The sequence below is a fragment of the Lissotriton helveticus genome, chromosome 2_1 (assembly GCF_964261635.1).
Source record: "Lissotriton helveticus chromosome 2_1, aLisHel1.1, whole genome shotgun sequence".
Lineage (NCBI taxonomy): Eukaryota > Metazoa > Chordata > Amphibia > Caudata > Salamandridae > Lissotriton > Lissotriton helveticus.
In genome coordinates this window covers 454,711,278-454,999,635 of record NC_136059.1, presented here as the reverse complement: position 1 = coordinate 454,999,635, position 288,358 = coordinate 454,711,278, and the positions used below count along the sequence as shown (strand labels likewise).

Below are 288,358 nucleotides of genomic sequence, written 5' to 3'. Positions count from 1 at the left end.
ACATGCAGTGTTGTGTGAAAAAGCTGCAAAGTGGTAAAATGGTGTTTAAACTTCTAATACGCTTATGCTAACTTAGCAATGTGTGCAAGCAGAACCCTGTCTTCACTACAATGGGTAAATCGAGGACACCGATAGTTGGCTGAGACAATCATCATTCTTGATACCCATAACACACACATCATATAATGAAAGGTGAGAACTACAAATAGGCTATGTGTCTTAAAAGAGGCAATTAATCTCATAAACATATTGCCTATCACAATATATTGAATCAATGTGTTCACTGGTAATTAATATCCTAAAAAATATTGGATCTCATTATCAATGTTAAGTCTCAATTACACAGCTCAAAGTCTCATTATCCACGATGCTTCACAACGTCTAAGTTCCAATTCTCTGTTTCCAACTCGGACATCACTTCTCACATGATCGATACCATGGAAACTGAATTTGTGAATCTTTTCTTCAGATGACGTATCATTGGTATGCATTACAATGGGATGTTTGAGATCGTTGGTTTTCAGTGCTCTAAAGTGTTCAGCAATACGTGGTGTCAAAGGTCGTATCGTACTCCCTACATAAATCTTCTTACCTGTGCAAACTATCACATTTACAACAAATCTAGTATCACAGTATAGTGCTAGTATAGTCACTGGTATTGTTAAAATTAAAACATGTTGTCTTGTCCTTAGCCCATCTGCATACATTGCACTGTCCACATTTGTGGAAACCTTGCCTTTGGTCACGCAACTAATTACCATACTTCATTGGTTGGGTGTAACTAGGGCGGATCAAGTTAGCAAGCATTTGGCCTCTCCTAAACGTTACACTGAGAAGCGCTGTCAAAAATGAGACAAAAGATTTATCAGAAGTCAGTATATGCCAATATTTTTGAAGAGTTGTGTACAATTTGCCAATATTAGGATGATAGTTGGTAATCAGTCTCACTTTATTCGAAGAATCAGACCTATTCTTCTCTCTAGGTTTCAGTGTGTCTCTCCGTGAAAGATATTGTGCATGCTTGGAGGCCTTACTAAGTGCGTGTATGCGATAACCTCTATTACTAAATCTCAATTTCATGTCTAGTAAAGTTTTGGTGAAATCGGTGTTACAATTCCTTCAAGCTCTGACCATCTTTCCATTTGGAATTACATTCATCTGGGACTTGGGGTGACTACTGGACGCATGTAGCAAAGCATTACATGAGGTTTCCTTTCTGTACATGCGACTACATATCTTGTTGTTGTCAATGTATAGCTCTACATCCAAAAAAACTATATTTTCCTGGTGGAAGTGTTGTGTGAATGACAGGTTACTGTCATTAGAGTTGAGATAGAAAAAGAAATGCTGCAGTTGTTGCACAGTACCGGTCCAATTCAATATAAAGTTGTCTATATATCTACCCCCAATAGTGTTTATGTTCCATCCATTCTGCTCCTTTAGGGCCCCAGATCCGCTCCACCTCAAACCATCCTATAAAGAGATTGTCAAAGGATGGTGCGAACCTTGAACCCATCACAGTCCCACTTAACTGAATATATATATATACTTACCTTACACTTACATGTAAAACACATATGCTTTTTCCATTCATGCCTTTACAAAGAAATTCGTTTTAAAGGCATGTGTGGTAAAAGCATATGCGTTGTAATGGCATTCGTTGTTATAACAGTGCGTTGTAATAGCACTTGCGTTGTAATGGCATGCGATGTAATAGCATGCATTGTGAATGTTTTGTTGTACTGGCTGTTTCCTGCAGTGGCCCATATAGATTTTGGCAGTCTAGAAGAAAAAACACCAACTTGTGATAACATCTGTTTTCCAGTGAGAACTTTAAGTAGTAGTTTTGGAGACAACAGATCAATGGGAATCTGGCAGAAGTCATATTGTTTTAAAATCTTTCTGGTAAAAGAATATACAAAAGGGCGTGATTCTGAATGCGGACCTGTTTTTGACAAATCCTCGCCACAGATTCTCCAAACTGCAACAGTCATGCAAAAGGAACTTGCCAAATGCTCCCTTTGATCATATTGGACATGAAAACTGCAAGGGTAGGTAGACCAATGTCCGGACCATTTTTGCCACCTTGGAGGACAGGAAATGCATTTTAACACGTGCTATTCTTTTAAGTGCCCCATCCCAGATAATCTACAAGACCCAACTCTGAACCTGGGTAATGTAATCACTGTGCATGGGAAAAACCACAGCTACATAGAGTAAGATAGAAAGTAGTTCTGCTTTAGACACCAGTATTTTTCCTGACATAAAGAGTGTTCTTAAGCTCCAAAATGCTATTTTTGTTTGATTATAGTCATACATTCCAGACAATTACAATAAATCCCACCTTCTCCACAGAAAAGGCCAAGAATTTTAATGCGTTTATGGACATCTTTTAGTGCCCAGTCCACAACTGGTTCTTTCCAAAAAACATCACTCTTTGTAAAATTTACTTTTGATAAAGCAGGAAAGAACAAACGGTCACATATCCATAGGACTTGTCGTATGGAGACATTATTTGTACAAAACACAGATATGTCATCCATATATGCAGAAGTAGCAATCGAACACCCCATGTCCCAGGGAGGAGGATGTCCCTTAATGAGTTTCTTGGCCCTCAAAGAATCCAGAAAAAGGTTTGACAGCCGAAATAAACAAAAGAGGGGACAAAGGGCACCCCTGCCTCACCCCAGATAAGATAAAATAGAGGAAAGAGTCAGTGAGAGTTCCATTGACTAAAACTCTACTGTAACAATTTTAATATAAGAGTTAGACCCATGAAACGAATTCAGGGCCAAAATACATGTTCTGCAAAACTTTAAAAATGAAAGAACGATTCAATATATCAAAGGATTTTTCTTGGTCTAAATTCAACATGCAAAGAGAAATACCACAATCATTAGCAAAATATAAAAAATCTCCTATAAGGGATAAATTATCATGCATTTTCCTACCAGGTACACCACATTTTTGGTCAGAGTTAAGAACAGAGGAAATTACAGGTCTTAATTTAAAAAATAAAGACTTTGACAAAATGGCCCTGATGGGGTACCTATGGACGTGTTTTTATATAACAGTGACTACTGGTCATTAATAATTACCCGGGTAATGACAGCAGTCACCGAAATCGGACTTTTTCCATCATGGTCTACTTCCACCCTCCTACCAATATTCAAGAAAGGGGACCGCAACGACCCCGCGTGCTACCGGCCGATCTCCCTTCTGGATTCCACAGGCAAGATTGCAGGTCGATTACTCCTGGACCGATTACAATCTTGGGCCCAGGAAAACAACATCATCACAGACCTGCAATATGGCTTCCAGAAGGGGCTCGGGACGGTGGAACAGGCACTAAACCTGACCCTCTTGGCCGGAAAATATACCAGCGCGAAAGGAGGAAAAATCTATCTGGTTTACATAGACCTTACTGCGGCCTTCGACTGCGTCCAGCATGCCAAGTTGTGGGAGATCATGGCAAACCTCGGAGTGGATCCATCCGCATTAGCTTTTCTTAGGGAACTTTACAGCAACGCGGAAGGCCGAGTCCGTTATGGCATTGCAGGAGATCTATCACGCCCCTTCAAAATAACCCGGGGAGTAAGGCAAGGGTGTGTACTGGCTCCCTTCCTGTTCAATCTATATACCAACGGGATCGAACAAGCACTGTTGGAAGGGAGTCAGGACCTTCCACAGATAGCACGCCGCCCAATACCCATCCTCCTTTACGCCGACGACTCGGTCATCCTGGCCCGGACAGCTAATCAACTCCAGCGGCAGTTGAACAAATACGTGGTATTTATGGATTCATTGGGACTCAAAGTCAATATCCAAAAAACATTCACAATGACCATTGGTCCAAAGCACGGACGCTCAAGATCCATGTATATTAACAAAAATCGACTGGAAAAAACATCGGTATACCCATATTTGGGTATACTTGTGGACGATGCAATGACCTGGCGTAAGGCTATTGAAACTAGAAATCTCAACTTCCGTCGATCAGTTTCAGCACTAAGTGCCTTCTCCAGAAAACTTGGCAAACCAGCTCCATCGGAATTGCTAACAATATATTACGCAAAATGCCATAGTGTGGCCACCTATGGAGCAGGCATCTGGGGCTACGGAAGCATCGACCAGCTCCAGGTAACGGAGAACGCTTTTATTAAATACGTTTTAGCCCTCCCCCAAAGCTCCCCAATCTTTGTGTCCCATCGGGAGTTAGGAATGGACTATGTGACAGACACCATACGTTGCCAGCCCATTATACTCTGGCACCGTATATGGTGCAACTCTGAAAGCCACATCACGCGATCCATCATCACCGAATGCCTTGGCCTAGTCCACTGGAGGAAAATACCCTGGCTCAATTATATTCATAAATTCCTCCAAGACATTGACCGGGAGCAATACTTTCTTGAACCCCCGTCAATAGAGGACATTTCGAAGAAACAATTGAAAAAACTATGTATGGACCATCTAAGAGAACTTCGCAATCAGGCCGAGATTGCCAAAACACAAAATGGAAAAATCTGCTCCTTACAGTCAGGTAGGTCACTGCAGCCCTACCTGACATTCTTTCTCTCGAACCACGAAAAGTTTTTACTGACAAGACTACGGTTCGACCTCTTTTTCCGATTGGTCTCATTCCCAGAACCGAACAACTGGTCCAGGAGCCTATCACGCTGTCCTTGTGACGGGGTTTCCAACCAATCAACGGTCCATGTTGTTCTGTTCTGCAAGTACTATATAGCAGCCAGGAAAAAATGGATCCTTCCCCTTCTCCGTCTAAGCGGACTTAGATGTACATACCCAGCTCTCGCCTATCTCCAGTCACCGAAGAACCCGCACGAAGCTAAAATGACAGCGATCTTTTTAAAACTAGTAACAAAAGCCCGACATGAAATCGTTTTTTAAACTAACATATGTGTATTAATGTATCAATTTCTGAATTTTTATAAAACTGTACTTTTTATGATTATGCAACATTATAATCGAATAAAAGTTTATGAACTGAACTGAACTATAGAAGAGTTATTGGACACCAATTTTTTAAATCATGTCTATCACCTTTATTTTTAAAAATTAACTAAATAAAACCTCCTCTAATACATGTACAAGTTGTAAAGTCACTCAAGGAAGAGATACAAACCGATAAACTCTAAACTCATAGGAATGGTAGTAAGTACAAAGGTCTACTACATATACTAGTTGTTAGAGTTATACATAAATATATATACAAATCGTACATTTACTCATGATTACATTTTACCAGCGATTAGCCTTGGACGATTAAATATTACATATTTATAGAGTGAATGGAGAAATAAAACATCACAAGGGGTAGAGAGAGGTGGGGGGAGAAGAGTCGGAGGCTGAGATTGGCGAGAGGGGGAGAAAGAGATAAGGCAGCCCAGCAAAAGAGAAATGTCTGAAGTTGAATACGTGAATACGTGTGCTGTCTGTCGGAAAGGGCGAGGTGAAACGGATGAGTGGGTGAGACGGCGGCTCTTTCAAAGGTGCGCTCCCTATTAGTGCGCGCGCGGCCACACCACAACAGTGTCCCAGCACCAGGTTGCTCCCACCCGCTCGAGGCGCTCGCTGGCATGCCCTATGTGAAACGGAGGGTGGAGGAGGGTCACCCATGATACCCCCCCCCGGGGCAGCGTAGGGCATGGGAAAACAACCCTGCAAGGTCTTCGCAAGCCCCGTGCATCACTGCATTTCCTCCCCACTTTATGTAACAGCTGTCCCCCGCACGGGGATCGAACTCACGGCCCTGGTGTCACTATCATTCCGCTCTCAAAGGAGACAACTGGCCACACGAGTGGCACGCTAGGTCGCGGACTGCCCCCCCCCATGCCCTCTCCCTGGGGACACGGCGACCAGCTCCATCTCGTGCAGTGCAACCTGCAAAACCTGGCCGACCATTCTTCTCCTCATTGGAGGGGGGGGCCCGAGAAATGTCTAAGGCCGCAGACTCCACTGACCAACCAAACGCACTGGGCATATGTTCCTCGTACATCAATGCCCCCAGTCCCCATTCCCCCATGTAGTATCCGTCTGGATCCGTTCTAGTGTTTGCCCTGATGTAAGACACAATAAACACCCACCCACCACAGTCGTCACCAGTCAGGTGACCCTGACAATAAAAGGGGCTGAGCGCACGTGCTCTGGGCCAGTTATCCACCCTTAGTATCTTTGTCCGTTCCTGAGGGTACCCGAGCTCTACAAACTGAAGTTTACTACCTTGAGCTACCCGGCCTGACTATTCTATACCTATTCTGGCTGACATACACTGCCTGTGAGAGTGGCGCTCCCTCTGCTTGGATTGCAGATGTAGTGGAACGGCCGTGCCTAGTGCCTAAGCGACCCCCCTTGAACTTGAATGTTTGTTGCCTCATCGGAGAGTTTGGACGACGGCATGTTCCGCTGTCGACCTTTTGGCATTGGTTATTGGCTTTATTTCTTTCATGCCATGTTTGAAATGTATTTTTATTTAGTGCGTGATCTGCAATTGCCTGCTAACCTATGCTCAGCAGCTTGGGGTGTGTAGGTTTTGGGGGTGGGGGGCGGCCCGCAGGTTACAACCATGCGGCGGGGGGGATTGGGGAGGATGCCGAGGATAGCCATGTCAGTGATTAAGATATGTACGTGGAATGTGCCTGGAGTGCATACACCGTAGCGCAGATACCAAATTTACTCTTACCGTAAGACACCACATCCACGGTATGCAGACAAAATATCGAAATTTAAATATCGATATACAATAATATCGATGTTTAAATATCGAAGGGACATAATATAGAACGTAAGTAATATCGATAGATTTTAATATCGATATTAGTAATATCGATGTATTAAATATCGATGTTAGTAATATCGATGTTAATAATATCGATGTTACTAATATCGATTTTTATATTATTTTTTTGTATATTATTATGTGTTTATTATGTTTTTAATGTATTTTTATGTAATTTCATTAATTTTTGTATTTTAGTACTGTAGCGGGTTGTGGGTTAATAGGGGAATAGGGTGGGAAGTAATTTAATTATACTAAATTAATGATTAAATATTAGGAATTATACATTGTTTTTAATTAATTGGTAATTAATTTTAATTAATTGGTAATTAATTGATTAATTGATCATTATGTTCTGTAGCGGGTTGTGGGTTAATAGGGGAATAGGGTGGGAAGTAATTTAATTATACTAAATTAATTATTAATTAGTAGGAATTATAAATTGTTTTTAATTAATTGGTAATTAATTTTAATTAATTGGTAATTAATTTGTATTAATTGATTAATTGATCATTATGTTCTCTAGCGGGTTGTGGGTTTATAGGGGAATAGGGTGGGAAGTAATTTAATTATACTAAATAATTAATTATTAGGAAATATAAATAAATTATAATTAATTGGTATGGTAATTAATTTTTATTAATTGATTAATTGATAAATATGTTCTGTAGCGGGTTGTGGGTTTATAGGAGAATAGGGTGGGAAGTAATTTAAATGTAATTAAGTAATAATGTTTTTAAATTAATTATTTTGTTAATTATATAATTGTTAATTAATTAATTGGTAATTAAATATTATTAAATGGTATTTTTAAATAATTTCTTTACTTAATTATTTATTGCTAATCATGTTTTTAATAATTATGTATTGGTATTTGTAAATGGTTTATATTTATTTAATAGTTACGTTTTTTATTATTTAATTTTTTCTTTTTTATATATAAGTATGTTATTTTTACTTCTACGCTATCCAACACTTTTCCTACTGTTGCACTCTCTGGAGTTGGAATAGTAATTTTTACTCCTACGCTATCCAACACTTTCTCTACTGTTGCACTCTCTGGAGTTGGAAAAGTAATTTTTACCCCTACGCTATTAACACTTTCTCTACTGTTGCACTCTCTGGAGTGGGAATAGTAATTTTTTTCCCCTACGCTATCCAACACTTTCTCTACTGTTGCACTCTCTGAAGTGGGAATAGTAATTTTTACCCCTACGCTATCCAACACTTTCCCTTCTGTTGCTCTCTCTGGAGTTGGAATAGTAATTGTTACCCCTACGCCATCCAACACTTTCCCTACTGTTGCACTCTCTGGAGTGGGAATAGTAATTTTTACCCCTACGCTATCCAACACTTTCCCTACTGTTGCACTCTCTGGAGTGGGAATAGTCATTTTTACCCCTGCGCTATCCAACACTTTCCCTACTGTTGCACTCTCTGGAGTGGGAATAGTAAATGTTACCCCTACGCTATCCAACACTTTCCCTACTGTTGCACTCTCTGGAGTGGGAATAGTAATTGTTACCCCTACGCTATCCAACACTTTCCCTACTGTTGCACTCTCTGGAGTTGGAATAGTAATTGTTCCCCCTACGGTATCCAACACTTTCCCTACTGTTGCACTCTCTGGAGTGGGAATAGTAATTTTTACCCCTAGGCTATCCAACACTTTCCCTACTGTTGCACTCTCTGGAGTTGGAATAGTAATTGTTACCCCTACGCTATCCAACACTTTCCCTACTGTTGCACTCTCTGGAGTGGGAATAGTAATTGTTACCCCTACGCTATCCAACACTTTCCCTACTGTTGCACTCTCTGGAGTGGGAATAGTAATTGTTACCCCTACGCTATCCAACACTTTCCCTACTGTTGCACTCTCTGGAGTTGGAATAGTAATTGTTACCCCTACGCTATCCAACACTTTCCCTACTGTTGCACTCTTTGGAGTGGAAATAGTAATTTATACCCCTACGCTATCCAACATTTACTAACTTTTTTAATTTGTTTTACATTTTTATTAATTGGTATTTATAATATTATTTTAAGTATATAAAGTTATTTGTAATTTATTATATTTTCATTTATTTATAAGTCATTAAAATAATTTTTTAGAGTTATTATTAATGAAGTATATACTATGTATTATATCTTTATTATTATTTGTTATTATTACATAATTTATTCATTTTAAATATTATAATATATTGTTAACTGTTTATTACATTTATAAGTGTTATTCTATTAATATTACATATTTTTTAATTTAAAAAAACAATATTTTTTTAAGAACGATATTTTTGACATCTATATTTGTGTTTCGATATTTTTGTACTTACCTTGTTAGAGATAGGATGTCGATATTGTTGTAATCGATATTTTTGTTGCGATATTTTTGTATGTAGATATTTTTGTATTCGATATTTTGTCATAAAGTCCACATCCACATAGCTCTCTTACCGGAGACACATTTACACGGCACGTAAATACAGAAACTACACCGAAGGTGGCGAGGGCAACTGTATGCGACAGGATACTCGGCTTATGCCCGTGGGGCGCTGCTTTGGGTAAGGCCTGGGACCCCTTTTGCCATTTCACACGCCTGGGTGGACCCTGAGGGGCGGTATGTAGTTGTACAAGGTAGGCTGGATGGGCAACAGATCGTTCTGGCCTCATTATATGCTCCCAACACAGACCAGGGGGGTTTCTTTACACAACTGCCCACGGTACTGGCGCCTTGGCATGGAATCCCTTGGGTGCTGGGGGGCGATTATAATTGCATTTTGGATGTTGCCTTGGACCGTTCCTAACCGCCCCTCTCTAGCACACCTGTGCATGGGGCTATGAAGGCACTAGTGGCTTGGGCCTCGCAGTGGGACCTACACGATGCTTGGCGGAGCCGTAATCCGCAAACCCAGGTATACTCATATTATTCAGGCGCACACACATTGCATGTTCGACTAGATAGATACATGCTGTCGAGAGACTTGCTCCCCCAGGTCACTGACACTTACTATATGGGTCGCACCCACTCAGACCACAATCCTCATGTTCTAGAACTGGCGTGGGAACGCCCACACCCGCCGGTACCCACCTGGAGGCTTCAGCCCGACTTACTGCTCGACGCAGCCTTTCGTACCTCCATGTCTGCACATATTATGCGATATTTTGAGGAGAATAACCATACTGCATCCACCCCCCAAATTGAGTGGGACGCGTTTAAGGGTGTCACCTGAGGCCACTGCTTGGGCACACAGGCCAATAAGCGGAAGCGCCTGGACAGGGAGCTGACGCGCATCGAAGCCGATCTGCTCGAGAAGGAGAAAGACGCGGCGGAGGGCGATGGAGAGTCGCTGGCAGAGGGTCGGGAGGAGCATGCGAGACTACTAGACAGACTGCAAAATTTAAATTATACAGCCCATTCGGCACGCACCCACCACCTTGGGGACAAACCAGGCAAGCTGTTGGCCTGGCTGATCAAGCAAGACACAATGACTACACCGGTGACGGCAGTACGAGTCAATCGGGATACTGTGGCTTACAGGCAAAGTGCCATACATGCGGCCTTTGTGGACCACTATGCAGGATTGTACCGATCCAGATTGCAGGTTTCTGCAGCTGCCATAACCGACTACCTTTCAAGCTTAACGCTGCCTAGCCTGGAAGATGTGCAGCGCGATGAACTGGAAGCCCCCCTTACGCCTGACGAATTGCGCACTTTTTTCCCTATCTAATGGCAAATCCCCGGATGGGATCCCTGCCGAGTTTTATAAAGCCTACTCTGACATTTTGATCCCGAAACTTCTTAAGAGTATACGCGGCGGCCATTTCTGACTCCTCCCTTCCGCCTACATTGAACGAAGCTAAGGAACTATAGGGCGTATCATCAGGTATCTCCCGACATGCTATCTCAGGCCCTGGTGAACCATCCTCTCTCCATCACGGGGGATCTGGAGGTTGACCTAGAGACCCTACAGTCCTGGCTCTTAGCTAGATTGAACGAGCTAGCCCCTCTACAGCCTCCTAGATCCGACACCAAACGGTCCTCGGCCCCCTGGTTCACGGCAGATGTCGCCCAATTCCGCAGACAATGCAAAGTCGCTGAACGTGCATGGAGGGCCCAATATGACGGTGAGGCAAAACAGATCTACAAATCCATGATGAAAGCTTATCATGCTTTAATTGTACAGGCTAAGAAGTGCTATTTTGCAAAAAAAATTGAGGAAGCAGCTAACTCCTGTAAGGAAATCTTTTTGATCGTACGAGAATTTACTACCCCACGTTCGATCTCAGATCAGGAGGCTTCTGATGAGAACTGGGTGGACACTATTGCCAATTTTTTTACGTCCAAAATTAGACAGATTCAGGAGTCCTTCTGTCCGAGATCGACAGTTGACCATCCGATCCTGTCTAATGAGATAGCTCACCAACCTACCTCTGGTCCGGCTCTTTTGGAGTTCCCGCCTCTTTCAATTGCTTCATCTCTAGCTTTGATGAGGAACCTGAAATCTGGCTCACCATGTGATCCCTGCCCGGCAAAATTTTTAGCCAGAATGGCAGATGTTGTCAACCCATTAGCTAATCCCATTCTTAACCTCTCATTGAGTCAGGGAGTTCTGCCACCTTCCTGGAAACAGGCTATGGTGATTCCTCTCCTCAAAAAGCCCAATCTTGCCCCAGAAGTCCCGTCCAACTATCGGCCAATTTCGCTCCTTCCAGCACTGACTAAAATCCTGGAGAAGCACGTCCATGGCGTGCTTTCCAATTTCCTGGAGTCTAATGAGCTTCTTCACGCGTCTCAATCGGGCTTTCGATCCAACTTAAGTACCGAGACGGCGCTGTTGGAAGTCTCAGAGATCGTAAAGGAGGTGCTGGATGACGGAGGTAGGGTGATGTTAGTCATGTTAGACCTGTCAGCGGCTTTTGACCCCGTCCCCCATGAGGATCTCCTCATAAGACTTCATGACATCGGTCTTGGGGGGACGGTGCTCAACTGGTTTCGTTCCTTCTTAGCCAACCGCCGTCAAACGGTCTGGGCCCCTTCAGGATCTGCCGAAATGCCGCCACTGGGAGTCGGAGTTCCTCAGGGCTCAGTATTGAGCCCGACCTTATTCAACATCCTCATGACCCCTCTGGCGACTTTGGTGGAGTCCTACAGGGCCCAGATCGTTTCATACGCTGACGACACCCAGCTTCTTTTCACCTGCCGTAAGAGCGAAGAATTCGATGGGGAAAGTATCCGTGAGTGCCTTGGGGCTGTTTTTAATTGGTTCCATCTGAACAGCCTCAAGTGCAACTCGGATAAATCAGAGATACTTTTCTTTGGATGTCCCTTGGAACCGGACTGGCATGATTGGTGGCCTGTCGACCTGTTCCCCCCGGCTCAGGCCTCCATTTGGGCTAAGAACCTGGGAATCAAAATCGACAACGGGCTTACGCTCAATTCCCAGGTGGCCACCGTTACAGGAACCTGCTTCGGCATTCTCCGGATGCTTCGAAAGTTTTTCCCTCTCTTGTCCCAGGAACACCGGAGAATAATTGTGCAGGCCCTCATCGGATCCAGATTGGATTATGCTAATGTTCTGTATCTGAGTCTCCCAGAATACCTTCTACAGCGTTTGCAGGTGACCCAGAACGCAGCAGCACGAGCTATTTTCGGCTTGCATCGTCGAGCCAGTGCCTCAAATCTGCTGCCATCCCTACATTGGCTTCCCATTCGGAAGAGGATAATGTTCAAGGCTTTGACATTAGCCCACAAAGCATTGCATGCCACGGGTGCAAAATACCTACAGAAAAGGATGGTCTTTTACCGGCCAACGCGATCCTTAAGATCGGAGTCCTTAGCACTGGCTGCAGTTCCACGCATAAAGAGGGCACGCCTGGGAGGGCGGTCTTTTAGATTCTTGGCCCCTCAGCTGTGGAATTCCCTGCCCTTGTCTTTACGGTCCTCATCCAATCTGCTGGCCTTTAGGAAGGGTCTCAAGACTTGGTTATTCTCCGATTAGAGCTCTACTGTCTTTCATCCTTTGTTTTTTTAACTCGTCTGTTGTTATGTTTCTTAGTCTCTTTTCTGGGTCTGGAGCACAAAAGCGCCGGGACACTCCTTTGGAGTAGCCGTTGCGCTATACAAGACCCATATATAACATAACATAACATAATCTAATCTCCCTCCCAAAACCAGGCAGGGACAGCGCACTTCTGGGCTCTTATCGCCCGCTAGCCCTCCTGAATACCGACTACAAAATTCTATCTTCTGCATTGGCTCAACGCCTAGCCCCGCTGATTCCCACACTTGTGCATAGCGACCAGAATGGCTTTGTGCCCACCCGTAGCACCTCACTTAATATCCGACGCCTATTTCGAGTACAAAGCTATGCCACGGTACAGTGGCCTCGATCAGGGTGCCTGGTACTAGAATTGGGGTCCCCAAACTAGAATTGAATCCAGTCACTCGGTGGTCTGAAGATATTATCTGTTTAAATGCCATTTGTCTCGAAAGGGGTCTAAGGGCACTAAACGGGAGAACCAAGAGCGACAAGGGGGGCATCCACCTTTGATAATGGGCGACATAGGAGCAGAATAGACTATGTTTTGTGTAGTCTGAAACTCTGGAAATTAGTCTACGATATGGAAGTTAAATGGAGGATCGAACGCGATCACAATCCGTTGTGCGTAGAGCACAAATGGTGGTCACCTGATAATGAGATCCTGACTTCAGGGAGGGACAGTGTACCTTTGGCTGTCCCTACAAATGATTTGCGCAGGTTAAAATAGCCATATGTTTTGTCCAACAAACAGTCTATGGATAATATTAATGTTGAGGTGGATAAAGCGATAGTGGCCATGGAACAGGTTAATACTACCACATCAGACCCAAATAAAGCAACAGAAATTCACGATAATCTCTTTTCTGTTATCAGGAATCATTTCCTGAAACCGATAAAGAAGGCCAGTAGGGTAATTAGTAAGCCAGCAAATTGGTATAACACTCAGTGTAGGTACGCCCGCTTAGTTCTAGGCACCGCAATTAAAAGAAGAGAACTGTTGGCTATTCGTATCGCCAGAAAGGAGTATAAGGAGAGTATATCCATAGCTAAGAATAGCTACACTGGAATGAGCTAAAGGAAGTGAGTGGGAAAAAAGACTCAAGGCTCTTTTGGAACATCGTAAAATGGGGCAGGGGTACCCGACCCCCCCGATAACAACGTATCGGAGGAGGACTGGGTTAACTATTTTAAGCCCCAATACGCTGAAATGCAACCAGGTAGTGAGACGGCTGGGTTTAGGCCTATTTCTATAAAGATAACCATTTTAGCAATAACGAAGTAATGATGGCCCTGAGCTTAGTGACAAGTGGTAGAGCCCCAGGCCTGGATGGGGTCCGGGCGGATCTTTTTACCCACGACAAGGAGCGCTGGTGTAAATATATCTTTCTCCTTGTTAACTTAGTGGCCCAGGGAGCACCTGTACCGTCTTCCTGGCAAGGTGCTATCATCATTCCTGTGTTTAAGAAGGGAGACCGTTCTAAACCCGGAAATTATAGACCTATAAGCTTAATTGATACCATCCAAAAGGTGGTGGGGAGGATGGTTGTCAACAAGCTTTTGGAGTGGGTTGAGGAGAATAACGCTCTGTCTCCATTCCAGGCTGGGTTCCGGAAGTTCACCAGTACGGTGGATCAGGTTTTCCGATTCGCCTTACTGCAGTGGCGTACTGTGTTGCTGGGCGAGGGCAGCCTGTACGCGGCTTTCGTCGATCTGCGGGCTGCCTTCGACCTGGTCCCAAGGTCAAAGCTGTGGTCAGTACTTAGGAACCTGGGTCTGCCAGAAGAACTACTGTCAATGATAATGCGGTTGCACGAAGCAAATTTTGCTAAGATTCAGTGGGGGAGGGGGGGCAGGGTGTGGTTACCGAAGATTTCCCGGTGGAGCGGGGAGTCCGGCAAGGATGTTCAATGGCCCCAACGCTCTTCTCCCTGTTTATTAACGGAGTTGTGGCTCGTATGCTATCTGTTGACGTGGATGCACCTTCTCTGGCTGGTACCAAGATACCGATTTTAATGTTTGCAGACGATACCCTGATTTTATCAAAGACTCCGAGTGGCCTACAGCGAGCATTACTTATTTTTGATCAATTCTGTGGGGAGCATGGCTTAGAAGTCAATGTGGTTAAAACTAAGCTTATGGCTTTTAACCCTCACCGAAGTTTTAGGTCTAAGTTGTTCATGAACGCTCACCCTCTAGAGATAGTTAAAGCTTTTATGTACTTGGGTATCCATGTAACAAATGATCTCAAATGGTCACAGCATATAGACATTGTAGTCCTAAGGCATAGACAATTGGGTGGTGCTCTTGGTTCAGAGCATAGTAAATCTAGGACTAAACCGATTAAGCCAGCATTACAGGTATATGAGGCCAAACCCCTTGGCTCTGCACTATATGGTGCCGAGTTATGGGGCTTTGAGAAGCTTCAGTCCTTACAAACATCAGAAAACAAGTTTTTTAGGGCAATCACGGGCCTTCCTAAAAGTACACCGTTGCTCCCACTCAGGTACGACCTGGGTAGGAAGGCTGTAGTAGACCTGGCGAGGCTTCGTCCCATTTTATATTGGAGGAGGCTCTGGACCACACCTGAGCTCCATCGTTATGCCAAGGTTTTTTTTTAGCTATTAATAAAGTGGATGTGTTCCATAAAATAGGCTGGCTGAATGCTCTTAGAACCGTGGTGGGTGATCTCGGTCTCCAATCCTTATGGGATAACCCGTCAGGAGCCTCATTCCCAAGTAAAAAACGTTCTGAAAGAAATTTATTGAGAAAATGTAGCTACTCGGAACTGGAGAAATACCAATGCTGGTTCTATGGCATGCGGCTTCCTAGAAGTTATAATGCACCCTAGCTTAGAACTTTTTTAGGACGCAATTACTACGCCAAGGGATAGGAAGCTCCTCTTTCAAATGAGAGCAGGTGCCCTCCCCCTCAGGTCCCTAACAGGCAGGTGGGGGGGATATCTAATAGCAACTGTCCAGCCTGTGGAGCACACAAGGAAACAATTGGTCACTTTTTATTTGCTTGCAGGTCCTATGTTGAACCCAGGCATGTTTGGTTAATACCAATGTGCAAAAACTTAGGTACCAGCAGTAGTGCAGTAGCTCTAAGAATTATTTGTACCAGCACTGCATTGCCTCTAGTTTTAGCAACAGCCAAATATCTTGGATGGGCATGGACTATTAGACAGAGGGTTTTAGGCAGCTGATTGTCTTTTATTGCATCAGGGTTTGTCTGTATTTTACCTTTCTTGTATATTTTATTCGTTTTTTATCCATGAATCAATGTTTTGTCTAAAAGGCATAATACGTTTGAAATTCAATTGACATGTATAACTGAGGTGCTTTTTTTAAGGTTGTTTTTTGTATTTGTGATTGTATGTGCTTTTATGAGCAAAACTCGAATAAAGCATCTTTTGAATTTGGATCTCGAAAAGGCGTTCGACTCGGTGGAGTGGCCCTACCTTGTGGCGGTGCTGAGGAAATATGACCTTGGGGACGACTATATTCAGATGGTGGGCCTCTTGTACCAAACGCCAACGGTACGGGTTCGCATCGGTGGGTTGCTGTCTGAGGTCATTCGCGTCAGAAGGGGCACTAGGCAGGGATGTTCCCTGTCCCGCTGCTCTTTTCATTAGTGATGGAGCCACTAGCGGAGCAATTGAGAACGCAGGGTGTGGATTGGGGTATTCCCCTAGCGGACGGACTACATATAGTGTCCCTATACGCCGACGACCTGCTTTTATATGTCAGAGACCTGACCTGTTTGCCTCCAGCCCTACATGACATTTTTCGCAACTTTGAGGCTATGTCGGGACTTAAGGTCAATTGGACCAAATCTGGGGTGTACTCTTTCAGTGCGAACATACAGGAATGTGAGGTCATTATCAATGGGGGGCGGCTCGCCTGGTATCCTACTACGTTTTGCTATCTCGGAATACATATATATAGAACCCCGATTGACGTGTTGGAGGGTAATTTGGTGCAAGCTATCTCCTCCTTGCAAGCGCAAATGACCTTTTGGAAGACTCTCCCCCTGAACGTGCCCAGCCGTGTCAAGCTGACGAAGATGATAATATTCCCCAGGCTGTTGTACTACTACGCCAACCTCCCGGTATATGTCCAGACACGCATATTGCGAGAGCTAGAAGTCTCAATTAGAAATCTCATATGGAATACGGGGAGTCCCCGCGTAGCGTTGAAAAAACTCTATGCGCCTACGGATGCTGGAGGCCTGGCGGTTCCTAATCAGGAACTGTATTATCTAGCAGCGCAGCTGCAGTGGGTGGAGATTTATGCGCTGTTCCATCCATTGACCAGGGCTCCATATCCGCCACAGATACATTTAGCAGTCGCTTGCAAATGCTATGTGCAAAGCTTGAAACTTACTGGCGCGGTAGTACCATATGCCCCAGTGCTCCCACTGTTGGGAATGCCCAGGGACGGAAATGTCATTACAGAGACGGTGCTGGAGCGCTGGGTACAGACCGGGGTGGACACTGTGGGAGACCGGTACGCAGAGGGGGAGCTGGTTCCTTTTGAGACTCTGGTTGTGGACACGGGGCTCCCGGCGGGGCAGTTCCTTCTGCATGCAACAATAGTACGCACATTGACACGGGCCTAGGGCGACCTTTCTAGGGAATTGCCAACGCACTTGCTGGTGCAGTACTTGCATGTAATGGGGAATGGCTCCCATGTAGTCCACTGGGTAGCACAGGCGCTGCTTGCCCACACTCAGAGCTCTACCCAGGGCCTGCGAGACAGGTGGGCGGTGGACAGGGGACGAGAATGGACAGATAAAGAGTGGGCGGTGGTGCTTGCTGGCGCCACGAATATCCCGCGCAATTCCCGCTTCAAGCTCATACAGCTTTATATTATTCACCGCGCATACCTGTCGCCTGACAAGCTCAATCGTTATTTTCAAACTACAACATCTGCATGCCCGAGGTGCGTACTAGTAAATGCAGATCTCTTACACATGCTATGGTCGTGCCCCACATTGCAGACATATTGGCAATTTGTGACAGTTTCCCTCGCGGAAGGGGTAGGCCAGGAAATGCAGCATACATGGGAGACATGCATATTAGGCATATATAAACGAACAAAACACACTAAAGTCCTCTCTAGGTTTTGGGACCTAGGGCTCATTACGGCAAAAAGGCTCATCACTAAACGCTGGAAAAGTAGCAAACCCCCACAGGTGACACACTGGCGTGACTCATTTGACAACTGGGCTAGAGCGGAAAGTACAACCCTGCATAGGGAGGAAACGGCGGGGCTGCGCAAATACCCAATAGTGCAGGCCTGGGATGCCACCTTAAAGACTTTTCATCAAGCATGCCTTCGAATAGGGACCCCGTAGATGCACCTTTCCTGGCCTTGTTTGGGGGGGTACCGGCGCCGGGACCTGGGGCCAACGTTGTCTTTTAATCCCTTCTGTCCCCCCACGGGACATACCTGACACACTACACTGAAGTATAGTTGACCTGGACACTGACACTCACACTCTAGAAGCGCCCATAGCCTGGTGCAAATGTTGCATGTGCTTCTGACCCTCCCCTCCTCGACGAACCCAGTATACAGCAGTGGCATGTTTCCTGACCCCCACACATGCTTTCCCCAATGAACACACTCACGAACCAGAAGACACGCACTTATGATTTTGTTATCAGTCTAGTCTTTTTCCCTTTGTTATTGCTTCTTTTTCTTGATTTTCTTGTTTTGTGTCTCACTTTGATTTTAGTTCCTAGCAGTTGTTATAATGTTGTGCATATCGGATTATGTACGAATTGCTCCATACCTATCTACACGTGCCAATAGTAATGATTCAGACTTTCTACTATAAGACTGTTTAAGGTTTCAGAACATTGAAGACACGGGTAATGGATTGAATCCTTGGTATTGCATTACTAAAGATTACAACGCATGGTTACTATGGTCTAGAGACTATGTACTCTCTGCAGTTCATTTTGGATTATGAACTCCTTCGTTTCTCCTGCGCCTCGGGTGTTGTTGTAGTACACTGACCCCCGCCACATTCTCCTTCCCTACATGGTTTAGCCGCTGAATGGATTTAGGTCTCTCCTACGACACGCCCTCGAGCACATCTTTGATTTGTATATTTTGAAACATATGTGGTACTGTGGCACCCTGTTGTTTCTATTGAATGTTATTGATTGGCTATTAGATGTAATGTTGCCTACGGAAATAATGATAAAAGCAATAAAAGATATTCAAACAAAAAGTATCTTTGTCCATGTAATCATTTAGTGAGTATGTGGGCCTAGCGCCCGCCAACTCTACATTGAAGTTGAAGTTGAAGGTACTTGTAGATCGCACGTAGACCGAGCGGTTTCTTGGCGCTGAGGACATGAGTGATTAGAGAGATGTCTACTCGGCAAAAGCCTGTAGGAAAAGCCAGGTCTTCAAGGCCCTACGAAAGTCCATATAGAGAGCAATAGTCCTAATACTAAGGGGTAAGGAATTCCAAAAAGAGGGGGCCAAGTAGGAAAAACTCATGCCGCCATGTTTCTTACTTCTACAGCGGGGAATGCACAAAAGATGTTTTGATAAGGACCGTAGGTTGCGGATAGGGACATAATGCTTGAGTTTAGCGGCTACAAAGGCAGGCGCAGTGCCAGCTAAGGACCTGAAAATCAGACAACCAAGTTTAAAAAGGGAACATTCGGCAAGTGGAAGCCAGTGTAAAGTTTTTAAAAGTGGAGTAGTGTGATGATGTCTGGGCAGTTTATAAACCAACCTTGCCGCCTGGTTTTGGATTAGCTGGAGGCGGCGAAGCTCGCACGCCGTTATTCCGACGTACAGAGCATTCCCATAATCCAGACGAGAGATAACCATGGCTAGCAATATTAGTTTAAGTGCCTCGATAGAGAAAAAACAGGAAATTTTGCGTATGGTACGTAGATTAAGAAAGCAGGATGAGACCACAGCACTAACTTGATTATGCATGGAAAGGTCACTGCTAACTCTAATACCAAGGCTTTTAACAGAGGCAGAGGGAGAGGGAGGCGGGCCAAAAGAAGAGGGACAAAAAATGGAGGACCAGGGACTGGAAACACCACCCGTGAGTACAAGCTCAGTCTTATTGGGATTGAGCTTAAAGTGGGTAAAGTTCATCCAGTCACTGATAAACAACATAACTGATTGAAAATTTGAGACAGAAGAAGGAAAAGAGGAGATGTTAAAGATGAGTTGGAGGTCGTCAGCATAATTATATACTGTGACATTGCCAACGAGGGCGCTGTGCCCGTGCGTGCATCAGCCCAGCAGATAAGGAAAAGGGGGAGAGAGCTGCCCGTGTGAAGGGCACCCCCTGGAGCAGGCGAGATAAGTGCCTGATCGCCTGCGGGGCATGTGAAGAGCCCCAGGCGTGAAGACGGTGACCGGGAGTCCACCCCACACCGATGTGAAGACCCGCGGGGCACGCAAAGTGCCCCGGGGTGAAGATGAGGAGGTCGGGAGCCCACCTCACACTCTACTATCATCTTGTTATCAAGGTTGGATAAGAAAGGGGGGCGTGGCTTGCAGCATGCCGAGTTAGACGTGCAGCCCGGGAGCTCCCGGCCAACGACAACATAATCCGCCTTACGCACATTAACCACTCACATGCAAACACTTGAAAACGTGTAGCCAGAACCCCTGAAGCTGTCGCGCTGTCCCGGGGGACTCGCCTGTGATCCCGGAGCCTTAAAAGTGAAGTTTGGCTTACCGGCCGGGAAGGGCGCCGGGGAGGCATGATGGCTACGCCGGGGGAAAACCAGTGACGGAGCTGTAGCGAGGTGCGTGGAGGGCCCCACTGCAGTGGGAAAGGAGGTTGTGGGCACTGAGAGGCACCGGGATACACGCGGAGAGCCCAGAAGCCAGATCCCTCGGTGGCAAACGGTGCCGATGCCCGACCGCACTTTACCAAAATGGCGGCGTGAATCGGAGGCGGCGATCGGGAGCCGAAAGAAGGACCGCGGAGCCACGTTGGGACACGGCCCCTGAGAGGAGGCTGAGACCCCGCTGGAGAGCCACCCGGACGGGCCCAAATAGACGGTGAGAGAGACCCCGACTCCCGGCCGCCCTTCACCAAGATGGCGGCCTAAGTCATTGGCGGCGATCGGGAGTCGACCGGTAGGGCCCGCCCAAGACAGAGAGAGGAGCATTGACCCTAAGTGAGGGAAATAGGAATACAAACAGCAGGAGGCTGAGATCCGGCGTGTCAAAGCGTGTGGGGGCGATATCTAGCGAGGATACAACCCAGAAGCTGGCCAGGCCACAATTGATCACTTGTAAACACTGGCGGGGGTATCAGACTGGCAGTGAATGAACCCCGGAGCGGCAACGGCAAAGGCTAGAAGACCTACGTCTAGGCGGTGCTACCGATACCCGGAAAAGGGGTCCGGAGATTGATATCTAGAGGACACACCTGGCATACTTTGGAGGTACCGGAGCCGGTGAGACACGATACGGGCAGAGCAACAGTCGCTACTGGGCCAAGTGCATCGGACACCATCAACAGCGACATACGAGCAGTACTGAGCTGAGGCGGCCAACCATGGGGAAAAAAGATCCACTGCCCAAACAGCCAAAACAGGGCCCTATGGATAACTTCGCGGCACCACGCCGGGTCAGGTAGACCCCCAACACAGCACCTGAGGGGTCAATAGACACGGGTAGGCTGCTAGCAGCTATTCAGGCATCAAGATCAGACATTCAGGAGTCCCGAGCGGCCCTAGAAGTCAAAATCGGAGAGGTGGGGTCGGAGGTCACTCTCCTGCGGCAAGATTTCAGGAACCTGTCGGCTAGAGTCACGGAGACGGAAACGCGAATTGGGGAGGCGGAAGACTCGCTTACCACACTCCGGAAAGATATGGTGGAACTCCAAGCCTCACACAGACAATTACTATGGAAAGTGGATGATGCCGAAAATAGGGCACGCCGCAACAACCTACGCTTTGTGGGATTTAGAGAAGGAATCGAGGGAAATAACATGGCGGCGTTCCTTCACACATGGCTAACTGAAACTTTCCCAGCGGCACAATTTTCTACATGCTTTGTCATTGAAAGGGCGCACAGAGCACTACTAGCGAAGCCTCCGGAGGGTGCGAGACCAAGACCGGTTATCGCGCGCTTCCTTAATTTTGCGGACAGGGATCTGATACTGAGGGAAGCAAGGAAATTGGGGGAGATTCGATTGGAGAACACTAACATCATGATTTTCCCAGACTACAGCCAGGAGGTGCAGAAACAGAGACGATCCTTCGACACGGTGAAGGCGAAACTCAGGACCCTGAACATCACCTACATGCTGCTCTTCCCGGCAAAACTTAAGGTTATATACAAAGAAAAATCAATATTCTTCAACCACCCTGACGATGCCTGGCAGTAGCTCGAGGAGAGACAGATATTAAATGGCAGAGAGGCGGCCGGGCGTGAGGAAATGGACAGGTCCCTAAGGGAGAAGACACAGTGGGGACTGCCTAGACTGCAAAGACGGAAATCTAGACGGATACATTCACGCACCCCCGGGACACCGTACCAGGCACGCACCTCTGCGGGAGTGAGGAGAGGACGATCGGAGTCTCCTGGGGAATCCTCCACAGCGGACTCCAGAGTACAAGGTATTCGTAAGCAGATACACTCGGAGGGAGAGGAAGAGGAAGATGTAGAGTGCAGGGCATCGGACGCCGAGGAGGATGAGCGAGGAGAGAGACTGGGCTCGGTGCATCCACTGGTGAAGGCGATACGCAACCTAGAGCGGGACTCCTCCGACAAGAATAGTGGGACCGATGCGGCTACACAAGATTCACATTCATGAACAATGACGAAGTGGGTTACCGAAGACAGCGGCCGGGGTGACCTGAGGCACGCAAGTTGACACTGCCCCTTGTTTTTTATCTTCTAACAGTTTGTGTTTGGTTTGGCTTAGTTCCGTCTGGGCACAGAGTCTGGACTAGTAACCTCACCACATTCTACTTTGGTGGGAAGGGTGAGGTGTAGTTGAACAGCGGGGGGGAAAGGGTGGGCGACAGACCGGCTCCCACTGAAAGCTCTGTCCTGTAGGGGGATGAGTCTGGAAGGGGAGGGTGGTGGAGTGGGGGGGGGGGGGAAGTGGGTACGGTGGGGGGGGAGAAAAGTTGGGGGGGAACAGTGGGGGGAGAGCTACAGTCATACACTTCGACACACCGTTCCGTGCATCCACCACCGGTACAAACGGTAAATGAGAGTTACTCTTCCCAATGGCAGGTACATTAGATACACGGCAACAGGATGACAGGGGAGTCACTATCTTAACGTGAAACGTGAACGGCCTGGGATCAAAAATTAAACGGGGACTGGTGAACGCATACCTTAAGAGAGCAGCACCGGATATCATTCTATTACAAGAGATACACCTTAGAGGGGATAAATGTGCGTTCATAGCGAGAGGTCGACATAAGGTCTTGGCACATGCAGGGTACACATCGGACTCCAGAGGGGTAGCGATCCTGATTAAAAAATCATCCCCGTTCTGTACCACACGCACATGGAGTGACCCCCAAGGAACATATGTGGGAGTGCAAGGGATGTGGAGAAGACATAGGTACACTATAATCTCGGTATATGCGCCCCCGAAACTCCAGGCCCGTACACTCAAGGCAATCACGTCCATTCGCTAGGATACGGCGGACACCATACAAATAGTGGGGGGCGACTTCAATGATGTAATGTCTGCAGAGCAAGATCGTACAGGGCAAACACGTAGAGGGGGGACACAGAAAACACTGTCACAGCAGATGACAAATATAGGACTCACTGACATATGGCGGTGGCAACACCCTACACAGACCGCCTACTCATTCTACTCCGGGGCACATAGGGTCTTTTCGAGACTCGATTATATATTCGTAGCGAGGCAATACCTAACGGCAGGTGATGTGGTGGAATACAAAGCGAGGGGAATCTCGGACCACTCGCCCCTATACGCAAAGGTGGGAGGGGTGAGGTGGAGGGGGGGTGCAGAATGGCGTTTGGCGGCTTGGGATCTTCAGACTCCGGAGATTGCACGTGGCATCAGGACGGACATTAAGGTGTATGTAGCTGAGAATGAAGGAACAGTCGCCTCAGGGACTACCTTCTGGGAGGCGAATAAACCGGTTCTACGGGATAGAATACAGAGGAGGTTGGGGGAGGTGCGACGGAAACAACAAGCCGTGGTAGCGGACCTGGAAGCCACAATTCTGAACTTGGAAGAGGAGTATCAGGCACGCAAGGACGCGGAGATTCTGCGACAACTGCTTGATACTCAAAGGAAATACAGAGAGGTAGTTTCTAACGAGGCGCGGACACAGTCACTGGCAACCCTACATCGTCTATACGATGTGGGGGATAAATCTGGTAGGCTCCTGGCGTGGTTGAGTAGAAAAGAAAGGGCGGCAAGGTGGGTGGAATCAAGTCGGTGGAAGGGGGACTGGTGAGTACTGATGAAGAGATAGCGGAGGCATTTGCGTCACACTACGAACGCTTCTATGCAGCCAAAGACTTGGGGAACACCGAGGTGGCGTTGCAATATATGGGACTGACGGAGGTACCCACACTGTCCTCCGAAACTTGCACAGCTCTGGAAGCGGATATCACGTTAGACGAGATATCAGAAGCTATAACCAAACTAAAAACGGGTAAGACGCCGGGGCCAAACGGGTTCCCAGCGGAATTCTTTAAACGAACAACTGATCTCTTGACGAGACATCTTAAAGCCCTCTTCACCGAATCATACCAGGAGGGGATCCTGCCACCGGACATCGCACTGGCCACCATTGTGCCGATTTATAAGGAGGGCAAACCAAAGGATGACTGTGCCTCCTACCGCCCCATTTCCCTCCTTAATATGGAGGTGAAGATTATAGCAACTATCTTAGCTAACCGCCTGAGATCGGTACTCCCAGACCTCGTACACATGGATCAGTCGGAGTTTCTGCCGGATACAGCAACCAAGTTAAACCTCAGGCGCACGCACAATTGGCTGCAAGAAGTCAAGGGAAGGAGGGAACCCCACTGGTTTCTTTCCCTCGACGCAGAAAAAGCGTTCGACGCGGTGCACTGGCCCTTTCTCATGGCGGCGTTACAAAGGTTTGGCCTCGGCCCAAAATTCCAGGGGTGGACACAGCTCCTATACACTGCACCGAGAGCGCGAGTGCGGGTGAATGGGAGACTGTCCCGCGCGTTCCGAGTTGAAAGGGGTACGCGCCAGGGGTGCCCGTTATCCCCCCTTCTATTCACGCTAACCATCGAAATCCTGGCAGCGAAGATAAGACAGAATCCAGATATTTCTAACTTCTCACGAGAGGCCTCAGCTGCAGCGCATGAAAAAATATCACTCTATGCCGATGATGTGCTACTGTACATCACTAAGCCCGAAACTACGGTACCGGAGTTGTTTAGGGAATTGGACAGTTTTGGAGCAAGGGCGGGCCACACCATAAATTGGCATAAGTCAGTTATCTATGATCCACAGGGGGTGGAGAGATGGGGGAACTTGCCTGAGCAACTGGTCCACACCGCGGAAGGATTTCAGTACCTGGGTATTTATATTACCCTAGACAGGAAACTTTCATTCAGTAAAAACATAGAGAGGATAATGGGTGATGCGGTGATGGACATGAATAGGTGGAAGCAACTGCCGCTCACCCTACTGGGTCGGGCGGCAATGTACAAAATGATTACCCTCCCTAAATTCCTATATGCGCTTCAAAATGAATACTACCCACTCCCGGCCACGACGATACCTAAAATCCATGCGGACCTTCGTGCCTTCTTATGGCTAGGAAAACAACCGCGGATAGCCCTACAGACGCTCCAACGCCACCAATACAGTGGGGGGATCTCGCTTCCCAACCTGGAGGCCTACTATTGGGCGGAACACCTGACTCCGGTAAACGATTGGATCCACACCCCGGCGGGACACCCGACGTACGCGCTAGAAAGGTACAAAATGTCACCCAAAAACATACTGTACTATCTCTATGGTGGTACGGCGAGGGCGTCGGGGGCGTGGCCTGGAGCCGAAGATGGTGGACGTGTAGCTCTAGCGCTCCGTCCGTAGCCCTCGATACAAGCAAGTTATCCTGATTCCCCCTGCTGCTGCCCACCTACAACTTGTACCGGAGGCCCCCGGGGGGGTCCTGCTGTAAGCGGAGTGGTGTCAGTCTACTCTGCCCGTCCTGTGGACGCGCTGCCGCAGCTGCTCTGGCTGCGGCCTACTAACTGCGGTGCAGCACCGGGCTCGAGTGAGAGATCCTCCCGGCCTCCCCATAGGCATTGGCGCGGTCCGGTCGAGACCTCGCATCGGGACGCAACGGCGGATTCCTGCGGCAGGAGCCATCGCTTACGAAGCGCCCTGCTCCCACTGCGATCCTGCGACCCCCCCTCTCTGCTGCGGAGCCCTGTCCGACCGCCCTGCTGTGTGACCTGCGGAGGCTTTCCCTGACCAGCCAGCCGGCTCCCTGCTGACCTGCGCAGTGAGTGACCCACCTGTTGCCTGCGACGCTGACCGAGACTGTGGGGTAGGAGGTGCCGGACGCCCGACGCCGGAGCTGTGGCCCGGGCTCTCCCCGGACCTCACAACACACTGCAGGCCTGCTGCGCAGTGCCGTCGGCGCCATTTTGTCCACGAGTCCGGGACGGACAGCGTCCCCGACTCTGTGTGGCCCCCACACTTGCCGGCCGGCGAATCTGGGTCGGGGAATAGCCTTGGAGTGATGCACGGCTGGGGTCAGTGTGTCCAGTAGCACGTAGCGGACGGTGGTCAGCGGTCCCGGAATACCCAGGCAGCCAGCCCTGACCATTGATAAGGGTGGGCACCACGTGCATAGCGGATCTGCCACCACGCACTGACCCAGATTTCTACTGCGCTCCTTCTGGAAGCCGGGCTCGTTTGACATTTGCGGAGATCCGTCTTTCTCCCTCCGTCTGTCCTTTGGAGGGTCGAGGTCACGTTCACCCAAAGGGCCCTCAGGTGGACACTGTCCCTCCTACTACAGGCGGTACGATCACAGATCCCAAGTATTCCCTGCCAGGGCTGGAACTATACGATCGCCACCCTTGACCGCCACATCCTGAACCTGTGGTGTCCGAGGCTCAGTGCCAGGAGTAAGTACTTGAGTGGGCGACGGCGGTTCGCTGTGCCCCTTCCAGCTCCACCCTGCTAACAAGATCAATGGGCAAACACAGGGACAAGACCCATGGTCGGGGCGCTGCGGCGGACCTACAATCCACGGGATCCGAGGACCCGCTGGCCTCCTCCAATATGGACATCATTCCGCCGACCGGAGTAAGATCCCAAGACGCAAAGTTGGACCTTATCCTCAATGAGATACGAGCGACTCGCGAAGCCCTGGAATCACGTATGGATAACATGGCTACTGGCCTATCACTATTAAGGGCGGACCACAATAAATTGGCGGAACGGGTGGCGGAGCAGAAAATAGCGCTGAGTGACCTAGTGCCTCAACAGACGGAACATTCCACGAAGTTGGAGAGCGTGGAGAAGCAGCTCAAACATCTCTGGGACAGGGTGGACGAGGCCGAAGGACGAGCGCGCCGCAACAACGTCCGCATTTTGGGCATTCCGGAGAGAAGCGAAGGGAGGAACCCCACCCAATTTGTGGAGGACTGGTTGCGAACGCTGGTGGGCCAAGAAGACCTCACAGCCCTGTACAGCGTGGAACGGGCACATCGGATGCCTCCACGGCCCCCCAAACCTGGAGCGCCTCCTCGCCCCCTGATCGCGCGCCTCCTTCACTACAGAGACCGTGACACTGTCCTACGTGCGGCCAGGGAGAAAGCACCGATACGCTTTGAGGATACAAACATTTCAGTCTATCCTGATTTCACGCCCACTGTACAACGCGCCAGATCCACATTCATGGGTGTGAAACGCAAATTGAGAGACAGGAATATGAATATGCACTACTGTTCCCTGCCCGGCTCAAAATCCTGCACGGTAATAAATCTCACTTCTTTGACTCGCCGGAGGAGGCAGAGGAATGGATGGAGGTCACTCTAACGCCACCGACCTCGCAAGACCCATTTGATGATCGTCATGGAGGCGGACACAGCGACCAGGGAGACCCTCCGGATCGACGGCGCAACACCCCCAGTCCGGGGCACCGCTCCTCCCATGGAACTTTACCGGAGACACGTCCTACTGGTGCTCGAATGGCAGACCGCCCGTCATCGAGGCAGCGACAACAGCTCACGGAGGCGGCACTTGCAGCTCACGACGCGGGAGCACGTAGAGAAAGGAACACAGCCACCACCGATACTCATACTGAGGTGTCTGGATCAGCAGACAGCTTGCCGCTGTTCCCAAAAATTACAGCCTAAATTGCAGCGGAGTTCTGACCTGTTGAGACTGTGATCCCCTCCGGGTGGTAATGTATGACTGCACCTTCCCCCCCCCCCCTTTTTCTTTCGTCTATGGTGGGTTGCACGGGGAACCCACTTTGTTGAGGGCTAACTAGACTAAGCTGACCGTTCAGGGACAGCCGGCGGAGGCCTGTCACCCCCCGTTATGCACATGGCCTTCATTGACTTGTGCCCACGTTGGGCACCGTGGTTTGGCTCCTGGGCACGTTGGCTTGGGGACCTTTTTGTTCTGGGGTTATATGTTTTCATGACACTCTCAACTCGTCACTATGCAATCTTGACATGGGTACCCGGGTGTTTCACTGGGTTGCGTCACACAGATGGTTATGGGGCCACTTAATAATTACCATCTATGCACCTGGAACGTGCGTGGCATGGGAGCAGTGCAAAAACGACATCGAATATTGGCCCAGCTCAATCGCAGGGGAACTCATATTGCATGCCTGCAAGAGACACATTTGAACGCTGCTGAAGCTGTGAAGCTGCGCAAAAAATGGAGGGGACAACTGTTTGCTACCTCCTATTCGGCATTTTCGAGGGGAGCAGCGATTTGGTTTCGTGGCTCTGTCCCCTTCCAGATGTTAGAACAATGTATCGATAATGAGGGTCGTTATGTATTTGTGCGGGGGCTGTTAGACGGGGATGCTATTGTGATTGGATGTGTGTACTCACCGAACTCGAATCAGTCGGAGTTCCTGGCAAAAGTGAATGGGGTGTTAGCGAGATGGTTTGATTATCGTTGGTTCATTGGAGGTGATTTTAATGCTGTGCTTGATGTTACGTTGGTCAGGTCACATCCCCCTTTACAAGCGACTGAGAGTAGGAAACAGGCAGATGCTCTTACTAGGTGGGCTGAGGGCTGGGACCTGACAGATGCATGGCGCAGCACACATTTACAAGAGAGGGAATACACTTTTTTCTCCCCACCGCATCAGCTTCATACCAGGATTGACCACATTTTCTGCTCCCGCCCCATAGCAGGTGCCATTGTCCAGGCCCAACATATAGGGAAAACTCTATCTGATCACAGCTCTGTGGAACTCACCTGGCATTGGGGCAGGCGGCTGTCCCCCATCCCCACCTGGAGACTGTCTCCGGATCTCCTTGAAGACTCGGTATTCCGGGCCTCCCTGTCCGATGCCATAGTAGCTTACTTCTCTACTAACGTGAACACGGCCAGTACCCGTCAAGTGGAATGGGACGCATTTAAAGTCTGTCTGAGGGGGGCTGCAATGGCCGCTGGAGTGGGTAGGAAACGGGAGGTAATTAATCAACTGAAGGAGGTGGAGGGCTCACTGGCGTCACTAGAAAATGAGGCTGCAGGCACACATGCACCATTCACACCATTACAGGAGGCTCGTATCAGGCACGCAGAGCTATTGGAAGATCTGAGGCTCATAGATTATAGGGAATATACAAGCAGGCAACATACACATGCGGATAGAGCTGGTCCCCTTCTAGCCCGCCTCTTACGAGACTCCCCAGTGAACCACCCCATTTTGAAAATATTGGACCAGACGGGCAGCCCGACTACCACCCAGGTCGGGATTAATACGGCGTTCAAGGAATACTACACCACGCTGTACAGCCCCCCACAGCCACTCCCGGAGATTACACTTGAGGCCTTCACAAGGGACTTAGCCCTGCCTCGACTCAATGACGGGCAAATAACTGACCTGAAGCGCACCATCACCATAGCTGAAATCAGGCAGGCAATACGTGCCCTCCCTAAGGGCAAGACCCCTGGAACAGATGGCCTACCAGCCGATTTTTATGCAACGTACATAGACCTATTGGCCCCACGTTTACACGCTGTTTATATAGAGGCGCTACGGACAACTGCTCTACCACAATCATCTATGCAGGCATTAATCACGTCCCTCTTGAAACCTACTAAAGAGGGGCTTCAAATGGCTGACTATAGACCCCTGTCCCTTCTCAATACTGACTCCAAGATATTGAGCAAGGTACTAGCATCGAGGCTCGTGCAATACGTACCTCAGCTGGTCCACTCGGACCAGTGTGGTTTTGTTTCGGGCCGCAACACGGCCATGAACCTCAGGCGATTAGCCCAGCTCATGCTCGGAGACCGCGAGGTCACGAGCTCTGAAGGCTGCATTTCATTAGATTTGAAGCAAGCATTTGATTCCCTTAGATGGGACTATATGTTTCACACGTTGTCTAAATTTGGGATCCCACCGGAATTCCTCGCTTGGGTCAGATTGCTGTACACCTCCCCCACCGCTAGAGTGCGCACCTCCGGCCATATTTCAGCGTCTATAGCCATCGCTCGGGGCACCAGACAGGGCTGTCCACTCTCCCCCCTCCTCTTCGTCCTTGCCCTTGAGCCTATGCTCTGTAAACTAAGGCTGCTGGCCCCCCGATATGGCATCCTACGGCATGGGACAGCACACATAGTGTCCGCTTATGCGGATGATATCATCTTGTATCTCCGGGACCTGAGGGGCGACTTGAGCCCCATTTCCCGGGTCTTTGAGGACTTTAGGACGGTCTCAGGCCTGACCATAAGTGAATCCAAGTCATATGGGTACGCATTTGCGATTACAGACCTGGCTATTCCCCTAACTTTCGCCCCCCATATGTTCCAGATGGCTGCAACCACCTTTAGATACCTGGGGATGCAGATTTACAGGGAAGCGGACATGATGATTGACGGTAATCTTGGGAGGGCCATCAGAGCACTGAAATCGCAGGTACAATTTTGGGTCACACTTCCACTTTCCATATCCGGCAGAGCGGCGATCTCCAAGATGGTGATGCTCCCCCGTCTTCTCTATCACTTCACTAACTTGCCATACCTGATCCCAGCAGCGACATTTAAAACCCTGGACACCTTGCTCACCGAACTTGTTTGGGGGCACGGCCGCAGGCGTGTAGGTCTGTCCAAGCTACAACTCCCCTCTGACGCCGGTGGTATGGGCCTGCCGGACTTTAGAGCTTACAACTACGCTTGTCAGCTACAATGGCTGGCCTTCTGGGTGGCGGGTCGCAACCTTCAGGAGGTGGATATGACGGCTAGGGAGCATGCGCTGGGGAAACTACATACGTTGCTATTGCCCAACTCGGTTATACCGAGGGAGGCCCCACCTCTCCTTAAACTAGCGATACTTTACTGGCGAAAGGCATTGAGGTATACGTCCCCTGGATCGACCTATGCGCCCACAATCCCGCTATTGGGCATCCCACTGGCCACGGGAACTCTAACGACGGACTCGCTGGAGCAATGGCATGATGCGGGAGTGTCGCACGTTGGTGACCTGTTTGCAGAAGGGCACCTGTTGTCCTTTGCAGACTTTAAAACCACCCATGGAGTCCCTGGAGGCACCTTCCTCCTACACGCGGGCCTTCGCCGATATATCGTACATAAGTGGTCCCCTGAGAGCCAAGAGCCAGCTACTAACCCTCTCATCACAATGCACTATCTGATGGGCACGGGCGCCCACCTGACAAAGTGGCTCACTGCTAGTATTAAGGGGGGAAGGGCATCTGATTTGTCATTCCTTCGGGCAGCATGGGAGGGAGACATAGGAAGGCCCCTACGTGACAGTGAATGGAAACGCATCCTCCAGTTTCCCAAGAAAGTGGCCAGGAACCCCAAGTTTAGGTTCATTCAATTGATGCTGCTACATAGGGCCTACCTGACCCCACACCGCATACATGTGATGTTCCCTGATGCTAAAAGCAATTGCCCCCGATGCGACACCGAAGACGCCTCACTGACACATATGCTCTGGCATTGTCCCAAACTGGGATATTACTGGGCCACGGTTCATGATTCACTTAAGAGCGCGGGCGCTCTGTCTGGATCTCCTGCGCTGGAAGGCACATTATTGGGGTTAGGGCCCTCACAACGTACCAGAACCGTGGCGGCACGTTTCTCGGACCTGGCCCTGTTGCTGGCGAAGCGTGCCATCACGATGAGATGGAAGTCATCCAAGCCTCCCAATCCTGAACTGTGGAAGGCGGAGGTAGTGCGTTGGGGTAAGGCGGAGGGAGAGGCTCTGCAGCGGGAGGAATACAGGGGCCTGAGGAAAACGCCAATCTCACTAGACTGGTTTGCCACCCTGGGTATGTTTGAAGCTGGGGACGATGGAGAGGACGGGGATACATATGCCTCGTCAAATGTAGAATGCATGGGTACTTAGACAGTCTGTCATGCACTGATGCTAACTGTGGTGCGCTCTGATGAGGTGCAAGGAACTCCGAATCGAATCACTGTACTTGCCTCGATCCACCTGTGTGTGCAAAGGGATGAAGCTTTAAGTTGTAATGCCGTAAGTGGCCCGGTCTACTGATCTTTCAGTTTATATGGTTGTGAGAGTGTCGGGTGGGTTAGTTGAGGGTGGAGGGAGGGATAGCGTTAGCCGGGGTTTATCTATCGTTTGACGGCTATTGTCATTTTCAACAAAATTGAAAACTCCAGATGATTATGCAGGTATATGCACTGAGCACACATATGACTGTATTACCCTGTTTTTTGCTGTGACTGTACAATTCTGTAACTGCTTTACCTACTATGCTAATAAACAGATTTTCAAAAAAAAAAAAGTACGGCGAGGGCGTCGCTCCTACCGGCGATGGTAATCACACTGAGAGCCTGGACCAAGGCCACAAAACGTATGGGATGGGAGGGGAGACCCACCCGACGCCGCTATGGCACTGTCAATGGTTAAAAGAACTCAATAAGTTGCGGGGCTTCCAAAGGTGGGATGACATAGGCATATCAAGCATTGGGGACGTGATCTCCAGGGGAGAATTGAAGTCCTTCCAGGCACTTCAGACGGAGTATGGGTTGCACCACTCACAAATCTTCAAACACATACAGCTGAGACATGCTTGGAGGGCCCAAAATATAATGCTCACAGAGATACCGGAATATGCGCCATTAGAGGGCAGACTCCTTCAGGAACAGATAATGGGTCAGGCGGTTTCCCTCACATACAAAACTCTGACTAATAACATGCTAGGCGACTTGACAAAACTTAGGGGCATATGGGAAGCGGAAGTGTGGGAAATGGAAGATCTGGACTGGGAGATCGTCCTAATGCATCCCCGGGAAGTGGCGATCAAATCAAGGCTGCGCCTCATTCAGTTAAATGTGCTCCACAGAACTTATTTCGATAGGGTACGACTCCTTAAAATGGGGAAAATAAACAACCCGGCGTGCCTTAGGTGCCGCCAACAACAAGGGGATTTTTACCACACCATATGGGCCTGCGACAGAATACAAACCTATTGGACACACATTTTCACTGAGCTGGGGGAAGTCCTAGGGGTGGAACTATCACAGGAGCCTAAGCTGGCCCTACTGGGCATGACGAACGAGGTGGACCTGCCGCGCCCACTGCTTATTTTCCTGGTGCTAGCACTGGTGGTAGCTAAAAGGGACATCGCGAAATACTGGGGGGGCCACAGAGACACCAGACATTGAGGAATGGAGACGGGGTTTGGACCTCTACATGGCTGCAGAAAGAGTGACCTATAAAGCAAGAGGCTGCACCAAAAAGTTTCGAAAAGTATGGGCCAAATGGAGGCAATACCATGGATTAGAGGGGGGGCAGTGAGGCGGGATTTCCGGGGAGAGGGGGGGTTCGGGACCGCTACTGAAAGGTAGTCAGACTGGAAAGGTAGACTGGAATTGGACAGACGGTGCAGCCTCGAATGAGAACATTAGAGGGCTGGGGTGAATTACGGGGAAACATGAAATATGAAGACAAAGTTTCGTGCTGGGTGGTGCTGATGTGGGGGGGGATGGGTTGCACACTATCATGCCTGTGTTGTTAGAGAAATGAACACCAATGCAGCCAGAAGTGTATGATGTGGCTAATTCCATGACTGTAGAATTGAGTTCAGTTACAATGCAAAGTTGGGGGGGGGGGTGGGAAGGGGTTAAAAGTAAACGCAGAGGATCGACAGGATTTTGAATGCCTAAGCTGGTTCTTGAAGGTATAGCTTCAGCATATGGTTGACATTTGCCGCCCGACCTCCGGGGTGTGGGCTGAATGGCCGTGTGACACTATACTACTATTACAACGACCTCTAATGCGGTTAAGCTGAAGTGCTCTTTGAAGACTGGTATTTTCTGTGTTTCTGCAATAAAAATAATCCAAAAAAAAAAGGTTGGATAAGAAAAGCTGCAGGTGTTGGAGGAAAGAATTTGCAGCTGCCTAATCAGAAGCATTGACAGTATACAAATCATTATAAAAATTAAATGCACATTTGCTTAGAGCATCTTTAGTAGTATGTTTCAAATCTTCAGAGTCTACAATAGTGCTTATCCTTTTACCACCTGCTTTGGCTTTCTGCAAAAACAAAAGTGAACATTTTTCATTCTCTTCACCATATTCAGCTCTGTTATGAAGGATTAATCCTTTTGTGAAGTCAGAATACAATGAAGAAAGTTTTTGTTTGCTCAACCAAAAAGTCAAACTGAACAAGAAAACCTAAATCTAAAAGGTGAGAGAAATTCTGCAACCTGAAATGGCCATGTTAATCCCCCCATGGATAAAAAAGGATCTAGTGCGGGCTATGACATCCTCCCACCATTCACATAGTCAAGAGAATAAAAGTTTAAGTGACTGCCAATTCTTGAAGTGGTGTCTGAAGTTTTGGCATATAGATTTCTCTTCAAGAAGCTTAATGTTTTTTTTTAAAAACAGATTTTATTGATTTTGTTGCATTTACACCATGTCTTGCAAACCCTAACTTTTCATATTGCGTATATGCATCTCTGGGAGTGCCAACTTATAATCACATTGTTAGTTCATAACATAAACTGAATCATTACCCACCACCCCCCTTGTGAGTCAGCTGTATGTAGATTATATGGACTATTATATAGACTGATTGCTTGTTGTTTAAGGTAAGGGTCGATGCTGTATGTAGGTAAGGGGTCAGAGAGAAATAAAAAACGATATACATTATCAGATTTTTTGGGAGTCCATTTTCTTACTCTAGCTTTTAATCTTCTTTTTCTTGACTTATGTAGTCATCCGTTTCTGGCTGAAATTTATCGTGGTCCACAACATCCAGGGCAGCATAATCCTTAGAGTCATTACTTTCTACTCCAGAGACCTCTGCGTCATTGCATTCTGTGGCATATTTACAAGGAATCGGCAGAGCACGGCGTTAGCCTCCTTGACTTAACTCTGTGCTCTGCCACTTCTGAAATGTAGGGCTGCACCGTATCTACAAGAATATGGTGCAGCCTTGTGTTTTCCCCAGAGCTGGTGCTAATTTAGTTCCCTAGCGCTAATGCTGGGACCTTTGCACCATAGTGCAAGGGTGCCTGCGTTGAGGGGAATGGTTGAAATGTGTGCTGCTTAATGCAAACGTTGCCAAGCGTAATTTTTTTATGAGTGTTTATGTGCAGAAATGGACACCTTCCTGCACATAAACAATCAACAGCGTTTTGCTGTTTCTATGTGTGCTGCACGATGCACCACACATGGAAACAGCAAAAACGAGGAGAAATTAAACATTTAAGAAAATCAGGTTTTCCCTGGTCTTAATTATGGTGCTGCCCCATATTTATGCCATCCTTGTAAATATGGGGCAACGTCAAAATCAATGGGTGTTGCGGTGGAACCCACACCACAACACCCATTGCCCGCCCCTTTCACGCTAAGTATAATGTGAAAGGGTATCTTATTCACAAGGCGGGCGTTAAGCCATGTTAAGTGGCTTAACGCCGTCTTGTGAATAAGGCGAAGCCCCTATCGCCACCACAACACCGAGTAAATTGATGTTGTGGTGGCAATAGGAGCTTGTAAATATGCCCCTATGTTTCTTTCCTTTTGAGAGTTGTTGAAAAATCCATGGCCACCTTATTCTCTTCAGCTGGAATGTCATCTTCCTTATCCAATTCTATCATCATCTCAGCTACCACAGATTCAGGAAAAGAAGCAGCAGAGAGCTCTTCAGCTTTGCAAGTGTTGTCAATCTTTGAAAGAGGATCACCATGGGGAAGCAGATACTCTACTTTACTTTTAAAGCTGGTATGCAAATCGAGTGAAGAGGAAATCTCTGTGTTAGACCTAGGGTTTTCCTAGCCAACACGTGGGTAACGTGTGCAAAGTGCTAAGGCTGCTCCAAGGAATATGCGTGTAAAGCTTGCGTAACCTTTCAGGAACTCAGAGCCCATCCATACCAAAAATGACACTACACCTTCTTTTTAGAAAAATAAGGTTTGTACTTTATAAAAATAGATTTTGTTCTCTTTGCTTTGTTAGTTCTCTCGTTACATCAGTACATCACCTTTTTAAATTAATGCAGATCAAAACACTTATTACCCTTCACATTAATAAAGTGAACAATCTTTTCTCTTTGCAGTTCAATCAGGTGAAAACATACAATTAGTTCTTCTTGACCTTGTTCTTAAATAAGGCAATACAATACCAGAGTAAGAGGTTCTCTCAAGAGACTGGGGTTTCCTGAAGGATAACCACTTGATACTTTACCCCTACGCGTGCAGGGTCAATCGCTCTTATTATTCCTGGTATACACTACTTCAATAGTTCACACTGTTGCCTCACTGGAAGAGAATGAGTAAAATTACCATCACACTTTAGTTGATTCCTGTTGACACTCCCTCATTCTAGAAGGGCGACTTGGCAGGGCCAGTATACACTTATGCTGTACTATGGGATACTGCTGCTCCTCCTTCTCTTGAACCGGAAGACCCAGCTCCCTAAGACTGGTACTTTTTAAACTGAGCCCCCCACTCTCTCACCTCCAACACCTCCCCTTACAATTCGTTAATCCCTTGTCACTAATTCGAGTGAAGACAGTACTTAAGTTTCTTGAGGCAGTTTCTAGTTCAGGTGGGAGGAATAATGCTGCTAATGTTTACTCCCCTCAGAGTTCTGAAGACACTCTGGGAAGCGCTGTCTCTTTAAGCGTCGCCTTCGCCCTCCATCCGATGAAGACCCAGCTTACTTTATTTGCTGACGCTCCTAAGCGGGAGGAAGGAAATCGAGGTAGGCAGCTCCGGCGGCGGCTCCTCAGTCGCGGGGCTCTCCCATTCGAAGCTCCCGCGGCGGGGCTCCCGCCGTGTGATGGGTTGTTCCTCGCCTGCTTCCGACGCTCAGCGCTTCCTTCCCGCAGCCGACTCCGCCCGTCGATGGGTCTGCCCCTTCCTTCCGGACCTCTGCGGCTGGGGCACACGAACTCCTGTTGACGGAGAGGTTCCGGGTCGGGATCGCCACCTCAGCAACGCCGCTTCTCCTCTTCACTCGCCGTTTGGACTCCGGACCCGGCACATGAAGGCTCCTCACGCCGTCGGCACCTCAGCTGGCACCCTCGGTCTCCCTCACACGGTGAGTGCCACGCAGCAGGGTAATAAACGCTTCTCAGGCAATTCTGCCAATAGGCTCACGTTCTCGGCTCTGACAGCAGCTTGAATTAGCGGAGCACTTGCTGCTAGTCAGTGTCCAGTGGTTTTTGCGGTGCACGTATTCCAAAGGTGAGGAAACGTGAAATCTTCACCACAGCCTTGGGTACAGGGTTCGGTCGGTACAACAAGGGGAAATGTCCATTCAGGTGATTGCCGGCTTCTTAGTCGATAGTCCCCTGATACAGCACTGTCCTCCCTATTTGATCGCCTCTCTCCTGTCCTGATGTACCTTTTGCCACTGGCTCAAAGGACTACACAAAATGGCCACCTCTGACCTGTCCTTTTATAGGCTAGGTGCAGTCGGTTGGGAAGTTCTGGTGGGTTCTAGAACCTTCCTCATGTAAGTTAATGGGACAGTTCCCTGGTGGTGGCAGTTATGTCGGTTGGTGGCCACCATCTTAGGTCCCAGGTGTTTGTCTAAATTTTGATGAGGGTAACTAGGACTCAGTGAGGTAAGGGAAAACATCTTACCCAAGGAACACCTAGCCCCTCAGACAATGCTGTCAACAAAAACTCCAGGTGGCATAAAAGAAAAAGGTTAAAATACTGGGAGGCTAAAGGGGACAAAATAAATCATCCTTGTGAGGGGACCCTCAGAATCAGACAGGTCTCACACGCGTCCCCCCAGCTGAAAGTGGGGAGAACTACCCAATCCCTTGGGAGTTCTCATCACTAAGGCGGAAATACCTAGAGAGACCGTCTGCATTGGCGTGGTCCACTCCAGGCCGATGTTCCACCCGGAAGTCCATTCCCTGTAGGGAGATGGACCACCTCAACAACTTGGGATTCTCCCCCTTCATCTGCATTAGCCAACGAAGGGGCCGGTGGTCAGTCTGAACCAGGAAGTGTGAACCAAAAAGATAGGGACGCAGCTTCTTCAGAGCCCAAACCACCGCAAAAGCCTCCCGCTCTATAGTACTCCACCTCTGTTCCCTGAGGAGTAGTCTCCTGGACAGGAAGACCACGGGTTGATCCAGGCCCTCATCATTTAGTTGCGATAACACTGCCCCAATGCCATGTTCTGATGCATCTGTTTGGACAATGAACTCTTTTGAAAAATCCGGGGCCCGGAGTATTGGAGCAGTACACAATGCTTGTTTGAGAGTCACAAAGGCTCGCTGACAAGCCTCCATCCAGACCACCCTTCGAGGTTGTTTCTTGGAAGTAAGTTCCGTGAGGGGTGCCACAATAGTTCCATACCCCTTCACAAAACGGCGGTAATATCCTGTGAGGCCCAGGAAGGCTCGGACCTCTGTCTGGGTCTTGGGGGGCTCCCAGGCCATGATGGCCTCTATCTTTGCCTGGAGGGGCTGCACCGTCCCTCTGCCCACCAAGTGGCCCAGGTACACTACCGACCCCTGCCCGATCTGACACTTACTGGCCTTGATGGTCAAGCCAGCTTGTTGCAGGGCCGGGAGAACAGTTTGCAAGTGTTGCAGATGATCCTCCCAGCTACTACTGAAGACAGCTATGTCATCCAGGTAAGCAGCAGAGAAAGCTTCCATACCAGAGAGGACCTGGTTCACCAGCCGCTGAAACGTTGCAGGGGCATTCTTAAGCCCAAAGGGCATCACGCAGAACTGGTAGTGACCCTGTGGCGTGGAGAAGGCTGACCTTTCCTTTGCTCCTTCAGTAAGGGAGATCTGCCAGTACCCGGAAGTAAGGTCAAAGGTACTTAAGTATTGGGCAGCTCCCAGCCGGTCAATAAGTTCATCCGCCCTGGGGATCGGATGAGCATCAGTCTTTGTTACTGAGTTCAGTCCTCTGTAATCCACACAAAACCTTAGTTCAGGTGTGGCGCCCGGTGGGGTAGCTTTCGGTACCAGAACCACCGGACTTGACCAAGGACTACTGGAAGGTTCAATTACTCCCAGCTCCAGCATTTTGGCTACTTCACCATGGATGCTGGCCTTCACCTTGTCTGACAGCCGGTAGATCTTAGACTTCACAGGTGGGCTGTCTCCTGTGTCCACATCATGGGTACACAGGTGGGTCCTTCCCGGAACAAGGGAGAACAGGGAGGAAAATTGCTCCAGGATCTGGCGGCAATCTCTTCGCTGTTCAGGAGTCAGGGATGGTGAGAAAATCACTCCCTCCACCGACCCATCCTTTTCTTGAGACGAGAAAAGATCAGGGAGAGGCTCACTTTCCTCTTCCTCTGCTACATCGGTCACCATCATCAAGACGACCTCGGGCCTCTCATGGTGTGGCTTGAGGCGATTGGCATGAAGCACCCGGTGGGGCTGCCTCGGGGTCTTGAGGTCCACCAAGTATGTGGCCTTCCCCTTTCTCTCCAATACCTCAAAGGGGCCTGTCCAACGATCCTGTAGAGCATTTAGCTCTCCAGGTTCCATCACCCACACTTTCTGTCCAGGCTCCAGTTCCACAGGGTGAGCATTGTGGTCATACCACTCCTTCATTACTGCTTGGCTGGCTTCCAAGTTGTCCGAAGCTTGCTTCCACAACTTGGCCATTTGGCTCCGGAAGGCCAGCATGTAACTCACCACGTCCTGGGGAAGCTTCCTGGGAGTCTTTTCCCAGCTGTCCTTTACCAGGCTGAGAGGTCCCCGTACAGGGTGCCCATACAAAAGTTCGAAGGGGCTGAAGCCCACTCCCTTCTGTGGCACTTCCCTGTAGGAAAACAAGAGACAGGGTAGGAGGACGTCCCATTTCCTCCGCAGGCTCTCAGGCAGACTTCTTATCATGCCTTTCAAGGTCTTGTTAAGCCTTTCCACGAGACCATTGGTCTGTGGGTGGTAAAGAGTGGTAAACCGGTAGGTAACACCACACTCCTTCCACATGGCCCGCATGTAAGCTGACAGGAAGTTGGTCCCCCTGTCGGACAAAACTTCCTTGGGGAAACCCACTCGGGTGAAGATCCCCATCAGGGCCTTTGCCACTGCAGGTGCAGTGATGGTCCTCAGAGGAATGGCCTCTGGGTACCTTGTGGCATGATCCACTAGAACCAGGATAAACCTGTGACCAGCTGAAGTGGGCGGATCTAATGGCCCTACGATGTCGATGCCCACCCTTTCAAAGGGGGTGCTAACGACGGGGAGTGGTTCCAGGGGAGCTTTCAGCTTCACCCCTGTTTTCCCACTGGCTTGGCAAGTCACACACGTCCGACAGTAGGTATCAGACGCCACTCTCATCCGAGGCCAGTAAAAGTGGGGAACAAGCCGGGCAAGGGTCTTGTCCTGCCCTAGATGACCTGCCAAGGGTATCTCATGAGCCAGTTCCAGAAGGAAGGCTCTAAAACATTGTGGGACCACCAAGGCTCTGGATGTACCAGGTCCGGGGGCCTTTGATTCACTGTAGAGGAGTCCATCCTCCCAGTAAATCTGGTAGTTCCCTACAACGTTCCCTGCTGCCTGGGCTTTGGCCTGTTGCCGCAGCCCTTCAAGAGTAGGACACTCCTCCTGAGCTTTGCAGAATTCCTCCCTGGTTGGACCTCCCTCCACATGCCAATCAGCAGGGATGGGTAGGCCTTCCATTGGAACAACACTCTCCTCAGTGGACTCCAGATCCACCTCGGCCGGTGGTCTATCCATCTCACGAGGTAGAGATGTTGAGGCCGGCTCCTCCTGCCTTCTGTCCTTCTCTTTTCCGGCAGCTGGCTGGGCCATTGTTCCAGGCTCCAGCGTAAGCGAACTCCCTCTCCGGGTAGTCGCGGACCTTGTGCTGACACAGGCCCAGTCAGGTGTACCCAGCATCTCAGAATGAGTCCGGTACTCCACCTCCCTCCAAGCATTGTTCTCCATGTCATTTCCCAACAGGCAATCAACAGGCACGGCAGGGCTTACGGCAACTCGAAGTGAACCTGCAACCCCTCCCCACTCAAAGGGAACCTCAGCCACAGGATAGTGGCCCAATCTACTGTCAGCCATCACAGCGGGATGAAGTACATTTGGAATGACCTGCTCTGGAGACACCAGATGACTTCTTACCATAGTCATACTGGCTCCTGTGTCTCTCAGAGCCTCCCTTCTATGGCCATTGATGGTAACCCACTGCTCATACTTAGTAGTATTAGAGGGCAACTGGGTTTTTGGTACCATCTCCTTCTCTCCCAGGGACACTAAGGTGACAACCGCCCGCTCCCCTCCCTTATCCAAGGGCATCTCCTCCCCGAGCACTACACTAGTGATTCCCGGGGCTTTTCCTCCAGTGGGAGGGGGTGGTCTTTTTGGACATCTTACGTCCCCCTTGTAGTGTCCCACACCACCACATTCAAAATAATGGATAACCCTTGGCTGCTGGCCTTGGCCAGGATTAGGGTTTCGGGGTGGGTTTGCCTTAGGGATGAATCCTCTGCCCCTTCCTTGAGAAGGATTTTGTGGACCTTTTGAGAACTCCCTTCTGTTATCTCCCCCCTCTTTCTTCTGGGAAACGCCCTGTCCAGATTTCTGGGAATCCCCTCCTGTCCCCTTCGAGGACACCCGAGTACTAGCCCAGATGTCCGCCTCCTCAGCAAGCTTCCTGGGGCTGGTCAGCTTGCTATCCACCAGGTGTTGTCGCAGCTCGGGAAAACATTTCTCGAGTAGGTGTTCCTTGAGTATGAGGTTATATAGGCCTTCATAATCCCCTACCTCGCTGCCTTTCACCCACCCCTCCAAAGCTTTCTTTGCGTAATCTAGAAAGTCCACCCAATTCTGCGTGCTTAACTTGTGACTTCCCCTGAATTTTTGTCGGTACTTTTCTGGGGTCAGACCAAACTTTTTCAGCAACGCCACCTTCATGGTAGGGTAGTGGGTTTGTTCCTCCCGCTCCAGGGCTAACAGTGAGTCCCTGCCAGCAGGCGGCATGTACCTGTACAGCCCACCCCCCCAATGGGTTTCTGCAATCCCATGGGCTCTTAAGGAGACCTCATAGGCAGCTAGCCACTTGGCAATATCATCGCCTGATGTGTAACTAGCTATGACATCCTTGGGTAGGTAAGGTCTAGATTCTTTGGGGGTTTCTTTTGGTTCGCTGCCACCATTTTTAGGATTAGAGGACCCTATTGTCAAGGCTTGAAGGTCTAGCTCCCTCAGTGTACGTTCATGGGCCAGCCTCCAATCCTCCCTCTCCATGTCCAATCTAGCTAACTCCAATTTCAGTCTCCAACTCGGCTTCGGTAAGGCTCCTTGCTGAGACACTATTGCCCTCCCTTGAAGGTGTTCTGGGACCTGTCAGTAGATTCCCCCCCTCAGTTTGGTACAGCAGGCCTGTCCCAAGGACGGTGTCTTTCTCACTCTCCTCAGATTCTTGATCCTCCTCTATGTGTGCTTCCACCCATGCCCTTATGCTAGTCTGTAACTCGCCTTTCTTGGCACCTTTCTTAAAGAACACCCCCTGTCGCTGGCACCACTCTCTAAGTTGGGCCACAGTGTAGGTTTCCATTTTTTCAAGATCCAATTCCATTTTCGGAAATATGAATTTAGATGGGCACTCAGGAGATAACTTTTAAGGAGAGCAATCTGTAGACAACCTCCACCCACCACCAGGAGTAAATTTGGAAAAAAACTAAAATTTGAATCTTGGAGACCGCTCGGAGAAAACTCCAGATGTATGTCTATGGGGTACTCTAGGTTGCTGGAAGGTATACGCAAGCACAGTACTATCCCACCGCTGCAAACCAATATGTTAGACCTAGGGTTTTCCTAGCCAACACGTGGGTAACGTGTGCAAAGTGCTAAGGCTGTTCCAAGGAATATGCGTGTAAAGCTTGCGTAACCTTTCAGGAACTCAGAGCCCATCCATACCAAAAATGACACTACACCTTCTTTTTAGAAAAATAAGGTTTGTACTTTATAAAAATAGATTTTGTTCTCTTTGCTTTGTTAGTTCTCTCGTTACATCAGTACATCACCTTTTTAAATTAATGCAGATCAAAACACTTATTACCCTTCACATTAATAAAGTGAACAATCTTTTTTCTCTTTGCAGTTCAATCAGGTGAAAACATACAATTAGTTCTTCTTGACCTTGTTCTTAAATAAGGCAATACAATACCAGAGTAAGAGGTTCTCTCAAGACTGGGGTTTCCTGAAGGATAACCACTTGATACTTTACCCCTACGCGTGCAGGGTCAATCGCTCTTAATATTCCTGGTATACACTACTTCAATAGTTCACACTGTTGCCTCACTGGAAGAGAATGAGTAAAATTACCATCACACTTTAGTTGATTCCTGTTGACACTCCCTCATTCTAGAAGGGCGACTTGGCAGGGCCAGTATACACTTATGCTGTACTATGGGATACTGCTGCTCCTCCTTCTCTTGAACCGGAAGACCCAGCTCCCTAAGACTGGTACTTTTTAAACTGAGCCCCCCACTCTCTCACCTCCAACACCTCCCCTTACAATTCGTTAATCCCTTGTCACTAATTCCAGTGAAGACAGTACTTAAGTTTCTTGAGGCAGTTTCTAGTTCAGGTGGGAGGAATAATGCTGCTAACGTTTACTCCCCTCAAAGTTCTGAAGACACTCTGGGAAGCGCTGTCTCTTTAAGCGTCGCCTTCGCCCTCCACCCGATGAAGACCCAGCTTACTTTATTTGCTGACGCTCCTAAGCGGGAGGAAGGAAATCGAGGTAGGCAGCTCCGGCGGCGGCTCCTCAGTCGCGGGGCTCTCCCATTCGATGCTCCCGCGGCGGGGCTCCCGCCGTGTGATGGGTTGTTCCTCGCCTGCTTCCGACGCTCAGCGCTTCCTTCCCGTAGCCGACTCCGCCCGTCGATGGGTCCGCCCCTTCCTTCCGGACCTCTGCGGCTGGGGCACACGAACTCCTGTTGACGGAGAGGTTCCGGGTCGGGATCGCCACCTCAGCAACGCCGCTTCTCCTCTTCACTCGCCGTTTGGACTCCGGACCCGGCACATGAAGGCTCCTCACGCCGTCGGCACCGCAGCTGGCACCCTCGGTCTCCCTCACACGGTGAGTGCCACGCAGCAGGGTAATAAACGCTTCTCTGGCAATTCTGCCAATAGGCTCACGTTCTCGGCTCTGACAGCAGCTTGAATTAGCGGAGCACTTGCTGCTAGTCAGTGTCCAGTGGTTTTTGCGGTGCACGTATTCCAAAGGTGAGGAAACGTGAAATCTTCACCACAGCCTTGGGTACAGGGTTCGGTCGGTACAACAAGGGGAAATGTCCATTCAGGTGATTGCCGGCTTCTTAGTTGATAGTCCCCTGATACAGCACTGTCCTCCCTATTTGATCGCCTCTCCCCTGTCCTGATGTACCTTTTGCCACTGGCTCAAAGGACTACACAAAATGGCACCTCTGACCTGTCCTTTTATAGGCTAGGTCCAGTCGGTTGGGAAGTTCTGGTGGGTTCTAGAACCGTCCTCATGTAAGTTAATGGGACAGTTCCCTGGTGGTGGCAGTTATGTCGGTTGGCGGCCACCATCTTAGGTCCCAGGTGTTTGTCTAAATTTTGATGAGGGTAACTAGGCCTCAGTGAGGTAAGGGAAAACATCTTACCCAAGGAACACCTAGCCCCTCAGACAATGCTGTCAACAAAAACTCCAGGTGGCATAAAAGAAAAAGGTTAAAATACTGGGAGGCTAAAGGGGACAAAATAAATCATCCTTGTGAGGGGACCCTCAGAATCAGACAGGTCTCACACTCTGCATTTGCAATGTTTCCTTGGCTGCATTGAGGAAGCAGTTCAGGAGAGGCAAAGGAATTATCAGCGTGCTTTGTATGAGCATCAACGCTCAGGACCTCAGAATCCCTGCAAGAATGAGAGGTATGCATGGCAGACCCAGGTATAGTCACAAGATTATTGCGATGAGCATGCTGTTGTTTAGGGAGAGGGGCGATGGTGTCTTCTTACAGCATCGAGTGACTGCGAAGCAACTGTTCCTTAAACACTGGTTGCTTATCAGGTTTTAATTCTGATTCCTCTGCTAAATGCATGGCACGCAAGGGAGCATTTTTCAGCGGAATCGATTCTTGTCTGACTACGCCATTGAGATTGGGCAGAGAAAAGTGGAAAAGGAGGAGCCACAACGCTGAGCATATTATCACCTTCAAGTGCAGACACTGAATTTTGTTGCTTGAGATCAGTGCCATTAGCTAAGACAGGAAGCTGCTGTTGCTGGGCATGTGGCAGAGGCACACCATTTAACTTAGTGGAGGCAGGTTTGTTCAGAGGCTCCAGTAAAACTTTTGCATTAGTGTCTGGTAGCCGCACTGACAAAGGAGCACTGGTTCCTCCTCCCCCTTCCTTCCAGAAGGGATGCTTCACCAGGATTAACCATGTGTTCCCTCATTTCATACTTTTTGTGAAGTGAAGAGGCTCCTGTTGTGAAGTTAATACAATCCTCCAAACCCAAGCAAATAAGTTCTTCCTCCTCAGCATTAATGTCATCATCACTTTGGAGCCCACTTGGGCGCGGGATAGTCAGTTTACTTTCATTCTGAGCTTTTTTCGTCTTAAAGGCATATGAGGATGGACAGTTCTTAAACATGTGCTCCTTGGAACAACAGAGATTACAGGATTTTTTGGTTGTACATTGGGCAGCCTCATGCCCAGCGCGCTGGCACTGCGTGCAGTAGGGCTGAGTGCAGTCTCCCTCAAAATGTCTCTCAGCATTACACCTTCTACTTGTTTGTGGCTGACCCACATAAAAAACATTCCATATGGTGCCTCCAAGTTGGATAATACTTGAAATGTCAATTCATTCTTCTCTAGCTGGGGTCTTCTTTTTCGGGTAACATATCCTTTCAAATATACTGTTTTAACACAATCTGCATCTTTAACTCTTGCCCCATGGGACACTACACAGAACTGATTAAGCCGTGTAATAATTTCTGCAATCTGTATAAATTCACTGAACATGGATATGTCCACTCATCTCTTTTGTGGCTGTCTTAAAGTTGTCATAAAATTATTTCAAGGCTCAAAAGACTGGTTTTCTTTCAAACGTTTTAGGCATTATTCGAACAGCACAAATCTAGTGAAAAGTACTTCAAACACTCTGCCACTAGGAAAAACGAAAAGATAGTCAATTTGTTCAGTTCTAAAGCCCAATTCGTTTTGCAGCACTGACATGCTGAACACAAGTCCATCCATCCTGACATCGGGTGGCTCATTCAAGGAGAATCTTACAATGTTGCGATGCCGTCATTTTGATGGAAAACCCTGTCAGAAAGGGTTTCCCTTTATTTAGCAGGCTTTCCTCAGAGAAGCACGACCAGGAGACAAATAGCTGAGGAGAATGGAATGTTCACATGCAGCTCGAGTTCCAAGGAAGCCAGCTATTCCTGCTACCTCGTGATCATGGTGCCTCAAATGTCAGATAAGTATGAGTTGGAGGTAGAGAGGGCAAGGGCAGCATGCTTGGCATCTCTCCGCAGAGCAAGGGTGGAATCCACACAGGCATGGCCTGAGGCGTGGCAGAGCCTGCAGGGCCAATAAGGGCCTTGTTTTCAGTATGCTGCACATTGCTCACACTGTGGGCAGGAAAAGGCTACATCAGGCCCAAAAGAGATCTTGCGAGGTCAATATCGGGCCCAGAAGCAGAGATTTGGGGCTTCTGAAGCTAAAGAGATGCACCTGAGGCCCACTCTAGGGGTAGGCAGTGCCTTATGGCAGCCTCAGCCCTAGCTGACTTGTTGTTGCTCAAAGCCCAGGACAGGCCCACAGGAGTTCTTGCCCCAAGCCCCTCACGCTGTCCCAAACGCGGCAGAACCACGGCGGCCTCAGCCACGGTCCATGAGAGGGTGAGGCACAAGGCTGGCAGAGAGCCCAGAGCCCCAGGGGTGAGGATGAAAGGGGTAGACATGTCACCTGGCCAGAGCCTACTGCCCTGTTATGGGATAGGCTCCCACAGTGGGAGGCATCAGCTATTCCATAATTTCTCAGGCTCAGCACTTAGCATGTTATTCCCCCTTGGACATTTGCCATTCCAGCCAGCAGCACCCTGGAAAGCCCACAGGAGACGACAAAGGATACTCCAGCCTTGTTTTCATTTTTCCCATTTGTTTTTCTTGAAACCAGAGATCAAGCGTGAACGCAGTCTAACACTACCAGAAATTATGCAGTTGAGTTTCCTTCATTTGATAACATCGCATGGGTCAGCACATCCGAAGGGCAATGGATGAGCCTCAGCCTGGGATAACCTTTTTTTTGTTCTAAAGTTTCAAAAACCTTTATTAGTATAAAAAGACATTACAAGATAGCCAGTCCTTGAACAGGTGGCAAGACATTGAACCATGTGAAGACTGCAAGCAGTGCAAATTCAGCACAATGGTGTACATATCAGATGTTATAATAATAGTCCAGGGGACATCATGAAACGGTTTAGAACAGAACAGTAAAAAGTTCACTTATATGCAACTGAAAGCAAATTAGGCGTTGTAAATAGAATTATTCAATGTGGCTAAAACAACAGAGATAACAAGTCATAAGGTTCAAAACAAATTAAATTGATCTCATCCTAAGTCATCCCAGACCCAGTCACAGTATGTGGTTTGTTTCCCAAAATCAATCATATTATTAAATAATCTTGAACCAAAGAGCAACCAAGAACATAAACAACAGGTGCGGAAAGATCTACTCCTTAAATAGGAGGAGGCTATGGGCCTTCCAAAGCACAACTTTAATGCAATTTACTTCAACCCATAACTTATGGCAAGGGGATCTCGATCTTATTATGCCAAAAGGGACAGGGTATTTAATGAGAACCACATCATTATTAAGCCTGGGCGTAGTGGGAGTCGTGGGGCTTCGCGGAGCTGAGAAAAAAATCTGTGCGCAGTTTTCACCGAGAACGTGATGAAGACGATGAGGGCTGCCCGGGGACGCCACAGCTTAAGGTAAGGTGCTGATTATTTTAAAGGCGTTTTTTAAAAGTTGTATTATTTGTAAATAGGGCAGGTGGGAGGCGGGGGCGGGCCAGCTCTGCCGCAGAGTGTGCAGAGATTTACATACTCCGCGTTCTCCGCGGAACATGGAGTAGGTAAATCTCTGCACACTCTGCGGGCGGAGCTTTCCGCCCACGGTTAATCATTATTAAGGCGGGAAAGCGATTCCTTAGCCAACGTCTAAACAGCCTGACCATCATACAGCCCCTGAATAAGTGTTCTAAAGACTAATCTAAGACACACCTCTCTCTAACACAAATGAAGTACCTCGAAAATCTCCTTTGATGTAAAAACAACCATAAAGGTAAATAGCCTTGTACCACCGACCATGCAAGTTCACAATGGACATTAGACAAATATTTTGCAGAAACATTTGCCCATATTTCTTTAGATGTTTTAGGAGAAAATCCAACAACAACAATCAAAAACCGATCACCAATTGCTTTTTGTATTAAAGTTGGCGACACCATGTCAATAGAAATATGGCCCAGGTTGTCTTTCTTGATATAATTCTTAGCAAAATGATAAACAAAGGGGCAGGATTCTCAGTGTAGAGTATTCTTCGAGACATCCTTGCCCCATACCCTACATCCTGAAAAGTTGAGCCAAACCCTACCAAAGAAAGTCCATTTTCACTCCTACATACTTGGAAAGATACTTCCTTTGTCCAAATTGTTAATAAAAACAGAATAAAGGTGCATTCTTACCACCCTATAAAATAGGTTTATAAATTTTAGCGCGTGCCACTTTTTCCATGTTTACCATCCCAGATAAACTGAAAAATCCATCTTTGAATCAAAGTCAGACAGGAACGGGGCATAGGGAAAATCATGGCAAAGTAAAGGAGACTAGAGAGCAATACAGCTTTAGATGCAAGTATTTTCCCAGACAGGGAAAGGGACCTCAAAATCCAAAAGGCTATTTTCCGTTTGACCTTAGTCATGCAGTCAATCCAATTATGAGAGGTGTCACCTTCCCCAAAGAAAAGGAAGTAGCTTTATATGTTCTTGTACATCAAGACGCCATTCAATAATAGGTTCTTTCCATTGACTATATAAACATTCCCTTTTGGTGACAGTGACTTTGGCTGCAGCTGCAAAGAAAAAATGGTTCCAAACCAATAACACTTGGTAAATAGAAGCATTGCTTGTACAAAACACAGAAACATAATCCATATAAACTGATGAGACAGCTCAGCAACCCTTTCCTCCCAGGAGAGGGATTCCCTTTACAATTGTATTAGCCCTTATAGGTGCCAGGAAAGGTTCAAAAGCTGTGATAAACAAAAGCGGAGACAAAGGAGAGTCCTGTTGTACCCCAGAGCAGATGGGAAAGAGGTCAGTGAGGTTGCCATTGACCGAAACACTACAATAACAGTTATTATATAAAAGTATAATGTATTAACAAAACATTTGCCCAAAATTCATTTTCTTTAGAACCTTAAAAAGAAAAGAGTGGTTCAAATTATCAAAAGCTTTATCTTGCTCCAAGTTTAATAAACAAAGAGATAGACCACCGTCCATAACATAATATAAAAAATCTCCAATCAAACATAAATTATCTGATTTTATGGCCAGGAACATCACAGGTTTGATCAGTCACAATTATAGAGGAAATCACGGGTCTGAGTTTAAGAAATAATATTTTGGACAGTATCTTAAAATCAGCATTAAATAAGCTAATCGAGTGCCAGTTTCTTAGATCATGGCTGTTTCCTTTCTTTTCATAAATGAGTTTTATACTGCCACCACGAAGTGAGCTGGGAAGAGAGCCAAACCTGAATGCGTGCAAATATACCTGAAGAAGGTCCGGGCTAATAAAATCCCCGAAAGTTGCATAAAGCTCAACTGGCAGACCATCAGATCCTAGTGCTCTCCCCTTTGGCAGACAATGCATTACCTCCTCAATATCATCAAAGAGAATATCGCTTTCAATGTCTGCTTTATTGTCTTTGGACAGGGGAGACTGTAAACGTTGCAGCAAAAAGTTGGCTGTAGCCTCATCACAGGAATTCATAAAATACAGGTCACTATAAAAGTCAAAAACACTTTTACTAATACCATCTGTAGTGATATGCCTGGTGCCTGCAGAGTCAGATATAGAGTCTCATATTCTACCACTGGACTTAGCCCTTAGGAAAAAGAAACAAGAACACTTTTCATTTTCTTCAAAATATTTGGCTCTGCTACGTATCATTTACCCTTTGGGCGAGGCCGGAATTCCCCCGGCGAGCAGGAGAATTCCACACGTGCGCAAATCGGACAGCCCCTGGCTGTCTGACGCACACGCCCACTGTGACTACAGACGGCCGGGGGCCGTCTGACGCATGCAAAGGGTTAATGCTGAGTAAAGAGATGAAAGTTTCTGTTTACATGCAAGGAATTCAGCTAGTACACGAAAACCCAGGTCTAACAGGTGGAAGAGGTTTTGTAGCTGTATTTTGAAACAATGTATTTTGTGCCTCCTGTTCCTAGCAAGTCTGATCCCGTCTCCGATGAAGAATGATTTTGTACGGACTTAAACGTCTAGCGCCTTGAGACACCACAATGTAGTGATTAAGCCAAGTAATTATAGCAACACTTTGGAAATATTTGCTAAACATGGATATGTTAACCCATTTTTTCTGAGGCTCCGTTAGGCTGTCTCATTAATGTATTTAGGTTGAAAATCTTATATTAAGGTATGTCAGCAAGTACAAAAATTCTCGCCTACATCCAATGGCCGGTGGGACAATAAGAAGCAAACAAACGAAGAGAATAAGATTACAGAAAGCAGAAGAAAGAGAAAGAAGGAAGAAGGTGAGGGAAACATGGCGAAAGTTGTGTGTTATATTGGAACTCTGTGCTAGAATAGGGGAAACTAGAAGTATTGAAATTAAAATGTGCGTGGGGTAGTCCCTATTATCCCTATTAAGCAGCATTTCTGTCGACATGGGTCAGTCGTGGAATACGTATAAAAGCGACATGTTAGCTCTCGGAGTTTGACTGAGAGGTAATATATAAGAAGCACTGCCTAATTATCAAAGGGTTGCAGTGTTTGTGTAGCCACTGTCGTCAATTTCCTTGGCTCCAATAGGTCCATAATGTGTGGAGCCTGTCCCTGTGAGTCGGAACACTATCTGAGACCCATCATGCCAGTAAAAGTTGTTTTGCTGCTCCCAGTGCTAAGGTGCTAGCTCGGCCCTTCGCAGATCTCAAGGGGAACATAAACTGGTTTGTCAGTCCTAATAGTGTATAGCTAGCGAAACTTTGAATTTCTGTCTTAAAAATCGTGTCAACTGCATCCAGTACCTCGCGCCACAAAGCAACAATTTTGGGACACTGCCATAGGATATGAGATAATGTTCCGTATGTCTGCATTTCGCCAGCATGTGCTATCCCCATCCACCTTCCAATCTTAAGGATAATCTCCTTACTGGAAGTACTTTGTGCAGAGGTGCGAGCCTGGGGAAACATATCCTGCCACTCTCTATCATTAAAAGTGCGTTTGCATTCCTCCTCCCACCTATGTCGTGCTGATGTTTTGGGTAACTTCTGTGGTATAATGAGTAAGGCATATATATGTCAGAAAGCAAATGTGGTCTATTGGCATGGAGACGAATCAAAGGTTGGGACACCCAGTGACAGAGGGCTTTTGAGGGGGGGGCCAAATGCCTCCTGCAGCTGAAAAATCCATAAGGCCCTCAACATCAAAAAGGTAGCCAACTCTTTTGCAATTGGCTTCTTGCCATTCGCTATAACAGGAGCATTGCAACGCAGTGGGGGAAGTCCAGATTCCTCAGCAGTAGTGTTTGAGCAGAAATGGGAGTAGACAGTCTCTTCTACATTGGATCTTATCCAAGACCCACAGAGTGGCATAAAGCACCAGTGAAACATACATCCCAGGGGGTTGATGAGTCGTGGCCAGCCAGGATGTCTTCCAAATGTGGACTCCCAAAGCTGCTTGATCGATAAAACATCATTGCTTTTCCGTTTGGGGCGATATCATAAAACCAAGTACCGCAGCTGTGCTGCATGGTAATAGCTTTCTAGGTAGGGACTCCCAAACCTCCCTGCACTTTTGCCATCCTAGCCTTCCTCCCATCCCAGATAAACTCCCAGATAAGACTCTGCAACTTGTCCAGGGCCTGTGGTGGGGGCCGGAGCAGTAATGTCTGCATAACATACAATAGTTTTGGTAGCAGTGTAATTTTTATCGCCGCCAAACGGCCCAAAAATGAGCAATCATATCCCTTTCATTGAGTCTATTCAGAGCGTGCCTTTTTTCTCAGTGCAGAATAGTTACCTTCAGCTGAAGCTGAGGGGGTGGTTTATATCCGTAAACCTAGATAATCTACACCTTGTGTAGCCCATACAAATGGAAAATGTTACTAAAGTGGATTTGCTCTCTTCAAGGATGTTAAGATTGAGAATGGATGGCTTTTTAATATAGGTTTTGAAACCAGAGGCCTCTGCAAAAAGTCCAAGTTCCTCCCTGATTACAGTTAAGGATGTGTATGGGTCTGTTAAGGTAAACATAACATCATCCGCATACAGCACTATCTCATGGGATCAACCCCCCATGCTAATGCCAGAGATCCGCGAATTACCACAAATCCGTTTTAGCAAATGGCTCCATGTATAGAGCAAACAATAAGGGTGATACAGAGCAGCCCTGCAGGGTGCCCCTCACAACAGAAAAGGGTAGTGCGAAAGCCAATTTACTCTCACCATCGCCTTAGGGGAGGCATAGCTGTCCTGAATCCATCTGAAAAATCGGGACTCAAGGCCAATGTACCCGATCAAATGCCTTTTCAGTGTCTATAGTAAGGAGTAGGGACTGAACAAGGTGACTGAGTCTCTTTGTATCATCTCGGCAACTCCTTTCGGGTATGAATCCTGTCTTAAGTTTCAAGTTTCAAGTTTAACATTTGTATAGCGCACTACTCACCCAGGGGGTCTCAAGGCGCTTGAGGGAGGGGGGGGGGGGGAGTTTATTTATCGAAAAGCCAAGTTTTTAGTTGCTTTCTGAAGGAGAGGTGGTTCTGTGTAAGGCGGAGATGGGTGGGGAGAAAGTTCCAGGTTTTGGCCGCTAAGTAGGAGAAGGATCTTCCCCCCATGGTGGATCTATGGATGCGCGGAATTGCGGCGAGGGCTTGATTGGACGATCGTAGTTGGCGGGTGGGGTTGTAAAAGGACAGACGCGTGTTGAGGCATTCAGGTCCTAGGTCGTAGAGGGCTTTGTGTGCGTGGGTGAGGAGACGGAACGTTATTCTCTTGTTGACGGGGAGCCAGTGGAGGTCTTTCAGGTGACCGGAGATGTGAGTTTGGCGGGGGAGGTCTAGTATGAGTCTAGCTGAGGCGTTTTGGATGCGTTGGAGTTTTTTCTGTAGTTTGGCTGTGGTTCCGGCGTAGAGGGTGTTTCCGTAATCCAGTCGGCTTGTGACCAGTGCGTGGGTGACCGTTTTTCTTGTTTCGGCGGGGATCCATCGGAAGATTTTTTTGAGCATGCGTAGGATGTTGAAGCACGATGAAGAGACGGCGTTGACTTGTCTGATCATCGAGAGGGAGGAATCTAGTATGAAGCCTAGGTTGCGTGCGTGGTCCGTAGGTATGGGTGCGGTTCCCAGGGCCGGTGGCCACCATGAGTCGTCCCAAGCAGAGGGGGATGAGCCTAAGATGAGGACTTCCGTTTTGTCCGAGTTCAGTTTTAAACGGCTGTTCTTCATCCACTCGGCTACATCTTTCATTCCTTCGTGTAAGTTGGTTTTGGCGGTGTTTGGGTCTTTGGTGAGGGAGAGGATCAGCTGGGTGTCGTCTGCGTAGGAGATGATGTTGAGGTTGTGCTGGCGCGCGATGGATGCAAGTGGACTCATGTATATGTTGAAGAGGGACTGAGAGATGATCCTTGTGGTACGCCGCAGAGGACTTCGGTGGCCTCTGATCTGAAAGGGGGGAGGCGGACTCTCTGGGTTCTTCCGGCGAGGAACGAGATGATCCAGTCCAGGGCTTTTCCTTGTATTCCGATGTTGCTGAGGCGATGTATGAGGGTGTTATGGCAGACTGTGTCGAAGGCTGCGGAGAGGTCAAGTAGGATGAGGGCAACTGTTTCTCCGTTGTCCAGTAGTGTTCGAATGTCGTCTGTTGCTGTGATGAGGGCGGTCTCGGTGCTGTGTTTGGCTCGGAAGCCAGATTGGGATGGGTCGAGGGAGCCGTTAGATTCGAGGAAGGCGGCGAGCTGACTGTTGGCGGCTTTCTCAATTACTTTGGCAGGGAATGGGAGGAGCGAGATGGGGCGGTAGTTCTTAAGTTCAGTGGGGTCTGCTGTGGGTTTTTTCAGGAGGGCGCTGAGTTCTGCATGTTTCCAGCTTTCCGGGAAGGTGGCGGAGTTGAGGGAGCAGTTGATGACGTCTCGGAGATGGGGAGCGATGATGGAATCTGCTTTGTTGAAAATGTGGTGCGGACATGGGTCGGTTGGCGATCCTGAGTGGATGGAGTTCATCAGGCGGATGGTGTCTTCAGTGGTGATTGGGTTCCAGGCGCAAAGGTTGTTAGAGGGGGGTTTTGGTTCGCAGGTGGGTGGAGTGGACTTGTCTTCGGATTGATTGTCAAAGCTGTTATGTATGTTGTGGTAAATAAATAAATAATACCCTATTTTTGACTAGACTTATAGCATAACAGATAGCTCAATAAATAAGAGTCAAGATTCGAGGTAGTAGGAGTTTCTGCAGGTTTATTACAGCATAAGGACAGGATCAGGACAACCTGCATGGAATAGGACAATAAGGCCCAGCAGGACAACTGGGGCCCAGCAGCTGCCGGGGCTTGGTCTGGGATGAGCGCGCTAACATTTAATAACAAAACATTGACTTATATACATAGCGCAAACACATAGCAGTACATTGCAGTAGGCGTAACAGTGGGTGGAGTAGAAGGCGTGACGCGTAGCAGTCGCGAGAGATAACAGAAATAAGAGGTGTAACTGGGAGTTTACTTAGACATGTGATGCAAAACGTAACAGAATATGTCATGAATGGGCGGAAACATTGGAGGGGGCTACCTAAGGAGCCGGGACCTCTAACCTAATGGTGCGCGAAAACTGACAATGACGTGTTACTAGGAGAAGCTGGGGGCTACGAACTCTGTGCTAGGAGCAGAGACTAGAGTCTGGAGGGTCGGAGCGACATGTACCTAAACCCTATCTGGTATCTAATGTTTAGGGAACATGTTGATATAAACTAGACGTCATGAGGGGAGAGGCTAACCTGATTTCTAAGACTGGACCATGCATTATTCTACATGTAGTGCGTGAAGAATATTAAATGACTATTAAATACAGTATTTCTCTAACGTGGAGACGAGAAGGCTAGACAATGACGGAAACTATTGATGCAGTTCAGTAGCTTAGGAATGCAGAGGAGGAGGACTGAACTGATAGCAGGAACTATAACATACTTTTGGCAGACTCAGAGGCAGAGCCGGGCTGCACCGGGCACTGCGGGGCAGGAAGTAAGTGAAGGGTCGAGGATACAGGTGGGGGCTGTATCGCTCCTCAGCGAGGCTTTCAGGAGACAGGAGCTGAATCTGTGGTCCGGGCCCTTTGAGGCCTGGAAACGGAGACTTTATAATTGAATAACGTGCACACTGGGAAACGTGGCAACATTACTTACATAGGCCTGATTTTCGTAGTATTCACGAGGACTGGAAACTAACATACTAGAGGTGGACACAACTGTAATTGCGTCTTTAATCAGAAATGGGGAATAACATATGCATATTGATCATGCACACATAACATATGATGGATGAGGCGTAGGGACACAGAACATGGCAAAATTTACTTTTCCACATTCCCTCCTTGTCACTACGTTTCCATCAGGAAACATCAATATTCATGATACCGTCTATCATTTCATACAGTACCATTTGCTCGTCTCGAATTGTCTTGGAACGGGATTTAGAACAGGGCTTGGAACGGGGAATACAAGAGGTAGCACACATGCTGCAAATCGCAGGGCCACATTGTATACAGAGGCAGCAGCTAAATATGATCGCTACTGCAATACCTAGAAAGGACAGGACTTTCCATCCCCATGCGGAAATTACATTCCAGAACCAACCGGACCATGTCCAGGTGCCTGGATCTTGGTGTAACAGATGGGCAATTTTATGGAGTCTGGTAATAGCTGAATAAACAGACGGCGCGTTATTTGGAATGAAAATACAACAACTGGATCCGAGAATTCTACAGGCCCCGCCCCTATCGGCCAGTATGACGTCAAGGACGAGACGATTCTGTAAAACGACAATTCTCATAAAGGATTGCTCTTCAGTTAAGTTACCTAGAGCAGAGGCAGTCTCATCTACTACTGCTTCAAGGGTTCTTGTTAACCTACGAATAAGCTTACTATTTACAACTGTACCTAAATAAGGGAAAACACCTTTATCTATATCAATGAATTGCTCTGCGGCGGTTTCAGTATAATCGACAATCGGGAGATTTCTCTTGTGTCTAGTGTGTACTAAGAAAGAATTCCTATGATAATCAGGTGGGGCTAGGAAAACAGGTGGCAGTAGGAAAGCAATGTAACAGGTTCCCTCCCAATCGAGGGGCAGACGGACATATGCAGTTTGACCACAAATAAAATAAGAATGACGTGAAGCTTTGAAAATAGATTTCCTACTGTCACTATACTGGATAACAGTAGTACATTCACTATGACCTATATGTACAGAACCATAACTACGGACACATAATTCGCCTTTGACTGGTAGTACTGAAATAGCGGGTGAGTCTGGAGTAGTATCAGACTGAACATTCAGAACCATGAAATTCGACGAATAATTTCCTATATTATATACTTCGTTTTCTAAATCTAAACCTGTTCTGTGGGGGAAACCTTGTTTGTCTGGGTAACATGTACTGTTAAGAAAAGACATATCTGTTGAGGATGACGTTAACGTGGACCATGCTCCACACGAACCATTGTGTGAGAATGGATAAGGAAAGAGTGGCAGAACTCCCTTCGGTGTCTGGAAAGGGGGGAGTCGACCACACACCCAACAATTAGTGGCATTGCTGGTCTGGTGTGAATAATGTAACATACGGATAAATGTGTTATTACGCATTGCGAGGCGGTATGAATATTCGTGAGGAGGCAGATCACTAAACGTGTGCTCTACTGTAGCATGAGCAGACATATTTACATGAGGAACTGGAAAACACAGAAAAAGTGCGTAACTAGTGCAGGAAATCATTATGCTGAGAAATAATACGAAACTCAGAAAAACGATACATTTGATTGAACTTTGACTGACTCTCTCACTATGGGGGTCTATTTTATACATGTCAGAAACAGTCTAACCGTTTCACCTAGGGGAGGACTTATACAATCAAACTGGCTGACTTATTAGACCTGAGCTTTAACTTATACTCCTGTTGCGGAGTTTTCTCTAACAAGGGAGGGGTTGTAATAATGTCTTGTGCGGGACAGTCCTTTAAAACAATGTTCTGGCAATCCTTCGAATCCTGGGAAATGTTCTTGGAAATGTTTTTGAAGACTGATTTCGATCCTTTGAAAAGTTTTACATGAGAAAGGTGGACCCACCCCTTCCTGCCTTCCAACTTGACGGCAGTTCGGGTGGTCAAGAGGACCTGACGTGGCTCTTTCCAACGTGGTTCCAGCGGACTTGATCTGTCGAAATTTCTGATCAGCACAAGGGAACCTGGAACGATCTCGTGCGGTGCCACCTCGGTATTGTCTGGAAATGCGGCGGCAACCTGTGAACGACATGAGTTGAGGGCAGACATCAAGGAAGCTAGGTAATCTGTCAGCATATTACATGAAACATCGGTAATACTTCGGGGTCTAGGAGTACCCCACATGTTAGGGGGGCGGCCGAAAACGACCTCATACGGGGACAGACCTGATCTGGAATGTGCGACCATACGCATGTAAAACAGAGCGACTGGCAAAGCTACTAACCAGTCCACACCCTTGTCTTTACAGACTTTTGCTATACGGATTTTCAGAGTCTGATTATGTCTTTCGACTAGTCCAGCTGCTTCTGGATGGCGTACACAATGGAACTTCCACTGGTACCCTAACAAAAGGGACACGTGTTTCATGAGTTCAGATGAGAATGGCTGGCCGTTATCAGAATATACGACTCTAGGGAGTCCATATCTAGGGAAGAATTCACGAACCAACTGCTTGGCAGTGGTCGCGGCTGTGTAATCTGGGACTGGATATGCTTCTGTCCATCTGGACAAAGCGCATACAACTACAAGGACATACTTGAAACCTCGACATCGCTCCATTTGAATATAATCCATCTGGAGGACCTCAAAAGGGTGGTCAGGGGGCTGGAAACCACCTTGTTCCACCGGGACACTTTTACCTGGATTAAACTGACAACATATCATACAGGTACGGACTTTCTGCTTGGCTGCAGCTCGTAAATGCTTGTTGAACCAAATGTTCTGGATACTGTCTAACATAGCTTTTTCTCCTAAATGTGCTGGACTATGTGCGGTATTGATAATGACTTGAACCATAGAATCGGGGAGAAACCATGTGGCTCTACCCTTCGTTAACCATCCTTGATCTGTCTGGACCCCTCCTTGTACAGACCATTTCTTGATTTCATCGGGAGTAGCATGTGACTGAATATCTATGACATCTTGAGTAGGGTCCTTAACTGTCATGCATGTAGTCAGATCTGGAATATGTGTCTGATTAACTGGAATGTCTGGAGTCTGTGCTGTAAGCTTGGCTGTGCGGTCTGCTAAATCATTACCTTGGGAAATAATGTCTGTAACTTTCGTATGTGCTTTGCACTTCATGATAGCAATAGATGTCGGTAAATGTATGGCATCTAACAGGGCTTGAATAAGGAGACCATGCTGAATCTTGGTTCCATGAGAAGTCATAAAACCTCTCTCCTGCCAGAGCACTCCGAAGTCGTGTACAACTCCGAATGCGTAACGTGAATCTGTGTAAACATTAACCTTCAGGTTCTTGGCATGTATACAGGCTTGTGTCAGAGCGACTAGCTCTGCTGCTTGAGCGGACAGAGTATCAATACGGTGTGTTTCAATAACTTCAGTGTCAGTAGTCACTGCATACGCGGCGACTAGTTCTCCTGTACTAGTTCTCATACATGAACCATCCACATAAAGTGTCAGGTCAGGATCTGGTAACGGAATATCTGTCAGATCTTGTCTTGGCTTTGTCGTAATATTAACTATTTCCACACAATCATGTGTGTCTGGATTTGAACTAACTGATGGTAACAGTGTAGCAGGATTCAGGACGTTGCAGCGTCTAATTTCTATGTGTGGCTGGAACAGTGTCAATTCATAACCTGTTAAACGTGCAATTGTCAAGTGCTGAGTTTGTGTTCGGTTTAAAAGAACTTCTACTGAATGTGGGACCTGTACTGTCAGGGAATGTCCTAAAACTATGGAATCACTTTGTCTGATAGCTAGTGCTGTGGCTGCAACTGACTTGAGGCACGCAGGCAACGCCTGGGCGACTGGATCTAATGTGCTCGAAAAATAAGCACAGGGCTTGTATTGACCTGCTTGATCTTGTGTGAGAACAGATAATGCTGTACCTTTGCGTTCTGTAACGAAAAGTGTAAAAGGCTTACTGTAGTTCGGTGTAGCTAGAACTGGAGCTTGACATAGGGCTTTCTTTAACTCATTGAAACTAAGTGTATGGTCAGATGTCCAAGGGAGGACAGTCGATACGGCTGCCTCCTGTGTCGTTAACTGTATCAGTGGCTTGGCTAGAAATGCATACTGGGGAATCCATTGTCTACAATAAGAAGTAAGGCCGATAAAGGCACGTACCTCCTTCTGGGTTCTGGGCTGGGGAAGACTCGCTATTAACTGGATACGGTCGGGTGTCAACTGCCTACCCCTCTTGGACAGCAAGTGTCCTAAGTATACCACTTGCTGGACACAGAATTGAAGCTTCGAAGGTGACACCTTGTGCCCCATCTCGGCTAGAAAATACAGAACTGTAAGTGATGCTCGCTCGCAGTCACGTTCAGAACGGGCTGTGATCAGTAGATCATCGACATACTGGAGCAGGGCAGTGTCAGTTGGCATGTGAATGTTGTCTAGTTGTCTCTTGAGTGCTTGACTGTAAATACTAGGGCTTTCTGTGAAACCTTGAGGAGCGCGTGTAAACATATAGCTCCTTCCATTTAAACAAAATCCGAAAAGAAACTGGCTGTCTGGATGAATTGGAACACTAAAAAATGCATTCTTAAGGTCTATGACAGTGAAGAACATGGCTTCGGAATCAATGGCTGTTAACAGGGAAGAAATGTCTGGAACAACTGGGTACTGAGGAATAATACATTTATTAAGCTCTCGTAAATCAATCACTAATCGATATACTGGGGGTGCATTTGGATCAGTACGTTTCATGACTGGAATGATCGGAGAATTACATACATTGGAGTCAGTTTCTACAACTACTCCTTGAACCATGAGCTCGTCAATAATTTTGGATAAGGCTGCTACAGCCTCAGGTGGCAATCTGTACTGTCTGATTCGTGGTAACACTACACCTGGTTTGAGAGTCACACGATAGGGTGTGATTTGCATGTAACCTACATCAGTTGGACCTTGCGCCCATAAATGCTGCGGAACATTAGACAATCTTGAATCGAAATCTCGTAATACATAGTGACCCTTAAAGTCACGTAGGAACAGACGTATTCCCTCTGGGGAACAGCAAATAACTGCACCTAATTCTTTCAATGTCTTAATGCCTAATAGATTTTCTGGACATGACTTAGTAAGTAACAGATCAGTAGTACGGGACAATGGACCTACTTCTAGAGTAACTGGCTTTGATATCTCATTAACTATGGGTTTTCCTGAAAATCCAAGGGAAACATTTCTTGAGCCTGAGAGCGGAGCCCCTGGAACTTCGGCGTGACTAATTGTGGTCCTACTTGCCCCTGTATCGATCAAAAACTTTCTGTCTCTCCCTAGTACTTGACTATGAACATAGGGACCTTCTTGGTCTACAGGTATCTCGATGAGAGGCAAGCCTACCTCCCTCTCTAGGCTGTTTCATGAATATGACTGGTACTCTGGATACTCGGACTGTGCATACTGGTACATCTGCGATGTAACGTGCTGTGTTGCAGCAATAGGCTGCGGTACTGTAACTGTCTGTGGTGCATTCTGTGACTGAGGAGTCTGTGAAACTTGTTCTTGTCTCGGCGGACGTGGTCTTTCTTTAGTCTTACCGGTAGCTATGTTGTGTTTCAGAACTGCACACTCGTTTATAAAATGACCTGGCTGTTTACAATAATTGCAGTTCCCTTTAACAGGAGCCGCAGGATGACTGGCTTGATTCGGACCCCTCTTCTGACTGTCTTGAGGAATAGATTGTGCAACTAGCACTTTCATTTTCGTGTCTTTCATACGTTTTCTTTCGTGTTCTTGCTCTTCTCTGATTCTATTCTGGTGATACTGGAGCATCTGGAGCATCTGGGACGGACTATTTGCTTGCCAGGTGCTTTCGACTTTCAGAACTCGGTTTTTAATTTGTGGACTTGAATTCTCGACTAATTTGGTAACGAAAAGATGAGGGTATGACTCACTACTTGTCTTGAGACCACTGTTAATACTGAAACATTTCTCAAATCTAGAATAAAAATCACTAATATCCTCATCTTGTTTCTGTTTACAGGCTGAGATTGCATCCCAGTCTTCTTTCCTAGTTGTCAATAATCTGGGTAAAACTTGAATCAATAATTCTGGTAATTCTTTACATTTATCTCCAAGACCGGTACCTGGTACTCGTGCCTTGTCTTCAGCTTCTAGAGCTGTCCAATCGATCTTTTTCTCTCCCACCTCCCATTCTTTTTCCTTTAACTTTTCATACACCCCTGCGGGTAGCAGGACCTTTAACATTTTAATGATATCTGGGTAGGTGTATTCTCCCATACGGAGCATGTCTTTTAATTCTCTATGGAACCCCGCTGGATCTTTGTCATGACAGGGGATTAATTTCTTCATTTCAAGAAGTTCCATCTTTGATATTGGAGTGTATACAAACACTCGTTGCATTACGCCACCCGCCCCTTGGACTGGGTGGACTTCTCGTAGCGGATTCTGTCTGTCTATGTAGAATGGTTTACTTTCTGGGGGTGAGACATGAACAAAATGCGGGTTCAGGAACGTTCTATACTTGTGGCGCTGTCCTAGAATGACACTAATTAAATCGGTACCTAGACCTCTCCATCTATACTGGAGTAACTCGTTCAAGATATCGTGCAGCGGGCCTGGATCAGAATGTTGACCCTCATACAGGGTAATGAGGTGCTGGATCATATACATACCCACCAGTCGTTGCTCGGCTGGGGGCAGTTTCAGAAACATTTGTGCCACTATTTCGTCTGGAAAAGTGGTAGAATCAGTAATCCATCGGACTGCTGATCGGGCTAGTTCTTGTTCGTGCATGGTACTTAATTCGCTATAACCGACTCGTGATTTCAGAATGTGATCGGTAGCTTGAAATACTTGTTCTAGAGAACCTTGTTCTGGTGCCGGATGATGAAAAATAGACTTAGGTTCTGGACGTAAATGGCGATCTGGAAATCTAGATTTTCCTACATACGCTATTCTGGCGGGATTCTCGTCTTCCTCTTCAGGATCAGAGATACTTTCTTTCTCGCTTACTTGTGCTGCTTTACGCTGTTCGTGTAACCTTATTATTTCTTTACGAATTTTCTTGTACATACTTTCCATGGCACTAATGGTCTTGTGCTTACCCTCGGCTATATTATCACTCCACCTTGTTAGGATTCTCATTTCGGCGGGATCTTTAGACGGATAATCTTGTTCTCTTATTAGACAATTGATCAGGAACTTTAATATCATGAGCTGAATCTCGGCTTTCCTTTGAGACATAATCTCGCCTATACTTTCTGGATCATCCCCTGTACGGATGAAACGATATATTCTGTCTAGATCTTCTTTCATATTTGGTAAGGTGACTAGATACTCGGTCACCCTTCTTACACGTACGGAATATAAAACCATATTATACTCGCCTGGGACTGTGTCATAGACACATTCGGTAAGGGCTTGTCTGATTTCTGTAACAGACTTATTACTTTTAGGAGTACGCTGTGATGCTTGAGCATGTAATTCGAGTGCTGATAAACGCTTGTGTGGCGGCGGGGTTTGAGGAGGACCTCCTCCTGCGGCCCCTAGACTAGAATCGTCGACTGACATTCTTCGTGCTTGCAGGGTCGGTAATTGTAACGTGGGCTGGACTTGTATGGCAGGCTGACCCGGGGGTACCGTAGCAGGTACTCCGGTGTCTGGAGAAACGGGAAGTGCCTGGTTTACAGGGACAGGTGGAGCGCGAACTGGATTGGCATATTCTGGAACTGTGTCGTCCAAATAGGACGAAATAAAAATATCAGCTGCGGTCGGTTTGTGACGTAGCTTGGTCGGTACTAATGGTGGCGGGAAATTACTGGGTGCCTCTGGGGTCGCTTTTGGCAAGCCTTCGGCAAGGAGAGGATACATACCCTTAATAAGGGCATGCCTCTGTCTGTCTGACTGTTCGGCTTTGACTTGTTCACCTATCTCGATTAATTCTCTTTCTTGGGCTCGTTCTTGGGATTCTCTACTTAACTCTGACTTTCTGACTTCCTTTTCCGTTCTTCTATGCGCTTCCTTACGCCATAACTCGATGGCATCTTTCTGTGACTGTCTGGCTTTCTTTTTCCATAATGCTTCTTCTACTCGCATGATACATTCGGCATCCCATGTACCCGATACGGGCCATCTATACTTTTCTTCTAACTGTTTGGTATACTCTACCCATAAATCTAGATACAATATGGCGCTTATGCCATGTTTCTGATACATAAAGTGACCTGGACTGTCCCTAGGCGGAACAGGAACTGCTGCTTCCAGCAGACCCTTTCTAGTTTTTAACTGACGTAACTTGGAAAAGAGCGGCATTCTAAACTTGAATCGGAACACAATACAATACACGAAAAACAATAACAATTGGGAAAACAATTCAGGCATACCACGACATTGGAAATACATTAAACAACATTATAAATAACAGTTCGAACAGAATACTACCTGAAAAAACTGAAAACAGAAACAGAACAGAATTCTCGAGAACGGAACAGACTAGAGTTACTGGATGCACTGCTGTAACAGTACGGAACATACCGGTCCCATAAAGGAACACATCAAGACCCGTATCCACCTAGGTGAACACTTCGTTTGTGGGCTTGGGTACCACCAACCCACGGACCAGGAGTCAATTTAGACTGACCCTGTCTAGACACTACCCCAGCAATGGTACTCACCGGGCAGCACGGAACGGAAGGCCTCGGACGGGACTGGACTACGACGACGAACTTCGGACTTCGGACTTCAATTACGGGTGGACCTCCGGATACCTCGGACCTTGGACTCTCGGCTTGGGCTCTGGTCGGGACTCGCCGCGTTCCTCCACCGTCTCGTTCGGATGCTGGACCGCCTCCTCCGTCTCCTCCGTGGGCCTGAGGGATACTTGAGCAGAAATATCTGCCACTGCGCAGAAGAGTTCCGTCACGGCTGCAGAGGGTCAGGGGGTCGGCGTGGCTTCACCGACGCGTGTGGAAAGGGCAAGTCCCTATTCGGGCGCCATTATGTGGTAAATAAATAAATAATACCCTATTTTTGACTAGACTTATAGCATAACAGATAGCTCAATAAATAAGAGTCAAGATTCGAGGTAGTAGGAGTTTCTGCAGGTTTATTACAGCATAAGGACAGGATCAGGACAACCTGCATGGAATAGGACAATAAGGCCCAGCAGGACAACTGGGGCCCAGCAGCTGCCGGGGCTTGGTCTGGGATGAGCGCGCTAACATTTAATAACAAAACATTGACTTATATACATAGCGCAAACACATAGCAGTACATTGCAGTAGGCGTAACAGTGGGTGGAGTAGAAGGCGTGACGCGTAGCAGTCGCGAGAGATAACAGAAATAAGAGGTGTAACTGGGAGTTTACTTAGACATGTGATGCAAAACGTAACAGAATATGTCATGAATGGGCGGAAACATTGGAGGGGGCTACCTAAGGAGCCGGGACCTCTAACCTAATGGTGCGCGAAAACTGACAATGACGTGTTACTAGGAGAAGCTGGGGGCTACGAACTCTGTGCTAGGAGCAGAGACTAGAGTCTGGAGGGTCGGAGCGACATGTACCTAAACCCTATCTGGTATCTAATGTTTAGGGAACATGTTGATATAAACTAGACGTCATGAGGGGAGAGGCTAACCTGATTTCTAAGACTGGACCATGCATTATTCTACATGTAGTGCGTGAAGAATATTAAATGACTATTAAATACAGTATTTCTCTAACGTGGAGACGAGAAGGCTAGACAATGACGGAAACTATTGATGCAGTTCAGTAGCTTAGGAATGCAGAGGAGGAGGACTGAACTGATAGCAGGAACTATAACATACTTTTGGCAGACTCAGAGGCAGAGCCGGGCTGCACCGGGCACTGCGGGGCAGGAAGTAAGTGAAGGGTCGAGGATACAGGTGGGGGCTGTATCGCTCCTCAGCGAGGCTTTCAGGAGACAGGAGCTGAATCTGTGGTCCGGGCCCTTTGAGGCCTGGAAACGGAGACTTTATAATTGAATAACGTGCACACTGGGAAACGTGGCAACATTACTTACATAGGCCTGATTTTCGTAGTATTCACGAGGACTGGAAACTAACATACTAGAGGTGGACACAACTGTAATTGCGTCTTTAATCAGAAATGGGGAATAACATATGCATATTGATCATGCACACATAACATATGATGGATGAGGCGTAGGGACACAGAACATGGCAAAATTTACTTTTCCACAATGTCGGTGATTTTGTTGTGGAAGAATGAGGCTAGGGAGTTGCAGAGGTCTTGGGAGGGGGTGATGTCGTTGGTGCCGGCGGTGGGGTTGGTAAATTCTTTGACGATGTTGAATAGTTCCTTGCTGTTGTGGACGTTGTTGTCAAGTCGATCCTTGAATGCTGCTTTCTTGGTGGATCGGATCAGTTGGTGGTGTTTGCGGGTGGCGTTCTTGAAGGTGGTCAGGTTGACAGTGGTTGGGTTTTTTCGCCAGGTTTTCTCGAGGGTGCGACAGAACTTCTTGGATCTCTTAAGGTCATTGTTGAACCAGGGGGCTTTTTTGCTACCTTGCGTGATTTGATGGTTTTTCAGGGGTGCAAGTTCGTTGGCGCTGTGGGTGATCCAATGTGTGAGGTTGGTGGCTGCTTGGTTTGGGTCCGATGACTTGGCGCAAGGGTTTTGGTGAAGCGATGTGAAGAGCTGGTCGGTGGTAATTTTGTTCCAGTTTCTTCGGGGAATTGGTTGTGGGAGGTTGTGGGTCGTGGTCTTTTTGTAGTTGAAGTGAACGCAGCTGTGGTCCGTCCAATGGAGAGCTGTGGTGTGGTTGAAGGAGATGTGCTTGCTGGAGGTGAAGATTGGGTCCAGCGTGTGCCCGGCATAGTGGGTGGGGGTATCAACAAGTTGTTCGAGTCCGAGGTTGGCCAGGTTGTCCAGAAGGGTGGTGGTATTGCGGTCGTTTTTCTTTTTTTCAGGTGGAAGTTGAGGTCTCCCAGTAGAATGTAGTCTACGGAGGGGAGGGCGTGTGGGCTGATGAAGTCGGTGATGTCTTCGCTGAATTGTGTGCGGGGTCCAGGTGGCATGTAGATGAGGGTGCCTCTGAGTGTGGTCTTGGGGTCGGTGTGGATCTGGAAGTGAAGGTGTTCGGCGTTAGTGAGGTCATCGTCTGAACTGGTCGTGATGCGGATGGTGTTCTTATGGATGATGGCGATGCCTCCTCCTGTCTAGTTGGTGCGGTCTTTTCGGATGATTTTGTAGCCGTCCGGGATGGCTATGGCGATGTCGGGTGCTGATGAGGCGTTCATCCAGGTTTCTGTAAGAAAGGCGACGTCCGGCGATGTAGTGTCGAGTAGGTTCCAAAGGTCAATGGCGTGTCTGTAGAACCGAGCGGGTGTTGAGCAGGATGCATTTTAGGTGGTTAGTGTTGGAACTCTGTTTGGAGTTAGAGGATTTGGTGTTGGTCCTGATGCAGTCGAACTTGCCGGAAAGGGTCCATGGCTGTGTCCTGGGGCGGCTTCGTAGCAGTTAGGGAATCGGCCAGGGTTAAGTGCTGAGAGGGTAGCGGAGTCGTAAGTAATGCGGGTGGAGAGGGGTTTCCTGGGGCCAGGGGGTATGGCGCTGGGCGCGGTCCAGGCGCGGACGGGCTTACCTTTAGCGCACCTTCGGCGCGCATAGGGTGCGTTCGCTGCGCGTGAACGCTGCGCGCAAAAGCATCTGTCATGTGTGGATGGTGGAGGGGGGATCCACCAAACCCTACATAGGTTATATAGGTTTATAGGGATCCACCAAACCCTACATATGGGAACTGGGCTTTTCACCAATATACCGTTAAAATTGTTGGCATCTATATTCAGTAAGGAGATGGGGAGATATGTGGAGCAAGTTTAGGAATAACATAGATTGTTGCCAATTGCATGGTAAGTGTGAGGGAACATGTAGAGCTAAATGCATTGTAAAGCTGAGCCAGGAGGGTCCTAAAAGCCTTACAAACTCTGCACTAAACCCATCACAACCCAGAGCTTTACAATTACCATTCCTTTACCATATCATACAATTGCCATAAGGACTTCGGTGGGGGTTATATCTTTATCGAGGCACTTGAGATCCGTTGCCGGAATCTGAGTTATGGGAATTAAGTCTAGATATAACCGGTTGTTCTCCACTGTAAGGAATTCTGCCGAATACAGCTTTGTATAAAACAACTGAAATTCCTTAGCAATTAGCTCATCTTGATGAATCGAGGCTGCCATTAGTGCTCAGTAACTCATTCACTCTCTGGTGGACCGCCTGAGAGAGGAGTCAGTGGGCTAAAAAAAGCCCTGCCTTTTTCCCTCCCACACAGTATTTTTGCCTGACCCGCAACAGGGCGTACTCTGCTCTATCTAAGTCAAGTGCTTTTAATTGTTTACGAGTCGCAGTGAGCTCGTGGCCAGGAAGCCAACTATCCTGTATGCTTTTGCGTAGCTTCCAGTTTCTTAACCACAGACCCTAAGTGCTGTCGATTATTTTGTCTATCAGAGTTGAATCTCGCAGCTATAGCAATAAACTCACCCCTCACTACATCTTTTAACGTGTCCCACAATAATGCAATGGGGGTGTCTGGTGTGGCATTCTTTGCAAGGAAAGTATCTAAAGTATCTTTAATCTCAACAAACATTGTATTATAAGTGATAAGTTTAGCGTTAAGGCACCAGATGTAGGGACTGCAATGAGTCACAAGGTGTTGTGAATCTTCTGACCCTGTCTTTGAGTCGACCTGTCCAGGTGTGAATCCATCACATTATTGAGGTCTACTCCCACAATCACATCGGTATATGGGGTGGTGAGAACCTTCCCTAATGCGTCCGTGAGAAAGGATTCTTGATGTTCATTAGGGCCATACACATTGGATAGTGTATATCTGTATCCCTTTATGTCAATGCTTAATGATAAATGTCTACCAGGCATTTCAGTGTGTGGTTGTCTCACATTTCCAGTGAAATGCGTCCCCAAAATAATCACTACCCCAGCCCTCTTACCAGGCCCCAGATAAATAAATTGGTGGTCAAACCACCGGGACGGCAGCCTCCTCCAATTACTTTTAGGAAAGTGGGTTTCCTGCAGCATACAGACATCACACCTAACCTCTCTAAGAAAAGAGTGCAGTGCCAACCACTTCATAGGAGCATTGAAACTTCTTATATTAAGGCTAATTATATTAATCATGGGTTATATCATCTGTGTCTCTAGCGTGTACCTCATGCGCCCACATGCAAACAGAAGACCCTCTGAGATTGGCCAACAAAACTATCTATAGTGGGATTGAGCCAAAATAATTCGCCATAGGGGAAAAGAAGAAAGAGCAAGAATAGTTAAACAATTGGTTCTCGTCTGGAAAGGCAACTAGGTAACTTGTGCGGTTCCATGTCAACCACTCGGAGCACTGCCCGTTGACACAATGTCTCAGGATTGTGTGTAAGTGTGGTGGGGGGGGGCTGCCCAGGAGAAATCTGTTATGAAAGGGAGAAGTGTTTTCTGGAATCAGGACCAGTAGACAAGTAGAAAGGGCAGCGCAAGCCGTACATGGAATCATCTTCGAGGTCAGTCACTGCTTAAAACGTCGAAAAGTTCCGGCTTCAATGGTCACTATCTGCCTCAGAGACACAGTCATTACGCTTTACTTGATGCAGTAGTGTGGCCCACTCTCTACGGCTATCAGCTTCCAGAGGGCCACGCATTTTAATCTTTTTCGTGCGAGCATAGCATCGGGGGCCCGCCAGGGAAGAGTTGAGGGACTGCGAAGATGTTTGAGTACGAGGAGGTTCCTGAAATTTAGGCTTATCTGGCAGAGACTGTGCATCATCCAAGGAGCGGCCACTAAGAGTTTCATTATTCCACACAAAATGGAGGCAAAAGAGATGCCCCCATCTGTTTCGGATGTCTTTCTCCCAAAGTATGTCCGTCAAGGGTCAGAAGGCACAACAGTGTTGCAATGTAAGCGGGGAAAGATCCTGATATAAGCTTAACTTGAATCCTTCAAAGTTAATAGAAAGTTTATCACGGACCGCTTTTAGGATGGATTCCTTCTGCTTAAATTAATGCAAACCGGTAAGAATGTCTTGTGGTTGGCAGGGGGAACCTGAAAGACGGCCAGCTCTATGGACTGGATCAAGGATGACCTCCTGGTTACTGAGCTCCGGTGCGCCTTGTTGCTGGAGACGAATGGTAAATTCCTCAAGGCTCCCTGTAACAGCCCACAGAGGGACCCCCTTAATTTGGATGTTGGTGCGACGTGAGTGGTTTTCAAAGTCCTCTAGCTGGAATTCCAGTTCCAAATTTTTATCCTGCAACTTCAGGAGCTCTCTGCGTTGACAATACATCTCTTCTTCATGTGCGTCATGTGTTTTTTAGAGGGAATCCACTCTTTGGCCGAGGTCTCCAACCTCTTTTCAAGGTTCCATCACCTCCAAGGCTATAGCTTGCTTCAGCGTAGCTTTATCATCTCTAAGGATCCCAAAGAGCTGCTCTAAGAACGAACGTGAAGCAGGAACATAATCTGCCAGGTCACGTGTCTGTTTCTGAGTGGGCGTGGGGAGACCTCTCTAGGCTGTTCAACTTTCTTCTATGGTATCTTCGAGAATAAGTCTTTCAGGGCACCATCTTTCTTGGGAGGATGGTGGGTGGCCATAACGATGGGTGGAGCGAATGAACCCCCTTAGCACAAAAAGGCCCAAAATGACAGGCAGATCAAATTGCACAGCTCACACCCAAGCCAAAGCAGAGTTGGGAGTACCCTTATGTCACTGAGAAAAAGGGTCTAAGCCAAGGAGACTCCTTCAGGGTTGTCTCCCAAAAACCAGCACATTGCAGAAAGGGAGATAACAATGTCAATCAGGACCTCCAAGCATTGAGGACGATGCAAGAAAAACCAACCCACTCCAAATCCCCTGGAAAGGGCGTCACGGAGAGGGGCCCTCCGCCAAGGCCCTCGGAGACTGTGACAATTGTTTTCAGTATAGACAACACCCTCAGTAGTCCAGGGCGTCCTAAGAAATCCAAGATCAGGTAAGAAATTGGCCACCATGTAGGCACTTGCAGAGCCCAAAATGGCCCGTCCACCAGGCCACTGGAATGCATCAAGACAGTGCCCATTCCGCAGCAGCCCAACAACCTCCAGCAGGATCCAGACAGTGATATCCTCTTTCAGGGTAAAGCCGTATTCTGTCTTCCCAGCTGCAATCAGGGCTCAGTCCAAGCAAAGACAAGGAGGAGAGGCCGGCCCGGTGCCGCCTAGTGGCCGTCACAGCCCTAAGCTTGAGTATTGTGCTGCCAGACCCTCCACACCTGTCAGCGGGCGCACCTCTGCTGGAACACTAATGCCTCCGAGCCCGAGGGCTCACAAAAAGCACTAAGGGATCTCCGAGGGCGCCAAGAATATTCTACACTATCTCCACCCGAGCAGGCCGGGACCGAGACGCCAGGGAAACCGGAAGTCAGAAGAGGCCAGCCACTGTGCCTCTTGCAGGCATCAGCGTGCAGTCGTGATCCGTAGGCCTCAACAGGGTCTGCTTGGAATAAGTGTCACAGGGGCAGGAGTGCACAATTCTGGTCCAATTCTGGTCCAACACTTCGGAGCGGTCTAACTGTATGAGGACCGCTCTGATGCAAAGGATAGGCAGCAGAACTCCAAGTTAATGTGCCTACTCTGCTGCCATCTTGGACACGCCATCCCATACTGAATTTATTTAAAGACTCAGTATTCCTTTTTTCTTTAAATTGTTTCAGGCAATTTTCAAAATGAATGAATGTTGTGAAAATAGCTTCAAAAACTCTGTCTCCAAGATAAACAAACAGATAATCTACTTGGTCACGTCAAAAGTTCAACTCCTTTTGTAACACTGACCTGCTGAAGAGCAACACGTCGATTCTCACATCCGGTTCAGAAAGGAAGAATCTCACCTCATTCCAAAGCATCTGGGAGGCCATCATTCTGACCAGGAGCCCTTTCAGAAAGGGAGAATAGAATGTTCACACTCAGCTTGAGTCCCAAGATAGCCAGCTCCTCCTGCAGGTTTGTAATCATAGGGTATCTCCTTCCATGTAAGCATGAATTGAAAGGGGAGAGGGCAATGGCAGCCTGCTTGGCATCTCCCTGCAGAGAGCAGGGAGATGTTCCACCCCGTATTTAATCAGCTCCATAAAATCTGCTACCAGCACGTGCCACAGCTTGCTAGAGAACTCTCAGGGAAGACCATCTTGTCCTGGCGATGATCCTTGGGGGGAATCTTTAATTACATTAAATAATTATTCTCCTGCCAGGGGTGATTGTAAATATTCTCTTTTCTCTTGGGATTTAATTTCTTGTAGAATTTTTTTTTCCATATCTTGACCCTACTCTGTCCTTTTTTGTCACTACATTAAAGTCTCCTAATAAAGTAGATCATAGGAGGAAAAGAGTTAGTGTTTTTAAAAGGTTTTTTCCTGTAACTTTTTTCTGTGGGGCAGTACAAAATACATATCCTAAAGCTAGAGTTCCTATTAGACTCATTCAGGAATATGGCTCTTCCTGGTGAAATAACAGTTTCACTTAAAATTGTGAATTCTCGTTTCTTAAATAGGATTCCTACAACGCAATGCTGAATCATGTTGGGTCCATTCATCTTTCCTTTCCTTGTAGTCTTTTGAAAAGAGTATGAAACTGTCCTGTAAGCAAATTATATCCGATTTCAGAGCTTTGTACACATCCAACCTTTTATGGTTCTGCTCTTTTCCTCTTACATTAAATGTAGAGATGGTGATTGCCATCAATAAGAAAGTAGTAATTGTTTTCATCATTTTATAATTAGGATGTCCAAACTGACTCATCGTTTTGTATTTCAATGACATTTACTTCTTGAGGTGAGGATATTAGCTCTTCAAAGTTACCAGTAAAAAGGTGGTCCATATATACTTCTTCTCTGGATGTTTCCATTTTTTGTAGGGAAGGTGTTAGAGAAGAAACTGAGTCTTGTCTTTCTGCAAATTGAGAGAGATTAGGTTTGTTGGATAGTCTTGACTCTGTTTGGCATATCTTGAGCAGAGTAGTCCTGAAAATTGTTTTGGAATACTTCATGCTCAGGGAGATTTGATATGATGGTGAAAAATGATCCATTGATTCTTTTTTTCCGTTGCATTGCGTTTCTTTTTGTTTGACCCTTTTTTTATGTTTTACGAAATCTCTCAGTCCATGTGATCTTCCACTTGATTGTCTTTAGGTTTTCCTTTTTGGTTTTGTTCTTTCATGTTTTCTGGAACAGATGAGCACATTTGCATTGGTGGAAAGGATTGGTTGTTGAAAATTGCTTTCCCGTTAAATTTTTGTTGGTCTTTTTCCACAGTACTGTTTGATACTTTGTTTGGTTCTGTGGTCATCTTTAAGGTGCTCTCTGGACTATCTTAATTATTTTGGTGTGCTAGTTCACAGTAATTTAATTTTATCCAGCTGCTTTGGTTAGCTTGAGGTGGATCTGTATTTGGTTCAGTGTGTGCTTCACTCCATGAAGATTATTCACCATGGGAGTGACCTATAGTTTAATTGTGGGCATTTGTTCTGTCTTCTGCTTGGTCACTATTCTCCACTGGTAGCTGAGTGCAGCCCTTTTTTTTTTTAAACATATTTTTATTAACTTTTCTTCGGCATCCTACAATCATACAGTACAGTGGGATCAGCATTGCAATGACCCATTCTCAGAATGCAAAATAACATTACCCAATATCCCGTAGTTCCGCCCAACTCCCCCCCCCCCTCAAGCTGAGTGTAGCCCATAGGCCACTTCCAGGAAGACGGAGCTCCCGGAGCACGAGCACCTGCAGCCGCAGCGTAGCTTTTCCTTGGGCATGAGCAGTACAAACGTGTTTCCTCTCCAAATAGGTTACATTTTTTGGGTGCTGTGCATGAGACTGATTTGTGATTGCTGGATCCACAATTGTGGCAAACCTCATTTTTCTTGAGTATGACCAAATTGATTACAATTCCGGCAAAAAACTGGCTAGTTTGGGTATTTTAAATAACCTTTGTTAGGACTAATCCTGAAGGGGGGAAGGGGTGTACTTGGTGCCACTATCAAAATTTTTGTCTGATTTGAAATTCACAAAATACTTTCTTTTTCCATTCCAAATGCCCAAGTGATTTTGCAGTTTTGTTCCTCCTCTAATCTTGTAGTAGTATCTGTGTAAGAACATCTCAATTTGATTTTCAGGGAGGAAAGGGTTGTACATATATAGTATTAAGGGGATGTCCCTTGGGGGTGTAGGTTTGTAATAGTATTCCCTTTGAACTGTGGATCCTTGTATACAAGATGGGTTGCTCCAGAAAGTTTGTAAAAAGCTTTTATTTGCAAAGAAAATGTTATATGCTCCAATTTCTGTATGATCTTGTGCATACCTTATTAATCTCTTTGGACATCTGCCTTTTTGTCCTACTAATTTCTCAGTAATAAAAGTAAGATCTTTTCCCTGATGACATTCATCAGAAACATCAAAACTTATCATATTGTATCCTGAGCAGGCTCCGGAGAATCCCCAAAATCTGCTGTCCTCCTTAGAGTTGCCATAGTTATTTCCCTTTCCCTCTAGCTTCTATAAAGAAGAAGCATTGCTGACCACATGTAAAGGGTTGGGACATGGTTCTAAACGTACAGAAGTACTATAAATATAGGATCTCCACCAGGTTTCTACCTTATCGTAAGGCTTTCACACAATGCTGTTGCGGTGTTGAGTTGAAGAAATGAAGGGCTGCAGGTGGAAGTTTGGCAGACTGCTCAAAAGGCGAGAGACTTCTCAGGTGGGTTGTACCCGTAAATAGGGGTGTCCAAGTTAGGCAACCCAGGTGTGCTGCTCCGATAAACCAACAAAAGCCCCCGATGAGCTACTCCAGGAGGCAGGCTGGATTCCAGGTGCACTTGATCCAGCAAACCATTTCCGGCTAGCAGGGATCCTGGTGAGCTATTCCGGGGGCAGGTATATACAGTGGGATGCACAGGAAACAGAAGACTCAAGGAGAGTTGCCTTAGCCAGCAGGTATGGTTCAAGTAGCGCCAGACTGCTGCTCCAGAAAGCAGGCTCCAGACTGCTTTGGTCTCCAGACATATCCACAGGTAAGGTGCTCCAGCAAGAAGGCAGGCAAATCTCGATCGCAATCGCACTCAGAAGTGCATTTGTGTGATTTAAAGCACTAAAAAGCTTTTTAGCAGGCAGGTAAACCCTAGCAGCAACTAGCAGTACTGCAGGAATATGACATCAAGGTGTCACCCCTGCTAGATAAGTATGAGTTGGAAGGGAAGAGGGCCAGGGTGGCTCATTTGGCATCTCCCTGCAGAGCGAGAGTGGCACCCACAGAGGAAAGACCTGAGGCGGGGCAGAGCAAGGGCATGGGGAGCAAAGTGACCAGCCATAGCCTGTACCCCGTTTGGAAAGCGGCACAGCTGGCTACCCACAGCAACTTCCCACAGGCCTCAGAAGGCCAACAAAATCTGCATGCCCACACCCACCAGTACGGGCAATCAGGGCCTTGATTTTAGTATGCTGCACATTGCTCCCCCAGTGGGCAAGTGTGTAGGGCAAACACAGAAGAGGGCTTGCCAGGTCGAAATTGGGCTCAGAAGTAGAGATTTCGAACTTCTGAATCTAAAGAGCTGCCACTTAAGCCCACTCTAGGGGTAGGCAGTGCCTTTTGCCAGTCTACGACCCAGTTGACTACTTGTTTCCTAAAGCAAGGGACAGGCCTGCAAGGGTGCAGGGGTTCTCACCCCAAGCAAACGCCTTCCTGAACGCTCCGAAATGCCTCAGCACCCTCGCCAGGCAGAGGCCTGGCCTGGCCAAGTCCTAGGGGCTGGGAAGGCGAGGGTGAGGCAACAGGCTAGCAGCCAGCCCACGCACTTAGGAGCACGGCTGAAAGGAGCATACATGTCACCTGGCCAAGGCATACTGCCCTGTTAAAATTTCATGAACCTTTATTGAATTAAAAGGGCAGAATACATGTTAGTCAATCCATTTTCAGTTGGCACGACATTTGACTGGGTGAAAACTGCACACTATGCCAAATTCTGCACCAGGTTTACGTCTATTGTATTTTGGATTAAAAAATCTTATGGTAAGAATATTAAAACATATGGAATAAAATGTAAATAATAATCCAAAATACAACTAAATCAAATAAGCACAATAATTCAAGCCGTTCAAAAACTTAAAATCAGGAAACAACTATTACACGTGATCACCCCAACACCATTCCAAGTATGCTTTCACCTTCCCTTCTGTAATGTCTCTGCACATATAATATTGGACCTAATAACGTGCTAGTGCATAGATTCTATTATTTTCTACTCAAGTGTATTTGTATAGTGCATAGCTATCTCTAAGGGCCTCCCGACACTGAGACAGGAGCACCTGATGGTACTTATCAGAATATAGTTATCTGGAATATATGTGTTTTAAGAGCTTTCTGAAGATCTAGTCTAACATTGGCCATGAGGTCATTCCACAACTTCACAGTCAAGTATGTGAAAGAGTGATCGCCCCACATTGCTTTTCTGACCCTGGGCACAGTCAACAGCTTTGAGTTCTCATACCATATTGTTCTCCTGGGGATTTAGGGGGATAAAAGACGCCAAATTTGAGGGGGACCTTTTCCATGCATTGCTCGATGGGCAATGCATAGAATTTTAAAATGGACCCTTTCATATATTGGGAACCAATGTAGCACAGCCAACACTGGAACAGCAGAGTGATGTTTGGGGAGTTTCTGGACAACCTGTAAACGTCATGAAACATATTTGAACCTTCCTGAAAAGGAGTTACAATAATTGAGACAATAGATGATTAGTCCCTGCATAGCCACTCACTTAAATGTTGGTAGGAGCCACTGAATGACTTTTCTTAATGTTCTTAGCAATCCGTGCAGCCGCTCCCCCCAGGCGGACACCCACCTTCCTCCTCGCCCATCAGCTCTTCCCTCCAGGTGCAGCAGAGCAACATCAGCCGGCTGCCCCCCGGCCAGGCTCGGCAGGGGATCGGGGGTCCGGCGCCGGGGGTCTCCCTGCTAGGGGTGTGCCTGCCTCCGTGAGTGTGCACGGGGTGTACGGGGGGGGGGAAGGGAGGGGCGAGAGGGCTGGAATCTCCTGAACGGCAGAAAAGGAGAGCAGGATGGCCAACAGAGGCAGCATCCCTGGGGAGGAGGGATGAGGGTATGTGCTGGGATGAGATGGGAAGGGAACGAGGGGTCGCAGCTCACCGGGAAAGAGGGCATCCCAGGTGAAATGAAGAGACCCCGGGCTGCGAGTAATCAAGAGAGACGAGGAACAGAAAGAAGAGGGGGGTGCAGGGGGAGCCTCGGGGGCAAGCAGGAGCGGGGGGGGGGTGTAAAGATCGGCGAAGAAGGGGGCTCACGGGACCATCTTGTAACTTAACGTTTGCTTTTGTATTTTGTTCACTTGTAATTTTCTCCTCATGTATCATTACTGTTCGTTCCTATTGTGAAGCGCTCTGACACCTTGGGTAAAGTCCGCGCTATATAAAAACGCATACAATAAAATAAATAAATTAAAAAAAAACTGTTAGCTTCTTTCACGCTTCACCTGAGTTTACGTGCTTTGTTGCATGCAGACGCCCTGTGCGAAGAGTATGCACTATCTTGTGCGATCGCCCACTGGATGCCAAGGCAAAACAACACCGGAAAACGCTCTAACCCAAACACCCGCACAGCTCCCGCTTCCAGAGGCAGCCTCCGCCTCTTAAACCGCTCGAACCAATCGGAATAGAAATTTAAAATCACCCATAGGGGACGAAGAGTGTCTGACAGGGATTGGGTGGCTGTCCTGGCCCACAACGTCTGTAATTGGTTAGTCTAGAGAAAAGCCAGCCTCTAGGAAATGTATTAAAAAAACAAGCACCTACGAAGACACAGGGGGCGGGAGAGGACACGGACGGCGGGAGGAGGGCGGGAGAGGACACGGGGGGCGGGAGAGGACACGAACGGCGGGAGGGGGGCGGGAGAGGACACGAACGGCGGGAGGGGGGCGGGAGAGGACACGGACGGCGGGAGGGGGCGGGAGAGGACACGGACGGCGGGAAACGTGCACAGGACAGCGAGGGAGGGGCGGGGCGGGGAGGCACACGGAGGGGGCGGGAATGGACAGCGCATCTGAATTCACTTTCAGTGAAAGGGGAGGGAACGGGGAAAAGCGTAACTCCGCCCTGGGAAAAAATCTCGGGAACGCCCCCGAATCTGGTCCGGCCTTGACGGACAGATCCGGCACTCAATGGCTAGCCTCCATTTATGGAGCTAGCCAATGAGAGCCGGGGGACGTTCCCGAACTGCTTAGTGTCGACATAGGATTTCACCTGCGCTGAAAGGCTGCGCAGAGCGCAGCCTTTCGGCAGGCGAAACCCAAAAAGAGTTGGGCTTAAAGAGGAACCCTGTGGAGCACCACAATTGATGGAAAAAGTGGATAAGAAAAAGGGCTCATTATAGACTTGAAAGCTTCTCCTCTAAAAAATGTTAGTCAATTAAGAGCAGGACCTGTAATGTTTGCTTCTTCAATTTTTGATTAAGAATAAAATGAGAAACAGTATTGAATGCTGCACTGAAATCCAGCATAATCAGCTGCAGAGTCACCCCAATCAAGATTGGCTTGAAGTTCTTTTGTAGCTACTAATAATGCGGTCTCAGTACTGCTTCCTAGCCTAAATCCCATTTGAGTGAAATAGAAATGAGTGACTTTCCGGTAATCTGGAAAGATGCTTATTGACTTGTTTCTCGAGAATTTTGCTGACTATCAGGTACAAGGAGATAAGCCTATAATTCTCAGTCAGAAGCGGATTCGCTGAAGGCTTCTTAAGTAAGGGTTTGACTATGTCATATTTTGAAGTAGGGGAAACATCGCCATAAACCGAGGAGTTGTTAAGGATCCTCAATAAGGATAGTGTCCACTGTTCCCAATAAGGTGTGCACACGCGCACCTCTCTTCCTGTGAGCGCCCACTCCTGTGTGTGGAGCGCGCACACACATGACATCCCGAGAGAGAATTTGCGCCGCCGCTTTAAAAAGCGAGCGGCGCGAAAAGCACTTCCTTGATGAGGTTTTGCCAGCAGGAGTGCAGGTAAGGCTGGCTTGGGGCACTTGCTGTACGTTTTTGGCACAGCGCGGTGCGGGGAAGACTGTGGGCTTTTGTTTAAGTATTCATGTGAATCACAGCCCCTTCACGAGCCGTGATTAACATGAATACTTAAACAAAAGCCCAGTCTTCCCTTCCCCGCGCTTTACTAACAAAAGAGTAGAGTAAGATTAAAAACACAGCGTGTAAGTACAGTGAAATAAAGAGGCACTTTTTCTGAGCCCTTATTACCAAGTAAATGTTTCATATAGAGCGATATGCACATTTATACAGTTAATGAAATAAGGTCTAGCTGCTATAAAATAATATACACGATCACTACCATTTTAAACACATCAAATCTCATGTCCGGGTTCTGTGTCTGTAAATCTGCCCAGACCTATGTGATGTACGGAGGGACTGCATCTCCTGCAGGCATTAGACAGAGGAATTTTATTTAAGGGGTCGTATTTAAGGAAGAATGCACGTATGGTGTAAATGTGCGTGTTTTCTAGAGTGCATTGGATGTTTCTGTAAGTGGAGGAGTCTGTGTTTCTATAGGTCTATTGTTGAGCCCCGCCTACATTTAAAGGTTAAGCTTTTAAATCTGCTTGTTCTGCATCTGCAGGAGCGCCCAACCTGTGACCCCCATCCCTCGTCATTGCCAGAAGCTCTCATCTACGTGCAGAATTAATAGAACACACAGTTGTACTTTCTGTGCAACGTGTGCAGGCGAAGAAAATGTATCTGGATTGATTGGTGCACATAAGTCAATAGACCTAGTCCTGAGAAATAAGGGCCGGTGCGAAGCACCGGAAACCACCGGCACAAATTAAGCACCCCGCTTTACTAATAAAAGGTTAGAAAAGCAACCAATCGTTTTTTTAATGAACAAGAATGTATTTTGCTTCGTACAGAAAGGTTTGGAACACCGTTTTTAATTGTAAAAACACATTTTTTAAACATATCACTTTATATTAAAGTTGGCATTTATGAATGAAAAACACCAAACGTGCTGTTTTTGACTGATAGTTTTATTTTGTCAAATGTTTTTGGTTTGTTTTTGTAGTATTATTGGCACTCATCTGGGTAATGTTAGCCCAAAAGATTGATTTTCTTTGTCCAAACTAATGCTAACTAAAACCAGTTTAATCTTGCTGTAGCAACTGTCCAGGAGCGAGAAAGGAAACAACAGTGAGGAAAGAGAGCGGTAGGAAAAAAAAGGAAAGGAGTGATAGGGAAGGACAGGGCCCCTAGGAGAGGTGAAAGGGAGGTAAAGGCTAATGGACAGTAGAGTTAGAAGGGCAAAATGGAGGGAGAGATAAATGGAATAAGAGGAGAGGGATGAGACAAAGGTCACATGTGTGATTGAAGGTTCAGGGAAAACTAGAGAAAAGGAAGGAAAAGTAGCAAAAGAGAAAAAACAAGTAAGGAGTCCAGAGGTGAGGACAGAAGAAGAGAAAAGCAAAAAGAAGAGGGTGAGGGGAGCAATGGGAGGAGACAGAAGGAGAAGCAAGACACATGAAAGGAAAAAGGAGAGAAAAACGGATTGGATTAGAAGGAGGCATAGAGTCTTTGATGTAGTATCTTAAAACAACTATCTTTCAGACGGGCCTCCCTTATCCCTCAATTATGTTCTTCTAATGGCTCCTATGAATCCCCCTCAAAGAATTGTTTCTGCAATTGCACTTCCCTCCAATTATGAAGTGCATTTGAGGTGGCTTGCAAGAAGACCTTAGCAATTAGAGTTGCATATAAGCCAGAATCCGCCCCACCATATTCCTTCCAGGTGAGTAGATATTGAAAAATTGGGGACTGTGGTTTGTAGACAGGTCATGGATCCAGTTTTCCACGTATTGGGTGCACCAGTAGAGCATGTCTCCACTGTTGGGTATGTGGGAAATTGTGAGATTGCACAAAGTTCGGGAAGGGTCTAACTAAAGTATGTCGATTATCCCTGTCAGCTTGCAAGCTCTCCCCATCGCCCATCTAATTTCTTCTCCCCCAATTTAATTCTGACCATTCCGTTATAATGGCATTTTCAACTGAAGAACTGCATGTACTTCAGGCAATCTATGGACCCTCAGCCGTTGGGAGTCTTGTGTTTTACTAAACTTGAAGTGTACTTGCCTGTGTAAACAATTCATGTAATGGCGTGTCTATCCAAATTGCAAACCTGCCTTAAGCCCCTTAACCTAGGTTGTATGTGTGGAAATGCACCGTCTTTTCAGTTATTTAAAGCAAAAATTTGGAGTGATATTTGGCGCTGCGCACAAGCGCAGTCTGCTTCCTGGCGCACACAGCCATGGCTGCAGCGCACAGAGACCCTACACTGCTGCACACAGAGTAAAACAATTAGAGGGAACATTGATAGTGTTACCTACTTTTAATAAAACATCGGGTGGAGCTGGATCTAATGGTGAGCCTGATTTTAAAGAGGCTAAAATACTTTCAATGTCTTTAATGTTTAAGGTAGGAAAAGAGTGCAGCTGGACTGTAGTTAATCTGTTGTCAGAGATAGTTGGGCTTTGCTCTGTAGTTCTTGGCAAGAAAGAAAAAATATGTTTTATTTGAGAATATTAGCATTGGCACCATATCACAACGGTCTGACGAGGGAGAGGAACCTGATGTAGCGATGGGTGATTTAATAAGGCTATTTACTATTTTGGTTTTCAATTCTAGTACTGAAATAAGAAACTGTGGCCTATCTTATGGCCTCTTGGTATCCTATTGAGGCTTGCCTGTAGATAATTGTTCTGGGAATGTCATATGCTTTTCTCCAAAGTATTTCCCTATTGCCTCCTTCTTACGTTCCATGAGCTCCGGAGTATACCATTGAGCTCGGCCCAAATTGCACTAGGACTTCTGGAGTTTGTATGGGACTAAGGGATTCAATGGCTCCGTTAGCCATTTTTCGAAATTATTATCCATTTCAGTGGTATCTTGCTCCATGGCCGGAGGGGATTACTTATGAGCTTCACATATTTACCCATATCAAGCTTGGGCCATGTCCATCTAGCTTTGGGTGGGAGGGTCTCCTTCAACCATGTTTTAGAGAGGTCTAACCAGGAAGGGACAATATAGCGATCTGATTATAAGACAGGATGTGCATCTTTCATAGATAGCTTCGTTAGAGAAGACTGGGGTCAAAGAAGGCCAAGGCAGTGTGTCAGGGTTTTAATAGCTTGCTTTATCTGCAGGGGGTCGAGATCTTGTGTCAGTCTAGTCACTGTGACATCGCTAACATCTTCGAAATAGAGAATGAGATGTCCTAGCAAGGTAAAATTAGCTTTCTGAAGGCTCTCTTTCACAACTATTTCTGGCAAACCTAACTCAAACTGTGTTGCCGGGCTTGGTGGACGATAAGCAAGGATACCAGAGAACATGAAGGTAGGAGACAGCTCAAGAGAAAATTGAAAACTTTAATTATCCTTGATATCAATTGAGGCGTGTAGTATATGGTGTTTTGGTAAGTTGTATCTTTGCCTTTAATAGATTGTAGTTTATTAGAATGTTTTTATATGTTCTAAATTCTATGCTGTACTTGGTCTGGAATGTAGCTGAGGCATTCTGTTCAGCCAGCTAACTTCTCCAGGCGTGCTTTTTGTTACTCCTGAAAAAAATCCTATTCTTAAATCAATTGGATTCATCTTATTCCTGAATGCTACATTGATTTGGCAACGATTTGGGATATTACAAGTTTCTACAGGATTTTTTTGATCTCCTTGACTTTCGCTCAAGAACCAAGATTTCCTCAAATTTCTTTTTTCTTCAATTTTTATCTCAACAAGTTTTTTGCTGAGGAGTTCAATAGTGGTTTGTACTATACGACTAATGACAATTCATCAAACAACAAGTGAGTACTTTGAACTTTAATCTTTATGTAAGCTACTCACCATCAGCCGTTTGTTTTTAAACCTTCACCAGCTCCAACGGTGTTGCTTGGTAGCAGCTCTTCCCGTGGCAGTAGGCAATCAGCGCGTTGCTGTGCTGAAGATCCGTACGCTGCTGCGTGGCAACAGTATTCTCAATGCACAGTTGTCGCGCAAAGCATTGTGGGATGAACGTGACATCAAAGGTCACACAACGTTAACCTCGACGAGCCGTACATGCCGCCATCTCTGTTTTCTTCGGTTTTTGTTTTCTCTTCTTCGAGCACGTTTGGTTTTAAACAAGTTTTTAAAAGCTTATCGTTTTACTTCTACCTTAATAACTAAGTCGGAGAGAGGAGCTTAGCGCGCATCCAATATGGTCGCTTGAGCACAGGGCTCTCGGGACCCTCGCCGCCTCCCGCATATATCCTGCCACTAATCCTGCCACAGATGACGGGTTATTGAAGATTTAACCCTGCTGATCTGAATGCTCTTTTCCGAATTTGATTTGGATGCCGGGAACCGGACTTACTCCGTTTGCAAGTTGGCGGCCTACAACTGGGAGCAGCCTGGGACTCAGGTCCCCGAAGTACCCGGGTGGTAATTGAACAACAACGGCCAGTGGAGGTTGTCTTGTGCCCCCGTGGTACTTTCGTTTAGTTTTCGGACTCTCTGGGCTGAACCCAGTTTCCATCTTACTCCAGTCTCCCAAGGTCTGCACTTGGCTTGTGCGCTGGCCCGCCACTCTTTGTGCTTTAGACTTTTCGGAGATTGACCTGACGAGGAGCCATTCATACCAGGTCTCAAAGGGCCCTCAGGGGCACGTTGCACATTATGGCGGGCAAGCCTGAAGGCGATAAGCGGACGACCAAGAACACGCACCGAGGGGGTGCCTCTCAATCGAACAACATGGATCGCTACACCCGTCCTAAAGGTTCCCCCAGTGGTGCGTGCAACACACCGGACGAGACCAGAGATGGTTCTGCGTCGACGGCGGAGCTAACCTTGCGGGACGTCATGGGCGCCATTGCGGAGATCAAGACTTCCGCGGGCCAGCAGTGTGAGACACTGGCCTTGAAGACAGACACGGTGGCGATCGACATTAACTTGATCAGGGCAGATCTGGCGAAGACCAATGAACGGGTCAAGTCTTTGGACATCATGACCGCCAGTCTTACAACCGACGTGTCTGATCTTCAAACTGAGGTCCGAAACCTACGCTCCACTAACAACTTGTTCGCCCGCCGGCTGGAAGACTCTGAGAGTCGTGCACGGCGCAACAATGTCCGCATTATTGGGGTTCCGGAGAAGTCCTTTGAGATGACTACAGATCTCCTCGTGGAGGACTTGATACTGAACCATCTGGCCCCCAAAGGCCTCAGTAACTTTTTTGTAGTTGAGCGCGCCCACCGTGTTCCGGGTGGAGCTCATAAGCCAGGCGCTCCGCCGCGACCCATAATAGCTAGAATTTTCAACTTCAGGGACAGGGACGCTGTTCTACAGGCATCGCGCACTGGAGGTCCCACGAAATTTGAGAATGCAACCATCAGCTTTTACCCGGACTTTACCCAAGCAGTTCAGAAGCAGAGAATGGAATTTATGGGGGTCAAGCGGAGGATGCGGGACATGGGAGTGAAGTACTCTATGCTCTTTCCTGCCCGGCTTCGAGTTGAACACAACGAGGGAACTCTTTTCTTTGATCGGCCTGAGGTCGTCAGTGACTGGCTAGACACTTTACCGGCGCGTCGAGGTCGCCCGGATCTCTCGGAGGGCGCAGAAGGTGGCCTGCGGGAACAGGAGTGAGAGGTGACTACGGCACGCCAAGTGAATGGACTTTGCAGCAGTGGTTTGATGACTTTCTATGTGAATACACTTGTTTGCTGAGCCCGGGGGTGGCGGGGGGGTACGGAACTCTTCCTCCTCCTGGGGTTTCTTTCTTTTTGTAGACTAGCTGCTTGTGAGGGCGACAGGCACACTGCAAGTTGGGGTGGTTCTTTGGACTAACGCAGGGGTGCAGGGTGGGGGGATATGTTCTAGGAGTCTTCTTGGGGGTGGACTGGGGAATTTTGTTCGGCTTTGTTGGGTTTAGAGGCAATGTTTTACGATTTATTTTGATTTTGATGTCTGCTTCGCTGGAAGGGGGCGTCGATCCTTACTGTTGGGATGGGGGGTGGGGGGCTGAGGGTCATCAGTTGGAACGTCAATGGCCTGGGGGATGGCATCAAACGGGTTATAGTGTCGCAATTCATGAAACGTTTCTCCCCTGATGTGGTGTTGTTAAAAGAAACGCATTTGATTGGGAACACATGTCGTGCAATGAACCGCCGAGGGTATCGTCTGGTCGCCCACTCCGGATTTACCACTGGGTCGAGAGGGGCGGGGATTCTAGTCAGAAGCTCCCTCCCCCTTGCAATAGATGTGACCACTCTAGATGATAGAGGTAGATATGCTGTTGTTACCGGCAGATGGGAGGGGAAGACGATCTCCATGCTCTCTGTCTATGTCCCACCTGGCTTACAAACTACGACATTTGCGGACTTGGGGGAGATAATACTGGGACTCCCAGAGGGTATTTTAATTGTGGGCGGAGATTTTAACTCGGTGGTCTGTGGCACAGAGGATCGTAGCCCCCCAAGAGACCTTGCAAAATCGCAGTCTTGGTTGAGCAACTTTTTGGAGACGCTGGGTCTAGTGGATTGCTGGAGGTTGATGCACCCTGGGCAGGCACAGTACACCTTTCACTCTGGAGCGCACGGGAGCCTCTCCCGACTTGATTACATACTAGTGCCGGTGGCGCAGGCCGTCTCGGTTAGGCAGGTTAGACACCTGGCCCGGGGTATATCCGATCACTCCCCAGTGTGGCTCACCATTGATTCTCAGTTTGGGGCGGAGGGTAGAGTGGCCCCGATTAATCCCTGCCACTTTCGTAATCCCAAAACCAGGGCGGGTATGGTCAAGTCCATCGATCAGTACTTTGCTGAGAATGTGGGGTGGGTGTCCTCGTCTGTTTCCTTGTGGGAGGCTTTTAAGACTGTGATCCGTGGTCAAGCCCTCTCTCTGATTGCCAATGCTAAGAAGAGGAAGACTGAGGAGGTAGAAAGAATGGAGGCTGACCTCAGTAGCTTGGTGAGAGAGTTGGAGTCTGGTGCGACACAAGAAAAACGGCATGCGCTGCACCTTAAACAGTCGGATTATCGTGCTCTGGTGACAGACGCTGCCAAGGCTATGAGCCGGGAGCAGCGGGGACGCTTGTATGATGTGGGGGATAAAGCGGGAAAGTTCATTGCCTGGTTGGATAAGAAAGAAAGGGCGAGTCGTGTTGTGCCTGTGGTAGAACGTGCTGATGGAGTGCGAGTGGTTGACCCAGTTGACATTGTGGAGAGTTTTGCGTGTTATTTCCAGAAGGTGTACGCACCAGTCTCAGACAGACCGGAGGAAGACTCGCATCTGTTGCTTAGGGATATCGCCTTGCCCTGTCTGTCTGATTCGGATAAAGAGCTCATGGAGTCGGAATTCTCCAATGATGAAGTGGCGCTCGCCATCCGCTCCATCCGCTCGGGTAAGGCTATGGGCCCGAATGGTATCCCCATCGAGCTGTACAAGTTACGTCCGGATAAAATGGCGCCTTATCTCCGCGAGATGTTCCTGGAGTCGCGTGAGATTGGGTCACTCCCACGAGACCAGCGACTTGCATCCATCGTTGTGATTCACAAAGAGGGTAAACCCCGGAATTTATGTACCTCATATAGACCGATATCACTTTTGAATGCCGAACCCAAAGTCTTGGCGAAACTGTTGGCTAATCGCCTCATAAAGGTGATTGGCGACTTGATACACCCGGATCAGTCCGGATTTATTCCGCACCGCAACACGGCGCTCAACTTGCGTCGTCTCCATGGCGTCCTGGCGAGGGCGGGGTCCTTACGTGAGCTGGCCATCTTGGTGTCCTTGGATGCCACGATGGCCTTTGACACCGTAGAATGGCCGTATCTATGGGCCGCCCTCGCGAAGTTTGGGTTCGCCACCGGGTTTATCGGTTGGGTTAGACGCCTGTATGCGGAGCCGCTTGCCCAAGTTGTGGTTAATGGTAGGGTCTCGAAGTCCTTTGTGCTTGGGAGGGGTACACGACAGGGATGCCCGTTATCTCCTTTGCTGTTCGCGCTCGCCCTAGAACCCCTAGCTGCTTGGCTGCGGTGGGAACTGTCGCTTAAGGGAATCAGATGGACCCCTGACTTTGAGGACCGCCTATCGTTATACGCGGATAATATTTTGCTGTACCTCACCTCCCCACGGAAATCGCTGGGAGTACTGTTTGATGTCCTCAGCTCATTTGGCAAAAACTCCGGCCTGGTGATTAACTGGGCTAAATCCTGCGTCTATGCACTCACTGGTGATATGCCCCCGCTACCACGCAAATACCCGATACAGATAACAGATCGGATTCAAATATTTAGGGATCTTTATATCATTAGACCCCACGGTACGTTACGATCGCAACCTGCTCCCCCCGCTGCTCCTGAAGTGGCCTGCCGTTGTCCCCGCTCGGAAGGGCTGCCCTTTTTAAGATGATGTCCCTGCCCCGGTTCTTATACGCCCTTCAGAATATACTGGATCTCGTGCCAGCACGATACTTCCGCGAGGTAGAGGGTCTGCAGAGGCAATTAGTTTGGGGCGGGCGTTCTCGTATCGCTCTTGCAAAATTGACGTTGCCTTGGTACGACGGGGGCATTGCATTGCCGGACATCAGGCGCTACTATTGGGCATCTCAACTGAGTGCAATTAACCATGCCATGTATGGCCCAACGCCGAACCCCGCGTTTGAAATGGACAAATGGCAGTTGCCGGGAGGGAATTATAATAGGGCACTATATTCTAAATCGAATTGTAAAGTACTGTCAGGGCCCACCGCAGTGGCCGTGCGGGTGTGGAGAAGTGCGAACGCAGCCATGGGATGGTCTGACAAATTGACCAGGGCGACCCCGCTTTATGCGGCGGAGAGACTGGGTAGCCTGTGGACGACGAAGGGCTTCAAAAAGTGGGACCTTATCGGTATCAGTACGATTGGGGATCTGTGGGTCAAAGATAGGATCAAGACCTTTGAGGAGCTGCAGTCGGAATATGCTCTTAGTAATAGGGAGCATTTTCGCTATATACAGATCCGACATGCGCTCCACTCGGTCTTCCCGACCGGAACTGTTATTCCGGAATCCTCCCCCCTTGAGGATAGGGTGCTTGATGGCCATACTCCTGACAGCACCATATCTCTTATATATAAAAAACTGATTAACGACCGAACGGATCTGCTTCTGCAGCTCCGTGAGGCGTGGACCGGCGATGGACTGGAATTGGACAATGAAGATTGGCAGGCGGCGGTATCCTCCCCGAAAGAGGTCGCGATCCCGGCTCGTCTCCGGCTGGTGCAACTAAAGATTTTACACCGTATCTATGTAACTGGTCCCCGTCTGGTTCGTATGGGTCTCGCTGCGGATGGAGTGTGTAGGCGTGGCTGTGGTGCGCTGGGTACCTTCCTACATATTATATGGGAATGCCCGGCTGTGGCTCTGTTCTGGAACCATGTGCATGTGATTATGGAAGAGGTCACGGGAGTCTCTCTGTTGCCTGAGGCCCGCCGTTGTTTGCTGAATATATGGGAGCCGAATGACTACACTGTGGCACAAACGCAATGGGCTACGCTTGGCAGCATGGTGGCTAAAAGAGACATAGCACAGTTATGGGGGTCCCAGAGGGCACCTACGACTTCTGCGTGGGAAGAAAATATGGACTGGTGCATGTTCAGGGAAAAAACGGTATATGTTGCACGTGGTAGACCCAAGATGTGGGGTAGGGTCTGGAACCAATGGAATTCGTATCGTGGGGAGATCTGTGCCCCCCCCGTTCGCGGGGGCCCCGGTACTGCCACAGACCCCGTGACGTGACGTTCCTACAAACATTTAGATTTTCGTATTGTGCCCGATTACCCGGGGGCCCCCACTCCTCATTTCATCCTTATTTCTATATGTTTGTATGATATGACTCTCCCCCATGAGAAGCATGTTCGCCGCATTGCCTCTCGTTTCGTGTGTTATTGTTGTTTCTTCTTGTTTCTTATAATAATTAAAATAGTAAGACCTTCACTATTTCCTACACCACTATTCTGCTCCTGTCGAAACGATACGTTGAACTGCTGCTGGGCTCCCGGGCTGTCAGCTGAAAGCTGTGTAAATTGGCAATATCAACTGTCCTCTATTGTTTTAGCGACTGCCGGCCCCTGTGGTTGTAGGCTCGCAAATGTAATACTGCAATTGAAATAAAGGTTTTTAAAAAATAAAATAAATAAATAAATAAATAACTAAGTCGGAAGTTGTCGTTTCAACTCCATTATCTACACGCTTGACTTCAAATAAGTTTCTTTTTTAAATTATATTTGTTTGTTTATTGGCTGCATTATATTCAACATCACCATGGATTCTACTGCTTCAACCAGTACCTCAAGTTCGAGTTCTTGAATTTCTTACTGCACCTGGTGATACCATTATTAAATGGACAGAATGGAAAGAGTACTTTCTAAATTATATAGATACTTTGGAGGATAATGTAGGTATTTTATCTCCAGAAAGAAAGAAAAGAATGCTTTTACAAAGTCTTGGTCCTGAAGGGTTAAGAGTTTACAATCAAATGCAAAAATCTGAAAGATTAGGTGACATTGATATTTTTAAAACTGCTATTTTAGATCTTTCAGAACATTATTCTCCCACAGACTGTATTGGTGTAACTAGACGTGCATTTTTTAAAAGAAAACAGTTTCAACATGAATCTGTGGACGAATATGTTTCTCAATTAAAAATCTTGGCTGCATCTTGCACATTTGGTGTGTTGCATGATGAATTTATTCGGGACCAGGTAGTTGTATGCACAAAAAATAAAGTCATTCATAAAAGGCTTTGGATTGAAGGCGAGTCCAGTTTAAAAGATGTGCTCGCTTTAGTTAAAAAAAGAACTTTTGGATAGAAGCTTCAAGGCATTATCAGAACAGACTGAACCTTCATCTACTGGTAATAAAATTTCAGATTCCAAGAAAGGGAAAGGATTTTCTAAGAAAAATAAGAACTTTCAAAGTAATAATTTCAATTCAAAGATTTCTTCTAAACCAAGAGTAAATCAACATGATGCTTCAACTTTTGCTTGTTATCGTTGTGGCGACAAAAACCACAACCCTGGTTTTGATAAATGTCCAGCAAGATCTACAACAAGTTCACAATGTGGAGTTTTAGGGAATTTTGCTAAAGTATGCAAAACAACAACCTAGACAGGAATCAAAAGTTACTTGTCTCTCACAGAAACTTATTCATCTGATTATGACTCCGACTCTTGCAATTCTGTACACAACTTTAAAGAGAACAAGCATTGCAAAGTTGTACTAAACATTAATGATAATGACAGGAGTAAACATTTGTGTATTGTTAAATTTTGAGGTATTCTTTTGCAGTTTGCTGCAGATTCAGGTCCTCCTTTCACTATTATTGCTAAAAGTGTTTGGGACATGGAATTTGTTAGCGCATTAGGTCCACATTTAGAACCTACTGATGTTATTCCTGAAAGTTTCACAGGTGATCAAATAGATATGTTAGGTTACCGTTCATTGGTTTTTGAGTTTAAAGATCGTACTGCTGTCTGCAAACTTTATATTGCTTCGGATGGTCCATCAGTTTTGGGCTGGAAGGATCAAAGAGCATTACATATCATACTTGATCCCAACAGTCTAGAACAAGTTCTTGTTGCTTGTGATGGAGAAAGCACCAAGAATTGGGTCCTTAAAGAGTTTCCTAAGGTATTTTCAGGAAAAATTGGTAAGCTGAAGGGTTTTTCTCATCGCATTAGAGTAAAGAGTAATGCTATTCCAAAAATACATAAAGTGCAGAATGTTCCCATCATTGTAAAGGATGAAGTAAAAAAAGAATTACTAAAATTACAAGAAAGTGGCATTGTTGAACCAGTGGAGGCTTCATAATGAATTTCTCCGTTGGTTATAGCTAGACGGGCCAATGGAAAAATCAGTTTATGTGTTGATTTAAGAAGTCTTAATGATAGTATTATTGTCGATCAATATCCTTTACCAAGGATGATGAAATGTTATCACTTACCCGTGGTGCCAAATACTTCTCCACAGTAGACTTATCCTCGGCTGATCACCAAGTTTCTTTGCACAATTCCAGCCGTGATTCAACAGCGTTTTGTACACCCTTTTGTTTTTTTCGTTTTCGCCGCATGCCTTTCAGGTTAGCTCTGCAGCCACAGTTTTTCAGCGATTAATGTCGCAACTATTTGGTGATATGCCGGGGATTACATTTTTCAAGATTATATTCTCATTATGGGTTGCAATTCTCATCAACATAATTCCAGGTTGAGAAAAGTTTTAAGTGTTCTTGACAGCAAAGGACTCACTGCTGAGATTTCCAAATGTAAAATTTCTGAAAATAGTGTGGTTTATTTAGGGCACTAGATTAGTGAACAAGGTATTAGACCCAATACAAAATTGATAAGAGCCATACTAGATGCCCCTGCACCAAAATCCAAGGATGACTTAAGGTCATTTTTGGGTTTGGCCGAATGTTACTCTAAATTTATTAGTAATTTCTCTGAGAAAACCTATCCAATGAGAAACTTATTAAAAAACAAAGCCAGTTTTTCATGGTCTGAAGAATGGCAACAAGCTTTTATTATCATAAAAAGCTATTTCTAATGCACCTAATCTTCAAGGTTTTAAACCCTGTGCTCAAACGTTTGTTACTAAAGGTCTTGGAGCAGTTTTAACTAAAATTTCTGATAGCAATCAAGAAGTTGTAATTGCTTTTGCATCCAGATCTTTGATCCCTACAGAAGAGAAGTATTCTGTAATAGAAAGAGAAACTTTAGCTGTAGTTTGGAGTTTAGAGAATTTTAGACATTTTTTGTGGGGTAAAAGATTTTGAGTTAGAAGTGATCATAAACCTCTTACAAAATTACTCACTACAGAGGGTCGTAACAGAGCTACCGCTAGGATTGCAAGACTTTCCATGCGTTTGCAGGATTTTCTATTTAAAATTCATCATGTTCCTGGAGCTAAGAATGTTATTGCAGATTGTCTTAGTAGACTTCCGTTACCTCTAGTAGAAACTGATTGTAATTCTTAGAATTATTTTTCTGTTGCAAATGTTCTTTCAAATGATGATTTGATGAATAGCATTTCTCAGGAGCAATGGTTAAAAGCTGATTCTGACGATAGTATTTTTACTGATGTCAAGTCTAAAGTCATAAATGGTTGGAACATGTTCAGTAAAAAAAATCTTAATGGTGACTTGAGGGGTTTTTGGGAAGTCAGAGATTAGCTTTCCATTTCTGATCATTTACTTTTCAGAGGTGACACAATTTTTCCTCCTACAGCTTTGAGAAAACAAATTATATATTTGTCTCATGAAGGTCCTCCTGGTATTTCTCGTACTAAGTCTAGGGTCAGAGACCAATATTGGTGGCTTGGGATTGACAGTAATATTGAGAAATTTGTAAGGCTCTGCATAAATTGTGAAATTGCTGATGAATCAAAGAAAACGTTTTATCCACCGTTAGGTGTAGTGTGTTCTCCTAATCTTCCCTGGGAAGAATTAGCTTTAAATATTATGGGTCCGATTATTTGGTTTGATGGTACATTAAAGTATATCATCGTTTAGTTGAATTATTCTCTAGGTGGTTTGAACTAAAGGTTGTTGATAAAGTAGACACTTGAAATGTAATTGAATTTTTAGATTCCATCTTTCTACAAGAAGGTTTTCCTGCTTCAATTTTAACTGATAACGGAGTACAGTTTAAATCTAAAGAAATGTTGAATTTTCTCACATCTAATGGTATTAAACAAAAGTTAGCTCCCCTTTATCATCCTTCCAGCAATGGCACTGTTGAGAGACTTGACAGAGTTATCAAAAGTACTTTGCAATTGTGTAGTAAATCAAAACTTTCTTGGGGAAATGAATTAAAACAAATGCTGTGTGCTTATAGAGTAACACCTCATTCTTCCTTAGGTAAAAGTCCTTTTTCTCTCATGAGGTGTAGAATACCGTTTTCCAAGACAAATCCGGGTTGGATGAAATGCAATGAGATATATTTTTGTGATCTAAATGATGTTAGAACTAATTTAGCTAATTCACAAATCAAGAACAAAATTTATGATGATACAAAACATGGTTCTAAACCTGTTAATCTGCATGTTGGTCAGTGGGTAGCAAGTTTAGTCTTCCAAAAAAGATTGCAAAGATTCATCATAATTCAGTGACTTTAGAAAATCGTGAAAAATGGCACATGAGTCGTTTAGCTTTACCTCATTCTAATGATATACCGATATCTACTCATGATGTTTATCCTGTCTCAAAGTCATATCCTCGTAATTATGTTTGGTGTCATGAGGATGCAAAAGAAGATTGTCTTTCTTCTTGCTCTGATGTTGTTTCTTTTAATGCAAACAGTACTAATGTTAACAATAATAATGATGTTTTAAGTGAAATGTTAAACACTGCTAGACCTTGTTCTAGTGTGAAATCCTCTTTTGGCAGATGTTTTAAAAAACCTGATAGATATAATGAATATATTTGTTATTACTTTTTTTTCTTTGTTTCTTTCTATAAAGGGGAGGATGTATAGTATATGGTGTTTTGGTAATTTGTATCTTTGCCTTTAATAGATTGTAGTTTATTACAATGTTTTTATATGTTCTAAATTCTATGCTGTACTTGGTCCGGAATGTAGCTGAGGCATTCTGTTCAGCCAGTTAACTTCTCCAGACGTGCTTTTTGTTACTCCTGAAATAAATCCCATTCTTAAATCAATTGGATTCATCTTATTCCTGAATGCTACATTGAGTAGGTGCACTTTAAATTATCTTGGAAGATAATGGCTAGCCCGCCACCGCTTCTGTCTTTCCAGTGAAGCTTGATGATAGAATACCCTTGAGGGAGGGATGTGGCAATGTCTAGGGTCGAGTCACCGCTAAGCAAAGTTTCAGTGAGGAACATGGCATCCAGCATTTTGGCTTCTAAGAGAATGAATATCTCAGATTTATGTTTAGGAAGAGACCTACAGTTCAGTAAAAGCATATAAGTAAGTATTGGTAAATCACTGCTTCTGATTTGGGGGACATTATGTCTTAAGCTAGCCTTACCGACTTTGCAAAGAGTGGGAACCATAAGCAGTGTAAAGGAGTGTAGACAACTGACGCTAGATGCTTTACTAAGAAATTTTAGTTTCTAGGTGGAATAAACCAGATGCATGTCTGAAAACTGGCAGGGGTTCTGGCCCCTGGTCCCAGCCGTACGCTGTGAGTCCGCTCCCCAAAGTGCCTTATGTAGGGGACGGACTGGAGTTTACTAATGACTAGACAGCTGACCCAAAATGGTGGTTCTAGTTGAGAAAAATGCCAAATACGTAAGTGGCTCTGAACACGGCCCGAGTAATCAAAGCCCCCGCCTCGGACTTTCACATAGATAAAATCTTAAAACACCAACTAAAAACTTTCTATATCGTAAAACCCCTCAGAGTATTAGTAGCAGGATAAATGTCAAGCGGATTGTGCAATTACCAGTGTGTGTCTCTCCACGTCCGCGCCGCAGAGTGCCTTATGTAGGGGACAGACTGGAGCTCACTAACAACTAGGACTCTGACCAAAAACTGTGGTTTTAGTTGAAAAAAACTGCAAATACGGAAGTGGCTAATTTAGAGATATTTGAAAAAGGATTAGGAGTGTTCTCCCTTTCAGAATAAATCAAGATGCCATCCTTTCATTGTTTTACACATGTTCCTTTGTTTTTGTCCCAGGACCCCAGGTATAAAACATTTTCAGCAAGGGATTCCAGAGACATTTTTAATATCAGCACTCTGAGCACACTTCACATATAAACAAATCAAAACCAGCTCCGCTGTAACACAGGCATCGAAGCACAGCTGGGTTGCATTCGGCAGCCAAGCTGGGAACCCAATGATGAAGCATGCCATACCAACTAAGTTGGTGGGTGAGGGTTCTTCTTAAAAACCAATGGGTTTTTCTGTATTCCAACACTCAGAATTGAGTTGTACTGGCACGAAGATTCATGGGTTCATCCACGTTGTTCTAGACGATTATGGATAACCTAACATTTTGAATAGTACAAATCGCCCATTCCCTTAACTCAAACTCTTGGGTATATTTTTTTTTTAAAAAGTCGATCTTTCTTTGATTGACATTTTAATTCTTTAAATTTTTACTTATAGAGTGTAGCATGGTCATTACACAGTGAAAAATCATTGTAAGGTGGGGACCGATTTATAGCTCTCGGTATCATGGTGTTTTTTGGACACCTGACTTGGGGCCATATGTATGAAGCAAATTCGCATTCGCAAACGCCGAAATTCGCAGAATGTGAATGCGAATTTGCCAAATAGTATGTATGAAGGGAAATCTGGTGCAAAACAAGGAATCGCAAAATTTGCGATTCCTTATTTTGCAATTGCATTTAAGGAATCGCAAATTTTGCGATTCCTTAAATGCAATGTATGAAGCAAAAAGAAAGCTAATTGTCCTTAAGGAATCACAAATTACCACCAACTTCAAGTTGGTGGTAATTTTTGAATTACTTGAAAAATGCTAATTTTTGCATTTTTCAAAGTGCCATGTGACGCACATACATGCCCTTAGGGTATATATGTGCGCCACATGTGCACCCATGCTTATTTGAGGGGTGCAACAGGGTGTCCTTTGGACACCCCTGCACCCTTGAAATTATTCTCAATTTGTGATTCTCAAATTGCTAATCGCAAATTGAGAATAACTTCCCATTCATTCCTATGGGCCTCCTGGCCCATAGAAATGAATAGGAAAGTATTCCTTAATTGCGATTCGCAATTTGCTAATCGCAATTAAGAAATACTAAGAATTCGCAAAACAATTGCGAATTTGTACATACATCCCAATTTGCGATTCTGAAATAGCGATTTCTTAAAAATCGCTATTTCAGAATCGCAAATCAGGTTGACGATACATATGGCCCCAAATGATGTATGTCTGAGACTGGAAGAGTCTGATGGACATAACTATATATATTTTTTTAAATCAGTCTTCAGTGGAAAAACTTAGAAATGTATCTCTACAGGCTTATTTCTGTTTTTTCCTACTTATTTTTAACTTTTTTTGATTTGTCCAATTAGTTTTTTTGAAAAAATCTTGAGCGAACTACAGAAGTGACCCCTTGCTTATTTGAGAATTTTTTTAGTTTTTAAAGATATATATCTTGTCAGATTCACCCACAGGTCCCACATCTGCTTCACCCATAAAATGCAAACAGGTAAAAACTGAAAAAATTGAAAATACTTTGAAACTGCAAAACCTGTGGTGACATAAATAACTTTTTTTGATCCCAGCATGTGTATTAAAGCTGGGAAGAGGAGAATGATAGCTGAGCAAAATTTTTGTTGATACAATTTTTAGAAAAAAAAGCTATGAAGGTATAAGCACACACCACCCAAAAAAACAAATTCAGCATTGCCAAAGCCTTTAGGTCTAGCCCTTCAATATCAATACCCAACCTTTTGGGTTTACCGATGCTTTTTGACAAAATTGTTCAGCGTAATAATGTATATAAGCATGCACCACCATGCAGGCACACAAATGAGCTTGAACTTTTTTTTACATTTTAATGTATTGTTTCAAGGTGGTTGATGTCAATCTTTGAGCGTTAAATTAAAAAAAATATGTGCAAAAGTACATCCAAGAAAATAGCAGCTGGCGTGCCCTTCAAAAAATGTATTAAAAATAAACTTGATGGGAAACGGGCAGGGTAGCAAAGGTGATGGAGTAGCAGAAGCATGTCAATGCAGCCGAGTGGAGGGCATAACGGGGGGCAAAGGGTTGGAGAAGCAACAGAGGATCAGTGCTGGGGATAAAAGAAAAAGCCAGATGGGGGGGTGGCTGGTGAAGCAGCTGACGAGCTGAGAGCAGGAGGGGAACAGAAGCAATATAGAGAGCACAGGGGATGGGAACAATTGCGTAATTTGTAAAATAATAGGCCCAAAACTTTGCTCAGAAGGCAGGGCTATTGAATGTTGCCATTCCAAATACCAAGGCTACGTAGACTTGATTCCACCTCTTGCCTGTTTACTTCAGTGCCAGACACTCTCTGCCCCTATATCTCACTCTTGCAAGTTCCTGCTTTACCTTCTTTGTCACAATCTTTCTGTCTTTTCGTACTCCTTCGTTCCCCCTTGTGGGTGTTTCTCTCTCTTGCTCTGTGTCAAAGTCTGATGTGGAAAAATAAGCACCAGTCCCAAAGATGAGTACTGGTGGGCCCCACCTGCAACCACCAGCTCAAATTGAACACTGTTCAGTGGGTATCTGAATGGGGGAGCAGCTCACGAGCAGCACAGATAGAAAACACAATCACTCCAAAAGAGTGCTGAAAGTAAAAAGGCGTTCCCTGGATGTAAGAAATGGAAGGATACAATTAAATTATTCAGAAGAATGGTAAAGAATCCATTTTCCAGGGGAGGGACAAACATGAGAAGAAGTAAAAAAAGCCACTAAGAAGCAAGCAAAGATGACTGACAAGAAAGGCAACCAATGGTAAGCAATGGGTTGACCCAAAGTCCACCCACTGCAAGTACTGAAACAGTACACAATCGGTCTTTGACAACAAAATAAATTCTGTTGGTGAGACCTACAAATGAGTTAGCACTGGGGGAAGGAGGGAGCCCTCAGCTCTTAAAGAGTTATATCACCAAAGGTAAACTAAAAGTAGGTGTTCCACAGTGCAAATGTTCACATGCCTTTAATCTGGGCTGAATTATTTGACTAGTCATTTGTGCTGTGGAAAGTGTCACAGGAAGCATGCATTTCAATCACTTGTTCGCCTCCAGATTAGACTCATAATGCCTGCAAGTTCCCAGGGGAGTACAATCTGTGTATGTATAGTGTCCCAAGGTTGTCTCACTTTAACACCTTTAACAAGAAAAAAAATCTCCCTAGCTGCCCGGGAGCCACGTCAGGCGGGAGGCAGACAGTGAAAGGTGCAATGCAGCACAGTGATCACTGTAAACAGGGGTTTTGGATAATAGGAAGGTGTAGCATCCTGCCAAGGCCCAAGGGTCTGCTGTGCCACTGATCTGTCTAGGCAGAGGCCTACACACCGTGCAGGGCACCACAGGGGAGGAAGAGCTCAGGCTGCTGTGAGGCATTAAGATCCCTCACCTCTAAGCTTACAAAAGACAGTGTGCAGTACCCCTTGCGCAGGACCGCTACATATCACTGATCCCTACATGCTGCAGACGCAGATGCTTGTGTTTGTCCTGTCCCTGCTTTGGCAGTCTTTTACCTTGTTTAAAAAACACCGTCTCTCTGTCGCCTTTCCAGGGCAAGTTGGTATGCGTACCATTTTTATTGATTTTCTCAATATATAAATGCAACAATTTCGTCTCAGCTGTGATTTCAGGTTTCATTATGTAAAGCGCTTTGGTGAAAGTGCTACATCTTCTCAATAAATAAGCAAATGTTACTGTGTTGCTGCTTTCAGAAGTGGAGTATGTTCTGAGAAGAAATAGCATGCTCTTACCTGGGTCGCCGTGTAGCAGCTACAGTGGTACCGGGGCCTAGGAGTTAGAGAGGCTCACTACACCTTTATTATGCAAATATGTCAACCCCGCCAAGTGATAGGTACCCATTTCTTTGCCTCCTGGTATTAGGGAAAATGACACCCTGCTACGCACTGCCATAACTGTCACCAATCTATAATGATTAGAAGCAAGGCATGCCCCTCTTGCTACTGTGCCAAAGGCAGAGACCTAGCGCTCTCCTCTATGAATAGGCTGTGAGTAGAAGCACTACACTGACCTGTGGAGTTGCAGTGTTGCACCATACAGAGGACCAGGGAACAGTGTAAGGTTGCTGCAAATCGCTTTATTAGCATGTATTGTAAATAACAAGAAGAGCGCCGGGCGTCCGCTGTGTATAGCGCAGTGCCGGCGTTCGTCTGGCGCGAATTGCCGTTCGCGCATGTCCAGTCTGTCCGGACGCGCTCAGGCGTGTTACGTCACACGCTCCGAGCGTAGCGTCTAGAACGCTAACACCACATATCTCCCTTATTTCCATAAGGGAGGAAGTAGTTCAGTGTTCAGTGTTCATTCATTCAAAGTCTCTTAAATGCAAGGGCCTGATCACCAACCTCCCAGCACGCGTGCGTCTTACCGGAGTGGAAGTTCTACCCGGCTGCTCTGGTTCGGGGCTCTCTACCATTCCTCCTACTTGACCTTGTCCCGCTCTCCCAGGTGTTGCTTCCACTCTCGCCGATGTTTCTCTTCCGCTGGCATCAATGTGGTCTCCCATGTTCATACTCACATTCTCCATTCCTCTGCCTGCCTCTTCGGGCTCTTTTTCTCCCCTTCCTGCTCCTTGTGCCTGATCATGCACGTCATTGTTGGTCTCCTCCGGCTACTTCACTATCTTGTTGACTTTGGCCATGCGATCGTGTGACCACACCCTGCCATCGCTAAGGAGAGCTGCTCTGCTGTACACTTCTTCTACTTGTAGGGGTGGGCTGTACCTACTCTCCCCTTTCTTCTTCATGATGGCATGTTTTACTCTCACCCACTCTCCTTTTTCCAAAGAAGAACTTTGGGTCCTTTTTCTTTGATTGTAGTGGTCTGTATACACCTTCTGCGCTTTCTGCAAGTTGTGTTGGACTACTGCAGGCGACCATTTGCTGGTGATCGTTTTCTCTCTCCAGACCACATTGTCTTTCGTGAACGGGTGTCTACCTCTGAGAATCTGGAAAGGACTGTACCCCATCGTGGTGGGGGTAATTCTGTACGCCCACAACATTCTTTGGATCTCCAATTCCCAGTCCTTTCCTTGCGTAATGGCGGCTTGAATGGATCCCATCAGCACGCGATTGAATCTTTCCACTTGTCCATTGCAGGCTGGATGATACACTGCCGTGTGTTTTGACTTGATTCCGTTTCTTTCCATATAGCTTTGCCATTTCTCTGACGTGAACTGCGGCCCATTGTCTGTCAGGATGGTTCTCGGGATGCCTTCCCTCAGAAACACGGATGTGAGAAATTTGATTACAACCTCCGCGTCCATTACTTCATTTACGTGCACTTCGGGCCATTTTGAATACTTGTCCACCAGCACGCACAAATACTTCGCTATCCCTTGCCTATCCAGTATCGGCCCTAGAATGTCAACAGCTATGTCCTCCCATGGGTCACTGGGTTGTTCAAAGCGGCCTAACGCCGGTCTTAATGGCTTGAGTACTTTATCAGACTCTTGGCATTGGTTGCAGTCCCTGGCATGTCTCTCAATTGCGATGTCCATTCCTGGCCACCAGTACATCTGCTTCACTCGTAACTTTGTCTTCACTATCCCGAGGTGACCTTTGTGCAGTTGGTTCAGCAATATGGGGATCAGCTCCTGAGGGGGAATCACCTTGTCCCCCCGGTACCGAAAGGTTCCTGAGTCACTCATGGACAACTCCTCTCTCACTTCAAACAGTTTCTTGAAGTCAACATTGCAGAAACATGTTGACCCCAGAATACATTAGATGATCCGAGAATTATTGGATTATCCCTGTCTACTTTTTAACATTGGCGGAGTGGGTAGCAATAGAATAAAGCTACGTTCAGCACCCCCTCATCCAATTTTATTTCACATACACTTAGTTTTATTTTACTTTCACTAATTTTTTGCACTACGATATCAGTCCCCTCTTTACTACATCCTCCCCGTTTGAGAAGAGAGACCACGTTAATCTATCTGATCATGGGCGGGTATTCTGCCATCATAACCCTCCATGTGAAATAGAATAGATAACATCATTAGTGGTCTCAAGAGGAACCCAAATGATGAAGGGCGGTTCCGTGTGGTGACTGATGGGAATCCTCATATGATCACTGGTTAGATTCCATGTGAGGGTGACCCTTATTTCCTTGGTATATTTTTTCCTTTGTATATTATTTCCTTGGTATGTTTATGAAGGTAGTCATTGTTAGTCCTCTTTAGGTGTATATATAGCGCTCCCCTTCTTGTCCCTTACGATCCATACCCATCACCAGGATGTCGTCTTGGAAGTACTGAATGCCTTTGACATCCCTGAACAGGCGATGCATCAATTTTTGGAACACCGCCGCTGCGGATGCCAGCCCAAAGGGCATCCTGCGAAATCGGTAGCACCCGTAGGGGGTAATGAAGGACGTGAGTTTCCTGCTGGACGGGTGGAGTTCTATCTGATGGTACGCCGACGTGAGATCGACGGTGGAGAACCACTGCACACCCCTAGTTTTCGCTAGCATCTCCTCTGTTCTCGGGAGGGGGAACTTCTCTACCACCAAGCATTTGTTCAACTCGCGTAAGTCCACGCAGAGGCGCACCTTCTCGTTGGGCTTCCTGGCAACCACGAGGGGAGCTAACCATTCTGAGCTGTCGATGGGCTCGATGATACCCTGCTCTTCCAATCGGGACAACTCTTGTTGGACTGCCTCTCTCACCGCGATGGGTATGTTGCGGACCTTGTGGGACACGGGTTGGGAGTTCTCTTTGAGCACAATTTTATGCAGGAATTTTTCCAATTTTCCAATTTGCCCACATTGCCCCCAAAGACTCTGGGATATTCTCTCCTCACTCTGTCCACGTCGGGCCACTGTTCATCGTCTGTAAGAAGGATTTGTTCCTTGCCGCCCGGGTCCAGCTTGATTCCCAAGTCTCCTTGGTCTCTCCACCCCAGGACAGAGGGTCCTCTCTCAGCTACAAATAGCTTACAGGTCGCTGTCCTTCCTCGGAGGCTCCTGTACCCTACCATGGGGATCAGATTCTCTGTATACGATATCGGTCGGATGTCCGGCGGATTGAGGTGTGAACCTAGGCTCGGACTGAAGCCTCCTTCCCACACCGACCTCTGCACAATGGAGTATGGTGAACCAGAGTCAATCGCTATTTTGATTTTCACTCCACCTATCAGCATTTCAGCTCGCGGCTTGTCGGAGCGCTGAGTGTCAACACCTAGTACTTGCTCCTCGATACACAGCACTTCGTCATCTTCACCTGACTCCTCTCCAGTGCCTCCATCTTGCGGTTGTTGAGCTATGTATTTCACCATTGTTCTTTTTTCTTTCTTGCGGCACACTTTCTCAAAGTGGCCGATCAGGTCGCAAAACATGCATTTCGCTCGAAAGGCTGGGCAGCGTTTGTCCTGAGCTGTGTGATTGGCACTGCCGCATCTGTAGCATGACGTTCCGGTGGTTGGGGACTGTCTTCCCGCTTGTCCTGATTTTCCCGCCCATTTGCCGGGTGCGCGGACGCCTCTCGGCGCCATTTTGTGCCTGTTCGACAGTTCTGCGTCATCAATTTTGTTGACCATTACTCTTTGCGCGCTTTCTTTCTTCGCGGCCTCTGCGCACCTCTTGGAGAGCTCAGCTTTCTTCACCATTGCGATCACCTCTTTTAACGTGGCTTCACCGTGAGCCCATAGTTTGTCCTGCACATTCTTGTTGGTAGTGTGCATTACTATCTGGTCTTTAATAAAGTCTTCTTCCATGTTCCCGTATTTGCACGTGACTGCAAGTCTCCTCAAGGCTGCCACGTAGTCGTCAACTGACTCTCCTTCTCCCTGTTTCCTTTGCTGGAAATTGAATCGGTCTATGGAGACGCACACTGCCGGGCGGTAATGGGCGTCCAAGTCTTCTAAGGCCTGTTTGAAAGTATCAGCGTCAGCCGCTTGAAGCGGTGGAGATGCAATATTTTTGAACACTCTTATGCCCTCTGGGCCCAGATTGTGTAGTAATATCCGTCTCCGTCTCGCTGGAGTGAACTCATCAGTGGATTCGTCCTCCAGGGCTTCTAGGTAGTTGCCGAAGTACTCCCTCCAGTCCTCCCACTTCATCTGGGGTTCTCCAGGCCTAGGTAGAAAAGGGATTGGGGCTGTGAGTGATGACGCCTGGCTGCTCATTTTGATTCGCCCTTCTGGTCCTACCCCTTGGTTCCCGGAGCTGCCTGGCGCGCTGTTATCTCCTTCTTGACGCCTAGGGCTGCCAGGAGCGCTGTCACTGTCTGCTTTCGACGTTGCGGTGCTAGGTGCACTGCTCCCCACTCCTTCGTGTGCGCCCTTCTCAGCCAGGTTCCACGAGGGGTTTTCACCGGCTTAACGTGCTGCTGCGCAGGTCGCTTTGCTTTTCTGACCTGTATTCCGTTTTTTCTCGCCTCTGCCACGCTCTTCCTTCTGCTTTGTTTGTCTTCTGTCTTTCTTCCCCGGTGCTGCAGGTGAATAGCATGGGGCCTGCGTGTTTTGGTGTGCCCCAGGCCTCTCTTCACCTCTGCTCTATCTGGTGCTGCTCCTCCTTGTTCTTGTGGGCAGATCCCACCCTCGTCGCCACTGTGGAGTTGCAGTGTTGCACCATACAGAGGACCAGGGAACAGTGTAAGGTTGCTGCAAATCGCTTTATTAGCATGTATTGTAAATAACAAGAAGAGCGCCGGGCGTCCGCTGTGTATAGCGCAGTGCCGGCGTTCGTCTGCCGCGAATTGCCATTCGAGCATGCCCAGTCTGTCCGGACGCGCTCAGGCGTGTTACGTCACACGCTCCGAGCGTAGCGTCTAGAACGCTAACACCACATGACCTACATATGAAGATGCAAACATGTCAAGACACAGGAACCCAGTGTGCTCCAGGCAAGCGATATCAATACATTCTAATCTTCACTTCAGCACACTCGCTACAGTATGCGCACACACCTCTCCACACTTCAGGCTCTAAGAAAGGTGGAACGGATCGAATCGAAGTCAATGAAGAGGAAGTATTATTTGAAGGATGAAGAAGGTTTTCAGGGCAGATGTTTACTGAAGTCAAGTCAATGGCAGCCATTTTTCTTTTCCACAAGCAGGGTGACACCACTCAAATGTAGGTGGGGTGAGACGTAGGGAATATGTACATGGCTGCCTGCACCCCCCATTCACCAGCTCCAAGTCTTAATTAGTTTAACGACCTGCAAGTGGTACATACAAGAATATGCACTAAGATGTCTGTACACAGGATAGCAGGTCCATATGAAAACACAGAATGCAAAAATGAATATGCTACTTACCAGTATGCATCTGTTCTTGGCATGTAGGGCTGCTAACATTCATATCTTGTGCATAGATCGCCGCCTAGTGTTGGGTCCGGATGATTGCACATTGTTGTCCTGGAAGAGTCTTCGAAGTATCACGAGATAGGTGGCTCCTCCCCTGGACTACAGTGCGCATGGGCATCGACTCCATCCCCAGATTGATTTTAGCCATTGCGGCAAAGATGGAGTATGACAGTGCTAAAGATGTCCATGCTAATGATTGAATGCAAGAAGCAATCTGCAGCTGCTACAGGCGCCGGGGAGGAGGGTGGGCGATATGAATGTTAGCAGCCCTACATGCCAAGAACAGATGCATACTGGTAAGTAGCATATTCAGTTCGAGGCATGTGGGCTGCTAAATTCATATCTTGTGCATAGAATACATAGCAGTCCCTCCATTAACGGCGGCCGCCCGTGCCAGCTGCAGAAGTTTGAAATAGAGTTTTGAGAACAGCTTGTCCTACAGCTGCCTGCTGATTGGAATGCACGTCTACGCAGTAATGTTTGGTAAACGTGTGTGGTGTGGACCACGTGGCTGCTCTGCAAATGTCTTCTAAAGGAATGTTTCCTAGGAATGCCATGGAGGCTCCTAACTTGCGTGTGGAGTGTGCTCTGGGTGGGATCGATAAAGTGCGTTTAGCTTTTTGATAGCAAATCTGAATACATTTAACGATCCACCTGGCTATTCCCGCTTTGGAAATGGGGTTGCCCTTGTGCTGAGCGGAAAAGGCAACGAATAGTTGTTGTGTTTTTCTAAATGGTTGTGTTCTGTCAATATAGTACATCAACGCCCTTTTAACGTCCAAGGTATGGAGCATTCTTTCCGCTACCGTCTCTGGATTTGGAAAGAATGCGGGCCGTTCAATTGACTGATTGACGTGAAATTGCGACACCACCTTTGGAAGGAACTTGGGGTTAGTGCGGAGCACCACCCTGTTGGAATGAACCTGAATAAATGGCTCTTGTATAGTGAGCGCCTGTAGCTCACTAACACGTCTGAGAGACGTGATGGCAATGAGGAAAGCCACTTTCCATGTCAGGAATTGAATCTCACATGAATGTAGAGGCTCAAAGGGTGGACCCATCAACCTAGTGAGGACCACGTTGAGATTCCAAATTGGAGCGGGTGGGGTTCTGGGAGGAATGACCCGCTTCAGCCCTTCTAGAAAAGCTTTAATGGCAGGCACCCTGAAAACAGAGAGGTGCTGCCTGTTCTGAAGATAAGCAGCTATGGCTGACAAGTGTATTCGGATGGAAGCGTACGCTAAATTGCATTTGTAAAGATGTAACAAGTAGCAAATGATGTTGGGAATGGATGCATCTAGCGGATTTATGTCATGCTCTGTACAGTAGATGACAAAACGCTTCCATTTCGCTGCATAGCAAGCTCGGGTAGTGGGTTTCCTTGCCTCTCTGATGATGTCCATACATCAGGAGGCAGATTAAGGTAGCCAAACTCTAGGACTTCAGGAGCCAGATCGCCAGATTGAGCTGTTGCGGATCTGGGTGCTGAATGTCGCCATGGTTCTGCGTCAAGAGCCTGGGCGTGAGGTGCAGTCGTTGATGCGGTACCACGGAGAGTTCTAGAAACGTGGTGTACCATGGTTGGCGTGCCCACGTTGGAGCAACCAGGATGAGCGTCAGCGAGTGTTGCTTTAGTTTTCTTGCCACCAGCGGAATGAGAGGTGCTGGGGGAAAAGCGTACGCAAATCTGCCTGACCAGTTCATCCATATCGCATTGCCTTGCGACAGTGGGTGAGGGAACCTGGCGGCAAAGCTTTGGCATTTTGCGTTTTCCCTTGTGGCAAACAGGTCTATCTCTGGATGACCCCACTGCTGGAAGTACGGGCGGAGTACAGATGGATGTATCTCCCACTCGTGCATTTGATGGCTGTACCTGCTGAGCAGATCCGCCATCTGGTTGTCCTTGCCCGGAAGGTGTTCCGCCATGAGGAAGATGTTCCTCTGAATGGCCCACTTCCACATGCTCTGAGCCAGATGAGACAGCTGTGGAGAGTGCGTACCCCCCTGCTTCTGGATGTAGTACATGGCCGTCATGTTGTCCGTCCGGATCAGCACGACCATGTTGCACAAATGTACTTTGAAGGACTTTAACGCCATAAAGATCGCCATCAACTCCAGGCAGTTGATGTGCATCTTCCTTTGCTGTGTCGTCCATAGTCCCTGCACCGTGTAGTGGAGCACGTGAGCCCCCCAACCCTGGAGAGAGGCGTCCGTCGTGAGGATGATCTGTGGTACAGGCTCTTGGAACGGTCGGCCTTTGCAAAGGTTGTGTGGAGTCCACCAATGCAGAGAGTTGTATGCCCGACCGGTTACCAACACTAGGTCTTTCAACTGTCCATGAGCCTGCGTCCACTGATGTGCTAGACATTCCTGGAGCGGACGCATATGAAGTCTCGCGTGCGGGACTATGAAGATGCAGGAGGCCATCATGCCTATCAACTGCATGAACACTCTCGCTGGGAGTGAGTGTTGGGGTCTGAACCTCTGGATTAGCGACTGGATGTTGTCGATCCTCGCCGGGTTTGGCTGTGCTGTGGCAGCCAGAGTATTGATGGTCGCGCCCAGATACTGCCGCACGTTGTGGTAAATAAATAATACCTCTCTTTTTGACTAGACATATATCATAACAGATAGCTCAATAAATAAGAGTCAAGATTCGAGGTAGTAGGAGTTTTGCAGGTTTAATACAGCATAAGGACAGGAACAGGACAACCTGCATAGGAATAGAATGACAGGGCCCAGCAGCTGCTGGGGCTGGGTCTGGGATGAGCGCGCTGACTTTTAATAACAATACATGAGCATATATACATAACGCAAACACATAGCATTACATTGCAGTAGGCGTAGCAGTGGGTGGAGCAGAAGGCGTGACGCGTAGCAGTCGCGAAAGATAAGGGCGAAAGTAGGTGTAACTGGGCGTATACATAGACATGTGATGCAAACGTAACAGAATATGTCATGAATGGGGCGGAAACCATGGAGGGGGCTACCTGAGGGGCCGGGACCTCTAACCTGATGGTGCGCGCAAACTAGCAGTGACGTGTTACTAGGAGAAGCTGGGGGCTATGAACTCTGTGCTAGGAGCAGAGACTGAAGTCTGGAGAGTCAGGGCGACATGTACCTAAACAGTATCTAGTATCTGATGTTTAGAGAACATGTTGATATAAACTAGAAGTCAGGAGAGGAAAGGCTAACTTGATTCTAAGACTGGACCATGCATTATTCTACATGTAGTGCGTGATGAAGAATATTAAATGACCATTAAATGCAGTATTTCTCTAACGTGGAGACGTGAAGGCTAGACAATGACGGAAACTATTGATGCAGTTCAGTAGCTTAGGAATGCAGAGAAGGAGGACTGAACTGATAACTGGAATCATAACATACTTTTGGCAGACTCAGAGACTGAGCCAGGGTGAGCCGGGCACTGCGAGGCAGGAAGTAAGTGAAGGGTCGAGGATACAGGTGGGGGCTGTATCGCTCCTCAGCGAGGTTTCTGGAGACAGGAGCTGAATCTGGTGTCCAGGCCCTTTTGAGGCCTAGAAACGGGGACTTTATAATAGAACAATGTGCACACTGAGAAACGTGGCAACGTAGCTTTACATAGGCCTGATATTCGTAGTATTCACGAGGACTGGAAACTGGCATACTAGAGGTGGACACAACTGTAATTGCGTCATTAATCGAACATGGGGAGTACATATGCATATTTAATCATGCACACATAACATATGATGGATGACACGTAGGGACACAGAACATGGCAAAATTTACTTTTCCACATTCCCTCCTTGTCACTACGTTTCCATCAGGAAACATCAATTTTCATGATACCATCTATCATTTCATACAGTATCATTTGCTCGTCTCGAATTATCCTGGAACGGGATTTAGAACGGAGCTTGGGACTAGGAATACAAGAGGTAGCACAAATGCCGCAAATCGCAGGGCCACATTGTATACAGAGGCAGCAGCTGAATATGATCGCTACTGCAATACCTAGAAAGGACAATATTTTCCATCCCCATGCGGAAATTATATTCCAGAACCAACCGGACCATGTCCAGGTGCCTGGATCTTGGTGTAACAGATGGGCAATTTTATGGAGTCTGGTTATAGCTGAATAAACAGACGGCGCGTTATTTGGAATGAAAATGCAGCAACTAGATCCGATGACTCTACAGGCCCCGCCCCTATCGGCCAGTATGACGTCAAGGACGAGACGATTCTGTAAAACGACAAATCTCATAGCAGATTGCTCTTCAGTTAAGTTACCTAGAGCAGAGGCAGTCTCATTTACTACAGCTTCGAGGGTTCTGGTTAAGCTACGGATCAGTTTACTATTCTGGATAGGTCCTATAAAGAAGAAGAACCCTCTGTTGAAATCTGTATACTGTTCTAGAGCAGTTTCAGTATAATCGACAATTGGGGACTCCCTTCTATGTCTAATGTGTACTAGATGTGTATTCCTATGATAATCAGGTGGGGCTAGGAAAACTGGTGGCAGTAGGAAGGCAATGTAACAGGTTCCCTCCCAATCGAGGGGCAAACGAACATATGCAGTTTGACCACAAATAAAATAAGAATGACGTGAAGCTTTGAAGATAGATTTCCCACTGTCACTATACTTGACAATAGTAGTACATTCACTGTGTCCTACATGTACAGAACCATAATTACGGACACATAATTCGCCTTTGACTGGTAGTACTGAAATAGCAGGTAAGTCTGGAGTAGTATCAGACTGAACATTCAAGACCATGAAATTCGAAGAATAATTACCTAAATTATACACTTCATTTTCTAGATCTAACCCTGTTCTGTGGGGAAGACCTTGCTTGTCTGGAAAACATGTACTGTTAAGAAAAGACATATCTGTTGAGGATGACGTTAACGTGGACCATGCTCCACACGAACCATTATGTGAGAATGGATAAGGAAAAAGTGGCAGGACTCCCTTCGGTGTCTGGAAAGGGGGGAGTCGACCACACACCCAACAATTAGTGGCATTGCTGGTCTGGTGTGAGTAATGTAACATGCGGATAAATGAGTTATTTCGCATAGCGAGGCGGTAAGAGAGTTCATGAGGAGGCAGATCACTAAACGTGTGCTCTACTGTAGCATTAGCAGACTTATTTACATGAAGAACTGGGAAATACAAGAAAAATGCATAACTGGTGCAGGAAATCATAAGGCTGAGAAACAATATGAAACATAGAAAAACAATACATCGGATTGAGTTTTGACTAACTCTCTCACTATGGGGGTCTATTTTATACATGTCAGAAACAGTCTAACCGTTTCACCTAGGGGAGGACTTAGACAATCAAACTGACTGACTTATTTTACTAGACCGGAGTTTTAGTTTATACTCCTGTTGTGGAGTTTTCTCTAACAGGGGAGGGGTTGTAGCAATGTCTTTTGCGGGACAGTCCTTGAGAACAATATTTTGGCAATCCTTCAAATCCTGTGAAATGTTCTTTAAGACGGGTTTCAGTCCATTAAAAAGTTTAACATGAGAAAGGTGCACCCAGCCTTTGCGTCCTTCCAACTTCACGGCTGTACGGGTGGTGAGGAGGACCTGTCGGGGCTCTTTCCAACGAGGCTCCAGCGGACTTGATCTGTCAAAGTTGCGGACCATCACCATAGATCCTGGAACGATTTCATGCGGTGCCACCTCGGTATTGTCTGGAAATGCGGCGACAACCTGTGAACGACATGAGTTGAGGGCAGACATCAAGGAAGCTAGGTAATCTGTCAGCATATTACTTGAAACATCGGTAATACTTCGGGGTCTAGGAGTACCCCACATATTAGGGGGGCGGCCGAATACGACCTCATACGGGGACAGACCTGATCTGGAATGTGCGACCATGCGCATATAAAATAAAGCGACTGGCAGAGCTACTAGCCAGTCCACACCTTTTTCTTTACACACTTTTGCAATTCGGATTTTCAGAGTCTGGTTATGTCTCTCTACGAGACCGGCTGCTTCAGGATGGCGTACACAATGGAACTTCCACTGGTACCCTAGCAAAAGGGAAACATGCTTCATGAGTTCAGATGAGAATGGCTGGCCGTTGTCAGAATATACGACTCTAGGGAGTCCATAACGGGGGAAGAACTCACGAACCAACTGCTTGGCAGTGGTCGCGGCTGTGTAATCTGGGACTGGATATGCTTCTGTCCACCTGGACAAAGCGCATACAACTACAAGGACATACTTGAAACCTCGACATCGCTCCATCTGAATATAATCCATCTGGAGGACTTCAAAAGGGTGGTCAGGGGGCTGGAATCCACCTTGTTCCACCGGGACACTTTTACCTGGATTAAACTGACAACATATCATACAGGTACGGACTTTCTGCTTGGCTGCAGCTCGTAAATGCTTGTTGAACCAAATGTTCTGGATACTGTCTAACATAGCTTTTTCTCCTAAATGTGCTGGACTATGTGCGGTATTAATAATGACTTGAACCATAGAGTCGGGGAGAAACCATGTGGCTCTACCCTTTGTTAACCATCCTTGATCTGTCTGGACCCCTCCTTGTTCGGACCATTTCTTGATTTCTTCGGGAGTAGCATGTAACTGGATATCTATGACATCTTGTGTAGGGTCCTTAACTGTCATACATGTAGTCGGATCTGGAGTATGTGTCTGTGTCGGATTAACTTGAAAGTCTGGAGTCTGTGCTGTAAGCTTGGCTGTGCGATCTGCTAGATCGTTACCTTGAGAAATAGTGTCAGTAACTTTCGTATGTGCTTTGCACTTCATGATAGCGATAGATGTCGGTAAGTGTATGGCATCTAACAGAGCTTGAATAAGGAGACCATGCTGAATCTTGGTTCCATGAGAAGTCATGAAACCTCTCTCCTGCCAGAGCACTCCGAAGTCGTGTACAACTCCAAATGCGTAACGTGAATCTGTGTAAACATTAACTTTCAAGTTCTTGGCGTGTATGCAGGCTTGTGTCAGAGCAACTAGCTCTGCTGCTTGAGCGGACAGGGTGTCAATGCGGTGTGTCTTAATAACTTCGGTGTCAGTAGTCACTGCATACGCGGCTACTAGTTCTCCTGTACTTGTTCTCATACATGAACCATCCACATAAAGTGTCAGGTCGGGGTCTGGTAACGGAATATCTGTCAGATCTTGTCTTGGCTTTGTCGTAATGTTAACTACTTCCACACAGTCATGTGGGTCAGGATTTGAATTAACTGATGGTAACAGTGTAGCAGGATTCAGGATGTTGCAGCGTCTGATTTCTATGTGTGGCTGGAACAGTGTCAATTCATAACCTGTTAAACGTGCAATTGTCAAGTGCTGAGTTTGTGTTCGGTTTAAAAGAACTTCCACGGAATGTGGAACTTGTACTGTCAAGGTATGTCCTAAGACTATGGAATCACTTTGTCTGATAGCTAGTGCTGTGGCTGCAACTGACTTGAGGCACGCAGGCAGAGCCTGGGCTACAGGATCTAATGTGCTCGAAAAATAAGCACAGGGCTTGTATTGTCCTGCTTGATCTTGTGTGAGAACAGATAATGCTGTACCTTCACGTTCAGTGACGAAAAGTGTAAAAGGCTTACTGTAGTTCGGTGTCGCTAGAACTGGAGCTTGGCATAGGGCTTTGTTTAACTCATTGAAACTAAGTGTATGTTCAGATGTCCAAGGGAGGACAGTCGATACGGCTGCCTCCTGTGTCGTTAACTGTATTAGTGGCTTGGCTAGAAATGCATACTGGGGAATCCATTGTCTGCAGTAAGAAGTAAGGCCGATAAAAGCACGTACCTCCTTCTGGGTCTTGGGCTGAGGAAGACTCGCTATTAACTGGATACGGTCTGGTGTCAACTGCCTACCCCTCTTGGACAGTAAGTGTCCTAAGTAGACCACTTGCTGGACACAGAATTGAAGCTTAGAAGGGGACACCTTGTGCCCCATCTCGGCTAGGAAATACAAGACTGTAAGGGATGCTCGCTCGCAAGCACGTTCAGAACGGGCTGTGGTCAGTAGATCATCGACATACTGGAGCAGGGCAGTGTCAGTTGGCATGTGAATGTTGTCTAGTTGTCTCTTAAGTGCTTGACTGTAAATACTAGGACTTTCTGTGAAACCTTGAGGAGCTCGTGTAAACATATAGCTCCTTCCATTTAAACAAAATCCGAAAAGGAACTGGCTGTCTGGATGAATAGGAACACTGAAAAATGCGTTCTTGAGGTCTATGACAGTGAAGAACATGGCTTCGGAATCAATGGCCGTCAATAGGGAAGAGATGTCTGGGACAACTGGGTACTGCGGAATAATACATTTATTAAGCTCTCGTAGGTCAATCACTAATCGATATACTGGGGGTGCATTTGGATCAGTACGTTTCATGACTGGAATGATCGGAGAATTACATACATTGGAGTCAGTTTCTACAACCACTCCTTGAGCCATGAGCTCGTCAATAATTTTGGATAAGGCTGCTACAGCCTCAGGTGGCAATCTGTACTGTCTGATTCGTGGTAACACTACACCTGGCTTGAGAGTCACACGATAGGGTGTGATTTGCATGTAACCTACATCAGTTGGACCTTGCGCCCATAAATGCTGCGGAACATTAGACAGTCTTGAATCAAAATCTCGTAATACATAGTGACCCTTAAAGTCACGTAGGAACAATCGTATTCCCTCTGGGGAACAGCATATAACTGCACCTAACTCTTTCAGTGTCTTAATGCCTAATAGGTTTTCTGGACATGATTTAGTAAGTAACAGATCAGTAGTGCGGAACAATGGACCTACTTCTAGAGTAACTGGCTTTGAAATCTCATTTACGATAGGTTTTCCTGAAAATCCAAGGGAAACATTTCTTGAGCCTGAGAGCGGAGCCCCTGGAACTTCGGCGTGACTAATTGTGGTCCTACTTGCCCCTGTATCAATCAAAAACTTTCTGTCTTTCCCTAATACTTGACTGTGAACATAGGGACCTTCTTGATCTACAGGTATCTCGATGAGAGGCAAGCCTACCTCCCTCTCTAGGCTGTTTCATGAATACTGCTGGTACTCTGGATACTCAGACTGTGCATACTGGTACATCTGCGAGGTAACATGCTGTGTTGCAGCAATAGGCTGCGGTGCGGTAACTGTCTGTGGTGCATTCTGTGGCTGAGGAGTCTGTGAAACTTGTTCTTGTCTAGGCGGACGTGGTCTTTCTTTAGTCTTACCAGTAGCTATGTTGTGTTTCAGAACTGCACACTCATTTATGAAATGACCTGGCTGTTTACAATAATTGCAGTTCCCTTTAACGGGAGCTGCAGGATGACTGGCTTGATTCGGACCCCTCTTCTGACTGTCTTGAGGAACAGATTGTGCAACTAGTACTTTCATTTTCGTGTCTTTCATACGTTTTCTTTCGTGTTCTTGTTCTTCCCTGATTCTGTTCTGGTGGTATTGAAGCATTTGCAACATCTGGGACGGGGTATTAGCTTGCCAGGTACTTTCGACTTTCAGAACTCGATTTTTAATTTGTGGGCTTGAATTCTCGACTAATTTAGTAACAAAAAGGTGAGGGTATGACTCACTACTTGTCTTGAGGCCACTGTTGATACTAAAACACTTTTCAAATCTAGAATAAAAATCACTAATATCCTCATCTTGCTTCTGTTTACAGGCTGAGATTGCATCCCAGTCTTCTTTTCTCGTTGTCAATAATCTGGGTAAAACTTGTATTAATAATTCTGGTAATTCTTTACATTTATCTCCAAGACCGGTACCTGGTACTCGTGCCTTATCTTCAGCTTCTAGAACTGCCCAATCGATCTTTTTCTCTCCCACCTCCCATTCTTTTTCCTTGAGCTTTTCATACACCCCTGCGGGCAGCAGAACCTTTAACATTTTAATAATATCTGGATATGTGTATTCTCCCATACGGAGCATGTCTTTTAATTCTCTATGGAACCCTGCTGGATCTTTGTCATGACAGGGAATTAATTTCTTCATCTCGAGGAGTTCCATCTTTGTAATTGGAGTGTAAACAAACACTCGCTGCATTTCGCCACCCGTTCCTTTAACTGGGTGGACTTCTCGTAACGGATTCTGTCTCTCCATGTAAAATGGTTTACTTTCTGGGGGTGAGACATGAACAAAATGCGGGTTCAGAAACGTTCTATATTTGTGGCGCTGTTCTAGAATGACACTAATTAAATCGGTACCTAGACCTTTCCATCTATACTGGAGTAACTCGTTCAGGACATCATGTAACGGACCTGGATCAGAGTGCTGACCCTCATACAATGTGATGAGGTGCTGGATCATATACATACCCACCAGTCGTTGTTCGGCTGGGGGCATTTTCAGAAACATTTGTGCCACTATTTCGTCTGGAAAAGTGGTAGAATCAGTAATCCATCGGACTGCTGATCGGGCTAGTTCTTGTTCATGCATGGTACTTAACTCACTGTAACCGATTCGTGATTTCAGAATGTGATCGGTAGCTTGGAATACTTGTTCTAGTGAACCTTGTTCTGGTGCTGGAGAATGAAAAATAGACTTGTGTTCTAGGCGTAAATGGCGATCTGGAAATCTAGGTTTTCCTACATACGCTATTCTGGCGGGATTCTCGTCCTCTACCTCTTCAGTATCAGAATTACTTTCTTTCTCGCTTACTTGTGCTGCTTTACGTTGTTCGTGTATCTTTATTATTTCTCTACGGATTTTCTTGTACATACTCTCCACAGCACCGACGGTCTTGTGCTTACCCTCGGCTATATTATCACTCCACCTTGTCAGGATTTTCATTTCGGCCGGATCTTTAGACGGGTAATCTTGTTCTCTTATGAGACAATTGATCAGAAACTTTAATATCATGAGCTGGATCTCGGCTTTCCTTTGAGACATGGCCTCGCTAATACTTTCTGGATCATCCCCTGTACGGATGAAACGATATATTCTGTCTAGATCTTCTTTCATATTCGGTAAGGTGACTAGATACTCGGCCACCTTTCTTACGCGGAATGAATATAAAACCATATTATCCTCGCCTGGGACTGGATCATAGCCGCATTCGGCAAGGGATTTTCTTATTTCTGCTACAGTCTGATGTCTGGGCGTACGCTGTGACGCTTGTGCATGTAATTCGGCTGTCGTTAAACGCTTGTGTGGCGGCGGGGTTTGAGGAGTACCTCCCCCTGCGGCCCCTAAACTGGAGTCTAGGTCTACTGAGGCTCTTCGTCCTGGCAGAGTGGGAAATGGAAATGCAGGCTGGACTTGTATGGCGGGCTGGACCGGGGGTACCGTAACAGGTACTCCGGTGTCTGGAGGAGCGGGAAGTGCCTGATTTACAGGGACTGGCGGAGCGCGAACAGGATTTGCATATTCTGGGACTGTGTCGTCCAAATAGGACGAAATAAAAATATCAGCTGCGGTCTGTTTGTGACGTAGCTTGGTCGGAACTAATGGTGGCGGGAAATTACTGGATGCCTCTGGGGTCGCTTTTGGCAAGCCCTTGGCAAGGAGAGGATACATACCCCTAATAAGGGCATGCCTCTGTCTGTCTGACTGTTCGGCTTTGACTTGTTCACCTATCTCGATTAGTTCTTTTTCTTGTGCTCGTTCCAAGGATTCTCTACTTAATTCTGACTTTCTGATTTCTTTTTCAGTTCTTTTATAAGCTTCTTTGCGCCATAACTCGATGGCATCTTTCTGTGACTGTCTGGCTTTCTTTTTCCATAATGCTTCTTCTACTCGCATGATGCATTCGGCATCCCATGTACCCGATACGGGCCATCTATACTTTTCTTCTAACTGTTTGGTATACTCTACCCATAAATCTAGATACAATATGGCGCTTATGCCATGCTTCTGATACATAAAGTGACCTGGACTGTCCCTCGGCGGAACAGGAACTGCTTCTTCTAACAAACCCTTTCTAGTTTTTAGCTGACGTAATCTCGAAAAGAGAGACATTGTAAACTTGAATCGGAACACAATACAATACACGAGGAACAATAACAACTGGGAAAACAATTCAGGCATACCACGACATTGGAAATACATTGAACAACATCATAACATAACAGTTCGGACAGAATATTACCTGGAATACTGAGAACAGAAACACAAGAATTTCTCGAGAACGGAACAGACTAGAGTTACTGGATGCACTGCTGAAACAGTACGGAACATACCGGTCCCATAAAGGGACGCATCAAGACCCGTATCCACCTAGGTGAACACTTCGTTTGTGAGTCTGTGTACCACCAACCCACGGACCAGAGTCAATTTAGATTGACCCTGTCTAGATACTACCCCAGTAATGGTACTCACCGGGCAGCAAGAACGGAAAACCTCGGACTGGACTGGACTGCTACGACGACGGACGACGAACTTCGGACTTCAGTTACGGGTGGGCCTCCGAATACCTCGGACCTTGGACTCTTGGCTTGGGCTCTGGTCGGGACTCGCCGCGTTCCTCCACCGTCTCGTTTGGATGCTGGACCGCCTCCTCCGTCTCCTCCGTGGGCCTGAGGGATACTTGAAGCAGAAATATCTGCCGGTGCACAGAAGAGTTCCGTCACGACTGCAGAGGGTCAGGGGGTCGGCGTGGCTTCACCGACGCGTGGGGAAAGGGCAAGTCCCTATTCGGGCGCCATTATGTGGTAAATAAATAATACCTCTCTTTTTGACTAGACATATATCATAACAGATAGCTCAATAAATAAGAGTCAAGATTCGAGGTAGTAGGAGTTTTGCAGGTTTAATACAGCATAAGGACAGGAACAGGACAACCTGCATAGGAATAGAATGACCGGGCCCAGCAGCTGCTGGGGCTGGGTCTGGGATGAGCGCGCTGACTTTTAATAACAATACATGAGCATATATACATAACGCAAACACATAGCATTACATTGCAGTAGGCGTAGCAGTGGGTGGAGCAGAAGGCGTGACGCGTAGCAGTCGCGAAAGATAAGGGCGAAAGTAGGTGTAACTGGGCGTATACATAGACATGTGATGCAAACGTAACAGAATATGTCATGAATGGGGCGGAAACCATGGAGGGGGCTACCTGAGGGGCCGGGACCTCTAACCTGATGGTGCGCGCAAACTAGCAGTGACGTGTTACTAGGAGAAGCTGGGGGCTATGAACTCTGTGCTAGGAGCAGAGACTGAAGTCTGGAGAGTCAGGGCGACATGTACCTAAACAGTATCTAGTATCTGATGTTTAGAGAACATGTTGATATAAACTAGAAGTCAGGAGAGGAAAGGCTAACTTGATTCTAAGACTGGACCATGCATTATTCTACATGTAGTGCGTGATGAAGAATATTAAATGACCATTAAATGCAGTATTTCTCTAACGTGGAGACGTGAAGGCTAGACAATGACGGAAACTATTGATGCAGTTCAGTAGCTTAGGAATGCAGAGAAGGAGGACTGAACTGATAACTGGAATCATAACATACTTTTGGCAGACTCAGAGACTGAGCCAGGGTGAGCCGGGCACTGCGAGGCAGGAAGTAAGTGAAGGGTCGAGGATACAGGTGGGGGCTGTATCGCTCCTCAGCGAGGTTTCTGGAGACAGGAGCTGAATCTGGTGTCCAGGCCCTTTTGAGGCCTAGAAACGGGGACTTTATAATAGAACAATGTGCACACTGAGAAACGTGGCAACGTAGCTTTACATAGGCCTGATATTCGTAGTATTCACGAGGACTGGAAACTGGCATACTAGAGGTGGACACAACTGTAATTGCGTCATTAATCGAACATGGGGAGTACATATGCATATTTAATCATGCACACATAACATATGATGGATGACACGTAGGGACACAGAACATGGCAAAATTTACTTTTCCACAACGTGGGCAGGTTGGAGGTGCGACTTTGGATAGTTTAAGGAGAACCCCAGACTGTGAAGGAGGTGAATAGTGTGGGACATGTCTGCGGCGCACTGTTGTTCCGACTTGGCTTGAACGAGCCAGTCGTCCAGGTAAGGGTAGACATGTATGTTCTGTCTTCTGAGGTGCGCCGCCACTGTCGCCAAACACTTCGTGAACACTCTGGGGGCAGTGGTCACTCCGAAGGGTAGGACCTTGAACTGGTAATGCCTGTTCTGTATGGTAAACCTGAGGTACTTTCTGTGGGATGGGTGGAATGGTATGTGAAAGTAAGCATCCTTGAGGTCCAAGGTTGCGAGGAAGTCTCCCTTGTTTAAAAGTGGAAGAACCTGTTGTAGCGTTAACATGTGAAAATGTTCAGAGAGTATGTATAGATTGAGGGGGCGCAGGTCCAGAATGGGTCTGAGTGAGCCGTCCTTCTTTGGTATTAAGAAGTACAGGGAATAAACCCCTGTGCCTTCCTCCTCCACTGGCACGAGCTCTATTGCTCCTTTGTGCAGCACCTTAACGAGAACCTCCTGCTGCAACAAGTGCAAGTGCTCTGCTGACATAGGATGTTGTTTTGGGGGTATGTTGGGGGGAGTGGACGTTAACTCCAAACAATACCCGAACTGGATAAGCTTCCTTACCCACCTGTCTGTGGTGATGTTTCTCCAGACTGGCAGGAACTGTTGGAGTCTTACCCCGACAGGTGACGGATGGTCGGGGGGCAGTGACAGGGAGTCACTGTTTGGTGGCAGCAGAGGAACTGGAAGTAGTGTTGCCTCTGCCTCTGCCCTTGGCGCTGTTCCCTCTGTAACCACCTCTATTCTGCTTGGGGTAAGAGGCCTGGGCGCCTCCTCTATGGAAACTTGTCTGCTGTGCCAAGTGTCCTCTGGCAACACCCCTTGTACCTGAGCGACGAAAATTGTTGCCCCTGTATTGCTGAGACTGAAGTGCACCCATGGACTTAGCCGTCTCAGTGTCTTTTTTAATTTTCTCAAGGGTGGTGTCAACCTCCGGGCCAAACAGTCTGTCCGGATTGACAGGTTGGTTGAGGATAGTTGTTTGGATCTCGGGCTTGAACCCCGAGATGCGGAGCCAAGCTTGACGCCTTAACATAACACTAGTGTTCACTGCCCTTGCTGCCGTATCTGCAACATCAAGCGCACATTTAATAGCAGCATTAGAAATGAGCTTGCCCTCTTGGATTAACATTTCAGCTCCTTCTTTGAACTTGTCTGGAAGGTGTTGCAGAAGCTGTTCCAAGGTGTCATAATGCGCCCTATCATATCTAGCCAACAGGGCTTGTGTATTGGATATGCGCCATATGTTTGCAGCCTGTGCTGCCACCCTTTTGCCCCCTGCCTCCAGCACTTTGACTCTTTGTCCGGGGGAGGAGCTTCACCCGTTGTCTGTGAATTCGCCCTCTTGCGGGCATTGGAGACGACCAAAGAGTCTAGAGCAAACTGGCCTCGTATATAAGCAGGGTCCCCAGGTGCCGGTCTGTATTTCTTCTCTATACGTGGGTTGACCACCCGTGCCCTGGTGGGTTCCTTGAAAATGTCATTGGCATGTTTGAGAACCCCTTTAAGCATTGGCAGTGTTTTGACAGTCTTTTCCGATGCAGAGAATGTATCAAACAAAAAGTCAACCTCCACAGGGTCGGCATGCATCTCCACCTTGTGATTCGCAGCCGCCCGTTCAATCAAGGCATTAAATGCCGCCGAGTCTTCAGTAGGAGAAGTTTTTATTCCATAAAGCTGTGGGTCACTAACCACCTGTTGGTCACCCTGGTCACCAGTGTCTATCCACGAGTCCTGCTGTTCATCAGGGTCATTATTGGCCGGGAAGGTATACTCATCATCCTGTTCATTCCCATCCCCATCTGAGTAGGTGGGTGAAGGCGTCGGACTCCTCCTAGGCTGTTGAGGAATGGGTTCCACAAGCTCTGGAGTATCTGGTGCAGGCCTTTTCTTTTTTAGAGGAATTACATAGGAGTCCACTGGCTGGGATGTAATTTTCCTTTTGTAGAGCAGTAATTTGCCCGTGTCTGCGTCGATAAAATGCCCCGCATTGTCGTCCTGCGAAAGTGGTTGAGCAGAGCTTCCAGCACGCTGAGTCTGCCGCGGCCCCTCCGAGTCATCGGGCACCGTACGAGGTGCGAAAGCCTTCGGCGTTACCTTTGGCGGCAGAGTATAGAGGATTGGCTTCGAAGTCTTCTTCAGCGGGACAGCCACCGTTGGTACCGAGGACTTTTGCGGTTCCGACGCCTTGTCCCGTATCCTCTTCAGGGAGTCCGCGACCTGCTTAGTAAAAGAAGCGGACGGCTTCGTCGATCCGACCGAGGCCTTCGATCCACCACCAGGTGAGGATCCGAGCGTTGCCGACTTCTGTTGGGGCACGGACGCACCCTCGACAGCAAGGGTCCGTTCCCCTGTCTTGGCCTTAGGCGTTGACGCCGCCGGCTTCGGATCGGCAGTTCTTCCCCTTTGCGTCGTGGTTTCAGAGGTAGGCACGGCAGGTTTGGGTGAAGGTTTCTCGACAGTCTTCTTCGATGTCGACTCCACCACCTTGCTCGACACATGCTCGACGACTTTCTTGGAGCCGGCCTCCTTGGCCCCTTTGGGTGCCTTTTCATTGTCGACTGCCTTTTTAGGCTTGGAAGCCTCCGAAGACGACGGTTTTGAAGCCGTGTCTGCCGTCTTCGGTTTCGATGGCGTGTCGGGCATCTTAGAAGAAGTCGAAGCCGGATGGTTTCGGTTTCGGTTTCGTTTTCTGTAACGGAGGCTCCGCTGAAATGTCTGTAGCCGGGCCAGAAGGCGGGGGCGAGGACTTAGGTGGAGGGTCGTGGGTAAGGCCGAGTGGCGATCCCGTGACCTGAGCCTTAGTTATGGTGCGGACGGGGCATAGCTCTTCCTCCGAGCTATCTTCCGCGGCCCCATAAACTTCCTCGTTGTCCCCTACCTCCTCGACGTATTCGTCTAGGTCCAGGCCCTCCACGGCCTCTCCGTAGTCGGGCTCGACCTCTGCCGATGGAGGCGATATCTGAAGCTGAAGCTCTTGCTCGTCTGCTTCGGGGTCGTTGAAGATGTCCACAGGTGCCGGTGCCGATCGCTGGGCCTCAAGGCGCGCCACGCGCCGAATCTTGAGCGTCTTCTTTGACCTGAACTTCGAACAGGCCATACAGTCGGCCTCGTTGTGGTCCGGCGAAAGGCACTTGTTGCATACAGGATGCACGTCGATGTGTGGGTACTTCGAACCGCACACGGGACACTTTTTGAACAGACTTCGTTCCATTGTAGTTTCGTCGGGGTCTTGCTGCGTCAAAGGGCCTCGATGACCGAAGAGTCACACGACTCCCCAGAAAACCGACTCGAAGAGTTGGAGTATACACGAGAACCGTACGCCAACAATACCGACGAGGTTAGAAAGCCTTTTGGCCTTCAGAGAACTGTTTTTATCGATTCCGACAGGAGACGTCGAAATCACATCCGAACCCAATGGCGGAAAAAAACAATCTGGGGATGGAGTCGATGCCCATGCGCACTGTAGTCCAGGGGAGGAGCCACCTATCTCGTGATAATTCGAAGACTCTTCCAGGACAACAATGTGCAATCATCCGGACCCAACACTAGGCGGCGATCTATGCACAAGATATGAATTTAGCAGCCCACATGCCTCGAACACATATTTTGCAAAACTGTAGGTTCCAACATTTCGACTGCCAAACTCTCAACCCTTAAATAGCCCCATATAAAAATGTCGTCTTGTATTTTAACCCCCTATATCCAGAGAAACTCACATCGTTAACGTTTTGGGATTGAGTTAATTCTACGTTGTAGCTCATGTCCCAGTCTTTTCAGGAGGTCCCACATGTGTGACGTCCACTGACTGGAAACACAAGCATTTGCAATGCAATAGGTCTCGCATTTACGCAAGTTTAAGCTATTGGCATTGTAAATGACAATGCCAATAGCATTGTAAATGACAATGCCAATAGCTTAAACTTGCGTAAATGTGAGATTTATTGCATTGCAAATGTTTGTTTAACTTTCAAACTGAGCGAGGCACCACTTCAAGGACACCGTGCTTGGTTTCTTTTTTTTTTTACTTTAACACTGAGCGTGGTGTCCTTAAAGCGGATGCAGCGCTGAGTGTTAAAGTTAAAAAAGAAAGAAAGAAACAGGGTGCGGTGTCCTTAAAGCGTCGCTGCGCTAATTTTTAAATAAAAAAAATAAAGAAGAAACAAACAGAGCGCGGTATCCCTGAAGCGGACACAGCGCTCACTAAGGAAGTAAAATAAAAAAAGTTAAACAGAGCGCGGTGTCCTAGAAGTGGATGCCACGCTCAACATGAAAAATGAATATGATTAAAATTGAAAAGGATTGTGGTGTCCCTAAAGCAGGCACCGCGATCATTATGCAAATTCCCCAAAAAGCAGCCGCCATTGTCCCCATCAGTGCAAATAACAAAAATAGTGCTCACCCCCTAGATAAAGCAGGCCGTGTATCCAGCCAAGTAAAAGGTCCAGTTGTTATGGGCCGTAACAAATGAAGACAAGGCGGTACTAAGGCGGGACTAACAAGCCCATTCACGAATCAGAAGCCACCATTTAAGAAAGACAATGACACAAAGCCAATGACAAATATGGGCGGAGAGTGGGAGACCCTTCAACACCATACCCTAATACAGCATGCCTCACAGAGCGAGTAGCGCTGCCGAAAGGCTTGACCTAAAAAGGTTCTCCCAGGGTGAAGCTCATCCATTGCACTTCGAATGTGCCCCTGCGATGTCCCCAAATGAGGAATATTGTGGTAATGGGGGAACTACATTTGCGCTTTGCCCTGATCGCACCGTGTGAGTGAGCAATGGAAAGCATACAGAAAGCAGGGCCCTGATTCAGCCTGGCTGGTGGGCAGGAGCATGCAAATGTTGCTGCCCAACTGAGGCCTGTGGGAAGCAGCTTTGGGTAGGCAGCTGTAGCTGCACCGCTTTCCAAACAGGGTGCGGTGCCAAGGCTGGTCACTTTGCATCCCATGCCAATTCTCTGCCTCACCTCAGGCCATGCCTCTGTAGATGCCACCCTCGCTCTGCCTGGATATGCAAGTGGGCCGCCTTTGCCTTCTCCCATTCAACTACTACTTACCTGGCAAGGGAGATACCATGATCACATGGTTGTGCTCTCCTAAGTACTCGTGGAGGAGGTTCCAGCAGGTGCGGCTGTTGTGTAAGATTCAATTTTGGCAAAAGTCTACAAGAGGTGCTGTCCCACCCACGGGTGAACTTGGTTCAATGCACTGTGATAAATGTGATAGACAAGCTGTTGTAGCCCCGGTAGCACTAGTCAATGTGTAACTGATATAGAGGTATGGCTTCTGGGTTACTAACAATGTTGAATCTAAACAAAGTCCATGAGTCCAGGAATTTTGGGCTGCTGTGTGCTTTGTGATGGGGTATCCACACTAAGTTCATTATTAAACCTGAGGAATCAAAGGCAGCTTTATACGTGAACACGGGAACAGCTGCATGGCCACCAAGAATCCATTTGCAGTTCAGTTCAGCGCAGACTTGTATTTCTGTAAACCACAAAAAAGTGTTTCAGTATATGTCCAATAAAATCACAAGTACAAGAGAATTTCTCTGCAACTATGGACCACTACATCACATGTCCATCATCAGACAGTACATCTTACACATTTGTTATATAAAGAGCCAAATCAGAACAATCTAATAGTGAGTGCCACCTGGAAGATACAGTGTGGTGTTGCTTGTTTCCCTCACGTGTCTCTCGCATGTCACGTATCCAGTGATTGGGACAGTGGGGTTTTTCCAAGCCTAACAATGCTGTAACCAATAAGAGACAGACACTTTGTTTCATCTATATGTGGTTTGGTAGCGGTGTCTGTTGCGGAGATAGCACAATATTGCATGTTGCAAGTAGTGTCCTTGAGCAAGCCTTGCGTTGCGTTATAAGATATTCACTTCAGCACAGTACATTATTTCACCAAGGGTCATGCATTTTCGCAGTGCACGTTCTACAGGCATTATAACCATTTAATATCATATAACAGTCAAATGGAAAACAAAAGGACAAGCAAAGAAAATGGATTCTACATTCCTGCCCTCTGATAATCAATGCTGCATCCTATACGTCCTATCTCCATTCCTCCATGTCTATTCCCTCTCCCTTCCCTGCATGTGGTGGAAGTATTGTACGGTGTTCACTGTGCATAGAGGTTCTCCCCGATACCTTTGCAAACTAGTGTGTTGTCTCGGGTGTTCACCATGCAACAAGGTGCGGGCATTGTGTCCTGTACCCTTATAATTGCTGCCCCTAAGTCCTCTCCCTCTTGTCCCCTGGTCAGTACCAAATCCTGGAGTCATTTTCAAGAACTCCCTTTCCTTTGCTGTTGGGGTCATGTCCATACATGGAGGTACTTTAGTGCAGCGTGTCCAGGTTCATGAGAGTCCATCCTCCCAAATGAAAATGTCCCAACCGTCCTTGGATATGATATTGATATGTTGTGCTCAGTGAGGAGTACAGTCCAGACCATAGTGCAACCCACATAGTTTTGGCATTGTTATTACATTATAGATCAATTTATCCTCTGCACCTATTGACAGGCATGTATATGTGTACCTTCCATCAGTGTTTAGTTGTAAATGTTATGTCTGGCATGTGGGGCTGGTCTACATTAGTTAACAATTACAATCGCTGTGCTGCATTATCTTTAGTACCCCTTGGTCAGTTTTTGGTGGAAACATGATATATCGCTATCTGTGGTAAGTTGTGTTGGCAACTATTATAATTGGGATATTTGGGTCAAATGAAACCAAGTCATTCATTAGGTGCCTGTTAGGTGTGTACTTGGGGAAGAAATCTTTATTTTCCATGCACTGGGAATTCGCTATGTCTCTGGGACTATTTACTGGTCTAGGTTTAAACACAAGATGGACTCCTCCTAATACTATCCCTAAACTCTGAGTTTTGTAACAATCTATTATTGACGTCAACTTCTCCTTAGACATGTAATGGAGCATTTATGTAGGTGTATTTACTTCACAGCTACAGATAGTTCAAATGTTATGTATCTTTTTACTCAGTAAGTCATTATATACCAGGCACCGTTGGAGCAGGTGTGCGCAAATACTAGATATCATAATACATGTAACTTTGCATAATTTCCCACTTTCTATTCAACATAGCCCTTTGCCCTCCAGTCAGGTTTGGCGTTTTAGTTGTATTGTTAATCTGGAATCTGGAAAAAATTCAAAGACTGAGCGTAATTAAATGTTTATATTTTGGAGTTAACGTTATCTCTATGGACTCTGCAGGCACCATGCACAGATAACTGTTGGGACCCATAGCCATTTCTTGGCGGGCCCTGCTGATTGCTGTCTCGATGAATTGCAAAGAAACCTTTATACAGATCCATTTCCTGTTCCTGTGGCCCCATTCCTTGTTGGTGCTTCAGTGATGGGATACCTACTTGGTACGAGGGCCAGGCTAGCCCCTCACACTTGGCTTGTAGCAGTTGTTTAGAGGAACAGCTGGGAAGTCAGTGATGTCTGATGTGGGTCAGGCAAGGGTCCTAGCACCCAATTGGAGATCATACCCAGCTGGTTTTGTTCAGACAGGAAGGGTCTGCAGCACCGAATGATGAGGGCTCAGTTGTGTAACTTCATCTGGAGTACTTCTCATGGACAACAAAGCTAATGGCAGTGCATCACGCCAGGATAGTTCAGTGGATGCACAAATACTCCCTATTTTGTTCTTGAACCCACAATTTCTTCTCTCAGTAGCCTCTGCCGCTGTTGGGTGACATGCGCAATGTAATTAAATGAAATATATCTTCTGTTTTGCCCCAAGCCCTCTTTGCTCATTGGCTGTCATCATTCCCAAGGATGTTGTACTTGAGCCAGTGTCCATGAAACTTCTTAATTTCAGGTCTGTCTCCAACCTGTAGACATATTGTCTAGTATTAGTAGGTCTAGGTTGCCTTAACTATGCCGCCACACCTCCTTGAAATTCAGTAGCTGTAGAGGGGCCCAAGAACGCAGCAAGGTGACTTGTGGTTCACTCTCCTGTCCGTTGTATATTGCTGTTGGTGTTAGCACTGGCACGTGCAAAATATGTCTCAAGTTTACTGTAATGGCATCAGAAAGATGGAAACAAATCATAATCCAATTGGTTAATAATTCTCTCTTGAGGGCGGGGGCGTGGCTACGGAGGCGACCAAGATGGCCGCATCCGACTAGAGCTCCGCCGGTCGGGCGATGTCAGCAGCCCCGATCCTGCGTTGAGCGAGCCTCTCCACTCCTCAATACCTCATCCCTGTGCCTGTGGGACTCGGTGACCTGTTTGATGCCACCGAAGTAGCTGGGATGCTCCAGATGGCGGTGTTGGAGCGGGATGACGTGGGGACGCGGCTTGGGCCTTTCTGATCTCCTCGCGGTGCGGCCGGAGACGGGGTGAGTCTTCGCCCCCTTCCCCCCCCGCCTGTCCGCTTTTCCCTGCTCCTGCCTGCCACTGGGCCTCTCTCGCGGCCCGTCGCCTGGTCTCCTTCCTGGCTCCAGCGGCTGTCGCAGTCCCTTAGACCTTTGGGACTGCTGCGCAGCGGAAGCCGGGGCCTAGAGTAGGTGAGTTGGCCTGGCCTGGGTGCGGCCGTCGGGTGGGGTGTTCGGGGCCGGGGTGGGGGTCGGGGCTTGCTGGTGGGTTGGTGCGGGTGGGCGTTCGTGCTCCCCCCATCTTGGCGCCTGCGGAGTGCACTGTATCCGGTTGGGCTAGGGACCTGTGCTGTGCTACTGTGCTGCTAAGGATGTCTGCAGACCTATGAACCAACAGAGTGAAACTGCGCTCACAAGCTAACCCAACGGTGTGGGCATGGTGCTGCTGTCCTGTGGGAACCGTTGGCTGCTGCTGGTGGGACTACTAGTGACGCAAGGCCTGAATGAGGAATCGCGAACGTCTCAGCCTCTGGATAGGTAACTAATCTTGGATCGGTACTATACTGGTGCTCCCACTCCACTTGATTGGTCCGGGACTGCTGAGGACTCAAGCAAACTCAGAGCGGGGATACTGCAGAGCCCGCGGCTGTGGGATACATTGGGCGACTACTGGTGGTTCCGGCGGATCTCGAGGTGAAGTGTTACAGGCCAGAGACAATAAGACACACAGGACACCATGGGGCGCACTAGAACAAAGCAGCAGGACTCACATGCTTTGGAGACTAAACCCATCGGAGATTAACAGAGTCTCACTGCCCGCATTCTCCAACAAGACAATACAGCCCCCAGGCAGGAGATTCGTGCATCTGTCTGTTCAAACCTTATGCACCTTATGCAACCTTCCCCCCTCTCCGCTCTTACTCTTTCCAGCTTCTGTCCTCGGCCCTCACATGCCCTTGCCCTATGTCCCCACCCTGTTTTGCTGTGAACCTTAGACAGACTTCCTTTCGTCTCTATGGTTGTCTCTTTCCTTATCCTCACTCCCTCTCCTCCCCTATCCCCCACTACTTTCTCCCGCCTTTCACTCCTCCCCTAGTTGTATTGCTGATTGTTTGATTTAATGTTTACTTGTTGATCTTCTTCTAGTATATTGTTGAACCACATTGTTGCACTTCCTGTCGTCTCTCCTATCGTCTCCTACCACATCCTCACTCTATTTATGTCTCTCCCTCCCTCCTCTCTCAATGTTTTGAGACTGAACTACTTTGTCTGATACCGATGGAGCTACTTGGTTTAGCTATAGGGGAGATGGGCCTTGTATTCCCTCCTTGGTCGTCACCTACCCAGTCGGTCTTTAGGCAGACTTCTTTTCGTCTCTCCTTATTTTCTCTTCCCTAGCCCCTATCCTCTCTCCCCTGAATCTCTCCCCTTGCTCGCTACTCTGCCTACCCCCTGTCCTTTGTGCCCTTTAACTAAGCACTCCTTCTCCCCTTGTTGGGGAAAGATCCAATATTTATACTCTGGAGTCTCAGCGAACCCGCTGAGTGAGTCCACTGCGCCAAGGGAGCCACTCACACTTGAGGTATGGTATGGCACCCCTTGCCAAAGCACTCCCTCTCCCCTTTTTGGGGAAGGATCCAGTATGTAGGCCTTGGAGTCTCGGAGACCTCTCTGAGAGAGTCCACTGCGTAAAGGGAGCCTCTCGCAATAGAGATAGGGAAGGGATACCACTTCCCTTGAGATCACAACTTACTGGACTTTGGACGGTGCCTTGACTCGTCTACCGGTTTGTGTCCCTGTCACCCTTCCCCTCTTCTCCCCATGCTGTGTCTCTCACCCTCCCCTCCCCTCCTCTTTCCCACCTTCTTTATCTGTCTATTTCCCCTACTCCAAACCCCCCTTAATCTCTCACCTTGCCTTCTTTTCCTCTTACGTATTTGTGCTTATTGTTTTTCTCGACCGTACAAGTAACTTTGTTGCCTTGCTCTAAGAACTGTGTAACCTTTGTAACGATGTGACCTGTAACTATGATCTGATGCTCATGTAAAGCGCTCTGATACCTCCGGGTCTAGCCAGCGCTATATAAAACTTTCAAAATAAAAAATAAAATAAACCTGCCAGGCCCTCTTGTCCTTCCGGTGTGGAGCCTCTCTGGGGTGCGCTTGAGGGATTGATCGCCCGGTTTGCTGGCTGCCGGGATCTTCGGATTGGCGACTGCCCCAGCCGATTGGCCCTACCTGCGCTCCTGATCCTTCCTATGGGCTGCAGTGCTCGAGCCCGTCCTACACTTGGGCGAAGATTGGCCGATCCCGGCCATTGTTGACCACTATTCGACTTTACTTCGGCTCCTCTACCGCTCTTACACTGCGACTCTGGTCCCGCTTGGCGCCGTGCTGGTCATCCTGCAGCTTCAGTCTGGTGGTTCCTCTGTTGACGCCGGGACGCTGCCCATTGGGAGGCCTTGATTTTGTTGAAATCTTTACAGGGCCCACATTCTCGACCACGTGGGCAGCTCTCACTGGCCCCGCGTTTAGTAGTTTGCCGCCGCTCCTGCCCTCTAGTCTGGCTGTGCACTACACACGTACCTGATTGGTGGTTCCAGATATTGGACCTTTTCTTCGCACTTTGGCCACAACTTGCTCGCTACGATGGTCAAGAAGGACCCGAGGCAGCCCAAGCTCCAATTTGATAAGCCACCGACTACCTCAGCGGACCCCGCGGCAGACTCGCCCGCGCCTCATCAGGGCGAGACCGACTCGGCCCCTCTGGCTGCTGTCATGATCGTCGAAATGAGAGCTGGCTTCAAGGCTCTTGATGCTCGTTTTGATGACCTAGACAAGAAGCTTTTCAAAAAGGGGGTGGTGATGGACAGAGTATCTGAGTTAATCAGAACACTCCTACCCAGTCAACAGATCAGGGCTTGATCCATCACCGTTTTTTAGCTCACTGCACCATCCCAGTTCAGAACCTGGCAATATGCAAATTAGTCTGTCCCTGGCCCAGTGCATCATGGGAACAGGGCAGACCAAACTACCAAGCCAATTCTTCACTGGAAAGGACACAAGCTTCCGGGGACCGGTTTCTGGCATTACAGCCGTCTTCGGGCCGGCTTGCTTGAATCCTGATGGTGCAATGAGCAAGGGACTCATGTCTGAGCATACCCTTCCACACTCATGGTGGCCAAAATAATTTCAAAAAGGGGGTGGTGATGGACAGAGTATCTGAGTTAATCAGAACACTCCTACCCAGTCAACAGATCAGGGCTTGATCCATCACCGTTTTTTAGCTCACTGCACCATCCCAGTTCAGAACCTGGCTATATGCAAATTAGTCTGTCCCTGGCCCAGTGCATCATGGGAACAGGGCAGACCAAACTACCAAGCCAATTCTTCACTGGAAAGGACACAAGCTTCCGGGGACCGGTTTCTGGCATTACAGCCGTCTTCGGCCCGGCTTGCTTGAATCCTGATGGTGCAATGAGCAAGTGACTCATGTCTGAGCATACCCTTCCACACTCATGGTGGCCAAAATAATTTCAAAAAGGGGGTGGTGATGGACAGAGTATCTGAGTTAATCAGAACACTCCTACCCAGTCAACAGATCAGGGCTTGATCCATCACCGTTTTTTTAGCTCACTGCACCATCCCAGTTCAGAACCTGGCTATATGCAAATTAGTCTGTCCCTGGCCCAGTGCATCATGGGAACAGGGCAGACCAAACTACCAAGCCAATTCTTCACTGGAAAGGACACAAGCTTCCGGGGACCGGTTTCTGGCATTACAGCCGTCTTCGGCCCGGCTTGCTTGAATCCTGATGGTGCAATGAGCAAGGGACTCATGTCTGAGCATACCCTTCCACACTCATGGTGGCCAAAATAATTTCAAAAAGGGGGGGGGGATTGATCGCCCAGTTTGCTGGCTGCCGGGATCTTCGGATTGGCGACTGCCCCAGCCGATTGGCCCTACCTGCGCTCCTGATCCTTCCTATGGGCTGCAGTGCTCGAGCCCGTCCTACACTTGGGCGAAGATTGGCCGATCCCGGCCATTGTTGACCACTATTCGACTTTACTTCGGCTCCTCTACCGCTCTTACACTGCGACTCTGGTCCCGCTTGGCGCCGTGCTGGTCATCCTGCAGCTTCAGTCTGGTGGTTCCTCTGTTGACGCCGGGACGCTGCCCATTGGGAGGCCTTGATTTTGTTGAAATCTTTACAGGGCCCACATTCTCGACCACGTGGGCAGCTCTCACTGGCCCCGCGTTTAGTAGTTTGCCGCCGCTCCTGCCCTCTAGTCTGGCTGTGCACTACACACGTACCTGATTGGTGGTGCCAGATATTGGACCTTTTCTTCGCACTTTGGCCACAACTTGCTCGCTACGATGGTCAAGAAGGACCCGAGGCAGCCCAAGCTCCAATTTGATAAGCCACCGACTACCTCAGCGGACCCCGCGGCAGACTCGCCCGCGCCTCATCAGGGCGAGACCGACTCGGCCCCTCTGGCTGCTGTCATGATCGTCAAAATGAGAGCTGGCTTCCAGGCTCTTGATGCTCGTTTTGATGACCTAGACAAGAAGCTGGCAGACATGAACGCGAAAGTCCTGGGCCATGATCGCAGGCTGGACGTGGTGGAGTCCAGAGTTTCTGATCTCGAGGACGGGTCCTCCTCCTCCCTGAAGCGGCTTGAGAGGGTCGAGAAGATCCTTAAGGAAGTGGCTATAAAGAACGAAGATTTGGAGGCCCGAGGGCGCCGCAACAACACACGCATTCTTGGCGTACCGGAAACGACAGCCACTGGCCGAACGGACACATTCGTGGAACAACTTCTCTCTGACTTGTTTGGAAGGGACTCTTTCACCCAAGGCTTTGTGGTTGAGCGTACTCATTGATCCTTAGGCCCTCGCCGAAGACCTGGCATGCCTCCTAGACCTATTGTGGCCAGACTTATGAACTTTCGTCATCATGACACTGCCCTCCGTGCGGCCCGGGAGAAGGGCAAACTCCAGTGGAAGGGTAACAGTCTTTCAATTTTCCTGGACTTCACGGTCATGGTGCAGGAGGCCAGGCGGAAGTATCAGAGTGTCAAGGCCATGCTTAAGAACCTGGGGCTTCGCTATGGCATGCTTTATCCAGCTCGTCTCAAGGTGGACATTGATGTCAGGCCTAGGGTCTTCGACACTCCGCATGCTGCGCAGGAATTCTTCTGTGACTTCAAGGCTAACAGGGGTGGGGCGTCTGGCAACTCGAGGCCCCACTCCCCTTCTTTGCAAACCTCGCAAGCCAGTGTGGACCACTTTTCTCCAGATGGGAGCGGCTGAGTACAGTCTTGTGTTGCTAATTGGCCCCGCTTGTGTTCTAATGCCTTTAGCTCGTTCGCTCATTTATTTGCTATTTTCTTGTTTTGCTGTTTTATACCTGGGTTGTCCGACTGGCGTGGTGTCGCCATGCCCCATGGTGAATACATCCATGGTTTGTTTTTTGTGATGTGCTTTGTGGGTGTTCCTCTTTCTGGGTAGGGAGAGGGTGTGTGGGGGTGGTGGGTGTTTTTTGTTTTTCCTTTGTTTTTGAATGGATTTTTTGGTTTACGGACAATGAGGACTGTTTTATGTGATGTGGTGCATTCATACACTGACTTCCCTTTTTTTGTATTGTATATATGGTGCAGTTAGGAAATGTGCCCGGTCCTTCCGGGCTTTTGTTATTAACATGGAATGTGCGTGGCTTGAACAATAACAGGAAACGGCGACAGGTCTTGAATTACGTGGCACGACATAAGGCTGACATTCTCTTTATGCAGGAGACCCACTTGACTGACGTAGGCGCTGGCTGTGTAGCTTCCGGTTGGGGCCCGCATAGGTATTTCTCGACCTATAGCTCGTATTCAAGGGGCGTGGCTATTTTTGTACATAAACGGCTCCAGTTTGCTCACTTTGCTACGCAACATGACCCCGAGGGCCGGTTTTTGATTGTTACTGGCCAGTTGATGGGCCACAGGGTTTCCCTCGTTTGTGTGTACGGCCCGAACACTGACTCCCCCGCATTCTACCACTCAATGCTGGCCCGCCTCCTGGCCGTCGACAAGTGGCTCCTGATCATGGGCGGAGACTTTAACCTTCTCCTGGATCACTCTAGAGATAGCACCGCCTCTTGCCCTGACTCCAAACCCCACACCCGTCTGGCCCTTCGAGAGATTTGCACGCAGTATTCCTTGGTTGATGTAGAGTCTCATTTGCACCCACACCATCCTGACTTCACTCATTATTCCGGGTTCCATAACACCTGGACCAGAATCGATTATTGGCTGGTCTCCCCCGGAGTTGCTGGCTGGTTGGGTTCGGTCCGGACTCTCCCCCGCAAACTTTCTGACCATTGCCCGGTTCTTCTTCAGCTGTTTATTCCTCGTGAGGGGGGTTACGAGCGACAATGGCCTTTTCACGGCCAGGCCCTTCTTGATCCTGTTTTTAATGAGGGGGTGCGTCAGGCCATAGAAGACTATTTTGAGCTGAATACAGGCACGGTCGATACTTGGGTGGTTTTATGGGAGGGCTTTAAAGCTTATATACGTGGTGTGTGCATTTCGAAACATGCTGGGGTCCTTCGTAATCTACGGACTACTCTGGATCAGATCAAACAAAAGATCGCTGCGGCGGACCGTGAACTTCTCGCTGTCCCCTCTGAATCTCTTTCTGCCCTCCGGTTGGAGTTGTGTGTTGAATTCCGGGACGCGGCTGATAGGGAATTGTCGTTTCTTCAGAAGCATTGCGTGGTGCGGCGTTATGGGGAGGGCGAGCGGCCGGGTCGGTTGTTAGCCAACACGCTCGGCCCCCCCAGGGGGCCCACTTGTATCTTCTCCATGACGGGCCATGACGGCTCCCCCGTCCATTCTACCCCAGCGGTCTGTGAGTTGTTTCTTACATATTGTAAGGACCTATATACCTCGCGCCTATCCGGGGGGCCTCGGTGGTCAGGAAGCCTATTTATCTGAGGTGGCTCTGGTGTACCTTGAGCGCTACATGCAGGAGTTTCTTCTGTCCCCCATTACTCCTGACAGCATTGTGGAGGCGATCGATGCTTTACGTGCATCGTCTGCCCCCGGTCTTGACGGCTTTTTGGCTGATTTTTACAAGGCATACAAGGACCTTCCGGGTCCCGCGCTTTGTCGAGGTCTATGCAGAGGCCCTAGAGGTGGGAGTTCTCCCCCCCGACGTTTCGTGAAGCCGTGATCATTTTACTGCCGAAACCCAGGAAAGAACCCATGCACTGCGGCTCCTACAGGCCATTGTCGTTGTTGAACCTGGACTACAAGATCTTAGCCAAAGTCGTTGCCATAAGATTGTCGCTCTTGCTAGAATTCATTGTCTCTCCTGTGCAGGCTGGTTTTGTCCCGCGCCGGTCCACTTCCTTCAATCTTTGCACTTTATTTACTGTATTGCATCGTTTCGACTCTTCCACTCCAGCCGCAGCTGTTTTATCAGACGCTGAGAAGTCCTCGATTCCCTGGAATGGCCCTTTTTTTTGTCGATTATGCGCCGCATGGGTATGCCGGAGTGCTTCGTGGCCACTGTTTCCCTCTTGTACACTAAACCCACGGCCCGCTTACGCCTTAATGGCGCTTTGTCCAACCCCTTCCCCCTATCGCACTAGGCAGGGTTGTCCCCTTTCTCCTCTTCTTTTTATATCGGCCATGGACCCCTTGGCCCGGCAGTTTCAAGAGGACCACCTACAGCGGGAGTTGCAATTTCGCACTGGCCCTTTGTTGATGTCCATGTACGCGGACAACATGATATTATATGTTCAACAACCTCAGGATAATTTGTCTTCATTAATTTGGGAAATCATTCGGTTCGGCAATTTTTCCAGGGTCCATATCAATTGGCGCAAATCGGTTATATTTCCGCTCACGGCCTGCACCAAGCCTTGGTCATTCGAGTTTCCGCTGGAATGGTATGACGAATCCGTTAAATATCTGGGTATTCACATACATTCGGACACTTCGTCGATAATCCGATTTAATTATGGCTCCGCTATTGATACATTGGGCTCACAAATTGATCATTGGCTCCGCTTACCTCTTTCCATGGCTGGCAGGATCGCCACTATTAAAATGATAGTACTGCCCCGCTTTTTGTATTATTTCAATAATATTCCCAACCCGTTGACTAAGGTGTTTTTCACTCAACTCCGCTCTTTGCTACTTCGCTTGATCTGGGGACATAAGACGCCCCGGGTCGGCTAAAAGGTGCTAACCTTGCCGCCGGACCGTGGAGGGCTGGGTGTGCCAGACTTTTATTTGTATTATTTAGTTGCGCAGTGCGCGTATGCGTCTGCTTGGTTTCATCCTGACGCGCGCATACCATATTTACGGCCTGAGGCGGATCTGGTTCTCCCGAGACGTCTCCTTACAATTCTCCCCACTGGCTTTCCTCGTGAACCCCGTGATATCCAAACTGTTTCCACCACTTGTTGTGCATGGATTGGATTGCGCAGGCTTGTCGGTCTAGATCTTTTATATTCCCCGGCCCTGCCCCTTCCTAACTCTTCCCTATTCCCGATTATGGGGGAGACTTTGGTAGAACGCACCTTGGCGATGTTCGATATTTGCATCCTGGGAGATTTATTCCCGGACGGGCGCGTCTTCTCTGTATCGGAGAATGCCCGGTTTAGTGAACGCTCCTTTATGGACACGTTCATCCTCACCCGAATTCGCTCGGCTTTAAGGGCTGGTTTCCCTTCCTTTCCTTTGGCCCCGGACGAGACTCCTCCCCTCACGTTGGTGATCCAGACCCCAAACAATGCACACCTGATTTCCAAGCTGTACAAACAGTGGGGAGCGCTTAGGCCGATTAATGACTCAAAGATTAGGGCAGCATGGGAGGAGGACCTGGGTGGGCCTATCGCTGATGACCAATGGGCATATTGCTGCAGAACCATAACGGACGTCTCATTGAACAGTCGTCATAAGTTGCTTCAGTTTAAATTTCTTCGTCGGATGTATTTCACTCCGGCCCGCGCCCACAGAATTGACAATTCCCGGCCCCATCACTGTCCGAAATGTCTTGGCCCCTTTGCCGACTTTGCACATCTGTCCTGGACTTGTCCCAAAATTCACCAATATTGGTTAGATGTCCACTCCACGTTGGGGGATATACTGCCCATGCCACTCCTTCCTACTCCTGAGATTGTATTGCTGGGGTATGTGGAAAACTTTCCTAAGAAAGTTCGTAAATTAGCTGCACTCAGCTTCCTATTAGCCAAAAGGGAGATTGCTTTGTTGTGGGGCAGTAGGCGTGCCCCTACTCTTAGCTCCTGGTTGAACAGCCTAGCGTACTGCAATGTGAATTGCGAGGAGTTTAGTACCCTGCTCACCCCCTCTTCCAGACCGACCAATATTTGGGGATTGTACAGAGATTATATTTCCCGGCAGCGGCTTGCCCATGATTCCCAGGTGCACTCCGGCATCATTCCCGTCGGGGTGGGGTAGTTCCTCATGCCCTCTGGACTAGAACAATTTCAAAAAGAGGGTGGTGATGGACAGAGTATCTGAGTTAATCAGAACACTCCTACCCAGTCAACAGATCAGGGCTTGATCCATCACCGTTTTTTAGCTCACTGCACCATCCCAGTTCAGAACCTGGCTATATGCAAATTAGTCTGTCCCTGGCCCAGTGCATCATGGGAACAGGGCAGACCAAACTACCAAGCCAATTCTTCACTGGAAAGGAAACAAGCTTCCGGGGACCGGTTTCTAGCATTACAGCCGTCTTCAGCCCGGCTTGCTTGAATACTGATGGTGCAGTGAGCAAGGGACTAATGTCTGAGCATACCCTTCCACACTCATGGTGGCCAAAATAATTTCAAAAAGAGGGTGGTGATGGACAGAGTAGAGTTAATCAGAACACTCCTACCCAGTCAACAGATCAGGGCTTGATCCATCACCGTTTTTTAGCTCACTGCACCATCCCAGTTCAGAACCTGGCTATATGCAAATTAGTCTGTCCCTGGCCCAGTGCATCATGGGAACAGGGCAGACCAAACTACCAAGCCAATTCTTCACTGGAAAGGAAACAATCTTCCGGGGACCGGTTTCTGGCATTACAGCCGTCTTCGGCCCGGCTTGCTTGAATCCTGATGGTGCAGTGAGCAAGGGACTCATATCTGAGCATACCCTTCCACACTCATGGTGGCCAAAATAATTTCAAAAAGAGGGTGGTGATGGACAGAGTATCTGAGTTAATCAGAACACTCCTACCCAGTCAACAGATCAGGGCTTGATCCATCACCGTTTTTTAGCTCACTGCACCATCCCAGTTCAGAACCTGGCTATATGCAAATTAGTCTGTCCCTGGCCCAGTGCATCATGGGAACAGGGCAGACCAAACTACCAAGCCAATTCTTCACTGGAAAGGAAACAGGCTTCCGGGGACCGGTTTCTGGCATTACAGCCGTCTTCGGCCCGGCTTGCTTGAATCCTGATGGTGCAGTGAGCAAGGGACTCATATCTGAGCATACCCTTCCACACTCATGGTGGCCAAAATAATTTCAAAAAGAGGGTGGTGATGGACAGAGTATCTGAGTTAATCAGAACACTCCTACCCAGTCAACAGATCAGGGCTTGATCCATCACCGTTTTTTAGCTCACTGCACCATCCCAGTTCAGAACCTGGCTATATGCAAATTAGTCTGTCCCTGGCCCAGTGCATCATGGGAACAGGGCAGACCAAACTACCAAGCCAATTCTTCACTGGAAAGGAAACAAGCTTCCGGGGACCGGTTTCTGGCATTACAGCCGTCTTCGGCCCGGCTTGCTTGAATCCTGATGGTGCAGTGAGCAAGGGACTCATGTCTGCGCATACCCTTCCACACTCATGGTGGCCAAAATAATTTCAAAAAGAGGGTGGTGATGGACAGAGTATCTGAGTTAATCAGAACACTCCTACCCAGTCAACAGATCAGGGCTTGATCCATCACCGTTTTTTAGCTCACTGCACCATCCCAGTTCAGAACCTGGCTATATGCAAATTAGTCTGTCCCTGGCCCAGTGCATCATGGGAACAGGGCAGACCAAACTACCAAGCCAATTCTTCACTGGAAAGGAAACAAGCTTCCGGGGACAGGTTTCTGGCATTACAGCCGTCTTCGGCCCGGCTTGCTTGAATCCTGATGGTGCAGTGAGCAAGGGACTCATGTCTGAGCATACCCTTCCACACTCATGGTGGCCAAAATAATTTCAAAAAGAGGGTTTTGATGGACAGAGTATCTGAGTTAATCAGAACACTCCTACCCAGTCAACAGATCAGAGCTTGATCCATCACCGTTTTTTAGCTCACTGCACCATCCCAGTTCAGAACCTGGCTATATGCAAATTAGTCTGTCCCTGGCCCAGTGCATCATGGGAACAGGGCAGACCAAACTACCAAGCCAATTCTTCACTGGAAAGTAAACAAGCTTCCGGGGACCGGTTTCTGGCATTACAGCCGTCTTAGGCCCGGCTTGCTTGAATCCTGATGGTGCAGTGAGCAAGGGACTCATGTCTGAGCATACCCTTCCACACTCATGGTGGCCAAAATAATTTCAAAAAGAGGGTGGTGATGGACAGAGTATCTGAGTTAATCAGAACACTCCTACCCAGTCAACAGATCAGGGCTTGATCCATCACCGTTTTTTAGCTCACTGCACCATCCCAGTTCAGAACCTGGCTATATGCAAATTAGTCTGTCCCGGGCCCAGTGCATCATGGGAACAGGGCAGACCAAACTACCAAGCCAATTCTTCACTGGAAAGGAAACAAGCTTCCGGGGACAGGTTTCTGGCATTACAGCCGTCTTCGGCCCGGCTTGCTTGAATCCTGATGGTGCAGTGAGCAAGGGACTCATGTCTGAGCATACCCTTCCACACTCATGGTGGCCAAAATAATTTCAAAAAGAGGGTTTTGATGGACAGAGTATCTGAGTTAATCAGAACACTCCTACCCAGTCAACAGATCAGAGCTTGATCCATCACCGTTTTTTAGCTCACTGCACCATCCCAGTTCAGAACCTGGCTATATGCAAATTAGTCTGTCCCTGGCCCAGTGCATCATGGGAACAGGGCAGACCAAACTACCAAGCCAATTCTTCACTGGAAAGTAAACAAGCTTCCGGGGACCGGTTTCTGGCATTACAGCCGTCTTAGGCCCGGCTTGCTTGAATCCTGATGGTGCAGTGAGCAAGGGACTCATGTCTGAGCATACCCTTCCACACTCATGGTGGCCAAAATAATTTCAAAAAGAGGGTGGTGATGGACAGAGTATCTGAGTTAATCAGAACACTCCTACCCAGTCAACAGATCAGGGCTTGATCCATCACCGTTTTTTAGCTCACTGCACCATCCCAGTTCAGAACCTGGCTATATGCAAATTAGTCTGTCCCTGGCCCAGTGCATCATGGGAACAGGGCAGACCAAACTACCAAGCCAATTCTTAATTGGAAAGAAAACAAGCTTCCGGGACCGGTTTCTGGCATTACAGCCGTCTTCGGCCCGGCTTGCTTGAATCCTGATGGTGCAGTGAGCAAGGGACTCATGTCTGAGCATACCCTTCCACACTCATGGTGGCCAAAATAATTTCAAAAAGAGGGTGGTGATGGACAGAGTATCTGAGTTAATCAGAACACTCCTACCCAGTCAACAGATCAGGGCTTGATCCATCCCAGTTCAGAACCTGGCTATATGCAAATTAGTCTGTCCCTGGCCCAGTGCATCATGGGAACAGGGCAGACCAAACTACCAAGCCAATTCTTCACTGGAAAGGAAACAAGCTTCCAGGGACCCGTTTCTGGCATTACAGCCATCTTCGGCCCGGCTTGCTTGAATCCTGATGGTGCAGTGAGCAAGGGACTCATGTCTGAGCATACCCTTCCACACTCATGGTGGCCAAAATAATTTCAAAAAGAGGGTGGTGATGGACAGAGTATCTGAGTTAATCAGAACACTCCTACCCAGTCAAAAGATCAGGGCTTGATCCATCACCGTTTTTTAGCTCACTGCACCATCCCAGTTCAGAACCTGGCTACATGCAAATTAGTCTGTCCCTGACCCAGTGCATCATGGGAACAGGGCAGACCAAACTACCAAGCCAATTCTTTACTGGAAAGGAAACAAGCTTCCGAAGTAAAGAATTGGCTTGGTAGTTTGGTCTGCCCTGTTCCCATGATGCACTGGGTCAGGGACAGACTAATTTGCATGTAGCCAGGTTCTGAACTGGGATGGTGCAGTGAGCTAAAAAACGGTGATGGATCAAGCCCTGATCTTTTGACTGGGTAGGAGTGTTCTGCCTAATTCAGATACTCTGTCCATCACCACCCCCCTTTTTGAAACGTTTGGCCACCACAAGTGTGAAAGGGTATGCTCAGATGTGAGTCCCTTGCTCACTGCACCATCAGGATTCAAGCAAGCCGGGCCGAAGACAGCTGTAATGCCAGAAACCGGTCCCCGGAAGCTTGTTTCCTTTCCAGTAAAGAATTGGCTTGGTAGTTTGGTCTGCCCTGTTCCCATGATGCACTGGGTCAGGGACAGACTAATTTGCATGAAGCCAGGTTCTGAACTGGGATGGTGCAGTGAGCTAAAAAACGGTGATGGATCAAGCCCTGATCTTTTGACTGGGTAGGAGTGTTCTGCTTAATTCAGATACTCTGTCCATCACCACCCCCCTTTTTGAAACGTTTTGGCCACCACAAGTGTGGAAGCGTATGCTCAGATGTGAGTCCCTTGCTCACTGCACCATCAGGATTCAAGCAAGCCGGGCCGAAGACGGCTGTAATGCCAGAAACCGGTCCCCGGAAGCTTGTTTCCTTTCCAGTAAAGAATTGGCTTGGTAGTTTGGTCTGCCCTGTTCCCATGATGCACTGGGTCAGGGACAGACTAATTTGCATGTAGGCAGGTTCTGAACTGGGATGGTGCAGTGAGCTAAAAAACGGTGATTGATCAAGCCCTGATCTTTTGACTGGGTAGGAGTGTTCTGCTTAATTCAGATACTCTGTCCATCACCACCCCCCTTTTTGAAACGTTTTGGCCACCACAAGTGTGGAAGGGTATGCTCAGATGTGAGTCCCTTGCTCACTGCACCATCAGGATTCAAGCAAGCCGGGCCGAAAACGGCTGTAATGCCAGAAACCGGTCCCCGGAAGCTTGTTTCCTTTCCAGTAAAGAATTGGCTTGTTAGTTTGGTCTGCCCTGTTCCCATGATGCACTGGGTCAGGGACAGACTAATTTGCATGTAGCCAGGTTCTGAACTGGGATGGTGCAGTGAGCTAAAAAACGGTGATGGATCAAGCCCTGATCTTTTGACTGGGTAGGAGTGTTCTGCTTAATTCAGATACTCTGTCCATCACCACCCCCCTTTTTGAAACGTTTTGGCCACCACAAGTGTGGAAGGGTATGCTCAGATGTGAGTCCCTTGCTCACTGCACCATCAGGATTCAAGCAAGCCGGGCCGAAGACGGCTGTAATGCCAGAAACCGGTCCCCGGAAGCTTGTTTCCTTTCCAGTAAAGAATTGGCTTGGTAGTTTGGTCTGCCCTGTTCCCATGATGCACTGGGTCAGGGACAGACTAATTTGCATGTAGCCAGGTTCTGAACTGGGATGGTGCAGTGAGCTAAAAAACGGTGATGGATCAAGCCCTGATCTTTTGACTGGGTAGGAGTGTTCTGCTTAATTCAGATACTCTGTCCATCACCACCCCCCTTTTTGAAACGTTTTGCCCACCACAAGTGTGGAAGGGTATGCTCAGATGTGAGTCCCTTGCTCACTGCACCATCAGGATTCAAGCAAGCCGGGCCGAAGACGGCTGTAATGCCAAAAACCGGTCCCCGGAAGCTTGTTTCCTTTCCAGTAAAGAATTGGCTTGGTAGTTTGGTCTGCCCTGTTCCCATGATGCACTGGGTCAGGGACAGACTAATTTGCATGTAGCCAGGTTCTGAGCTGGGATGGTGCAGTGAGCTAAAAAACGGTGATGGATCAAGCCCTGATCTTTTGACTGGGTAGGAGTGTTCTGCTTAATTCAGATACTCTGTCCATCACCACCCCCTTTTTGAAACGCTCTGGACTAGAACGGCAGTGTGTTGATGGCGCTCAGCTGTATAGCTCTTGGTATTCGTAATTGGTAATGCTGGTCGTTTGCAATTTAGTCACGAGTCCGAATATGGCACAAATGCAATGTAGATTATTGTTGTTGGTATTTATGTATTACATTGTCCCTTTTAGTCCTCATGATTTGTGCTCACATTTTATGGCTGCGTTTCTTTTTGTTTTTGTAATTTTTGTAAACTGTTTTTGATGGTCCCATATTTCATTTCATGGTTTGTTTTCCTTTTTTGTTCGGTGTCCTTTTGCAAAATGGAAAATAAAGTTAAAAAAAAAAAATCTCTCTTGAGGGCAGAAAATGCCATGCCTTGATAAAAACAACTCATTATCATATTAGAGAAATGTTATATAACTCCTCCCCTTTGTGCACACCTGATCCACAGCCATTGTACTTCATGTGTGGCATAACTCATAGTAAAATCAGGGTAAACACTGATGTAGTGAAATACGAATATCACTGTCCATAGAACATGTCCTTTCTTTAACATGTTGCCGGGATGATAACAATAGTTGTTCATTACCATACATTATAGGCACTATTGTTAGCAATGCAAATTACATGTGCGCGATATGGGGACCCAAAACTCTACATGAGGGGTCGGGAGCGGAGCCAGGAAAATATTCATGTAAAATATGTCGGAATCAAGTAAACCACTATTGTTGTGATGGGAACAGACTCCTTTCTCTTGTTCATAACTGCATCACTTGAAAGGACAGAATTTATTAAAACATGGCATTTGTGCAAGATAATAAACACTCCTGTAACAGATGTGTGATGCAACATTTGTAACATAAGCTTCTCTAATCACACTGAATAAGAAGATGAAAAAATAGACCCTAAACTAAATTTGCCATCAATTCACACGACCCAAAGCACAACTTAGTGCATAGTTGATCTTAATACCATCGTTTCACCGCTGTTCCTTAATTCCTCAGTCTCATAACCAAAGAAAGACCAACACGGCGTACAATATTAGTCTTCAACAGCAAGGAACCTATAAGAATTTCCGTCACAGTAACACAGAATATCACAAAAGGACTGTGTAGAGTGGATGAATTGTTTAAATCCACCTCACCATACCTGGAAAATATTTGCAACCTCTACCACCATACCTGGTAAATATTTGCAACCTCTACCAAACTCTACTCTAGACTAAGAATGGGGAAAACCCTATTAAATCAGTGAGGCAGGAATCGTGTCAGTCTAATGTCGAAAATAGTTTTCACGTTCAATGTTAAATGTCTCAACTGTAAGCTTAGTGCCCACAGTCAAGCTCACTTAGCAATTTTGTATCTTAAAAGCATTTACATTCTATAACACACATATAATCCAGTAAATATATCAATAATATGGATAGTTGTTCATTTAATACTGTACTATTATACATTAATAAACGTTATTGAACTAAAACCACAACTTATCGTATTTATAGACATAAAACTACCACACATGGTTTATTCTTTCTGGTCCATGGCGAATGCACTGCATCTAAATGCATTTCCGCACACCCCTCTTACAATCTAAGCCCATGGAAGAATATTGTCATCAATCCAGTTGACCCTGAAACATTAATACAAACACACACACATATATTTCAAAACACACAATAAACTCACATTATAAGGAACAGAATTTTTCCCTCTCACATAAAAAACATGCTCACAATCACTTTTACCTTGTATCCCTTTTCCACCATCATCCCACCTTCACTTTCCTCTGTATCCTTCTAAATCCTTGTGTTCCCTTCCAAAATGTCCATGTTTCCACAAGGCTGTCTCCTACTTGAGCCAATAATTCCACACTCCACACTCCACCCATGCTATCCTGTCTTAATTACAGATTCCATATTTCCATATTCTCATCAACACATTTCAGGCATTTTCATGTTCGAGGGAACAGAAGAATAGTGAAGGAATAGTCAATAGTGCTGTGTTACTTAATTGTTGTTTTACCTTAATGTGTCTGTCAGTGGCGAGCACACAGTCTTCATTGGGCAAGAGACAGAAAGGGCTCAGGGCGGTGCATCTTTTAATTGCATTGTGTGGTGCCAACCGTGTCAGCACCCCCAGTTGGCAACCCTCGCTTCCATTATAGAACAAGTGGAATTCCCTGGAGCCACACTCTACTCATTGTTTAGGGTGTACAATGCTATGTCAGAGTCGCCGGACCACAGCACAGTGTCTGTAACGTCTATGTGTGTCAAAGTATACAGGGGTCAGGTATTCAAGAAAGAATTTGTTATCCAGTGCCTGCAGTAATCCTGCAGTTGTCTGCCATTCCTTTCTGCGTGCGTGGTCGAGGAAAATGTGTGATGGTGGGACGTGTATGTATGTAGGGCCATTTGGCTTTTCCCAGGGCAGACGCGATGCTGGTGGTACTTCACATAAAGATGAGTTTTGTTAACACTAGGGGCCTTATTTATGAAGGCCTTGCGCCGCCGGTGCGCCACTTTTAAAATGGGAAAAAGTGACGCACCGGCGGCGCAAGGCCTTCATAAATAAGGCCCTAGGTGTTGGGCTACTATTTCTTGTGCTATTCCTATAGTTGACAGGGAGCCCAATAGTCCTCTTCACTGGTGCAGCTTGTTTATGACATACTGTAATGTGTCAATTATACTGGGTTCCTTATTTACAAATCGCTGTCCCAAGGCGCGGTTCTCTGTCTCTTCCCCGGATTATAGCAGCATGCGTTTAGTGCCTGAGGATAAGTCTCTGGGCACATGCTCTTTCCTTGGAAAGATAGCCCTGGGCGGGTCCTCATCCAACCCATTATTATGTCCTCTAGCACTGGGTTTGCTTTTTCCCCTTCATCCTCAGTCTTTGCACTTGCCACAGGAATACAGGGGAAGACCACCGTGACATCCAACTGTCTAATCTGACGCCTGTTTCCATAATGCTTTTTTTCAACTCAAACAACTTCTTATGCACCCTTTCTTTCACATCACTAATTGTTCGCAAATGCCATATCCAAAATGAGTCCCTCTCCGTTAGCCTTATTTTCGTACCTTTCAATATCAAGTTCTGCCTTAGCTATGAAAATCTAGCCATGACATAGGTGCCATGCAACAGGAACAGCAAGTCCTTTCTTTTTGCTGGCAGTACATGCCAATTTTCTAAAACGAGGCATGCACTGAGACCGTGGCGAATGGCCATTTGATAGGTGGAGGAGTCTTTAGGTGGGATAAGCTTACTGATATGCAGGTCATCTTTACTCATTGTGTTACCCATTGTATGTAAGGGGGTAGCAGCTGACAACAAGAAAAACATAAAACAGAACATAGAAAGATACTTTCTGACACCTAAGAAAAACATGGGACGAAACAAAACACTTTTGCACGAAACCTTTTATTTAAAATATCAATACATATTTATACATCTCTGCGTCCAGGGTTTATGAACATCATACAATATATACATTCTAAGACGATCCAATATTTTTATGCATACACATTTAGTGTGTGCATTCCTTTCCACTCTGCAGGAGAATGCATGCTAAACTGACTACACGATACTGTGTCTTCCTGTTCAGTCTTTAGCCAGACAGAATAGGAACTCTGTTCAGCTTTGCATTTGGCGCAAGGCCCAGAGTTTATGGTGAGGTAGAGGCACCACAGCAAGAGCAGGTTGATTCCATTGGCATGTCTTACTATGAAAGCATTTTTTGCAGCATACTTTGCAGAAAGCTGCTCAGAAAGTTCTGCTTCTGTTCCACTCTCAAGGCTCCTTTTATTTCAAATCCTTAAAATTATTAATCTAGTAACCCATCATTTCCATCCATCATTCCTCCCTGTCTTATTTCACCAAATAGGTTCCATTACTGTTGAATATCCCACTCCTCATCTGTCCTGTCTAATAACGTATCAAGAGCGCTAGTGTGTGTAGAATACTCCAATGCTGTTTGTTAACTCTCTGCTTTCCCCCACCCTAGTGTACAGGAGGTATTAATACTTGTAACTGCAAAAGAAGTACTTGGCAATTAAGGTCTCTAATAAATGTCCTAAACATTTGTAATTCACCCATAACCCTGTGGAGGTAAGACAGTATTTTATTCGAACCCCAATAGTACACCTTGCTGGAAGTACAATGAAACTTATCAGAAGGAACATTATACTCATCAGGCATGTTCTGGTCCCTCATGCTACCTGCTGACAACACACCGGACACTCTAGTGTATTGCTTATAGAGGCCGTAGAAAAGACACGAGTCCTCCACAGCACAATCACATGCAAGGTGCAGCAATTCAATCATGTTGCATTGGGAACCCACGAATAGGGTCCATTCCAAAAGTTCGAATTGTACATCAGTTCGTTTATCTAAAAGATCTGCACATTCATTCGCTTCTGTCCTGCCAAGCATTTGTTTATTGCTAGCTTTTTCGATCTCATTCTGGTCTTCTTTATTACTTCTATCCTCTTCCAACACTTTTGGCAAATTATACTTGTATGTACGCCATTCCCTTATTTTACCATCCATCTCCAATAGGATTAAGTACATGGGCCGTTATTGTGGGTAGGAGATACGTATCCACAAATCTCTGAGGCCAGGGAAAGCTATTTGTCACAAAGGAGGGAACTCCCACACCTTCTTGTGAACACTGGCGACTAATATCGTATAAGGCTTGATGTGCATTTGTCAAGTCAAAATAAGCCGTCTTACACTTGTACAGTTTATCCTTATGCATTAAAGGCTTGAAAGTCTCTTGTGGCAAGCTCCTTATGCATTAATTGAGAAAACACATTAACTACGTTTAATTCCGGCACCCTTACACCGGGTGGACGTCTCTTAATGACATTAATTTGTCGGCTACATCCAAACAGAAATCAGAGGAATCCACAGTTGGTAACAACAGAAATAGTTGCAAGAGGTGGTGAACTCTGCATTCACTCACACATTCATCCACACACAAATAAGCAAGGAATTCTCCTGAGGCAGCCTAGGTGTGGCCTACTTTCACACTTTGAACACCCAAAGCCCTATCGCTGGCAGCAATGGATGAAAAATGGTCACTGCATTCCAGCAGGATAATTCACAAGCACAGAAAAAAAAAAAAAAACAATATCCATGTGGTAATACTAAAAAAATTACATAATCAACGACTAACAAACGTCAATCACCCTAATCTCACCCTGTCACCCTACACTTGAACCCAGGGCGCGCCGCACCTGGATAGAATTGAAGACCCCACACCAGGCGTCCTGAACTGTGTGAAGGACAGAACCGCAAGGGGGCACCCCTCTGAAGAAGTCAATCCCGCGGTCGACGACAGGGACAAGGCAAGTCAGAACAGCCTATGCATTCTCCAGAAGGATCACTACCTCCTTCTATTGGCCACTATAAACATTTAACTTTGGGTATATCTAAACCGTGCACTGCCAAGATATACACTCACCTTTGCCTGAGACAGCCCCCAGTAGTACACTTAAGTACCAACCCCCTCCCTTTTGCAACTAGGTGGACACAATGTTACAACTGGAGGCCCAACCGGCTTCCAGAACAAGTCAACGCAGTGGAGTGACACGCCCCCTACGGCTACGCTAATGCAGAGTCCCATGTGATCTGTGCCTGGGACCGTAACAGGTGGGCGGCGGGATGCCTGCAGCCCTGTGCCTGCCCAAAGAGGACTTTATAACAGCAATGAAAAAAATGGAGAAAAAAAAAATTACAATATCACATTTGACAGGATATCCTGAAGTAAAGATGTAAAGGAAACCCACAGTGACACCACATCCTCCGAAAAGCAAAATGTGCAAGAGTGAAAGGGGGAATATAACTAGGGTGAGTGACACTTACAGTCTGCTGCAAAGGAGAAGTGGTCTCACACCAAATGGGCAGGGAGGGCAGAGAGAACCGTCCACCTGATCCAGAGCAGCTACCGAAGATCACCACTCCCAGAACTGCAGTTCTTCACCAAATGTTGACTCTAAATATAAAAAGTCACAGGCACAGGTGAGTTTGAAAGGCAGGTTTATACCTGAACACTTAGATAGCTGGCATGTAACCAAGTGTCCAATTTGCATAAGTTCAATACAGCCTTTTATTTCTTTAAAGCAGAAAAAGGCATTTCGGTACAAATCCAATACAATCACAAGATAATTTCTCAGCAACTATGGACCAATGTATGACATGTTCATCATCACGCAGTACATGTTACACAATTATTTGATACAGTGCCAATCAGAAGAAGCTGCATGATAGTTTTGGTGGAACTCGTCACCCTTACGTGTCCATTGATTGGGACAGTGGGGTTTTTCCAAGACTGCTAAGCAATGCCTTAACCAATTAGAGACAGGCACTTCATCTCATCTATGTAGGGTTTGGTAATGGTGTCTGTTGCTGGAATAGCTAAGTAATGCATGTTGCAAATAAGGACCTCGAGCAAGCCTTGCGTTGCCTTACCAGATATTTACTTCAGCACAGTACATCAGTTCACCACGGGTCATGTATTTTTGCTGTGCACGTTCTACATGCCTTATCATCATTGAATATCATATAAATGTCACATGGCACATAAAAAGACAAGCAGAGAAAAAGGATTCCATAAGTAGAACTAAAACAACTACACACAATTTTATAAAAACAACAATGAGACAAGTTATAAATAATAAGAATAAGAAGGAACATTTCTAGCATTGTTAGAATGTCATTAAAAAGTCAGGCATACCTTGTTGACAGCAACAGCTGTCCTTATCGGTGGAGGCGCAAAGACAGTATTCCCTGCCAAGGTCAAAAATCCACTGCAGTAGCATTCAGTCAGTCTTCCTCCAAGATGTATCATCTGCGAAGGGATGTACCATGTTACTCCGCATACTTTTACTCCGCATACCGTTACAACGCGACTTTTACAACGCATACCATTACAACGCATAGCGCTTTGGGGTGCTGGATAGTGGTAAGTATAATTTACTATTCTAACTCCAGTCCCCGTGGACCCTAGGGAAGGTGTTGGATAGTAAATTATACTTATTCCCTATCCTAGAGCGCCCCCCAGCGCAATGCGTTGTAATGGTATGCGGAGTAAAAGTCGCGTTGTAATGGTAGTGCGGAGTAAAAGATGCGTTGTAACGGGTGTATACCTCTGCGAAGCACTCTGGCCGCAGGTGAGATAGTCTCTGCCAAAAATCATAGGCGTAATCTGGGCAAAGGACCTCTCCTGACATAGTGAGAAGGAGTCATTTGATCCAGACGAATGTCGCAGTAGATGTTGTGTGTATGTCATTAATCGAAGAACTTGACAATATCACACATCTTTGAAAGATAAAGTCTGGTGATATCTGTATTAAAAAGCAGACATGATCATGTTTCTGCATCAATGAGGAAATATGGCGGTCTCCATTGTTCAAATTGAGGAAGATGACGACTTCCATTGACTAAGCTAGAGTAAGGCCTACATAAGATGGAGTTGGGCCTTAGGAACTGTACGTCATACCCAGCGTGTACCCCTGAATGTGATGTCATAGGGGACTGTGTAACCAAGAGAAATTTTACTAATCTGTAGAAAATTCATGCTATCAAATTAACGTCTATATCTAGGACAATATACTTGTCAGTATAATATAAAATATACTTGTAGTAAAACATAAAAGACAGTAGTGCCTTAAAAATATAAAAGAAAATTAAGACATATGTGATAATACATTTCACACAGCGAAGCATGAATATGGGCAATCCTTGCGTTACTGCTCATTATAAAAATTATATTTTCGAATCTATCTAGAGCATGTTATGAGTGTTGGCGAATAAACATATCAGTGATAGCATAGATACGCCAGATTAACAAAAGCGTTATAAAAAAGAAAAACTTGAAAAGAGTCCATTAAAAAGAACTCAAAAACATTTCCCTTGCAGTTTTTAATTCGTATAGGCTATGTAGTACATATGATGGATACAGGTCAGGATTCATTGGTCAACTTACGTGTTGAGTTCACTCCTCATCAGAGGACGTGTTGACATCATCAGGTGCACACAAGCATATGTGTGATCTTTGCGAAGACCATACAGAGTATGATCGTGTTCAATAGTGTGATGCCATTCTGATGTCACGTACCCAAGTAGGACTACAAAGGGTAGTGATCAGTTTCTCCTCTTTTATGCATGATCTGGTTTTCAGGGTAAACACATCAAAGACTCTTAACATGAGATGTGCTGTGTGTAGTTTTAAATGTAGAAAAATGTATAGATAAGAAGAAAATTAAATTCGTAAAAACATTCTCATATCTGGGCATTCTTTTTTGATCAAAACCGTAGATGGACCTAGGCGGTGCAAGCTAGAAAACTGATGTTAATAAACCACTGCAGCCTTAGCTAACTTTGCGAGAAAATTGGGAAGGCATCCACCTATTGTGCTTTTACAGATCTATCAGGCTAAGTGCGTTTCTATAACTATGTACGGTGCTGGCGTCTGGGGCCATGTTGAATTGTACCCACTACAATTAAGTAAAAAATGTGTTTTTAAGAATTCTATTCGCAGTCCCGAGTAGCACATCGTCCTTTGTATGTCACTCGGAACTGGGTGTGCCATATATATCAGATCTTATAAAAATAGAGCCTATTCTATCAAGGCACAGGATATGGACATCATCAAAAACTATGCTCAATTAGGATAGTATAAATGATATTCCTAAACTTGAACGGGTATCAGCTATACCGTGATTAAAGTACGTTAAACCTTTTATGTAATATCTGGGTCACCCCTATTTTTACACTAAGCCCAGCTCTATGACTGCTATAACAAGAAAATATCTTAAAGAAAAGGGCGTAATATTACTGGATTCACTCAGACTAGTAGCAGAAATTGTAAAGCCAGCAGTACTGTCAGATCAAATTATTTTAGCCACCCACAGCATTCAGCCCTATCTTAAAATTGTCCCTGGTGAATATTATAGATTTTTACTGACCAGATTTAGACTTGGGATTTTACATAGATTAATAAACTTACCAACAATGAATGACTGGTCAATAGTTATGCATTTGTGCCCTTGTGATGGTCTTTCTGAACAATCAACACACAAATTTTACTCTGTGCAAAGGAAAAGATTGATTTTACCAATTTTAAAGTTATCTGGTTTGAGACAATGTCGCCCTGCATGAATAGCCTTACAATTTTTAGAAAACGAAGATTTAATATGCATCTTAGAAATGTTTTTAAAAAGTGTATTTAAATGCAGGAAAACTATCTGATGTGAATTTTTGATCAATGAATGCACAAGTAAGATGAGAATTTAACAGAAGTCAAATGAAAATGTTTTACACATGATGTTTTTATACTTTTTGCTATGATCTGTGATATTGTGTGCTTTTATTATTTAAAAAAAAATAAAGAAATCGAATAAAGCTATTTTTTTTTTACAATAGTGTGTGTGTTCGATCAACCAGCAACGGGCTGCTTATCTGAGGCACTCGATGTTAGTTGCAGCCTGTCTCCTGGGGGCTCGAAAAATAACAATAAGGCAAGCCATTCGTCAAGAGCTGCATCAAAAAGTGCTACTGGTGATACTGCACTGTCATAGGTAGCATCCAGTATAAGGGACATGTTCACTGCTTGGCACTGTTTCTGGTGTTCATGTAGAGGATAAATGATTGTTTTCATATCAAAATAAGCCACTGGGGGCTACTCCAGGTGTAAGTCCAAGAGGATGTCAGTCGGACAGTTTATGCACCAGAACACAGTTTTTACTTGCATAGCATTCACTTTGTGAAAGGTGAGCAACCACTGCTTGCAAATAACAGATATTCAATCACAGCAGCAGAGCGTCCATTGGGGCGTAGCGCCACCAGCCCTGGACCCGCGGCTGCCGTAAAATAATTAAAATAAAAGTTTTTACTCACTGTGTGTATTTTTAATATATTTAGCACGATATTTATTCGGCGCCGCCGGGCAGCACCCGACTGAATCGGGAGTGCGCAGGGGGGGGGGGGGCGGGCTGGTGTACGACGTCACGACGAGTCTTCTTCTAGTTGTTTTCCCGCGTGTATGCTTCGGGCAGCAACTTGCCCGAGCATGCACAGGAAAGTCCCCAGGGCCCATTAGCTAGTAGGGGGGGTGCAGGTTTATGCTGGCGGCAGCCCCAGGCAGCAAAAGGGCGACAGGGCGAGCAGTTAGTGTGCCCTCCCAAGCCAGGATTGGCCGGTCACCGCGCAGCACAGCAGGGGCAATCCATATTGGATGCCGAGCGTGGGTGCCCTGCAATGGCCAATCACGGTCTCTGACTTAATGTAGTCATGCAGTGATTGGCCCCTGCCATTTGCGGCGCGCGGCGCTGCAGTGTCTTTGGATCCGGTTCAGGTAACGGTTCACTCGCCTCGTGGACGGTGTGTGGAGTGGAGACGAGACAGTGCCTTTTGATTGCCTGACGCCACCGCCTTTCTTTCTGGAGTGGAGTCTCATTCTTCTAGTAGTGTGTGATCGATGTGAGTACAGCTCGTCTCCACTGGTCTCGGTCTTCCTGCTCCTATTCTTGACCTTCACCCGGCTTCACCCCTTTCTCTCCTTCGCTTCTCCCCCGCCCCATGTCCCGACTCCCGGGCCCTTCTCCTCGACCCCACTCTTCTGATTCCAGCAAAGACCCTGAGTAGCATTTTCGTGGGCGTTGTTGTGGACTTAACAATAAACTGTGATGTTATATTAGCATAAGTTGCAGCCTACTTACTACAACTCCTTCATTGTAGAGTGTTCTAATTTAAACAGCAAGAGTCAGAAAGACAAATATTGGAATGGTCGAGATAAATGTTTATTCCAGCCAATTTTACTCCTCCTATAGTGAATTCACATCACAGGGGCTCCCAAAATGTTCATGTTTTGATAATAATATGTTAGCAATCCATTCTCTTAATTAGGGAGTAAACGGGTGGTGCTCTGTGTGAATGGAAGTATTTGTGCCCTGGGATTTTGCAGGTCTGAACTTGAAATGTCTGCCTTCCCAGATCCTGACAACTCATCAACTACTGTTTAACCATTTGTAGAACCCACGTTCAGACAAGTTCCAGATCCCAGAAGAACTCTGTGAACACAACCATGACTAATACCAAACCAGAAGTGAAGCATTAGTTTGGCATGTGTGAGCGGCACCTAACCACCTAAAAACCACCTAATCACCTTGAAACCACGTGAGAACATGAAACTCCTGTGCCCCAAAGCCATCCCTGCAATATGTACACTTTAAAATAGAATGAATCATGCAATAAATATTGTTTCTGGCAGTGTTATGTTGTATGTCTCTTTAAGATGCACGAGTGTTAGAATGCAGAATGGTATTGTGTGGGTATTCCATGTGGAACATTGTTGGTCTGCTGAGCTGTTGAGAGGAAGACATCGCTTCCCTGGCTCTCACCTGTTATTACCAATTTTCCTATGAATAAATATATTCTACAACTATATCTTGTTGGAGTACTTCACTACAGATTGGCGACGAGGGAAACTGGAGTTCTACACAGAAATCTACAGAAGAATAGTTAATATTGAAGAGAATTCGATAAATTGTTTTTTTTATTTTTAAGAAAACAAGAAACGGACCGGAGTGAACGATTGCTGTGAGTTACACTTTAATATTTATTGCGCTGTTGCCACCACTTATACCCAACTGCGCTTTGCCCTTGGTTACATTTGTGCCTAGCGCCACAGTTGGTATAACCGTTGAGGTTACTGGGTACCTGCATCTTTTGACCTGCGATCACCATTCCATCTGCATGCGCTGACTTGCTCGTGAAGGACTGCGCACGTCACTTGGCTACGCAACCAGTCAATAGCGCGTCTTTAGGAACTGACGTCAGACGCAGGTCACGCAGCGTGACCCCAACGTGGCGGCCATTTTGAACACCTTGTTTAAATTTTTTTGATCGTTGCGGAGACGATCGATTTTGCGAATAAAGGCTTCAGCAATATATAAAGTTCACAGCACATGAGAGAGGAACAACTACAATTGGGAAATATACATTCCGGTCAAGACATTAAGGTGAAGTAGATATAAAACAGTTATTTGGTAATTAATTTACAACAGGTGAGAAGTCGGGAGAAGGTTGTTTTTTTAAAATTAATTTTGTATTTTCACATGTACTTCACAGTGCATGGAAGAAGGTGACTGCATTGTGAGTACTGCTGATAAGGACAGAGACATGGCACAGCAACATTTTTCAATTAGTCCTCCTGAACCATTTTGGGTTAAAGGTGCTCAACCCAGTATAAAATGGGTAGAATGGAAAGAGTATTTTGTTAATTATTTAGAAGCTGTGGATGAAACAAAGAAAATAAAATCTGAACAAAAAAAGAGAATTCTACTACATTCCTTAGGTCCCTTTGGTTTAAAGACTTTCTCTAGGATGAGTAAATCTGATGACTCCGATCTTGATGAGTTTGAGAATGCGATCAAAAATATGGATAAGTATTTTGCACCCAAAGTGTGTATTGGGGTCATAAGACACACATTTCTTCAAAGGAAACAAACTAAAGAGGAAACTGTGGATGAGTGGATGGACGACCTTAAAAAACTTGCCATTGACTGTAATTTTGACAATTTACATGATGACCTAATACGTGATCAACTAGTGATGCACAACAACAACTCTGCCCTACAAGATCGTCTTTGGGTTAATGGTGATGCACCTCTTGATGATGTGGTAGCCATCATGAGGAAATCCGAAATGTCTGGGAGGTGTGCTACAGTCGTAAAGGAAACTGAGAAAGATTTATCCAAGTCTTCTGGAACTATTTGCAAGATTCAAACTCCTAATGGAAATTTTCGCCAACAGCAGCAGCAGGGAAAATGGACTAGCCAACCTACAAGGGTTCAGAATAAGAACATGGAGGAGAGGAGATGCTACAGATGTGAGAGCAAAGAACATCTAGCATTTAGTAGACTCTGTCCAGTGTTAAAAAAAAAATGTGGTATATGTGGACTTTTAGGTCACTTTAGTAAAATGTGTCGCAGACGCAGTAATGTGAAGTATATGTATGAAGAGGATGTAGAAAGTATGGATGAGATAGAAACTGAGGACGAATGTTGCGTAAAGAATGTTCGTGGAAACTATGTAATTAACATTTCTGAGGATTCTTTAAAAGGCAAACCAATTTGCGAAATATCTCTTGGTGGGGTAGTTATAAATGTGTATGCGGACTCCGGTTCCCCATACACGATTGTAAATGAGGAAGTCTGGAGAAAGAGATTTGCAAACAAGATTGGTGAGCAATTGAATCCACCTGATGTTTACCCAATCAGTTATACTGGTAATAGAATTGGCATGATTGGATTCAGGTGGCTTACCTTTTTATTTAAAGGCAGATCCACTAGAGCAAAGTTGTATGTGGCAAAGGTTGGACCATCGGTGTTAGGGTGGTTCGACCAGAAAAAATTGCACATCATTTTAGATCCTAATTCCAAGGATAAAGTACTGATTTTGGATGATTGCAGCAAAATGGAGGAAACACTGTCTAAGTATTTTCCTAAGATGTTCAGCAAAGAGCTGGGTGTTCTAAAGGGGTTTGAACATAGGATTATTTTAAAAGCGGATGCACAACCTAAGGTCCACAAGGTGAGACCCATACCTATACTGATAAGAGAGGAAGTTAAGAAGGAGATTCAGGGACTGCTTGCCAAAGGCATTATAGAGGAAATTGAGACGTCTGAATGGATTTCGCCGATTGTGGTTGCCCGGAAACCCAACGGAAAAATCCGTTTATGCATTGATTTGCGCCACTTGAACAATAATATTGTGGTTGAAAAATTTCCCCTTCCCAGAATCAATGAAATGGTATCTTCCCTTAAGGGTGCTACATGGTTCTCCACGGTTGATCTCTCTGCCGCTTACCACCAGGTTATGTTAGATCCCAACTCAAAGAACCTTACGGCGTTTATAACGCCGTTTGGTTGTTACCAGTTCAGGCGTATGCCTTTTGGGTTGGCCTCAGCCGCTGCTGTTTTTCAGCGGCTGATGCATAAACTTTTTGGAGACATGGAGAATATCTCATTTTTTCAGGATGATATTTTAGTTGCGGCGAAAGACAAAGAGGGCCATGACTCTAAGTTAAAACAAGTTTTGGATACCCTACAGTCAGCAGGCTTGACTGTGGAGTTATCCAAGTGCAAATTCAGCCAAAGGAGTGTTTCATATTTGGGACACATCATAAGTGAAGAAGGTGTCGAACCCGAACCCACTTTAGTAGAGAACATAGTAAAATTCCCTGCACCTGTTTCAAAAGATGAGGTGAGAGCGTTTCTTGGCATGGCCGAGTATTGTGCCAAATTTATAAAAAAATTTGCTGCAAAAGTTTTCAATATGCGTGCACTTTTGAAGAAGAACACTAAGTTCATATGGAGTGAATTATGTGAAGAGGAGTTTAAGTTGGTCAAGAATGAATTGCAAAATGTGAATGCACTCGCCAGTTTTGATCCCAATATTGATTGCCTGTTAACCACTGACGCTAGTGACAAGGGCCTGGGTGCCGTTTTGTCACAATTTGATGAGGATGGTAAAGAAAAGATAATTTTGTTCGCATCTAGAGCTCTTTCCCCTGCAGAGAGTAGGTACCCTATCATCGAAAGAGAAGCCCTTGCGTGTGCGTGGGCATTAGAACATTTTCGTGCTTTCGTTTGGGGAAAGCCTGTGACCATTCGTACTGATCATAAACCATTGATCCGTATATTGTCATGTGAGGGTATTTCTGGTGCGTCAGCAAGATTAGCGAGACTGTCTATGCGGATGAAGGAGTACATTTATAAAATGGTTTACCTACCTGGGAGAGACAACCGTATTGCTGATTGCTTATCTAGACTTCCACCTCCTTTTGAAGAATGTGAGGACGATCCTTGGAGTGAATACTGTGTAGCTTTGGTGCATGATTGTGGTGAGCCTGCCATAAGTAAGACCGAATGGTTGGCCGAACAGGAAAAGGATACTGTTTTGAAGAATGTGTTGGAATACATTTGCAAGGGTTGGCCAAAGAAGAAGGGTATTCCTGGTTTGGATGCCTTTTGGCAAATCCGCATGGAGTTGTCTTCTGAAAATGACATACTCTTTAGGGGTGATAGAATTGTTCCACCTGTGTCATTGAGAAAGAGAATTTTACAACTTTGTCATGAGGGGCATTTTGGTATTGTGAGAACCAAATCGATTGTTAAGGGGATGTTTTGGTGGCCAGGTGTGGACAGCGAAATAGAGGAGTTTGTAAGGAAATGTGTGGTTTGCATGTCCGCTGACAAGACACTTAGGACTTTCAAACCTAAAATGAGTGATGGTTTGATACCTGATTTTCCTTGGGATACTATTGCCATTGATATTTTTGGACCCATTGGGGACTCCAAAGAATATGGGTTAGTTGCTATTGACCTTTTCTCCAAGTGGCCAGTTGTAAAATTTGTTGAGAAAATCGACACTCAGACGGTGCTTAAATTTTTCTATCGGACAATGGTGTCCAATTTACGTCCAAGCAGGCTAAGGACTATTTTGAAAGATGTGGCATTAAACATAAGACCACTGCACTGTACAACCCTAGTGGGAACGGCACTGTCGAAAGGTTCAACAGAGTGGTCAAAGGCGTCATTCAGGCCTCTGTGCATAGTAAACTTGATTGGAAAGTGCAAGTACAGAAGGCGGTTTGGTCGTATAGGGTTACTGTGCAAAACAGCACTGGTATGTCCCCGTTCACCATGATGAGAGGCAGAACAGCAAGGTGTAAGTTTAACCCTGGTTGGTTATTTGATGGGAAAATAGCAATTTGGTCCCCGATTGACGTCAAAGACAATTTACTGTCTAATCACGACAAGAGCAAGGAATTTTATGATTGTCATCATAACACTAAAGAGGTTTATGTCAAGGTTGGAGATTGGATGAGAGTTAAGAAACCCTTTAAGGTACCCAAGGGCGTGAGTCGCTTTGAACCACCGTGTAAAGTGGCTGAAATCTTAAGAAATTCTGTAAGATTAGATGATGGAAGGGTGTGGAATCTTAAAAACATTGCAATGAACCCTGATCAAGATTGTGTAGAGCTATTTTCCAATTCCAATGCCAATAGTTTTGATTGGGTGGAAGATCATTTTGAGAATAGTCACCTTCAATCTCAACTTGGTAATGATTCTGCATCTGTTTCTTTTGAACCTAAGCTATCCAGCCCACCTTGGTGTAATGAGGGGGGGGTGGGCGAGGGTTGCAGTTCTAATGTTCAGACAACTACTAGTGCTGCTACGCATTTGGATACACGTGATACTCAGGGTAAGGTTGTCGACGTTTTACCTGATAAAAGGACAAGAGTTTTACCTGGTTGGCTTAAAGACTTTACTATGTAATTAGTTGACTTATTTCTGTTGCCTTATTTTCATTTCTTTCTGGCTACTTTTCTTCCTTTATGTTTTTTTATTTCTTCCATTGTATAGGGGGGGGATGTGTTATGTTGTATGTCTCTTTAAGATGCACGAGTGTTAGAATGCAGAATGGTATTGTGTGGGTATTCCATGTGGAACATTGTTGGTCTGCTGAGCTGTTGAGAGGAAGACATCGCTTCCCTGGCTCTCACCTGTTATTACCAATTTTCCTATGAATAAATATATTCTACAACTATATCTTGTTGGAGTACTTCACTACAGGCAGCCAGAGCCCTCTGTAATTAAAGTGTTCAGGTGTTGTATATTTTCCTACGCATGTCTCAAGGTTTATGGGTCTTCTCCTGTGGTCATTTTTGTATATTTTCCTAGGTCAGAAATGTTACTAGTCCTTCCACTTGACCTGTTATTGTGACATCACTTCCGACCAAAGAAGAACAATGAAAGCGCGCTGGGGGATATGATAGCATGAGTGTGTCAGAATGTGCATGTCACTGTGATTGGGGAGTTCCATGGGTGCAGTGTGTGCACGGTGGAATGGGGGGAGGGAGGAAGTGGTGGGTGTTTAAGAGGTTCGAGAGGTGTAGTATCTTCCAAATACAGGCAGCAAACATTATATAGTTAAGTACTGGTTTCCTTTATTCCAACCCCTGCTGGAAAGGACACGTCCGGCACAAACGGTCTCCCAGCAGTTCTGACCCAACATACAGAACACTATTACATCCTAAAATCCGATAATTCTAGAGCAAAATGTAAAGTTCCAACTTTACCTCTATGCTTACCAAGATGCTTAAAGACATAAGGCACTATACTACAAGAGGGTTTACTGTTGTAGAAGATGATGGCACGGGGTCGCTCAATGCCACTCTTAGCTTACTGATTTAAGATGATGTTTGCATGTGTGTGCCTGTCCCATCTCGTACTTCACCTTAATGAGCCAGCATGGTTTGGTGATGAGGATGTGATTGGCAGTGCATGGATGACTAAAACTTGCCCTCATGGTCCCATAAAGGTAAAAATAAATCAGAAGGTCCGACATGAAGAGTGCAGACGGTCTGATGTATTTGGACTGATAGCGCAGTGTCAGCCTGGCTGTTGACTAAAAGTCTCCGCTAGTGAAGCTAGCGTGGGTCCCTCACTCAGAAACATGCTTGTTCCCCTAACTCTAAAGAGAGTGGCAGAAGTCTGAGTTTAAAGGACAGGATACTTTGACTCATTTCTAGCAGATTGCCTTGTCTGACAAATTTAAAAAAAAATCTTACTGCCTTTGTGCGTGCTTAGGGAGTTGCTGTGTTGGCCTCACTTCATGGGAGAATGAATTGACCACAGAAGTTATGAGCATAATGGAGTTTTGACCTGTGAGGCTGCCTTTGATGCTACAAACGTCCTCTCTTACTAAATAAAGTTGGTATTAAACCAGTGTGCCTCATCCAGCCAGGTTTAACTAACGGGTTGAGACAGATGAATTGTTTTGGTGTTTTAATTTAAAGCTTAATAAAAACTAAGGGTCTGGTTATGATAGCGGTAAACCCACGACCGGCAGCCTGTCGCGGGCGGGTTCACTGCCATTGTGCGGCCATTCTCTGCCCACCAGATAAGGATGGGGGGCGGAGTGCTGGCGGACGGAAAGCCTGTCTGCCAGTGATCCAACGCAGGCAATCGTTACGATTGCCTGTCGGACCCGTACACCATACCTAGATGGTGGCAGTGCCTAGGAGGCACCGTCCGCCACATTAGTATGCTGCATTCCACCACCCTTTGAATGACGGTTCCTCCGCCATTCAACGGTTGGCGAAGATTGACTTTGGGGGCCCATTGCGGGCCTACCTTGTGCAGGGGCAATGCAATTGTGCACTTGGGGGGCACCTATGGTCCCCCCTACAGTTCCCTGCACCAGGATGCAGGCACCAGGTGGTGCCTGCCACGTAGTGAAGGGATGTGATTCTGGGCACATCACTTAATCTCCCCGTGCCTAACAAAAATGAATGTGTCCTTCTGAAATGAAACTGGTGGTATGTAAAGTGCTCTGATACCCGATGTCTCGGGTCTTGTTTGCGCTGTATAAATCTCAATTAAAAAAAAAAAGCACAACATGCATTTTGCCATTGCGGCGGTGCTGCAGCCAGCAGCACCCACTGCAGTGGTAAACATACACAATGCGACCGCCACAGTGGCTGTTGCATCATAATTGCATGAGCGGGACCGCCACCATAAAGCAACCCAGGCAAAATTAGTATTAACGTGCTATTAGGGGATTGGCAGAGATCCTGCTGCAACCCACCTTCATTGCTCTGATTACTCCCACAGAGCATTTGCAAAAACACAAAGGTTTGGAAAAAATGTGATATGAACCTTAGAGGACGCATTTCTCTCTTCTGAACCCTGGCTCCACCACTGTTGCAAAACTACCACAGGCAGTCTCAGCAGCTGTAGGGGACTCAGAAAACTTTCACAAGCAAGGTGTGTTGAAGGTTCGAAGTAAAATATCCTCATAGTAAATGTGCCCCATGCCTGAAAAAAAGTTCAAAAAATGATCTGTATTCTAAACTTTTTGAGTCGCACAGTGGAATGCTTGCTATCCGTCAAACTGTTTTAGGAATCCACTTGGCTTTCCTAAAACACAAAGCATAGCTGCCCAAGTGTCCGGTCCATGTGTGACAAGCTTCTCCGGGTCAAGTTTTTTTCTTTGAAATTTGGGACTTGTGGTACTAGATTTATAATGGGATAAACAAGAGTACCAGCTCCAGAATGGAATGAAAATACTAATAAAGGAGCAGCTAATCACACGTCGTCATAAGAAACTTGGCAGGAATATCATACCTGGAAAATTGCCCCATTCGATGTCAAACTGACACAGTCAACCATTGAGTTTTTAGTTGATAACTCTTTGCAGGCATAGCCAAAATTAAAATTTTAAATGTAAAACCACAAATCACAGAATGCAAAATTCTGCAGACTAAAGAAACAGTGCTCACTGAAGATGTTACATGTGGTGGGCACTTGGCAGCAGTGCAAACCATGTGCACTTCTCTCGCTATATTAATAATAATATTTCACGTCTGCAACAAGATGCTTTTCCAAAGTTTCTTTGACATGGTGCAGCAGTGCTTGTTGAGTGCAAGGCCAAGAGCACAGACTTTAAAATATAGTGACAGAAGCACCCACTACTTTGCTTGGTATCTCTGGGGTAATCTAGGAGCATACACAGGGCCAGACTGAACGCCATGTCACTCCAGCATTTGCTCAGTAGGCTAAAGGCCTCGGGACTGCTTTCAAAGCAGAAAGGAATGCCTTAAGGTCGGACTGAGGACAGGAACAGACTAATTTGCATATAGCCAAGTTCTGAGCTGGGATGGTGCAGTGAGCTAAAAAAACGGTGATGGATCAAGCCCTGATCTTTGGACTGGGTAAGAGTGGTCTGCTTAATTCAGGCACTCTGTTCATCACCACCCCCTTTTCTGAATCATTTTGTCCACCATAAGCGTGGAAGGGTATACTCAGATGTGAGTCCCTTGCTCATTGCACCATCAGGATTCAAGCAAGCCGGGCCGACGACGCCAGAAATGGCAGAAACCGGTCCCCGGAAGCTTGTTTCCTTCCCAGTACAAGAATTGGCTTGGTAGTTTGGTTTGCCCTGTTCCCATCATGCACTGGGACAGGAACAGACTAATTTGCATATAGCCAAGTTCTGAGCTGGGATGGTGCAGTGAGCTAAAAAACGGTGATGGATCAAGCCCTGATCTTTGGACTGGGTAAGAGTGGTCTGCTTAATTCAGGCACTCTGTTCATCACCACCCCCTTTTCTGAATCATTTTGTCCACCATAAGCGTGGAAGGGTATACTCAGATGTGAGTCCCTTGCTCATTGCACCATCAGGATTCAAGCAAGCCGGGCCGACGACGCCTGAAATGGCAGAAACTGGTCCCCGGAAGCTTGTTTCCTTCCCAGTACAAGAACTGGCTTGGTAGTTTGGTTTGCCCTGTTCCCATCATGCACTGGGACAGGAACAGACTAATTTGCATATAGCCAAGTTCTGAGCTGGGATGGTGCAGTGAGCTAAAAAACGGTGATGGATCAAGCCCTGATCTTTGGACTGGGTAAGAGTGGTCTGCTTAATTCAGGCACTCTGTTCATCACCACCCCCTTTTCTGAATCATTAAGGTCGGACTGAGACAGAAAATAGGCCCGGGAACCAAAACAAAAGTGCCTCCCCATTAGCGAATCAGATAGCTAAAAAGAACCCACATTTGCATATCTGGCGTTTTAAACTTTTAAAGGCACAGTGTATTTGTGTTTTGCAAGGTATATGGGTCTGCATGCGTTTGTGCTTACTGCAAGGTTAGTGGTAAAGTCAGAGTAAGCAACAATTAAAAACAGAACCATCAGACCATAAAAACAGGGCCACAAATAGCCAGAAAAAAACGCAGCCCACATATTGATCTTTCAGATCAGCCCATCAGGCACTGCCAGACTGCACAGCCTGACCCCCTGGCTGGCATAACTCAACCATGCCCACATTCCCTCATTGGAGCCTTGGCCTCCTGGCTGTGGGGCTGATTTGAAAAATAAATTCCAGGGCTGATTTTGGTTTCCAGTCCACCCCTGAGAGGTCGGGTAGAAGAGAAAGAATGGCCAGAGAAGGGCCATTATGAAAGGAGGATGGGAGGAGAAGAAGGCACAATGAGAATAGAGGGGGTGAAAAGGTGCTTAGGGAAGGCGTATGAGTCATAGCGTGCTATTGGATGCACATAATCAGCAGAGCTATTTGTGAGGCCAGCGACTATTCTTTATTTACAGGCAAGCCCAGCGGCGGCAGCCATAAACAAAGGGTGGTTGGGCGGGAGGCCTGCGCAGGGCTTAGAAATACATTTTTTATTTAAGTACCCCGAGCTATTAACTGTCATCTAAGAGCTGGATGCAAACTGCAAGGAAAAAATTGGAGCGTTATGTTTTTTCCCCACAGTTTTTGTTTCATTACCCTACTGTTTCAAAAATAAATTGTTATCTTTTCATTTTCAGCACCTGACAACCTGATACATTACCGCATTTTGGGGCAATTTTCCAGCAAACAACAAGAGGACCCCAACCTCCTTTGCTGCTCTCTCACCCGACCCCGGCTACAACCCAGCAAACACCAGTGACCAGTGTTAAAGGTAAGCAAACTGATGCTATATATTTTTTTACATGGGAGTTAGGGCTATGTAGTATGTGGTCCCTCTCCAGCGTCTCTTTCAGTGCCTCCAGCAACCACTATGGCCCAGAGAGGCAGGAGGCAGTACGGCTGTAGTTTAGCAGTCATTTTGTGGGAAGGGGAGCTGTTGGAGATGTATTTGTATTTGTACTGAAATTTCATATTATTGCACTCCACCTTATACGTTGTATTTTGATTATTGACAGGTTTATCAGCAAACAACCAGAGGACCCCAACCTCCTCCTTTGCTGCTCTCTCACCCGACCCCGGCTACAACCCAGCAAACACCAGTGACCAGTGTTAAAGGTAAGCAAACTGATGCTATATATTTTTTTACATGGGAGTTAGGGCTATGTAGTATGTGGTCACTCTCCAGGCCCTGAAGCAGTGTCTCTTTCAGTGCCTCCAGCAACCGCTATGGCATAGAGAGGCAGGAGGCAGTATGGCTGTATTTGTACTGAAATTTCATATTATTGCACTGCACCTTATACTTTGTACTTTTGATTATTGACAGGTTTATCAGCAAACAACCAGAGGACCCCAACCTCCTCCTTTGCTGCTCTCTCACCCGACCCCGGCTACAACCCAGCAAACACCAGTGACCAGTGTTAAAGGTAAGGAAACTGATGCTGTATATTTTTTGTACATGGGAGTTAGGGCTATGTATCTGGTCACTCTCCAGGCCCTCAAGCAGTGTCTCTTTCAGTGCCTCCAGCAACCACTATGGCACAGAGAGGCAGGAGGCAGTATGGCTGTATTTTGTATTTGTACTGAAATTTCATATTATTGCACTGCACCTTATACGTTGTATTTTGATTATTGACAGGCTTCTTTAATATATATATTGGTAAGGCCAGCAACACACCATCATGAATACAGTACAAGAGCTGATTGCAAGGTCATTCCAGTCACGGCCACTTGAACAAAAACTACAGATAAAGCAATTAGGACCTCATCAGCCTGAAATAAACCTACAGCAAACTACCCAGGACGGAGGAAAAATGTCAAAACGAACATTCTCAAATGCCTGGTACAAAAAAGCTGATTGGCTTACAGGGTGCCCTATAAAAAATTCTCTGTTCTGCTTCCCCTGCTTGCTGTTTGGTGGTGACTTTTCTTGGACACGGCAAGGAATGGTAGACCTGAAGCACATCGCTGAAAAAATGAAGAAGCATGCGCTCACAAGAAATCATCTGGAAAACCTGACAAGACTGGGAATGTTGGGGGAAGAGGCACCAATTGAGCATCAGATAAATGATGCATATCGCAAATCCATTCAAAAACACAATGAAGCTGTTGATAGGAACAGACAAAATCTATCCAGGATCATTGATTGCATTCGTTTCTGTGGGGCTTTCGAACTGGCATTGCGAGGCCATGACGAATCAGAAACTTCCTCAAAACCTGGGATCTTCCGAGGCCTAGTGGATTTAATGTCAACCATAGACAAGGATTTGGAAACACATTTAGCACGTGCCACAGTCTTTAAGGGCACCTCTAATACAATACAAAATGAACTCCTTGACTGTATGCTCGAAATTATAAAAAGTCATATTGTGCAAGAGTTGCGAAACACAAACTTTGTGGCTATTCAGGCTGATGACACCACTGATGTGGCCACTAAAACACAGTCCGTGTTAGTGTTTCGGTACCTTGACAGTGACCGAAACATTGTGGAGAGGTTTTTTGGGTTCACGCATTTAAAAGACTCTAGTGCAGCAACCATCACTGAAGCTATACTGTGTCAACTGGACTTAATTTTCCCGGACCTGCCTCAAAAACAAAAACTTATCGCACAAAGCTATGATGGTGCGTCCGTAATGAGTGGAAACCTTGGTGGAGTACAGAAACGAATTCGAGATGTGTACCCTAATGCTCATTTTGTGCACTGTTACGCCCACCAACTCAATCTTATTATGCAACAGGCGGTATCAAAGATCAGAGAGACACGAGTTTTCTTTCAGGATATCGGAGGCATAGCAGCATTCTTCACACGTTCCCCCAAAAGAACAGAAGCCCTTCATGAGATTGTGGACAAAAGCGTACCAAGGGGATCCTCAACTCGTTGGAACTTTCACATTCGTACAGTCAACTTAATCTTTGAAGAGAGGGAGGGCCTTGAGAAATGTTTTTTCGCCATATCATCCAGAGAAGACTTTGATCGCACAAGTCAGAATGAAGCCCATGGCTTTCTTAGAACACTACAAGACAAAGAGTTTCAGTTCTTACTGGTTTTATTCCATGACATAATGACTCATGTTGATGGATTATACGATCGGTTACAACGAAAAGACATAGATACTGTCTCTGTGAAAGCCGTTACATCTGCATTTGTACAAAAGATAATGGAAGAGAGAGATGGGGTTGACGATTTGGAGAGCAAACTGCCAGAGCATTCTATCAGGGCCGGCCCAAGGCATGTGCAAACTGTGCACCTGCACAGAGCGCCAAACCCGAGGGGCCGCCACGACGACCAACCTGTCACCGAGCCGAGGATCGGATTCGGATCTAGTATCACTGTGGCGGCCCCCTGGCAGGATTTGGCGGCCTCCACGACCGGGCAATGGCTTGGCAGCGACGGCGCGCGTGAGCGCTCGAGTCTTGTTTACAGTCTAGTCAGTTTGGTTTCAGTTTAAGTTGCCCAGCAGGCAGCAGCCAGCAGTTGGGTCCCAGGGCCGTCAATCTTACCCTATGACGACGTGACGGCCCTGGGACAGCCCCCGCGCGCTGTGCGCAGTGCGCAATTTAGCCACGACGTCACGCTCCGCCCTGCGGCGCCTCAGTGTGGGAGAGTGCGTCACTGTGAGCGGTGCGTCGTCGACTCCGACTGAGCTCGTCACGGAGAACAAGAATTAAAAATCATATCAAAATTAAGCGACTCCTCGTCCTGTCGCCTGATCATCGTCGTCGAGAGACACTAGAACACCTGAGTGTCCTCCTCCGACAAGTCTTTCCCCCCCCCCCAGAGTCCGACTAACGCCGGTGAGACTGAGACTGTGTGCTCACAAAATATATTTATAAATTAATCATGACTTGTAATAATCGCCTGGCCTGCCTGTCTTTCCAGTTGAGCTGCTAATGAATATGGTCTTGAGTGTGTAATAACATGATGCGCAGCGTAGTCGCCAATAGTACTACTGAATAATGGTATATTGGTTTTTGTCTCTGCGCCAGTGCGCCGCCACATTATGTTCACGAGACACGCGTGTGTAACAGTATGTGAGGTGGTCGTGCCTGCCTGCTTTTGAGAAGAGAGAGTAGCTGACTGTGTGGGAGTAGGTGTGTTCGGTCACTCAGTGCGCAAGCGTCTTTAGCATTCATTGCTAGTCACAGAATGCGTCACGGACTAAAGCCCCACACAGGCCCCAACCATGGCAAACAAAGGGTGCACATCCTCAACCAAACTGCTCAGAATTCCAAACCGAAATCATAAAAAAGCGGTCTTAATTATTGGCCTCCTTGTCAAGTAGATTAATTTTTTTTTAAAACCACGACTAGGCCTCGTTGCTCTTCGCATGATTACACCTCAGTAATTACGGCAGCCATTATTCCGTTTTCCTGACTCTTGCTCAGTTCGCCTAGCTAGGAAGGGGGTGCCGCTAGTTCCGGGGGCTCCAAACTAGATGAAAATAACAGGACCAACGCCCGAGGCGAGCTGCGCAGGATCACACAATCAATGCTTTCCGCTCCCAACGCCGCGAATGTTGGTTCCATCCATCACACGCGCTTCGCAAGGCTGGACTTTAACAAAGGTTGCTTTGATGGTCTTCAGCTTGGCAGGAACCCGTCCCCATGCCTGCAAAACCAAGGCCACCGACCAGAGCTTTTGGCCACTCTCTTCAAATCCCATCTCCCGAAACTCCAAGCCTACGTCACTTCCTTTTGAGCTGTACATCATTCCCACCCAGCCCCCCTCAGCAGCCTCCTTTCAGGAGCCCCACCCTCACCCTACATCCTTCATTCCCTATTCATGCCTCCCATAATCCCCAGCACCTCCTGCCTTGTGGGGTGGGCGGGCTGCAGCCGGTCAGATTCACTGCTGCAGGATACCTCTGCCAAGGTGGCATCCTGCCTGGCTGCTGGTTTGATAGTAGGCATGCCAGGTGTGGCACAGGTGGCATCACGTCTGCCACCCTAGGGTTGTACCACAGGTTTCACGCATGTCTAGGGTTGTAACCACAGGACTCACACAGGTGGCACCCTGTCTGCCAACCTAGAGTTATACCACAGGGGTCTTCTGTCTGTCAATGAAACTCATTTTATCGACCTCAGAAGGATGAAAAGCCCAGTGACCTTAGTATTTGCAACTGCTATCCAACCGTTTGCTCTCAAATAATTACCAGCTGTGACTCTGATTTGTTGCAATGAACCCCTTGGAAATCTAACACTTACACCGCTATCCACTGCCCAGTGTCTGTGCTCTAAAATGAAGCCAGAATTGGCTGAAAGCCCATTTGGCGCATTTCATTTTCCTCTAAGGACATTGCATATGGTGTAATAACTACCCCTCTGGCATGTAAGACTGAATGTCATATGCAGCCTGAAGCACCATAGTGTGCCAGCCACTTTGTAACCCTAAATATATGACGCAGGTATCCACTGGGCCCCGCCCCCCTGCAGCCTGCAAGCTCCGCTGGTTGTAGACAGACCTGCAAAAATGAAGGCTTTCATAGACCTAAAGCCTGCTTCTGAGTACTAATTAAATCACTCCAAAAACCACCTCATGCCTAGAAGTGAAGTGGTAGAAGCCTAAATTAATGTAAGACTTGACTTGACTAATGTAAGAAGTACCTACAGTGAATAAATCACCAACGCCTGCTGTACGGAAAGCCCCCATCTTCCGGCGCCCCCACCTACGCTCCCTGCACAGGGCCACCATGAGCCTAGAGCCGGCCCTGATTCTATTTTTGCAAACCGCAGACAAAACATCACCTCTCTGGTACGAATTGGAAAGGAGATATGTGACATTGTAATTGTGCAGGCAAAAGAAAGTTTTTCATTCACAAAACATTTGGTGACTGCCACTTTATTGCAAAGTAAAGAGTTTGCACAATATGATGAATCCTTCCCTGAGCGTGCTCTGAATCAGGCTGCGGAAGCATATCCTATGCTCAAAAAAGAGCAGTTGAGAACTGAGTTAACTGTACTCTACGGAATGCCTGTGTACCGGAAGGCCACAAGCGCCTTGAGTTTGCTGAGGTTAATTCATAAACTGCATATGGAAAACTCACTTACAGAGACAGTGACTTTACTCAAAATTGTGATTACGACTCCAATGACAACAGTAGAAGCTGAACGATGTTTTTCAGCCTTAAAGCGTATAAAGACATTCCTCAGAAACACCATGCTAGAGGAAAGACTAAATGCTTTGGTGATGCTGTCTGTACAGAGCAAGCTAGTCCAAAAGATACCGGACTTCAATATGCAAGTAATTGACAAGTTTGCTACACTGAAAGACAGACGTGCGGATTTCCTTTACAAAAAGTGAATGCTGCTACTTGTTGGTTGAATACAAAAAATTCTGATTGAGGTAAGAAATGCATTGTTATCTCTGTTTTTAAAAGTTTTGTAGTGTTTGTTCTATTTGGAGACTACACAGATTTGCTCACCTTTGTTCACTGGCCGGACCTGTCTCCCGCAGGGTGAACGATTCGTTGCTTGTGTTGCCTATCAAACCTTTCCCCTTGGCAAATTGCGAAAACCTTTATACCATTTATGTTTGGGGTACTTGCGTGGACCTATGTGAAGTGTGTACAAAGCTCAGCTCAACCAGAATCACGGTAACAGCGCATTGCGCTGCCACTTTTATATTGAGTATATTGTAAGACTGTTTTTCTTCCCCCGCCTTTCCTTGTTTTGTTTCCCTGTTTTCCCCTTGCTTGCCATTCGTTACTCTAGAGTCTAATGTTCAGTATATTGTAAGACTGTTTTTCTTCCCCCGCCTTTCCTTGTTTTGTTTCCCTGTTTTCCCCTTGCGTGCCATTCGTTACTCTAGAGTCTAATAGAGTCGGAAGGCCGTAGGGGAAGACTGTGGACTTTTCTTCAAGTTCCTGACGCTCCTGCGGAACGAACCTGGCAACCATTACACTGCTGTGTAACTTCTTCTACTCTTAGAGCTGAGATTTCCATGAAAGTCTTATAGTCTGAATTCAGCACTTGAGCATAATAGGACAGAATGTATGAAGCTCTGTGGTAATACTGAATAAGCAGCTACCTATGTTATGCCATCTATTAATGTAATAACTGCACTTTCACAATTGCTTTATTAACCTTCCTGCTTTCTCAAATTTGCTTGAAAATGCACGATTTTTCTTCTTCTTTTCAAAATTTTCTTGGGGGGGTAACCCCCCTTTTGGGGTTCGGGCTCGCTCGTTGCGCTCGCTCGCTACGGTGCGGTATGCTAATTAGTTTGCGCCCCACCACTTTCAAATCTCACCCACCGCCCCTGTTCAATCATATTCCCTTTATCGTGCCAGAGTTTCTCTGTAACTTTGTTCAGTTGGAAACGGGTATTCCATGTTGTTGATTTCCATGGCAGAACAGGAGAAAGATGATGCTACCACAGTAAAATTAGCAGTATAATGATCGGACACCTCCCAAAAGGTTAGAAAACAGAGAATGACAAAATGACGAAATAAGTCCAAATACTGCTTTAAATCCAGTCACTAGATCAGATCCAATGTTCTTAAAAAGATGCACAATTCCAGTTGTTACAGATGAATTAAGTATTGCTTGAAAAATATCTGCAAAATGCGCCGGATCTTGTGTGTTAAACAGCAGCTGAATCTCAAGCAGAATGGGCTGTTTGCCCATTATAAACTTAAACCTCTGAAATCTAAGGGACTTCTTTTTGAAAGAGAACAGACAATAGTTTGTAAAAGTCGCCAAAACGCATACATTTCAAACTAATACCAGGCCAAGGGATGTTGCTAATAGCATTTGTAGGCAGAGAATAGAAGGTACTTCCAAAACACTGTATTGTGTGTGAAACCATTATCAGGTATGGCTGCTCAGGTTCTAACCCACAGCAATTAACATTTGTTAAAAATAAATGAGAGCCATATTCAGAAGTTCATGGTTTCTGGGAATTGAGGTCATAGGGGAAACATAAAACACAACTTAACCCTGGCATCAAAGTGCTACACAGTCTGTGCAAAGACATAGTGTCACACAGAAAGGAGTGTCCAAGAGGATTTCTGCAGTTTGATGTATTGATATACACAGGGTCATCTCCATTTCATTTAACCCCTTCACTGCGGCGGCTATTCCGACGCAGTGCTAAGGGGGCGGGGCGGAAGAGCGGCGGGCGCATGCTGGTGACGGAACCGCTCCGTCACCAGCGTCTGTTGCGCTGTGCTTATGACGGAGCAGTTCCGTCATGGCCCGCCCCGCTCAATAGAACGCTCAGCGCAGGCGCGGAATCCGCGCCGCGCAGGCGTGCCGAGCGGGCCATGACGGAACCGCTCCGTCATCAGCACAGCGCGACCGCGGCTGATGACGGAGCGGTTCCGCCATCAGCAGGGGAGGGGTTAAACAGATGTGGGTGAAAGTGAATCTGTAGCAATGGAACAGTTGTGAATTGTGCATCATTTCATACCAACCAACAGATTTTAATTTTTGACAATCATGAAAATCAAAGGTTGTTATGGGTAAAGAAATAATACCATGTATTAACCAGGTAATAGATGGTGTGTCACTGACTGTAAATGGTGCATCTAGAATTTGTTTTATACTTAATAAAGCGTACGTGGATTCTCTCTTATCTTTGTTTTTTGCATGAGTGTCAAATTATATGGTTCAAATAAGGCTGTTTCATTTAAAAGTTAGCAAGGCATAAAACCTGATCTAAGGGTTTGTAATGCTCTTAACTGAGCCTACCCGTGTTGTAACAATTTCAAATCTCCTTTCATGAGATCTAAGGCTGAGGACAACATATGACTTAGTGAATAGACCCTTTTAGAAAGCTTGTGCATTCTGCTGTCAAAAACTGTTTGCATGTTTTCCTGATCTATTTGCCTAATTCTTTCTGCTGCTTCTTTTTCAAGATATGTATTTAATTAATTGTAGATGGCACATATTCCTGTGGCAAGCAATCTTTTATTTCTTTGAGGATGTGGTCCCAAAATAAAGTCATACAAATCCATATTTTCATTAATGTAAAAGAAAACCTCTTTTACAGCTGAGAGACTAGAGTGCTCTATCAATCGTTGGCATAACTTGCATACACTGTACGTAGTAACTCCTAAAGGTGTTTGAGTATTATAAACACAAGGACGATTAAGTTTGGGTCCAGGAGTGCTGGAAAGAAAATGCTGCATGCATGTTTTAGAATTATAAGGCCAAACATTTACCAGAAAATTGTGTGGAATTATAGGTTCTGTTCTGTATTATATATTGTTTATATCTGAATCAGACATATTCTTTGAGAATAGCCAATTATTGAATGTGGTCAGATTGACTTTTTGTCAGAACCCAAGCTGATCCAAGTGAGTTACCGGGTTTTAGGTTGAATTTGATTCAACACGGAAGCAAGAAAGTCAATTAGACCAAGGCTTGGAACTCGCAGAATTCCAAGATGGCCGCCAGATTATCTTCCTAATAGTCAGCACTCTAGTTATTCGGAGCGCGTGACATAGGAATCTGTAAAATGCGCACAAAACACCTAACTCCTCGCACCTCACCTGAGGAGCTACCATGAGCAGCAATGTCTTCCCATAGTGTCGGGTAGTGAGTCAGGGTAGTGGCGACGTTAGGATTTTTTCGGCATTTAGAATCGTCGCGTACCTCCATGTTTTTTTCCCAAGATAGCGACCACTACTTTTGAAGCTCTTTCTCCGACTGACTGAAGGCGGAGTAATTCGCTTCACTTGACTTGAGAAATAAGCAAAAACGTTTGAGGAACCGGTGGCACAGTCAACAATAGGTAGTAAACACCAGATACCCCTTGTATTTGTTCCGTGTGCACAACGCTTATGTTAAGCACGCGGGAGGCCTAAGATTAGTGCCTATTTTCGACTAACAATTATTTTTGAGTCATAACCAGTATTAGAGTCTGAAACAGAGGCGCATTAATATTTACCCTTACCGAGTCTATTCTCTGAGTAGCAGTTACGATCCAGGATAGAATTACAGCTATCAAGAAGAAACAGTGCGATGATCTCACCCAGTGACGACAGGGTCTGCGACGATACTCGCAGTGATGGTACTTTATGGTACTTTTCCCGCACCGGAGCGATGCGTTCCGCAAGCGAAGGATGTGTCGGTTCTTGCAGCAGCAACAGGCGCTGCGACGATCTCATTCTTCGCGGCGACAGGAATTTACTCGCACTGATGGGCATGCGCTCCGCAAGCGAGCGATGCGTGAGACTTAGCAGAAAGACTTCGCTTCTTCTTATCCAGCTTCCCAACAACAGGTACAACATCCAGAGGCACCACAACTGGCCCAAGCCCTCTAGGAAGGACAGAACTCTCTCAGTAGAGTTCAGGGGGGAAGCTGGGGGTGAAGTCCTTTTGTTCCTGGGACTTCTTAACAGGGAGCCAGCTCTACTCAGGTCCTTGGAGATCTCTTCAAGCAAGGAGACACAGCACAAAGCAAAGTCCTTCCCCTCTTCTTGGCAGCAAAGCAACTGCAGGTCAGCCCACCAACACACAGCAGGGCAGTCCTTCCTCTTCAGTCTTCCAGCTTTCTCCTTGGTAGAGGTTCCTTCTTGATTCCAGGATGATTATTGTGGATACTTGCGCTAATCACGGAATTTGGAGTCATATTGATACAAACTGTATTGAGGTGAGAGGGAGCCCTTGATGGGGCTACCGTGTTATTATACTCACTATGGCAGTATGTAGAGTTCTCTACTACTATACTATTAATTAAATGTGATTCTAGATATACTATTCTGAAATTTGTTCTGTTACATAACGTTATATCGTGACGTGATGGAGTAAACAAATTGGTTTATAGCTCGGTTGGAATTGGACAGTGTTGTATTTTATTATTCGTGGACAGGATGGATTGTTAGTATTATGTTGTGGTGCATTACATCCATTCATTTGTCTTAATTTAATTATAAACTTTGGTGTGAGGTTTGGATTATATATTTAGAGGAATGATTATTTTCATTATAGGTATTTGAAGACTGATTTTGAATATCCAAACTTTATTGATGGTTACTTATGAAGAATATTTCACTAATAAACTAGTGGAATAAAAGGTTGGTAGACTATGGGGTACTAAATGAAATTACATTCTTTACGTATAACTTAGGAGCACTTACCTTGGGTGATGAGTTTCTCTTGGAACTTGGTCCTTTCCCTTCAATTTTCCTTATGACATGGGTTATGGCTAGGGGAGTATAATTCTATTAACTCTATCAATGTTCTCGATAATTTAAATTACTTTTTTTTTTTTATTTGACAAGCAAGTCCAGGAGCATAACAATTTTCATATACATACACGTAATAATAATGTTCAATAGTTGGCGGGACACAACGTTCAGAAGAAAAAAAAAAAACCCTAGTCGCAGTCAAACATAAATATAAATTCTTAGCAAGCTCAGAAATATCATCCGAAACACAAGAATTCCATGAAACAAATCCAAGTAAGATTTACAAGAAGTTATTCCATATTTTTTCAAATTGGCTGGTTGCTTTTAAGTTTCTACCCTTAGCCAGTGCCTTTTCCATAGTATAGATTTCATGTAAAAGATTCCACCATTCGATCGTGTGAGGTGGGTTCTGTGAGATCCAAGCCCTAGCTACCACCAATCTGGCGCAGGACAAAGCTATACTTAACCAACTCCTATTTATGATACCCGTAAGGGTATATGGAAAGTAGTACCAAAGGTGCAGTAATTGAGGTATTGATCAGTTGCTTTTGGAGTAAGACATTTTCAATTCCTAACCAATATTTAGTTAACAAAGGGCATGAGTAGATCATATGTATGAGGTCTGCTGCCACCAGACCACATTTAGGACATTTTGTACGATCACTGCTAGTAGCATTTTGTTTCCATTTGGATATTTTTAGTGGAGTATGATAGAGTTGGCTAACTGTCCTATAAAGTTGTAATTTCAGACTAGAAGAATGGACTACTTTATTAATATTATATAATGCATCTGAAACATTCTGGGATGTCACTTTAATTCCCAAATCATCAGACCATTTTGACGCCAATGTAGGGCAGTCGTCTGATTTGTTTAAGCGTAAACATTTGTATCCCAGACTAATTAGTGGTTTCTTTTTCGTAGAGTAGAAACAGCTCCAAATAGCAGAACTGGTTATTTGCTTCAGATTCATCTTACGGATCAAATAGTCCTTAATTTGTAAGTACTTGAATATCATTACCTCAGGCAAATTATACAAAGTTTGCAATGTTGTAAACTGTAAAAGTCCATCTGTACCATACAAATCTCCTAGCGTCTTAATTCCAAACTTGGCCCAGTCCCGCCCAATTTTATCACAAAAAATATCAGGAAGCCCTGGGTTGTCCCAGAGTGGTGAAAAAAAGAAGTATCGCACTGGCTAAGGATCAAGTTCCAAATACGTACCGCATCTCTCGCCATCTTAAATTTTACGCGTTTAAAATAGTTTGGATCTTGCACTTTTGCCAAGAACTGCTTTGAGTTAATGCCAAGCATGAACTGATAAAAAAAGTATTGATTGTTAACAAACAAACTACGAAGCCGGCCTAAGAAAGATGCAAAAAAATAAGCTTTAAAGTCCGGAAAATCCAGACCCCCTTTTTCAAGTGGTAGTTTTAGAATAGTCATAGACCTTCTGGCCTTCTTATAAGCCCAAATAAAACTACTAAGAATTCCATCTAATTTTTTTAAAAATAGATTATTAACCCGAAAAGGAATGGAGAGAAAAAAGTATAAAAATTTCGGCAAAATGTTCATCTTAATCAGATTGATTCGACCAAGTAGATTGAGTGGAATCTTATGCCATTTTTTGAGCAGCGTGGTCACCTCTTTTAGTAAGGGTTCATAGTTTAGCATATTTATTTCACTAGGCTTAGAGGAGATTTTAACCCCTAGATAGAGTGCGGATTTACAAAGTCCTAACACTACGGAATTAGCTTGGTAGTTCATAATGACTTGTGTTTTATTGATGTTTAATTTATAACCTGAAATAACTCCAAAGTTTTTAGCATCCTCTGTTATTCCGAGTAGTGCATCCACCACATTAGTGGTGTAGATGGCTAAATCATCCGCATATGCTGTTATTTTAAGGATTTTATCTTCATGCTGCATTGGAACAATCTTTTCTTGAGTTTGCAGGGCATTAATAAATGGCTCCATAGAGAGAGCAAAGAGCAGGGGTGAGAGCGGGCACCCCTGCCGAGTCCCCCTTAAGATCCCAAAAGTTGAAGAGAGTAACCCGGCATAGCTAATTTTAGCGTTAGGGTCCCTATATAAAGCCTGTATACTTCTGAGGAATTGTCCCTTAATGCCAAACTGCTTCAAAACCCTACACAGATAATCCCACCCCACTCGGTCAAACGCCTTTTCTGCGTCTAGAAGTATCATACCGAGTGGGGTGAGATTAGTAGCGGCCACATCAAAAGCTGTGATGGCCATATTGACGTGAGTGGTGGTATCCCTTCCTACTACAAAGCCATGCTGTTGATCATTTACCAGATATGGCATAAGGGGTGCAATTCGCATTGCTAACAATTTGGAAAAAGCCTTGGCGTCGGCGTTTGTCAAAGAAATTGGTCTATAGGACCCACAGTCCGTAGGTGATTTGTTTTTTTTTTAAAAAGAACATGATTTTAGCAGTTTTCCATGAATCCGGGGCCTTTCCTGTATCACCAATTGAATTAATCACTAAACACAGAAAAGAAAGAATTTCATCTGCACAGATTTTATATAATTCTATTGGAAGTGTATCTTCACCTGCCGCTTTGTTAGATGGAAGAGAAGAAACCGCTAAGCGTAATTCAGCTATTGTAAATTTCTCTTCCAACTTATCATCACTTACCCGATCTAAATATTCTTTTGGCGGTAGTTTCTCATTTATATAGGCTTGAATCTGATCTTCCGTACTCCTACTCTCAGGGGTGTATAATTTTTCGTAGTAAGAGACGAACTGTCCCATAATTTATGCAGGTTGGGAGTATAAGGTATCATTAGGGCCTTTTATTGATTTAATTAGAGTTGTTGCCCTATCATCAGCAACTTTATAGGCCAGTAATTTCCCTACTCTATCCCCACACTCGTATTGGGACAGTTTATATTTAAGTATTTTGCGGCTATTTCTCTCCCTAAGTGAGGTTTTAATCGTTGAGCGTAAAATCGTAAGTTCCTTTTCCAATTGCTCCATATCGCAGCTACTCAACCCGCCAACCCTAAGATTGTCAGCTAATTGATTTTCAACCAATGAGATATTAGCAGTTGCTGCCCTAACTTCTTTCCTCCGCAATGCATTTTGCCTGAATACATATTGTTGTGCTAGCCCCCTTATTGAAGCTTTACAAGCATCCCATACTGATAAAAGAGTGGCAGTATTGATATTGTTTTCAATAAATTCTTTTATATGTTCCTTAAGAACTGCTACAAAAACTAGATCTGTTAATAAGTATCTCGGGAACGTAAAAGGTCGTAGCGATGTTGGCCTTTGAGCTAAGCGAAATGTAAATAAAATAGGGTTGTGGTCAGAAGATATCCTTGGGATAATCTCCATATGTCCTAATTCAATTAGTTCATCTGAGGCCCACGACAGGTCAATTCGAGAGCATGATTTATGGGGGGATGAATAGTAAGTATACCCTGGTGTGGTTGGATGGAGATTGCGGAGGTTAGAGAACTAGCCTCAAGACTTGGCTCCAAATTTACAATGAAAAACAACGTTTTCTTATTGATTTACTTCAGTTTATTTGTTTGGTTTATATTCATTTTGAAACAAATTTCTTGGTGGAATAATCCATGATGTTTATAGTAGACATAATAACCTTCTTATGTCATGCATACAATCATTCTTGAGGCTAGTTCTCTAACCTCCACATTCACCTGTTACACAAGGCACGTTTTTTGACTACGTGCGACGACTGAGGCACCAACCTCCAGAATTATAAAAACAGATAAACTCCATAGAAACAGAGTGCTTAGGATAACAGTCTTCCTGGATGGAGATTGCGCCATATGTCTTTCACATTATGTATCTTCGCTAATTCCAAAATTGCAGCTCTGGTTTTACACATGCGTGGAAATATCCCTCTCTTCATCACATCTTGTGCATAATTTAAAACACAATTAAAGTCCCCCATCAAAATAAGTTTGCCCTCCCAAGATAGTAGTTCTATATTTAACCAATCAAAAATGCGTGGCTCATCTCTGTTTGACCCATAAATGGCACAAAAAACATAATTACAATTTTCCATCCTTATTTGCGCTATTGCCCATCGACCCCCATCATCTGCAGCAGTTTTAATCACGTCCCCCCTCATTTGTCGCTTCCTCAAAATTGCCACTCCCCGTATTGGGACATTTAAAGTAGTACATACCACCATCTCATATCCTAATAGGGCCAGAAGTTTTTTATCCTTAAAACAAACGTGCGTTTCTGTTAACATAACCAAATGTGCATCATACATTTTCAGTTCCTCATAGACCAAGCTTCTTTTAATCTTATTATTCAAGCCTGACACATTCCATGCTAAGCAACTAAAATACGACATTATAAATAGCGATTAGCTCATAAAGATCTGTCCCGTTCCTTAAGTTCCTACTTATTTCCAATCTAATACCTGCCATGTTGCTCTCACATAGACTTGTCATGTCTGTTTTTGTTTTTTTCCCCTCCACACCCCACCCCCTCCCAATACCGCCCCTTACAGCAATCTCCTCCCCCCGTACCATGAGGAAAGACCCCCCCCTTACGCACCTGCTGCCGCTGGAAGGGCAGCCACCTGTAGGTGCAGCTACCTGCAAATCCCTCGCCCTCACCCTATAATGTGTCAATCTAAACCCTCCACCTATAGTGTCATTCTATCATCATCAATTTGTTCAGAAAGTTTAAGAAAGTTTAAGTTTGATTCAGAAAGTTTAAGCATCTCAGTTATTTATACACTAGTATTTTTTTCTAAGACCTCCTCCGCCTCCTTAACCTGATTAAGAAAGTACGTATGACCTGCTTTGATGACTTTTAAGCAGGCCGGCTCCTGGAGAAAGACCTGTGCCCCTGTAGCTTTGAACGAATCAATTAATTGCCGTAGCTTCTAGCGCCTCTCCATTGTGGTCTTACACAAATCTGACCTCACAAAGAAGGTTACATCCTCTGTGACTATTGGGGAGTTAGGTCTTGTCTTCAGAGAGACCGCCTGCCTAAGTAAAAAGTTCCCAAAGAAAATCAAAAAAAGGACGGGGAAATTTACTCCCCTTGTTTCTATTTACTAACGGCAGTCTATGAACTCTCTGTAATTGAGAGTCCCAAACCCAGTCCGCCAGATCGGGAAAGGCACGCTGGAAAAGTTTGACAATGTAGGCACAAGGGTCCGAGCCTTCCGAGCCCTCTGGAACTCCGAAAAGTCTAAGGTTCTGCCTTCGCTGTCTATTCTCCATGTCCTGAATTTTATATTGGAGAGCACGTATCTCTTCATCCTGACGAACAGTCTTTTGCTCTGTGCTTACCGACCGCTCCTCGATATATACAACCCTCTGCTGTAGTTCTTCTACCTCTTGGGTAATACCACTCATTTTATTATTAACTTCAAGTAAAGAATTTTGTATCTTAGTGTTATCTTCTTTCAATTGTATAAAATATTGCTGCACTTCATACCGTTGTTCAGTCAGAGTGTGGAGAATTAGAGCAAGAGTAGGGCTCTCAGACTCTAATGTTTCAGGGAGTATATCCGTATCCGTATCCGTACGAGAAACTGTCTCAAGAGAGCCTGATGTAGGCGGGGCGGGGCTAACAATGCGAATGGAAGTAATATTGTTTGCCTCTACTCTTCCCTCACTTACAACTTGCGGGCATCCTCCCCTCAGAGATCTATCTACAGGAGGTAGGTCTAGGGATTTAGAAGAGTTAATGCTGCTGCTTGTTTCATTTGAGGAGAGAAGCAGCTCCGTAGGACTGCCTCCTGATAGTCGTAAGGCCATGTTTTTACCCCCCCCCTTAGCCTGCATCCACTTCCGCAGCGGACTCTCGTCTAAGATAGGTTTGCCTCTGGTGTTGCCTCTAGTGCTCGCGAGTGCTATAGCTGTAGAAAGGGTGGAGGGGTTAATATTCTTCTTATTCTTAATTTTATTTTTGGCCTTACCCCTTCCCTTTTTTCTACTAAGTTGCTTAATTATGTTCATGGAAGAGTCCGCCCCTCCGTGTTCCTCCTCATCACCCAGCTCCTCGTATTCATAATTAAAACCGTCAAGCTTTTCAATACTCTCCAAAGAAAGGTCTTTAAGAGGGCCCTTTAATTCAATGTTCTCATGGTCTTTTTGCACAGTAACGACCAGTGAAGTGTTAGCCGGCACCAAAGTACTAATATTCGTAGCATCTACTACATTGTTCAGATCAGAACCACTTGATTCTAGTTCTTCATCTGCTGTCTCCAAGTCCAGCTCCTGTTCTTTATCCTGGTCTGCTACTGGGTCCTCCATAGCCACTTCTTCATTAATAATTACTTTGCCTTGGTCAGTTGCTTCTTGGCTACACTCCTCTCTCAAATCCTGTTGCCCATTTACAATTGTATTTTTATTTCTTTTTAACTGATCATTTAGGTCAGTATCATTTCTACTGATCTTGCTGGTCTTACTGTCATTCACTGCTGCAGTAGCTGTTGCCCTTTTCGGTTTAATCAGTGCATTTTTATCCACTACCGTGAACAAAGGGGGTCGAATAATTTGCTGCTTACCGGATGAAAGACCAGCCTTCTCCTGTCCTCCCACAACCTCCACGCCTTGCAGATTTTGTGGATTCATTTCTGCTCTTGCTCCCACGACAGAAGCCGGCGTGCTCACCGAAGCATTCACAGGGATCCTCTGCACCTCAGCCGCTGCACTACTCGAAGCGGCCACAGAGGACCCCTGACTGCCTCCATCCTCCGCTGTCGTTGCCGGGGCGCCCTTCCCTGCTCGTGTACCCCGTGGAGGGTTCTTCGGGGCCATTGCTCGTTCTGTAAAAGTTAAGGCCGGGTTTAATCTCCCCTGTGCTGTCTCCGCACCAGGAGCGCTGGTCCCCCGCCAGGCGTGAAAGTCCAAAACGCGGCTCGAAACAGAAGAGCCTAACCAGGAAAACAGCGTCCAGCGAGCCCAGCAAGCCCAGCTCGTCCTAGGGCTGTAATCCCGTCCGGCGTATTCGCCCAGAAGCAGAAGCCGCATCCGTCGTTCTCTGAAAGGTAATCGTCACTCTCACCAGAGATAATTACCTCCGTGTGAAAAAATGTAGCAGAACTGTAACAATTGCAGCACTTAGTGTCAGTCCGTAACCGTGTATAAAATATAAAGCGAACGCTTCCAGGTTAAACTTTAAGTATTTTTAAAAGCGGATTAGCTGTCGGAGGGTATGGTCATCCACTACCGCATCGGGCTGAGGGAGCTACAGATTCGAGCTGTACCGAGTGGCGTCTTCAATCCGCCATCTTGCTTTCCCCCGAGCCTCGCACAGGTACAACTGTCACACAGTTTACGAACCGCCTCGATAATTTAAATTCCATCCACACTATACATTTATTTTTTGTTATTTGGGTTGCAGCCCTGAAGAAGTTGATTGCTATATTTAGCAAGACGAAACACGTGTTGGCTGTTATTCATGCGTTGGATTTTGGAACATGAACTTGTAAATAAACTATCTTGGAAGATCTGAAACTTGGAGGATTAATTATCAGTTTGCTCTAACTGAAACATCAAATAAACGAAGACGGACTAAGTGACACTTGTTTAAAGACTTTTTGGTGTGCTCGGAGGAGTTCTTTTGTCTCTATTTCCACCAAGTGGATTTATGTGGCTGTGGTAACCGGCCACGTTCATCCTCCTGGAGCACCATGTAGTACTGTTATGTTTTAATTTACATCACCAAGATTAGCAGAGCTCCCTAATCCTATACTGGTTACCATTGTATAATTATTATTAAAAATAGAACGTGCTAGAAACCGAGCGAGCTGATGAAATCACCTCTGTGTAAAACCCAGCAGGCATTTTGTGGTAAACACTAAAGACCCACACCCGGCCTGTGGCAGCCTGCATTCTCCAACTGTCACTTTCTCTCATTGCCTTTCTGCGTTCCTTCGCTAGTCTTTGGCAAGCATAGAAAGCTCAACAGGTGCCTCTTGCAAGGCAAATAATGCAGAAATTTGGATGTCTTGATAGAGTGGTAAGTACATAATATTTTCCGAAATAATAAATTGTTGGAATTAAGAAGTAATGTTTTTTTTCATCTGTGTACCACCGTAATTACGTTTTTTTCTAAGGAATAGTGGTTGAGGGAAATAACTAGACAAACATATGTCTGACTCCGCGCTACCACAGTAGGGATACATTTTCTTAGCTCTCCGGATGTTCCACTTGTGGTCCATTGTCACTTTGTCACTTTACTGTGTTACTAGGATATTGGCTTTTGTTGTCCAATCCGTCTTCGTCTATCACAATCTTAGCCCTCAGGCATCTGGCACGTTAATCACTTTCATGTTATTGTTGCATCTGATTTTAATAGTGTTTACTGAGTTTACACACTCACTACTTTCCCTTTCTGGCATGTTGACTAATTTCCCATTATTGTGCACTTCGTGCCCGCTGGGTTTACATTTTTTGCTATTATTTGATGCCTCTCTGGGCATCCATCCTTTAGACTGGAATACGCCTGTCACATTCTTCTTCCCCTGGAGTTTACAGTGGTATTTTACTGGTGTCACGTGTTTCCCCCATGGGTTTGCGGTTCGTAGGCTTGTTCACCTTTTTGCTTTTGGGTGCGCCGCTCGTGGACTCCTGTCCCATTCATGTTCTCGTCAGAGTGGTGGCGTGTACTGTGGACCAGTGTCACCTTCTTCTTGACTTTGAGTTTTGAAGTATTTGCATTCATCTTTTGCTTTCCAATGCGAAAATAAATGTTGTGGCATGGTGACGTCACCTTAAATGCTCAGGGTGTCTAGAATTAAAAGTGACTAGTCGCTTCCAGGGGCCATATTCTTTTTTTTTTAGTATGTTCTGCCCCCCCTCGGGGCAGATCGGTTTCTTTATTTGGCCTTTCTGCCCCAGGGGAGGGCAGAAAACCCCACTAAACACCAGGGAGTGTTTTAAATTTGAAATGGAATGCGACCCCTTGGGCAAGGGTAACTTCCTTATTGGCCTAATTAATTTGTTAGACTTTTCTGCCCCCCCCCCCCCCCCCCTTGGGGACAATTACCTATTTTTATATCATTTCTGGCCAGGGATGTAAAAATAAATACATTGGTTGCTTCCCGGGGACATATATTTGTTTATGTGTATTCAGCCCGTTTATTTGGCCTTTAATGCCCCCATTTGTGAGGTGACATAGCCTGTTACACTGTGTATTGTTTTTATTTCTTGTGAATTGTAATGTTTTATTTCCCCCTGTTTTGTTCTAGTTCAAGGCTTTTGCTCTTTAGACTGTTGCAGGTTGCGGTTTCGTTACTGGTGGTTCTGCTGTTTGTGTAGATGCATGTGTTTGGTAAGAGACCTTTTTTTGTACAATTTCAATGTAAATGTGTTTTTTGGAAAGTGTTTAATTACACCAGTATGTTTGGTTTCTGTTTTTTTAGTGTCTAAAAAATGTTTTGCATTTGTGCTTGATGTGTATTTTGTTTTCTGTAGATTCCTTTTTTTTTCTTCTTTCTAGTGGGATATCATTGACTATTTGCTGTGTCTTTGCAGAGTAGGTGCTGGTGAGTGTAGCTGTCCCTTGTAAGTGAATTGTATAGTTTTTCAGAATATAGATCTTTGTAATAAAGGCACACATTTTTTACTTACTTTGCACAGTGTTGGTTGTTGACTTGTTTGTGCAGTCTCCTTTCTTAGTAAGGTTAATTGTTAGCCGCCGGGGGGGCAGAGCTTGCCAGCAGCCAAGATGGCCGCTTAAACCCGGAGCTCCGCCGTGCACTGCCCAATATCCTCAATAATCCTGACACAGAGCAAAGATCTCTGCCCCAAACTCCCCCCACGAAGGCCGGAAGCAGCTGGGACACTAGCGATCCCAAAATCGCGAAGATTTGGCGCACCTGAACCCAGCTGCGGTGGTGAGAAGAACTGCGGGCGGCTAGGCCGAGAAACCGCGCCCTCCAGTGCACGCTGCGCCCTGACGGCGGCGGGGGTGAGCGTGCTTGCCCCGGACTCTCGCAGAGGAAGCCCATTGACCGGTGAGACACACCCTAGTTGATACTCCAGAGTCCCCATGAGGTGGGGAGCGGGCGCCGCGACACACAGAGGGGGTATCCTGCCCCTTCCTGCACCCTCGCGAACCTGTGCAAGAGGGACGTGGATACCTTGCTGCGTTTGTCCCCTGGCAGGGAGGCAACTCGGAGTGGCAGAGGAGCTGTGGCCAGAGCGGCTTGGGGCCAAATCTTGGGCAGTTGATCTCCACGGGCGAGTAGGAGAAGTCCCACTGGAGCGCAGGAGGTACCCCCCCACCCCCCCTCACAATACAAAAACAGCTGACGGCACTCCGGCCGAGGGCCTTCAGTGGAGTCCACGAGATATTGGCGGAGTGGGGGACCCAGAGTCAGGGACTTGGGAGCACCGCTGCGGGCCCATCGGGGTGGCGTTGACCTCCGACCCCGGGAGCTGCCTCGAGGCTCATCTATGTGCTGCGCACTCTCCCCTGAGAGTGAATAAGGCAGGCCTGTGCTGGCTGGTGGAGGCGAGCGACGTAGTGAGGAGGGGAAGCTGTACGACCGCTTGACATTGCAGCGGAGCGGCCCTCGTGGTGCAGTAACCTTATCACGCTGAGTAGGCCCGATTTCGCGAGACTTTCCGAAGCGCCAGAGAAGGCCTACACAGATAGTTGAAGTTATCTGCGCAGGGGTGAGGAATTTGTATCGCCCGACGCCCTGGACATGAGGATTCTTGTTTTGGACAAGAAGTTTTATTGTCTACTTAGTCCTCCGGACAAGTAGGCATTCTGTGTAACCTTTGTGCGTCTAACATAATTACATACTAGTTATTTCTAATTTACGAGTGGTGCCGTGCGGATTCTACTGCAGTGGTTGCATGTCCCGCGTTACGAGTCCTTAAGAGTGGACAGGCATGCTGTGTACGCAAATTCTCGGAAAAAGTAGTCTGGGGAGCCCTGCAAGCTCAAGTTGAGGCAAGCTGAACAAGGAGGATGTGGTGACCCTGGATGCCATCAATTACGTAAAAGGTTGAGGATATACGATGTACTTGTTTAACAAAACACACACAGATGCCTCACTGCTTAAAAGCCCCTGAAGTCCGCTCCGCATGAAATGACACCTGAGAGCCTATAAACCATTAATGTACAGCGTTCCTGATTCAAGGACCCGCTGCAACATTCATCTATTTACTGTGCAGAAAGATGGCATGCTGTCATTTGTGACGCCATTTTTCACAGGAAAGCCCTTTCTGTCCAGAGGAATAGATTTGTTCATTCTGTAGTAGAAGACTGAAAATAACGGGCTTGTAGAAACACTTGGCCGCGATAAGAGATACGGTGCACCTGTCAGGTCACAGCCCTGCAGGTAAGAATTACACTTATTTGCGTTGGATAGTTGGAGTAACATAGGCTGGCGCACACAGTCTAGGCCAAAAAAACAGGAAATTGGAATAAGGAGCACAAGGGCCCCTCATCACTTCGCCTGCCCTGCTGACACAACGATGAGCCGACCGATAGTAAGCAATGCACAAGTAACTGTTATTTTGTGAACTCATCATCGTGGCTTCGACAATACATGCTAAGATTCGGAAATTATAAAGAGGGTGATTTAAAATAAATAAAAAAAGATCTGAGACTATATTTTGTCCCTAGACTTCCATTGAAGCAGAGGTATTTTCAGGCAGCACACTGCTAAAATAAAACTGTTTAAACCAGGAGTCTCCTGTCTGAATTGGGTCTGTTGACATCTATGGCTCCAGCAGTTTTCAGGGGCATCCAGATTGGCTCATACGGAGCAGCAGAGACAAAGTGATGTGTGAAAGGATGGGGGCCTCCACCTCAGGCAGCTAGAGATTAACAGTGTCAAGGTTGATAAAAAATAACATGCCCAGTGCACGGCAGGAGATCCCAGGAGGCACTTCCTGAAAGCGTAAAAAACTCAACTAGTGGGAACCAAGTCCCAACCAAGAGGCAGACAGCAATGCTCAAGGCTTCTTTTACCAGCTCGTCTCAAAGGCATGTGTTTCCAAGTGGAGGTGGTACTGAAAGAGCACCATTCCTTCCTTTCTTCACTGGGAGCTCGATGGTGGTGGTAAGTGCACTCACTGTGCCCCCAAGCTGCCCATTCCTCCTTCTCCCTGTCTTACCCAGTTTCCTAACGTCACTGTATTCTGCTCCCATTCAAGCAACCTAACTGATCAGCTGCTACAATTTGTGTTTCACCATGCGTGGCTCGCTTATCCTGAGTCGGAGCCCACACTCTCATGGGGATTATCAGGCTCCCCCGGCCAAACGCTAGTAGTCTGACCTGCACTCTATCTCCCTCCTCTTTGCTCAGGTATTTGGATCCTTTTCTCTAAATACTTCCTCTACTTAATGCTACACCTTGATCATAAATTCCCACCTCAGGCTGTTCTCTAATGCCCCCATATCTGCTTTGAATCCTTCAGTTGCTTGTGCCCAGCCTGTCTCTTCATCCCACCGCTCACTGAACTTTTAGCACCTCATACTATAGTGCTGTATCCCAGCCGTTCACTAGTTTTTCCCTATTAGCCAGTACTTGTTGATATTATAGTGCTTCACACTTAACTTGTGCTCTTTTCAAGCTTATAAAAAGAGACTTTACCACTACTTACTAGGATGCTATTCAGCGACCTTAGAAGGATGTATGGCGGAGGCTGCCCTGCCAGGGTTTCTAATATTCTCTTCCTTCTTGAGCCCAAAACTGAGAGAACATTTAAAGTGCCATCCGCCCTCTTTCTGCTCGAGTATAATCCTGGTTGGATGCCAACTTGATCCTACCTAAATGCCAAAGTAACGGGGACACAAAGGCACACAGCTTGTTATTACTTATTTGAAAGAATCTACAATTTAGGGGCTAGTTTTTGATTTTTGGCAACTCCTATATGTAACATACGCATGCACTGTAAAAATGTCAGATGTATTAGTACGTATGAGTATTTACATGAATAACAATTTAAATAGCAATTCCTTGTTTTTTTAATGTAATACTTTCATAGCGCTACTCATCTCACTGTAGGGTGTCAGAGCGCTTTACATCACACACACATTATACACTGACTATTAGTCATACAAAAGTGTGTAGTGTAAATCAGTGTACATGATGAGGCATAAGACAAAGAAGGTTTTCAAGGTGTAGGAGTCACAAATAGTCTTTACTGGTAGGGATTATATGCCAAGATTGTATAGGTGGTAGAAATACAAAGTTGGGGTTTAAAATATAACAGTGGCTGAGATGGTCCATTATTAATGCTCAAAAAAACTTTTTAGCAGCCTTATAATAACGGGGTTAGAACCATGTTTGTTCTCAATCTATATCTAGCAGTTTACATGCAGGGGTTTGATGCCGGTTCATAGCTCACTGTGCTATATTAGAAAGAATGCAAATTATGAACTGCAAGTAATAAAACAGTGGCCCTCTTCCCTGTCTATACAACAAAATAATTTGTCATCTGCATGTGACCTGATGTGCTTTGCAGAAGACACATTACTCCTTTGTACAACTTTGTGCGTCAAAACTGTGACTAAACAAAACACAGATCTCTCCAGCAGTTGCTTTAACCACCAGAGTTTCCTCTCCGTTATTATTATTATTCCCTGAGATTTTCGCTGCATCACGTGCTTTGACCCCATACAATATTTAAAATAGAGACTTTGCAACCAATTAAGCCAAAACAGATTTTCTGTCATGTTTCCCCTTAGTGGCATTTTTTTTGTGACAGTTTAAACATTTTTTACAAGTTGACCGTTTTTCAGGGCTCAGCCCCGTGTGATTTCATCCTCTTTTTGTTGCCCACTTTGATCCCGTAATTTAAAGGTTTCCAAGTAAAGTTTTTCCAATTTCAGAACTGCTCATGATCATACAATTTAAGAGCAGGGAGTTTTGGCTCACAAAGACATTTGATTTTCTGACTTTGCCTCTTCTATAGACTACCTTTCCTCACTGGATCACAAGCAAAAGCTCACCTCGCCCCCTATGTCCTCCAGGCTACTTATCTGCTCTTCATCTGGCTAACATTATTTTATTCAGGTTTTGTTTGTACAGCGCTGCTAATCACCGGAGGTGATTTTCCAGTGCTTATCTGACCTATGTCCTTTATTACTTCTCCCTCTGATCTTGACACAGCTTTTCCTCTTTCAGCAAAGTTTCCACTTTATTGTGTATCTCTGTTGACTTTTTCCTATACCTATTCCTCTGTTTCTGCAGTCCATCCATCCCTATAATTTGTTTTATTGATAGTGCTTAATATTCTTCTGTTTTTAGCACTATAAATTATAGAGATTATTGTTTACTATATATATATATAGTACTCAATTTGATATCCTTAAATGGAGGGAAGTGTATTGCCAGAATCTGAACTAGTAGTGAGCAGACCACAGCAGTTGCCTGGAGTAAATCTTAACCCACTAAGCCATATGGCCAATTTGCTGATTCTGCCTAAACAACTCTGGTTGCTTTCTTTGTGCTGTCATCCAGTCACCTGCTCTCCCTCTGTCCTAAGATTATCTGACCTTCTATTTACTAGACACCATGGTTTGGCTGCCTTTATATTTCTCTTGCCAGCCTCGTTTCCCTACAACATCCTCTGTTGTTTTTTGCTCTTGAATTCACCAAGGTTTCCTCCAGAACCTGTGTGCCTTTTCCTAGCACTAGATCCCTTCTGTCTCAATTCTTCCTCAGTGTAGTCCTTTGATCTTGCTGCAGGCCTCTCCAGGTATCCTTATCCTAATATATGTCAAAAGGAGGGGAGGTGGATCACATCAAGATCCGTGGGCTCAAATTACCATTCCAGAACAACTCAGAATGGAAGGTCCAGCCACAGTCAGAGCCCATAGGGACAATGTCAAGCAAAGACAGACTCGGCTGTTCCTCTGGGATAGAAGGTAGGAAAAGGTAAAAGTACGGTCACAAGCAGGGTAAAGGTAGTACTCAGTGGAGGGCTACCCTGGGTATCCAATTTGTTGGTACTAATGGCCTCACACACCCTTGGGAGTGTCATGCTTCATCATTGGCGTTTGCTCCTCTTCGGGCAGGCGGTGCAATGCCCAACGGGCTCACCTCAAAGAGGGGCTCTTTGGCGGAGATCTTTTTACCAACTGCCTAAGGGTGAAGTGCGGGTGAGGGGCCAGAAAGGAACGGATAGTGTAAATAAGTGGGTTAAAATGTGGCACAAGGTACCGCAGATCAATTTATTCTGGTGGTCCCCTGCCACAAGTAAAAGCAGTGGGTAGCCTATGATCGCTGGAAATTAGGATTCCACGACACGATCCAGGACTACAATACATATCGTGAGGTCAACATGTTTCTCGCCTTTGCACACTGGCTGCGATTCTTCAGGACCTAGTGGTTACATCTATCTCTAGTAAGACATGACCTAGTTTAGTGTCAGTTTATAAATAGTTGTACTACCTGTGTGGGACAGCTCTTGCCTAAGGAGACAAAAGAAATCATTACCATGGTTTAGTTACAACAAACGCCTTTCGTGACCGTGAACACGCAGTGCTGAAGTGGGTGCAGTGACATAAAAGTAGTGACATACCAGTGAACATAAACATAAAGACTTCCTAATGAAACAAAAAGTTGCCAAATTGCAGAAGGATGTCGATCGCTTCTCTAAAGAGAAGGTTTATCCCTATCTCAAGGACGATTTTGTCCCCCCAGGGATAGGATATCTTTCCGACTCAAGTACCACTTCATCTAGACGAGGCTCTAATAGCGACAGCAATTCGAGCGGTGATGAGTGGCGAACAGGACCCCGCAAGGGAAATAGAGGGTCTAGACGGGGCCAACCCTTCTATCCACATCCCACCTATCAGGGGCCACCAATATGGCAATTTCCACATTTCCAACATCCCATGACACCTTTTGTACCCCAGTACCCCCTCAATTCGTCCCCCATGGCATCAACCAGCAGCCTTTTTTAGACAGAGGCTGGGGCAGAGGGCGCGGGCGCAGGCGAGGAAATGCTCCAGAGAAGAGGGTGCAGTGGGAAGATGCACAAGCCCAAGGGATGGAAACCAGGAGCAAGACAGGACGAAAATAAGCTTGGTAGTGAATCTTTCATCACGCCAACTTACGACACCGGAGGAAAAAGTCCACCAGAAAGGACTGGGTTTTGTCCCCACACCAAAAATAGACAATTTTGAGCTAAACTGCGAAATTCAAAAATTTTTTAGGAAGATCAGATTGAGATCTTTCTTTGACGGAAGACCACTCGAGATCCCCACCGACTCAGGCCTCCACAACCCCTCTACCTTCACGCCACGGGATGGTTCCGAATGAAATCCTGACGTTTGAGCAGGCCGTGCTAAAGGACATTGGAGCATTAAGACCTATCCATAGGCATCACAATCCGTCCAAAACGGAAATGCAGCTGTTGAACTCCCTGGCCAATGATGGGACCATCACCATTAAACAGGCAGGGTGGGGCGACAGTAATAATGGACACCTCAGACTATGAAATAGAGTGTCTAAGGCAACTAAGGGATAGACGCTACTATACCCCTATTCCATCTAACCCAACCGAACGACTCAAAACCACAATCACAGGAATTGTTGAATCTGCAGAATGTCAGGAATGGATCTCGAAGAAAGAGGCTGAGTTCCTTGTGAAAAAAGACACGAGAGTGCCCTACTTCTACACTCTGCCCAAAATTCACAAGGGGACCACCCCAGTACCTGGACGCCCGATTGTATCAGGCATTGGCTCTGTGTTAGAGCCTCTTTCGCAATTCTGCGACCATTTTTTACAACCTCTAGTGAAGAGAATCCCGTCCTATGTCCAAGACACCAAGGACGTTCTTCGTCTCCTTGACAACCTACAAGAAGACGTTCAAATTGACTTTCTGATCACCCTTGACGTAGAGGCCCTCTACACGAACATCCCACAGAGGGCCACACTCGGGGTGATTGAGAGAATTCTCAACACTGAAGAATGGACCTCTCTCACACCGCCCTCCTTTATCATGGAGTGTGCGAATCTTGCCCTGACGGAAAATTTCTTCGAGTTCAAAGGGCAGCATTACCATCAAACCCAGGGAACATCTATGGGTAGTACTTTTGCCCCCTCGGTGGCCTGCCTCTACATGGCTGACTTTGAGGAGAATCACATCAATGGACCAATGAACCCCTACCATTCTAACATTCAACTTTGGAGGAGGTTCATAGATGATATCCTCATACTCTGGAAAGGGACTGAAGATCTCTACATGGAGTTCTTTAATTGGTTGAATACCCTGAACGACTACCTGACCTTTACCATCACTGCCTCCAACTCCGAGATAGCATTTCTGGACCTGACCATCAGGCTAGAGGGGGGTAAGATTGATACTACCATGTATCGGAAGCCCACGGACCGGAATAGTCTACTCCTGTTCACGAGCCACCACCCTAGAACTCTGAGGCTGAACCTTCCTTTTGGCCAATTCTTGCGAGTTAGGCGCAACTGTACCCACCTCACAGATAATAAAACGGAGTCTAAAATCCTATCTCGCAATCTGAAAGAGAGAGGTTATCCTTCCAGGGAGGTCTACAAGGCACGAAAACGGGCACAGAACAATCACAGAGGAGCTCTCTTGGAATATAATACTCCAACTCCACAAGACAATGATCTTTTGACCTGTGTAACAACTTTCTCCCCAGTCTCTACAGAAATTAAGAAAATAATAAAGAGACACTGGCAGATACTTAACACAGGAGATCTCAACCTTGCGGTCCCCAGGTTCGCCTTCAAAAGGTCTAAAAATGTCAAGGACATCCTAGTGCACACCAGGCCAAAACAAGTGGAAACCCACAGGCAGAATGCACTCTGGCAACTCCCACCAGTGAAGGGACACTACCCCTGCGGTTCCTGTAGTGTCTGTCCCTTCACCAGTATGACTAAGTCTATTCAACTAACTGAGACATTCATGTGGGAGCTCCGTTGCCACACAAACTGCAATACTCCAAATTGCATCTATCTACTCAGATGCCCTTGTGATCTTCAATACGTGGGCATGACCACTCGCCCTATTAAGATCCGCATCTCGGAACACAGAAGCAATTTTCGTTGCAAAAAGACAAACACCAAAATGTGTAGGCACTTTGTAGACCTAAACCACACTGCTGATTCACTGAGATGGCTCATCCTTGAGACACCAAGTAACAAATCCAAACAGAACCTATTCCAGAAAGAACAGAGGTGAATACATAGGCTATCCTCAGACAGGCGGGGACTTAATGAAGACATCCCGTGGAGTGCACTATAATCACAACTACTACATTAGTAAAACAAACCATTAAGAAATTGCCTATTGGGTGTGTATGGCTGGGAATATATGTTTTTTTGGTAAAACTTTTATGTAAACAAGCCTTTGAATTAGTGAGAGTATAAACCCAACTCTTAATCTATTCACTCACACTTCTACCATCCTTACATCACATTGGGTTTATGAGGATGGATCCCTTCCAAGATGGCCCCCGTGTTAACACTGATTCCCACATGAACTTAGGGCGAGACTATCCCGACCACGCCCCCAACAACCACTTAACTAGATCACGACCCGAGGACTCGGTACTATCCGGATCCCGGTAGAGATGGGTAGGCAGACCACGCGCTGACCAAGGCAGCAAGAAGTAAGTGATTTTTTCCCCTTCCCCCTCCCCCTCGCAGCCGCCTCCCGCGAATATTGACTTGCTTTAGCCAGTACCGCGTTAAACCTTACAAGCGCGATGTGACTACGACCTAAGAAACGCTGAGATCGGCATGCGACTGCGCGTCCAGGCAATCTGTCTACCGGTAGATTGGCAACGCGTCCCGCTTGTTAAACAGGCTGCTTAGCAACAAGGGTTATGTGCCCCCAGCCCTTTTTCCCGCTTTCCCGCGAACGAATATGCGAACCACTGGTTTCTCCCTTTTAATTTGGCCCAATACGAGCGGAATATCGACATAAAATACGGGCAACATGAGAAAAGGGAAATCTGCCCTAGTCTGCCACAGATACCGTTTTCTACCATGGGTTCAATGGGGCGCTAGGATAACCACACGCGATAGGTGGAGAGAGTGAGCCTTTGAATACACTCTTTCGAGCGGGCCTTATTAAGACACGACTGAAGCGCATAGAGCACCCCTAATCGGAGCCCATATCGCTCCAAGTACAGACATATGAAGGGTATACATTATGGGCCAGATGTAGGTAGGGTTTTACCGGTCGGTAACGGCCGAATTCGGCCGTTACCGACCGGTATTTGGCATTTGATATGTAGGGGCAGGTAAACAGGGAAAATCGGTAATTTTACCGATTCGGTAAATATACCGGTCGGTAAATTTACCGACCGGTATATTTACAGAATCGGTAAAATTGATATGTAGGTGGGACTCTTCTGAGTCCCACAAGGCCTACAAAATCGGTATTTTACCATCAAATTGTATTTGATGTTAAAATACCGATTCAGGTGTGCATGCACATGTGTGCATGCACACCTGTGCCATATGACAGGCAGACCTGCCCTTAGGGCAGGTATGCCTGCCATATGGCCCCTGAACCTTTTGTGGGGGTGCTAGAGGGTGTCAAAGTGACACCCCCTGCACCCTTGTCAAAATCGGTATTTACCGAATCGGTAAATACCGACCGGTAATGCCCCATTCATTCCTATGGGCTTCAAAGCCCATAGGAATGAATGGAGCATTACCGGTCGGTATTTACCGAATCGGTAAATACCGATTCTTAACGATTCGGTAAATGGAACATCTGGATGTTCCTACATACCCCCACTTCTTATTTACCGATTCTTAATTACCGAATCGGTAAAATTCGGTAATTAAGAATCGGTAAATAAGTTTTACCTACATCTGGCCCTATGCCACCTAACAGTGGTTAACAGGCAGAGCGTGAAGTTTAACCTTGTATGTGTGTAATACCTATTATTGGAAGTACCTATCCAACAGGGAGCATCGATATGAAGCCATACACAGTGAATAAATAGTGCTACTTAGTCATAGCTACTCCCCCCTCCCAACACCAACAGGCGACTGTTTGAAAATAGAACTAATGGGAGTGATTCATGCAGATCGCCTTTGTGTTCGTTCTCCTTTCTAGCCCTAAACCCCTATGGTTCTTTCCCCTTGATGTAAATCCTACCGGGTACTGTTGACACCTAGACACCTTGACCTTTAGGTGAGAAAACAGGTTACCCCTGCTACAGGGTTTCGACAGAAGACTTTTTAGTAATTGCTGCTGTTTTTAAACTTCACCTTTGGTTTTAATTTTACAAATGCAGTGTAATGTAGCATTGTGATATAGGTTAATACATACTGGTCACCAAACTATCACTGGTATGTCACTACTTTTATGTCACTGCACCCACTTCAGCACTGCGTGTTCACGGTCATGAAAGGCGTTTGTTGTAACTAAACCATGGTAATGATTTCTTTTGTCTCCTTAGGCAAGAGCTGTCCCACACAGGTAGTACAACTATTTATAAACTGACACTAAACTAGGTCATGTCTTACTAGAGATAGATGTAACCACTAGGGGCCAGATGTAGGTAGCCAAATACCGGTCGGTAACGGCCGAATTCGGCCGTTACCGCCCGGTATTTGGCTTTTGAGATGTAGGTGGTTGTGAATTTACAGAATAGGTATATTTACCGATTCGGTAAATTTACCACCTCTGTATTTTACTGAATAGGTAAATATACCGATTCTGTAAATCCATATGTAGGTGGGACTCTTCAGAGTCCCAAAGGCCCTACAAATTCGGTATTTTAACACCCAATCCAATTGGGTGTTAAAGTACCGAATTCAGGTGTGCATGCACATGTGTGCATGCACACCTAGCCATGTGACAGACAGACATGCCCTTAGGGCATGTCTGTGTGCCACATGGCGCACTTGCCTATTTTTGGGGTGCCAGAGGGTGTCTAAGTGACACCCCCTGCACCCTTGCTAAAATCGGTATTTACCGATTCTGTAATTACAGAATCGGTATTGCCCATTGATTCCTATGGGCTTCACAGCCCATAGGAATCAATAGGAAATACCGATTCGGTATTTCCAGATTCGGTAAATACCGAATCTTAACGATTCGGTATTTCCACATCTGGAAATACCTACATCTCCCCCCTTCATATTGACCACTTCTTAAATACCGAATCGGTAAAATTCGGTATTTAAGAAGTGGTAAATAAGAATGACCTACATCTGGCCCTAGGTCCGGAAGAATCGCAGCCAGTGTGCAAAGGCGAGAAACATGTTGACCTCACGATATGTATTGTAGTCCTGGATCGTGACGTGGAATCCTAATTTCCAGCGATCATAGGCTACCCACTGCTTTTACTTGTGGCAGGGGACCACCAGAATAAATTGATCTCCGGTACCTTGTGCCACATTTTAACCCACTTATTTACACTATCCGTTCCTTTCTGGCCCCTCACCCGCACTTCACCCTTAGGCAGTTGGTAAAAAGATCTCCGCCAAAGAGCCCCTCTTTGAGGTGAGCCCGTTGGGCATTGCACCGCCTGCCCGACGAGGAGCAAACGCCAATGATGAAGCATGACACTCACAAGGGTGTGTGAGGCCATTAGTACCAACAAATTGGATACCCAGGGTAGCCCTCCGCTGAGTACTACCTTTACCCTGCTTGTGACCGTACTTTTACCTTTTCCTACCTTCTATCCCAGAGGAACAGCCGAGTCTGTCTTTGCTTGACATTATGTTAGAACACAAGAAAGTCCCTAGTTGTCAGGGAGTACCCTCTGTCATGGCCCCTTGTTCTCAAAGGACCTAGCACGACATCAACACTATTGTTGTGTCTCCCCTGGTCCTGTCATTCGACTGGACCCCAATTGATGTACAGACCAAAAAAATTTTTTTATCAATTAGATACTCGAGGTCAACAGAACACACTTAGAATAAAACATATATAATTCCTGTGGCATTCAAAAAAGATTTTCTATATTTGTATGTATTAAAAACAGTAATTTATTAAAATTTCATCACGTTACAGTACATCACATATTGCATAGTCATACAAAAACAATAATATAAAAACCAAAGAGTCGACGCGGCGTTTCGGTGTCTTGACCAGTGAGTCACACCTTCTTCAGGACGGTTTTTAAAATCACTTGGACATCAAGTGAGACAGATAATGATATAACCTCTGAGTTTACCCTCTATTTCTTAATCCATTAGGGGTATCTTTTCCATATCGTAAAGAATTTTCACCTTAATCAAGATGTACGTATGCTGGAAAGGTTTGCTGCACCAGGGATGACCACCGTTCTGTTATGTACACTTCAACTTTTATTATGAAGCTTAGGGTCACCTCATGGGGTCTAGGGGAGCTTTGATTACTTCCTCCTGTTTCTTCTTATTCTCCTTCTTTTATATTTGAGTTGTCTTGATAGCAACAAGCGGCCTCCCTGTCATCTTCCTCCCGGTGCAGCAGAAGAAACAGGAGGAAGTAATCAAAGCTCCCCTAGACCCCATGAGGTGACCCTAAGCTTCAGAATAAAAGTTGAAGTGTACATAACAGAACGGTGGTCATCCCTGGTGCAGCAAACCTTTCCAGCATACGTACATCTTGATTAAGGTGAAAATTCTTTACGATATGGAAAAGATACCCCTAATGGATTAAGAAATAGAGGGTAAACTCAGAGGTTATATCATTATCTGTCTCACTTGATGTCCAAGTGATTTTAAAAACCGTCCTGAAGAAGGTGTGACTCACTGGTCAAGACACCGAAACGCCGCGTCGACTCTTTGGTTTTTATATTATTGTTTTTGTATGACTATGCAATATGTGATGTACTGTAACGTGATGAAATTTTAATAAATTACTGTTTGTAATACATACAAATATAGAAAATCTTTTTTGAATGCCACAGGAATTATATATGTTTTATTCTAAGTGTGTTCTGTTGACCTCGAGTATCTAATTGATAAAAAAAATTTTTTGGTCTGTACATCAATTGGGGTCCAGTCGAATGACAGGACCAGGGGAGACACAACAATAGTGTTGATGTCGTGCTAGGTCCTTTGAGAACAAGGGGCCATGACAGAGGGTACTCCCTGACAACTAGGGACTTTCTTGTGTTCTAACATTATCTCACCCTGTCCCGTATTGGCATATAGGGTATCTCCCTCTTTTTTCTTGTTTGCTTGACATTATCCTTATCCTAATACCTGGCCAGCCCCCCTCTCTTGAATATTGCCTGGTAATTCTTTCAATAATTCCCAGCTCAGGCGTCTGTTCTCTCCACCTCAATCCAGCCTCGCCCCTTGAGGTCTGCCTCAGTGGCTTCTGTAAGTCTCATGACATTCCCTTCATTGATTTGGGTATTATTCTATTGAAATATCCACTCTCAGAGCTGTACTGTCCAGGCTTCTCAATTTTTACTCCTTCCTCCAGGGCCAGTCATTGTGCTCCTCGCCACTCCCTTCTATTGCCCTTCTGAAACAGACCCTTTGCCATTACTGTGTTGCCATCAATACAATGGGCACAAAACGTGTCTACTTGTAAATTCCTCGACCTGTGCTGCTCTCTACATGTCTTTACTACTAGTGTTACTATGGGGGCTGTTGGCATGGTGGCTAGAAGGCAGGAAGCAAAGTGGACTGCTTAAGGTAAATGGGTTGCTCAGAGCCCTTAGATGAGTACACCCCCCATTGGGCGGCAGCATGTGATGAGCAGAGGCAAGGTAGCAGCAGTAGACGAGAGAGGGGTTTGGAAGGGATGAAGCCTATGGTGAAACTGGAGGGGGATTAATGCCTCTTCTGAGAGTGTAGGAGAACCTGCACTAAAATATACAAGGGATACATAGTCTGGGATGAGGGAGTGGAGAGGTGGTCATTGGATGGGTTGTGAGAGGAATATTCATTCCAATGAATTTAGTGTGAAGGTATTTGTGTAGTAAGGGAGTGGTGTACTTTAACAGTAAGTGTGTGATTGCCTTGTGAGCAAAGAGAACAGATGGGTGATGAACCCTATGATGAAGATGTGGAATTGGTATGGACCGTATGGCAAGTTAGTGGAAAGGAAAATGTTTTACTGCTGATATCAAGAAAACAGTGTGGAAGATAATACTTTATAATAGGAGAGTTTGCAAGGGCAAAGAGGCAGAGGTGATCACGTTTACTTTGGCTTTTATAGTGGATTAGTAATCATTTCTTGCTAGTCTTTATAGCTTTTAGTTTTATAGAGTATGTGGGACAAGTGGATTTCTTTACAGGGCTAGAAGATTATTGTACCCCTTTGTCCCTTGGACAAGTACAGCTTTACAAAAATTCCACACCCCTGTCTGCGGCCCTGCGCTTCAGGTTTGCGGCATGCTTCGACGATACACCGGGACTCCCTGGGGAAGTTCTCCACGTTTACACCCTCAGCGGTGTGGCGGAACGGCCATAGCGATGGTAAAGAGGGACAAAACGCAAAGCAAACTCCCATTCGCTTAGAGAAGATTGCAACTGCCAAGCCCCCCTGCGGAGCACAGAGAGACCACGCAATCGGTGGAGGAACAGGCAGATAGTTCCGATATAAAGAACATTCTACGCTCCATGGAACAAAGCCTCCAAACTAGCATATCTGCGCTGGGCGCCAAGATGGACGCTATGACATACAGAATGGACCGTATGGCCGAACGCTTGGATAAGCACGCTGAGAAACACGATATAGCCGAGAGGAGAATAACTGAAGTCGAGGAGGCGCAGACAGAGTTGGACACGGCGCACAAGAAAATAGAAAACCTGATGCGTTCTCTCCACGACAAGACGGAGGATTTGGTAGCGCGCTCGCGACGCAGCAACCTCCGCATCACGGGACTGCCGGAGACCACGCAAACTGGCACGATGGAACTTTTCGTGGAAAAGCTTCTCACTACTCTTTTAGGAGATGGGGTGTTCTCGTCAATGTTTGTAGTGGAGCGGGCACATCGGACCCTGGGCCCCCGCCCGAAACCGGGAGTGCCGCCCGCCCCGATTATTGCCAAGTTGCTTAACTACCGGGACAGGGACACTGCCCTCAGTCTTGCTAAAACAAAGACTTCACTTCAATATGAAGGCTCGGCAATATCAATATACCCGGATTTCACTGCGAAAGTGCAAGAAGCGCGCAAACACTTTATCCCCCACAAGAAGCGACTTAGAGAACTGGGCCTGGACTATGCGATGCTGTACCCAGCCAAACTACGTGTCAACAGGCAGGGTCATTCACATATATTCACGGACCCTAAAGAGCTGCTACAGGCAATGAAGCGCTGGTCGAGACAACAGAGAAACGATAATGCAGAAACGCCGGCTGAAAATAGCCATCTAGACGACCAAGAATGACCGTGCAACCAGATCATTACGGTGCCCCGAACTAGGAGTGCTGCAGAGTAGATCGTGAGACTGCGTCCTCCGATTGGGAGGATATGTCCTGTGTTCGGGCCCGCTCTTCTGATGGAGGAAGCCTGCCAGATAAGTAGCGGAGAGAGTGCAGGATGGTGGTGACAATTTGGATATTTAACTGTAAATGCAAATATGCGGATGCGCCCCAAATTGGTGCATATTGAACTGAGAGTTGAGGGTGTGTGTGAGGGGGGATGCTGCAGAATTCACTGAATAGACTGGAGTACTACTATGCAGCTCTGTTTACATTTATGATTCTGCATGGCGGAAGGAGGGGTGGAAGCCTGACATAGTGTTTTGAGAACATTGGAGGTAACAGGTTGTTAAGCGACCTTAGTCCCCGAGCGCAATGCACTACTGAAGTTCTAGTTACTATGTTGAGGGAGATGGTACTGGGGTGGGGAGGGTTGGAAGGGAATCTGCATGGCCGAGCTGGGGGGGTCTGCTATGGGTGGAGGGGTTGGGGGTATTTGGGTTCAATTTGGTTTGCTCTGCCTGCTCGCAACGCCTACACTGGCCTTTGAGATAACAACTGCCCTACTCCGAACTATCCCACTACTACGATGGCTAGTGCACGCGATGTAACTGTGAATGGGGAGACTGTAACGCTTAGAGCGTTGACGTGGAATGTACGGGGGCTGAATGATCATCGGAAACTTAGAAAAGTCCTGAATTACTTACAGCGCTATAATATAGACCTAGCACTCATCCAGGAGACACACCTCCCGCTCACGAGTAGAATGTTCCTTAGCAGGGGGCTTGTGGGCAATTGCACGGCTGCTGGATTCACAACCATTCTAGAGGGTTATAACTTGGGTATATCCAAAATCAAAACTGACACTGTCATTGCTGAGGGCAGACCCGGATTGTCGATTTCTAATCTCTAGATGTGTGGGGAAGGGGCACGATTTAATAGTGGTTAATGTTTACGGCCCTAACTATGACTCCCCGGATTTTTATGATATCCTTGCCCAGCACTGTCGTGCATATACCTCTAAACAACTGCTATGGGGGGGAGACTTAAACTGGGTTTTAGACCCAGTGTTAGACAGGTCCTTAGGCCCACCACGCAGACCCACGCCAGCCGCCTTGAAAATACACTCGGAACTCATCACACTTGACCTAGTGGACGTGTGGAGAAGTAGGCACACTACGAGAGGGGGGTTCACTCATTATTCGGCATACCACGACATACACCAGAATTGACTATTGGTTGGTGTCATCCTCGGTTATGGGATACATAAAATCCTGTGCAGTACTGTCGCGCACCCTCTCTGACCACTCGCCGCTTCTTTTGGTTCTAGGGACGCCAGCGAAGAGGATTCCGCCTTTCACGTGGCATTTCCCCCCGTACTCCCTACTAGATGAGCTCTTTCGAGGTGAACTTGCGGAAGAGCTAGCGAAATTCTGCGAAATTAATGTAGGGTCGGTTGATAGCTTCCAAACAGTATGGGAAGCGTTTAAGGTCTACATCCGAGGCATCGCTATGGCAAAGCATTCGAGTGTGCTCAAGGCTATACGTCAAAGACTACTGCACTTGGAGACCCGACAGGCTGAGTTAGAGAAAAGTCAGCTAGAGGGCTCAGGCGCTGACGTGACGGAGGACATCAAGACTCTCATAGTAGAATATAACGAGGAAGCTGACAGAGAAGTACAGCATATGGGGAAGTACGCGACGGCCCGGACGTACGGTGAGGGAGAGCGCCCAGGTTCCCTCCTGGCCAGGATAATGAGAAACACCAGACGCCCTCCGGTGATATCTGAGTTGGAGACATCAGATGGACTTCTCCTCACGGAGGAAACAGACATTGTAGACCAGTTCAGAAACTATTATTCGGGACTTTACACTTTTCGGGCTGCGAATAATGAGGAGGCCATAGACGATTACCTGGGTCATATACAGTTGCCGTTTTTAACGAATTCTGACTGGGAATTCTTGATGCAGCCCATACACAAGGACGAGATAGCGGATGCGCTTGCGAGTATGCGCTCGGACAGCGCCCCCGGGGCCGATGGCCTCACAGTGGGCTTCTATAAAGCGTTTAAAGATGAACTCATTCCACATTTATCCACCCTATTAGATGACATCTGCGTGTAGGGCAGCATGCCGAGATCTATGAGGGAAGCTCTGATAGTGACTATTCTTAAACCGGGCAAACCCTCGAATAGCAGTGGCTCCTACAGGCCACTATCTCTTCTAAATGTCGACGCCAAGCTTTATGCAAAGGTTTTGGCGACCTGTTTGGCGTTACTGGCCCCAGAATTGGTAGCCCCGGAGCAAGCCGGATTCATTCCTAGCAGGAATCTCACTTATAACATTAGAACCATACTAGGGACTATGCAACATGTCAGGCAGGACACCAAGGCCATGGCCGTCTTCCTGGACATGGAAAAAGCTTTTGATTCTGTGGAGTGGCCCTTTATGCTCCGCGTATTGAGACGACTGGGACTGGGCGAACCGTTTTTACAAATGGTGGGGGCTCTATATTACCACCCCACGGCCAGGGTACGCATAGGTGATCGTGTCTCGGACTCCTTTGGGATTGGCAGAGGCACTAGACAGGGCTGCCCACTTTCGCCACTACTCTATGCGCTGGTTCCTGAACCGCTGGCATGTGCACTCAGGGAGTATCATAGTAATGAAGGGGTGAACTTCCCCCCGTACAAAATTGTCATATCTACTTATGCGGATGACACTCTGCTGTATGTTCGCGACCCTGAAGCAAATCTCTCTTCAGTATTGCGGGAGGTGGTACGTTATGGTGCTCTTTCTGGCCTCCGGATAAACTGGTCGAAATCGGTGGCCTTTCCTTTGACCCCGAAGACTACACTCTTTGACATGGAGTACCCATAGCAATGGACTAGGGAACCGATCAGGTATTTAGGGATCATGCTTCATACTGACCCGGAAATTCTAATACGCGAAAACTATGGTGTCGCGTATAGTAGGTTGGAGGACGATGTTGAGACATGGATCAAACTACCGCTGTCCTTAATGGGACGTATAGCAGTGATGAAGATGGTGATCCTACCCAGGTTCTTATTTCTCTTTACTAACATTCCAATTGTGCTATCAAAGTCCTTTTTCAACAACCTGACGCAGCTATTTATTAAACTCGCTTGGGGGGGGCAAACAGCCGAGAGTAAAGTGGTCAACTCTCATGCTTCCGTACGAGTTGGGGGGACTAAACGCACCAGACATGGAAAGGTACTACAGAGTGGCACAAGGGGCACACATGCACACGTGGATTCACGGTAAAGCGACAATACCGCATGTTCGGCTAGAACGACTTTTCGCAGAACCGCTTCCGCTCCCTGCCATGGTATTTCGGCCGCATGACCGCAGAATTGGTATATTGGACTCGATCAAGTCCACTAATCACGCCTGGAATGCGCTGCGGCAGGTGCAACACAGCGCTTTATTGTACTCCCCCCTAATGCCTATCGAATGGACATTGTGGCTGTCCCCTATAGCGGAAAAGGGAGTGACCCGGGCGTTGCGCAAAATAGGTATCACTACGGCGGGAGACTTGTTTTTGAACGGCACTGTGAAAACGTGGGAACAAGCTACATCGACTCCCACCGAGGCCCCACTACTGCTTCGCTTTCAATTCCATAGGATTTGCAGCGCATTACTGGACCTTTTGGGTCCGGACCTGGCGGAACCGCCGGAAGTGCTGGAACTTACTCACATTATTAAATCTTCCTCCCCCTCCAAATTAGTCACAAACTTATATAGAATGAACAGGGAGAGTGGCGAACTACAACACTCGAAGGCTAGGACAGCTTGGCAGAGGGATCTTCACATTACTATAGACGACGGCATGTGGACATATTGCTGTAAAAATACCAGTAAACTATCATTAAACGGCAGACATAGACTGGTCCATTTCAAATTCCTTCAACGGGTGTATTACACGCCGGAGAGACTGCATAGATATGGCCTCCGTTAGTCTGCTGAATGCGAATGGTGCCACGCACCGATCACGGACTTCATGCACCTGTCGTGGTAGTGCCCTGGAATCCAAAAATTATGGACCGGATATTCACTGAAATGAGTACGATCCTAGAGATAGAACTGCCGACTGACCCCGCCCTGGCACTCCTGGGCTACTCCCGGGGCCTTCCTGTTGCGGTACGTCGACTAACCGATATGGGCATGCTAATGGCCAGACGACTCGTTGCAATGTATTGGATGAGAGGTCCGCTGCCGACCACGAAGAGATGGGAACAGGACATGCGATACTGCTGTACGCAGACTGAATGCTACAGTGAACTGCTCCCCCCACGAGTCGCCCAAAGAATTTCTGGAGCCTCTATCGAGACTATCTCAGAGTAAAAGACGCTGAGAAGGCGATGCAAGGGGAGGACCCTGGGGGACAGGGAGAACTGACGAGAGGCGGTGCAGTGGTCCAGGTTTGAATGTGACGCACACAGGCGTGGCACAGCAGAAGGGACCAGAATTCTCATATGAGTGGTGACCCAACCGACTAGTAACCCAGCTGCATATCCACGGGGTTAGGCCCCCACCACACTAATGAATATGCTACTTACCAGTATGCATCTGTTCTTGGCATGTAGGGCTGCTGACATTCATATCTATAGCATAGATCGCCGCCTAGTGTTGGGTCCGGATAATTGCACATTGTGGTCCTGGAAGAGTCTTCGAAGTATCACGAGATAGGTGGCTCCTCCCCTGGACTACAGTGCGCATGGGCATCGACTCCATCCCCAGATTGTTTTTAGCCATTGTGGCAAAGATGGAGTGTAACAGTGTAATGGCCATGCTAAGAGTAAGTGTAAAAAAGTCTGCAGCCGCTACAGGCGCCGGGGAGGAGGGCGGGCGATATGAATGTCAGCAGCCCTACATGCCAAGAACAGATGCATACTGGTAAGTAGCATATTCAGTTCGAGGCATGTGGGCTGCTGAATTCATATCTATAGCATAGAATACATAGCAGTCCCTCCATTAAAGGCGGCCGCCTGTGCCAGCTGCAGAAGTTTGAAAAAGTGTTTTAAGAACAGCCTGCCCTACAGCTGCCTGCTGCTTGGAGTGCACATCTACACAGTAATGTTTAGTAAATGTGTGTGGTGTAGACCATGTGGCTGCTCTACAAATATCCTCCAAAGGGATATTACCAAGGAAAGCCATAGAGGCCCCCAACTTGCGGGTGGAGTGGGCTCTGGGAGGGACCGTCAAAGTGCGCTTAGCCTTGTGATAGCAAATCTGAATGCACTTAACGATCCACCTGGCTATACCTGCTTTGGAAATGGGGTTGCCTTTGTGCTGGGCTGAAAAGGCAACAAAGAGTTGTTGTGTTTTCCTAAAGTCTTTGGTCCTATCGATGTAGTACAGCAAAGCTCGCTTGACATCAAGAGTGTGGAGCATTCTTTCGGCCACTGTTCCTGGGTTTTGAAAGAACGCGGGCAGTTCAATGGTCTGATTGACATGAAACTGCGAAACCACTTTAGGAAGGAATTTAGGGTTACTGCGCAGCACCACCCTGTTTGAGTGAATCTGTATGAAAGGCTCTTGCACAGTGAGCGCCTGCAGCTCACTAACACGTCGTAGAGACGTAATAGCAATGAGAAAAGCCACTTTCCACGTTAATAACTGAATCTCACATGAATGTAGAGGCTCAAAAGGTGGGCCCATCAACCTGGTGAGGACCACATTGAGGTTCCATACAGGAGCTGGTGGGGTCCTGGGAGGGATGACCCGCTTCAGCCCCTCTAGGAAGGCTTTAATGGCAGGCACCCTGAAAACGGAGAGATGCTGCCTGTTTTGGAGATAAGCCGCTATGGCGGATAAGTGTATCCGAATGGAAGCATATGCAAGATTGCATTTGTAAAGATGCAACAAATAACATATGATGTTGGGAATGGACGCATCAAGTGGGTTGATGTGGCGTTCAGTACAGTAAATGACAAACCGCTTCCATTTCGCTGCATAGCAGGCTCTAGTGGCGGGCTTTCTCGCCTCCCGAATGATATCCATGCATTCAGGAGGCAAGTCAAGGTAGCCAAACTCTAAGACCTCAGGAGCCAGATCTCCAGATTGAGTTGTTGCGGATCTGGATGCTGAATGTCGCCATGGTTCTGCGTCAAAAGACTGGGCGTGAGGTGCAGCCGTTGATGCGGTACCACGGAGAGTTCTAGAAACGTGTTGTACCATGGCTGGCGTGCCCACGTTGGAGCAACCAGGATGAGTGTCATCGAGTGTTGTATTAGCTTTCTTGCCACCAGCGGTATGAGAGGTGCTGGGGGAAAAGCGTACGCAAATCTGCCTGACCAGTTCATCCATATCGCACTGCCTTGCGACTGTGGGTGAGGGAACCTGGCGGCAAAGCTTTGGCATTTTGCGTTTTCCCTCGTGGCGAACAGGTCTATCTCTGGATGACCCCACTGCTGGAAGTACGGGTGGAGTATTGATGGATGTATCTCCCACTCGTGCATTTGGTGGCCGTACCTGCTGAGCAGGTCCGCCATCTGATTGTCTGTGCCCGGGAGGTGTTCCGCCATGAGGAAGATGTTCCTCTGAATGGCCCACTTCCACATGCTCTGAGCCAGATGAGACAACTGTGGAGAGTGTTTACCTCCCTGCTTCTGGATGTAGTACATGGCCGTCATGTTGTCCGTCCGGATCAACACGACCTTGTTGCACAGATGTACTTTGAATGCCTTTAGTGCCATGAAGATTGCCATCAGTTCTAGGTAGTTGATGTGCATCTTCCTTTGCTGCATTGTCCATAGTCCCTGCACCGTGTAGTGGAGTACATGAGCTCCCCATCCCTGGAGAGACGCGTCCGTCGTCAGGATAATCTGTGGCACAGGCTCCTGGAACAGTCGGCCCTTGCAAAGGTTGTGTGGATTCCACCAATGCAGAGAGTCGTATGGCCGACCGGTCACCAACACTAGGTCTTTCAACTGCCCCTGAGCCTGAGTCCACTGATGCGCCAAGCATTCCTGGAGCGGACGCATATGTAACCTCGCGTGCGGGACAATGAAAATTCAGGAGGCCATCATGCCTATCAACTGCATGAACACTCTCGCAGGAAGCGAGTGTTGCGGTCTGAACTGTTGGATCAGCGCTTGGATGTTGTTGATCCGCGCTGAAGTTGGCTGAGCCGTGGCTGCCAGGGTATTGATCGTCGCACCCAGATATTGCCGCACATGGGCCGGCTGAAGGTGCGACTTTGGATAGGTTAGTGAGAAGCCCAGACCGTGAAGAAGGTGAATGGTGTGGGACATGTCGGCGGCGCACTGCTGGGCCGACTTTGCCTGAACCAGCCAGTCGTCCAGATAAGGGTAGACATGTACGTTTTGTCTCCTGAGGTGCGCCGCCACTGTCGCCAGACATTTGGTGAACACTCTGGGGGCCGTGGTCACTCCGAAAGGAAGGACCTTGAATTGATAATGCCGATTTTGAAAGGTGAATCTGAGGTATTTTTTGTGTGATGGATGGAGTGGAATGTGGAAGTAAGCATCCTTGAGGTCCAAGGTTGCGAGGAAGTCCCCCTGAGTGAGTAACGGAAGAACTTGCTGCAGCGATAGCATGTGGAAGTGTTCTGAGAGAATGTATTGGTTCAGGGGCCGGAGGTCCAGAATAGGCCTGAGGGACCAGTCCTTCTTCGGGATTAAGAAGTACAGGGAGTACACTCCTGTGCCTTCTTCCTCCACTGGCACGAGCTCTATAGCGCCCTTTTGCAGCATGACAAGAACCTCCTGCTGCAATAAGTGCAAATGCTCTGTGGACATAGGACGGTGTTTTGGTGGTATGTTGGGTGGAGTGGACGTGAGCTCCAAACAATAACCGAACTGGATAAGTTTCCTGACCCACCTGTCTGTGGTGATGGATTTCCAGACTGGCAGGAACTGCTGGAGTCTCCCCCCGACAGGTGTGGAATGGTCGGGGGGCAGTGACAGGGCGTCACTGTTTGTTGGAGGCGGAGGAACGGGAGCTGTTGTTGCCCCTACCTCTGCCCCTGGCGTTGTTGCCTCGATAACCTCCTCTACTCTGCTTGGGGTAAGAGGATTGCGCCCCACCTTTATTGAATTGTGTTTGCTGGGACATCTGGTGTCTGGAAACACCCCTATTGCCTGAGCGACGAAAAGTGCTCCCCCGAAACTGTTGGGACTGGAGAGCTCCCATGGACTTCGCAGTCTCGGTATCCTTTTTTATTTTTTCTAAGGTGGTATCCACCTCAGGACCAAATAATCTGTCAGGGTTTACCGGCTGGTTGAGGATGGTAGTTTGGATCTCAGGCTTAAACCCGGAGATTCTGAGCCATGCCTGACGTCTTAACATCACACTGGTGTTAATTTCCCTGGCTGCAGTGTCAGCAACGTCTAGTGCACACTTAATTGAAGCATTGGAGATGAGCTTCCCTTCCTGGATAAGCATCTCCGCAGCCTCCTTATATTGGTCTGGGAGATGTTGCAACAGGGTCTCTAGTGTGTCGTAGTGTGCCCTGTCGTACCGAGCCAAGAGTGCCTGCGTGTTAGAGATACGCCAGATATTGGCCGCCTGAGCTGCTACTCTCTTTCCCGATGCCTCCAGCAATTTGGATTCTTTGTCTGGGGGAGGAGCTTCACCAGTGGTCTGCGAATTCGCCCTTTTGCGGGCATTAGAAACGACCAGGGAGTCCAATGGCAACTGGCCCTTGATGTAGGTTGGATCGCCAGGTGCCGGTCGGTATTTTTTTTCAATTCTAGGGTTGACTACCCGTGACCGTGTGGGTTCCTTGAAGATGTCCGCAGCATGTTTCAGGACCCCCTTTAGCATAGGGAGAGTTTTCACAGTCTTTTCAGCTGTCGAAAAAGTGTCAAAGAGGAAGTCCATTTCCACAGGGTCAGCATGCAGTTCAACGTCGTGGTTTTTTGCCGCCCTCTCGATCAAGGCATTGAATGCCGCAGAATCCTCAGTGGGAGAGGTCTTGACATTGTAGACCTGAGGGTCAAGGGCGGGTTGCTGATCCCCTTGGTCTCCTGCGTCCACCCATGAGTCCTGTTGTGCATCAGGATCTGTGTGGGCCGGGAAGCTGTATTCCTCGTCCTGATCCCCAGCATCCTCGGCATCCGAATAAGTTGGTGAGGGTGTGGCAACTCTTTGAGTCCGAGGAGCCAGTGGTTCGACCAAGACCGGTGAATCCGAAGCAGGCTTTTTGCGCTTTAGAGGAATGGTGTATGACTCCAAAGGCGTCGTCGCAGTAATTTTCCGTTTGTAAAACGTAAGCTTCCCAGTGTCGGCATCGATGAAACGCTCCGACTGATCCTCCACCAATGGTGGTCGATGCTTCAAGCCCCCAGCCGGGAGAGTAGGCTTCGACCCCGCAGCACCTTGCAAGTTCGCTTCGGGCACCGACCGTGGTGCGAAGGCCTTTGGTGCCATCTTCGGCGGCAACGTGAAGAGGATTGGCGTCGATGACTTGGAGGTGGGGACCGACTGCTTCGGTGCGGAAGGTGCTTTGGGGTCTTCCGCCGAAGCCTTGTCCCTGATACGTTTCAGGGAGTCCGAGACCTGCTTCGTGAAGGAAGCGGACGGCTTCGTCGACACGACAGATGATCTTGGTCCACCAACGTGTGAAGACTCGAGCGTTGATGACTTGGGCTGTTCCGGCCGAGGCTTTATCGTGTCGACGGGCTGTGTAACCGTTTTTGGGGCCCCAGACTCCGGCTCGACGCCCTTGCTGGTCTTCGGCTCGACGCCCTTCTTGGACTTCGGCTCGACGCCTTTGCCTGGCTCCGGCTCGACGCCCGTCTTGGACTTCGGCTCGACGCCCTTGCTCGACTGTGGCTCGACGCCCTTCTTGGACTTCTGCTCGACGTCCTTGGTCAGCTTTGGCTGGACGCTTCTCCCCGACTTCGCCGGGTCCACAGCTTTCTTCGGCCTGGGTTGTCCCGACACCTCGAAAGTCGAGGGTGTCGACGGGGGAGCAGACGGTTTCGGTTTCGATGGCGTTTGAACCACTTTCGGTAGTGTTGAGACCGACGGTTTCACTTTCGGTTTCGTTTTGGACAATGGCGGCTCCGCCAAAGTGTCCGTAGCCGGGCCGGGAGGCGGGGCCGTGGATCCTGGTAGAAAGTCTTGGGTAAGGCCGATCGGCGATCCCTCGACCTGAGCCTTTGTAAGTGTTCGAACGGGGCATAGCTCTTCCTCTGAGCTATCTTCCATGGCCCCATAGGCCTCATTGTCGTCTCCTACCTCGTCGACGACTTCTTCTACGTCTAGGCCTTCGACATCCACTTGATAGTCGTAGTCGATTTCCTCCGCTGGAGGTAAAATCTGCAGCTGAACTTCGTGTTCGTCTGCTTCCTCGCTGTCGAAGATGTCCACCGGTGCCGGGGCCGACTGCCGGGCCTCCATGCTCGCCACGCGCCGAAGCTGAATCGTCTTCTTCGAACGAAACCGTGAACAAGCCATACAGTTGGCTTCATCATGGTCCGGCGACAGGCACTTGTTGCACACCGGGTGGACGTCGATGTGTGGGTACTTCGACCCGCACACGGGACACTTCTTGAACGGGCTCCGTTCCATGTCGCGTTGTCGAGGGACTTGCTGCGTCGACTGGGCCTCGAGCACCAAAGAGTCACGCGACTCCCTGGATGTCCAACTCAGGAAGCGAGTCAGAACAGAACCGGGCACCGAACACAAACAATACCGACGATACGAAAAATGCCAAAAGTTTATTGTCTATTCCGAACTGGAGAGAACGAAAGTACATCCGAACCCAATGGCGGAAAAAAACAATCTGGGGATGGAGTCGATGCCCATGCGCACTGTAGTCCAGGGGAGGAGCCACCTATCTCGTGATACTTCGAAGACTCTTCCAGGACAACAATGTGCAATCATCCGGACCCAACACTAGGCGGCGATCTATGCTATAGATATGAATTCAGCAGCCCACATGCCTCGAACATCTCCCCACAGACGAGTAACGGAGAATGGCGGAGCATAGTTCTGAACAGTAGTTGAGGTAGAGCAGGGGGAGCGGGGGGACACTGTGTAGTAAGTAGGTTCACGAGAGAAGTAGGTTCCAAGATGTATTTATTCATAAAGAAGAACAACTTAACATTCACAGCACAGAAGGCAGTAATAACGATCTTCCCACAGTAGCCAACCTTCCTCTGCCACATTCTACAGACAACAACAGTGACCTCACAGATTCTATTCTAAATGACCTAACCATAGAATACCACACACCTCCCCCTTTTAGGAGAAAAAAAACAAAACAAAATAACAAGAAAATGAGAAAAAAAAAGAAGAGAAAAAGAAAAACAAGAGTTAAAAACTAACAAAATCCTTAAATTTCACAGGAGAACATTTAACCCGTGAACTCTTACGTGAAAAAACAAGAGCTTGATTGCAATCAGTGGGAACACTGTTAGAAAGATCATCATGTACAGAATTCTCAAAAATATTATCATTGGTAACATTTTCATGAAGAACAGAGTTATTAAACATATTAACATTAGTTGTATCTTCAAGAATATTATCTTTACACGGAGAAAGATAATCAAAGGCTTCATGAGTGCCAGGAAGTTCCGAATCATTATCAACAATTTGCAGATTACCAGAAGGCGTCAAATTAGATTGTAATTGAGAAGACCTTAAGTCATTAGATTTGCAAATTGAAATGCGTCTAAAGTTCCAGATCTTGCCACCCTCAACTCTAATAGCCTTACTAAAAATGAATATGTTACTTACCAGTATGCATCTGTTCTTGGCATGTAGGGCTGCTGACATTCATATCTATAGCATAGATCGCCGCCTAGTGTTGGGTCCGGATGATTGCACATTGTTGTCCTGGAAGAGTCTTCGAAGTATCACGAGATAGGTGGCTCCTCCCCTGGACTACAGTGCGCATGGGCATCGACTCCATCCCCAGATTGTTTTTAGCCATTGTGGCGAAGATGGAGTGTAACAGTGTGAGTGATGACCATGCTAAGATTAAGTGTAAAGTCTGCAGCCACTACAAGCGCCGGGGAGGAGGGTGGGCGATATGAATGTTAGCACCCTACATGCCAAGAACAGATGCATACTGGTAAGTAGCATATTCAGTTTGAGGCATGTGGGCTGCTGAATTCATATCTATAGCATAGAATATATAGCAGTCCCTCCAATAGCGGCGGCCGCCTATGCCAGCTGCAGACGTTTGAAAAAGTGTCTTTAGAACAGCCTGCCCTACAGCTGCTTGGAGTGCACATCTACACGGTAGTGTTTTGTAAATGTGTGTGGGGTAGACCATGTGGCTGCTCTACAAATGTCTTCTAAAGGTATATTCCCAAGGAAAGCCATGGAGGCCCCCAACTTACGGGTGGAGTGGGCTCTGGGGGGGATTGTTAAAGTGCGCTTAGCTTTTTGATAGCAAATTTGAATACACTTAACGATCCACCTGGCTATACCTGCCTTGGAAATGGGGTTGCCCTTGTGTTGTGCAGAAAAGGCAACAAAGAGTTGTTTCGTCTTCCTAAAATCTTTGGTCCTATCAATGTAGTACATCAAAGCTCGTTTGACATCAAGAGTGTGGAGCATTCTTTCAGCCACTGTCTCTGGATTTTGGAAGAACACAGGCAGTTCAATAGTCTGATTGACATGGAACTGTGAAACCACCTTTGGAAGAAATTTAGGGTTAGTGCGCAGCACCACCCGGTTGGAGTGAATTTGTATGAATGGCTCTTGTACAGTGAGCGCCTGGAGCTCACTAACACGTCGCAGTGACGTGATGGCTATCAGGAAAGCCACTTTCCATGTTAAGAACTGAATCTCGCATGAATGTAGAGGCTCAAAAGGTGGACCCATCAGTCGGGTGAGAACCACATTAAGATTCCATTCAGGAGCAGGTGGGGTCTTGGGAGGAATGACTCGTTTGAGCTCCTCTAGAAAAGCTTTAATGGCAGGCACTCGGAAAAGAGAGAGATGCTGCCTGTTTTGGAGATAAGCCGCTATGGCGGATAAATGTATCCGAATGGAAGCATATGCCAGATTGCATTTGTAAAGATGCAACAGATAACAAATGATGTTGTGTGTGGACGCGTCAAGCGGGTCAATGTTGTGGTCCACGCAATAAATGACAAACCGCTTCCATTTGGCTGCGTAGTATGCTCTGGTGGTGGGCTTTCTTGCCTCCCGTATGATATCCATGCAGTCAGGAGGTAAGTTGAGGTAGCCAAACTCTAAGACCTTAGGATCCAGATCGCCAGGTTGAGCTGTTGCGGATCTGGGTGCTGAATGTCGCCATGGCTCTGCGTCAAAAGTCTGGGTGTGAGGTGCAGCCTTTGATGCGGTACCACGGAAAGTTCTAGAAACGTGGTGTACCATGGTTGGCAGGCCCACGTTGGAGCAACCAGGATGAGCGTCATCGAGTGTTGCTTTAGCTTTCGTGCCACCAGCGGTATTAGAGGTGCTGGGGGAAAAGCGTACGCAAATTTGCCTGACCAGTTCATCCATATCGCATTGCCCTGCGACTGTGGGTGCGGGAACCTGGCGGCAAAGCTTTGGCATTTGGCGTTTTCCCTTTTGGCGAACAGGTCTATCTCTGGATGACCCCATTGCTGGAAGTACGGGTGGAGCACTGATGGATGTATCTCCCACTCGTGCAGTTGGTGGCTGTACCTGCTGAGCAGATCCACCAACTGATTGTCCTTGCCTGGGAGGTGTTCTGCCATGAGGAAGATGTTCCTCTCAATGGCCCACTTTCACATGCTCTGAGCCAGATGAGACAACTGTGGAGAGTGTGTACCTCCCTGCTTCTGAATGTAGTACATGGCTGTCATGTTGTCCGTCCGGATCAACACGACTTTGTTGCACAGATGTATCTGGAATGCCTTCAGTGCCATGAAGATCGCCATCAACTCTAGGTGGTTGATGTGCATCTTCCTTTGCAGTGTCGTCCATAGTCCCTGCACTGTGTATTGGAGTACATGAGCTCCCCAACCCTGGAGAGAAGCGTCCGTGGTTAGGATGATCTGTAGAACAGGCTCCTGGAACGGTCGGCCCTTGCAAAGGTTGTGTGGATTCCACCAATGCAGAGAGTTGTATGCCCGACCGGTCACCAACACTAGGTCTTTCAACTGTCCGTGAGCCTGATTCCACTGACGTGCTAAGCACTCTTGAAGCGGACGCATATGTAGTCTCGCATGCGGGACTATGAAGATGCAGGAGGCCATCATGCCTATCAACTGCATGAACACTCGTGCTGGAAGCGAGTGTTGCGGTCTGAATTTCTGTATCAGCAATTGAATGCTGTTGATCCTCACAGAATTTGGCTGCGCTGTGGCCGCCAGAGTGTTTATTGTCGTGCCTAGATACTGCAGCACATGGGCGGGCTGAAGGTGTGACTTCGGATAATTCAGTGAGAACCCCAGATCGTGAAGAAGGTGAATGGTGTGGGACATGTTGGCAGCGCACTGGTGGGCCGACTTCGCTTGAACAAGCCAGTCGTCCAGATAAGGGTAGACGTGAACGTTTTGTCTCCTGAGGTGCGCAGCCACTGTCGCCAGGCATTTTGTCAACACCCTGGGCGCTGTGGTCACTCCGAAAGGGAGGACCTTGAATTGGTAATGCTGATTCTGAATGGTGAATCTGAGGTATTTTCTGTGTGACGGATGTAGTGGAATGTGAAAATATGCGTCTTTTACATCTAATGTTGCGAGGAAATCCCCTTTACTGAGCAACGGAAGAACCTGCTGCAGAGTTAGCATGTGAAAGTGTTCTGATAGAATGTACTGGTTTAGGGGTCTGAGGTCCAGTATGGGTCGCAAGGACCCGTCTTTCTTTGGGATCAAGAAGTACAGGGAGTACACTCCCGAGCCTCTTTGTTCCAGTGGAACGAGCTCGATTGCCCCTTTTTGCAGCATGACGAGCACCTCCTGCTGCAATAAGTGCAAATGCTCTGTTGACATAGGACGGTGCTTTGGGGGGATGTTGGGTGGAGTGGATGTTAACTCCAGACAATAACCGTACTGGATAAGTTTTCTGACCCACCTGTCTGTGGTGATGGATTTCCAGACTGGCAGGAACTGTTGGAGTCTCCCCCCGACAGGTGTTGCATGGTCGGGGGGCAGTGACAAGGCGTCACTGTTTGTTGGCGGCGGAGGATCGGGAGTTGTTGTTATTGCCACGACCTCAGCCCTTGGTGCTGTTGCCGCGATATCCGCCTCTACTCTGCTTGTTGTAAGAGGTTTGTGCACCACCGTTAGTGTACTGTGTTTGCTGGGACATCTGGCCTCTGGAAACACCTCTATTGCTTGAGCGACGAAAAGTACTACCCCTGAACTGCTGGGACTGAAGAGCCCCCATAGACTTTGCAGTCTTGGTGTCTTTTTTGATTTTTTCCAGGGTGGTGTCCACCTCAGGGCCAAATAAGTGGTCAGGGTTTACAGGTTGATTGAGGATGGTGGTTTGTATCTCCGGCTTGAACCTGGAGATTCTGAGCCAGGCCTGACGCCGCAACATTACATTGGTGTTAATGGCCCTGGACGCGGTGTCCGCTGCGTCCAGTGCACACTTAATTGAAGCATTTGAGATGAGCTTCCCTTCTTGGATGAGCATCTCTGCTGCCTCCTTATACTCATCTGGCAAGTGTTGTAAGAGGGTTTCAAGGGTATCATAGTGTGCCCTGTCATATCTGGCCAAGAGTGCCTGCGTGTTAGAAATACGCCAGATATTGTCCGCTTGAGCCGCCCCCCTCTTCCCTGATGCTTCGAGCACTTTAGACTCCTTGTCAGGGGGAGGAGCATCACCAGTAGTCTGTGAATTTGCCCTCTTCCGGGCATTAGAAACAACCAGGGAGTCCAACGGCAACTGGCCCCTGATGTAGGTAGGGTCGCCACGTGCCGGCTTGTACTTTTTTTTCAATTCTGGGGTTTATAACCCTGGCACGTGTGGGTTCTTTAAAAATGTCTGCAGCATGTTTCAAGATACCCTTTAGCATTGGCAGAGTCTTGACAGTCTTTTCAGAGGTGGAAAAGGTATCAAACAGAAAGTCCACTTCAATAGGGTCAGCATGCAGCTGGACGTCGTGATTTTTAGCCGCCCTTTCAATTAGTGCATTAAATGCTGCAGAATCCTCAGTGGGGGAGGTTTTGATAGCATATACTTGAGTGTCCTGGGCAGTTTGTGGATCCCCTGGGTCTGCAGGATCTGTCCATGTGTCATGCTGATCTTCAGGATCAGTGTCAGCAGGGTAGTTGTACTCGTCGTAGTCACCTTCCCCAGCGTCCACATCTGAGTAAGTGGGCGAGATTGGAGCAGTGTCCTGAGCACGTGGATTAATCAGTTCAACAAGAACTGGGGAATCCGTGGAATCCTTTTTCTTTTTCAAAGGAATGGTGTAGGACTCCATAGGTTGTGCTGGCGTGATCTTGCGCTTGTAAATGGACAGTTTACCGGTGTTGGCATCGATAAACTGTTCCGACTGGTCCTCGAGTAGGGGTTGTCGATGCTTCGTGCCTACAGCAGCAGGGGTAGGCTTCGGCCCGGTGGAGCCCGCTATGGACGGCTCGACGACCTGCTTGGGCGCAAACGCCTTCGGCCCCACTTTCGGCGGCAGCGTGAACTGAATCGGCGCCGTCGACTTGTGTGGTTTGGTGGCTGGCTTCGGTGTGGAAGCATCCTTCGGATCGACCGCGGAAGCCTTGTCTTTAATACGCTGCAACGAGTCCGACACCTGCTTTGTGAAGGATGCGGACGGTTTCGTCGACTCAACAGGTGCCTTTGAGGCACCACCACGTGGTGACTCGAGGGTAGTAGTACTCTTGGCCTTTTCGGACCGACGGGTAGGATCGACAGCTTTTGGAGCTCCGAGTCCCTTGACTGTGTCGACGGCCTTTGGCGCCGACGGCTTTGGGTCGGCGGCTTTGACAAGCGTTTTCGGTGCCCCAGTCTTCGGCTCGACGCCCTTGAGCGACTTCACCGATTCGATAACCTTCTTCGGCTTCGTCTGCACCGACATGCCCGAAGACGTGGAGCCGACCTAGGCGACAGGCGTTTTCTGTGTCGATGGCGCCTCTATCACTTTTGGTTTTGTCGAGACCGAAGCTTTCTCTTTCGGTTTCGATTTGATTAATGGCGGCTCTGTAGAAGTGTCCGTCGAGACCGAGGCTTTCCCTTTCGGTTTTGATTTGACTAATGGCGGCTCCGCAGAAGTGTCCGTAGTCGGGCCCGGAGGCGAGACCGTGGATTTAGGGGTAAGATCTTGGGTAAGGCCATGTGGCGATCCCTCGACCTGAGCCTTAGTCAATGTCCGAACGGGGCATAGCTCTTCGCCTGAGCTATCTTCTGTGGCCCCATAGGTCCCATCGTCGTCTCCTACCTCGTCGACGACGTCTTCTGTATCGAGCATTTCTACGTCTGCATCGTAGTTGGAGTCGATCTCTGCCGCTGGAATGGAAATCGGCTCCTGAACTTCCTGCTCATCTGCTTCTTCTCCCTCGGTATCGAAAATGTTCACCGGGTCAGGTGCCGTCTGCTGGGCCTCCTGGCGCGCCGCGCGCCGAAGTCGAATCGTCTTTTTGGAGCGAAAACGAGAACAAGAAATACAGTTGGCTTCATCGTGGTCCGGCGACAGGCACTTGTTGCACACCGGGTGGATGTCGATGTGGGGATACTTGGAGTTGCACACGGGGCACCTCTTGAACGGGCTCCGTTCCATGATGTGTTGTCGAATAAGTCTTGTTGCGTTGACTAGGCCTCGAGCACCGAAGAGCCACGCGACTCCTCTGGATGTCCGACTCGGGAACTGAGCCGGAACAGAGCTGGGCATCGAACGCATAACAATACCGACGATATAGGAAAGGCCTGCGGGCCGAAAAGAAAGTTTTTATCGAATTCGAACTGGAGTGATCAAATATGCATCCGAACCCAATGGCGGAAAAAAACAATCTGGGGATGGAGTCGATGCCCATGCGCACTGTAGTCCAGGGGAGGAGCCACCTATCTCGTGATACTTCGAAGACTCTTCCAGGACAACAATGTGCAATCATTAGGAACCAACACTAGGCGGCTGTAGGAAGGTAGATCCCTGACTATGGTTGCCCCCAACTTTTTGCCTGGTGTTTTGCTGGTTTTCTGACTTAGTTGACCTGGGGCCCTGCTCTTCAGGACCCCAGGCCTACTGCTCTCTCTGTAAAATGGATTCCATGTACCCTAGGTACATATCTAATTGGATACTGAGTCACCTTATCAGTCCCTGTACAGTGTACCTTAGGTACCCAGGGCATAGGTGTACCCAGGGCCTACCAGGGGCTGCAGCATGTATTATGCCACCCCTGGCTGGCCATCCAAATCTGACACAACTGGCTGCACGACAGCTGGGGCAAGGTGGTGTAATCACCCTTTGCTTTAGATATAGTATACCTATATCTAACCCTAAAATGGACACACAGATCTCCTATCAGTCACTCCTATGGCAGGCCTTAACAATCCTGAAGGCAGAGTGCTTGGAATCGTGTGAGATGGTGCTCTGGCATGAGCTGAGCCTGTCTGCGGCTTTCGGGATCTATCCCTTAGCCGTTTCCATGATATCGCATACCATATACTCTTAAGTGCATTATAATCCTCGCGGTTATATGCCAACTCTGGTATCGCTTTATCAAAACATGTCGAGTAAGGTGTCATACGAACTGGAATACTAACCCCTCGCCAATTCTGGCGACGGGGTTAGCATTCCACCCTTCTAGAGGGACACGACATGTATGTAACCTGTAACCCCGGTTAAAGTCAGACAGAGCCTTAGCATCCACAAAATGGATGCTGCCACCGAGACACAAGTCTGCCCTCCTGCTGCTGGGAGTCCTCCCAGAGCAGGAGGCAAGGACAAAGGGTTTCCTGCCAGGGGCGGTGCCAGCACCGTCCCAGACAGGGTTTTGTGTATTCCAGGTAGGCAGGGCTACAGAGGAAGGTGACTGCAAGTGGCACCCCGGTGCTCACTGTGCATAGGCCGGCTGAAACCAGTTCCAGGGGCACTCCAGCCCCTGGCCTGGGGAAAGCCCGCCAAAGGAGAGGGGTGTAACCACCCCCCTCCTGGTCCCACCCATAGGGCAGGACTTAGTCGCGTGCCAGCCCCCTTTTCCCAGATAAAGGTAGGAGCAGGCCCCCTTCCAAATTAGATCATCTTTGGAATCAAGACACGACTTTCTACGAAAGGACTTCAAGATTTCTTCTTCAAGATTCTCCCTTGTGACTAAGGAGTAGTCACCCTGCATCCGCAGGCACCATCTTAAGAACACTGCGGTCTGCTGCAAGTCCTTCCTCAGGAATCCGACTGCCCAGCTCGACGAGAACCGGCTTCCCTGGCACCTCTGACCTCTACCCACCTCTGCAGCTAAGCTGAGAACCGTGGGTGCGACGAGACCTCGAGGGACCGGCCATCTTCAGGACTGCACGACTTCTTTCTAGCACGACCGCCGAGGGATCCTCTGGTGAGTGCTTTGGGGTCCGAGAAGCCCCGACCCTGAGCAGCCCCGGCACCGAAGTTCAGCCTCCCAGCATCTCCACGATCTGCGTGGGGCCCTTCTGCTTTTTGCTGCTCACCGCGTTGTTTGGCTACTAGCCCGCTGGCTTGTGGCCTTCTTAACGACGCCCGACGACATCACTGCTGCTGGTCTGGTTGCTCCAGACTGGCCCTTGCTCCCTTCCAAGAGAGGAGCACCCCGGACCCTCCTGGTCCACTCCAGACGCCATTTTAGGTCCACCGCGTGGGCTTGAATTTGCCAAGACTTGTTGCCCCCATCCTGGGTCCAGCGACGTCGACAGCATCATCCATCGTGGGACAGCTCGCACCTCCATCCTGGTCGCCGACAACGCCTCCTGGTCCGTGAGACTGCAGAGCCCAGCGTCGCCCACTCACCTGACTGCGGTGACTTCGCCCGGTGCCATCCTGGTGCCCATTTAATCACTGGCTAGTGATTCAGAACTTGGTCCCCTCTGCTTTCAGGTTTTCTTCTTCCCTGATCCAGGCTTGGATCTCTTCGAACTTTTCTTCACTGGCCGCCTGCCAGCAACTTCTTCTTCAGGCTCCTGGTCCGTCAACGTGGGTTTCCGACGCAACTTGAACCCTATGCAGCCGCAGCCCCTGGGCTAGGTAAATCCAGCACTCCGGTGCCCCAGCATAGTCCAACACTCCAAGTGTTCGGATCCACTCCCGTTTTCGTCCCAGCTAGTCGGGTTCGCCCGAGAACAGTAACTTTGTGAATTCTAGCTTCCATAGACTTTTTCCCGCCTTACGCGTGAGAGTTCCCACTCTGCACGTGGCGTCCCTAGGCCTCCTGCTCCTAACCTGAGTGTTCAGTATTGTAGGCCTAGCGTTTCTAAAGCCTCTGAGAATCGTTACTTACCTGCTAGTAATTCGCATTCCACTTTTAGAGTATATGGTTTTTCGTGCCCCTCGGGCATTTGTGTAAATTGTGCAACTTAAAGTATTTTCGTAAGAGTTTTGTTGTGTGCTTAGCTCCCTGTCTCATAAAGAGCCAGGGTAGTCTTGTTATAAATAAATACACTGTTTATTTTCATAACAACTTGTGTGGTGTCCTTTCACTGGGTGTTCAAGGGGTAATGTGATGGTAAAACAGCTGGCTTAACACGCCCTCTAGAGTCTTAGCCTTAGACTGCTCGTATCCATGCTACTAGGATAGCTGGTCTATAAGGTTGACTTACAACCAATCATCAATAAGGGTTGTTTGGACTGATATATAGTGATCACTAGAATAGTGAGCACTGCACATCAGGCCAACTTCTCACAGCGGCGATCTATGCTATAGATATGAATTCAGCAGCCCACATGCCTCGAACCTTTAATAACCTTGACAGGGTGGGACCATCTGGAAGCCCCCTTATGAACTAGTCCTCCAAACTTCACTCTCACCAGATCCCCAACATTTAATTTAGAAGAATTAGTCTTCTGTACAGAATTATGAGACATTTTCGCTTGGTACTTATTAATACGATCTCTAACAGTCTTCAAATCCAATTCCAAATAGGCACCATTCCTAGTTTTCAACCACCAAGGCATGAGTTTGGAGCCCGGTTTTCTACAACGCAACATCTCAAAAGGAGAAAGCCCAGTTACAGAATTAGGAGACATACGGTAAGTCAAAAGAGTAGCTTGCAAAGCTTTTCTCCATTTCAAACCACTTCGTAAGGCTAACTGACAAGATTCCTTAATCACTCTATTGAAACGTTCCACTTGACCGTTAGCTTGAGGAAAATAATTGGAAACTCTCTTATGCACAATACCACAGCTGGAAAGAAAAGATGTAAAAACCTTACTAACAAACTGCGGGCCATTATCGGAAATAATTTCTTCAGGCAAACCTTCTCTACAAAAAACTTCGTTCAAAAATTCAATAATAACTATCAGAATTCACCTTTTCAACAATTTTCAATTCTGGCCACTTCGAGAAGTAATCAACCAAAACAACGGCGAACATGTCTTTTCCAGATAGGTAATTAAAAGGACCAATAATGTCTATTCATAACTTACGCCACGGACTCTGGACAAATTCAATAGGGGTAATACCCACAGAAATAGGTTTCACGGATTTGTCGCTCAAAGAACAAGGAGAACAATTTCTAACCCAACTGTCAATCATACAATCTATACTAGGCTACCAATAAAATTCTCAAATTCTCCTCTTAGTTGTGGACATCCCCATATGCCCCTCATGCGCAAGATTACAAATAGACTGAACAATTTTGTCAGCTCTGAAAACCATGCCACAATTTTCCATTAATTCATCCTTAACCTTAAAGAAAGAAGCTAAATCACCACTGAGTTTCCTCTCTTCAGGCCAACCATTACTTAGAAAAACCCTAACTTCCTTTAAGACCTCATCTTGCTCCATAACTTGTGTCCATAAAGTCTGAGAAATCAATTTAGATTGGTCATTACAATTGATAACATTTACATCGCCTATAGTAAAAGCTACATCACGTTCTTCGGTGTGTTCTTCTGCAGAACTATCTCTTATGGGAAAATGAGACATGCAATCCGCGTGAACATTGAGACGTCCTGGGACATAAACAACTGCACAACGATATTCTTGTAACTTAGCAGCAAGCCTCGCAAGACGAGCAGTGAGAGTTCTACCACCCCCAGCAGACAACATACTAACAAGAGGTTTGTGATCGGTTCTTAATGAAAATTTTGTACCCCAAAGAAATTGGCAGAAATGTTGAGTGGCCCAGGTACAAGCAAGTAATTCCTTTTCTATTGTAGAATAATTAGATTCTGCGTCTCGAAGAGACCTTGAAGCATAGGAGACTACATATTCCCCCAGCTTGTCCTTTTGCATTAACACAGCTCCTAGACCAACATTACTAGCATCAACACAGACAATGCATTCTTTACCAACAGAAAATGGTTTAAGAAATGGAGCATCAATGATTTTACTTTTGAGAATGTCAAAAGATTCCTGTTGGTCTTTACCCCATACAAATTTTGCTTGTTTCTTTAACAAGGAACGCAAGGGTTGTCCTAAAGTAGAATCATTTTGTACAAATTTCCCATAAAATTCAGTAAGGCCTAGAAAAGACAATAACTGTTCTTTAGAAGTGGGAATGGGAGCTGAGGTAATGCTTTTAACATGGTTAAGTTTAGGTTTAATACCATTTCTTGAAATTTCATGGCCCAAGTACTCAACTTTAGACTGTCTGAACTTACATTTGGAAAACTTTAGAGTTAGACCTTTCTCTTGAACACTGCTTAAAACAGAATGTAAATTAGAATCATGGTCATTACAATCTTTACCAAATACCAGAATGTCATCTTGAAAAGCTATTGCACCATTACAATTTCTGAGCACATCTTTCATCAACCGTTGAAAGACGGAGGCAGCACTAGCTAGTCCGAAAGGCATTCTTAAATATTGGAACATGCCTTCCGGAGTAACAAATGCAGTTAACTTTTTATATTCTTCATGTAACTCCACCTGGTGATATGCACTGGCCAAGTCAATTGTAGAAAATACAGTGGCACCAGATAGAGAGGAAATTAATTCGTGAATATTTGGTAAGGGGTGTTTATCAACCCAAATTTCTTGGTTTAAACTGCGGAGATCCACACATAGGCGGAGATCTCCTGAACTCTTAAGTGATAAAACAATGGGAGATACCCAAGGGGAGGATTCAATGGGCTCAATAATTTGTTTCAAAACAAGATCATCCAAAATTTCTTTAAGTTTACTCCTATAAGCTAATGGAACATTTCTTACCCTGTGTCTAACAGAAACCGCATTTTCATTGAGAATTATTTTATGTTTGAAATCAGAGTATTTGCCAAGAGTGTCCTTAAAGACATCAGGAAAATTCCTCTTAAGATTATTAACAAAACATGAATCTTCCACAAACACACTTGAATTCGTCTCAACTAGAGTATTCACTTCCGAATCTACAAAACATACTGGAGGATTGGAATTAGGATCAAGTTTAATTCCTAGTTCGCGTTGATGTGGCCACCCAAGAATAGCTATTCCTTTATTAGCCACATAAACTTTCCCATTGGTGATCCTATCCCTAATTTGAATGGTAGCCCAAAAATAGCCTTCCAAATGTATTTTCTGTCCAGTGTAACCTCTAGGATGAATATCAGGAAATAGTAGTTCTCTGTTGTCCCATAAACCTCTGAACAAATTTAAACCAATGATAGTATACCATGAGCAGGAATCTATCATCAATTCAATTGAAATATTGTCTACTAAAATGGGGCAAGAGGGAAATTCTTTGTGTTCAGTTTCATCAACAGAAAGAATGCAATTAAAACTATGGAGAACTTCTTCTTCCTCTTGTGAAACATAGTTAACTCTTTGAAAAGAACGACATACATTACCAAAATGTCCTTTTCTTTTGCATTTAACACACACCCTGTCCCAAGCAGGACAGCCTCTGTAATTACCAACGTGGTTAGAACTTCCACAATGATAGCAAGAAATATTCCTCTTTTGAGAAAATTTGTTGTCAGAGAAATTCTTACTATCACCAAGTGTTTTATCACTGTCTTTTTTAAACGAACCTTTGGAAGAAAAATTAGGATTAGTTTGGTTTTTAACTAATAAACTTCAGGTTCAGGAACTTGAGGTTTAACACTTGTACCTCTAATTTCAGACACAAACAATTCTGACTGTTCTAAACCCTTTGCAATATTAATAACAGCACTGAGGGAAGATTCTGTGCCAAGCCAAAGTCTCTCTTGAATTTTCTTGCTCTTTGTTCGCATCATAATCTGATCTCTAAGAACTTGTTCATAGGAGATTGTTTCGAAAGCACAGGAACAAGCTAAAGAATGCAGAGCTGAGACAATCCTCAATGGATTCATCTTGTTTTTGAACACGAGAGTAGAACTTGAACCTTTCCATGATAGTATTTATTTTCCTGCCAAAATGAATTTTCATTTGTTTAGTAGCTTTCTCAAAGACATCAATATCTCCGGCATCATCAATAGGAGGAAGATTGTCAAATTATTTGATGCCTGTGCCTCCCAAGCAATGTCTTAAAAGAGCTAGTTTGCATTTTGCAGAGCAACCATCCTTTTCAAGCACATCAACGTATGCTATAAACATTGGGAACCATAAGTCCCACTCAATGTTCGGATCACCAGCTGTTTGTAAAAAATGAGGAGGTGCTGCAATGTTCGACATTTCACACGATAAGTTCTTTTACTTAAAAGTATCAATAATGAAGTAATAATAAATAAGGAATACCTTAAGTAAAAAGTACAGGAATTATTGACTTTGTGTGGAAATGTGAGATGTCCAAATATTTTCCGATTGAAAATACGAGTGAAAAGTAAAATTTTCAAAATGGCGGCACGTAAATGACGTCAGCGCGTCATTTCAGGTGAAAGGTGATACCCATGATGCTTTGTGGCAGGCTCCCAGAATGCTTGGAAAACGTAAGCGTCATCGGAGAAGAACAGAAGATGTTGCATGCAGAGAATTCGGACGCTCAAAGCATTTGAAAAATGCACGCTCCAACGGCATCAAAGGTAAAGGCAGATAGAGGCCGTAAATTAGTTATTTGAAGTAAAAATGTGCGCTCAAAGAGAAAAAATTAACGGTAACAATGGTACGTTACCCAACAGTGGCGAAAGTTAAATTAAACTCCGGTTGAAAAGAAAACACAGGGTAGGCCAGACAAGATAACGTGAACGTTGTTCTTAAAATCTTGAAATCCTTAAATCTTGAAATCTTCAATCCCGATCGTCGCCAGAAATTATGTAGTAAGTAGGTTCACGAGAGAAGTAGGTTCCAAGATGTATTTATTCATAAAGAACAACTTAACATCCACAGCACAGAAGGCAGCAATAACGATCTTCTTCCCACAGTAGCCAACCTTCCTCTGCCACATTCTACAGACAACAACAGTGACCTCACAGATTCTATTCTAAATGACCTAACCATAGAATACCACACACTGGAATTGGGGTGGAGGGTTGTTTGGGGTTTATTTTAGTAAGGAATTCCTTAGGAAACATGAGACTGTACACAGCGGAGGTGCGGCCCTAAAGGTATGAGCGGCGTGGAGCGGACCGTGCTCCTACTTCTGAGGTTAAACGCAGTGTGCGCTGTAGGGATCCTCCATATGTATAAATGTGCATTCATGCTTTTCTTCAAGGTGCCGCCGGACCCCCGGGTTGTCGGCCAATTGGCTGTGTATAATTGATGACAAGACCAATACTACTGCTGATCCCGCTGCCGGCCTCCGGGTTATGGCTGCAAGCTGTGTATGACATCTCAACATAATAAAGGTTTTCAAAATCTTTTTTTTTTAAAAATTGTTAGCCGCCGGATTACAGCTCAGCAAGTTGTTGGAATGCTTTTTGATTCTTCCTCTGACCATGGTCCAGAGACTGACTCTTATTCTGAGGCAGAGGTGGGAGGGTGAGATTCAGGCAGTGAGTTTTCTCTCCACATGGCATCATCTGATGATGAAGATACTCTGAGTGCAGATGAAGCTACTCTTGGTGTGGATGAAGTGCCTGTATTAGAGGAGGACATTGATGTGCCAATAGTGCGGCAAGAGGCATCTGGCCTGCAGTCTGGGGCTGCAAGACTTCCCGTTGGTATAGTCAGACAAGAGGCATCTGGGTTGCAGCCTGGGGCTGCAAGACTTCCCGTTGGTATAGTGAGTCAAGAGGCAGATAGGCGGCAGCCTGGGGCTGCAAGGCTTCCCGTTTAAAGTGCTGACCTCTGGGTTGCCCCCTGGCATGGTGCAGCCGGAATTGCCAGACTTTACTGGTGTTCCAGGGTGTAGGGTGAACACTGAAAACTTGTTGCCGATTGATTTTTTCAGTTGTTTATGGATGATGTGTTTTTGGCAGAGATTGTTGAGCAGACTAATTTGTATGCTGAACAGTTTTTGAGGGAGATCAGTGCCAGGCTTAAGCCCCACTCTAGAGCTACCCGGTGGACTCCCACAAATCTGGAAGAGATGAAGAAGTTCTTGGGTTTAACTTTTTTGATGGGCTTGCTAAGGAAGCCATCAATGGCTTCATATTGGTCTACTAGTCCCTTGATGGCAACTGCTATATTTCCGGCAGTCATGAGTCGTGATAGGTATTTGCTTCTGTTTCGGATGATGCATTTTGTCGATAATGGTTTAGCTTTGCTTCAAGATCATCCTGATTGTGACCATCTTTTCAAGATTCGGCCTGTCATTGATCACTTTGTTGATCGATTTTCTGAGATCTATGATCCAGGGAAAGAAATTGCAGTGGATGAGTCTTTGGTGTTGTTCAAGGGCCGCTTGGTTTTTAGGCAATACATTCCTAGTAAGAGGGCAGGCTATGGAATTAAGCTGTATATGCTTTGTGAAAGAGGGACTGGATATGTCTCTAATTTCAGGGTGTACACCGGTAAGGAATCCAGGATTAACCCCCCTGGTTGTCCGTCCACTTTTGGAGTGACTGAGAAAATTGCGTGGGAACTTGGTAGAGGATTATTTAACAAAGGCCATCATTTATATGTAGATAACTTCTATACTTGTGTGCGGTTGTTCAGGGAATTGGCCAAAGTGGACACTGTTGCTTGTGGCACAATTTGCTGTAACCGTAAAGGTTTCCCAAAAGAACTTGTTTGTCAAAAGCTTGTCCGGGGACAGTGCAGTGCATTGCGTCACGAGGAGCTTCTAGCTGTGAAGTTTTCAGACAGGAGAGATGCCTACATGTTGACTACCATCCATGATGAAAGCACTGAATCGGTGACTGTTTGGGGGGTGAGGTTGCTGAAGCGTGCAAACCTGTGTGCATTTTAGACTATAATAGGCACATGGGTGGTATTGACAGAGTAGATCAGAGGTTGGAACCGTATGCTGGAATTCGTAAGGCTTACATTTGGTACAAGAAGTTGGCTATCCATCTTTTCCACCTGGCAACCTTTAATGCTTTTGTTGTGTTCCAGGAATCTTGTCCTCAGTCAAAGATGAAGTTTCAGGAGTCTGTAATAGGCAGCTTTGTTTTAGTGGAACAGGCAAGTGTTCGTAGAGTTGCAATGATGGAGGATGTTGCTAGATTGAAATATCGCCACTTTCCTGATCACATTCCTCCTACATCCTCGAAAGGCTGTCCCAATAGGAGATGTAGAGTCTGTTGGCGAAGAGGTTTGCGGAAGGAGGTTCGTTTGTACTGCCCCGAGTGTCCTTCTAACCCTGGGCTGTGCGTGCCTGCTTGTTTTAGAATGTACCACATGCAAAATAATTTTTGGGATCATCCATGAGTGGTAAAGTGAACTGCCTGGCCTCTATTGTTTAATAATTTTTGTTCAGTTTCAAAGTTGGCATTTGTGTGGTGTATTTAGATTTAGTTGTTGTGTTAGTAGATTTGTATCAATTTGCAATTTGTTTGTGTTTTCTTATTTATATTTAAAAATGTGATGTCGGTTTGCGTGGACTGGCGTTTGGCTGGCGGTGTGCGTGGACTGGCGTTTGGCTGGCGGTGTGTGTGGACTGGTGCTTGGCTGCCGGTGTGCGTGGTCTGGCGCTTGCCTGGCGGTCTGTTTGGATTGGTGCTTGGCTGGTGGTTTGCCTGGACTGGTGCTTGGCTGGCGGTGAGCGTGGAATGGCGCTTGGCTGGTGGTGTGTTTGTACTGACGCTTGACGGGCTGTGTTTGTACTGGCGCTTGGCTGGCAGTGTGTTTGTACTGGTGCTTGGCTGGCGGTGTGCTTGGACTGGCGTTTGGCCGGCGGTGTGCGTGGACTGGCGTTTGGCTGGCGGTGTGTGTGGACTGGTGCTTGGCTGGCAGTGTGCGTGGTCTGGCGCTTGCCTGGCAGTGTGCGTGGACTGGCGTTTGGCTGGCGGTGTGCGTGGACTGGTGCTTGGCTGACGGTGTGCGTGAAGTGGCGCTTGGCTGGCGGTGTGCGTGGACTGGCGTTTGGCTGGCGATGTGCGTGGACTGGTGCTTGGCTGACGGTGTGCATGAAGTGGCGCTTGGCTGGCGGTGTGCGTGGACTGGCCTTTGGCTGGCGGTGTGCGTGGACTGGTACTTGGCTGGCGGTGTGCGGGGACTGGCGCTCGGCTGGTGATGTGTGAGTAGTGACTTGATGCTGGTCACTACACACACTGCTAGCTGAGCGCCACTCAATGCAATCCACAAGTTTGTGTAGTTGCTGTGTCAGGAATGTGGGCGTGTGAAAGTGATGGGCCTTTGAATGGCGCTGTCTGCTCGTGGAAGTGTTGTAATGTGATGGGCCCGCGGCTGGCAGTGTGAATGTTTTGTATGTGTCACACGTATGAAAGGTGTATGAATGGCCTGTAAAGAGGTTGGTGCCTTGTTGTGGCTTTACAGCTCACAAGCTGTGAGTCAATGGTTCAGTTTCTCGTCCTTTTAAATATTAACAGTGCATTTCATTTTTGTGAAATCACTTGCTAATACAATTGTATATACTGAACCATCACTCACCCTCGTGCCAAATCCAACCAGTATGTGTGTGTTTGAGGAATTGATGGCTGTGCAGTAATATTTTTTTCTTTTTGTATTTTTGAAGCAGGGTGCCCCTTGTCCCTTTTTTGTGAATGTTGTGATGTGTTGCTTTCGTGCCTGGTGGTGTGAATGGTCTTCTGTGTATCAAGTATGAAAGGTGTGTGAATGGCCTGTAAAACGGTTGGTGCCTTGAAGTGGCTTTACAGCTCACGAGCTGAGTCATTGGTTCGTTTTTTTTGTCCATTTAATTGACAGTGCATTTCATTTTTGTGATATCTCTTGTTAATAAAATTTTATATACTGAACCATCACTTGCCCTTGTACCAAATCCACAAGTATGTGTGTGTGTTTGAGGAATAGATGGCTGTGCAGGAATCTGTCTTTTTAGTCTCTCTGCCAAGGTGTACATTCCACCTAAGAATAACCTACCAATTGTAGATATTGTTGAAAACCCATGGGAGTACATGGTGATGTCTCTGGTGAATTCTTACATTGCCAATCAAAAAATGTTTTGGGTCCTTGCCTCTCGCGGGTACTTAGGCCTCCTACACAAGTGAGGCATCATTTTTATCGGGAGACCTGGGGGGGACGCTGGGTGGTAGGAAATTTGTGTGAGCCCGGTGATGCAACACTTTCCCACACAAAAATGTGTGAAAAACTGATTTTTTCAGCTAATATTGAGGTTTGCAAGGGATTCTGGGTAAGGGGACGTTGGGGGATCCACGCAAGCCATACCATCTTGGAAGCCCCCGGGAGTCTACTTTCCAGAAATGTGTGGGTTTGGTAGGTTTCCCTAGGTGCCGGCAGAGATAGGGTTCACAGACTACAGCTAGGCACTTTGGCAGAAAAGGGTCATTTTTCACTGTGAAATTGAGGTATGACCAAGTTGCGTTTTGCGCCGTTTCCTGTCGCAGGCACTAGGCTGACCCACACAAGTGGGGTAACATTTTTCTCAGAAGACTTTGGGGAAGGCGGGGTGGAATGAAATTTGTGGATCCACGTAGATTCCAGAACTTTCCACCACAGAAATGTGGATAAAATGTGTTTTTTGTCAATGTTTTAGGTTTGCAAGGGATTCTAGGTAACAGAACCTGGTGGGAGGCAGTCAAGTCACCCCATCCTGGATTCCCCTGGGTGTCTAGTTTACTCAAATGTATAGGTTTGGTAGGTTTCCCTAGGTGCCGGCAGAGCTAGGGTTCAAAAACTACAGCTAGGCACTTTGCCTAAAAAGGGTCATTTTTCACTGCGAAATTGAGGTGTGACCTCACGTTGCATTTTGCGCCATTTACAGTCGCAGGCACTAGGCCGCCCCGCACAAGTGGGGCACCATTTTTCTCGGAAGACTTTGGGGAACGCGGGGTGGAAGGAAATTTGTGGATACACGCAGATTCCAGAACTTTCCACCACAGAGATGTGGAGAATATGTGTTTTTTTGTCAATTTTTTAAGTTTGCAAGAGATTATGGGTAGCAGAACCTGGGGGGAGGCAGTCAAGTCACCCTATCCTGGTTTCCCCTGGGTGTCTAGTTTTCAAAAATTTATAGGTTTGCTAGGTTTCCCTAGGTGCCGGCAGAGCTAGGGTACAAAAACTACAGCTAGGCAATCTGCTAAAGAAGGGTAATTTTTCACTGCGAGATTGAGGTGTGACCACGTTGCGTTTTGTGCCGTTTCCTGTCACGGGCACAAGGCCGACCCACACAAGTGAGGTACCGTTTTTATCGGGAGACTTAGGGTAATTCAGATTTGTAAATCAACTATTATTACCTATTGAGTTTTCATGCATTTCTTTCTTCCAAACGAAAGACATTGTGTAAAAAAGAAGTCATTTTGAAAAATGACCAATAATTCTCATGCTAATATGAGTATTCCCAATTTTGAAAATGTGCAAATATGTACTGTTTCTAAACTCTATAATTAGTACCCATTTCAGAAATACATAGGCGCCTTTCATACAGTTTTTTTTTCTTTTAAATCTTTATTTGCATCAAATGGACACATGAAAGGAAAAAAGAGCCATCATTTACAAAATCACTCGATATCTATAACAGCAATAAGTAAACATTATATATTCCATTAACTATTCCATAAGTCATAAACAAAAGAGAGGTCATACGGAAAGAAAAAAAGGATCATAACCAAAGAAGGACATTTCAGAAAATGACAGATACTGTTATTGAGACATAAACAAACCCCAAATTCTGTCAACTTTTAGTTTAGCCTGTATACCCCTTGATAAAATAAATAGTATAAAAATGAAGATTGGAAGGTAAATTCAAAACATAAAGATCAATTGTAGTGCAATGTTTTATTCACAGTGCACTCTTATAACCTTTCCATGGTTACACAGTATAGCAAACAAATATTCAATATCAATTTGTGCCCGTAGTGAAAGGATAGTTGGTCCTTACAAGGCGGGTCTTCGTCAGGACAAATAAGGTAAGGGCAAACCTCCTGCACCCTTGTACGTTAGAAAGGAACTGATTATGGCGGCGGTTATCCGACGAATAACCGCCGCCATAATCAGTTCCTTTCTAACGTACAAGGGTGCAGGAGGTTTGCCCTTCCCTTATTTGTCCTGATGAAGACCCGCCTTGTAAGGACCAACTATCCTACACGTATCTGGGTCGAAACGTAGACTGACAACTACTCTGTCAATTCCTAATACCAGCATGATTGATACAGCCTATGAGGATTTGACCTTACATAACAATGTTTTAGATGTTTGCACATTTTTTTGAGGTCCCGTTAGATGGGGACCATCTAAATTAAAAGTATACATGAATGTCAATGTATTTGCCAATGCCATACTATTTGTAAAGTGAGTCACAATTCCTTTCACCTTGAGCTGTACCCCACACACCTTCCCCTCCTTCTCCCCTTTCACTACGGGCACAAATTGATATTGAATATTTGTTTGCTATACTGTGTAACCATGGAAAGGTTATAAGAGTGCACTGTGAATAAAACATTGCACTACAATTGATCTTTATGTTTTGAATTTACCTTCCAATCTTCATTTTTATACTATTTATTTTATATTGGAGTCTGGGACCCCTCTGTCTGTAATAACCAATCACCCAGGTCCCACCGACTTTATGGGTTCAACCCCGTGTTCTACAATGTATACCCCTTGAAGCAGCAAGTGCAATCTCCATATTATATGTTTCCTTAACTAGGTTCCACCATTCCATAACCATAGGTGGATTTTTTTGAATCCAAGCTCTAGCACAGGTGACTAAAATATTCAGCAGATCCCTGAATGCGCTAATACCCCCACAAATACCCACCAACACATCAATGGGTGATAATAAGATAGTTTGAGCAAGTCTATCAGAAACCATCTTAATTATTCCATCCCAATATTCACTAAGATGAGGGCAAGAAAAAAACATGTGGACAATATCAGCACCACTCAGATCACATTTAGGACATTTCGTACGATCACCAAAATTATTATTCGTTGTCCATTTAAGAATTCTCTCAGGAGTATGGTATAATTGACATACAGTTTTAAACATTTGCAGTTTTAGACTAGAGGATTGAACCGACACATTTAAGCTTTTAAGAGATGAAGTAATTAGATCAGATGGTACACTCAAGGCCAATTTTCTATTCCATTTCTCAGTTAATTTAGCGATATCATTAGTGCTAAAGCCAGAAAGAATCTTATATCCCATGCTAATCATAGATTTGTCTACTTCTCTATAGATACAGTCCCATAGCGTAGAATCTAATACCATAGTAAGTTCTAATTTCTTCACTAGATAGTCTCTAATCTGATAGTATTTAAACCTAGCCAATTCAGGTAAATTATAACATTGCTTGATTTTTTCCAATGCCATAAATCCCTGATGATCATATACATCTCCCAAGAATCTAATGCCAGAATCTGAGAATATTAGGCAGGATGTGTTATGAAAAATTAAAGGAAAGCCCGGATTGCCCCACAAAGGAGTTTTACAGTGTAGATGAGAAACATTACACTTAGCCAAAATGGGCCAGATATTGACGGTATCTCGTACCGTCTTGAATTTTACCCTTTTAAAATAGTTAGGATCGTTTAGCCTGTAAAGAAACATATTAGCATCCTGTCCAAGTAAAAACTTATGAAAATAGAAGCACTTATCACTAACTATTAAACTACGAAGACGAATCAAAAAAGCCGACCAATAATAAAGCTTAAAGTCCGGAAGAGCCAATCCACCTTGATTGAAAGGGAATTTAAGTAAAAAACAGCACGCCGGGCTTTTTTATACCCCCATATAAAACTGCTAATATTCCCCTCTAATCTTAGAAAATAAGAGTTATTGACCCGTAGGGGAATCGCTCGAAATAAATATAAGTATTTAGGCAGAATTTTCATTTTAATTAAATTTATTCGGCCAATAATACGGAGTGGCAATTTATGCCATTTCTTAAATTGCATAGCAGTCTCTTTTAACAATGATTCATAATTTAATGCTACAATAGAATCAATATTCGAAGAGATTTTGACACCCAAATAGGTTGCAGCACCGCATATGCCTGGGATGGGGGTAGGGGAGTGATAATTCATAACAATTTGAGTTTTGGTAATGTTAAGTCTATAACCAGAAACTGAACCATATTTACCTGCTTCTATTAAGATACCTTTCATTGCTTGAGGGACATTCGAAGAAAAAACTGCAACATCATCCGCATACACAGTGATATCAAGTTTATTTAAGCCATTGAAAAAAGGGCAAATTAAAGCCTGGCGTTGCAGTGGGATTAAAAAGGGTTCTATACCTAAAGCAAAGATCAGGGGTGATAAAGGACACCCCTGTCTTGTCCCCCTCTTAATTGGAAACATAGAAGAGCATTTTCCTATATAAGATACCTTGACCATAGGAGTATCATAAAGCGATTGAATCCATCTCAAATATTGACCTTTGATGCCAAATGCTTGTAAGACCGCCCACAAAAAATCCCACCTCACTCGGTCAAATGCTTTTTCTGCATCCAATAAAATCATCCCGAGTGGGGCGGATTGAGTCCGTGCAGCATCAAAAGCAGAGATGGCCGTATTAATATGCGCTGTAGTGTCTCTTTTTGGAATAAATCCATGTTGTTGAGAAGAGACAAGCTGGGACATTACTGGCGCAAGCCTCCTAGCTAATATTTTGGCAAAGATTTTAGCATCGCTGTTAATAAGCGAGATTGGTCTGTATGATCCTCTCTCCTGTGGTGTTTTACCCTTTTTTTTAAAAAAGATAATTTGAGTTAAATTCCATGTTTTGGGAGCTTGTTGCCCATTGCCTATAGCGCGGATCACATCGGTCAATAATGGTATCAGTTCCTCAATGCAACATTTATATAGTTCCAAAGGAATAGAATCCTCCCCTACAGCTTTACCAGTTGCTAGGGAGTTAATAGCATCCTTAATTTCTGTAGCTGTAATATCTACCGCTAATTGTATAGATTGTTCCGGCATTAAGACTTTAACCATATTTAACTCTTTTTTAACAATTTTTCCATGTATACATTTTCCAAGAATAAATGCTCTATACCCGGTACATAATAAAATACCATTACTAGTTGCTGCTTAGTTGTTGAACCTACAAGTCCTATATATCCCTACAACCAGGAAGGTCCAGTGGATGTAACGGTATATTGCTTTCAAAGAGCTGTCATAATTACAAGTTACAGGTGAAAACGTAGACACAAAAGGCTGTTTTTTTCAACTATTTTTCAATTTTCCCAATATTTAACTGTTACTTTCTATAAAGAAACCTTGTACCTAGTTTAACAGATAAGTGGGGTAGATGGGTGATTGCAACATTAAATATAGGAGGTACATATATAACACTATGTTCAATCTATGGATCTAATATGGATGAGGGGTTGTTTTTGAGTATTTAAACTCTGAGTTGGCTAATTGGAGCTCTCCCTTGGTAGTGTTTGGGGATTTGAACTACGCGCTGGTTGACATCTGGAGCAAAAATTATCCAACATTACCAGGGTATACTTACTATTCCTCACCACATAGGAAGTTTGTCCGCTTGGACTATTTTTTTTCCTCAACTAGTATTCAATCCAATATAAAGATTCAGTTATACCCAAGGGTAACATCGGACCACTCCCCACTGATAATTGAGATTGCTTATGCTGGAGAAATTAATCAAAACAGGAGCTTTTCGTTTGACAGGAAGCTTTGCTTGGACGAACAATACAGAGAATATATGGGTGTATGGATTGTAGAATTCATACAGAACAACAGAAACTCCACTAATATTGAGATAATTTGGGATACCTGGAAAGCTTGTTTTAGAGGGGAAGCGGTGAGTTACGGACTTTATCACCAAAATCAGCAACGGGGAAAAATGTGGGACTTGTATGGTCAGCTGTGTAAGGCTGAGGAATGTTTGATCAAAGAAATAGAGACAAGGGATAATATAACTAAAATGCAGGAGTATGAGGGTTTAATTGCTAAATGCCACGCTAATATCACAGGAGTTTGGTCTGAGGAGATAGCTCGGAAATATTTAATATATAGAAGGTATACTCATGAGTATGGGGAGGCTATAGGAAGGGCACTAGCTTTGAAATTAAAAATGAAGGAGTCAGCTCGTCAAATTCCGAAAATGCAAGATAAAAATGGTGTCATGTATGAAGACAAGGGACGCAGGAGGCGGACTCCCGCTCGGTCCAATATCATAAAAGGATGGAGGCGCAAGCGCGCAGCAGGCGCGACGTAGGCGCGCCGGAGGTGCGCCAGAGGTAAGCCCGTTCGCGCAACGGGCGCGCATAGGGCCGCTTCCTCTGCCCCCGCGCACTCTCCACGTCTAGTTTACTCTCGGGCTGTCCTACTGGAACTCAGACCGAGCCAGGCGCTCCTGAGCCAGAAGGGTAGTGCTTTAGCCTTGCCTTATACCCTCTCTTGTGGGCTGCTTAACGTTCGGTCGCTTTGCAAGCACCACACAGAGATTGCCTTCCTCATCGAGACCTCGGGGCTCGATGTCCTGTTCCTTACGGAAACTTGGACGCGGGAGGACTGCCTGGTTGAATTGGGCCTGGCTTGCCCTCCAGGTTTTAAAATCACCCACACTCCTCGGTTGAAGAACAGGGGGGGTGGAATTGGTGTCATCTATAGAGAAATGCTGGGGTTTTCCCCAACTTAAAATTAGAGGGGTTTCGGGCTTTGAGCTGATGGGGTTCTCTTTTAAAGATCTGGAGAGAACATTGCTCACGGGCGTTCTGTGTTATCGCCCGCCGGGCTCGGTACCTTCCTTGTCAGATTTCATCGACCTGATATATGACCTCTCTAATACTCACTCCAAGCTACTGGTTCTGGGGGATTTCAATCTGTGGTCGGGTGGTCCGCTGGATAGTGCGTTTACGACACTTTGCCAAGCTTTTAGTGACATTCAGTTGCAACAACTGGTCCTGTCATGCCTTGGACCTGGTCTTCGCAGACGCACAACTAGTTGTGGTCAATGATATCCTATGTCAATGCTGGACTGACCACTCTCAGGTTGCTTTCTCTCTTCGTCTGGGGGACCACTCCTCGGGGAAAGCTGGTGCCGTACAGGCTAAACTGGGCAGACCTTGGTCTCGACTATTAAATTCATCGTCTTTGCCTTCCCTCCTACCAGATAACTTTTGTCTGCGTGACTCGGTGAAGGAAAGCTATACCACCTTATGCCAGTCCATTACGAATACCTTGGACAAGGCGGCGCCCCTCCGTAAGTCTCGTGGCAGACTGAACCGGGCTTGTCCCTGGTACACGGAGGAGCTGCGGCAGCTGAAGTTGAGCTGCAAGCGCGCCGAGAGAGCCTGGAGGAAGCAGTACTCGTCCTCAGCGAGGGCCTCGTTCAGGCTGGCACTGCAGGGCTATAAGGCGCAGATCAGGTTGGCTAAGGCCGCTTTTCTGGAAACCACCTTGAACCAGGCGCCGAATAAGTCACAAGCCCTGTTTAAAATCGTCAGGGACTTAACCCACCCTATGTGCGTGGCTAACACGGTCCCCGCGTCGCAGGCCTTGTGTGTGACTCCCTGGCAGATGCTTTTGAGGAGAAGACCGCTAAGATCTTGGAAGGTCTAAAAAACTCAGTGCCTCTTGCTCTCGGTGTGGGAGCTCCGGTTAGCCCGTCCAGTCAACCCCGGCCGGCTGTATCTGACCCCGGCTTGGGAGCTCCGGACGGGCAACCCAGTCGACCCCAGCCGAGTGACCCAGACCTTGGTTTGGGAGCTCCGGACACTCCTTCCAGTCGACCCTGGCTGAGTGGACATGCCCTTGGCTCGGTGGTTTTGGGCGTTGGGGCCGGTCCAACTTGGCAAAGCAGGCTCGCCTCTAGTCAGGTAGCCTGGGTAGCCCAGGATACCTCGCCCAGCTGGCCCCGACCGAGTGGTCATGTTCCCAGCCTAGGAGCTCCGGAAGCGGCGCCCAGTCGACCCCAACTAAGACATTTTGCCACCCCCTCTTTTGAGGAGTTCTGCAGTCTGGCACGTACGGTGACCTCAGGCTCTCCGCTTGATCCATTGCCTCCCAAATTCTGGAAGACATTTCAGGCGGAACTTTTCCAGCCTTTGTATTCCATCTGCCTCCAGTCTTTGGACTCGGCAACGGTCCCTGAATGCTGGAAGCTGGCAGTCGTGTCACCATTGCTTAAGAAACCGACTCTGGACCCCGCCTGTCTTTCCAACTATAGGCCAATCTCCCTGCTCCCTTTTCCTATTAAGATCGTGGAAAAGTGGGTGACCCGCGCTCTTTCAGGCTTCCTGGAAGAAATTGGATGGTTCGATGAGTCGCAGTTTGGTTTCCGCCCTGCGCATGGGACGGAATCCGCACTGGTAACCGTTCTGGACAATCTTCGTTCGCGAGTCGATAGTGGTCGGGCAGCCTTTTTGGTGCTGCTCGACATGTCGGCCGCGTTCGACACGGTTTGCCATCGGACCCTCATCAGGAGGCTCGAGGAGTGCGGGGTCACAGAGAGGGCTAGATACTGGCTGGTATCCTACCTTAATAACCGGCAGCAGATGGTCACGCTCCCCCCGTTTTGGTCAGAGCTGCGGAAAGTAGGGCAGGGGGTCCCACAGGGCTCGGCCATCAGCCCCATACTTTTCAATCTCTACCTCCGCCCTCTGGTCCAGCTTATAAAATCTTTCGGTATCTCGGCTTTTAATTACGCTGACGATACCCAGCTGGTCTTCTCCCTGGAAGGAAGTAATGCGGTCCCGCTGGAGACATTCCATCGCTGCATGGCAGCTACGGCGGACTGGCTTCGGGCCAACTCCCTACAATTTAACAGCACAAAGACTGAGGTGCTCCACTGCTCCATGGACCGGACTCCGCGGGCACTTCTGGAGAATTTCTGGCCCTCCACGTTTCCCGAGACGGTATCGGCTGCGGAGTCAGCTCGTAATTTGGGGGTGATCTTCGGCCCAAATTTGCAGCTGGACATGCATGTCAACAAGACCATCTCTTCGTGCATGATGCTACTACGCATGTTGCGTAAAGTACTGCCCCTTCTCCCTGCACAGGACAGGCCGGAAGTAGTTCGCGGGACCATACTGAGTCGCTTAGACTATTGTAATGCGCTACTTTTGGAGGCACCAAAAAATCTGCTGGGGAAGTTACAACGGGTGCAGAACATGGCAGCTAAGCTGGCTCTCTCTCGTCCTAACCTCAGCTCCTCCACCCTAGCATTAAGGGATCTACACTGGCTGCCGGTGCACCTGCGCGTAGTGTACAAAGCGGCATGCCTAGTATTTAAGGCGGTACATCGACAGGGCCCAGTGCCATTGCAAAATATGTTTGCCTGGTATTCTGCCCCGCGGCCCCTTCGCTCCTCCTCGGCTCAACTGTTGGGCCGAGGTTCCGAGGTTCCAGAGAGTTCCGAGGTTCCAGAGAGTAAGGATGGGTGGCCGCTCGTTTAGTGTCGCAGCGGCCAAACTCTGGAACTCCCTGCCACTTCCTTTAAGAAGTTTTAGGGACTACCTTCCGTTCAGGAAAGCCCTAAAAACCCATCTTTTCCCTAGTATTGGCTGAGCAGTGGAAGTGCTGTTGACCGGATCTCAAGCGCCAGGATGCCCTTGGGGCGACAGGACCGCGCTATACAAGTACACAAAATAAATAAATAAATAAGACCAAGAGAAAATATTGGAAATACTATATCAGTTTTATACTGAGTTATATACTCATCAATCTATTTTATCACCTGATGTTTTCTTGCATGAGATCAACTTTACTAAAATAACAGACTCAGAGAAAGAGGCGTTAAATCAGCCTTTCTCAATGGAAGAACTGGAAATAGCAGTCAAAAATATTTCGAATGGGAAGGCAGCTGGCCCTGATTTTATCCCAGGGGAGGTGTATAAATGTTTTTTTGAACCTTTAAAAATTCTTATGTTGGAGACCTTTAGAATGGCACAACTGGGGAGAGCTCCACAGTCATGGGAGGACGCCTCAATTGTAGTTTTCGCAAGGAAAGGGAAACCTCCAGAGCAACCCGCCTCATATCGGCCCACATCTTTACTCAATTGCGACAGCAAGATTTACTCGAAAATGCTCGCAAATCGCCTGTCTAAGGTTAAAACACCTCTAGTATCATTGACTCAACATGGGTTTATCCCTAATAGAGGAACTGTAGCACATGTCAACAAGGTGATTACTTTGATAGATATAGCTGAAATTGAGAGAAGAGACCTGGCGTTGATACTACTCGACGCTGAGAAAGCGTTTGACCGCGTAGAGTGGACATATTTATGGGCAGTAATGAATAAAATGGGATTTGGTAGAAACTTCCTGCGAGCTATTAAGGTACTGTACAGCTCACCTAACGAGAGAGTGGTATCTATGGGCCGACAGTCGGAAAAGATAGTTATCACAAAAGGTACACGCCAGGGATGTCCCTGCTCTCCACTTCTCTTCGCGCTATTCAATAATCCGTTTATAAATAAACTGTTAGAGTCATCTCATATTAAACCATTTTACGCCTCAAACATACCTTACTCAGTATTCGCATACGCGGATGATATAGCTATTATTACTACCGATCCTGGGCAGGCAATGATAGAGATTGAACGTTTGGCCACTGACTTTGGAAATAGCTCCGGTTATAGACTAACTCCTGCAAAAACGCAGGTGCTTTGCTCAGATAGCATTCAATTTAACGATCTTAGGGTCACTCAGGAAGTGACATATTTAGGTATTACAATTAAAGTCCACACACAAGAGATAGTGGACGCTAACTGGGATAAGATATTGCAACAAATAAAACAATCTTTAGATAGATGGGTGAGACTCCAAATGTCCATAATTGGGAGAGGTAACATCATGAAGATGAATGTGCTACCCAAGATACTGTATTTATACCGTAGTATTCCTTTAGCGATACCCTTAAACTATATTTATAAGCTGCAAACTTTATGCATAAAATTCTTCTGGGCACCCGGTAAAACTAGACGAGCAATGAAATGGCTGACTTTGCCAATAGAGAGAGGTGGGCGTGGGATTCCGGATTTTTTATTTTATTATTATGTTTGTTTTTTACAAAGAATGAGGATTTTGCTGACCGGAAAACAAATTGAAGACCCGGCGGAGTGCCCGTCGATATTTTTTATTTTATTGGGGGAGCATGCAAAGGGTTGCTCGTTAAAAGAGTTGGAGGGGAACTACTACAAACACACCCGCTTTAAGGTTGTTATGTCTGCATTTAAAGTCTGGAGAAAAGTTGCGAGGATTATGAAGTTAGAAAGAATTACATACTACACTCCTTTTTCAGCGGAGAAAATACTTCCATCGATATTTTGGGATAGCGTTGCTAAGGATTGGAGTAAGAAAGGGGTGGTCAGAATAGGTGATCTATTTGATACAGACGGAATATTTAGATCTTTTTCAAATATGGGAAGCAAATATCAGCTAACTCATTCTTCTTTTTTTAAATATTTACAAGTTAGGGACTTTTGTTTAAAGAAATTAAATACACCTACTCCCAATAATTAAATAGAGGCAATTTGATTAAAAAAAAGGATTGGTATGATATATCGGTTGCTGACGGAATATAAACTGGATGACTTGAACAAATATAACGTATACTGGCAGAATCAACTGGAGGAAACTGATTTAAATGTTGTTGATACTATTCTGATGGCTAAGGATTTGTGCTTGTCAGCTAACTTGAAAGCGCAGGTATATAAGACTATATTCATATTATACTACACGCCTAAACGAATGGCAATATGGGGGCCTATGTATGATGGAAAATGTTTTCGATGTGGAGGCGAAGATGCAGACGTCGTTCATGTCTTTTACAACTGTTCCAAATTATCGTCTTTTATTTCCAGTATAGAAAGGTTTATATTCTTAGTTATTCAGTATCCTATTAAAATATCCCCTGCACTTATGTTAGTAGGGGGGGGGGCAATATGTCAATAATAATGTGAATCTATGTACATTTAAGAACTTCTTATTTGTAGCAATGACCATCGCCCGGTTATGCATAGCCACGGAATGGTTACAACCCGAAGCACCGACGTTTGAGTTTTGGCGAAGGAAATTGTTTAATGTACATGAATTGGAATGGAATCTGTATGTTCTAAAGGGCGTTAGGAAAAAACAACTAGGTATATCGATTTGGGGGGCTCTTAAAGAGTATCTAGAGAAATAGATCATGGTTCTACGTATTGTGTATATGAATTTGGTAACCTTGTCCTCCCTGTTTGACTCAGACAATTTTGTAAAGAAGGTTATGGATATTTATACTTTATCTCTTTTTTTTTTGATCTTATGAATGTTATGAATGTATTATTCGTCAAATGACCCAACTGTGGTAATAAAAATAGATAAAAAAAAAAAAAACAAGTTGCTGCTTAGTTGTTGAACCTACAAGTCCACAGATGGTAGCTTTGCCCCATTGGCTCCTCAGCCAAGCACATACGCCAAATGTCTGAACCTGCGGTTCCTCTCGTACTGAGCAGGATTACTATTGCAACAACACATCATCAGTAGGGTAAAACTAACCTGTCTCACGACGGTCTAAACCCAGCTCACGTTCCCTATTAGTGGGTGAACAATCCAACGCTTGGTGAATTCTGCTTCACAATGATAGGAAGAGCCTCTCTCGGGTGGCCGGTGCGTAGAGCCGCTCGCTTGGGGACCGGAGCGCGGACGGAAGGGGGCCGCCTCCATCGCCCTTAGTGCACCGCATGTTCGTGGGGCACCCGGTGCTAAATCATTCGTAGACGACCTGATTCTGGGTCAGGGTTTCGTAAGTAGCAGAGCAGCTACCTCGCTGCGATCTAAAAAAAAAAGAGAAAAAAAAGAACCTACAAGTCCTATATATCCCTACAACCAGGAAGGTCCAGTGGATGTAACGGTATATTGCTTTCAAAGAGCTTTCATAATTACAAGAAGTTACAGGTGAAAACGTTGGCACAAAAGGCTGTTTTTTACAACTATTTTTCAATTTTCCCAATATTTAACTATTAGTTTCTATAAAGAAACCTTCATGGATTTAGACAAATGACCCCTATCTGAATTCAGAATTTTGTCTACTTTTCTGAAATGTATAGCTTTCCAGGATCCATTATTGCTTTCATACTCATTTTTACCATTAACTGGAAGGAGGTTGAAAGCACTAAAAATAGCAAAATTAGGCTATGTCCCAGAAAAATGCCAAAACTGTGTGAAAATTGTTGGTTCTCTGACAAATTACCATCATTCCCTAAAAGCAAGAAAATGGTGATTTCAGCCCCACAAACCCTTTTGTATAACATTTGCAGGGAAAAACCCCAAGGGTTTCATTTGCAGCCCGTTTTTCCCATTTTTCTGAAAAAAACTAAAAAATTACTGTATTTTGATTAATTTCTGGGACCCCTGCAAGGTAATCCACAAACCCTGGGTACCTTTAGAATCCCCATGATATTGGAAGAAAACAACGCAACATTGGCGTGAATACCTTATGTGGTCAAAAAGTTACAGGGGCCACAGTGCGCACCACCCAAAGAGCCAAAAAAAGGCTTAGCACAGGAGGGGAAAAGGCCTAGCAGCGAAGAGGTTAAACATGTCTTAACCATCCCGATCAAGTTCCAAAAAATCGGAAACAATCTGTACAATCTCAAGGTCGATATTATCCTTTAGCAGGAGACAAAAATCACCCATTAAGAGATGACATCACTGAGTCACAGCTGGATTAGTGATGCGTTTTGTTCCTCAGCTATTAACAAGAAAATAGATGTAATAACCTTGATATCCAAAAAATCAGGCCTTTCAGTAGAATCCCATACCGAGGATGATGAAGGTAGATGGATATGGACTAAACTCTCCAAAAACACAAACTCACTCCACATGCTTAATGTCTACGGAACTAAAGTGGACAACCCAGAATTATGGGGCTCTCTCTCAGCTCCTGAGTCAAATACCCACAAATAGTCTAATCATTATGGGTGGAGATCTTAACCTTCCCCTGGAAACCGCGTCCGGTCTCCCTAAGTCACACACATGCCTCCTTAAGCTTTGCTCAAGATTCAACTTGCAGGATGTTTGAAGACTGCAACAGCCAGACGCTATGGACTACACCTTCCCTCACTCCCCACTCACAATTCATACGCTAGAATTGACTATCTCCTGATTTCTGAAAGTTTTACCCACCTCATTGACCAAACCAGCATTCTCCCACCGCTTATTTCATATCAATCCACCATAACCCTATCACTCCGGGCACAAATGCTAAGCAATCTGACAAAATCTGGAGATTTAATGATGAGACCATCAAGGCTGCTGCTTCGAACAATATCATTGAGAATACAATAAAAAAAAACTACATTAAAGATAATTCAAACATAGGTGTGTCCCCGACTACCTACTGGGATGCACTTAAGGCCACAGTTAGAGGTTCATTAATAGAACTACAATCCAAAATAAACAAAACACACAATAACAACCTTCTGTCATTGGAGAAAGAAATCAAAACCCTAGAAGGCTCACACTTTTCCACCTCAGATGTCCACACTCTCTCCACCCTTACAAATAAAAAATATGAATAGAATCCTTTGTGAAGAGGCAGTGGTCTGGGTTGTAGGAGAGTAGGGTCTGCTTTCCTATGGTCACCCCATTGTTTTGCTTTTTGCTGCACTGGTTTTCTACTTAATGTGGCTGTGGGCCTGCTAATCAGACCCACAGCCCTGCTGTTCTCTCTCTAAATTCACACCATGTACTTTAGGTACATCACCAACTGGGATTTGGGTCACTCTTATGAGTCCCTGTACAGAGTACTATAGGTACCCAGGGCATAGGTGCACCCAAGGCCTACCAGGGGCTGCAGCATATCTTTTGCCACCCCTGGCTGGCCATCCAAACTGACACAACTGGCTGATCACTCAGCTGGGGCAAGGTCGTGTAATCACCCCTTGCTTGGATATAGTATTCCTATATCTAACCTTATATCTAGACACATATACACCTAGAAGTCACTCCTATGGCAGGCCTTAACAATCCTGGAGGCAGACTGCTTGGTTTTATGTGAGATGGTGCTCTAGCATGAGCTGAGCCTGTCTGCAGCTTTCGGAACCATGTCCTTATAGCTGTTCTAGGATATTGCCATACCATATACTCTTAAGTGCATTAGGAACCTCGCGGTTAAATGCTAACTTTGGGTTGGCTTTATCAAAACATGTCGTGTAAGGTGTCATATGCTTTGGAATACTACCCCCTCGCCAGTTCTGGCGACGGGGGTAGCATTCCACCCTTCTAGAGGGAGAAGACATGTTACTTCCATTAATCCCGGTTAAAGTTAACCAGAGCCTCAGCATCACAAAATGGATGCTGCTGCCACAGACACAAGTCTGACCTCCTGCTGCTGGGAGTCCTTCCAGCGAGGGAGGCTTGGACAATAGGTTTCCTGTCACAGGGAGGTGCTAGCACCACCCCAGACAGTCTATAGTGTATTGGGGCAGGGAGGGCTGAATGAAATGAGACACTGCCTGGGGCACACAAGGTGTCCCATGCATAGTCCAGTTCAAACCGGTGCTGGGGCACTCCAGCCCCAGCTCTGGCGCGAAACTGGACAAAGGGAAAGGGGTGTAATCACCCCCTTCCTGGGTCCCACTCATAGGAGGGACCTAGCAGGTAATCCTGCCCCTAGATTTGGTATATAGGTAGGAGCTGAGTCCCAAGACTTTAGATTTATCCTGACTGAAACTCTGATACAAAACTCTGGACCTTCGACATCCTACTAGACGTAGAAGACTGAAGAATCTCCCTTGTGGTCAAGGAGTGACCACCCTGCACAAGCAGGCACCATCAAGCGATCAACGGTTTGCTTTGTTGACGCTCCTGCCGGAGCCCGAGCACAGAGCCTGACAAGAGCTGGACTTCCAGACTTCCTTCAGCCCGATCCACAGCCACAGCAAAGCTGAGACCCGTGGAGGTGACGCGAGACGTGGGACCGGCCATCTTGGAAAGCCAGCGAATTGCTTTCCTTGCAACTTCCGAGGCACCCTCGAAGTTGTGCATTGGGGATTGAGAAGCCCCAGCCCCGAGCACCAACTGCACCGAAGATCAGCCCTCCACACTCCACGAGTTCTGCGTGGGGCCCTTCTGCATTTTCCTGCTCTACGCGTCTGTCTGGTCACTTGCCCGTTGGCTAGTGGCCTCTGACGACGAAACCTTTGATTTACAACGCTGGTCTGGCTGCTCCAGACTGGCCCTTGCTCCCCTGAAAAGGAGCAGCCCATCAGACCTTGCGGGTCTGATTAAGAAGCCATCTTCCTTTTCTGCGTGGGTTGCCTTTGCCAAGGCTTGTTGACTCCAATCCGGAAACCGACACCGCCGACAGCGAGATCCTTCGTGGGACAGTCCATATCCAGCTTCTGGTCGTCATAGACACCTCCTGGTCCACGTGGCTGCAGAGACAAGCTTCACGACATCACCTGATAGCTTCACGACATCACCTGATTGCTTCGCGACATCGCCTGGTTCCTTCCTAGTTCCATCCTGGTCACTGGCTAGTGACCCAGACTCTGCCCCCTCTGCTTTCAGGTACTCTTCATCCTCGATCCGCCCTTGGATCCACCCGGACACTTCTCTCCTAGTCGCCTGCAGCATCTTTCTCCATGGCTCCATAGGAATCAGCGACGAAACCCGACACACTTTGACACCTATGCACCCGCTTCCTGTGGGTGAGGTAACGCGAGTAATTCGGTACTCCTGTGGGCATTGACTATCCTAGTGTCCTAGTTTCAAGTAGCTTTTCCCTAGTCCATCCGGAAGTGTCCTAAAAGAACTAGTTTCCATTTCTTACGTTCCCATTCTAACTCTATGGTAACTTGCGTGCGTGTAAAGACACTGCACGCGCATCCCGTGGGCCTCCTGCTCTCCATCCATTGGTAATACAGTGTAGCCCCAGCGATTCTCCAGGCCCTAGGCCTTTCCTCTATTCGTGACGTGGTCTTATACCACTATTTTAGTATATGGTTCGAAGTGCCTCTAGGGCATTACTGTATTTTGTGCAACTTATTGTATTTTAATTAAGTATCTTGTATTGTGCTGGTGCCTCTGAGTTCAGGGGATTGTGTTAGAAATAAATACATATATATTTTGATATACAACCTGTGTGGTGTCCTTTCACTTGGTATTAAAAGGATTGCATATGGTAAAACAGCTGGCTTCACATGCCCTCTTGAGTTTAGCCTAAGACTGCTTTGTCCATGCTACCACTAGGATAGCTGGTCTATAAGGTTGACTTTACAACCATCACCATAAGGGTTGTTTGGACTGGTGCAAGGTGCTCACTAGAATAGTGAACATCATATACCAGGCCAACTTCTCTGGGTTAATTAATAAGACAGTTTAAACTTATGCGAGGCAAACAAGGCCAGTAAAATTTTAGCCTCATACCTGAAACACAAACAGTACTGTACAAATATTACCACCCTCAAAGACAAGTCAAAAACACCTCACAAAAACCCACAGAAGATTGTGGGCGTAGTCAGAGACTTTTACAAATCTCTCTATGATGATGACTTGAAATTCTTCTTTCTCGACTTGAAATGTAAAGCTTACCTATAAGACTTACAATTACTTGCTATCACCTATCTGGAGAAATATACTCTAAACTCACCATTGAACCCCCTTTGAACCAGTCATGAATGACAAGGAGGTGACAGGAGAAATAATACAGAAACATGTGGGACATACTCAAACCGTCGTCGATCGGTACCCGTTGATAATGGAAGAAAAACAGGCGCGCCCTGCCAAGTAGGGCCGCGCAACACCATCCAGCTCCCGAAACCATGACCATGACAGCAGCAGTGGAAGATTTTGAAAGATATGTGGCAGGACCAACAGCTTTTAAAGTGACGCGGCCCAAGACATTGGGGGAAGGGTATACCATTTCATCAACTCTGCCTTCGCCTTCTTAAGTAGGGAGTTGAAGGTTGAGGGCCTAAGTGTATTTGGGAAGGAGCGCGACCCAAATGACCAGATATTTAAAACTAAGCTGAGAATCGCGGGCTGCTAGAGTCAAAGCAATCCCTAGATTTTGCTAATGGAACCAGCACGGATTTGGAAGGGTACATCTTCAAGCTGGAGGGCTTCCCAAAGGCATCAACCAATTGGAGGTATCGAGGGCCACTCTCCGTTGGATTTGCAAAGTAAATGAGAAAGTCATCAGCATGTAGCGCATTGCAGTCCTTGTGCCCCACACCCCAGGCCCAACACTAGTATTGCGAACCCGTCCGGATAAGTTTGGCGAAGAGCTCCGTGGCCAAGGCAAAAAGAAGGGGGGAAAGGGTGCACCACGGCCTAATGCCCCGCTTTATAGGGAAGGAATCCGAAAGAACCCCATTGATACGTAAACGGGTCGTGGGATGGGAGTAAAGAGCATAGATCATGCTGGGGAAGCACTGGCTGAAGCCTGCACGGATCAGCACCTCCTGAAGTAGGCCCAGTCTACTGATCAAACACCTTTTCAAAATCAATGAGTAGTAAGGCTAGAGTTGGAGGCAGATGATGACGGTGGGTAGGACTGCATGAAGTCGGCAGATGCAGTGTCTGGGGCTCCAAGAGGGCATAAAGCCGCCTTGATCCGGGTGCACCAACATCAGCAACACCGGTTTTATTCTGTTTGTCAATACCGTGGCAAAGATCTTTGTTTCACAATTTAGCAGGGATATAGGGCATTAACTGGAACAGGGCGTGGAGGACAGTTGGGTTTTAGGTATTACCACTATTGTGGCGGTATCTAGATCAACGGGGAACAAGCCAGTCTGGTTCACTTCTTCGTACAACGCCAGTAGATAAGGGAGAACATCCCAAAACGCCTTGTAGTATTCCATGGGTAACCCATTGGGCTGGGTGTCTTCCCAGAGGCCAGGCCGGAAGTTGCATCGCCAATTTCCTATACTGTAAGGGGTTTGTCCAGTGCACTAGAGTCCACCGGAGAAAGATTGAGGAGAGGGACCAAGTCCAGAAAAGACTGAAGCCCCGGTGGATCATTGTCTGATGGCGCAGGGTACAGCCTCTCATAGTAATGAGCAAAAGGCTGTGCGATCTCCTGAAGAGATCACTGCAAACAGCCCGAGTGGTCAACAACTTTTGGAAAGATCCAGTTTGCCTGATGATGGGAAGTCAGTCAATAAAGCAGCTTTCCATTTTTATCACCCCAACCATATATTCTACCCGTGGAGGCTCGCCAAAGGAGTGTAGCCACCTCCACGGAGTGTAAGCACATGTCTTCCCGGAAGAGTTGTAATTGGTAGGAGACAGCCTCGCTTGGGGTCTGCCCCAGGTGTTGTTCCAGGCACAGGCCTCCAGCTGGGTAATGAGAGAGGAGTTCTCACGTCCCTGCATCCTGATAAGGTGCTTAGCAAACCCACGGAGGATTGCCTTACTGGAGAAAACAACCTGTACAATGCGGTCAAAAAACGCAATACATTTAGATCACTATTTTTACAATGCAAGTCGTTACTACAACTTGCACTGGAGGGCGCTCTAGACTAAGGAATAGTGTGATTTACTATTCCAACACCTTCCCTACTGTACGTAGACTCGAAATAGTAAATTGCACTATTCCTAAATCCACCACCCTCCAGCGTAAGTTGTTGTAACGACTTGGGTTGTAAAAACAGCGATGTAATGTACCCGAAACTAAATGATCGCGTTGTATCGTCATACATCCCCTTACTGGCGGCCCAAAGGGTGCCCAGACTGACCCCTCGTTATCGCAGAAGTATACACCCAGTCCAGCCCTCAATGCTTGAACAAAGTTCTTATCCTGAAAATACCATGCGTTAATATGCTACATAGGACGTACCCCCAAAGGAGAGCGCGCGGGGAATCGTCAGATATACCCCATGGTAAGATAGAAATGTGGGTCACGGACTGATAGTCGAGGGCGGGTAAGAGTAAGAGGCCTATAAGTGAGTGAGTGCGGTGAGAAGACGACGTGTGGGTAAACTGGCGACGGTTAGGGTGCCAGGATCTCCAGGCATCGCATAGACCCCAGGCAGTAGTCCAGTCAGTAGGGTGGCATGCCACAGTGTTTCTAGAAGTGGTGGGCAGATCGAAACTATCCAGGCCAGGATTTAAGACTGCATTAAAATCGGTCCCATTTACAGTAAGTCCCTGTGGGAGGAGCACAAGAAGCTTTGAGAGGTCCCTAAGGCATAGTGCTAGAGAGGCTGGTGGGACATACACACACACTAGCACAACAGGTTGTCTCTCCAGTGTGCCCTCTAAGATGACGAGCCCCTGTGGGTTGCATGTTACCCTGGAAACTACCGTATGGAATGAGCAGCCCTGAGAATATCCTGCATGGAAATCCCGGTCGTACCCCTTACCGGCCAGGGGACATCTTTTGCCAAGGAGATGTGTTTCTTGAAGTAGAAGGACCTCTGGAAGATGGTGGTGCATAAACTTGTTCTTGATGGGTAAGTCAAAGTTTGATTAGGGTCTGTATCGAGGTTGGTTTGAAAGGCTGACCCAGTTACCCCTCTGGTGGATTAAAAGCTGGAAGCTGGTGCTAAGTGTCTATAAAATAATCCAAGTGGCAATATCTTTACGGAGCTTTGTTTTACCATGCCGTTCCTTGCTTGAGCCAAAATATCCCTGGCGACCTTGGGTTCACGGACATTTATGATAATAGTGTCACTTGGAAAAATTTTTTTTAGGCGTCCAATGCCCCCCACGTGCCTCACAATGAGAATCTCATTACTTAGGTCACCATGACAATTTACTATGCAACTTAACCAAAATAAAACCTTGTTTTTAATGGACCAGGTTGGGTCCATGGAGCCCGCAGGCAAACTGGGTAAATTTGCTAAAGCAATGACATAAGGACAGGAAGCAGGGGAGAGATCGATCACAGGTAATGAAGCCAGATCTGTGTTAACACATCCCAACTGTCTTCCAGAGAGTGGTACATTGGAGCGGGGCACATCATCTTTGGGCGTTGATTGAAGCGATGCACCTGGAATGATGGACGGATTTTGAAAAACCACCCCACCATATTTAATTCTTGCCTTATTACCAGCTAAAGGTTGCGATACATGTTGTAAGGCTTGTGAAGCCGCAATTGAAGGGGTCTGTACATGGTAAGGGTCAATAGGGATCAATCATTTATTCCACCCTGAATTTAACGTTTGTCCTTCTGCAGTTCTTGTAGGAGAGTAGGGTCTACTGCCTATGGTTACCCCCACTTTTTGCTGTGTTTCACAGGTTTTTCGACTTTAGTATGCCTGTGGCCCTGCTAATCAGGCCCACAGCCAAGCTGTACTCTCTCTAAATTGATACCATGGGCCTCATTTATGAGGCTATGCGTCACTTTTATGCCGCCGGTGCGTCACTTTTTGTGACGCACCAGTGGCGTAAAAAATGCGCCTTGTTGCGCCATATTTACAAAGTGACGCATTTAGGTAGATGCGTTACTTTGTAAACACCTGCGCCACATTATACCTGCGCCAGGTATAATGTATGCAAGGGGGGCGTTTTCACGCAAGAAAGGGTCATGGAAGTGACGCAGTGAAATCTATAAGATTTCACTGCGGCACTTCTAGGACACAAATGCGTCAATTTCTTACGCCTGCCTCACAGCAGGCGTAAGACTGACGCAGGCTCTTTCACATGGGTCTTGCCCCATGGAAAGGACACATTGCTGGAGTTGCGTCACTTTTGTGACACACTCCAGCAATGCGTCACTTTTGCGCCCTACAGATACGTCAGAAATACTGACGTATCTGTAACTCCTTGCGCCATGATGCGTCATACTGTAAATATGACAAATCATTGGCGTCGCAAGGAGGGCGCAGTGAAAAGTGACGCTTCGCTGTTTTCACGCAGCGATGCGTCACTTTTCATGAGGCCCCCTGTACTTTAGGTACATACCAGATTGGTTACTCGGTCACCCTTGTGAGACCCTGTATATGGTACCTTAGGTACCCAGGGCATAGGTGCACCCTAGCCCAAGCAGGGGCAGCAGCATGTATTGAGCCACCCCTGGTTAGACTTCCAAACTGACACCACAGGTCTGTACTTACAGCCTGGGTAAGGTGGTGCAATCACCCCTTACTTAGATATAGTATATCTATATCTACCTTATATATAGACACATAGTAACCTATAAGTCACTCCTTTGGCAGGCCTTGACAATCCTGGAGGCAGAGTGCTTGGTTTTGTGTGAGAGGGTGCCCTAGCATGAGCTGAGCCCCTCTGCGTATAGCTGTTCTATGATATAGCCATACCATATACTCTTAAATGCATTAAAATCCTCGCGGTTAATGCTAACTTTGGTTTGGCTTCATCAAAACATATTGTGTAAGGTGTCAAACACGTTGGAATACTACCCCCCCCCCCACCAGTTCTGGCGGCGGTTGTAGCATTCCACCCTTCTAGAGGGAAAAGACATGTATTTACTGTTAAACCCGGTTAAAGTTAAACAGAGCCCCATCATCACAAAATGGATGCTGCTGCCACAGACACGAGTCTGCCCTGCTGCTGCTGGACGAAATTCCGGTAGGGGAGGCCTGGACAATAGGTTTCCTGTCCAGGGAGGTGCTAGCACCTCCACAGACAGGCTTTAGAGTATTAGGGCAGGGAGGGTTGCATTCAGTGAATGCTTTTCAGACACTGCCTGGGGCACACAAGATGCTCCATGCATTTCCCAGTTCCAACTGGTTGCTGGTGCACTCAGCCCCAGCTCTGATGCAGAACTGGGCAAAGAGGAAGGGGTGTAACCACCCCCTCCCCAGGTCCACCCATAAGAGGGACCTTAGAGTTAGTCCAACCCCTAAACTTACTATAAGTATAGAACCCCAGTCCCTAGGACTTTAGATTACCCTGGACGAAACTCTGCAATATATATCTTGGACCTTCGACATTCCATATCGACTGGAAGACGGAAGAAATCTCCCTTGTGATCAAAGACTGACCACCCTGTTCAAACAGGCACAAACTGCATCTTTGCCGGTCTGCATTTTCGAGGCTCCCGCCGGATCCCGAAGAATCTGCGACACAGGACACAGACTTCCAGACATCTCTGACGCTGATCTGCGCTCCCAGCAAAGCGGAGACCTGTAGCGGACACAAGAGACGTGGAACCAGAACTCCTGGACATCCTGCATTTTGCAAGCTGCACCTACTTCCCGAGGTATCCCGAAGTTGTGCATTGGGGTGCTTGAAGCCCCAGCCCCGAGCACCTTTTGCACCGAAGCTCAGAGGTCCACACTCCACGAGTGTCCCGTGGGCCCACTTTGTGCATTTCACCTCGACGTGTCTTCGCGGTTCCTAGTCCGTTGGCTAGTGAGCCCCCACGAAGACCGATCTTCACTTTCTTCATCTTTTCTGGTTGCTCCAGGCTTGCTCCAACTCCTCTCCAAAGGGGGTGTTCCTCAGACCTTGCTGGTCTGCACCGAAGCCCATCTCGACATCCTGCGTGGATTGCGTTTGCCAAGGCTTGTTGGGTCCAATCTGGATACCGACACCGCAGTCAACTAGATCCTTTGTGGGACAGCTCGAATCCATCTCCTGGTCGTCGTGGACGCCTTCTGGTCCTTGTGGCTGAAGAGACAAGCTTCACCTTCTCATCTGAAATCACCCGACATCGGCTGGCATCTTCCTATCAGCATCCTGGTCACTGGCGAGACCCAGACTCTGTCTCCTCTGCTTTCAGGTTCTTCACATCTTTGATCCACCCTTGGATCCACCCGGACACTTTTCCTCTGGTCGCCTGCAGCAATTCTTCGCAGCTCTCCAATGGAATCGACACTGAAACCCGACACCAAAAGCCACCAATGCACCCGGCTTCCCTGGGTGAGGTAACACGAGTACTCCGGTGCTCCCGTGGGTCTTGACTCTCGAAGTGTCCTAATTTAAAAGGGTTTCATCGTAGTTCACCTAGAAGTACCCTTAAACTGTAACTTTGTAACTTGTTCGTTCTCCATAGAAAGTCAATGGTAACCCGCTGCTGTATTTAGACACTGCACGTGTCTCCCATGGGCCTCCTACATCTTAACCTTTGGTGGTTTTAGGCAGCCCCAGCGATTCCACAGGCCCTAGGCCTGCTTTCTAACTCTCACGTGGTTCTTATACCACTATTTTAGTATATGGTTTGTGAGGCCCCTAGGGCATACCGTATACTGTGCAACTTATGGTATGCTAATTAAGTTCCTTGTATTGTACTTTTACCTCTGACCTCATAAAGAGAGCAGAGGGGTTGTGTTTAGAATAAATACATATATATTTGATATATACCTTGTGTGGTGTGCTTTCATTTGATCATTCAAGAGATTATAATTGGTAAAACAACTTGCTTAACTCGTCTCCAAGTCTTAGCCTGAAGGCTGCTCTCCACAGCTACCACTAGGACAGCTTTCCATGAGGTTGACTTTATAAACTACCATCAATAAGGGCCATTTGGACTGATGCAAGGTGGCCACTAGAATAGTGGACATCATATACCAGGCCAACTTCTCACAGTTCTAGATAACAACCTATTAGACGAGACCCAATTTGGGTTTAGAAAGGGTCATGGCACTGAGACCGCCTTAATAAAAGCAACCGAAGAAGTTAGAATAATTCTAGATCAAGGCGGTACAGCAATCCTGATACTCTTAGACCTATCGGCTGCATTCGACACGGTCGATCATAACATCTTGATCGACCGTGTCGATGCCATGGGTATCCAGGGCAAAGCAAAGACTCTTCTGGCATCGTTTCTATCTGACAGAGTACAGTCTGTGAAAATGGGCAGCTACTATTCGCCCAATTTCACTTTACCTTGTGGAGTTCCTCAAGGCTCCTCGCTAAGTCCGACGCTTTTTAATATCTATGTATCGGACTTAGCGAGGGTGATCAAGTCATTCGGCATAGGAATAACATCATACGCCGATGACACTCAATTGGTCCTGGCTATTCATAGGAACGGAGCTGCAGTGGCCGCTAACTTTCAGGAAGGAATGAGAGCAATTTGCACCTGGATGGACCAGAACTGCCTAAAATTAAACTCTGACAAGACGGAGGTCATGCTTTTTGGTGATCTGACCCCATCTTGGTCACCAGTCTGGTGGCCAGCAGAGCTGGGAGATCCTCCTCACCCTGTGAAAAAAGTCAGGAACCTCGGAGTTCTACTCGACAATAAGCTTACTTTCCACAGCCATGCTAATGCAGTTGTCTCGGCGTCTTTTTACACTCTGAGAATGGTAAAAAAGCTTCTTCCTTTTCTTCCTCCTGATTCAGGCAAAACCCTAATGTCTACACTAGTCCTTTCAAAGATTGACTACTGTAACGCATTATGGCTGAATGCACAGGAACAAGTTATGAACAAACTACAATTAGTGCAAAATGCTGCAGCAAGAATTTTAACTGGCACACCTAAATTCTCATCCATATCGCCCATCATTCGCCAACTTCATTGGCTACCAGTGAGAAGCCGTACAAAGTTCAAGGCCTTGTGCATCATTTATAAAACACTGAACAACACCGGACCGGTTTTTTAAAAAAAGTCCATTACTCCATACAAACCTAAGCGCTCTCTACGCTCTGAGGCATCCCAGCTACTCCATATTCCACGCACTAAGAAAGCAACTTGGGGCGATAAGCGCTTCACAATTGCTGCTTCTAAATTGTGGAATGAGCTCCCTCTTAATATCAGATCAAGTTCTTCCCTACTCATATTTCGGAAGCACATCAAAACATGGCTTTTCAACCAGTAAAGCTATGTAGGAGCTCTCTGCAATCTTAACGAACTCTAGCGCCGAGACACCGGAAGGTATTTGTGCGCTTTAGAAATTTTATAAATAAATAAATAAATAAAATAAATAGATATTTTACTTAGATTTGCGGCAATCAAGAACAGGCTGTAATTTAACAAGAAAAATATAGCTAATATAGTTCTTGAAGGGTTCCCAGAAATCAGTCAGGGTTTGAAGAAATACTGGATTAGACTCTCCGCATGTATCAGTCTTCGAGTTGAGAATCATTTGTTTTTGTTTGGGAGCTCTTTTACTGTTCTTGGACAGTGGCCCCTAATTTGGGGATGTATTAGTGGTAACAGCTTTGTTGATTGGAACTTGTCCCTGAGTCCAGTTTTGAGGGCCTGGCTCAGCTGAATCCATACTACTTTCTGCCCCAGGTGTAATTAACAAGCTAGTAGTTTGGATTGCAGCAGGATCAGATTCAACATTTACTGCTGCAGGGGGCACGGGCAGGGTGGTTTGCGCCATTTAAGGTAGAGAAAGATCTCCAATTGTGAGCGATAGACACCGCCCTGTCAGCTTATTTCATTCGTCACAAGATCAGGGCTCGAAAAATCATTAAAATGTTGCTACATCTGCAGGTCTAGTAACTTGAGCAATCTACTCGACCGAACTGTAATGTACTTGCCCTGTGAACTGGTCTCAACGCGATTGTCACACAGTTCACTTTACAAAATCCTCTAACTTCAGTCCCAGAAAGGAAAGTAGATGTAGGAAGACAAACTGACTTTTGACCTCTCTCTCTGAAAGCCGAGCAAATGTGACAAGATAACAAGATCTTAAGGCATCTTAATTGCTCATTAACTTTGTGAGCATTAAAGATGCCTTTTCATCTTGTTATCTTGTTCCGTTTGCTCAGCTTTCAGGGAGAGGTCAAAAGTCAGTTTATCTTCCTACATATAAATGTATTCTTTGAATGAAGTTAGAGGATTTTCAGCTCGCCAGAAAGGGCAAGTAGGCCCAAAAAATATCTCGTCCAGATTAAATCTGGCTCGCAATAGCGAATGGATTTTTCGAGCCCTTACAGTCCACCGCCCTTACCAAACAAACATTGATAGCCTGGCCCAATCTTCATCCAGGTGCACCTCGCGCTGCAGGGAAGCAGCCCACTGGTGATGGAGGCGAAGTCCCACCCCAGCAGAGAGCAGCCACAAACACAGTTCTCCTGTGGTCTCTACCGCAATGTCTCCTGCACTGCGTGGAAGCGTCTGAGCTTTTCAAGTGCGCCCGGGCCCGCTCAATGATGACGGAGGCAGGGGAACAAAGTCCCACCACAGCCCAGAGAAGCCACAAACACCGTTCTCCTGCGGTCTCTACCACAATGTCAAAGTAAATGGTGGGAGGAGGATATCCTTTTCTATTCAAGAGAGGATTAAGATGGCTAGGATTACCACTCTCAAAGCTTCAACATCTCTACTGTCTGTTAGACCTGCACTTTTGTTGTTTGAATCAGTTTACTTATTTTCGATGTCCCCAAATACAGGGTATTAGACTGCATAATTTCTGGTAGTGGGAGACTCCATTCACACTTTCCCATGATTTCTTGTTTAAAAAAGAAATTAATATCTGTGCACCATTTGCCTTTTTTATTTCGTTTTATTGAGCATCATGTATAAAACACTAAGAATTAGATATCAGCCAACAGAAATGTATTGTACGAAACAATACAATAAGGGAACGATAACATCCACCCTATAAGAATAATATATTGATTTTCACATACAGCAAAGTTACATTATACCCTGAGCAAGTACATACGTATTGGAATATATAATTAAAACCTGCTTTCCAATGCCAATGTACTAAAGTACCTAGTGCAAATCCGTGAACCCAGGTAGATTACAGGAAAGAGAAGAGAGAAAAAGGGGGAAAAAACATAATCATGCCCGAGTCTATGAATTGGATTCACAGCAGCATACATATCTTTAAACATTCAAAGATGATGAATCAACTATAACAATTGTACATAAAAGAAAGACAAAATAAATAAATAATATCTGGGGCAGCCTTTGCCTTCTCATATTTTCTGTCTTCGGTGTTGCTGGTAAATGGAAAATTACATGCAACTCATAAGCCTGGGGAATACTGGGAGAGCTACTGTCTCCCACTCTGGGGGCAGTAGTTCCAGGCTAGGTGACAGGTTTAGCCTATCAGCAGTGCCCTGAGAGTTGTGGGCGTCTGCCAGTCTGTAGCCTCACCTTCGCCTTCAAGGGCCCAGACCGCAGCTGAGTTCCCCGGGCTTGGGTCCAGCATGGCTTCTGCCATGTTTGGGAGCGTTCGGGAAGGAGTTGGGGGCTAATGGCAAGAACCTCTGCTTCCATGTAGGCCCGTCCCTGGCATGGGGCACAACAAGCCAACTCAGATCGTAGCTGGAAAAGGAACTGCCTAACCTTAGAGTGGGCATTAGGGGTGGCTCCCTGCAGTACACAGAAGCCCCAACACCCTGATACTGGGCTGAATTTCAGATATCAAGCTCTCTTCTGTGCTTGCTACACCCTTTCCTTGCACACTGTGTGAGGAATAGAAAACAACAAAATCAAGTCCCTCATTTGCCCTGCTGGTGGGCATGAGCATTGCCAAATGCAAATTTTGCTGGCCAGCGGAGGCATGTGGGAAGCAGCTTTGTATGTGCAGCCGGACCTGCGCCGCTTTCCAAACAGAGTGTGGGGATCTGCTTGGCCACTTTGGGCCCCATGCCCATGCTCTACCCCCGCCCATTCCCACCACGGCTCTGTGGATGACACCCTAGTTCTGCAGGAAGACGCCAAGTGGGCCGCCTTTGCCCCTTCACCTTTCAAATCATACTTACCTAGCAGCGGAAATACCATGTTCACGTAGTCGGGCTCTTACAGGTACCGAGGATGACGTTCCAGCCATTCAAGCAGTATCATTGCTTTTCTTCAGCGTGAGAAACCCTTCTGGGTGGGGTTTTCTGGAAGGATGGTAGCTTCCTGAGAGTCACCAAATGCTATGAGGTACTCACTCATTTAAGACATCACGATGGATGGGTTGAGATTCAGTTGGTCAGTGCTGCAACATGAACTTGGATTTCGAGCAGATCAAATTGACTACTTATTTGCAGGAGGTAAAGTTTTTGAAGTGATTTTCACTATCTTTGCTATCTTTGCTTTATTTGAACAACTGCCTCAAGCGCATTTAAAAAGTAAAAAGGATTCGGCGCCTCTCAGAAGAGATGGGTGAATATCTCCATGTTTAAGGAACATGTATGTTCAAAGTGCGGCTAAAATCAATAAGCCCCATCAGTTTTATGTTGTTCACATGGTGTCAGAGTGAAAGAGACTCATGGATTTAGGACCTTAGTGACTTTAAAAAGAGACCCAGCCACTGAAGGCCTAATTCATATCCGAAGTGCTATCAGATTGGGAGGAGTCCAAGGTACGGTTTTATATGTGGGCCAACCAAAAATATGCAGGAAGTGTAATTTGGAAGCACACTTGGCTAAAGATTGTACTGCATCCTTCTGTACGCTATTTAGAAATACTGCTCATGAACCAGGTGAATGTGTGGCTGAGAAACCTTGCAATCTTTGTGGCTCAAAGGAACATGTATTACAAACCTGCCCCTCTTGTTACACCTTTATATTCAAGGATACACAGAAGGAGCAACAATTACCTCTCCATTAAAGTGGAGGTAGCTCAAGGGAGGAAGTTGAGGTGAAGAGTCAGAACTAATGAGACTGCGAAAGTAAGAACGTTTCAAACTAGTTTGTCTGTGTCTGAGACAAAGAAGGATCACTGTAGTAAATTAAACCTCAGAAAAAAACTCCTTCTGAGGAGGGGAAGCAAACAGGTGTTGTTACTGAGACCGGAAAGAACATTGAGCCCAATAATGGAACTTCACCAAGTGTTCCCGATAAAGCAATTTTGGCTCCCACACCTGATAAAGATTTGCTTGCCCAATCACAGCAAACATTTTCCAAAGCCATAGGGGAGTATTGAAAAGCAACAACTATCTCCAGCTGAAGTGAATGATGTACCTCTTCCCTAGTTTCCAGCACAGGTTCAGTTAATGAAATACCAAAGGTGCAGCTTGACCCACATTATAATCTCCAGTCAAATGATACTGATAAGTATGACTCACAGAACGCACATGAGCCAAGTAGTAAACCTTGGGAGACTCACCCTGCCTCTTTATTCAAACGGCTCCATCTTCGTGAAATGGAGGGAAAGAGTGACATTGCACTGTATATAAAGGATAGTTTGTATGGCACACCATAGATATTTCCAACATTAAGTCAATAAATAGTAGAAACAGATTAATCTATAGGGAGTTTCGGTGAAATAATTTGTAATACTAGTGTCAATACCACCAATAATCAAGGAAAGGTGTCTGCAGTTTCCATAAAGGATTCTTCTGATGAGATAGTCTACCCCTGTAAAGCCACTGAACAGTTACCTTTCTCGAATTCAATTATTGCTGGAATGGTCACTGAATGGGGCATGGATGACAATTACACTGTGGAGGAAGCTGAAAAAGCCATGCACATTTAACCTCATTAAATAGGGAGGAGAAAGAGGGTGACGATCCTGAAGGAGCTGGTTGTGACAGCAATGACTCGAGAGACTTGGGGGCAGATTTATGTCGGACTTGCGCCACGTTTACGACGCCGTTGCGTCACGCAACGGCGCGGAAACGTGGCGCATCCCTGCGACCTATTTACAACGTGACGCATCTAGGCAGATGCGTCACGTTGTAAAGCCCTGCGCCACATGAAACCTGCGTCAGGCTTCATGTGGGCGTTCTGTCGCAGGGTGGGCGTTCCCTCGTAGGAAAGCCCCGTAAAACTGACGCAGTGAAATCTACAAGATTTCACTGAGTCAGTTTTACGACGCTGCTGGGTCAAATCCTTACGCCTGCTTGAAGCAGGCGTAAGGAGTGACGCACCATGTTATGTATGGGTGGCCTCTGTACATTACAGGAGTTGCGTCGCACTTGCGACGCTACTCCAGCAATGCGCCGCCCTTACACCGCAAGATGCGTCACGCATCTGCCCTTCCTTGCACCATGGTGCGCCGCATTGTAAATGCGGCGCATCTGTGGTGCCGCAAGGAGGGAATTGCGTGACGCATCAGTTCTGGCGCATCCCTGCTGATTTGCAGAGATGCGCCAGAACTCATAAATCTGCCCCTAGGAACCAAAGGATGAAAGAGCTCAACATAGGGGGGGAGGAGCAGAAGGTGCTTTTGTCTCTGTGTTACAGAGGAAATTAAAGAAAAGAGATAGAAAATTGGACTTAAAGTAAAATATAATAATGCCTCTTATATTTGAATATTTCATGGTGCTTCTATTAGGAAGTAGTAAGTGTTAATTGTTTAAACAATGTTCATTAGATTTGGATTTTTAAAGCAACAAAATATATATTTTTGCTTTTACAGGAATGTGCTATTCCAGAACTTTTTAAGGATAAACACTAGAGAAAATGTGGAATTGTGGCGCTTCAATCTGGTCAAGGTTGCAATTCTGAATGAAATGAAAGAATGGGAATTTTATTTTGCAATTCAGACTTTTTCATTTAAAAAATACAAAAGACAGATAAAGGGAGATAATTATGCGTGGAAGGTACGTGGTTTGGAGGTGAAATTCTATGTCAGGACAGGAGGCGAGGATTATGCATTCTTTCCCAACTTTATTTTTTACAGCAGCCATGTTAAACAAATAACCATAAACTACCTTTCCTATGAAGCAACGGGAAAGGAACAAAAAATATACACCCAATAGCAACACTTCAAGCCCTATAACACCATAAAGCATTCTTAGTTCGTATACCAAGTTTTACATATATGTACGTGTATGCAACATAGCACAATGCAGATCAACAATAATCAAAGATCCAAAGGAGATGTATGTCCACGTTTCAACACCTTGTAAGTGAGAAGATCTCTTCAGGACAAGTCGTCTGACTCAATATCAATCTACACCAGAGGCAGGACTGTGCGAAAAAAAAATTATTCAGTCTCGCCACTGCAGAACCGCCATAAAAGAGTGTCTCTTGAATGACAGTAACATCTGCAGGAGAGATTATCTACTTCCTCTAGATGAGGGGCACTATCTCAACGTACCAAATAACTCCATATGATCCAATCTGGTCCACCGATATTGCATATCATTAAGCAATCCACTAACGAGTACAAATTCTTGAGCGTGAACTGTTTGTGGTGCGCGTCCGTCAGCATCCAAAACACTAGGCTGCCGACTTCTTTGTGCAGTCTGCATATCTGTAAAACTTGATATACGAACTACGGATGATTTTTGTATATATGTTAATGTTTACACAGACACCCAAGCACTGCGTTGTCCGCACCTGTTCTAAAGTCCCACAATTATTTTCACCTGTATTTGAGGAGAATACACTACAGCAACAAAAACCTTTCTGGTCTAATTGTATGCTTTTTTCAGCCCAAATGAGTACCTTCCATTGGGTTTCCTAAATTACACGTTTGGTGCAGGTTTCCCATGATTTACACAAAGAGGATTCCAGCAGGTTTCAAAGAGTCCCACAGTGGACTTTATTTATAGAACGTATCCTGACCCTGGTCCCCACGGGCATACAGGGTTGTTCTTGTGACTCTATACAAGAGAACCTGTTAGACATAACAGGGCCACTCCTTAAAATCCTAGATATTTTATTTTATTTATTTAAGGTTTTGTAGAGTGCGAACATGACCTGTTAGGGTATCAGAGCGCTTTACAAGGATAACACGTTATATACAGATTTGACAAAGGAAATAAACATGGATAGGGATAGAGAGAAGTGACTACATGCGGACATAAACCAGGCTATATACAATAATCAGAGGAGCGATGTCAGCAATATACAGCGAAAACCAGCAACTACATATTAGGGTTGATATGTCAGCAAAATGCAGAGAGAACCAGCAATTACATTTGCGGGAGTAAGAATCACTCCAAAGAATAGGGGCACCAGGCAGGCAGAACATTTTGCAGAGGAACAAAAGCAATGCTGCAGAGCGGTGTGCGAGATGAAAGAGAATTATGGGAGGAATTTGCTCATTAAGAAGGCGATTGACAGAGAAGGTACTCTTCTGATGGAGGATGGCAGTGAGTTCCAGATTCTTGGTGCAGCCCCAGAGAAGGCACGGTTATAGGTTTTTTCCTTACAGAAGCGGGGTGGCTGGAGCACACTGTCTCTGGCGGACCGGGAGTTTTTGACTCCACCAGATACAAAGATTTTCTGGACGAGATATGCCAGGGAATTCGTGTATATTGCTTTGTGTGTGATACAGGCCAGTTAGAGCTGCATTCTGGCTTCAAAAGGCAGCTAGTTCAGCGCCTTCAGATGCGGTGAGAAGTGGTCAAATTTTTTTGAGCCTGTTGAGTCTTGCTGCAGCGTTGAGGCAAGCTTTTAGGGGGGGCGTGGAGATCTTGATTCGGCCAGAGAGGGTTGAGCTGCCGTATTCAATTCTGGAGCTAACTAACGCCTGAACTGCGTTTTTTAGGTCTGCATCTTCAAGGAAGGGTCTTAGTTTTCTCAAGTAGCTCAGGTGAAACCTGGCAGTTTTGGCCATCAAGTTGATTTGGCAGATTCCACTATGGTCGGTGTGCAGTTAAGTGCTGTGATCGAGTTAGTCCATTCCAGGATGTCAGTAGTGTTTTTAGGGGGGAGATGAGAAGGAACTCTGTTTTTTGTACATTCAGTTTGAGCTGGTTGCTGCTGAGCCATCGAATAGTCAGCTTCAAAGCCTCATTTAAACAGTTAATCTCCTCTTGAGATGAGATTTTTAAGTAGATGTGAGCATCACTAGAGTACATGTGGAAGGAGATGTTGGCAGTGCGGAGTATTTCAGCTAATGGTTCGAGGTAGAGATTGAAGAGGGTAGGGAACAGAGCAGAGCCTTGAGGGACACCAATTGTAAGCGGGGAAGGAACAGATAGGTTACTGTTGACTAAGAATCTCTGGGAGCGGTTCCGGAGGAAGGAACCAAACCATTTGATGTCGGTACCTCATATTCCCATCCTGTGTTTGCGGCATTCAAGTAGTTTGTCGTAGTTGACAGTGTCGAATGTCGAAGATAAATCCGGTAGGATTAAGAGACAGGTTTTGCCTAGGTCAAGGGCCTGGAAAGCTTTGTCTACTATGTGAAGAATAGTGGTTTTGGTGCTGTGCTCAGGACTGAAACCACATTAGAATTCGTCTAACAGGTTGAAATTAGCGATGTTTTGGCTCAGTTGAAGCTGCACACATTTCTCCAGCACAACTAGTAACAATGACCCCACTATTGCTTATGATAAGTACAATGAATGGATCACTGCATCCCTGGATGCTACTATCCCCCTTAAATGGAGGTCCAAGAGGCCCACTAAAAAAAAGGTTCCCATGGTACACTCCAAATATTCGGGAACTCAAGCAAAATTGTAAAAAGCTAGAGAGGGCATGGAGGAGGAACTATTGCCCTGAGAAAAAAACAAACATATAGAGAGGCAATAAAAATATATCAAACAGAAATAATAAAAGTGCAGGCACGATATATTGAGGAAAAGATCAAGTCAGCAGCTAACGTCCCTAAAGAAATAGCCAGTGTTAGAATTGGGGGTCTCTGGTTGGCACAGGTGTACACTTGTGACAAACAGGGACCCTCTCCTGTAGTCAGGACAAGGGAACCACTCCTTAGAATAACCCCTGCTCACCCTCTAGGTTGCGTGGCGCGAGCAGACAAAGCTAATCTTCAGGGCGCTAAGTTAGTTAAGCATTTATGACGACATACAGTAAACACAATGACCCACCACAAATGGACACCAGGCGTAAGATTTGTATAAAAAATACGTGTATTGTATTGTATTGTATGGCGTTTTTGTAAAGCGCGTGGTTACCTGAAGGCATCCCAGCGCTCAGATAGAGTCGTACTCAAGAGGGGCGAGGGGAAAGGAGATCATTTAGGAAAGAGGAAGGTTTTCAGGGTTTTCCGAAAGCGAAGATGACTAGGTTCCGCGCGTAGTTTCAGTGGGAGAGAGTTCCAGTGTGAAGCCGTGTTCACCGAGAAGCGGCGGCCTCCGGTGCGTGCTTTCTTGACTCTAGGCACCGTAGCCAGGAGCCCTTTGTCTGAGCGCAGGGGTCTATTGGGTTTGTAGGGGGTGACTAGGCTTCTCATGATCGGGGGTCCTTTACCTTGTAGGATTTTGTGGGTGATGCATAGGGATTTGAAGATAATCCTTTCCCGCACGGGGAGCCAATGAAGCGATTTGAGAACAGGTTTGGCTGATGACCTGAGGGGGATACCCATTAGGAGCCTAGCAGCGGCATTTTTGGTTTGTTGAAGCTTGTTGATTGTGGCTTCGGGGGCTCCCAAGAAAATTGCGTTACAGAAATCTAGTCTGGAAAGAACTAGACCTTGTATCAATAACCTCCTAGAGTGATGGGGAAGGAGGGGAAGGGCTTTACGGGCAGAGCGGAGTAGACCGAAGCAGGTGCCTGCTGTCTTTTTCGCTTGTATCTTGAGCGAGAGGTCCTGTTCCAGCCAGATCCCCAAGCTTTTGATTCCTTTTTTTGGGGTAGGTGGGTCCCCTAGGCAAACCGGCCAGATGGAGGAAGGCATTGAGGCCGACTTATGGCCTAACAACATGATTTCTGTTTTCGATCCATTTAGCTTGAGTGAGGAGTCACACATCCAGGCATGGATCTTTGTCAAACACCGATGTAAGTTGTCAGGGCATTGGTCGAGTTGGGAAAGTGATACGACCAGTTGGGTGTCATCAGCGTAGCTTACTATTTTGATCCCAAAAGGGGCAACCACGTCCTCCAGGGGGGCCATGTACACATTAAACAATGTGGGGCTTAAGGATGAGCCCTGCGGCACCCCACACTGGAGGGGTATTAAGGCAGATCGTGAGTTGCCTTCCCAAACTTGGTGCGGTTGGAGAGATAGGATGTTAGCCAGGTCAAAGCAGACCCTTGTATTCCTGCTTTGGCCAGGCGCTGGATCAGGATACGGTGATTCACCGTATCAAAGGCCGCACTAAGGTCCAGGAGGATCACTGCCACTGATCCTCCTGAATCCAGAATGCACCTAGCCTCCTCGATGACGGAGAGGAGGGCCGTATCAGTGCCCTGGCCTGGGCGGAATCCGGTTTGGGAGTTACGCAGCCGATCATTGGACTCCAGAAAGTCCAGGGAGTAAGGAAATAGGTCTAAAGTTAGCAAGCTCTAAAGGGTCGAGATGAGGTTTCTTTAAAAGGGTCTTGACGATGGCCCCTTTCCAACTGGGCGGCACAATGCCCTGGGAGAGAGAAAGGTTGATAAGCTCAGGTGTTGGGGTAGCGATGGAGGTGGCTATCTGTTTCAGGAATCGGAGCGGGACTGGGTCGCTGGGGGAGCCGATTTTGATGTTGGATAGAATTTTGAGGACATCCTCCTCGGAGACTGAGTTAAAGGCATTCAGCTGAGGGTCCGTGTCCAGGAGCAAATTCTCAGTACACGCAGGACTCTCCGATTGGGGTAGGGTGGATATAATATTTTTAATTTTCTGATCAACGTAGGTGGCTGATTCGTTGCACTTGGACCCTGAAGGATCTTGGGGTAACGGGGGGTCAGGGATCTTCAAAGGTTCTTTAACGATCTTGTAAGTTTCTCTCGTAGAGTTAGAGGCGTTTTTGATTCTGTGATCATAAAATGTTATTTTGGAGTTTCTGAGAGCGACTTTGTACGCTCTAATCGAGCTGCGATAGATGTCTTTGTTAGCCGTATCCCAGTTTCTTCTCCAGATGCGCTCAAGCCTCTTACATCCCTTCCTTAGGATTCTGAGCTCAGGAGTGAACCAGGGGGCAGAACCAGCTCTGACCTGCTTTTTCTGCAGGTTTTTTTTTGGTAGGACTAAGTCCAATGGGTTGGAGAGCCAGTTTTTGAAGTTGGTATCGGCTATCACGGGGTCCAGAGTGAGGGGCGGGGGGGAACGTTCAAGAATGCTAATCCACTTCTCCACCGGGAGTTTCGACCACGTTCTATCGTGAGTGGCGGTACTGAGCACTTGTGAAGTTTTAAGCTCGACTTGCCAGGTGAATGTCAGAAGGAAATGGTCTGTCCAGGGGAGGGGAGACGGGGAGCTGGCCTGAAGTGACCTGATATTGGAGAGTATCGGGTCAAGGAGGTGTCCTTTATTGTGTGTGGCTCCTATGTTCATAAGATGGATCTCATAGGATGAGAGATCAAGGAGAAGGTCAGTGGCTACTTTATCTGAGGGTTCATTAAAATGGAGATTCAAATCATCTAAGATGGTGAAATTGGGCGCGGAAGAGGCTAAAACAGTAACTGTTTCCAGGAGAGAACTGGTAAAGTGACCATGGTTCCCTGGAGGACGATATACTAAAAGACCTGTGAAGGGCGTGGTGGGAGAGAGTTGAAAATGGAAGTGGCAATATTCGGAATCCGAAATGCCACCGTCCTTCATCCTGCCTGTTAAATGGTTTTTGTACAGTATGGCCAGTCCGCCTCCTTTACTAGAGGGTCTGATCTGCGAGTGGATAAGATATCCTGGGGGGAGAGAACGAACAATGTCGGCATCGGAGTTGGGGGATAGCCATGTTTCGGTAAGAAACAGGATGTCCAAGTTATGATCCTGTAGCAAGAAGTTGAGCTCAAGAGAATGTTTCGGGAGAGACCTACAGTTCAGCAAGGCCATACGTAGGTCAGTAGTGACTGTGGGGTTAAACCGCGATCCAAGTGAGTCTGTGCTACAGAGATCGCAGCGTGTGTACGTGTGTTCAGGTTTAAGCACATAATGACAATTTCTATTCCTACGGGTTCTCAGGGAAAGGAGCTCACTTCGGGAATAAGCGATAGGGCTATCGGTGGAAACGGGCATGGATTCTCGCCCTAAGCCCGGCAGTGCCCGGACGAGCCCAGACGGGCTTGCCTCTGGCGCGCCGGCTGCGCGGACGGTAAGTGTGATTTATTTAATAGTGCACTGGCCCCAAATCGGCCTATGCAGTAGCGAGCTGTCCTGCCCCTCACCCAAGATGGCGGCCGCTGTCTGCGCCTGGGGAGAAGAGGAGTGTATACCTAACGAGCCCGTAAATCGGCTCAAGGAAGAGGGCAGGGGTCCCAGGAGGGGAGCAAGTCCAGAGGTAAGTGCAATTAAAAGAGAAGTTATGAGTGCACAAAGGAACTTGCGGGGAAGGTTAGAAATAGGTAAAAAAAACGGCGATAATCAAGTTTTTTTAAAAGCAACAGTAAGTGAATTATCTGGCTTCCGGCTTCCGCCTCAGGAGTGCTAATGCTATCAAAATTACCTGCTTGGTCCTTCGCGCTCAATTTATAGTGCACTGGCCCCAAATCGGCCTATGCACTAGCGCGCTGTCCTGCCCCTCACCCAAGATGGCGGCCGCTGTCTGCGCCTGGGGAGAAGAGGAGTGTAAACCTAACGAGCCCGTAAATCGGCTCAAGGAAGAGGGCAGGGGTCCCAGGCAGGGAGCAAGTCCAGAGGTAAGTGCAATTAAAAGAGAAGTTATGAGTGCACAGGCTTTATATAAAAATAAGTAGAGTCAAGGGGCACTCCTCCGACCTAGCCTGGTGGGTAATCCCTCCATTCACCACCTGGCAGCCCAGACTGTCCCCTGGAATTCCCCAGCCCTGTCACACACAAAAACCAGACAGCAGATACACATCCTGGCAGAGGTGGGCTGAAATGACCAGGCAAGCAAATGCTAACTTTCTAAAAGTAGCATTTGCAAACACAGGATATTAAAATAAACTTTACTAAAAGAAGTATTTTATTATTCTGAGTTCAGGCATACTAAACTTGACTTTCTACCGTGTTCCCTGAGCCTGCTGGGATTATAGAGTGGAATAATTCCAGCAGCCCATTCTGGCCTATGAGAACAGGTAGCCTTACAATAGTGAAAAACGAAAATGGCTGTAATTCACTATTAAGACATGCCACACACATCAGGGCTTGTCCTACCTTATGCTTACAATGCACCCTGCCCTGGGGCCTACCATAGGGGTGACTCACATGAAGTAAAGGGAAGGTTTAGAGGCTGGCAAGTGTGTGCACTTGCCCAGCCAGCATGACAGTACCAGACTGCACGCAGGATCTGCAATGGCAGACCTCAGACACATTTTTAAAAGGCTGCTTCTATGGGTGGCGCAACCAGCGCTGCAGGCCCACTAGCAGTATTTGTATTTACAAGCCCTGGCACTCCTGGTGCACTTTACTGGGGACTGACAGTAAATCAAATGAGCGAATCATGGAAATCAATTACAGGTACACTTTACATTGGGAGCACTTGCACTGCGGCACGGATTGGCCGTGGCGCAGTGCCCTGAGCAGCGAACCCCAGCAAAACATCTGAGGCAGATCAGCAAAACGTGGAAGGGAGACTCATGCCAAGGTGCCAGGTCTAACAGCCAGAATAGTGAAAACATTATCAACGTGCCCTTAGCCAGAAAGTTCCACTGAAGGAGTCCCTCAGAGATGTAAGGAACTAGCAGAATTCTTTAATAATAAAATTCTCAACATATACAACATGTTCCAACCCCCTCAGCAGAAGGATACACCATACCCCAAACCAGCTAGTGGGCCAGAGAAACTATGGCTTTTTGAAGAAATCCAGATCATGGATTTAATTACCCTGGACAACATTTTTGGGGAAATCAAATCAGGATCCCCTTGCGACTCACCGCCCGCACACATGCTAAGGAAAGTCAAGGAAACAATCCTCCCAGTACTCCTGGAAATGCTCAACCTTTCCCTGACCACCTCGACAGTACCGGTAAGGTGGAAACAGGCGATGGTGAAGGCACTTATAAAAAAAAAAAAACCTGAATCCAGATAACTGGGGGAACTATCGACCGGTTTCATTCCTCCCATTAGTCAGTAAAATACTAGAGAAACAAGTGAACAGGTTACTGTCCAACTATCTGGAATCACATGACATTCTGCACAACTCACAGACAGGCTTCTGACCTAACCATGGGACGGAAACAGCACTCCTAACAGTAATGGAGGAATCTAGGAAAGTGCTCGATCTTGGAGGGACAGTGGCAGTTATCCTGCTGGATCTAACGGCCACTTTTGATACGGTAAACCATAGGATTCTTTTAGACAGACTCAAAGAGATAGGAGTTGTAGGAAAGGCCTTGGCATGGCTTAAATCCTTCCTGTCAGACAGAACGTTCCAAGTGTTCGAAGGCAGGCACACCTCAAGAGAGATTCCACTCACTTGCGGGGTCCCGCAGGGATCATCCTTAAGCCCCACCCTTTTTAATGTATACCTAAGACCACTGGCCGAGATAGTACAGCCTTATGGTGTTAGAATAGTCACGTACGCAGACGACACCCAACTGGTGGTAGCCCTCAATCACCCTAAAAAAAACTCTATTGACCTAGAGTCATGCCTGAAGTAGGTAGCCACTTGGATGGCCCAATCATTACTCAAGCTCAATGGGGAAAAAACGGAGCTAATGATCCTCGGTAATAAAGCTGAGACACATTGAAACATAAGTTGGCCAAGCCGCCTTAGTCCCCCCCCCCAGTCCAAAGATAAGATCAAAAGCTTAGGAATCTGGCTTGACAAATCTCTCAAACTTGACCAACAAGCGGTACTAGTAGCAGCCACTTGCTTCGGAATCCTAAGGCAACTAAGAAAGATTCTGCCACTACTCCCGGTTACTGCGCGCAGAACCATGGTACAATCTCGGATTCTTCCCCGGCTGGATTACTGTAACTCACTCTACCTAGGAACTCCCAAAACCACGATTAGGAAGCTTCAAGTAGTGCAGAACTCTGCAGCTGGACTACTACACAATATTCCAGGAAAACAATCAGTGAAACCAACATTAATAGCACTGCACTGGCTGCCCATAGCAGAACGCGTTAAGTTCAAATCACTATGTATTGCGCACAAGACGCTCTGGAACACAGGCTCAAAAATAAATCATGCCCTCTTAACTTTTCACCTGCCCATGCGTAATCTAAGATCTGCCAACCTCTTTCAATCTAGTGTACCCAAAACAAGGAGAGCAAGAGCAGGCGGACGCATGTTCTCGTATAATGCCTCCATCTTATGGAACTCTCTCCCGTCCAAGCTCAGATCCATTCCAGACCATCTAACTTTCAGGAAACAACTAAAACATGGTTATTCCAGAACATGCAGTAAAGACTCCTTCCCTAAGTCCCTTGCTTTGACAGCGCTGGGATGCCTATTGGTAGCCATGCGCTCAACAAGAATTGATTAATAATAATAATAATAACTTTCGCAAGAAGAGGAATATTGGATATTGGTCTGAAGCTGTCTGGAATAGCAGGATTCAGAGTGGTTTTTTTTTTGGATGGGGATGACTTGCTCAGTTTTCAGGGAGTCAGGTATGGACCCTTGAAGAAGGGAGGCGTTGATAATTGTAGTCTAAAAGGGAATGATGAATGGGGAGGTCGCTGCCAAGCAGTTGGAGGGGAGTGGGTCGTTGAAGTGGCTATTCGGTTTTAAGGAGGATAGAATTTTTGAGATCGAGTGGTCGTCATATAACTTGAAATTGCACCAGTGAGTTTGATTTTTGGGTGATGCCTGGGGGGAATGAGAAGAGAGATGGGTCCCGGCAGGAGGAGGTGGGAAAGTTTGAGGCAGAATTAAGTTTGTTTCCTAGAGAGTTAATTTTGGCTTTAAAGAAGGAGGAGAATTCCTCACAGGTTATAAGGCATTTTGTAGATTCTTTGGAAGTTTTAGCTAGTTTGTTCGATTGGTATTTGATCATTTCAAAGAGCTTGCGGGGGTCTCTTCTTACCGTTTTTCTGGTTCTGATCTGAAGAACTCTTTCTTACATTTGAGGATGTTCCTGTTGTATGTGTTTCTGGTCTGACAGAGATGTTTTAGTTGAGAGGCTGAGGGCTGCTGTCTCCAGTTACTTTCTGTTAGCCGGAGAGCTCTCCTTTTGTTATTGAGGGGTCCTTTGAACCCCTCCAATATCAACCACTGAGATGTGGTGGAAGCCAAACAATCAGGTTCCCTGATTTCCCGAGATGTTCTGCAGACTGTGCATTGTTCACAGAGTGCAGGTCTCTCCTCATTAAAGAGGACCCCAAATTGTGAGACCTATCTTCCTCTGAAGCAGGCCCTATTTCACAAGGGGGACTCTTCGGAGACCCTTTTGTCAATGAACTGGGTAGGTTTGCAACTACCTTCACTTACCTAGAAAAAGCCCGGGCTTTGAAGAAGCGTATATTTGCTCCTAAGATTTTTGCCGGGACGGTTGTGGTAGAGGACTCATGGCCGGCCACTTCGTCACCACAGCTTCCTTCAGGGGCCAAGGCTCTCACCGCGGACAGTGATGGTACCAGTCCAGGCTCGGAGGGTTCTACCCATTCAGAGAGCCATGCCACCAAGGTACCAGAGAAGGACCTTGCGGAAATTACTATGGCACTCCTTCAGGTAAGTGTACTCCCTTCTTCCCAACTAAAAGTGGGAGGGCAGCTGGCATGATTAGTCCACAATTGAGAAAGTATTATGCTAGACACCAGGTTGTTGAAGGACGCATACCTCAGCATACCCGCCGTTCCGTCACATTGCAGATTCCTTCAATTGTATAGAACGACAAAACGCACAAGTTCACTTGGCCTTTCCTCCAAGCCCTGGCTCTTCACCAAGGTGCTGCAGCCGGCCATGGAGACTCTACAGACCCAAGGAATCTGCCTAACAGATTATTTGGAGACTATCCTCATCATGGATCAATATCCCAAGAAAATTCAAGAACATCTTCAAACACCGATACACCATTTGCAAGGCCTTGGTTTCTTCATCAACGAGAAAAAGTAGCTGCTCTGCACAGTGAACAACATTTCTGGGTTTCGTAATCGATTCCCACAACACCACTCTGAGTATTCCGTCAATAAAGATAGCGAAGATCTAGCTAGATAGGTGCATGATTGCTGAGAAAGAAGTGTTTATTGCAAGGGCGTGCCCAAAGAAGTGGGATAGGAAGTGGTCCAAATGGAACATGTATAGGTGGGACATCTGTGTATTGCCTGTGGTGGAATTGGAGGTGCGAAGGAACAGAGACGGGAAGCAAAATGTGTAATCTGTAGGTCTAACTAAACTTGATTCCTAATATGACGCTAAATGTAACTTGCATTAGGAATTGTATGAATAACAATGAATTTGTCTGTCATTTTCAAATAAAAATATTTCCCCCCCCCAAAAAAAAAGATAGCGAAGATCAGACAAGAACTCTGCAAGACTCTTTCAAAGAAATGGACCTCGTTGAGGAATGTAACTCGAATCCTGGGACTTCTCTCCTCATCTATTCAAGGAACCTTGCTGGGCCCTCTCCATTAAAAGGCCCTGCAACGCATGATACCCATCACTTATGCAGAGGTTTGATGTACCCAGAGATGGTGTGTAGGAAAGTGGATTTCTGTTGCAGTAACTCCCCCACTTTTTGCCAGACTACTGATGCACTTTGACTTGATGTGCCTTGGGCCCCTGCCAATCAGGTTCCCAAGGCAAGTGTTCTTTCTCAAAACAGTACCTTTGTACCCCCAATTGGCACCTCTCTGGTCACATGTAAGTCCCTTGTAATAGGTACCATGGGTACAAGGGCACTGTGACCAGGGAAGGCCTCTAATGGCTGCAGCACATATTGTGCCCCCCCCTTCCAGAGAAAAATGAAGAGTCGACATGCCACACATACCTGAGTGCCAGTATGTGTGCCATGCACGTAACCCATTGCCTATGGTAGAGGTATAGCTGGGTGCCCTATAACCTATACCACTGGTGAGGGTACAGTTGCATGAGCACTGTATCCCTGTAGTGTCTAAGTTCATTCTTAGGGCGAGAAAGCAAAAGACACACAATTGATGGACAGAATGCTGAACTTTTCAAAACATTCACCCCCAGTCAAGATATCTGGGTTAAATCCATCATTCTTTTGCTCACCATAGCACCCAAGTTTGGACCTGGCCATATGCAAATCAGTCTTGACCCGCTGCCTCATGGGAACAGTCCAGCCCGAACTGCCATACCAGGTCCTCCCTGGACTGGAAACAAGTATTTTGGGGTTTCACTCCTCGTCAGCCAGGATAGCTTAGACATTGTAAAGCCATAACGAGTATATGGTCTTGGGAGTTTGACATTACGAACTCCACAACACCATAATGGCTTTACTGAATTCTGGGAAGTTTGGTAGCAAACCTCTCAGTATAATAAACCCACACTGATGCCAGTGTGGGATTTATTATACCATGCACTCATTGGGCATCTTAGAGATGCCCCCTGAAAAACGACCAGCCGCTGGTGTGTTCCCTGACTGGTAAACCAGCCTGCCATCACAAGACCAGTTTCTGGACCCCTGAGGGGTGGGAGCCTTCGCTCCCTGGGCCCAGAAACAAAGCCTTTCCTGGGAGGAGGTGGTCACACCTCTCCCAGGTCTGGAAGACCCATCTGTGGCAGAGGAGCTTCAAAGGCATTGCCACCTTTGAAGCACGACCCCCAGCCTTTCCTGCTATCAGGGGCATGCCTCCTTCCTGTCTCCCCTTCTTTTCGGCTGGAAAATTAGAACAGCCAAGATGGTGTGACCACCTCTGCGGGGGAGGTGGGGGGAGGCAAGATGAAGCCCACCCTTCAGTGCCCGCCATCTTGCAGTTGGCAGGCACTCTCCAATCAGTGTAAGGGAGTGTGCCCACTCCCCCACGTGGGGTGAGCACATCAAGGGTGTAGACACCCTAAGGTCAGTAGTCGATAGGCTACTGACCTCGAGACGCTTAAAATGCCCCCTAAATACAGTATTTAGGGGGCAGCCCTGAACTCAAAAGGCAGATTAACGCAACCTACGACGAAGAAGGACGGAAGACGATGCCCAACAGAAGATATTGCAGAGAAGAACTGACTTGGACCCAGCCCTCCCGGCCTGTCTCGGGTTCCAGAGATTGTGTGTCAAAAGTTGCCTTGTCCTACAGCCAGCGACCTCTAAAACACCTGGGAGGACTGACTGCCTTCAACAAAGACGGGATCTCCTGTGAACAGCAGCTCTGTTCAAAAGAATCTCCAAAGCAAGACTAGGAACCCGCTGAAGACAAAGAAACCCGACGCCTGGAAGCACCACTGCACCCGTCGCCTACAGCCCAAGTCTGAGTCGCCCACTGGGCCCAGCGAGGTCCCCCAGGGTCCGAGGCACCATGGATTGACCACTCCTGGACTCCCCAACGTTGCCTGCAGCCCCTGTACAGAGACTCCTCCCAACCGCGAATGGCCAGGAAAGGTGAAATCTGACCTCAAAATACACCCCTGCATCCAGCCGTCCAGGAGTACAGGACCTGAGGTGCACCTACGTCCCCAAGCCATCCAACTTACCTGCTCAGCTGTTGGTTCCTCCCAGAAGACTTCCTGGACTGAGCCTGCAGACAAAATCCCAAACCGGCAATTCTCATTGAAAACAACAAGGAAACTGATACCAAATCAGCACTCTGCACCCGTCCGCTCCTATGCTGCTGTGGGTGCACCTTGTGTGCTAACTCGGAGCCCTTTTTGCCCTGAGCTCAACCTTAGGAGCTTTGCTCACACATCCAAATGGCATGCCGTGAGCAGCCACCAATCGGAGGCCCCCATCCCCAATTGGACAACACTGGGCTCAGCACTGTGCACCTGGCCGCCCTAGTATCGCTGAGGGTGCTCTTTGCATGCATCCTTGACCCTGGGAGAACCCTTGTTCTAACCCCAGAAATTAAACTCCCAAGACCGTTTACTTACCTGCAAAACGATAACCCTATTTTCCTCCATAGAATTGCATTGACTGTTTTCTTATTTATTTATTTATAAAGTTTTATATAGCGCGGACAAGATCTCGAAGGATATCAGAGCACTTTACAAAGGAAGGAAGGACAAAACTTCTACGGGTGTTTTGTATGGGAACCTAAGAAACTGTGTTTTGAGAAAAACTGTTTTACTTACATGTTATCTAGGAAATGTCCCAGTGCAACAGTACAGCCCGAACTGCCAAGCCAAGTCCTCCCTGGACTGAAAACAAGCATCCTAGGACCGATTTCAGGCCTCATCAGCCAGGATAGCTTGATTCCAGTGGCATGGAGAGCACGGGACTCAGTGTGATATCTAGGCATATCACACTGAGAACAAAAAGTAATCTGAAAATTAACCTAAAAAGTAAGCACAAAGTAATTGCAAAGTAACTGAAAAGTAATTTCAACTGTTTCTGAACATTTGATATACCTGTATAATACATTAATCTGTATTATCAGAAAAGTACTATTTTTACTTACCTCCACCAAGTCTGGCTTGGTTCTAAACATAAAATACAACAAAGAAATATTTTTATATAAAACAAAGGGTCAGAGTTCAGTTTTTGAGTGTGTGAAATCATTTCTTGCCCGAGTGTGTACAATAAATGCTTAACACTATCCTCTGATAAAGCCTTACTGCTCGCCCACACTACCACAAGTAGAGAGTAAGGTATTATCTACTTTTACCTCTGTAAGCCTTTGGGGATCCACTGGACTCTGTGCACACTATACCTTGCTTTGGTATAGTATATATGGAGCCAGCTTCCTACAAGGTTCCATTGACAGAAGAAGCAAAGGAGGAAATGAGATGGTGACTCACGCAAATGAAGGCGTGGAATGGGAGAGCAATATTTGGCTCCAATATTGATATCATCATAGAATCAGATGCCAAGAGAAGTGGTTGGTTCGACCATTGTGGCGTCCTATCCACAGGAGCAAAGTAGTCTGCACAGGAGCAACAGTTGCAAATCAACTGTCTGGAACATCTAGCGGATTAATTTGCAGTATGGTGCTGGACCAAGGAAACGGCACGGTGCTGTGTAATGCTGAAGATGAACAACATCTCAGCAGTACGTTACATCAACCACCTAGGAGGGACTTGATCAAAAAAACCTTTCAGACTTAGCCAAGAGCTTCTGTCTGGACAACATTATCTTGGTAATAGTGGAACATCTTCCTGACAAAGTCAACGAGGTGGCGGTTTGGAATTTCAGATACCTGCAAGACACAACTCTTTGGAAGCTTACAATTGTCTGGGTGTAAGCTTCACCCAACAATCTTCAAGGAGATAGAGAAGAGATTGTGCCCCCTCATTGTGGATCCCTTTGCATCACGCCTGGACCACCAAATGACGAGATCCTTCAGCTGGAGACAAGAACCTCAAGCGGTAGCAACAGATGCTTTTCTGCAGGACTGGAGCCAGATGAGAGGTTACACATTTCCTCCCTTCTCAATGATCATAAGACTGTCAGCACAGGTAAGGAGACAGAAGCAGTGTTGATGTATGATAACACCAAATTGTAAATAGCAAGTCTAGTATCCAGTTTTGATGGACCTTTCTTGGGATTCTCCAATCCTTCCCCCGAGTGCCAGATCTCAAACAGGATCCACAAGAGAATCCCCATCACCTCATGTTGAACGGACAACTGTTTCTCATGGCGTGGAGGATTTAAGGGAAAGATGGAAAGTCACAGGTCTTTCGCAGAATGCTCAATGCCTCATATCAAGAGCCAGGGCAGAGGAAACCAGTAAAAGGTATAAATATGTGTGGAGAAGATGGCTGAGTTGGTGTCTCCAGAGAAACATGGATCTCATGGAGCACGACATTATCCAGATTTTGAAATGTTTGTCGTCCTTGGTCTCAGACGGTCTAGATTACAAATTGGGGCATCCTCCAAGAGGGGTCTCCAGTAGGGGAACATTCCTGGGTAAGGAAGTTAATGAGGCGTATACACCTGTCCCTTCTGTCTGAACCTAGGTACTCGATCGACCCTTTGGGATGAGAATCACATCCTTAACCTATTTTTGTCATGGAAGAGCAGTAAATACCTCTCTAGGAAGAAACTGTCAGGTTAGTTGACCATGTTGCGGAGCGACGTGGCTATCCGCTGAAGATGGTGCACGAACTTCCCTGACTCTCCCACTGTGTGTCCCGGAATCTGTCACCATGTGGCAACATCCGTAACCTAATCAATGTGTTTGCCACCCATTACACGATGAGACCCGGACACTGTCGCCTTCAGGCCTTTTTCCCACCCATAATCACCAGCGGAGGGGCTGGGAGGGATGCAGCTCACTGGAGCCTGACTCCCGATGACGCAGGCACCATTTTCCAGCAGGCTTGGCAGTGATGATCCAATTTCCCTTCAGAGTACTGGGGACCATGGTGCAGCACTGGGCGTTTGGCCTTTACCGACGAGCCTGTCCAGGTTCTGGGATCGAACGGGGCCAGGTTGTGTGGCAGAAATCATGGGGAGACTGTGGCTGATAGTGGCTTACAGCTGAAGCTCCCCAGGGCGTGTGCTCGGAGTCACATTGTCTGCAGCGAAGGGGACAGCTGAGTGGACGGAATTGGGTGGTTCGGCCTGTTGTGATTGTAGCAGGAAACATGCGGAGCAGTGCCAAATGGGCCCCTTGGGTCCAATTGCGAGCCATTGTGCCTAAATCAATGCGGCTCGGCGGTTAGAGCCAATGACCACCAACAGCGAGTACACTGAGAATAGCATGGAAACATTACACATTTCAGCAGAGGGGAGCTGTTAGAAATCGGGTTTCTGGTTAGCAGAGGTATGCACCCTGTCCAAGCAGGAACCACAATCCTAGGCAGGGTTAATTTGAGTGTTACAAAGCGGCGGAATCCTTCAGCGTACTGGATGAGAGAGAAGAGGAAGACGACCCACTCCCTCCTTAGGTTTCTCCTCTTCTCTATTTCCAGCCCCTCACTCCTCATATTACCTTCCGAAAGCAAGAGCAGAGGAAGTATGTAAGGTAATGGATGAGGGAGGAAGGGCTATACTAGTCCTGCTTGATCTTACAGCAGCCGTCAACCGATACCGTCAACCATGCGGTACTAATACAGAGGCTACAGAGGACATTGGTATCAATGGCACAGCTCTTGCCCTCCTTTCCTCTTTCCTTACGTCCAGGAAACAAATTATCTCTTGGGACGGATATCAATCGGAGAAATGTATGCTCCCTGGTGGAGTACCTCAGTGTTCCTCTCTTTCCCCTACCCTTTTCAATATTTATGTTGCCCCTCTGGCTAAACTAATCAAAGACCATGGCTTTTCGCTGGTGTCATATGCTGATGACACTCAGCTTATAGTGTCTGTCATACATCTGGTGGAAGTTATGGCAGCGCAGTTCTCTGAGGGTACATCTGCCCTGATGACATGGATGAACACTAACTTTTTGAAGTTAAATACCAACAAAACAGAGGTTTTGGAGTTCGGCCAGAAAACTTCTATTTGGAATCAGCTATGGTGGCCAACTACTGCTGGTGACTGTCCCGTGCCTGTGAACAAAGTCAGGAACCTTGGCTTTATGTTCGATAAGGATCTTACCTGGGCTTGCTCAGATCAATCAATTGGCTTCTGCCTGCTTTTTTATGCTAAGAGTTCTGAGAAAGATCCTCCCATTTATTCCCTTTTCCCTGAGGAAAACAGTCATAACTGCCATGATTCTATCTAGAATCGATTACGGGAATGCTCTCTATCTAGGAGCTGGCGCCGCCCAATTCTCGAAACTTCAATCAATTCAGAACGCGACAGCCAGAGTGCTGCTCAATCTTCCTAAACACCACCCTACATCAAACAGTATGAAACAACTTCTTCATTGACTTCCGGCCCGACCACGTGTCGATTTTAAGACGCTCTGTGTGGTACATAAAGCCGTGTTTGGTGGCAGAGCCAACAACATACAATCTATGTTTTCCCGTTACTTGCCTACGTGCCCTTTAAGGTCAGCTACTCAGGGTCTGGTTAAAATCCCCAAAATAAAAAGAGTAAGATGTGGAGGAAAACGCTTTTCCTTCCTGGCATCTAAGCTTTGGAATTCAATTCCCGTACGTCTCAGAATGATACCTAACCGACCGGCTTTCAGGAAGGAAATTAAGACCTGGCTCTTTTCTCAGCATTAATCTAGTTCAGCGTCATGTTCAGTCTCACATCCAAAAGCGCCAAGACGCCTCGGCACTAGTGCGCTCTACAAATACCCTCATTCATTCATTCATTAAAGAGACTGAATCTGACCTTAAAGAAGAGGGCTCCTTTAAGGAAAGAGACTTCCTAGATTCCTCCCTTACTGACGTCACAGAGACCCGAGCACGAATGGCTGTCGTGTGTTCAAGCGGGGCCCTTTGAAAACCGGAATCATCAAGGTAAAGGTCGTCATCGTTACGAAGGAAGAAGAGAACTCGAGACGAGAGAACCGTAGAGAGATGGACATCAAGAGAAGGCGTCCCGCAGAGCAGTCCGGGTCGGAAGACTCGTCTCCGGCTGTAAAGGAGAAAGAGACCTCCATTTCGGGTCCAGTCCATGAAGATAGAGGAGCAGCGAGAAACCAGCGACAACAGCTGTCTCGCAATGTTCCTTGTGGAGCGTGGCTCTCCCAGGTAAGTGGGAGTCTTAGGGGTTTGCTGGAGAGGTAAATGACCAACGCAGACAAAGTCTGAAACCAGGGCGAGGGGATATCTGTTTTGTTTTGTTTACTGATTCTAGCGTGTTAGTGCGCAGCGTCATTGGTAGAGGATTCATTAACTGGATGATAAACCCCCCCCACTCCTGTTTCCCCTGAAAATAGTTAGAGAAAGAAAAAGATAAAACTCTTACCTGGGTATACATCTTCTTTCCGAGGGACGGCCACTGCTGGGGACCCGACGAGAAAGAGAAACCTCCAAAGAACCTAAGAGAAAAGAAGATTTTTTTACTTTCATAAGCTAATTCCCATCTTGAGCAATAACGAAATATAGAGGAAACCAAGTAACACTTGCACTCTGCCTCATTGTCGTCCTGCAAGACGTCACAGTGAGATATACACTAAAAGATCACCTGCACTCACTCTCCAGTAGCTTGGCACAGAACAGTCAAGCTTATCTAAAGGGGCAATGTGTAAAGTAATTATGCACAGGCAAACAGTAACATAGTGAAAATACCACAAAAAAACTCCACATTAGTTTAGATAAACAGATTATTATGGTCTAAACAAAACAAGACCCAAATGACAAAAATACAGTAAGTACAAGTCAAGGTATACATTTCTAAAGAATAAGCAAAAAATACCGCTTAGAAGCAAACAGCATTTTAGGGTTACTGCAGGTCGTGATGGACTGGCACAAAGTCCAGAGTTCAGGCCGCCCTACGACAGAGTGCAGGCCGGTTACAGGACCCACGCACAGCTCGCTGAGCAAAGTATCTTAATCCTTGCCGCAGTACGAAATGCAGTAGTGGCGAGGCATTGGTTCCGTGGATGAAACACCGAGTCCGGAACTCGAGGGCAATGTACCTGGTTAATCCACGCTGGAAACAACGTGTTGATCTCCATGCACTGGCGGGATGTGTGGATCCCTGAAGTGGTGATTCCAGAGAAGCTGCAGCAGTGCTGACTGCAGTATGCTGGGTCCAGACCTCACAGCGGTGGTGATGCCTCAATCCTGATGTTGCGGCAAGTGATACGTAGGTGTCCGATTGCAGATGCATCACTTTAAACTCCCATCCAAGGCCCTGGATTCGATTGGCATTACTTAGCAGAGCAAGACTTAAAGCAAGTAAAGTCCAGGTGCTGGGATGGATCAATCAATCAATCAGCATTTGTATAGTGCAGCACTGTCATCCTTAGGGGTATCTGGGCATTGAGGGTGGGTGCTGTGTCTCAGTCAAAAAGCTAGGTCTTGAGTTTCTTTTTGAAGTCTGTCAGGGATGGTACTGTTCGTTTCAGGTCTTGGCAGCGATGTAGAAGGAGCGGCCCCAGCTGTGGCTGCGATGGATGCCGGGGTGGGTGCGAGAGAGGCAGAGCACAGTTGTCTTACAGGCAGGTGAAAGTTCTGTCGATGGTTGATGTAGGATGGTCCTGGGTCATGTAGGGCTTTGTACGCCTGCGTGAGGATCTAGAACAATCATCTATTCAGGATGGGAGCTAGTGGAGATTTCTGAGGTGAGGGGTGATGCAGGTCTGTTTGGGGAGGTCCAGAATGAGTCTGGCTGCAGTGTTCTGTATGGTCTGGAGCATTTTGAGCAGCTGAGTGGAACTTCAAGCACAGAGAGTGTTGTCATAGTCAAGGGCGGCTGGTTATAAAGGCTGCGTGAGGGTCTTTCTGGTGTTGATTGAGATCCATCTGAAGATTCTGCGGAGCATGTGAAGGGTATGGAAGCAAGAGGAAGCAACTGCGTTGACTTGTCGTTTCATAGTCAGTTGGCTGTCGAGGATGATACTGAGGATGGTCCAAGTTCTGCTGGCCACCAGCTGTGATCCCATGTGGAGGTGTTCTTCTTGAAGATCAGTACTTCTGTTGTGTCAGAGTTGAGTTTGAGGCAGCTGTCTCTCATCCATTTGGCTACGTCTGTCATGGCGTTGCATAAGTTGGTGCTGTCGTTGGTGGGTCCTTGGTGAGCAAGAGGATTAGTTGGGTTTCCTCAGCGTATGAAATTTTGTTGAGTCTGTGGGATCTGACATCTGTGAGGGGGTCATGTAGTTGATGAACAAGGTGGAGCTGAGGGATGATCTTTGGGGTACCAAGCAATTTATGTCTTTGGGTGCAGAGGTTAAGGGAGGCAGTTGGATGCTCTGTGTGCGCCCTGAAAGGAAAAGAGAGACCCATTTGAAAACATTTTGCTCTATGCCGACATAGTGGAGTCTGTCAATGAGGGTGTAGTGGGAGATGGGGTCGAAAACAGCAGAGTGGTCAAGGAGGATCAGGGTCACAGTTTCTATGCGGTCGAGGAGAGTTCTGATGTCATCTGTGGTAGCAATAAGCGTGGTCTGGGTGCTGTGGTTGGCACAGAATCCTGATTGTGAGGCGTCGAGTAGGTGGTTTAGTTCCAGGTATGGATGGCTTTCTCAAGTACTTTGGCTGGGTAGGGGAGCAGGGGGATCCATCAGTAATTTGTGAGGCCCCTGGAGTCGGCAGATTTCTTAGGAGGAGTCTGACCACTGCGTGTTTCCATCCTTCTGGAAAGGTGCTGTGAAGTTGGAAGTGTTGAGGATGATGGCGAGTTCCATGCTGATCGGGTGGGTTTTGAGGCTGAAGAGATGTTGGGAGCAGAGGCCAGTGGATTCCATGGTGTGGATAGACGACATGATGGTGTGGGGGTCGGAGTAGTGAGTGAAGACCAAAGGATGAAGTTGAAAAGTGAAGTATTTGATATCTCTGAGATTTCAGCAACAGGAGGCAAGTCAACATGTCCCTGGAGCAACGCAAGTCTTTACAATGTAGAGAGCAGGTCCATCCTTCTCACTTTCATGCAAGAAGCAGCAGGGAGCAAGCCAAAGCAACAAAGCAGGTAGCAAAGTGGCAGTCCCACCTACAGCACAGCAATCAGCAGGCCAACATAGCAAAGCAGTTAGCAAAGTGTCAGTTCCTCCTACAGCAGCTCACCTTCCTGGCAGAATGTCCTTAGTTACGGCAGTGTTCTCAGTACATGGTGTCAGAGATCCAATATTTATACCCATTTTAGCCTTTGAAGTAGTGATACTTCAAAGAAAGGTCTTTGTAGTACACAAGACACTGCCCTGGCTCAAGACGCACTACAGGGGGGCATGCAACCCTTTTTTGTGGGTACAGGACACAGCCCTTTCAGGCAGATGTGTTAGCTCCACCCCCTCATCCTTCTCAGGCAGACCCATCAACATGCAGTTGATCACGCAGGCACACCTACCATTCCTTTGTTTGTGACTGTCTAGAGAGGATGCAGGAAGCCAGCTGTCACCTACCCCGGATGTGTATTCCAGAGACAAGCAGAAGGAACCTAATGATTTAAGTAAGAAATTGGCAACTTTCTAAAAGTGGCATTTTCAGAACTGCAATCAAAAAACCAACTTTACTAAAAATGTGTTTTTAAATTGTGAGTCCGGAGACGTCAAATCTGGGGCATATTTACAAGGGAATATCGCCACCAGATGTAACTTTTAGCAACGTTCTGGTGCAATATGCCCTTCCCCATATTTACAAAGCGACGTTAAGCCACTTTTTGTGGCATAACATTACCTGGTAAATAAGGACCCTTTAAAAGCATCACTCTGAAAGGGGCGTGCAATGGGTGTTGCTGTGGGCGTTACACCGCAACACCCATTGCTTTAGACACTGCCCCAGATTTACAAGGAGGTGTAAATATGAGGCAGTGCCAAAAAAACGAACGCCATGCAAGAGCAGGCGTTAGCATGGCAAAACAAGGACAAATACATCTGTTTCTCCTTGTGTTTTAGGTCTTGCACCTGGCGAAGCGCTGTCGCCAGGGAGACCTATTGTCGCTGACTTGGCTCTCAAGGGAGACAGGAGATGGGCATGCGCAGGATGCAGGCCGGACTGGAAATGTGAACGCACCGCGCACATCTCCTGTCCCCCTTGGGATTCAAGCCAGCATGCAGTTTCACTTTCATTGTTAAAGATGTCGAGCTGGTGCTTGCTATCTGCTATATTTACGGCCTGTACTTTCTTTTGCAACAAGTCCTGCAAGCCTCACGCAATTGTGCCGCCCTCTGCACTAACTAAGCGCCTAGGGAGCCCCCCAGGCCCTTCTCACCTTACCGGGCTGCTCTCCAGGGACTCCCTCTGTGGCGGCCGCACTTCTTCTGCGGGGCTTCCCTGGACTCCTGGGAGCCCCGCACTGCCGTTGGCGGCCTAGGCCACCTTCCTTGATTCAGCCGGGCCCCCTCCTGGGACCCGGGGCTCTCCTCCATCCGGCCACCACCGCGGGCTCTCCCTCGAGAATGGGAGCCCTGCGTCACAGCTCATGCCGGCCTCTTCCGGCTTGGTTCAAGGACCCGCCCACGTCCCAGGCTGGCCTGCCTGACTTCCAACTGGGCTCAAGAGGAGCTCAGATTACTGCCGACATGGAATAGCAAACGTACGGAAGTGGCCCACGCGGCCCTCGAGAGGCTCAGGAGTAAAACCTTCAGCTGACCCTCACAGCACGGTAATCCTTCTTGTTCTATTTGTTAACTCTTGCTTTTCTTCTCGTAGCTGTTTGTTTGCCACGGTACTGCTTCGAATTACATGGTAGGTAGGGCAGTTGTGTGTGTGTTTGTGTGTGGGGGGGGGGTTGTTATGGTTGCCCAGATACCCAGGGAAGGAGCACAAGTCCTGTGCCCACCTACGCTGTTCCTCGCGTTGCTTACCTGCCTCAGATGTTCACAAGGGGTAACAATGGAAGCTTTCCACTCTGCCTATCCGTGCCAGCTTTTCTCACTACCCACCACTGGTGACTTCTCGCGCGTCTCATTCACGCTAACGCCTCCCGTACTTCACTAATGCTAACTTGAATTCAAGGCCCATTCATTTGTTGGCCTCTCCGCAGTCAGCGTTTGTAAACAGGTGTAATTTGTTATTGTTTTTAGGTCTCGCCTGGCGTAACAATTACACACGCCCCACCATTCCCAAAGCCCCTGTCCCGGCTGCGGATGTTGTCCTGACTCTAAAAGCAGATGAGCAATTAAGACCTTAAAAACGGTAACGCTAATTACAACCCCCCGGCTTAGTCATCTATCAAAAGAGGTAAACATTTGTTGCAATCGCTATTTCCTGAGTTCCTTTCAACAAGAATATCCTGCTTTTCTTGAACATGCCGGACCGGTCTCAGGTCTGCATCTAGCAGCAATGGGAAATGCGTCCTGTCCTCCGCGATAGTCCGTGTGTTTGGTGTATAGGAACAGTAAAATAGAGCACGAGCAACAATGCGGGTCCGTCTGCGACAGAAAATGGGTCCAGTCATTGGCTTCTTTTGATTTCACGGTGCTCCTCTGTAAATAAGAACTATGGGTAAATGGCACGTGCGCGGTACAGTTGCTGCCTCTGACTCTCTTCATTGGCAGTTTTTAAGCAGATAAGGCCAGTGCGCATGCAAGAGGAATATGCATGGATGTTACTCACGTCATAACATTCTGCGTCACAGCAGTCAGTGCTTGCATGGCTGACCCTTCCCATAAACTTAAAAGTAGCTGACAGTGCAATAAAACAAGCATTGGCATAGCCAATGGGTCTCACATAGTTTGAGCTATTGGCATTGCAAATGACAATGCCATTTAGTCATGTGTTGTTTTTAAACAGATAAATAAAATCCATTGTCATTTACAATGCCAACAGCTTAAACTCTGCAAATGCAAGACCTACTGCATTGCAAATGCTTGTACTTTTTCTATGTTCGCTGCATTCTGCAGGTGTCCCTTTTTGCACATAAGCAATCATTAAATAAGGACGATTTGCTACTTCTATATGTGCTGTATAGAATCAACAAATCGCCATTAGTGGTTATGTGCAGGAAGGTACACCTACCTGCACATAAACAATCATTCTCTACAAGGCAGGCATCCTTTCACTATGGTGCAAGGGTGCCTGCGTTGGCGCTAGGCAGCTAAATTCAGTGCCATTGTTAGGGAAAACACAGGGGTGTGCCGCCGCATTCCTTTGTTTTGAGAATGTCAAAGGGCCAGATGTATGAACACATTTTCCCATAGACACAGAATGGGTAAAACTGCTTGATACATCTGGCCCAAAGTGTGGCATTGCCACATTTGCCGGAACTCTGACATTTTCTTGAAAATATGCCCCTCGGTTTGCCTGTCTTTTCCCAAATGGAAGCTACACTTATAAAATGTTACAATGCATCTCCAATGTTATACAATACGAGAGATAGGCTTTTCAGCAGTGAAACACACATTTAAGAGTATTTCACTACCAGGAGATGTAAAACTTAAAAGTACATGTTCTCCCTTTACAGTACAATGTGCTCTGCCCTTGGTCTGTCCAGGTCCTTCTCTAGGGGTGAATCATGTGTAATAAAATAGGTTTGGGCCTATTAAGTAGGTTAATTTGCCAGGTCGATTTGGCAGTTTAAAACAGCACATACAGGCTCATCAGTGGCAGGCCTGAGACATGGTTAAAGGACTACTTATGCAGGAGGCACAATCAGTGCTGAAGGCTCACCAGTAACATATGATTTAATGTGCCCTGAACACATGTAGTGCACTATACTAGGTACTTATTGGTAAATAAAATATGGCAATCAGGATAAACCAATTGTTATCACATTTAAGATACAGAACATGTGCACTTTAGCACTGGTTAGCAGTGAAAAAGTGCAGAGTTCAACAACCAGCAAAAACAAAGTTCAGAAAAATAGTCAAAAACAGGTCCTCAGAAGGAAAAAAAAGTTAGGGGAAACCACGCTAAGGATGCCAGGTCTAGCATACTGCCTCAAGCACACACCAATAAAAATAATTATAATTTGTAGATTTAAATAGCGCCGCTTACCAGGCGATGACCATAGGCACAGGGTTACGAGACTTGCCCAGAAATATAAATTCTTATCAGTGATTTATGGTTATTTATAGTAACAATGTAGGTTCTTTCTCATGCTTTATGGCTATGGTCGATCTAATACACTGTGTGGCCTGTTATCTCCAAACGACGACGCCGAGTATTAATAGGTAAGGTCGGTCGTGTTGGTTGCAGGTCAGTGGGATCGGGCAGGCACGTCTGGGTCAAGTGGTGGCAAGACCCGGGAATAGTAAGCGACATGCAGGTATGCCCCCATTAGTCATATCGCCATTCTTAGTGGAGTCCCCTCTTCCCAAAGAGTGGCTGGTTCTGGAAGGGCGGATCCCGGTCCCTGCTTGCTGCGCTGTCATATTAGTCATTTCCGTCAACGCCAGTGGGGTTGTCTCCAAATCCCGCACTATGGCATTCCCTGAGTGTGTGTTAATGATAACCCACATCTCTCCACTTACCGTAACCTTCGAGAACATTACGAGCCCAATTCCTCACATTCCTCTTGGGCGGAGATCGTAACGCTCAGCGTCAGGTACGGGCCGCAGACGACAGCCATCGCGCCGTTTCTGTGTTTCCGTCAGGCCGTCTTTTGGCAGAAGGTGAGAGAGTGGCCCCGTAGCGTCCGTGGTAGATAGGAGCGTGTCAGCCGATGTACAGGCCTCAGTGTGAGCCACGTGTCAGGCCTCTGCAACAAGTACACCCAGGAGCACGTGGCCACGCTTTCCGGTGACGTATTGCTTTGTGTTCGCAGAGAGCTGCGCACCCTGGACGCTGGGGAGGTGCAGCTAGGCATGCCATGCATGCCGGGATCCTGTCAGGCTTCGCTAGCACTAGAACACTTCAGATAAACAAGCATTTTCAATGCAATAGGTCTCACATTTGTGACAGAGCTATTGACGTTGGAAATGTGTTTTATACATCCGTGTTTTGGAGTGGAGTGACTGTATGTGGGGTGTAGTGGAATTGTGTGGTATGTTGTGCAGTGGAATGATTTGGATAGAAATGATGTGGTATGTAGTGTATAGGAATTATGTGGCGTGGGATTGTGTGTTATGGAGAAAAAATATGGGGTATTGTTTTTTGTGAAGTGTAATTTAGTGGAGTTTAATAATGTGGTGTGCCGTTTAATTTTGTGGTGTGATGTATAATTTTGTTATGTGTATTGTATATATGTGGTGTGTTTGGATCATGGTTGACAAGTGTTCGTTGGCACATTTAAAGTTCTGTGCATATGGAAGGTGTAAACAATTGGATGAAATCCATACTATGTACAACCATTGCCAATGCCAATAGGTTTTGTATTTGCAAAACTATGTAAGTAGAAAAAAGTGCAGTATTGAAATGTAGAAATGCAACCTCAAAAGACATCCTGTTAGATTGTACCAATTCTGTTAATATTTATAACGTAATGTAATAGCACACTGCAAATATTAAAAATAATTTTGAAAATGCACAATGGCGACTTTCTAGGAAATTATGCTAAATTTGTAGTGTTTGTGAAAATAAATTTTTGAAACAACGTGCGTACATGCTTGTTACCAACAAAACCCTTTCCAATCGAAACAAATAAATGATCTTAAAAGGCACGCTGCCTTTCAGATTCCAGCTAAGCACTTTCGAAATTGTGAATCCATAGATAAGACAGCGGGCTGCCTTATATCGCACACAAATACCTAGATAACAAGAGGGGGCCCAGATAGAACCTCTTTTCTGTAAATGAGAGGTAAATGCCAAAGGTGCTTGCTAGTCTGACTCCTGCACTGCCCACATTTCCACATAAGCACAAACTTGATTTCCTTGAGCACGTTAAATTACGCTGTTATCAGATGAAACACTATTGGATGAAGGGGTGGATTTTTGTGCCTTTAACTGGTGCAGCAAAACATCTTACCCTCTACAAGAACCCCACATTCCAAGTCTGATGAAGGAATCACTCTTTCAAAGGTCTGTGTTCACTGTGTGAAATTGGCTTTTCACTGGATAACCATGTGAAGAGTGCAGATATCTTATGAACAGGGCCACTGGAATTATGCGACTGTGCTGTTGCAGTGATTTCCACATAACTGTAGATTTGCCGCATTTGCAACTTAATTATCTGTCGCATAATCTGCAGATTTAAAAACAAACCTAAATAATTCTAAATCAAGCGGCTCAAAAATTAATAAAGATGAAGCAACACAAGTTGTTGCGCAGTGGAAGGCCCTTTACAAAGCTGGACTGGTCACCTTTCTGTTGTTTATTACTGTAGTTGGGTGTTAAACTGGTACTAATGAGGAGCAACCAATGCCCAGATAGTGGTACCAAGTTTACAAATGTTGAAAAAGGAAGTAATACCATTAAAAAAGTGCTGCATTAGGCCGCATAATTTGCCTTTTCTTGCCATTTAATTTTACTCAACCCTCGGCCAACTCCTGCCGCATAAGTCCAGTGTCCCCGCTTATGACAAACGTTAGCACTGTGAGTGTTGGCAGAGTTAGAGCTATAAAGCTTCGGGTTAAGATTATCTGATGGCTCCATCTTATCATCGATAGCGTTTTCCAGGCCTGGGCTTTCAATGAAGCACCTAATGCATTCTGAGATTTGTTGTATTCTTCATTCAGCTGAACCAATAGTGCTAACACAAATAAAATCAAAGATTTGTAAAAAGGAATGGAGCCACGTGTTCGTAGTGAAATGGCGTCACCTGGTCCCAGTACCGTATCAAGCCCTAAAATAATTGTAATAGTTAAATAGCTCTCTCCTGAAATGCCCTTTAATCTTAGTTTTCAGCGCAAAAACATTGGCTTTCAGACAACGTTTTTGGAATATATTGCCTCATTTGCACCCGTTAATTGCCATATTTTGTGGGCCTTCAAATAGCGTCTTACCCCAAGGGCTCTTATTTGCACACTATGCATGTACCATATGTCCCACCTCCTAGAAGCATCATGGTGTCCAAATGTTTCAAAGGTTGACAGGTATGCTGTAGATCAAGAAACAAGAACGAACACAGGTATGACATGGGTCAGTACTCTAGTTTTTATTGATCTGTTAAATGACTGGGAGACAAGGTAATTTAACAGATCAATAAAACCAGTCTGGAAGCTTAGAAGTGCTGACTACGTGTGGGT

At 46.5% G+C, this 288,358-nt stretch overlaps 1 long non-coding RNA gene across 1 annotated transcript; it reads right to left on the bottom strand.

Moving 5' to 3' along the window:
- Positions 1 to 147,528: 147,528 nt before the first annotated feature.
- Positions 147,529 to 285,866, bottom strand: LOC144819377 (uncharacterized). Its single transcript, XR_013607326.1, has 3 exons — positions 285,707 to 285,866; positions 278,599 to 278,671; positions 147,529 to 147,658 (listed from the first exon to the last, which is right to left on the bottom strand). It is a non-coding gene; the product is annotated as an uncharacterized LOC144819377 (long non-coding RNA).
- Between the last annotated feature and the right edge of the window lie 2,492 nt (positions 285,867 to 288,358).